At 42.7% G+C, this 241,127-nt stretch overlaps 5 protein-coding genes across 9 annotated transcripts; 2 read left to right on the forward strand and 3 right to left on the reverse strand.

Annotated features, from left to right (window-relative positions):
- Window positions 1-6,372: 6,372 nt before the first annotated feature.
- LOC140126660 (sodium-coupled monocarboxylate transporter 1) lies at window positions 6,373-77,814 on the reverse strand. Of its 3 annotated transcripts, none has more exons than XM_072146366.1 (17): window positions 77,784-77,814; window positions 60,792-60,932; window positions 36,667-36,806; window positions 34,756-34,821; window positions 27,864-27,915; window positions 27,367-27,434; window positions 26,919-27,073; window positions 26,657-26,797; window positions 25,889-26,018; window positions 25,243-25,331; window positions 24,049-24,161; window positions 23,680-23,747; window positions 22,680-22,766; window positions 22,367-22,575; window positions 19,076-19,179; window positions 8,440-8,534; window positions 6,373-7,941 (listed from the first exon to the last, which is right to left on the reverse strand). In XM_072146366.1, the coding sequence occupies exons 2-17, from the start codon at window positions 60,799-60,801 to the stop codon at window positions 7,795-7,797; spliced, it is 1,674 nt and encodes a 557-aa protein (XP_072002467.1). In that variant the 5' UTR covers window positions 60,802-60,932; window positions 77,784-77,814; the 3' UTR covers window positions 6,373-7,794. The 3 variants fall into 3 exon arrangements, with proteins under 3 accessions (XP_072002467.1, XP_072002466.1, XP_072002465.1); XM_072146365.1 differs by having other exon boundaries at window positions 36,667-36,830; XM_072146364.1 differs by lacking the exons at window positions 60,792-60,932; window positions 77,784-77,814 and having other exon boundaries at window positions 36,667-37,310.
- Window positions 77,804-137,687, forward strand: UTP20 (UTP20 small subunit processome component). The gene is made up of 62 exons (XM_072146363.1): window positions 77,804-78,041; window positions 78,983-79,063; window positions 81,185-81,251; window positions 82,513-82,645; window positions 82,869-83,057; window positions 84,177-84,258; window positions 84,893-85,030; window positions 85,367-85,522; window positions 85,716-85,862; window positions 85,950-86,084; window positions 86,752-86,829; window positions 87,502-87,680; window positions 88,593-88,730; window positions 88,894-88,982; window positions 90,421-90,526; window positions 90,765-90,915; window positions 92,608-92,667; window positions 92,747-92,902; window positions 93,019-93,095; window positions 93,423-93,502; window positions 94,356-94,593; window positions 94,999-95,202; window positions 98,034-98,124; window positions 99,096-99,181; window positions 100,159-100,284; window positions 100,897-101,063; window positions 101,805-102,013; window positions 104,732-104,875; window positions 104,953-105,032; window positions 105,790-106,013; window positions 106,105-106,237; window positions 107,344-107,431; window positions 109,050-109,193; window positions 109,283-109,336; window positions 109,423-109,575; window positions 109,683-109,838; window positions 110,134-110,274; window positions 110,389-110,526; window positions 111,354-111,493; window positions 112,391-112,491; window positions 112,571-112,836; window positions 113,511-113,650; window positions 114,130-114,286; window positions 115,873-115,971; window positions 117,320-117,487; window positions 117,565-117,731; window positions 120,643-120,790; window positions 122,947-123,063; window positions 124,048-124,218; window positions 125,004-125,132; window positions 125,769-125,879; window positions 125,978-126,057; window positions 127,302-127,371; window positions 128,652-128,834; window positions 130,345-130,476; window positions 130,578-130,710; window positions 130,984-131,168; window positions 131,306-131,377; window positions 133,283-133,537; window positions 134,003-134,129; window positions 137,054-137,199; window positions 137,327-137,687. The coding sequence occupies exons 1-62, from the start codon at window positions 77,997-77,999 to the stop codon at window positions 137,480-137,482; spliced, it is 8,316 nt and encodes a 2,771-aa protein (XP_072002464.1). The 5' UTR covers window positions 77,804-77,996; the 3' UTR covers window positions 137,483-137,687.
- Window positions 137,688-142,469: 4,782 nt separating this feature from the next.
- ARL1 (ARF like GTPase 1) lies at window positions 142,470-152,257 on the reverse strand. Its single transcript, XM_072146367.1, has 6 exons — window positions 152,021-152,257; window positions 149,009-149,146; window positions 146,745-146,826; window positions 145,899-146,010; window positions 145,481-145,659; window positions 142,470-142,893 (listed from the first exon to the last, which is right to left on the reverse strand). Exons 1-6 carry the CDS (start codon window positions 152,022-152,024, stop codon window positions 142,863-142,865), a joined length of 546 nt encoding a protein of 181 aa, XP_072002468.1. The 5' UTR covers window positions 152,025-152,257; the 3' UTR covers window positions 142,470-142,862.
- A 5,828-nt stretch (window positions 152,258-158,085) lies between these two features.
- HSP90B1 (heat shock protein 90 beta family member 1) lies at window positions 158,086-166,965 on the reverse strand. Its single transcript, XM_072146372.1, has 18 exons — window positions 166,773-166,965; window positions 165,646-165,748; window positions 164,976-165,117; window positions 164,775-164,891; window positions 164,073-164,404; window positions 163,053-163,164; window positions 162,852-162,971; window positions 162,627-162,743; window positions 162,410-162,547; window positions 162,247-162,324; window positions 162,019-162,084; window positions 161,440-161,709; window positions 161,113-161,358; window positions 160,550-160,686; window positions 160,267-160,345; window positions 159,966-160,121; window positions 159,579-159,710; window positions 158,086-158,592 (listed from the first exon to the last, which is right to left on the reverse strand). Exons 1-18 carry the CDS (start codon window positions 166,819-166,821, stop codon window positions 158,563-158,565), a joined length of 2,424 nt encoding a protein of 807 aa, XP_072002473.1. The 5' UTR covers window positions 166,822-166,965; the 3' UTR covers window positions 158,086-158,562.
- A 139-nt stretch (window positions 166,966-167,104) lies between these two features.
- Window positions 167,105-238,765, forward strand: LOC140126663 (tetratricopeptide repeat protein 41-like). 3 transcript variants are annotated; one of them, XM_072146369.1, is made up of 17 exons: window positions 167,195-167,277; window positions 187,970-188,138; window positions 190,317-191,191; window positions 193,410-193,575; window positions 193,882-194,087; window positions 194,915-195,078; window positions 196,773-197,226; window positions 203,553-203,783; window positions 204,150-204,348; window positions 204,862-204,998; window positions 205,295-205,413; window positions 208,584-208,755; window positions 210,896-211,046; window positions 212,738-212,887; window positions 213,819-213,952; window positions 215,747-215,870; window positions 232,549-238,765. In XM_072146369.1, the coding sequence occupies exons 3-17, from the start codon at window positions 190,399-190,401 to the stop codon at window positions 233,129-233,131; spliced, it is 3,783 nt and encodes a 1,260-aa protein (XP_072002470.1). In that variant the 5' UTR covers window positions 167,195-167,277; window positions 187,970-188,138; window positions 190,317-190,398; the 3' UTR covers window positions 233,132-238,765. The 3 variants fall into 3 exon arrangements, with proteins under 3 accessions (XP_072002472.1, XP_072002471.1, XP_072002470.1); XM_072146371.1 differs by lacking the exons at window positions 167,195-167,277; window positions 187,970-188,138 and adding an exon at window positions 167,105-167,187; XM_072146370.1 differs by lacking the exon at window positions 187,970-188,138 and having other exon boundaries at window positions 167,142-167,277.
- Window positions 238,766-241,127: the final 2,362 nt, after the last annotated feature.

The raw sequence follows: 241,127 nt of genomic DNA on the forward strand, positions 1-241,127 counted from the left end.
ATACAGCCTGCCCGCAGTAGTATACAGCTTGCCCCCACTAGTATACAGCTTGCCCCCAGTAGTATACAGCCTTCCCCCAGTAGTACACAGCTTGCCCCCAGTAGTACACAGCTTGCCCCCAGTAGTACACAGCTTGCCCCCAGTAGTACACAGCCTGCCCCCAGTAGTATACAGCCTGCCCCCAGTAGTATACAGCCTGCCCCCAGTAGAATACAGCCTGCCCACAGTAGAATATAGCAAAAAATAAACTTATATACTCACCCTCCGGTGGCCCCGATGTGCAGCGCTGCTCAAACCCCCCCCCCCCCCCCCCCCCATGTCCGCATGGCTCGTCTTCAGACTTCCGCGCCCGTCTTCTTTCTTCTGCTGGGCGCCGCCACTGTCTCCCCCTCCCCCCTCCTGGCTGGCAGGCGCATATTATGACACGCCGCTGCTGACGTCATACTAGGCGCCGAATATTTCCGATTTGCGCTGATTTTCCCTGAATTGCCACAGGTTTTTGCTGCACGCGATCGGATTGTGGCGCATCGTCGCCGGCATGCACACGACGGAAATCGGGGGCATGGCTGAACGAAAACCCGACGGATTCGGAGAAACCGCTGCATTTTTTAAAAAAAAAGTGTCGCTGGACACGCGCTTACCTGCACCCAGCAACGGATCGTGAACTCCGGAGGACCTCGGCGGACTTCAGTGCAGAAGCGAGACTTGGTGGACGTCGGAGGAACTGCCTTTGTGAATCGCCGGAAGACCCGAATCCACCGCAGAGAACGTGGCGCTGGATCGCGAATGGACTGGGTAATTAAATCTGCCCCATAGACATCTGTGCAAAATCCTGCCTAATGATAAATCTCCACCGTATAGCCATGTTAGTACTGAATACAAAGTTTTTATTGACCTATTCTTAGGATTCCATCTTATTAACTATTTGGAATAGCATTTGACACTACTCACAGTCTAACTTTAATTCCTGATCATTATGCAAATGCAAAATATTCTACAATTATATAATGTCTCTTTTGCATAATTCCACACCTTAAAACTCATTATTGACATTTGCATATTGTTTTCAAATTCACTGCAAACACATTGGGAAAAACACATATGATAACACATATGATAATTTTTAACTAAACACATCGGTTTATATGCAATCATTTAACAGCAAAATGCTAAAAAAATGTGGTCCTTGTATGAAATATTATATTATGCACTGTAAAGAGCTACAGAACAACCCTATGGCAGTTAAAGTTTAGGGATGTCAACCTGTCTAATTAGGAAGCATGGACGATTCTGCATCAATTTTACCTGTCTCGATGCACTGGACAAGCAACTGCTAAAAATGAAATAGTTTCGCAAGAGGTGGCCATGTAATTCCATTGTCCTTATCTTTCCTCAGTGCCCTTGTGCAACTAGTAGCATGAGGTGATAGCTGCAGTCCTTTGAGGTTGCTCAATGATGACACGTTCATGTCTACATGATGTCATAAGACAGCACAGTCTCTGTAGCATGGAGCAGATACAAGGACATGGGCCTTCCACAAGGGAAGATGGACAGAGCCATAGAAGAGGATAAACCTAGCAGAAGGATAAGCATCTTCTCCTTTGTGCAAGAAAAATAGGAATTGCCCTGTCAGAGCCCAATAAAAAGACCCCCAATGTGCTACAGGTGTGCTTGCTCTAACCAGAAAAGGACACCATTAGGGTGGTATGAGGGCCTGGCCTCCATATAGCCTGATTTGCCAGAGAACACCAGAATTAGTATGACTGAACTAATGACAAAGTTTATGAATAACTTTCTCTTCCACTGAATGTACACTCTTACATACACACATAAAAATATGCTGCTCAATGTGCTGCATAATATGTATATAATGGTGCACATCCTCCATTCTTTAATGTGTCAGGTCAGATACTGGGGCCCTCTTACACTGTGGGCCCCATAGCAGCTGCTATGGCTGCTACCGCTGTAGTTACGCCCCTGGCTATCCCTCAAGGCCGCCTCATTCGGTAACCCCCACCTCCTTCCCTCCACATAGCTGATTCGGGCCCTGCCTCTGATATTCAGCGCCTCCCTGTCCTTCTGTGGTAACTTTTCAAAGATAGCATATGTGCAGTGCGGTTGTCAACTCACCTCCAGCTCTGCGCGTACCTGGAGGGAGAAACGCACACTGCGAATGCACCTTTGTAGAGTGCATGTTATGGCAGTGAATCGGCAGGCTAGCAGGTACATGGCGCCAGTGCTGCTAGCACGCCCAGTACCTGCCCAGGTACGCCCAGAGCTGGGGGTGCATGACAGTTGCACTGCGCATGCGCAATATTTGAAAAGTGACTGCAGGAGGACGAAGAGGCACTGAATATCAGGGGCAGGGCCCGAGTCAGCTTCACGGGGGGGAGGAGGCGAGGATTACAGAACGAGGTGGCCTTGAGGGTGGCTTGCTGCTAGACTGCAGCTTCCCCCACCTCACCCCTAGCTACACAAGAATAAAACATTATTTTTCCGGATGAAGGCAGAACTGGCAGTTTATAAAGACATAGCTGTAAAACACTTAACAGCCCGTATAAGGTATATTTCGTGGTTTAGAAGCGACGGGGCTGGTGACAGGTTCCCTTTAGCCAAAGGTGAACATAAGGTGATACGGGAACTCCGGAATAATCCGCACATCATTAATCACGCTTTGGACAAGGTTGGCACTATTACGGTTTTTGATAAAGATCTATACCATCGGGAAGCATTGAAAATGCTATAGGATGAAAATACATATTCCAGACTACTATCAGATCCTACCAATCAAGTCAGGTTGGCAATGGAAAATATTGTACAGGAAGGTCTTTATTTACCCTTTTTATTTCTTAATACCAAAAAAAATCCACTTTGTCCCAATTCCCTCATTTTGCCAAAAACGCACAAAGCCATCTTTTCACCTACATTTTTACCCATCGTGTCAAGTAGTTTCACTTATGGAACATCTTCCACATGGCTGGATGGCCTGCTTAAACCTTTGGTCACTCGTCTACCTGGATCAGTCAGGGACACTAAGGCAGCCCTTGCTGCTGCAGAACATATGACATGGTCTAAGGACTTCTCCTGGGTCTCGTGAGATGTTACGGCACTATATACATCGATACCTCATCAAGCTGCAGGCAGGGCAGTGGCCTATTATTTACAGAAATACAGTTAATACACCGAGAACTTAAAGTACTTTATTGTTTTGGTTTTGTTTTTTCAAAATAACTTTTTTATGTTTGTCAATTTATTTTTTCACTGAAGGACCGGATGTCCCATGAGAGCTTTCTTCTCTCCTTCCTTGGCCAATATTTACATGGCCACATAGGAGGAGAGATTCTCGTTTCATGTTAATAACCCTTTTGTGAGACATATCAAATGCTACGGTAGATATATTGAAGACTGCCTCTTGGTGTGGTGTGGTGTGAGGCGTTGTGCAATGACATGAATCTAAAATTCACCCTTCAAGATGAAAATAAGTCCATATCATTTTTCAATGTATGACTTACAGGCAATAGTGAACACAATAAGGTACATACTTGTATTTACCCTAAACCCACCAATGGCAACACTTTACTTGCAGCTGATAGTTGCCACATTCGCTATAATATCAGGAGTTTACACATTGGCGAGTTGGTGAGAGACAAACATGCTTCCTCTGATACATCCACCAATAATGTGGAATGCAAAAATATCACCTCACAATTACACACTATGGGGCAGATTTACTTACCCGGTCCGTTCGTGATCCAGCGGCGCGGTTTCTGCGGTGGATTCAGGTCCGGCCGGGATTCATCAAGGTAGTTCCTCCGCCGTCCACCAGGTGGCGCTGCTGCGCTGAAAAGCATCTGAACGCACTTGAATACACCGAGGCCAGCTGAGTGAAGGCAAGCACGTCCCAAGCGACACTTTTATTGTTTTAAATGCGGCGGTTTTTCCGAATACGCCGGGTTTTCGCTCGGCCACGCCCCCGATTTCCGTCGCGTGCATGCCGGCACCGATGCGCCACAATCCGATCGCGTGCGCCAAAATCCCGGGGCAATACAGGGAAAATCGTCGCAAATCGGAAATATGCGGGTAACACGTCGGGAAAACGCGAATCGGGCCCTTAGTAAATGACCCCCTATATGTAATAGAACGAAGAGAATAAACTAACACTAAACCTCATTCGCATTGCCGCACAACGAAAGTTTCCCGTATGGATACTAAAGTTAAAAAAAACTGTTTTTTCTACACAGTTTAGTTTGCAATATCATCTTATCACATGTATTGTTAAGAAACACTTGCCAATATTAGTGTAATAATGTGATTCTACTCTCAAAGAAATTCTAGCACAGGGCATCATTTGCGTATCCAAACGTGCTCCAGCCTTGGCCAGGTCACTCTCTCCCAGTGTTTTCACTACTATTTATATTATATCCACTTGGTTGACGTTCAATCGTTGCTATTGTTGCGGCGATAATTGATGCAAAATCTGCAAATTCATGCAACCTAAAATTCATAAAATTAAAATACACTGCTACATGAATTGTGAAATTACATTTGGCATCTACCTTGTGGAATGCACCACCTGCCGACCCCAATACGTGGGTTGTGCCTTTTGAATACTAAAAGATTGCTTCTCAGAACACATTACAGGGGCAAACCCTAAAACTATTTCCAGCACACGTTATCTTACTGGATAGACCATGTACTCATACAATGAGTGCAATAGACCATGTACCCATGCAATCTATGCAATAGACCATGTACCCATATATAGGAGAGGTTGTGATCGGGTTGAAGCCCTATATATGGATCCTAAGTGGATCCTGTTGCTAGACAGCCATTCCTCACTGGGATAAAATTATAAGAGTGATCTATCATATGTATACTAAAATTTTATACAATCTATGACTAAAGATTAACTTAGTTCTGAAACGCTTCAGGTGGCATCTTCCTGCTATGTGTCTGTATGTAACTAATGCTTTTATCCAAGGCCAATAAAGAATATGTACAACTTTATACTGACAAGTGAGTGCATTTGCTTCTAAGTTTTTATGCCCAGGGGAGTGGAAGGCGTTCCTCGAGACTGTGCACCTGGGGTAAAGCGGATTAGAATTATGTTTTTCGTTGATGAGCGTTTTATAACACTTTAGCTTTTTTCACTGATGTATTGTTACACATAAAATTTTACATTTGTTGTTCTTTTTCTTTCACCAGCTTATATGTGAATGTGCTTGTATCTGTTTGTATCATGTGACTTTCTTTGGCCAGGTGAGAAGAGGGAGGTTTTGATTTCCTCCTCCTCCCTTCCGCTTTACCTTGGCGTGCTTCTCATAGCAAACTTAGGTATGAATAAGGACTTGTGATAATACAGTCCGAAACGTGTCACCTACTGTTATTTAGTCATAATAAAATATTTTTATTAAATTAGCCTGTTGCCGGTGGACCTTTCTACATTTTTATCAATCCTGCTTATGCCCCTAGGATTGGACCAGGATCCTTCCATCAAGGCACCACTCAAATGCAAGCCTCTGACCTTCGGGTGAGCAGACACGTTGCTATTTCTATATACCAGAATTAGCATGTTTCCTTTAATTTTTCCAAATGAGATCAAATTTTCTGAAATAGTCCAGTGATGCTGTGGCAAACATTATGCAACCTACAACATCAGTATGACCAAGTGATAATCTGAGGAAGCATATCCTTGGAGATTTGCTATCATCTTCATGTGAAATCGTCCGAGCCATTATAAGCACTTACGTTGGTGCAGTGGGAACCGGGTTTCTCCTAATGCCCCATCCTACTTTTTTTACGTGATCCGAGTTTGTAGTTAATTTCTGGGTGACAACAGCATTGTCTCCTTGGAATAGCCCTAACATTCCCCAATTATGAAACAGTTTATCTTTCTATTGACTCACTGCTACCCTAGGTAAGAGATCCTCTAGGAACCAATCCACCATTTTGTTGGGAGTGCATATCCACCTATGTAAATTTGTTACTTTCTTTTCAGAACATATTTATATCAGTAAAGGTTCTAAGCCTATTTTGTTAATCAATATCCCTTATGTAATTTACATATATATTTAAATTCATATTATATGGATACATATGGAGATTGTATTGATGGAGACCACTGTCCGTTATTCATGCGTTAGAAGCCATCACTAACACTGACGATTTATCATTGACGCCTGGACCTGCCACTTTAAATTACGGCAAGTTCAGGACCAAACTAGAAATAGGCAATACACTTTGAACATAAGCAGCATCCACACTCTTCTTGTGTCCTTACCCAAGTAACTCTATTACGAGATGAATTTGTTTGAATAGTGATTTTCAACTTTTCACATGTAAAATCCCCATAAAATATGGAACAATGTGAAGTTGTTTTTAAGGAGTTTAATAATTACTGTGACATGGTTAAAGATTTACTCACTAACAAGTAACATAACTTGGAGTTGAGACAACACATGGCCAGTATCCAGTACATGTAATGGTAAATGTAAAGTATCTTTCCCCCAAAACAAAAACTACTCTTAACATTAACAACAGCTGAGCTGTCTACCCTCGAACTCTAGTTAGAAGGTAGACACAACTCTTTGACACAATGGGGGAGATGTATCAATCTTTCTGTGTCAGAAAACTGGGGTACTTTGCACCTGAAAAGCTGTCTGCCACATTTATTGAAGATTTTAGAGCATTTTAGTCTGTTTACTGACTACTCCGCAATGGGGCCTCAGTCCTCAGTAACTAGGGGGCATGCCTGGGCACAATATAGCCTGTGCGTCAGAAAATTCAATAATGTGGTACTCAAACTAGACCAACTCATAGAAGGTGCAAAGTGCGACTCTCCAGTCTTATTCTGCATCAGATTAATCATTCAGCGTCAGGAATAAAAATTAATCTGGAGCAGTAGAGAACTGTCTAGTTCTACTCTGCACTGGTCTATATATATCTCCCCCAATGGGAAACACTACACATGCTGAAAGCTATCTCCCATACTAGAAGGTTAGTCGGTGACTCCAACACTAAGCAGACATAGGCAGTAGTGGCACCAAGCAAATCACAGGTAATTTCTTGTCCTTACTCAATGACCACTTCACAGGTCACAAAATTAAGTCAGGCTACTGTGTCATAAAAGTCAATGAAAAGCTACAGTCTTTAGTAAACTTAGTGGTCCAAATCTCTGACTTCCATTAATAGCAGCTCTTGCAAGAGGGCTGCAACATAATCATGCACATACAACAGAATGAAAAAAGTCTACAATCATAAAAAATATGGAATTTTAGAAGATGAAAAAAATTGTTAATTGACAGAACTGGTAAAAAAATATGTAGGTGATATGGCCCCTTCAAGTGTCCTTTTACCCCATAAAGGGTAACTAAAACATATGACAGTGTTAGGACATCTTATAATGCACCTTCCCATCTACACTCGTTATCATGAAGCCTAGTGATAAAGGACACAATATAAGATCTCATTTTTCTTTATACAAAATACAAATGCACATAGCAATATTAGCAAAATATAGTGTATCATAAAAAAAATCCATTTCTTATGTTATGTTTTTGTGAATTCCCTGAGTATCTGAATGTAATCACCTTCATATTTACATTCTCTTTCTCTATATGTATGACAATAAAATAATGAAATTGCCTACTTAAAAATTTCATATCTACATATAATTCAATGTATTTTAGACGACTTCTTAAACTGTGGCTACCACAGAACGATATAGACAGTATGATACAGTATCTGTTGTTCTTTGTTCATCCCTATTGTCTTATTTAAGACCGCTATAGAATCTCATGGGTTTATGCCATTGGCTTTCTCATTATGTTCTGTGCTGTACAGTTCCATGTGATTGAAAGCAGGATTATCAGTCCCTTTATCTGGATATGGATCACTGTCTCGGATCTTCCAGTTCAAGCCTTCTACTTTTTCTTTCTCATTCTGGAAAAAAAATGTTGAAATAAGCAGAGTTAATAAAATTAATTTGCTTAATTACCGTACTTAAAAATGAATCTCATTATTAGAAGGTTGAAACATTTGGGAACATTCCATGTGAAAAACTATTTGACATGGAAACACTGCACAGGCAAACTGCATTTAGTGTAGTTTGCACTGTTGTTAGTAAATGTGCCCCAATGTCTTTCTATAGGATAAACTTGCCATTGTTCCAATATGGAAGTAAGGAGACATGTCCAAGTCATTGCTTAAAAGACAGGCCTCCCTCACTCATTACTTTTTGGTGTATTTAGATATGTAATTTTCATTTTCCTTTCTAAAATAAATGGTGGTCTTTCTTCTAGTGACTCCCCCTGTACATGTCCTGCATAAAAAGTTGGCCGTGACAATCCTACAAGTTTTTCACACTATGCAAAGGACAGCTATGATTATAATACATTTTTAAATTAAAAATATAATTATTATTAAAAATTATAAACTCACATATTTGCCCCAACTGGAAGGTAGCAACACTTTAAGGTAGTCAAAGTCTTGACATGTTAGGAGGAAATCTCGGTTTATATTTTGCTTTAAGCCGCCTATAAGATAATACATTATTATAAGTTAAAAAAAACATTTACAAGAGAATTAGACTATTATTATTGTAGCCTTCAATATTTCCCAATTGTGCTCACATCTTTCTGTCATGGATATCTAAATGGATTTTACTGCACTATAAAAAGTAGTCGTCTGTCTTCCTTAAGGGCTCATTCACACGCCCATTGGGGGAAATATATACGGCCGAAGTATATACATTGTATATACGTCCCGCATAGGCCGGCAATGGGCACAGGGTGCCGTACGGAGTGGTACGATGCAGCACATGTGCAGCACGGTACCGTTAGGACATGTCCTATCTTTCCCCCATCATACGGCACCGCGCGCCATGTTTCTCTTTGGAGAGGGGCGGGGGTGAGGAGCGCTCACCTCCTCCTCCTCTACCGGGAGCTAACGAGTGTCATGGGAATGCAGGCTTAGACACATAACCATTCAGCTGCTGTAGCACAACAGAGACTAGGAGCTGTGTGAGAGGTGCAGCAGACAAATTTACTCTTTGTTATGTTACTTCTAAGTGTTTAGGAGCCAAATTAAAAAAAAAATAGTATTACCTAAAGAATCCATTTAATTCCTGGTCTTTTTTTTACCTTAGTGAATAATCTACAAACCATTTGGTTAACTGCCTATTCTACAAATGGGTTCAACATATTCAACAAAGACTGTGTGGTCTACCCTTATTATAATATTTAAAGCAATTTGTCTGGTAACATATATTCTTGCAGTTACAAAAATATCTAATTTGATATTAAATCCTTGATAACAAATATAAGAAGATTACCACAGTCATAGTGCCTGGATATATCAGTAAGGATTAGAGATGAGCGAACACTAAAATGCTCGGGTACTCGTTATTCGAGACGAACTTTTCCCGATGCTCGAGTGCTCGTCTCGAATAACGAACCCCATTGAAGTCAATGGGAGACTCGAGCATTTTTCAAGGGGACCAAGGCTCTGCACAGGGAAGCTTGGCCAAACACCTGGGAACCTCAGAAAAGGATGGAAACACCACGGAAATGGACAGGAAACAGCAGGGGCAGCATGCATGGATGCCTCTGAGGCTGCATAATCGCACCATTATGCCAAAATTATGGGCAACAGCATGGCCATGACAGAGTGACAGAATGAAGCTAGATAGCATCTAAAACATCCAATAATTGACCCTGACACTATAGGGGACGGCATGCAGAGGCAGCGGCAGCAGCGGCAGGCATGGCAACATACCCTAAATGGACTCAGGCTTCAAACCAATGGGTAGCAGAGAGGAACCAAAGGAGGTGAGCAAGAAGCGCTCAAATAATATCGGTACATGATAAAAGTTTGCCAGTATATTTTGTGGATTACACAGCAGGGTGGCGACAAAGTTAACATGGAAGCCATGAAAACAACCCAAAATTCTGCCTGACACAGCTCGTTTGATAAGGGGACCATGTATGGAGGCAGTGAACTAGTAGTAGATTAAAGGTGCTGCAGTTAAAACTATGTTAGTTGGATCTTGGCATGGAGCTGGCGCTCCGCTGCCAGGCGAGCTTTCGCCAATCCAAGCCCCTGTCTCTAGGCTACTCCCCAAACAGCACTTCTAAGAACCTTTTGTATAAGATCAAGTGTAGTAGCGTTCTTATAAGTTTAGGATATGCCGGGTGAGGGGAATGTAAACAGATGCGCAAGAAGCGCTGAAATAATATCCCTAAATGGTAAAAGTTTGCAAGTATATTTTGGGGATTACACAGCAGGGTGGCGACAAAGTTAACAACTTTGATGTGGAATGCCCTGTAATAGCTCTTGGGCGGTGTGCCTTTTATCGCCTAGGCTCAGCAGTTTCAGCACCGCCTGCTGTCGCTTAGCGACGGCACTGCTGCTGTGCCTAGAGCTACCGACTGATGGCGCCATGCCCACGGATGGTAATTCGGAGGAGGAGGAGGTGGAGGAGGGGTGGGAGGAGGTATAGTAGGCCTTTGAGACCTGGACCGAGGTAGGCCCCGCAATTCTCTGCGTCGGCAGTATATGACCAGCCCCAGGGTCAGACTCGGTCCCAGCCTGCACCAAGTTAAGTGTAGTAGCGTTCTTATAAGTTTGGGATATGGCGGGTGAGGGGAATGTAAACAGATGCGCAAGAAGCGCATGATGCGCATGGAGCTGGCGCTCCGCTGCCAGGCGAGCTTTCGCCAATGCAAGCCCCTGTCTCTAGGCTACTCCCCAAACAGCACTTCTAAGAACCTTTTGTATAAGATCAAGTGTAGTAGCGTTCTTATAAGTTTAGGATATGCCGGGTGAGGGGAATGTAAACAGATGCGCAAGAAGCGCATGATGCGCATGGAGCTGGCGCTCCGCTGCCAGGCGAGCTTTCGCCAATTCAAGCCCCTGTCTCTAGGCTACTCCCCAAACAGCACTTCTAAGAACCTTTTGTATAAGATCAAGTGTAGTAGCGTTCTTATAAGTTTAGGATATGCCGGGTGAGGGGAATGTAAACAGATGCGCAAGAAGCGCATGATGCGCATGGAGCTGGCGCTCCGCTGCCAGGCGAGCTTTCGCCAATTCAAGCCCCTGTCTCTAGGCTACTCCCCAAACAGCACTTCTAAGAACCTTTTGTATAAGATCAAGTGTAGTAGCGTTCTTATAAGTTTAGGATATGCCGGGTGAGGGGAATGTAAACAGATGCGCAAGAAGCGCATGATGCGCATGGAGCTGGCGCTCCGCTGCCAGGCGAGCTTTCGCCAATTCAAGCCCCTGTCTCTAGGCTACTCCCCAAACAGCACTTCTAAGAACCTTTTGTATAAGATCAAGTGTAGTAGCGTTCTTATAAGTTTAGGATATGCCGGGTGAGGGGAATGTAAACAGATGCGCAAGAAGCGCTGAAATAATATCCCTAAATGGTAAAAGTTTGCAAGTATATTTTGGGGATTACACAGCAGGGTGGCGACAAAGTTAACAACTTTGATGTGGAATGCCCTGTAATAGCTCTTGGGCGGTGTGCCTTTTATCGCCTAGGCTCAGCAGTTTCAGCACCGCCTGCTGTCGCTTAGCAACGGCACTGCTGCTGTGCCTAGAGCTACCGACTGATGGCGCCATGCCCACGGATGGTAATTCGGAGGAGGAGGAGGTGGAGGAGGGGTGGGAGGAGGTATAGTAGGCCTTTGAGACCTGGACCGAGGTAGGCCCCGCAATTCTCTGCGTCGGCAGTATATGACCAGCCCCAGGGTCAGACTCGGTCCCAGCCTGCACCAAGTTAAGTGTAGTAGCGTTCTCATAAGTTTGGGATATGGCGGGTGAGGGGAATGTAAACAGATGCGCAAGAAGCGCATGATGCGCATGGAGCTGGCGTTCCGCTGCCAGGCGAGCTTTCGCCAATCCAAGCCCCTGTCTCTAGGCTACTCCCCAAACAGCACTTCTAAGAACCTTTTGTATAAGATCAAGTGTAGTAGCGTTCTTATAAGTTTAGGATATGCCGGGTGAGGGGAATGTAAACAGATGCGCAAGAAGCGCTGAAATAATATCCCTAAATGGTAAAAGTTTGCCAGTATATTTTGGGGATTACACAGCAGGGTGGCGACAAAGTTAACAACTTTGATGTGGAATCCATGAAAACAACCCAAATTTCTGCCTGACACACCTCGTTTGATAAAGGGACGATGTATGGAGGCAGCTATATGGACGACTTTTGGAGGTAGCAATGGAGACAACGTGTGGAGGCTGCTATGGAGACAATTTAATTTGGATAGTGCCTGTATGTGGCAGTCCCAAACATTTTTCAAACCAGAGGAGCAGGTAGGTGGCCCTGCAGTAAAATGGAATAGATTGAGTGCCTGTATGTGGCAGTCCCAAAAATTGTTCAAACCAGAGGAGCAGGTAGGTGGCCCTGCAGTAAAATGGAATAGATTGAGTGCCTGTATGTGGCAGTCCCAAAAATTGTTCAAACCAGAGGAGCAGGTAGGTGGCCCTGCAGTAAAATGGAATAGATTGAGTGCCTGTATGTGGCAGTCCCAAAAATGTTTCAAACCAGAGGAGCAGGTAGGTGGCCCTCCAGTAAAATGGAATAGATTGAGTGCCTGTATGTGGCAGTCCCAAAAATGTTTCAAACCAGAGGAGCAGGTAGGTGGCCCTGCAGTAAAATGGAATAGATTGAGTGCCTGTATGTGGCAGTCCCAAAAATGTTTCAAACCAGAGGAGCAGGTAGGTGGCCCTCCAGTAAAATGGAATAGATTGAGTGCCTGTATGTGGCAGTCCCAAAAATTGTTCAAACCAGAGGAGCAGGTAGGTGGCCCTGCAGTAAAATGGAATAGATTGAGTGCCTGTATGTGGCAGTCCCAAAAATTTTTTAAAACAGAGGACCGGGTAGGTGGCCCTCCAGAAAAATGGAATAGATTGAGTGCCTGTATGTGGCACTCACAAAAATTGTTTCAAACAGAGGACCGGGTAGGTGGCCCTCCAGAAAAATTAAATGCATGAAGTACTATAGCAAGAGCCAGTGGGCCCTGTCAAAAAATAGCCATTTTCCTCTGCTTTACTGTACAAAGAGGAGGAGAAGGAGGAAAATGAGGAGGAGGAGGAGGAGTGGATCAATTATTCAGGTTGAGCTTCCTTCACCTGGTGGAGATTGGAAATTCTGAGAAATCCAGCCTTTATTCATTTTAATAAGCGTCAGCCTGTCAGCGCTGTCAGTCGACAGGCGTGTACGCTTATCGGTGATGATGCCACCAGCTGCACTGAAAACCCGCTCGGACAAGACGCTAGCGGCAGGGCAGGCAAGAACCTCCAAGGCGTACAGCGCCAGTTCGTGCCACATGTCCAGCTTTGAAACCCAGTAGTTGTAGGGAGCTGTGTGATCATTTAGGACGATGGTATGGTCAGCTACGTACTCCCTCACCATCTTTCTGTAAAGATCAGCCCTACTCTGCCGAGACTGGGGACAGGTGACAGTGTCTTGCTGGGGTGACATAAAGCTGGCAAAAGCCTTGTAAAGCGTACCCTTGCCAGTGCTGGACAAGCTGCCTGCTCGCCTACTCTCCCTCGCTACTTGTCCCGCAGAACTACGCACTCTGCCGCTAGCGCTGTCAGAAGGGAAATACTGTTTCAGCTTGTGCACCAGGGCCTGCTGGTATTCATGCATTCTCACACTCCTTTCCTCTCCAGGGATGAGAGTGGGAAGATTTTGCTTGTACCGTGGGTCCAGGAGAGTGAACACCCAGTAATCGGTGCTGGAATAAATTCTTTGAACGCGAGGGTCACGGGATAGGCAGCCTAGCATGAAATCTGCCATATGCGCCAGAGTACCAACGCGTAAGAATTCACTCCCCTCACTGGCCTGACTGTCCATTTCCTCCTCCTCCAACTCCTCCAACTCCTCTTCTTCTGCCCATACACGCTGAACAGTGAAGGACTCAACAATGGTCCCCTCTTGTGTCTCGCCAACATTCTCCTCCTCTTCCTCCTCATCCTCCTCCACCTCCACCTCCTCCGATATGCGCTGAGAAACAGACCTCAGGGTGCTTTGGCTATCAACAAGGGAATATTCTTCCCCCGTCTCTTGTGACGAGCGCAAAGCTTCCGACTTCATGCTGACCAGAGAGTTTTTCAACAGGCCAAGCAGCGGGATGGTGAGGCTGATGATGGCGGCATCGCCACTGACCATCTGTGTTGACTCCTCAAAGTTACTCAGCACCTGACAGATATCAGACATCCACGTCCACTCCTCATTGTAGACTTGAGGAAGCTGACTGACCTGACTACCAGTTCTGGTGGAAGTTGACATCTGGCAGTCTACAATCGCTCTGCGCTGCTGGTAAACTCTGGATAACATGGTCAGTGTTGAATTCCACCTCGTGGGCACGTCGCACAACAGTCGGTGAGCGGGCAGTTGGAGGCGGCGCTGCGCTGCCCTGAGAGTGGCAGCATCTGGGCTGGACTTCCTGAAATGCGCACAGATGCGGCGCACCTTCGTGAGCAAATCAGACAGATTGGGGTATGTCTTGAGGAAACGCTGCACTATCAGATTTAACACATGGGCCAGGCATGGCACATGTGTCAGTCTGCCGAGTTGCAGAGCCGCCACCAGGTTACGGCCGTTGTCACACACAACCATTCCCGGCTTGAGGTTCAGCGGTGCCAGCCACAGATCAGTCTGCGCCGTGATGCCCTGTAATAGCTCTTGGGCGGTGTGCCTTTTGTCGCCTAGGCTCAGCAGTTTGAGCACCGCCTGCTGTCGCTTAGCGACGGCACTGCTGCTGTGCCTAGAGCTACCGACTGATGGCGCCGTGCCCACGGATGGTAGTTCGGAGGAGGAGGTGGAGGAGGGGTGGGAGGAGGAGGAGGCATAGTAGGCCTGAAACACCTGGACCGAGGTAGGCCCCGCAATCCTCGGCGTCGGCAGTATATGAGCAGCCCCAGGGTCAGACTCGGTCCCAGCCTCCACCAAGTTAACCCAATGTGCCGTCAGCGATATATAGTGGCCCTGCCCGGCAGCACTCGTCCACGTGTCCGTGGTCAGGTGGACCTTGTCAGAAACGGCGTTGGTCAGGGCACGGATGATGTTGTCTGACACGTGCTGGTGCAGGGCTGGGACGGCACATCGGGAAAAGTAGTGGCGGCTGGGGACCGAATACCGAGGGGCGGCCGCCGCCATGAGGTTGCGAAAGGCCTCGGTCTCTACTAGCCTATAGGGCAGCATCTCCAGGCTAAGCAATCTGGAGATGTGCACATTAAGGGCTTGGGCGTGCGGGTGGGTTGCACTATATTTGCGTTTCCGCTCCAGCGTCTGGGGTATGGAGAGCTGAACGCTGGTGGATGCTGTGGAGGATCGTGGAGGCGACGATGGGGTTTTTGTGGCAGGGTCCTGGGCAGGGGGCTGACTAGCAGCTGACACAGGGGAAGGAGCAGTGGTGTGCACGGCCGGAGGTGAACGGGCTTGTTGCCACTGAGTGGGGTGCTTAGCATTCATATGCCTGCGCATACTGGTGGTAGTTAAGCTAGTAGTGGTGGAACCCCTGCTGAGCCTGGTTTGGCAAATGTTGCACACCACAGTCCGTCGGTCATCCGGTGTTTCCTTAAAGAACCTCCACACTTCTGAAGATCTAGCCCTCGCCGCAAGAGCCCTCACCACGGGAGCTTCACTAGTTGACAGTGGCGCTGATGCACCAGCTCTGGCCCTGCCTCTCCGTCTGGCCCCACCACTGCCTCTTCCAACCTGTTCAGGTCGAGGACTCTCCTCCGTCTCAGAAGCACTGTGTTCACCCGGCCTCTCAACCCAGCTTGGGTCTGTCACCTCATCATCCTCCGATCCCTCAGTCTGCTCCCCCCTCGGACTTCCTGCCCTGACAACAACTTCCCCACTGTCTGACAACCGTGTCTCCTCATCGTCGGACACCTCTTTACACACTTCCACTACGTCAAGAAGGTCATCATCACCCACAGACTGTGACTGGTGGAAAACCTGGGCATCGGAAAATTGCTCAGCAGCAACCGGACAAGTGGTTTGTGACTGTGGGAAGGGTCCAGAAAACAGTTCCTCAGAGTATGCCGGTTCAAATGCCAAATTTTCCTGGGAGGGGGCAGACTGGGGGGGAGGAGGCTGAGGTGCAGGAGCTGGAGGAGTGGCGATTTCGGTGACATGGGTGGACTGCGTGGAAGACTGACTGGTGGTGGACAAATTGCTCGAAGCATTGTCAGCAATCCACGACATCACCTGTTCGCACTGTTCTGGCCTCAACAGTGCTCTACCACGAGTCCCAGTAACTTCAGACATGAACCTAGGGAGTGTAGCTCTGCGGCGTTCCCCTGCTCCCTCATCAGCAGGTGGTGTCTCACCCCGCCCAGGACCACGGCCTCTGACCCCTGCAGTAGTTGGACGCCCACGTCCCCGCCCTCGTCCTCTACCCCTAGCCCTCGGGTTAAACATTTTTAAAATGAGAGTTATAACTTTATTTTTTTTTTTACTTTTTTTTGTTTTTTTTTGTGTTTTTTTTTTTTTTTTTGTGTTTTTTGTTTTTTTTTGAGTTTTTAAAACCAAACAATGCTATCCTATTGCTATGGCTATTTTCTAGCCAAGTATCAAAGGAAGCACAGTACTATGCCAGATGAGATGACACTGAGTTATTGCCTAATAGAAATCCAACCCCTACTGAATTTTGCCACTTCAGCCTTTGCTATGGATATGTGCGCCACTAAGCGCAGAACACAGTGGTCGCAAGTCCCACTACAAATTGCTCAGAATTGGCAAGTACATGCACTGCAGAAACTACAGTCACCAGCAGATCAACCAGAAATCAAATATATAGAACGCTACTGTAGGCTTCAAGAAGCTGTTTGTATTCTCCTATGGCTATTTTCTAGCCAAGTATCAAAGGAAGCACAGTACTATGCCAGATGAGATGACACTGAGTTATTGCCTAATAGAAATCCAACCCCTACTGAATTTTGCCACTTCGGCCTTTGCTATGGATATGTGCGCCACTAAGCGCAGAACACAGCGGTCGCAAGTCCCACTACAAATTGCTCAGAATTGGCAAGTACATGCACTGCAGAAACTACAGTCACCAGCAGATCAACCAGAAATCAAATATATAGAACGCTACTGTAGGCTTCAAGAAGCTGTTTGTATTCTCCTATGGCTATTTTCTAGCCAAGTATCAAAGGAAGCACAGTACTATGCCAGATGAGATGACACTGAGTTATTGCCTAATAGAAATCCAACCCCTACTGAATTTTGCCACTTCGGCCTTTGCTATGGATATGTGCGCCACTAAGCGCAGAACACAGCGGTCGCAAGTCCCACTACAAATTGCTCAGAATTGGCAAGTACATGCACTGCAGAAACTACAGTCACCAGCAGATCAACCAGAAATCAAATATATAGAACGCTACTGTAGGCTTCAAGAAGCTGTTTGTATTCTCCTATGGCTATTTTCTAGCCAAGTATCAAAGGAAGCACAGTACTATGCCAGATGAGATGACACTGAGTTATTGCCTAATAGAAATCCAACCCCTACTGAATTTTGCCACTTCGGCCTTTGCTATGGATATGTGCGCCACTAAGCGCAGAACACAGCGGTCGCAAGTCCCACTACAAATTGCTCAGAATTGGCAAGTACATGCACTGCAGAAACTACAGTCACCAGCAGATCAACCAGAAATCAAATATATAGAACGCTACTGTAGGCTTCAAGAAGCTGTTTGTATTCTCCTATGGCTATTTTCTAGCCAAGTATCAAAGGAAGCACAGTACTATGCCAGATGAGATGACACTGAGTTATTGCCTAATAGAAATCCAACCCCTACTGAATTTTGCCACTTCAGCCTTTGCTATGGATATGTGCGCCACTAAGCGCAGAACACAGCGGTCGCAAGTCCCACTACAAATTGCTCAGAATTGGCAAGTACATGCACTGCAGAAACTACAGTCACCAGCAGATCAACCAGAAATCAAATATATAGAACGCTACTGTAGGCTTCAAGAAGCTGTTTGTATTCTCCTATGGCTATTTTCTAGCCAAGTATCAAAGGAAGCACAGTACTATGCCAGATGAGATGACACTGAGTTATTGCCTAATAGAAATCCAACCCCTACTGAATTTTGCCACTTCAGCCTTTGCTATGGATATGTGCGCCACTAAGCGCAGAACACAGCGGTCGCAAGTCCCACTACAAATTGCTCAGAATTGGCAAGTACATGCACTGCAGAAACTACAGTCACCAGCAGATCAACCAGAAATCAAATATATAGAACGCTACTGTAGGCTTCAAGAAGCTGTTTGTATTCTCCTATGGCTATTTTCTAGCCAAGTATCAAAGGAAGCACAGTACTATGCCAGATGAGATGACACTGAGTTATTGCCTAATAGAAATCCAACCCCTACTGAATTTTCCCACTTCGGTCTTTGCTATGGATATGTGTGCCACTAAGAGCTAAACACAACGGTAGCAAGTCCCCCTGCTAATTCCTCACAAAATGGTAAAAGATGCAAATTAAAATAAAAAAAGTAGAACGTTATTGTAGCCCTAAGAAGGGCTGTTGGGTTCTTTGAGAATCACTCCTGCCTAACAGTAAGCTAATAGAACACCCTAACGCTTTCCCTGAGCAGCAGCAGCTCTCTCCCTAGCGGCATCCAGAGACAGAATGATCCGAGCAGCGCGGCCAGCGGCTAGTCTATCCCAGGGTCACCTGATCTGGCCAGCCAACCACTGCTATCGACGTGTAAGGGTACCACGTCATGCTGGGTGGAGTGCAGAGTCTCCTGGCTTGTGATTGGCTCTGTTTCTGGCCGCCAAAAAGCAAAACGGCGGGAGCTGCCATTTTCTCGAGCGGGCGAAGTATTCGTCCGAGTAACGAGCAGTTTCGAGTACCCTAATGCTCGACCGAGCATCAAGCTCGGACGAGCATGTTCGCTCATCTCTAGTAAGGATCCTTGATTTATCATGCTTCATTTTGATGGTTTTGGAGAACACAACTTTTCTAAGAACTAAATTGTGTCTTATGCTTCTACTCTATATATTTATCATTATTCCAATATCTATTATCATTAGTTTTTCTTACCAGATAGCAGGCTGGCTATAATTCCAATAATAATAGTAATTATTGTACCGATGGTGCTGAAGTATAGATAGGACAAAGAATACCAATTATCAGCCAATTCAGGTCTGGGAAAAAAACAAATAGAAACAGATTTTAAAAACATCATATCCAAAATTACACAGTCATTGGGGCAGATTTATCAAGCTGTCTGAAAGTCAGAATATTTCTAGTTGCCCATGGCAACCAATCACAGCTCAGCTTTCATTTCATTAGTGCTCATGAATATTTTAAAGGGATGCTGTCATTGGTTGCCAGGGGCAACTAGAAATATTCTGACTTTCAGACAGCTTGATAAATATGCCCCATTGTGTTTCTTCAGATTTTTTTGGAGTTAAAAAGTCTCAAAAAAGTCTCATCAAGGTTTTTGGAACTTTTCACTGCTTAAAGTCTCACATGGCTGTTTCACTTCATTAATCTGGCATCAACAAAGATTTACTGCTAGTGCAACACCGTGCAAAGCCAGATACAGCCAGTCCCTTACTTAAGAACACCCGACTTACAGACGACCCCTAGTTACAAACGGCCCTCTGGATGTTACTAATTTATTGTACTTTGGCCCTAGGCTACAATAAACAGCTATAACAGTTATCAAAGGTGTCTGCAATTAATCTTTATTGCTAATCCGGGTTCTTATGATAATCCAACATTTTTAAAATCCAATTGTCCCAGAGACAAAAAAATTCTGTCTGGGGTTACAATTATAAAATATACAGTCCCGACTTACATACAAATTCAACTTAAGAACAAACCTCCAGAACCTATCCTCTATGTAACCCGGGGACTGCCTGTGCATAACAGCAACAGCATAACATAGCATCACAGCTACTCCAGAATTTTGAGACGTTTTGGAAAAAAATACTAGTCAGAAAGCAAACCATAAGCACACTTATTAAAGGGCCAAAGCCACTTCAATTAATCTGATGGGTGGCAGAGCTCCAAAATAGACATAGCACTGTCCCAAGGAGCCGCCTAATGATAAATAACCCCTATTGTCTATATGTAAAAAAAAAAGCAAACTAAATGTTTTCTTTTTTTCTTGCAATAAAGCAAAGTGATTAAAAACTTGAAAAAGTACCATATACAAAATAACATTATCTTCCATCTATACAGTTAGTATTCAATGTAACACAAAAGCATTATCACAGACTTACTAAATTGTTACTAAAAACCTGTTATATTCAGATTAGAAAATCTGAAGAAACCTTTGTGTTTAGGGCTGTGAGTTCTTAAAGGAATTTTCAAGGCTCTGCATAGAATATATCACTAATTGTCAGTGTGACACCCAGCACCCAAACTGATCAGCTTTTTAAAACATTTTTGCCGGGCACTGCTACAGTGTGCAGTGGGGGACTCACCACATGTTGCTGGCAGGGAGCCAGGTAAATTGAATTAAACTTATATAAACAAATGAAACGATTCAGAATGCTGACAAAAGGCATTTTTAAAATCAACATAGCATATTTTGAAACCTGTCACCAACTAAAAATCACATTCTTGGTGACAGGTTCCCTTTAAATAGTTGTTACAGTACCTGAGAGGTAGGTCAGCCAGCAGACAGTACTTGCATCATATTTCTGTCAAGTGCACTATGTTTGGCCCATGGGATCAGACCAATAGATGGGAGCCTCTACACAGTCTAAGGAGCTACAGTATCAGTTTCTGGCTTCATCCAATGTGTAGCAGCTTCTGGCAGCCAGTAGGAATGTCATGTGTCACACCCTAGCCCAATGATGGTGAACCTTTTAGAGGCTGCGTGCCCAAACTATAGCCAAAAATGAACTTATAAGTCATAAAGTGCCAACACCACATTGGTGACTTGAGGACACCAATAAAGTTGAACAAAGGAGGGGAACTTCAGACTGTCATTGTAGTTTCCCTCCAGGGTCCCCCTGTACAGAAAGAATCATGGGCAAGGAGCTCCAATAATAATCCAGTCCTGCCCACACCTCCTTTCTCTTCCGGAAACCCAGGAAGTGTTGCTTTAAAAGAGCGCTAGGTGCTCACAGATATGGCTGTGCCATAGGTTTGCCACCAGTGCGCTAGCCTATCTCATTTCTATGCATTTAGTTTGTAGAGCACAAAAAGTCTCTTAAATTAAACATACCATGAATATTTAGACCCACAGACTGTTATTTAGTGACAAGGCTACAATGGTGTCCTTGTATATTTTGGGAGATTCGGTTTTTAAAAAAAAAGCGCTTAGCATGCAGCATAACAATGATCTAAGGAGAACATCTCAAATCCTAGTTTGACTAATTTCTCACATCCACATTCATCCTTATAACGCACTTTCAGTAGGTGTCACCCAGACAATGTACCTGGAGTATTTGGTCTTAATTAAGCCAGAGGGAGAAATCCTAGCATGACTCTTATTTGTCCCTTCTCTGACTACACAGTCATTTGTTTGTAGCATTTAAAGACCCATTTCTGTGTAATGCAGAACCTGCTACAATATAGACGGATCCTGTTCCCAATGACAGGTGGGTGGTGGTTGTGGGTCTAAGATTGTAAATAACCATTGTCACCCAAAACATTAATGGCTATGTACATCTTCAGGAGGATTTTAAAATTAATGCACTGCATCTATAATGGACTAAAATGAAACATTTGTACACTTTCTTACACTAACTTCAGACTGGCTTGTTTTCTTTGCACATAAATCAGACATGTCAGACAAGCAGCCTGATTTCTTAATGTGAATCTTTGAAATTGTTTCTGAATGGTTAGAAACATGTAAGAGGAATTCTCATCAGGTTTACCATAAATCAAACCAGATTAAGAGAATACAGATAGGAGATATGCAATAAGAGGTCCGGCTGCTTCACTGACATATTTAGCAGAAATAGCAGCCTTCATTGAGAAGGGACATCTACAGAGCCGAAACTACGAAAAATAAGCCCTTAGAGAAATAATTTTAGCCAATGCTAAGCAATTGAAAATCGTATTTTTATAATTTTGGGCTGTCATGGGAATTTATAATAAAGTTTCTTTGCAGACACCTTACATAATTCTTATGTTGACCTTTGCAGGCTAGGGCCAAAGTTCAGTAAATCACCAGCTTCCAGAGCTTCATTAGAGGTCGCAATGGCCACAGAGGTCTGTTTGTAACTGGGGTGGTCTGTAATTCAGGTGACTCAATGAATTTGCCTAGTTTTGTCCTTTTCTGTACTAGCAGATTCCTTTTTTTTAAGTCTCAAAATATTAATTGTTTTAATAAGATGTATGCAATACAATACTTGGTATGTCACATACCTTTCACCAACTTGAGCTTCTAGAATTGTTTCTGTTACTGAAGGAAGGGCTGTTGTCAATGTCCAGTTGCTATCTATGGTGGTAAAATTACATCCTTCTACAGACAGGTATTTGGGTAAGCTACTTATAGGAAGAGGGGGGTAAAGCTGAGCTCCAATTCCGACCCACAATGAAATTGTAAATCCCACCAAAAGACCAACTAAAGCACCCTGCAATACAAACAAGAAGGGATTTATTATGTGTTTTCCTGCAAATGGAAAAAACTTGTAGTACATAACTCCAATTTGAACTCAGAAAAAACATGTATACTTACTAATGAATTAACAAAGGGAAAGAAGATTCCTAAAGAAAAAAGCCCCAACAATGGACCTCCAATCATGCCAAAAATGGAGAGTGCTGCCTGTAATAAAAGCACATCAAAATATCAATTACTGAGGACGGAAATTCAATGTTTAATTATTATATTGTTTAACTACTTTGTTTATGATGTATAATTATTTATTTTACATAGTTACATAGTTGTTATGACTGAAAAGACAGATGTCCATCAAGCTTAAAGCATACTAAACATAGAAGAACCACTTTATATGTGGTTCTTAGAGGTTAAAACCTAAAGTTGGGCGCAGACCTGAAACATCCAGCTCACTAGTGTATGAATAAGGCTTCCAAATAAGGCCCCTTTCACACTTGCATTTTTCACATGCGTGTTCTGCGCATGCTTTTTTATGCACAGAACTTGCATTGCACTCTGACCCATTGTAATGGGTTTTTTCAGACTTGCTTTATTTTTCACGCACACACGCACATTTTTCGCGTGTTCAAATCTCAGCATGCTCTACTTTTGCAAGTCATGCACGTGAAAAACGCATCATACTGTAGAGTCTATGGAGATGCATCAAAAATGCATTGTATTTTGAGACACATGCAAGTGCAATGCGTTTTTCACTGATCAATTGCCATAGAAAAGTTGCCCACAGTCCTGAGTCCTTATCAAGCGTGTTATCTGAGCGTGAAAAACGCATTGAAAATGCATTGAAAACACCAAAAAAAGCGCATGAAAAACTGAGACACTGAACAAACTCTGACTGAAAACTGATTGAACCCTGATGAAAAATGTCCATTTTTCATTGACCAAACCCTGATTGCTCTCCGATCAGACTCTGACGTGATCTGCAACGCAAGTGTGAAAGGGGCCTAATGCAGGAATGCAGGTGAGGCAGCAATCCTTGTGAAAAAAGGTGCTACCTCACCTGCATTATTTGGACATTTTCTGTATATGTATTAAATGTATAATACTAGTGGTAATCCATTACCTGTAATAATCCTCCCATTAGGGATGCCAAGCCAGCCATGCCAATACACACAGCACCGTAGAGGAAACCTGGGAAGGATACACATTGTTTGAAGCTTAGTAAGGGTAAAAATCTAATTTTACATAATTATAGAGGAAAGCCAGAGTACAAGAACATATCCCCGCTGCTGTTATTTATTCTTTTCCATTCCTTAATGACTAAGAATTTGTTTTTCCTTTGTTGGTTGCCATATACTGCACAGCTATGATCCCAGATAACAGACACAACCTGATGTGCTTATATATAATCAGCAAGGACAAACACATTTAATGATATATTGATATATGATATATTCATGCACAGCATATATTATGTAAGGTGTTATCTTACTTGTTCCTTTGGAAATCCATGATAGTTTGGTCTCAGATAGAGATTTGAAGTAAGGTTTCACAAGGTCTTCTACTGTAACCGCGGCCAAAGCATTAATACTGGAGGACACCGTGCTGTATAGTAAAATCAATAGCATCATTAGTGTTAGCATTAGGTAAAATGGATATCTTGTAGTATACACTAGAACATATTTTGTCAGAATTTGCTACATGATCTATCTATTTAAATATCTGTTATAAGCAAAAAATGGCAGCACTCCAAGGTTCAGTGAAAAATGCCAGATACATCTATTACTCACTGACTCCAGCAATGTTTTATCTGAGATGTTGCTGTGGTCACTAATTTTGTTTGTACTCTTTTATACTATACTATATTGTCATTTTGTTTCTACTATAATGAGTGCAATTTGTCTTGTACTTCCAACCAAGTTCATAACATTTAGTATATCTATTTATGTACTTTTCGTAGTACTGAGACTTCTGAGACTTCATACTTGACATCAGTTGCTCTTATATTAATTCTCTCAAAAACAAGCAATGGCAGGATATTCTGGATTCCCAATGGGGGAAATGTATTAAACCTTTGGCTTGCCTTTTTCTCCCTTCAGAGTTTGCCAATGTGTAGTTTTCTACAATGTTCCTAGAGTTATTACCTGAATCCAGTTGTGAAATTTGCAACATTTTTTTAAAAATTGGCAGAGTCCACCCTGACAAGGTATCCAACAAACTGTTTGTACAATTATACAGGGTTATCCTAACAAACATCTCAGATTAGGATATTGAATGGACTACCTGTGCAGGTACTTTTTTGCATTAATAAAGATATTTTTTTACTATACATTTTTTGGTGACAAACTTCTATCTTTTGTGTTTTTATTTTTGGTGATTTGTAAGAAAGTAGAGTCACCCCAATGTACTAATAGTAAATTACTAATGTCTCTAAGTCTTTTCAGATCTTGGAAGAGGGACTAGTAAAAATAAAATTACCACTGCATTATCTGGGCCATCTAGTGATTTGGATTATTTAGTGAAAATTCCAGTTACTGATACAGTTGTAAATAGGTAGACATTATCCATTCTCATATAATTAATTAATTAATGAAAGGCTTTTCAAAGTGACTGTACTAATTATCCATCGAATTGTAATCAAGAAAAAGGAAAAAAGGAACATGAGAGAGCAGGCTATGTGATTTACCTTAAGGTTCCACTGTATGCACATGCCACAAACAATCCAGGAAGTCCAGGATAATCCCGCAAAATGTCAAGAGCAAGGTAAGGCATCAGCTAATGAGTAAAGTAAGTAACATGATATGTTTTGCATAAAATACACCCTCTAGTATAACGCACTAAAATTTTATTGTGAATATTACTGATCTGAAAATGATTTTAAAAATTCCTACTTTTGAACAGAGAGCCATTACAGTATTAGATTAAAATCACTAATCTGGTAGCCAGCTTTAATATCATATGCATATTATTTACTGAAGACTACAGAAGGATGACACATTGCTGCTGATAAAAGAGATAAGCCCTACTTATATAGAACCATCATATACTGCAGGACTTTACTGACTGTGGGGTACCCATACAATTGAATAATAAAGTCATATGAAGCACTAGGAATAAGGAACCTGCACGCAACAGCTAACAATTTCTGAGGAAGAACGGGTCACATAGGGTGCTATACCAGTCAACTTTTTAAAGGGTTGGTCCCACAATCACAACATTTCACTTACTCAGAGGATAGGCAGTAGGTTTTTGATCGCTGTGATACCCATTGCTGGCTAATAATTTACATAAATAAAAGGTGTCTTGCCTTTCTCTGTTTGATTTTCTCTTACCTGGTCTGGGGCGGATACAAATTTGGCAGTCCAAGGGTCACAATCCTTATATACAGAATACATAGCTAGTCCACTAAGCACTGCACAGGAAAGAATAGCCCACAGTCCAACCAGATTCACATACAGGGACCTAATAAAATATGTAAGACACAGTAAATAACCCAATAGTGTTAAATTGCAATGGCAAACAGTACATTTATGTTTCACTTTCTTTACTTAATAAAGCTACTATATCTTGCAATTGTAAAGCTCACCACTAGGGTTATAGTACACTGACACTGCTAATTCGGTGGAGATTTTCTATACAGCAGTCACCTCACATGCAGCTAGAATTACAAGAGAATCTAACACTTTTATAGAAAGAAAAAGTCAGTCCTTCCAATCCTGACAGTAGATAATGCCACAGCTTATGTACACTTTTCTCTGCAAAGAGTCTGCACAACATATGATCATACCCCTCCTCTTCTGCCGCACCAGATCTATCAGGAGACTTTGACTTCCTGATGAATCCAGCAGCCGGGCAATTGTATGCCAGGTTCTACATGGTGTAGAATTTCATCATAATTTGTGCCAGTTCCATCCAGTTACCTGCCCTTGTTCCCTGGTGTAAGGGGATAAATAGTCACAATTCCTGGCTGTGCAACTGGAACTGTGACTATTTCAGGGCTTGTACGCCAAAAAACATAGACCTAATAAATGAGTAAATGTATTTATTTCCCAGTTTGGTTTTTGATCTTTGGAGATTTTTTTTGGTCATTTAATACTCACATTTTAGCATGGAATCTGCTTTTACAAGCAATATATCTCTGTACTTGAGACTGATTGACACCATAAATTCCGGTCCATGTAAAAGTACCTCCAATGATAATTGTCCAAAATGAATGACGCTGCAATGGACTTGGGTTGAAACTAGAGATAATCCAAAACACTTATTAAAATGGCATACTAATATCAGGAGCATACTAGAAGGCACTATAACTAAGATTATCGATTCTTGCTGAGATTTTAATCTCAACTACAATATACTTACTCCCAGAAATTGAGTCTGTCCCCATAATATGAGTCATTCAAAATAGGCTCAATTCCACCTTGGACAACAACAGCTCGAATAATTACAGATGAAAATCCTGCAACCATGATCCCAACCTGGAATACATCTGTCCACACCACTGCTTTCAGACCTCCCTGCAACAAATACAAAGAAGTTGAAGTCTATTAGTCCCTAAACACCTAAATAAAATTAGATTGGAAGATAATTAGGCTTCTCCATCCAATATTATGTTGCCGTGCAGATATTGTTACAAGTCTATGGTAACTAACATTTCGGAGATGCCATTGAAATTATATAATGATTATTGTCAATTCGATCACAAGTTGCCACATGTGACGTTGTCTGACCTTAGAGGAGATATGTCACATGACCAAAAGCACAAAATAGAAAAACATTGAATCTCTGTGGGTTTAACAGTATTACTAACCAGTGTACAGTAGAAGGTACAGACCACTCCAGTTGCCACGACAGCACCCCATAAATGAAACCCAGTGACTGAAAGAATTACAAATGTTGGACACCATTAAAATTAGAGGACGACAAAGGTTGACATTTAGACAAAAGAACTGTCACAGACATGTTCCCCAATATATCTGAAGAATATAAAAAATGGAACGTCCCTTCTATTGCGTTTCCATGATGCAGCAAATATTTCACATCATCGTTTTATAGGCTTCTGTCATGAACTTTCAATATTTATAGGGGAAAAATGTCAGCTGCCATTTCTTTTTCCTGTATAAGTAATGGAATCATGATAGAAGATACCCTTCCATACACGGAAGCCTATAAGGAACCTAAGGTAAACAAAATGCACTTCTATAATTGAAAAATCACCAAAACCTCCTACCCAGAAGCTAAAAAGGTCATGGTGCCCAAAAAATGAATTATTCTTCTTAATTCTACCATTAATCCTTCTTTCCTTACCTTGATTCAGCGCCAGAGCTGGAGCATAAATTACAATTCCAGTATAAAGAATCTAAGAAATAAAAAAAATTTTTTAGAGGGGAAAGGGAATAATTTCTCTCATATCAGATTCATATACTGTGAGCCCAGTGTATCTCCTATTAAACTATTATTTTGTGTCATTCAACTGAGTTTGCATATTGCAATTTAGTTTAACCCCTTAAGGATGCAGCCAGTTTATAGCTTAAAGGGGTATTCTAATCTGGCCATTCACATTCAGCTTCATTAATCTGCCATATATAAACATTTCTTCAATTGGATGTTATTAAAAAAATGTTCCTGTGTTTAGATAATTTCTCATAAATGTAGCCATGCTGTCCCTTAGAAACAAGATGGCTTCCTCGGTTACGACCACCTCGCACTCTGGCAGCAGTGGCCAGATATGCAGTATCGAGTTCTGCCTGACTTCCTGGATTCAGCAATCATTACCACAGAATGGCTGTAGGACATGCAGTAACTCCCGGACATTTCATATACAAAGATTTTTTGTTGATTTGTGCAATCACTGCAGCAGAGGTGGTCGTATCAAGGGACACAATCTAAGGGACAGCATGACTACATTTATGAGAAATTATCTTCACACAGGAACATTTTTTTTTAACATCTAATTGAAGAAATGTTTATATATGACAGATTAATGGAACAGAATGTGAATGCCCAGACGAGAATACCCCTTTAAGGCTCAGTCCCATTTCTTGGATTCTGACTTGGATTCTGACTTGCTTTATATGATTATAACTTTTTAACTCTGTTACTTATCAAAATGATTCTAAGATTGCTTTTTCCCCACATGCTGTACTTAATTTTTGTGGTAAATGTTGGCTGATGAGTTTTGTGTTTATTTAAAAAAAGAAAAAAGAAAAAATAATTAATTTTTTGAAAAATTTGCATTTGCATTTTTGAAATTCAAAATCATCGTGTTTTCAGACAGATAGATTAGCCACCTAAATAACTTGGTGAATAACATTTTCCATTTGTCTACTTTACATTTTCATAATTTTTTAAATGTCTAGATAATTTATTTTGATTTTGTCACGCTGCTTACAAATCGAATATCGATTTTCCGTATTTTCAGAATTGACTATTTTGGGGATAAATACTGTTTTGAATGAAATTTTACATATTTAGCATCAAAACCCCCCTATATAATCAACCCATTTTCAAATATGCACCTCTCAAACTATCAGAAACAGCTTTTAGGAAGATTGTTAACCCCTTGAGATCTTCATAGTAATCAAACCAAAATGGAGGCGAAATTTAGAATGGTCAAATTTTGTCGGTTATACGTCCATTTAGCCCTAAAATTTACATACTTCAAAAAGATAAAAAGAAAAAACCCAGCATACAATTTGTTATGCCATTTCTCCCGAGTACAGAGACACATGTGGGCATTACTTGTTTTATGGGCGCACAGCGAAGTGCAGAGTGGAAGAAGCGCCGTATTCACCATGTTCACCGTATAGCCTAATAATCATGTTATCTTTATTCTGTTGGCCAATACATTATGGGGATACCATAGTTAAATATTTTTTCTTACATTTTACTAAATTTGTGGGAAAAAATCTTTTTTGCATTGCCGTCTTCTAAGTGGCATAACATTTTTACTTTTTTGGCTATGAAGCTGGTTGATTGCTTATTTTTTGCAACTTTTGTTGTACTTTACAACAGTATCATTCTGGAGTACATATGTTTTTTTGATCACTTTTTATTACATTTTTTGTGGGATTCAAAAAGTGAAAATCATACTTTTTGGCAGGTTTTTAACATTTTTTTTAACGGTGTTCATCGTGCGGGTTCAATAATTATTTACTTTTTTCCAAGGGTTGTTACAGACGTGGTAGGCTTACACTGTGCCTTTAAGATGACGTCACAGACTCTATCTTGCAGGCAGTGCCTATAGGCAGCTCTGGGGTCCTGATCGGACCCCAGGGTTGCCATAACAATGATCGAAGCCGCCGAAAACGGCGCAGGGGGATGATCATGGGGGGAAGACCCCCCCAAAGGCATTTTAAATGCTGCAGCATTTAACGGGTTGAACACCTGCGATCGGAGACCTATCTGACCACGGGTGTTACACTGGGGTGTCGGCTATTAGTTATAGCCAGCAGCCCGTGTGTCCTGATCCCGGAATCTCTCAGATCTTGAGCTGAACTGCTCTGTGTCCGGTATATCGGATGCTGAGCGCTAAGAGGTTAAAGGAATATTCCCACGGCAAATTAATGTTATTGTTTGTACGATGAAAATACTTTCTATATCAATTCAACAGTTTTCTACGTATCTCCTTGCTGTCATTCCAGTGGATAGAAATCTGACCATGGTTACACAGGTGCATGGCTCATTAGTATTCTAGAGAGTAATCAGAGCTGTGGGTTATAATAAGCCATACTAGCAGAGATCTAAAAAAAACATGGGAAATTGATCCAGAAAGTATATTGGAAATCTGTATAACTTTTGTATTATTCAAACAATATCAATTATTTGCTGAAATGGGAATAACCCTTTAATGGCAACTTCACATATACAACTACTACTTAAGTACACCTCACTTACAGACGACCCCTAGTTACAAACGGAACTCTGAATTTGGTAATTTACTGTACTTTAGCCCTAGGCTACAATAAACATAACTATAACAGTTATCAGAGGTGTCTGTAATAAAGCTTTTTGTTAATCCTGGTTCTTAAGACAATCCAACATTTTTAAAAATCCAACTGTCACAAAGACCAAAAAAATTTGTCTGGAGTTACAATTATAAAATATACAGTTCTGACTTACATACAAATTCAACTTAACCCCTTAACGCTCAACAACATTGGAGAGAAAGGAGGGATACATGCGAGGGACTTACCAAAAAAAGTAACAAAATATTTTATTAGAAATGTCAATACAATATAAGAACAGGACACGGAACAAAAATTAAAAACACTTAAAAAGATACACTCGCAGGTGTATCTGGCTACCGAGGGTCAGTGGACCCTGTAGTCCCTCCCACGGACAATGAGTGCAGGAATGTGTGTAAAAAAATCAGTACGATGACACCAGGTATCCAAACCACAATAAATAATATGATATACAAATAGAAAAACAATAGCTAAATAGCGCTAAATGTGCATGAACCTGGTCATCAGGACAGGGCTGCCTGTGAAAACTGCAATGCCACGAGGTATGGCAGTGCATGGGTGTTACCTATCTGGATGGAGGTGCAAAACAGTGCCGCAGGCAGGCCGAGTCAGACGGGGAGGGATGTGGAGCGAACCCCACGCGTATCGTCACCTAGCTGGTGACTTCCTCAGGGGTAAGTGATGTATGACTTATCAGAGTCCTGTTAAATACCCAGCGTGTGCCGCCCGCCCACCTGTCTGTAATTAAAGATTATGATCAATCTCTTGCACTGACCTGTGAAGTCTGTGTAGGCAGGAATGGGGAATCGGCGTGTCTATCAATAAACCACGCATGCGCGAAGATGTTCCGATCACGTGAGTAATCACATGTCTGGACTGGGTCACATGATCGATGCCGATCAAAAAAGGTCCATGTCTTGTAAGCACGGCATCATGAAAATAACTACAGAGGTGACAGGGTGATGACTAATGATCTATCAAAGAAGACATAACTACCCATGGGCGTCACCATGTGGTATACTTTTAGAAGCACGCAAATGATAGTGATTGTCAAACATGCTCTAGAGCGCATGAGCCCGGCAATTTTTAATGTGTGATATGCCTGAAAAGAAAGATGCGTATTGTTACAAACTGATGCGGCAGTGCAACGCTCCTGCCCATCCGCCGATTGTATGGAGCATACAGTACTGTCATGTTGCCCACAAATGCCGGTGCTGGCACCAATGAGTGCCTGTTATAAACTGAGAGCTGTCCAGTGTATATACATGGAATGAAAACAAGCCAATCTCAAGAGGAGTGCACAATTATGGACCACGCGTGAAATATTATAAACATGAGATATATTTATGGATATACGGTAAGACCATAATATCAAGCTAATTAAAGAATACTCCTAATAAAATCCATACAAGTCACAGGAGGGTAACGCAATACATGCAAGTGCTGATGTTGGCACCTATAAGTGCCCGTAAGAACCTGAAAACTTTTTGGTGTACATACATATATAAAGTGCTGTGCTGATTACAAACCAGTCTAGAGGTAGAGACACAATTACTGACCACACGTAAGGTGCAAACGACTTTAAGTACGTACTAGACAAATGGTGAGACCACTAAGGCGTTCTGATTAGCGAGAAAAGGACCTATACTAAGCGGCTCCCTATGTCCTGCCAGAGCAATATTAAGCACTCTATCGGTGCTGAAGAGAGAAATCAAAAAAAAAATGGGTAAGAAGATAAGGCAAGAGAATATTGGGTGGGCGGGTTAGACACACGCTGGGAATTGAGGTAAAAGGGCAAGTGGATTGGAGCCCATGCAGACGCACAAAAATGATGTACAAGCACAGCAGACCCGCAAGCGACAGGTATGCCAGGACAGGTGACTAATAGTGCAAAGTCAAAATGGGATGATCGTAACATAATGGACAAGAGAGGCCTACACAGTATAGGGCCTAAACAATACAAAAGGTGAGACAATAGTATCTGACGATTATGCAAAGGTTAAGCAATGCAGGGCAGGTATGCAGGTACCTGTTCCATCTCTAATCTCTAATAAAATATTTTGTTACTTTTTTTGGTAAGTCCCTCGCATGTATCCCTCCTTTCTCTCCAATGTTGTTCAATGTTATATTTAGGGATACACGGACAATAATACTTCATGTACTTTTTCAGTAGTGCCCGCTCTTACGATTGCAATTGTTAACCCCTTAACGCTCTGCGCCGTAGCTCTACGGCGCAGAGGTATAGGGGATGTATGAAGAGGGCTCACGGGCTGAGTCCTCTTCATACAGAGGTGGGGTTTTTTGCATTTTGCACAAAACCCCCACGGCTATTAACCCTCTCAACGCCGCCGGCAAAGTCGCCGGCGGCGTTTAAAAGACGGTGGCGCACGGGCGCCACCATCTTTTTTCCGATCGCCACGCCCCCGAACGTCATCAGGGGTGGCGATCGGTTACCATGGTAGCCTCGGGTCTTCTTTTGACACGAGGCTACATGGCTTATGCAGGTTCGTTACAATGAGCCAGTGGCTCATTGTAATGTATGACCTGCAAAAATGCCATATATTGCAATACTGTAGTATTGCAGTATATGGTAGGAGCGATCTGACCACTAGGGTTAATGTACCCTAGATGGTCTAAAAAATAGTGAAAAAAAAAAGAAAAAAAAAAGTTTAAAAAATAAAAAAAAATTATAAAATATTAAAAGTTCAAATCACCCCCCTTTACCTAGAACGGATATAAAACATAATAAACAGTAAAAATCACAAACATATTAGGTATCGCCGCGTCCCAAAATGCCCGATCTATCAAAATATAAAAACGGTTACGGCCGGCGGTGACCTCCGAGGCGGGAAATGGCGCCCAAATGTCCGAAATGCGACTTTTACACCTTTTTACATAACATAAAAAATGAAATAAAAAATTATCAAAATGTCGCACAGACCTCAAAATGGTAGCAATGAAAACATCGCCTCATTTTGCAAAAAATGACCCCTCACACATCTCCGTGCGCCAAAGTATGAAAAAGTTATTAGCGTCAGAATATGGCAAAAAAATTTTTTTCTTTTTTGTACACATTCGTTTAATTTTTGAAAATTTATTAAAACACAATAAAACCTATATAAATTTGGTATCACCGCGCTTGCACCGAACCAAAGAATAAAGTAATGTTATTTGGAGCGAAGAGTGAAAGTCGTAAAAACTGAGCCCACAAGAACGTGACGCACGTGACTTTTTTTTCAATTTTTCCACATTTGGAATTTTTTTTCAGCTTTGCAGTACACGGCATGTTAAAATAAATAACATCATGGGAAAGTAAAATTTGTTACGCACAAAATAAGCCCTCACACAGGTCTGTAAACGTAAAAATGAAAAAGTTATGGATTTTTTAAGTTGGAGAGCGAGAAATCAGCTGAAAAACCCTGCGTCCTTAAGGAGTTAAAGAAGACCTATCACCTCTAAAAACCTCCAATAACGCTAACAAACACTGCAGCGCTGTACGTTTGAAACTGCCGGACCGCGCTATAAGCCGTCGGCGTATTCATTAGGGGGGCGGGATTAGGGGCGGTGACTGCCGCATGAAGCTCGACAGTCACCGCCGGCCTATGGCGTGGGAGGGCGGTTTGGGGAAGAGGCAGTGCCTCAAACCGCCCCCTCATGAATATGCCCGACAGCTTACAGCGTGGTTCGGTGTTTTCAATTGTACAGCACTGCAGCGTTTGTTAGCATTATCGGAGGTTTCAGTGTAACATATGCTATAGCACTAGGATCTGCTTACTTTAGTAACCAGCTCTTAGTGCAGTTTTTAGAGGTGACAGGTCCTCTTTAAGAACAAACCTACAGAACCGATCTTGTACGTAACCCGGGAACTGCCTATATACATATTAGTTATTTTTTAAGGCAAACATCCTTAAAACTCCACAATTTTACAACACTTCAGATTTGATGTACATATGAACTCAAGACCAAGTTTATGGAGTGAGGAAAGATTCCTATAGTAGTCTCATGCCCTTTGTTATTAGCAGACCTTTAGTTTTACATAAAAGTGACATATGTATCTATGCAAAGGAGAGGGGTGAGGAGCGCTCGCCTACTCCCCTCTTCTGCACCCGGCATCATGTTCGTCCAGGATCTGGCCGGTCGTGTACATGTAGCCTTAGTTGTTGTTTTAGAAAATAAACTGCAACATTTTATCTAAAACAGAAATAATATTCTATCTGTCAGATCTTACATACCGTTTGAATGATGAACATGATGGTGCCAATAAGTCGGACAAATTTGTTAAATCTAAGTTCAAGATACTGTGGAAATAATAAGTAGAGGATGTTATTTATCGTATAGATGATAATCAATATGAAGCACAATATATACTTATTACATTCAACTATGATTTTCTTTTATAATATATTACATTGTTATAGACACACAAATGTTCTTGGTTTCAATGTTTATTTCCATGATCAACAGGAGAAATTATTAACTAGATTTTGAGAAACTTCTGTAACTTTTAACCTAAGAGGAGTTCATTGTGTACTGGTGATTCATCTGTACAATAGAAATATTTCTAGATAAGACATGAAGTAATCGAAGATTCATTATCAGTGTCTATGAGTTATTAGTAGATATAGTGTTATGTTTGTCAGCACAAGCTGTGATGCTTTAAATATCAAAGAACTATGGACAGGAAATAAAGTTGGTGGGGTTCTGACTCCTAGATCTCACACTAATCTGCTTGCTGAAAGCACCAAGTAAGCACCAGATTTAGTTTAGCTCCATCCACTGTGCAGTGGTTTGGAATAGTATTGCAGATATCATATCTAACCACTGCACAAGGGACCCGCTGGTTATTTCTGATGCTGCTGCAACTCCTTACATCAGTGAGTGTGGTAGGAGCTGGATACCCATGAAACTGGTATCGATTACCTATAGTCATAGATTATCAAAAATACTGAAAGACCCCTTTACCATGGTAACAGGGATTCAGGCTGTAGTGTAAAATCCAATAGAAAAAAAATCATCTTTGTATTACATACACCTCTAGATGAGAAGCAGGCTCTTTGGGAGGATTTATCATAACTATTGCAAGGAAAAACTGGAAGCATTTGCTCGTTGCCATCATCTCAGCCTTTTGGACTCCTTTGCATTGATCATTACAAATTTCCCTTACAGTATCACATATTCAGCTGTTTGTCTCTAAGAATAGATCTTAAGGACTCCTGTCTGTCTGGAGTTTAGGATTCTTTAAAAACAAAGAATGACATTTCTGTATAATTACCCAGAAATAGTTATATTAATAAGGCAATGAGAAGATGTTTGTATGAGCATTCTAGAAATGTAAGTACCGTACATTTATTTTAACAAAATGGGAGCATTGTAAAACATGGCTATTTTCACCTAAAATAATCTCTATTTTGGTATTAAACTTCAGTTCCATTGAAGTGAATGAATTTAGAATGAATTACTGTATACAATATGTGAACAAGAGCGACTATCTTACTGGAAGGAGATAACCATCTTAACCTGGATAACCCCTTTGTTCACTGGTCTCTAATCATAAGGGTCTGATCAGTGGTGAAATCTCTAGTTACTAGAATGAGTTTTGATGTTCCCATTTCAATGGAGCAGCATTTGCACGTGCACGTGCCAAATTGTATATACTATCTCTTGAGATTGTAAATTGAGATTGAACAAGGGCAGTCATATATTATGATCCGAAAGGGATAAACGTACACAATATCAGCAAATATATTATCAGCACCAATCTATCCAGAGTTTTGTATAAGGTCTCAGTGCCTGCATATATAATCCTGGATAGTATTGCCTGGACAGAATAAATTCACATAAGTTGTGAAAAAAATTAGATTAGAAATTCATTCCATGACATGGCTCTAGGAAATTGGGTACATGCAGTAGTTAATATATTTCAAAGCTGTATAGTTACTTATGGAGCGTACAGTTTTTATGTAATACATGATAATCTTTATGAAATGTGTAAGAAAATGAAAATCTTGGCAAAACTTTTAAGAAAGTTATATACATACATATATATAATCACACTAGTATAAGTATGTATAACACATGAGATTAGACCATCTAGTAGAAGTTTGCACAGTACAGCTCTGTGAACATGAATTCTCTGCACTTACCTCATAGGTGCTGGTAATGCCCAGTCTGTAGAACACTGGTAGGTACACTTCAGAGGAGATAACCACAACAAATGTGTACGTTATAGCGAATATACTGAACATAGCCCCAAATCTGTAGACTTCTGCTGGAGTCCCCAACACTGTAACAGCAGACATGAAACTGGCTGTAAGGGAAAGAGCAACTGGTACTGCAGTCATGCTTCTGCCTCCCATTAGGAAATCTTTTGAGGTTTTTTGTCCACCACCAGCAAATGCATAGTAAATCCCAATAACAGCAGAGATGAGCAGCATAAAGGCAAAAACTAAATAGTCCCATACGGTAAAAGACCCAATGTCTCCGGGAACTGCCATGGTGATTACTATGGGTGGCTGAATGTGAATGGCTGTAGAAAAGGCAGGTGGGTAACTCAGGCAGGATGAGCAAGAACTGATCCTACACTTGGGCTGGCTCCTAACTACCTCTGAACTGTTATATGTAAATCAGGACTGCACTTAGTAACTGAGTAAAAGAAAAGGAAACACCAAAGTACACAGAGTGCTCCAAGACTGGCAAGGTGTAGATGGGATTGTTTCTCAGGTCAAAGTTGTCATTATCACAATGTGGCAGCAGATGGGATTGCCACACAGCTAGAAAGTGACCAAATCAGGATACATGCAATGAAGCAAGGTAGGCTATGCAGGAGAACTAACTGAAGCTGGGTATGAGGTTGTGTAATGTCAGAGCTGAGCTGGAATGCATAGGAATGGATAGGTAGATGAAATTTGAGAGAAATGCAAGGTATGGAGAGGTTCCTAGAGAGGAGCTGGCTGGAAGAGAGGAAGAGTGTGGCACATTTATAAAGCATCCTTGCCCGGCAGGGGGCCACCACAATGTCCCTTTACACAGATCTATTCCATCTAATTTAGCATAATGCAGGTAGGACAGGAAACAATGTGATGTAGACATCTCCTGACACGTTGTGGTCTCATCTTGCTAGTTTCAGTGATCTCATCTTGCTAGTCTCAGGATAAGTAGACATGACAATAGGTTTCACTTAATTAAAGAAATTTAATGCAGAATGTCCTTTACACTCAAAATTGGTTGATCACTTTTTACCTTAGAGTGCTCCTGCTAATTTACTGATTTTTTTCAACATTTTCTTTCAACACAGGTTTTAGTTGTACACTATATGAATAGAACACAGAGAGACTATTTCCCATATGGAATATATTGAATATTGAAGGGCTGTCCTCGGGGTTCACCATTACTTTATGATCAGAGGTGGTCTTACCTCCGGGACTTAGAATCAAATCTAAGGTTTTTCGATTCACAGCTGCAAGCCTGGGTACATGCTGCGAAAGATCAGTTTTACAGCTCCCTAAAAAGAACTACAATGCCAAAGGGATTGTCCAGTTTAGAGGCTACTGCGCAGTTCTAATTTACCTTGGACGGTGTAAATAAGATGGTGGCTGATGACTGGTTCATCCAGCAGCATTATTTATTTATCTAATTATTCTGATCCCCTATAAGGAATGGCTGGAGAATTTTACAAGTTTTTATTCCTTCTGTGTCACATTCTCCTCCTTATAGATATTAATTTTCTGTCTTATATTGTTTGTATTCGCATCTCATGATTTGTAAAGCGCTATGGAATATGATGGCGCAATATGAATAAAGATATTTTATTACTATTATAAGTCATAACACTTTCTATTTATTTATTGAAATTATTGTAAAACACGACCCACCCCACACGACAGAATGGGGTCTCACTACCACTATTTATATTTGTTAAAGTTGGGGATACAATGAACCCTAAAGGACATCTACCGTCAGGTTTACTGATAGTAAATGTCTAAACTTACATGCTCTTCCCTTACTCTAGAGCAGTGATGGCAAACCTTTTGGAGACCGAGTGCCCAAACTACAACCAAAATCCACTAATTTACCGTCAAGTGCCAACATGGCATTTTAAGCAGTAACTTATTGCTACCTGTTTTACCACATCTTTCAATTGTATCCGCCGCCTGAGGCCACCAATACAGTTGAAAGAAGGAAGGCATATAGAGACATCATTGTAGCTTCTCTCCAGGGTCTCTCTGTAGAGGAAGAATGGTGGGTCCAGAATGAGAACCTCTAAAGATATTGCAGTTCTGTCAACACCTTATCACTTTTCCCGCAGTTCCTAAAAGCCGATGAAGCACTGAGAGAAGCATCTTTTAAGTTGCCTGGGACTTGGTGGATTTGGTCCTACTTGGAGAATTCTGTCCTGGGGTGATGGTTTGAGTGCCCACAGAACTGGCTCAGAGTGCCACCTCTGGCACCCGTGCCATAGGTTCGCCACCACTGCTCTAGAGGGTGGCAACATCTTTTTTAACCTCAGGAACCTCCATATTAGTGTCTTTATAAAAATATGCATAGGAGCCACAGGTATTCTAGTCTTCTATGTTTACTACTAGTGGGCAGAAATCTGACCATGGCCACAAAGGTACACAGCTCGTTATATCACACAGCTCTGATTACTCTCTATGATATAACGAGCCGTGCACTTGTGTGACCATGGTCAAATTTCTGTCCACTAGTAGTAAACATAGAAGATTTCCTTAGAATGACAGCAAGCTGAGATCTAGAAATCCATAAGGAATTGATACAGAAAGTATATTGGAAAATAGTATTACTTTTTATCATAAAAACAATAACAATAATTTGCTGAAATGGGAACACCACTTTAATACATCGTGCAGAACGTTTACATGCCAATTCAGAGTCATAGTGTTTTATTTTCTCACTAATTTTGCTTTGAAAAGACAAGATGATAAATATTGTAAACAGACAATCATTGCTGTGGGATTATGTTACAGGATGAGGTATATCATTTGTATATATAACATAGAGATGGCATATACAATCACATCTACTTGTATTAGCCTCTCCTCCCATGGAAGTTTTTAAGTCCATGTCCAAGCCATTGTTTCTACAGCTAGCACACAGCCACCACATGTATTCCTTTGTCCTCACATACATGGCGTTGTTTCTACAGATATGTATCTGAGACTACAGGCCATGGAGAAAAGCAGGTCCTATTAATGGCATAGAATTGGTGGCCAAGAAAAAGCAACATGGGTGACATATGTGTGTCACCTGTCACTTTATCTGTAGTATGAGTAATATATACATGACAAGTTTTACAATACAAAACATACCTACATTAAAAACCTAGATACTGTGGCACATTTACTAAGGGCTTTGCGCCAGTTTTCTGTCGGACTTTGCATGTTCTTTCTAGTGTAAACTGCTTCCGCAGGCATTTAAGATGTTTTTGAGACACATTTCGCGACCCTTTTGTAGCGCAGCTGCACTAGTCATCACATACATTTTGGCATGAAGGGGGCGTTCCAGTGCTCAGTCGGACCGTGCACCAGATTTAACATGCAAAGTCCGACAGAAATGTGTCACACACCTTATGGGCGCACCAAAAAAAAGTAGTGCACTCTGTTGGAGCTCTGTAGGGGGCACCAGATTCATGAAGAATGGGTGGCAGAAATCCTGAATCTGGCCCCCTCTGCACACTACACAGGCAAACTACACATAGCGCAGTATGCACTGTTCTTAGTAAATGTGCACTAATGGGTCTGCAACTGCTCCATGGATTTGAGGTTTGCCCAATGTTATATAAAGTATATATATAGGTTATGCTATAAATGTCTGATAGATGTGAGCCCCATATCTGGGATATTCACCAATAAGAAAGAGGGGCTCGTGACTCCTATCTTATCTGGCGACGTGAACACTGACCAATACATATTGATGGAGAATACACAGGTACTAACACTTGTGCAGCAATCTTCCTTCCAATGGCAGTTACAATAGCTAACGCAGTAATGGAAATACTCCTTTGAGCTAAGGTTAGTGTTTATTCTTTGTGGCATGACCTGTGTCATTTAGCTTTATTGCTGTATTTATTACTCTGTCTTTTTTATCACTTCATCCATCATGCCAAGTGCTGCAACATCCCTGTGACCCTAAGACATTAGCTATGTTATCACTCTTTATTATTCGGGGTTTCTGATATTATACCTTTTCTTTGGAATAACACTTTGTTAGAAAAAAAAATGCTATAGATAAAAAGGGAGTTATTTATCATTGGTTTTCCTGGGCTTTTTTGGCGTAAAAAAGTCTCAAAGTAGTTACAATGAGGATTTTTGAGACTTTTCAGTGCTAAAAAGTCTCACAGGACTATATACAGGCGGTCCCCTAATTAAGAACACCTGACTCACATACGACCCCTAGTTACAAACGGACCTCTGGAATTTGGATTTACTGTACTTTAGTCCTAAGCTACAATAAACAGCTATAACAGTTATCAATGGTTCCTGTAATTAAGATTTATTGTTAATCTTGGTTCTTATGACAATCCAGAATTTTTAAAATCCAATTGTCACAGAGACCAAAAAATTTCTGACTGGGGTTACAATAATAAAGTATACGGTTCCGACTTACATACAAACTCAACTTAAGAACAAACCTACAGAACCTATCTTGTATGTAACCCGGGGACTGCCTGTACACCTCTTCATTAATGTGGCCTAAACATAGAACTACTGCTATTGTGTGTAGTGTAAAGCCAGATTTTTGCAAAAAGTCTCATAAAAAGTCTCATAGTTAATTAAGTTAAATAAATATTTTAAGACTTTTTGAAAAAAAAAATCCCAGACAGAAAATAGACCATAAGAACATTTATTAAAGGGCCAAAGCCACTATAATGAATCTGATGGGCAGCGGAGCACCAAAAATAGACATAGCACTGTCCCAAGGAGCTGGTCTAATGATAAATAATCCTCATATAATATATGTTTTACTCAGTCCAGCAAATATATAAGGGCATATACTGCATCATATAAAATGTTTTGGGCATAAGAGCTTAAGCAAGACTTAAATGCCTCATGTAGAAACAAGACTCGCGTTTAGATATAATTGTTGTAAACCAATATTTAGTCGTGTTATGATTAGCTTTATTTCCTGAGAAATGTTGCTCTCATGATGTGTAGATCAAATCCATCCTGTACCCAGACACTAACCAATAGCTGAGAAACTGGTGGTTACAAAATGTGTATCACTAACCAGATGTTGCCACATAGCCATATTCAGGAGAAACCAATAAGGAATGTACAAATTATGCCAAATAAATTCCACTATTATGCACTTTATGCATATAAAGGTATGTTGTGTTTAGGGAGTTTTTAGACAACCCCTGACATAATGGTGGTTTGGGGCCCAGTGTGGAAGATGTGTATCTGTGTGCACCACTTTGTATATGTACAAATACTGGTATATTGTTATATGTGTGCATTTAGGTAAATGTTTGCATGTGTGTAAAAATATATTAGTACATGCAATAGTTAAAAATTGTAAACTGAGAAGTACTGATTTAAACATAGCCTTGCCAGAGAGTTTCACTACCCCACAGAGAGCATTATCTCACTCAATTTTCTTTGTATGCAGACACATTTACTTACAAAGTAGCAGTGTGTAGTAGCAGATTACTTAGAAGTATGTCTTACTCTGGAATACACATTCCTGTCTATGATGGGATGAGCAGATTCAGTAAATGGTTAACTTATCTATTTCAGAGGTAAATGGGTCATTCATCATTCATCATTTCAAAGAGGTAAATGGGTGTCACTTATGATTTCCTTACAGTGGGCAAAATTAAAAGAGTAATGCTGCTGTATGGAGGCAACACAGAGAATGTCTATGGCTCCTTTGTACAGAGCAGTGGGGAAGCCATGTACCTACCGCTCAAGTTTCTTATAATTTGAATTTAGGTTTGAAATTGTCTTAAGACAAGAAGATACTTTTCATATGGTTAGATCTCTGGGCATTAGAATTAATTTAAGTATTATCATCTAATTTATTTTATAGTTTATTTTATTCTTTGTTCTGGTAACTGCTAATGGAGGATGCAACCAGGAACAAATCAAGTAAAATTAATTTACATTATCTTTGTTATTCTCTTGAGCTTCCTTATTTGCTGAAACTTTCTTCATTGGAATTTATAACAGACTAGAACTATTTACTATCATTAATAATTGAATTCAGATGACGTACAATGGTAGATTGCTACAGTCTAGGGCACCTACTATTCTGGGCACAGAATATCGGAAACAATTAGCTAATTGTGCAACTGTGGCAGAGTAGATGCTTTTTAGTGAAATATTAATCATTATACTGCATGCCTGAAGAATTTTTGTGACGTTGTGTCTTTTAAGGCCAAATTGTTGAACCTTGACAGAAGGTAAGTTTTAGAAAATGCATGTTTCATAGAAGATTATGGGAGATTGGTATTATTGGTACTTTAAGAAATAGGTATGACATAGGTATACATACTGTTTTGTTAAAGGGGAATTCAAGGAATGTAGATAGTTCAACTATGTACAGTATAGTATTCAAATAGGTGCAATTCTAAATTAGAATTTTGTGCCCTGGAGCAGAAAAATGGTCTGGACATAAACTATAATGATAAAATAAAGGGCTACTGGCCTATTAATTCAAGCACTAGAGCTGGCACAGGACAAAAGATGGCTGCTCTCTGGGCTGGTCACATGTCCAAATTACATGTGTTGGAACTGCCTGGACAGGTTATGTGACTGGTTGTTTCTAGCTGCTCGTGGTAGGTTTGATGTCACTGAGAGGTAGAGCCTACTATGAACTGCATGTTGGGCGGTTAAGGGCGCATTTACACTGATGTATGCCCACACGGCTATGGCCGGGGGCCATACATCCCACACCATGGAGAGGCGCCATACCGATCGTACATACATCCCCCTATGGTTGTGTGAATGCCGCCTAAGATAAAGGAGTGATGTAAAAGACATAGCTCTGTACCTTCAGCAGTCCAAGCTTACATGTAAAATATATAGACCCATTACGTTAGGAGGAAAAAAGGGAGAAGAGAGTGATTTTATATAGCACATGCATGACCTCTCCCTACAAACACACCACACATGCAGGGCCTCTCCCATACACACACTCCGCACGTGCATGGCGTTGCTACGACACACAAGGCACATGCACAAGGCACATATGTACAACATCTCTCCTATACTCTCCTCCGCAAGTGCATGGCCTCTCACTCCTCCCCACTTAAATGGCTTTTCTTCTATTCACACCTTCACACATGCATGGCCTCTCTCCTATACATACCTGCGCACATGCATGGCCTCTCTCCTATACATACCTGCGCACATGCATGGCCTCTCTCCTATACACACCTCTGCACATACATGGCCTTTCTCCTATATACACCTCTGCACGTACATGGCCTCTCTTCTATACAAACCTCTGCACATGCATGGCCTCACTCTATACACAGCCTCTTTCCTATACACACCTCTGCACATACATGGCCTTTCTCCTATATACACCTCTGCACGTGCATGGCCTCTCTCCTATACACACCTCCCCACATACATGGCCTCTCTTCTATACACACCTCTGCACATGCATGGCCTTTCTCCTATATACACCTCTGCACGTGCATGGCCTCTCTCCTATACACACCTCCCCACATACATGGCCTCTCTTCTATACACACCTCTGCACATACATGGCCTTTCTCCTATATACACCTCTGCATGTGCATGGCCTCTCTCCTATATACACCTCCGCACATGCATGGCCTCTCTTCTATACACACTTCTGCACGTACATGGCCTCTCTCCTATATATACACCTCTGTACATGCATGGCCTCAATCTATACATGGCCTCTTTCCTATACATACCTCCCCACATACATGGCCTCTCTTCTATACATACCTGCGCACATGCATGGCCTCACTGTATACATGGCCTCTTTCCTATACATACCTCCCCACATACATGGCCTCTCTCCTATACACAACTTTGCACATGCATGGTCTCTCTCTATATATATGGCCTCTCTCCTAAAAGCACCTTAGCACATGCATGCCATTGTTGTTCACACTGTAGCAGCTTACATGGACACAGTCATGCACAATCTTACTGCATATATGCATGCATCCGAACATACACGTCATGTCAACATGCCAACAGCTGCACTTATTTGCTAGTAGCGCCCCTTTTCCCCCATCTACTGGATGCTAAGATTTACTTTTCTAGCTGCCCCTCCATGGTAGTGATGTAATGTGCAGTGATGGCAGTGACAGACTTGGTGATAAGATGACAGAGAAAATATCTAGTTTATTAGTGTCATTACTGTGGGCTCATGCTAATTGTGATATCCTGTGTAGGCCATCTCCGAAATAACTCCTACTCTAGAAAACCAATAACATTTTAGAAATCATAAAAGCTTCATCATAAGCTTCATTTTGTCATTATTGACATTGTTTATTTTTCACAGGTGCACAGACTTCCATTAGGTGCTGGGATGAGATCCTCAGACCCATTGTGCGACCATATGCAGTGGGCCCTGGGTGCCTTCTGATGCAGGACAATGCTAGGCCTCATGAGGCTCCAGTATGTCAGCAGTTCCTGCATGATGAATGCATTGATGCTATGGACTGGCCTGCCCTTTCCCCAGACCTAAATCCAACCAAGCACACCTGGAACATCATGTTTCGTTTCATCCACCAACGTCACATTGCACCACAGGCTGTCCAGGTTGACTGATAATACAGGTCTGGGAGGAGATCCCTAAGGAGAACATTTGCCACCTCATCAGGATTAAGCTCAGGTTTTGTAGAGACGTCATACAGGCATCTGGATGTCACATATACTACTGAGCCTCATTTCTTTTGCATTCCTCTATGGTCACACTCTTACTAGTCTGCCACTCCAGGTCTATGTTCAGGTAAATGAACATCCCACTAATCTTACTAATAGTGAAGTCCAAGTTGCCTCAGCATCACAGGGAGGCCCATTCTAATGAAAGCAATTGGGGGAATTTATCATGTGCTGGCGTATGATAAAGGCCACTCTATCTGTCTTGGCAGATACATCAAGAGGCATAGACCTCTTGATCCATTGATTGAGCAGCCAGGAAAAACTACACCCCGTCCAACCTTTTGCATAAAAAGTGGGAGGTCTGCTCAGGAGAAAAGAGTGCTTGTTGCCTCACAAGCAAGGCTGTATAAACAATGGCCATGTGTATGGGCCCATAGAAATACATGGGGATGTGTGCATCCAAAAACAATGGCTGTGTGCACGAGGCCTAAGGGACAGTTTGTAGGGACAATTGTCACAGTCACGGAGGGTACTAGGGAGTATCGGGAGGAGAGTCTTTTTGGGAAGAGTTAGTGGACCCGCTGGACCACCACGGGAGATGATGATGGTACTAGCCGCATGCCCAAGACTGGAGTCTAAGTGGCACCTAGTCCTCACCAGAGCCCGCCGCAAAGCGGGATGGTCTTGCTGCAGCGGGGTGCCACCAGGTCTTCCCACAGGTGTGACTAGGCCCGTGGTGGCAGCCAAGGTAACAGGGAGCAGGAGGAGATGCAGGCCACAGTCCGAGCCCCGGGTTGGAAGCAGGAGGCAGGAAGGGAGGTGCCGGATTATAAGGGCGAGCTGGATTAGCCAGGGCCGATCAGGAGGACGCTGGCCCTTTAAGGCTAAGAGAGCCGGCGCACGCGCACCCTAGTGAGAGGGGACAGCATGGCTATGTAGAAAAATGAAAAGTGACTATAAGGATGAGGCATACATGAAGCATACCTTCATACTCTATTTTCAGTGATTAAAACTCCCCAAGGTTAAGTTGTGCTCTGATGTTGAAAGCTGTGTATTGGGAAACAGTAATCTACTTGGCAGATAGTTTGGAGCATATCCAAACTGTCATTTTGCATCTTTATTGTTATTTTTTTTCACCCTTTTCCGGGCACCTTGCTGGCTCTGACTTTTACTTCAATAGCACTAAGCTTAGGGCAAAGACTTGGCTTGTAGTTGTTACACAATCTCATCATTAGCAGATAAAATATCGGGAACATCCATTGTCTCCAGTGAATAGTATATATTTCACAATGTAAATCATGACTCGTGAATGTGAAACAGTAGTAATTATGAGCCTGATTACTTAATAACTTGTGGTGCATTTAAATGAACTGTGCATAAAGTACATATATTATGGCATGAGAACATAGAGAGAATGATGGCTCCTCAACCTAAAATACCAATTTCCATTTATACAAAAAAAGGACCAACTTTCACTGATATATATACAGTACAGACCAAAAGTTTGGACACACCTTCTCATTCAAAGAGTTTTCTGTATTTTCATGACTATAAAAATTGTAGATTCACACTGAGGGCATCAAAACTATGAATTAACGCATGTGGAATTATATATTAAAAAATGTAAAAACAACTGAAAATATGTTTTACATTCTAGGTTCTTCAATGTAGCATTTGCTTTGATTACTGCTTTGCACACTCTTGCCATTCTCTTGATGAGCTTCAAGAGGTAGTCACCAGAAAAGGTTTTCATATCACAGGTGTGTCCTGTTAGGTTTAATAAGTGGGATTTATTGCCTTATAAATGGGGTTGGGACCATTGGTTGTGTTGTGCAGAAGTCAGGTGATACACAGCTGATAGTCCTACTGAATAGACTGTTAGAATTTGCATTATGGCTAGAAAAAGCAGCTAAGTAAAGAAAAACAAGTGAGCATCATTACTTTGAAAAATTAGTCAGAAAAATTAGTCAGTCAGTGCAAAAAATAGGGAGAACTTCGAAAGTGTTCCCAAGTGCAGTTGCAAAAACCATCAAGTTCTATAAAGAAGCTGGCTAACATGAGGACCACCCAGGAAAGGAAGACCAAGAGTCACCTCTGTTGTGGAGAAATCACAGGTTTAAAAAAAATGCAGGTTAACAGCAGCTCAGATTAGAGACCAGGTCACTGCCACACAAAGTTCTAGTAGCAGACACATCTCTACAATGACTATCAAGTGGAGACTGTGTGCAGCAGCCTTCATTGTAAAATAGCTGCTAGGAAACCACTGCTAAAGACAGGTAACAAGCAGAAGAGACATGTTTGGGCTAAAGAACACAAGGAATGGACATTAGACCAGTGGAAATCTGTGCTTTGGTCTGACGAGTCCAGATTTGAGATCTTTGGTTTTAACCACCGTGTCTTTGTGCAGCGCAGAAAAGGTGAACAAATGACTCTACATGCCTGGTTCCCACCATGAAGCATGGAGGAGGAGGTGTGATGGTGTGGGGGTGCTTTGCTGGTGACACTGTAGCGAAATTATTCAAAATTAAGGTATACTGAACAAGCATGGTTACCACAGCATCTTGCAGCGGCTGCTGTTCCATCTGGCATTAAGTTGGACAATCATTTATTTTTCAACAGGACAATGACCCCAAACACACCTCCTGGCTGTGTAAGGGCTATTTGACCAAGAAGGAGAGTGATGAGGTGCTGCTCCAGATGACCTGGCCTCCACATTCACCAGACCTGAACCCAATCCAGATGGGTAGAATAAATAGAAGAATGGCTCCTCAATCTAAAATACCAATTTACTTTTATGTATATAAAAAAAGTACTGGCATTCACATACAGTACATACCAAACGTTTGGAAACACCTTCCCATTCAAAGAGCTTTCTGTATTTTCATGACAATAAGAATTATAGATTCACACTGAAGGCATCAAAACTATGAATTAACATAGTGTTTGTTATAACTGTATGCTATAAATAGAGATGAGCGAACATACTCGTCTGAGCTTGATGCTCATTCGAGCATTAGCGTACTCGAAACTGCTCGTTGCTCAGACGAGTATTTCGCCAGCTCGAGAAAATGGCATCTCCCGCCGTTGTGATTTTTGGCGGCCAGATACAGAGCCAATCACAAGCCAGGAGACTCTGCACTCCACCCAGCATGACGTGGTACCCTTACACGTCGATAGCAGTGGTTGGCTGGCCTGATCAGGTGACCCTGGAATAGACTAGCCGCTGCCCGCGCTGCTCGGATCATTCTGTGTCTGGATGCCGCTAGGGAGAGAGCTGCTGCTGGTCAGGGAAAGCGTTAGGGTGTTCTATTAGAATTGTGTTAGGTAGGGCTACAATAGCCTTATTTTTTTTATTTTTTAATTTGCTTGTGGCTGGGCTTGCTGGCACTAGTAGTGCAGCTACTAACCATATTGTGATGAATTTGCAGGGAGACTTGCAAACATTATTTTTGTCTCTTAGGGACACACATATCCATTTCAAACAGCTTAGTGGGACAATTTATTGGGGGTTTGATTGAATTAGGCACAGTCTGCCGATTTTTTTTTTTTTCAAAAGTAAAAGTGCAAGTCACAGCACAAAATCCTTTTGTGTGCTGTCAGTGGTGCAAATGCAATTCCATCTTGCTTAGTCTACCTGCTACTGTTTAGCAAGCTAGTCTCCAGAAATCCCAATCCACATTCTCTCTGCCGGTGAAGCGTACTGTACGTCACGTGTGGCGTAATCTAATACGTCATTTCAGTTTGATTTATGATTTCTTCTGTGTGTTTCGATCATAAAGACATTTAAAAAACAAAAAAAAGTTATAAAAACAAAAAAAAATAATAATACATTTTCTCTTGTAATTTTTTTTGGGGGTGGGAAATCTCCGTTATAGCAAATTTTGTCTACTGTAGTTGAACGGTTGTGCCTGCTACTGTTTAGCAAGCTAGTCTCCAGAGATCCCAATCCACATTCTCTCTGCCGGTGAAGCGTACTGTATGTCACGTGTGGCATAATCTAATATGGTTTTTTGTTCACATTAGTACCGGGACATTCAGCAATCCGCATTTCAGTTTGCTTTCTGATTTCTCCTGCGTGTTTCGTTCTAAAAACGAAAAAAACAAACAAAAAAAATTTTCTCTTTTAATTTTTTTTTAAGATATGTCGTCTCCATAGCTGCCACCACACGTTGTCTCCATAGCAGCCTCCACATGTCGTCTCCATAGCTGCCTCCAAAAGTCGTCTACGAGCTGTGTCAGGCTAATTTTTCGTGTGTTTCACCAGATACGTTATGGAACTTGGTCACTCTGTCGCCGCCATGCTGTGTTATCGACTAAATATACCGTCAACCTTTTGTTCACATAGGAAATAATTTCAGCGCTTCTTACCTCCTTTGGTTCCTCTCTGCCTCCTTTAAATTGGTTTGAAGCCTGAGTCCATTTAGGGTATGTCGCCATGCCACTCTCTAGCCTGCCGCTGCTGCCATTGCCTCTGCATGCCGTCCCCTATAGTGTCAGGGTCAATTATTGGATGTTTTAGATGCTATCTCACCTCATTCGGTCACTCTGTCATGGCCATGCGGTTGCCCATAATTTTGGCATAATGGTGCGATTAGGAAGCCTCAGAGGCATCCATGCATGCTGCCCCTGCTGTTTCCTGTCCATTTCCGTGGTGTTTCCATCATTTTCTGAGGTTTCCAGTTTTTGGCCAAGCTTCCCTGTATGTTGCACAATTCTCTGGTATTTAAGCACCTTTTTTTACATTCATTTTTCGCTCTCCACCTTCACAAATCCATAAATTTTGAAGTTTTTCAATAGTAAAACAACTGAAAGACAAGAAAGAAATCTTTTTCCCCAAAGGATATCAACAGTTTAAATCTTCCATTTGCGTATCAAAATGTGAAATCTAACAGTATAATATGTTTACAATAGTAAAACAAATACCAAAGACGGCATCAACACTATGCCTAACCGGTCTAGAGGGGTTGGGGAAAAGGGTACAAACAAAAGATAGTCATACATACTCACTATGACAACAATTAACACTTGGGTAGAAACTAAAGGGATGGCCATGTCACTCTCCTCCTCCTGCTCGTTCTTCTATCCAGTAGCGGTCCCAACGTTCCCAGGTTTTGTCAAACAGTGGGATACGATTATTCAGGGAGGCAGTCAGATATTCCATACTGCGAGTTTCCCTTACCCTAGAGAGTAGGTCCATTCGGGAGGGGGGAGCTTGCCTCTTCCAGAATTGAACAGGCACCTCGCAGTTGTGAGTATGTGCAAGCTCAGTTTTGTGGTCGCCTTGGCCATGGGGTGCGGAGAAACATTCAGCAAGTGAAATAATGGGAAGAGTGGGATATCCACCGCTACGAGCTCCCGAAGGAGAGTCTTTACCTCCTGCCAAAAAGGCTGCACTAATGGGCACGTCCAGAAGATATGTTGAGGAGTACCTCCAACTGAGCCACATCGCCAGCAAGTATCCGGCGTATCTGGAAATAACCTGTGTAACAAGGATGGGGTATGATACCACTGCATCATCAGTTTGTACTGGTTCTCCTTATGTGTGGCACACAAGGAGGTCTTAGCCGCCCTAAGCCAAATCAGCCGCCATGTGTCTTGAGATATTGGTCCCCCTACTATGCTCTCCCACTTGGCCATGTACGGGTGTGCGATGGGCTCGTCTGGGCTGGGATGGAGTAGTATCATGTAGATATCTGATATAAGGCCAGAAGTCTGGGTAGCAGTTTTGCAAATGTGCTCAAACGTAGTGGGTGCCGAAACTGTCTCAGCACTGTCCATGGATTGTAAAAAGTGCCTAATTCGGATGTAGTGAAAATTGGCCGCATGCGGGAGATGGAATTTATCCTGTAGGGCAGCAAAGGGCAAAATCTTCCTATCTCGGTAATCCACAATGTCTGCAAATCTAAACAAACCCTTCTCATGCCAGGGTTTAATTTCCTGCCCAGCCCCGGCTTGTTGCATGAGGGGAGTGTGTAAGAAAGATTGCATAGGAGAGCACTGAGACACCAGTGGGAACCTGGTCAGACAGGCCCTCCATAACTTAATCGTGAATGAAATAGGGCCTAGTTGGGGATCAGGCAGCGCAGGCGCCTCTTTAGGCCAAAGGTAAGAGTTAGGATGGAAAGGGGCCAACCACAGTTTCTCTATCTCCATCCACTTAGAGAATGCCAGTAAGGTGGACCATGCTGGAATACGCCTCAAATGTGTTGCCCAGTAGTATCTGGTTATATCTGGCACCGATAGGCCGCCCCTAGATTTGTGAGAGAGTAGAACAGACCTGGAGATTCTGTGTCTCTTTTTCGCCCGGATAAAGTGTAATATCAGCGGTTGGGTAAGATTGAGAGGCACGTAACACGTAAAAAAAAAGTAATAAGAAAACAAGGGTAAATTCCTAATACTATAACCAGGGAGAGGAGAAACCTCCTGACCCTAGTGCAGGTCTACTCAGCCGGTCTGCCCCTAAAATAGGGGAGTATAGTCAGCTGATCCGGATTCACCACCTCCTGTGTTAGACCTAGGTCAGGGCCAGAGGGCGGGGTCCGGAAGAGACCCACCTAATGGGGGAAAACGTGGCAACAGAACCTTATAAAGGAAAAGAAAAACGTCAAGTGTAGTACTACACAAGAGTAGAAACTGAGATATATCACTAACTATCCAGACACTAACCCCGGTGCCCTTATGCACATTACTTCCAAAATTACTAAGGAGGGGAAAGGTACCCCGAATCTAAGCAAACATGAACAAACATAAGACCCCCTTCAGTCAAATACAAGAACTATAAAGGATATATGAGCAGCAGGTGTTCTCCTCTAATCGTAAGAGTCCTGGGATGGAGCTCTGGTTTGCGGCCTTCGCCTCTTCTGTTGCAGTTGGGTCTTATTCTGCATTTGGTGCAACTGAGGGGGGAGATCCCCCCAGTCGTCCAGTCATGGAGTCGGGATGTTTCAAATGTCGCAGAATTCCTGCAGCTCCTCCATCACAGAGAGCGTCTTACTCCATCTTTGGTGGCCGACAGGGCAAAAGGAAAATTCCAGCGATAGGAAATGTCATTTTCACGTAAAATGTCCAGCAGCGGTCGCAAAATCCGTCTCTTCTGAAGGGTGATCCCAGAGAGATCCTGATAGAGCTGTATGGTGTCCCCGTTGAAGACAAAATCCTTTTTCTTCCTCGCCGCCAACATGAGGCGCTCCTTTAATTCAAAGTCATGCACACAACAGATCACGTCCCGCGGGTTTCCTCCCATTGCTTTGGGCTCAGTTTTTACTGTCCGCTCTACTTTATTTTTTTAGACCCTATGGTACTTTAACCCTAGATGGTCTGATTGTTCCTAAAATATACTGCAATACTACTGTATTGCAGCATATGGCATTTTTACAGAGTATTCATTACAATGCACCACCAACTCATTGTCACGAAACCGCAGATACCATGCAGCCTTAGGTCTGACGAGGACCCGAGGCTGTCATAGCAACTGATCGCCGCTCCCCAATGACGTCCAGGTATGTGACGATCGGAGCAAAGATGGTTGTGCCCACGCGCAGCTGTCTTTTAAATTATCAGCGCACTTACCCTTTAAATTTCTTGAAGCTGCTGCACACGCATCCTAGGAGGAGGGAACGTGCGCACCGTGCTGCCGGAGTCATCGCTGGATCGTGGCAAGGTGAGTGGATCGACGGGGGCCCGGAGCAGCGGAGAGGGGCGCGGGTGCGCTTGCAACCCGGGAGATGGATCGTGGGAGCATCCGTGACACTGCCATTGTATAGGAAGCTTCATTGTTTACTTCCTGTGGATATAAACCAGTTGATGGTCATGTGAGGTCACACTCTGTGATATAACGAGCCGTGCATTAGGGATATTACACAAACATGGACAGATTTCTATTGACTGGAAGTAAGTGATAATGTTTTCCAATTAAATACAGAGTGCTGAAGTCAAGCTCTTCTCAGAACGCCCTTCAGCTGTGATTGATGTTTTTGCATCCTTCACAAGAGTAGATTAGCCCAGTCCCTACATCCGGGGACAACTGCCCTTGTAGAAGGGGTGTTCAGAGTAGAGAAAGCTTTATTTTGTCACTGAGCTTTCTGCTTCTGTGACTTTATGTATTTTGCCCATTACTTAAAAGTAACAGGATTTGGAAGGTGTAAATGTTCTTGATATGGTACTGGTAGTACTTTATTAAGTCAATGTCTACTCATTTTTTCTCTTCAAAGAACTTCTCAATTTAAGTTTTACTGGCAGTACAATTGTTGTGGAACATTTAAAATTGCTCAATATACTCATAATGGGAGTATTCACTAATTCTGATAGCACTAATACAGTACATAATAACCCTATTGTAACAGGTGCTCCTACGACCTATATCTGGGGTCGCAGGCGCACCTGTGTGCCCCCCTGTGCCCCTGGATCATGTCTGCAGCCTCAGATACTTTCCCTGGCTGCAGCAGAGGTCTCCAAGATAATTGGCGCTGGATGGCCGCCTGCAGTGATAAATTACTAGCCCCTTCCTGTGTCCCCTAACAGATCTTTGCTCCTAGTACCCTAGAGAAAGCTTGCTCCCTATGTCCTGTGCATTTATAGCGATTTCCTGTTGTGACCCAGATTCCGTTCCTGACTTTGCTCCTCTGCTGCCAGCCCTGGCCTTCTGCCTTGTACCTGACTTCGATCCTGTGCTGCCTGTCCTGACCTCCTGCCTGTCCCCAACTATGGTCTTGCTCTCCAACGCAACCTAGTGGTATCAACCTAGTGGTACCCAGTGGTGCAACCCAGTGGTATCCCGCTGCAGCAAGTACAACCTGCTCTGCGGTGGGCTCTGGTGAAAACCCGGTGCCACATAGACTTCACTCCCAGGAGTCAGCTTATGTACAGTAGGTTCACTACCCCTAATCCTGACATCTGTGAGAACACCGTCTCTGATGTTGATGCCTGGGACCTCATCTTCAAGGACACTCAAATTTCCAGTGCTACAAGGTACTAAACGGGTTTGGTACCACTACATTACAACATAAGGGCCAAAAATTTCACATACGGGGTAGTATAGACCTGAAGACACTTTAATGCTGCTACACAGGTTTCATGTTGGTTGACCTATAGCTGTTCTAGCTCAGGTGTTGTTACATTGCTGTACCAAGACTGAACGGTGTGACCCTAAGCTAAAGTTTAGAAGTCTCTCTGGAGATAATCATGTGTACATAGATGGAGTGCACCTAAACAGATCAATTCAAAGAAGACAGAGACTAAATTGATGACATGTCTCCAATGCAAGATTTAATCAATGAAAATGGGATAAGGACTATTTAGCTGTAGGTAAACAGAGTCTCATCATCCCCACATCATTCTTTCTACTATCAGAACAGAAACCTGGTTTGTGTAATGTCTTGATCTGATAACACATTTAGGCATCCTCACTAATTAAGATATAATGGAATGGATTAACAGGTGTTAGTGCATTTGCTCATCAATCAGTTTAATAAACATTAATAAAAGTAATGATTTGTCACCTACCAGGTAAGATTTTCTATTGAAAGGAACCATGGCTTGTACTGAAGTAAAGGCAAGCAATACGTAGCATATTCAACAGGTGTTGTAAAGTATTCAGACCCCTTTAAATTTTTTACCCTTTGTTTCATTGCAGACAATTGGAAAGATCAAAAAAGATCTTTTTTTATCATTAATGTATACTCTGTACCCCAACTTGACAGAAAAATAAATAAATGTAGATTTAAATTTATTAAACAAGAAAAACTGAAATATCACATAGTCACAAATATTCAGCCCCTTTGCTCAGTATTGTGTGGCCATGAGTCTTCTTGGGAATGATGCGGTGGCTTGGGGTCATTGGGGCAGATTTACTTACCCAGTCCATTCGCGATCCAGCGGCGCGTTCTCTGCGGTGGATTCGGGTCCGGCTGGGATTCATTAAGGCAGTTCCTCCGACGTCCACCAGGTGGCGCTGCTGCGCTGCAGAGCATCGGAACGCACTTAAGTTCACCGGCCAATTCCAAGTGAAGGTAAGTGCAAGCTCCGCAACACGTTTTTTTTTTTTTTTTTAAGCGGTGTTTTTTTCTGAATCCGTCGGGTTTTCGTTTGGCCACGCCCCCCGATTTCCGTCGCGTACATGCCAGCGCCGATGAGCCACAATCCAATTGCGTGCCCCAAAATCCGGGGGCAATTCAGGGGAAATCGGCGCAAATCGGAAATATTCGGGTAACACGTCGGGAAACCGCGAATTGGGCCCTTAGTAAATGACCCCCATTGTCTTGTTGGAAGATGAACCTTCGGCTCAGTCTGAGGTCCAGAGCACTCTGGAAGAGATTTTCATCCAGGATATTTCTGCACTTGGCCACATTCATCTTTCCTTCATTTGCAACCAGTTGTCCTGTCCCTGCAGCTGAAAACATCCCCATAGCATGATGCTGCCACCACCATGTTACATAGAAGTGTAACAGCAAAGGGCCTGGATACTTATGACTATGTAATATTATTAGTTTTTCTTGTTTAATAAATTAGCAAATATATCGTTTTTTTCTGCGAAGATGGGTTGCAGAGTGTACATTAATGATCAAAAAAAGAACTTTACCAAATTTTTGTGACGTCAATTTTATTTTTAATTTTGAAAACCCTAAACGGATCCAAAATAGATAAAATGCAAAAAAGAAACCACACTTGGGCTGTGGTAAAACTTACATTAGGCTTGCTGCTGCATACTTACCAGTAGCTAACCTTCTCAGTAGCTAATATTTTTATGTACTTTGCAGCATAGTGGATATGATTTTTATAAAGTTCCTTACATTGCAAATCCCTAATTTATTGCTGTGTGGTTGCAAACGTTGAAATTCATGGGAGTTCTGCAGTGATTCCGACATGCGAGATGCAGCAAAACACACACATGGCTTTCAGGGAAATGTTAGCAGAGTGTCTGTACCCCCTGGCCCCAGCCTAACCACCTTATTTTGGATACAATTTAAAAATATGGTGGAAAAAGCCAACTGCATAATTTGTGCTGCTATGAATACCATAAGCATAACATAAGGAACACCATTGTGTATGCAACTTTGTGCAAACTGATGGTAGATGATAAGGTTTCAGCTAAGCTTCTGTATTGGTTTTCCAAGAGATTTGCCCTAGGACTGCAGGAGAAAGGAAAAGTATCACCTTTTACCCAATCAATTGGTAAGCTATAATATGGTATTAATTGGAATATTCCTTTAATGTAGTACCTGTAGGCTCCTGTGCGTCCCTAGGTCACTACCAGAATATTGTCAAGCAGTGTAACACCTTCTAGATTTTGTTTCTTTCATGGAAGTGAGCGGTAAATTGGATGTATAAAGGCAAGGAGGCGGAGAGTTTAACAGTGAAGTCAAGGTGGGGAGCTCTGAACGCCTCCACTTCTGTAATTGGCAGGGTGTAGGACCATCAATTACAATGAAGGGGCTTTCTGAGGAAGAGAGAGCTTGACTTCAATGTAAACATCTCTGCATCTGTATACTGCCATTACACCGGGTCATAAAAGAAACTTGATCTGGAAGGTGATCAGCTGCTTGAAAACATACTGGTAGTGGTTTATCAGGTCAATTTCTGCTGACAGGTTCCCTTTAAGCACCTATGGACCTGCTAGATCACTGTCTGCATACACTTAGCCCCTGTGATAACCATTTTCAAAATGTGAGGCAATGCTGGCCTACAGTTACTATAAGTGTTGTTGTTTGTGTTGTACATATTTACAAGTTAGTGGTCTTGTTGCATCTGAATAATTAATGTGTACAAAATAACATCCTGATAAAATTTTGTTCATAAGGTAGTTTGTAAAGTCTCTCGTTGGCAATGCTACCTATCAATATTGGCTGAAATATCCATGGCTAATAAATACAATCCGTTTTCTAAGCACCCAGCTCATTTAGCTGTGCACATCTATGCTGTTTTGGATGGTTTCTGGTGCCTTTGTATCTTAGTAGGAAAACAATCAGATAGGGAAAACTTTGCTAGCAGGACACAAAGATGCCTAGGGGGTTTACCTCTGTAACACACTAGTTAAAATATTTTCTCTAAGTCTCGTGTTTACATTGAAACCTTTGTGATTTTAATGAAGAAATAGGAGTGTCTCAATATTGGGAAATTTACCACATAGATTATGCAGCACATAGTGGTAAATATGTACAGTAATGTGTGGTTTAGTAATTATAGTCTCCAGTAGGTTAAATGAGTTGTCTGAAATTTTAAACACATTATATAAACACACACACATTTTAAACTCATTAAACACATTTAGTAAGGGGCCGAATCACGTTTTTCTGTCGGGTTACCCGAATATTAACGTTTTGTGCCGATTTTCCCTGAATTGCCCCGGGTTTTTGTCGAATTGTGGCGCATTGGCGACGGCATGCATGCAACGGAAATCGGCGGCGTGGCCATCAGAAAACCCGGTGGATTCGGAAAAACCGCCGTATTTAAAAAAAAAAAAAAAGTGTCGCTAAACACGCGCTTACCTGCACCCAGCAACAGATCGTGAACTCCAACGGACTTCTGCGCAGCAGCGACACCTGGTGGACATCGGGCGCACTACCTTAGTGAATCGCTGCAAGACCCGAATCCTCCACAGAGAACGCGCCACTGGATCGCGACAGAACCGGGTAAGTAAATCTGCCCCATTATATCCATTGACACAATTCATATATGATGTCAGATACATTATTCGCTTCAGCGGGTATTTGCCATAGATAGCAGCATTACAAATTATGAATCAATCCCTACTACAGTGTTTAAACATAAGGGACTGGGTTGGACTGGGGGCCCACTTTCTGCTACATGGAAATATTACCCATACATTATTAGGCTGTTTTTACACAATGCATTTTTATTGCATCACAAATCTAATCAGTTTTAACCTCTTCCCGACGGCTCTGGTCACTTAAATTAAGTTTATCATCCACCAATACCCCCCCCCCCCAGTCTTTTTCAGCTCCAGTTTTACCAAGTAATTGACTGTTTAGAACATAACTGTACTTTTTGTTTCCATGGCCCAAGTGCATAACTTTACATTTATCTACATTAAATCTCATCAATGATTTCTCCACCCATATCCCTTTGTAATGCTATACTATCAGCCCCGGTATTAATTACTTTACAGAGCTTAGTATTATCTGCAAATATTGAAACTTGACTGTGTAAACCCACTACAAGGTCATTAATAAAAATATTAAAAAGAAGTGGCCCCAATAGTGATCCCTGTGGCACTCCTCCACTGGTAACATCAACCGAATGTGAGAATGTGCCATTAATGATGACCCTCTGTTTTCTATCACTAAGCCAATTGCTTACCAAAATACACAGATTTTCCCCTAGTCCAAGCAGTCTCATTTTATGTACCAACCTTTTATGCGGCATTGTGTCAAATGCCTTGGAAAAGTCCAGATATACAATATTCACAGCCTCCCCCAGGTCTAGTCTGGAATTTACCTCCTCAAAGAAGCCAATCAGATTAAACTGACAGGACCAATCACGGTACATAGTTCATGTAGAACCCAGGGGTGTATGCCATCTGGCCCCAGTGTTTTGTATATCTTATTGGTTGTGGGTTAAACTTTTCACATTTCAAAGAAAATTTACATGATTCCTCATTATGTCTTCCACCAGGGGATTTTTCTTAGGTAAAGACAGTCGAGAAAGCAACATTCAGTAGATTTGCCCTTTCCTCATGACCACCATGACCCGCAGATTATTTCTTATTTTATGTACTTGAAAAATAATTTTGGATCATTTTTACTCTCCTTGACAATATTTCTCAGTCTTTTTTTGCAGCCTTTATCTGCTTTTTACAGAATTCATTTTTCTCTATAATCCTGTAACACCTCATCGCTACATACGCCTTTTAGCACCTTAAACGCCTTTCTTGCTTATTGCTCTCCTTACAATACTAGTTAACCACATAGGCTTTTTCTTGTTAGTCTTATGCTTTTTCCAATATGGTATGTGTTTCTCACAGGACTTTTTTAGAATATTTGTGAAAAAGTCCCATTTTTTTGGTTGCTTTTGTCTTTGAGAATATTGTCCTAGTTTATGCCTATAAGGTCTTCAGTTGCTGAAAATTTGCCCTCCTGAAATTTAGAGTGTTCCCTGCCTCTCTACTAACCCTCTTAGTAAAGTGTAATACAAAATCAATTAAGATGTGGTCACTATTACCAAGGTTCCACCCAATATGTAATTTTGATACCTTGATAACAGTGCCCCCCCCCCCCTCTTGTTGGCGTCAGGACTAGTTGCGATAGGTAATTGTCTTTTGTTGTTGACAAAAACCTGCTACCTTTGAAGGACCTGCAGGTTCACCAGACCCCCCCCCCCCCCGAACCCGAGCACCTGGCAGACAACACACAGTATGCATGGTCTTTGTGCCAGATTGCCCTGTCCGTTCCTCATATTGTGGCCCCTCATATCGCAGACCCTCTTATTTCCCCATCAAATTGTGTCCTGTCATCTCTCCCTCATATTGTGGCCTTTCTCATCTCCCCTCATTGTGTGGCCCCCTCATCTTGTGGCACCTTGTACCCCCTTATATTAGACCTGTCATCTCCCCCTCATATTGGGGCCCCTCGTCTTGCCTCATTTTGTGCCCCCACTTCTTATGCTTTCCTTGTTTTAAATTAATTTAACAAAATTATAAATACCACATACTTACCTGTCCTCATTCCCTGGCAGCTCTCCTCTACTCATCTTCCTCTGTGCTGTGATGCCAGCAGCAATGACATGCGGCACCATACCACTCCGTACACGGGGAAAAGATAGGACATGTCCTATCTTTTCCGGTGTTACGGGCTGTGTGCAAGGGGTCACCCCTCCTCCTCTCCTTCTTGGTTGACGTAGTGTGCATGTAGCCTTAGACTGTTTTTTATTTTTAAACATAACCCATTTAACAGAAAGTATGGAGCCCTGTCAGGGGAAGGAGTTAAAGGACTAAGCATACTTTGAGAGAGTTTAACAGGAAAATGTTTAACCATTCACTTGTGCATGTTGATAAAAACAGGAATATGAAAAGGGATTTATATTCCCGGATTGTAGCTTGTCTAAACACAAGGGGAATGTGTCCTAGCACTTCTCTTCTCCCTGCATTCAAATGCTCCACAGCTCCCCTTTGCTCTCAGTATAAGCTGATTCTTGCATCTTGGATATAGTGTAGAGAGATCACTCCCCAAAACTTTAATATGAATCCATGGTTCACAGTGCTGCTGCTACTAAAAATACACAAAAGTATTTAATCAAACCCAATACATAACTGACTTTTTCTAATTATTTATACAAAGCATTCTTATTACTCAATAAGAAATGCTTGGATATTTTCTCGTTAAATATTTAGTTTTCTGTAAAGGTAGCTAGAGACAACTGTTAACTAACAGTTAATAGGTAAGTCAGATCAGAGAAATGATTGTCAGAAAGAGAAACAACGTACATACCTTTAGCCATCACTTTAAATGACACTATTCATTTCCATGTTAACTGAAATAACCCTTTGACTCATCAAAGAAGTATCACCACAGAGGGTCAATGTTCAAGAAGAGATGTTCCAGATTTGTCATTTTAATTTTTCAGTGTATCTATTGGAAACATATGTTATTACATAGCAAAATATGTTCAGATCAACTTCCAAATAAAAAAAAATCAAACAATAATGGATCAATTAAATCAGCCTCAAGAAATTGCTATATTCTAAAGATTAAAGGGGTATTCTCGTCTGGGCACTCACATTCAGTTTCACTAATCTTCCATATATAAACATTTCTTCAATTAGATGTTATTAAAAAAAAATGTTCCTGTGTGAAGATAATTTCACATAAAGTCACGTTGTCCCTTAGAAACCAGATAGCTTCCTCGGATACGACCACGTCACACTCTAGCAGTGGTGCCCAGACTTGGGCTATATTGTCCTGTCGGACCACCAGGGTTCAGCAATCATTACCACAGGACGGCTGTGGGACATGCAGTAACTCCCAGACATTTCATATACAAAACCTTTTTGTTTATTTATGCACTCTCTTGGGCAGAGGTGGCAATATCCAAGGAAGCCATCTCATTTCTAAGGGACAAAATGACTACATTTATGAGAAATTATCTTCACACAGGAACATTTTTTTTAATAACATCTTATTGAAGAAATGTTTATACATGGCAGATTAATGAAACTGAATGCGAGTTCCCAGACGAGAATACCCCTTTAAGGGCACATTCACAGGGCATACCACTGTGGCTGGAGAGGAGGAGGAGGTGGCCCCTTATCCCTCTATAGGAAACAGCGGTGCGCTGCCGCACACTCGAGAAAAGATAGAGCATGTGTGGCACTGTCCCGCCACCGGGCCGCCATTGCCATCTATGGGAACATATATGTGGATGCAAATTTGCGGCTGCATATACATCCCCACAGACGGCCGTCTGAATGAGCCCCAACCCTGACATTCTACATTTCACAATAAATTATAATGTTATGTGGGGTGAATGTATCAACTTTGATGATTGACTATGTCTTGTGCCATTTTTGTTTGTTTATAATTCATGATGTTGGTGGATTAAAGTAATTTTTTGGTTTGTTGTAGTCTTGCTTTTTTGTTGCAAGCAGGGTCTATGTTCATTTGTGGCAAAGCTGCAACTGCGCCAAAACTATGTCACAAATAGAGAGATTGTAAAAGTGACTTTACAATCTACTACAATATTTAGATTATGCTGACTGAATTGTTATATATGTTGGCTGCTTAAAAAAATGAAATCACTGATTCAATGTCTTAGCTACTTAAAGAGAACAGTGTGAATTAACCCACTCAAAATAAATACTTACCGTAATTAAAAACTATGATGAAAAAGCCTTGCCCTTGTTCAGTGACCCCCACCGATCAGCAAGTTATCCTATCCTGTGGGTTGGGCCTAACTTGGTTCTTGGGACAACCCGTTTAAGGACACCATACTTACAGACAACTCCTAGTTACAGACAGAGCACTCTGCCCACTTTGACCTCTGGTGAAGCTCTCTGGATGCTTTACTTTAGCCCCAGGCTGCAATAATCGGCTGTAGGGTGTCTGTAATAAAGCTTTATTGATAATCCTTGTTCCCAAGACAGCATACATTTTTAAAAATCCAATTGTAACAAGGCCAAAACAAAAACTTTTGTCTGGTGTTAGAATTATAAAATATACCTGTTACGACTTACATACAAATTCAACATAAGTACAAACCTGCCTGTATATTTTTAAAACAGGGAGCAACGTTCCACTACAGGTGGTTTCTGACTTAAGAACACCCAATTCACAGACAACCCTTAGTTAGAAAAGGACCTCTGATGAAGCTCTCTGGATGTTGGTAATTTACTGAACTTTAGCCCCAGGCTGCAATGGTTAACATAAGAGTTAAAAAGAGTTAATCCTTTTTCCCTTGACAGCCCAAATATATAAAAATCCTATTGGAAAGCCTATAACAAAATCCTATTACAGCTTAAGAACAGAACTTTTCCTGTACGTAACCCAGGTACTGCCTGTAATTGATAACTGTGGAATATTAATAAAGGGTTATCCTAGATGTGAAAAGAGAGACACTGGGATCCGTTCTCCTTGTTTTTATTTTACTTCTGTACCTATAAAAAGAAAATATAAGCATTATGTATCTTCATCCAATTTCTGAGGCTAAACAGGCCTCAGAATGTGATATATTTATAAAACAGATGGAACAATAGACTATTCAGCCACCTCAGTTATGCACTCGAACCAACACTATCCTGTAGTTATTATTACAAAGAACAGGGCTGGGACTATAAATATTTGAAAAAAAAAAAAACTTTAGCAAAGAGATATATACACATAGACATAACTGACCATAATGGAAATCCGGTATTGGTATATGTATCCATTAGCTGTGACTCATATATATTGAGATCCCCATACAAAAATAGCACAGCTAAAACTTTTCACCAGAAAAAAATCCACATTGGTTTACATACATTTCACTTATCTGGTTTTGTATCAATTGAAAGGTGCAGTGGCTTCACGTTTATCATGAAAATTGTTTGTGTATGTCGGGCAGCTCAACATACATACGAAATCTACCACCAAAATATACCATGAAAACCAGGGACAGTAACTCATAGATCCAGGCACTGACTGTGGTAATCTTATATTTTTTTTTTTGCATGGCCTCCTTCCTTCTAAAATAAGCTCTCAATGGGGAGTTACTAGAACTCCTCGACAGGCTGCTATACTGCTTCCGCCTCTCTCTGCCTGCTCTTATCTCACAGTGGGAGGGCTCCTGCACAGTGTAGCAACCTGTGAAGATACAGCACGAAGGCGCTCTGGAGCTTGTATGGTGCATAAGAATAATTTTAAAAATTGATTTTAGAATGAGAAAGCCATGGTTAACAAATATTGAAAGATTATCACAGTCTCAGTGTCTACATATATGAGTAAGGGACCCTGGTTTAGAATGATTTTCTTTAAGTGCTTGAGGGCCAGAGAAGTAATAGGTGAGTGCTCTTTGTGGTAAAAACCCTTTAGGGCTGTTAACAATGCTACTTTCTGTCCTGAAGGATTGTGAAATTATGTATGTTATTGAGTCCAATGAATTCAGTTGGATTGGGTTGTTTTGCAATCTTATTTATACTCTCTTTTACTTCAACAATGTGATGTCAAGTACAGCTGCAGTAAAAAAAATAAAATAAAATAAAATCTGGATATAATAATGGAGCAATGTGATTATAATTTCAGCCCAAATTACATAACGAAGGCAAATTTAATCAATTATGAAATCACATTCACTAGCAGCCCTCGTTCTTAACAGTTTCAATCATTAGTAATATCAGGCTTGGTTTAAAGAAAATCACCACAATTATATCTACTATATAAGATTTAAACTTATACAAGGATCACTTATTAGGCGGGTATCTAAATTACAATTTCTGTAGTAATGGGGTCAGTGAAGCACCATTTCGAGATGATGCAAGTCCCACATTGATCATTTATTATGTAGATGGGTAAACCTATTTAATTCCTATTTAGCAATCTTATGTAAAGCATGTCTCCTTTCTTTTTCTACGCAAGTCAAATAGCATAAATGCTTATCATAGTTTTCACCTATCCACAGTATAGGTTAAAAAAAAGGAAATTTTTGAAAATTTTTAAAAATTCTAGATTTTTGAAATTCAAAATGTTCAACTTTTTCAACACAGAATCATAACAACAAACTTGCCAATTGTCTGCTTTATGCTGACATGGTTTTTTATGCTTCCTCTCATTTTTGTAGGATGTTATGGGGCTTTAAACTTTACATCTTTCACATTTTCATAAAAAATGCTAAATCATGCTTTTGAGTCACCAGCTCAGATTTCAAGTCACTTTGAGAGGCCTAAATAATAGCAAAACCACAACTTTTATGGAGTTTGTTAACACTTTTATTGTTTTACAAGGATTAAAACAAAATTCTGTGGAATATTGAAATGTTTTTTGGCTGAATGAATGTGAGTGGGTCCAATAATGTTACTGATTTATTGTACAGATTGTTATAGACATGGCGTTACCAAATATGTGGGGTTTTATTGTGATTGTGTTTTTTGTAATTTAATAAATTTGTATAGGGAATGTTGGTATGTAGGGGACTTTCACTTTATTATTTTTATTAAATATACTTTATTAAGTGTATTAAACATTTTTTTTTTAGAGGTTGGCTTGCTCTGTTTGCTTGTTTAAGCTATTCTTCACCTAACACAGTGCTGCGCTTGTTAAGCCCCTTCTACACTGGCGTTTTTCATGCGCGAGTTCTGCGCGTGCATTTGACGCGCAGAACTTGCATTGCACTCTGTCCCATTGTATTCAATGGCTCTTTCTTCATTAGCGTTGTTTTTCACGCGCGTGCTTGCGTTCGTTTGCACGCGCGTCAAAATCGCAGCATGCTCTATTTTTGCGTTTCACGCCCCATTCAAGTCTATGGGGACGTATCAAAAACGCATTGTACTCGCGAACATTGCAAGTGCAATGCGTTTTAAATGTAAGGGTTGCTAGGTGACCAGAATAACAGTATTTCCCCTGCTTGCGAACGATCATTTAATTAAAAAAACACAATGAAGAACAGTGAAGAATAGAATAAAAACAGTGAACACAGTGAACACAGGATCATTTAAGAGAAAAACACAGTGCAGAACACAGTGCAGAATAGATTACAGATGTTCGGCACATCTGCTTACTTGTTGGGAGATACGCGCGGAACTGTGCGAACAAAATAGCATGTGAAGAACAATATATATGTGTGAAGAACACATTGCAGATGTATTTAAACATCTGCAATTTGTTCTTCACACACATATATATTGTTCTTCACATGCTATTTTGTTCGCACAGATGTGCCGAACATCTGTAATCTATTCTGCACTGTGTTCTGCACTGTGTTTTTCTCTTAAATGATCCTGTGTTCACTGTGTTCACTGTTTTTATTCTATTCTTCACTGTTCTTCACATCTGCTAACTTGTCGGGAGATAATATACACGGGGAACAGTGAAGAATAGATCGCAGATGTTTGCAAATTATCAGAAGACATTATTTTTCAATTAAATAACACATTTTAATCCCAAACCATGGTCCCTTTGAAAAATGCTCGATTCTCCCATTGACTCGCGCGTGAAAAATGCGCCGAAAACGCGAAAAAAACGCTAACACGCGCGTGAAAAACGCAAAAACGCTAATTACTCCAAGGAAAAATGGAACAAAAACGCAACCAAAAATGTCAGTTTTTCACGCATTGCACCCTGACGTGAAACGCAACGCTAGTGTGGAAGAGGCCTTAAAGCGGAGTCCTGCAAGGAGGCAGGGCTGGTTCTAGGAAACATTCTAGGGACCCTTGGACTGCCAGAGGAAAATCGGACCCACCCAGAAGCCCCTTACATACTACTATGTCCAATGTCGGGAAGGATCTGATCAGTGGTGACTGATCTGATTGAGGATCTGTTAAAAATTATAGGAGACTCAGAATTGCCCTGGTGCCCATTTTTTTTAATGTCCTCTTTTTAAAATGAACGCAAAACACCGGCGGCTCGTTCCCGATCGCAGGCGTTTCTATAGAAACGCCAATGCGATAGGGCTGCGGCTTGGTCTGTGTTTACAAACGCAGCCAAGACGGCACGTCTGCCATCACCCTAACTTTCCAGTTTGCTGTGACTTTGCAAAAATGGTGTCCTATTCAAAAGAGACAGACCCTCCAGTAGCAGGTTTTTCAGATGAAGGCCAAAGGGGTGACCTAATCAGCCATAGCAAAAGAAGCTGGTTTTGCAAACTCTGTAATTTCTAAAATATTGCATGTTTACAACATCACAAACTCATTCAAGTCCCCCAAAAAAGCCCCCCTCAATAGACAGATGCAAGAGAGGACAGGATAATGCTGAGAATCTCCATGAGTAATTGTTTCATACAGTTTCTCAATGTTTAAGAGCATTTGGATGGAAAGCCCACTTTCCAGTGACTAAACCTCACATTAGCAGAAAGAATCAAAGGCTAGACTCAGACCTTTGCTCACGGAGCATGTTGTGTGGACAGAGGGGTGGTCCACAGTTCATTTAAGTGATGAAAGCAAGTTTATTTTATTTGGTAAAGTGTATTAAAAAAGTCAGTGAAAGGTGTTATGGTTTGGGAAATGTTTTCTGCAGCAGGAGTTTGACCTTTTTTTTTTCACCAATAAACCTAAAGACATATTCCCACACAGGTTTTCATACTGTGCCCCATGCTTTTTTTTGTATAAAAAAGGGGTGTGTTAACTCTTCATTCGGCTAAGCTCCCTATTCACCCCTTCCTCAGGAATGAGTGAGACATTGGCTGTGTGCGACTTGCTGAAGATAAATCAGCTCCCTCATTCCCCTCACCCTGAGGGTACATTCACACGCGGTATGCCCGCCATGTGGGCATACCGCTGTGTGCTGGAGAGGAGGAGGAGGTGACCCCTCCTCCCTCCATAGAGAATAGTGGTGCACGGCCGCACACACGCCGAAAGATAGAGCATGCCCGGATCTGCCCCGTGCCGCTATTGCCGTCTATGGTAACGTACATGGGGCCGCGAATTTGCGGCCGCATGTACGTCCCCGCAGACGGCCATGTGAATGAGCCCTCATTCTGTAGGCACGTTGTAGAGGAAACTTATGAAAATGCCGGATTTAGCACGGAGGACGAAGAAAATTGAACTCACATAGCGTGATTTACATTCATGGTGAGATAACAGAATGTAAACGAGGAGGAATTTAGGGATGGCTGCAATTCATTCTTATAGCAGTTTTTTTTTTTTTTTTAAATGTTGGATTACATTTACTGACAGGTTCCCTTTAAATAGATTCTGGGAAATGTGCAAATATGTTTATCTTGGTGTGACAAGGATAACTTTGTCTCAAAGGAACTGCAAGCCAATAATTTCCACCGGTGCTTGGATGCTCGCCATTACCCTGGAGTGGCTGTCAGTCTATCTTATATGTCTCTCTTTTATGCCAAGTACTTCCTGACAATACTGTGAGGAGCAGGAGGCTCTTCACAGTGGACCTCTGTGCCAATTATGTTTTTTTTTGGAGGATACCAGCAATTTAAGTAACAATAGATCCTGAATTGGTATATCTCTATGAAACATTTCTTATCTCAACCATGTTAAGAGACTTGCGCTTCCTTCCGTTTTGGATAAAGATATGCCCTGGGTGCACCAACTGCTTAGCATACTGATGAAAAAAAGAATTTATATGAAAGTGCATAATCACAGATAAAGGTATTTTGTAAATCCCAGTGCACCTATTAAACATGCTGTCAGGAGAGTATAATGCTTGAGACATTATCTTTACCTCCTCCAGCGCTCTTGTTGTCCTGGGGCACTGTCCGTCGGTTCCATGATGCCAGTGTCAGGCCTGATACAGCATCACATTCGTTGTATAAGGCATGCAGAATTAGTTGGATGGGGGTGCCTCTGTACACAAACATGTCAAGGCAGTGACGGCCACCACCGTGGGACTACAGGAGTTCCAAGAAGGGCATGGTTAAGATTTTTATTGGTTTTATAGCCCGCCCCCTGAACCTGGTACACATTATTTGTAAAACTCGGACAACCCCTTTAACCCCTTCATTTGTAGCTCTCAAGAATAAGCTCCTCCACAGGAAAAATCACCCTGTAATTGTAGAGTGAAATAACTGCGGTTTTCTTGAACAACTAGGACCTTGAATATAACAGGCTGCACATATTGTTCACTCTTGTCCTTGGGAACATAAAATAAAACTTAGTAATACATTGTTATCACAACTCCACCAGTAAAAAAAATCCACCATTGAAATTTCATTCTCGCACCAACAAACTACAACTACCTCATTCACATGGCTGTGTGCTCGCCCGTACCGTAACCTAGGTAGGCAAACGACTGGGTGGGATGAGCACTTCTTACCCCAACCCTAGTAATAGAAAGCCAAATGACCACTGCTGAAATACAGAAATAAATATAGAACATGTCCCATATTTTGCACGGGGACTCCCCAGCTCGGTCAAAGCAGGGCGAGACACAATAGCCTCATTGCATTGTGACCAGGTGCCACAGGCCTCTATGATCTGGCCACAAATGGTACAGCCAGATAACACCCACCATTACAGTCATGTGCAATCTTGCAGTACATTTCACCGAGGTGTGAATCCAACAAACAAATAAACTTGTCATTGCCCTGGGGACAGACATGACGAAGATGTCCTTATTGGCCCAAACTACATCAGTGCATTTCTCCAATTTCCTACTTTGCACATAAATGTTAAATCCACCTCTTATAAAATGCAGGGAAGGTTTCTATTGTAACTGGCAAAAGACAAAAGCAAGTGTCATAGGGAAATGACAGGTGGTGATTTATTGTATCCATACAGGAAAGAAAATGTATGCATAACTTTAGTTTGTAGGTGAAATTCTTCTTCAGAACTCCATAGATGGAGACGCCCATATTGTGTCACCATACAAAGCTGTATTACAGGTGTATTCTTCCACAGTAGCTCTGTAGTATGCAGTATGAAGTATGCCACCTAGTGAGCATGACCAACACCGGAGAGCACAGACAGATGAACTAAGGGGGAATAAATCATGTCTCCCTCTTCCCCCTCCACATAACCTGCACCCCCCTGTCTCCCTCCTCCTCACCGCCTGCACCCCCGTCTCCCTCCTCCTCACCGCCTGCAACCCCCCCCCCCCGTCTCCCTCCTCCTCACAGCCTGCACCCCCCACCCCGTCTCCCTACTCCTCATTGCCTGCACCCTGTCTCCCTCCTCCAGAAAGCCTGCACCCCCGGTCTCCCTCCTCCTCACAGACTGCACCCCGTCCCCCTCCTCCTCACAGACTGCACTCTCCCCCATGTCCCCCTCTTGTCACAGCCTGCACTCTCCCCCATGTTCCCCTCCTGTCACAGCCTGCACTCTCCCCCATGTCCCCCTCCTCCTCACAGACTGCACTCTCCCCCATGTTCCCCTCCTGTCACAGCCTGCACTCTCCCCCATGCCCCCCTCCTGTCACAGCCTGCACTCTCCCCCATGTCCCCCTCCTGTCACAGCCTGCACTCTCCCCCATGTCCCCCTCCTCCTCACAGACTGCACTCTCCCCCATGTCCCCCTCCTCCTCACAGACTGCACTCTCCCCCATGTCCCCCTCCTGTCACAGCCTGCACTCTCCCCCATGTCCCCCTCCTGTCACAGCCTGCACCCCCGGTCTCCCTCCTCCTCACAGACTGCACCCCGTCCCCCTCCTCCTCACAGACTGCACTCTCCCCCATGTCCCCCTCTTGTCACAGCCTGCACTCTCCCCCATGTTCCCCTCCTGTCACAGCCTGCACTCTCCCCCATGTCCCCCTCCTCCTCACAGACTGCACTCTCCCCCATGTTCCCCTCCTGTCACAGCCTGCACTCTCCCCCATGCCCCCCTCCTGTCACAGCCTGCACTCTCCCCCATGTCCCCCTCCTGTCACAGCCTGCACTCTCCCCCATGTCCCCCTCCTGTCACAGCCTGCACTCTCCCCCATGTCCCCCTCCTCCTCACAGACTGCACTCTCCCCCATGTCCCCCTCCTCCTCACAGACTGCACTCTCCCCCATGTCCCCCTCCTGTCACAGCCTGCACTCTCCCCCATGTCCCCCTCCTGTCACAGCCTGCACTCTCCCCCATGTCCCCCTCCTGTCACAGCCTGCACTCTCCCCCATGCCCCCCTCCTGTCACAGCCTGCACTCTCCCCCATGCCCCCCTCCTCTCACAGCCTGCACTCTCCCCCATGTCCCCCTCCTCTCACAGCCTGCACTCTCCCCCATGCCCCCCTCCTCTCACAGCCTGCACTCTCCCCCATGCCCCCCTCCTCTCACAGCCTGCACTCTCCCCCATGCCCCCCTCCTCTCACAGCCTGCACTCTCCCCCATGTCCCCCTCCTGTCACAGCCTGCACTCTCCCCCATGTCCCCCTCCTCCTCACAGACTGCACTCTCCCCCATGTCCCCCTCCTCCTCACAGACTGCACTCTCCCCCATGTCCCCCTCCTCCTCACAGACTGCACTCTCCCCCATGTCCCCCTCCTGTCACAGCCTGCACTCTCCCCCATGTCCCCCTCCTGTCACAGCCTGCACTCTCCCCCATGTCCCCCTCCTGTCACAGCCTGCACTCTCCCCCATGCCCCCCTCCTGTCACAGCCTGCACTCTCCCCCATGTCCCCCTCCTGTCACAGCCTGCACTCTCCCCCATGTCCCCCTCCTGTCACAGCCTGCACTCTCCCCCATATCCCCCTCCTCCTCACAGCCTGCACTCTCCCCCATGTCCCAGCCTGCACTCTCCCCCATGCCCCCCTCCTCTCACAGCCTGCACTCTCCCCCATGTCCCCCTCCTGTCACAGCCTGCACTCTCCCCCATGTCCCCCTCCTGTCACAGCCTGCACTCTCCCCCATGCCCCCCTCCTCTCACAGCCTGCACTCTCCCCCTTGTCCCCCTGTCACAGCCTGCACTCTCCCCCATGCCCCCCTCCTGTCACAGCCTGCACTCTCCCCCATGCCCCCCTCCTGTCACAGCCTGCACTCTCCCCCATGCCCCCCTCCTGTCACAGCCTGCACTCTCCCCCATGTCCCCCTCCTGTCACAGCCTGCACTCTCCCCCATGTCCCCCTCCTCCTCACAGCCTGCACTCTCCCCCATGTCCCAGCCTGCACTCTCCCCCATGCCCCCCTCCTCTCACAGCCTGCACTCTCCCCCATGTCCCCCTCCTGTCACAGCCTGCACTCTCCCCCATGTCCCCCTCCTGTCACAGCCTGCACTCTCCCCCATGCCCCCCTCCTCTCACAGCCTGCACTCTCCCCCATGTCCCCCTCCTGTCACAGCCTGCACTCTCCCCCATGCCCCCCTCCTCTCACAGCCTGCACTCTCCCCCATGCCCCCCTCCTGTCACAGCCTGCACTTTCCCCCATGTCCCCCTCCTGTCACAGCCTGCACTCTCCCCCATGCCCCCCTCCTCTCACAGCCTGCACTCTCCCCCATGTCCCCCTCCTGTCACAGCCTGCACTCTCCCCCATGCCCCCCTCCTGTCACAGCCTGCACTCTCCCCCATGTCCCCCTCCTGTCACAGCCTGCACTCTCCCCCATGCCCCCCTCCTGTCACAGCCTGCACTCTCCCCCATGCCCCCCTCCTGTCACAGCCTGCACTCTCCCCCATGCCCCCCTCCTGTCACAGCCTGCACTCTCCCCCATGCCCCCCTCCTGTCACAGCCTGCACTCTCCCCCATCTCCCCCTCCTGTCACAGCCTGCACTCTCCCCCATGTCCCCCTCCTCCTCACAGCCTGCACTCTCCCCCATGTCCCAGCCTGCACTCTCCCCCATGTCCCCCTCCTGTCACAGCCTGCACTCTCCCCCATGTCCCCCTCCTGTCACAGCCTGCACTCTCCCCCATGTCCCCCTCCTGTCACAGCCTGCACTCTCCCCCATGTCCCCCTCCTGTCACAGCCTGCACTCTCCCCCATGTCCCCCTCCTGTCACAGCCTGCACTCTCCCCCATGCCCCCCTCCTCTCACAGCCTGCACTCTCCCCCATGTCCCCCTCCTGTCACAGCCTGCACTCTCCCCCATGCCCCCCTCCTGTCACAGCCTGCACTCTCCCCCATGCCCCCCTCCTGTCACAGCCTGCACTCTCCCCCATGCCCCCCTCCTGTCACAGCCTGCACTCTCCCCCATGCCCCCCTCCTGTCACAGCCTGCACTCTCCCCCATGCCCCCCTCCTCTCACAGCCTGCACTCTCCCCCATGTCCCCCTCCTGTCACAGCCTGCACTCTCCCCCATGCCCCCCTCCTCTCACAGCCTGCACTCTCCCCCATGTCCCCCTCCTGTCACAGCCTGCACTCTCCCCCATGTCCCCCTCCTGTCACAGCCTGCACTCTCCCCCATGCCCCCCTCCTCTCACAGCCTGCACTCTTCCCCATGCCCCCCTCCTGTCACAGCCTGCACTCTCCCCCATGCCCCCCTCCTCTCACAGCCTGCACTCTCCCCCATGTCCCCCTCCTGTCAAAGCCTGCACTCTCCCCCATGCCCCCCTCCTCTCACAGCCTGCACTCTCCCCCATGCCCCCCTCCTGTCACAGCCTGCACTCTCCCCCATGCCCCCCTCCTGTCACAGCCTGCACTCTCCCCCATGTCCCCCTCCTGTCACAGCCTGCACTCTCCCCCATGTCCCCCTCCTCCTCACAGCCTACACTCTCCCCCATGTCCCAGCCTGCACTCTCCCCCATGTCCCCCTCCTGTCACAGCCTGCACTCTCCCCCATGTCCCCCTCCTGTCACAGCCTGCACTCTCCCCCATGTCCCCCTCCTGTCACAGCCTGCACTCTCCCCCATGCCCCCCTCCTGTCACAGCCTGCACTCTCCCCCATGTCCCCCTCCTGTCACAGCCTGCACTCTCCCCCATGTCCCCCTCCTGTCACAGCCTGCACTCTCCCCCATGTCCCCCTCCTGTCACAGCCTGCACTCTCCCCCATGTCCCCCTCCTGTCACAGCCTGCACTCTCCCCCATGTCCCCCTCCTCCTCACAGACTGCACTCTCCCCCATGTCCCCCTCCTCCTCACAGACTGCACTCTCCCCCATGTCCCCCTCCTCCTCACAGACTGCACTCTCCCCCATGTCCCCCTCCTGTCACAGCCTGCACTCTCCCCCATGTCCCCCTCCTGTCACAACCTGCACTCTCCCCCATGTCCCCCTCCTGTCACAGCCTGCACTCTCCCCCATGTCCCCCTCCTGTCACAGCCTGCACTCTCCCCCATGTCCCCCTCCTGTCACAGCCTGCACTCTCCCCCATGCCCCCCTCCTGTCACAGCCTGCACTCTCCCCCATGCCCCCCTCCTCTCACAGCCTGCACTCTCCCCCATGTCCCCCTCCTCTCACAGCCTGCACTCTCCCCCATGCCCCCCTCCTCTCACAGCCTGCACTCTCCCCCATGTCCCCCTCCTGTCACAGCCTGCACTCTCCCCCATGTCCCCCTCCTGTCACAGCCTGCACTCTCCCCCATGTCCCCCTCCTCCTCACAGCCTGCACTCTCCCCCATGTCCCAGCCTGCACTCTCCCCCATGCCCCCCTCCTCTCACAGCCTGCACTCTCCCCCATGTCCCCCTCCTGTCACAGCCTGCACTCTCCCCCATGTCCCCCTCCTGTCACAGCCTGCACTCTCCCCCATGCCCCCCTCCTCTCACAGCCTGCACTCTCCCCCATGCCCCCCTCCTGTCACAGCCTGCACTTTCCCCCATGTCCCCCTCCTGTCACAGCCTGCACTCTCCCCCATGCCCCCCTCCTCTCACAGCCTGCACTCTCCCCCATGTCCCCCTCCTGTCACAGCCTGCACTCTCCCCCATGCCCCCCTCCTGTCACAGCCTGCACTCTCCCCCATGTCCCCCTCCTGTCACAGCCTGCACTCTCCCCCATGCCCCCCTCCTGTCACAGCCTGCACTCTCCCCCATGCCCCCCTCCTGTCACAGCCTGCACTCTCCCCCATGCCCCCCTCCTGTCACAGCCTGCACTCTCCCCCATCTCCCCCTCCTGTCACAGCCTGCACTCTCCCCCATGTCCCCCTCCTCCTCACAGCCTGCACTCTCCCCCATGTCCCAGCCTGCACTCTCCCCCATGTCCCCCTCCTGTCACAGCCTGCACTCTCCCCCATGTCCCCCTCCTGTCACAGCCTGCACTCTCCCCCATGTCCCCCTCCTGTCACAGCCTGCACTCTCCCCCATGTCCCCCTCCTGTCACAGCCTGCACTCTCCCCCATGTCCCCCTCCTGTCACAGCCTGCACTCTCCCCCATGCCCCCCTCCTCTCACAGCCTGCACTCTCCCCCATGTCCCCCTCCTGTCACAGCCTGCACTCTCCCCCATGCCCCCCTCCTGTCACAGCCTGCACTCTCCCCCATGCCCCCCTCCTGTCACAGCCTGCACTCTCCCCCATGCTCCCCTCCTGTCACAGCCTGCACTCTCCCCCATGCCCCCCTCCTGTCACAGCCTGCACTCTCCCCCATGCCCCCCTCCTCTCACAGCCTGCACTCTCCCCCATGTCCCCCTCCTGTCACAGCCTGCACTCTCCCCCATGCCCCCCTCCTCTCACAGCCTGCACTCTCCCCCATGTCCCCCTCCTGTCACAGCCTGCACTCTCCCCCATGTCCCCCTCCTGTCACAGCCTGCACTCTCCCCCATGCCCCCCTCCTCTCACAGCCTGCACTCTTCCCCATGCCCCCCTCCTGTCACAGCCTGCACTCTCCCCCATGCCCCCCTCCTCTCACAGCCTGCACTCTCCCCCATGTCCCCCTCCTGTCACAGCCTGCACTCTCCCCCATGCCCCCCTCCTCTCACAGCCTGCACTCTCCCCCATGCCCCCCTCCTGTCACAGCCTGCACTCTCCCCCATGCCCCCCTCCTGTCACAGCCTGCACTCTCCCCCATGCCCCCCTCCTCTCACAGCCTGCACTCTCCCCCATGCCCCCCTCCTCTCACAGCCTGCACTCTCCCCCATGCCCCCCTCCTCTCACAGCCTGCACTCTCCCCCATGTCCCCCTCCTGTCACAGCCTGCACTCTCCCCCATGCCCCCCTCCTCTCACAGCCTGCACTCTCCCCCATGTCCCCCTCCTGTCACAGCCTGCACTCTCCCCCATGTCCCCCTCCTGTCACAGCCTGCACTCTCCCCCATGTCCCCCTCCTGTCACAGCCTGCACTCTCCCCCATGTCCCCCTCCTCCTCACAGCCTACACTCTCCCCCATGTCCCAGCCTGCACTCTCCCCCATGTCCCCCTCCTGTCACAGCCTGCACTCTCCCCCATGTCCCCCTCCTGTCACAGCCTGCACTCTCCCCCATGTCCCCCTCCTGTCACAGCCTGCACTCTCCCCCATGCCCCCCTCCTCTCACAGCCTGCACTCTCCCCCATGTCCCCCTCCTGTCACAGCCTGCACTCTCCCCCATGTCCCCCTCCTGTCACAGCCTGCACTCTCCCCCATGTCCCCCTCCTGTCACAGCCTGCACTCTCCCCCATGCCCCCCTCCTCTCACAGCCTGCACTCTCCCCCATGTCCCCCTCCTGTCACAGCCTGCACTCTCCCCCATGCCCCCCTCCTCTCACAGCCTGCACTCTCCCCCATGCCCCCCTCCTGTCACAGCCTGCACTCTCACCCATGTCCCCCTCCTGTCACAGCCTGCACTCTCCCCCATGCCCCCCTCCTCTCACAGCCTGCACTCTCCCCCATGTCCCCCTCCTGTCACAGCCTGCACTCTCCCCCATGCCCCCCTCCTCTCACAGCCTGCACTCTCCCCCATGTCCCCCTGCTGTCACAGCCTGCACTCTCCCCCATGTCCCCCTCCTCCTCACAGCCTGCACTCTCCCCCATGTCCCCCTCCTGTCACAGCCTGCACTCTCCCCCATGTCCCCCTCCTGTCACAGCCTGCACTCTCCCCCATGCCCCCCTCCTCTCACAGCCTGCACTCTCCCCCATGTCCCCCTCCTCTCACAGCCTGCACTCTCCCCCATGTCCCCCTCCTCTCACAGCCTGCACTCTCCCCCATGCCCCCCTCCTCTCACAGCCTGCACTCTCCCCCATGCCCCCCTCCTGTCACAGCCTGCACTCTCCCCCATGCCCCCCTCCTCTCACAGCCTGCACTCTCCCCCATGTCCCCCTCCTGTCACAGCCTGCACTCTCCCCCATGCCCCCCTCCTCTCACAGCCTGCACTCTCCCCCATGTCCCCCTCCTCTCACAGCCTGCACTCTCCCCCATGTCCCCCTCCTGTCACAGCCTGCACTCTCCCCCATGCCCCCCTCCTCTCACAGCCTGCACTCTCCCCCATGCCCCCCTCCTCTCACTGCCTGCACTCTCCCCCATGTCCCCCTCCTGTCACAGCCTGCACTCTCCCCCATGCCCCCCTCCTCTCACAGCCTGCACTCTCCCCCATGTCCCCCTCCTGTCACAGCCTGCACTCTCCCCCATGTCCCCCTCCTGTCACAGCCTGCACTCTCCCCCATGTCCCAGCCTGCACTCTCCCCCATGTCCCCCTCCTCCTCACAGCCTGCACTCTCCCCCATGTCCCAGCCTGCACTCTCCCCCATGTCCCCCTCCTGTCACAGCCTGCACTCTCCCCCATGTCCCCTCCTGTCACAGCCTGCACTCTCCCCCATGCCCCCCTCCTCTCACAGCCTGCACTCTCCCCCATGCCCCCCTCCTCTCACAGCCTGCACTCTCCCCCATGCCCCCCTCCTCTCACAGCCTGCACTCTCCCCCATGCCCCCCTCCTCTCACAGCCTGCACTCTCCCCCATGTTCCCCTCCTCTCACAGCCTGCACCCCCCCCCATGTCCCCCTCCTGTCACAGCCTGCACTCTCCCCCATGCCCCCCTCCTGTCACAGCCTGCACTCTCCCCCATGTTCCCCTCCTCTCACAGCCTGCACTCTCCCCCATGCCCCCCTCCTCTCACAGCCTGCACTCTCCCCCATGTCCCCCTCCTGTCACAGCCTGCACTCTCCCCCATGTCCCAGCCTGCACTCTCCCCCATGTCCCCCTCCTCCTCACAGCCTGCACTCTCCCCCATGTCCCAGCCTGCACTCTCCCCCATGTCCCCCTCCTGTCACAGCCTGCACTCTCCCCCATGTCCCCTCCTGTCACAGCCTGCACTCTCCCCCATGCCCCCCTCCTCTCACAGCCTGCACTCTCCCCCATGTTCCCCTCCTCTCACAGCCTGCACCCCCCCCCCCCCCCATGTCCCCCTCCTGTCACAGCCTGCACTCTCCCCCATGCCCCCCTCCTGTCACAGCCTGCACTCTCCCCCATGTTCCCCTCCTCTCACAGCCTGCACTCTCCCCCATGCCCCCCTCCTCTCACAGCCTACACCCGCACATGCAGCGACCAGCACATTGCAGCTGCCTATTCCCTTCCATTGCGTAACTATTCTGATGACGACTGCCTGACCTTGCTCCTCCCACACGATCACATGGCGATGACATCACTGAAGCGCCGGCACACCGCATTGGAATTGTATCTGCTGTTCCGGAAATCCTGTCCGTGAGGCAGCATGGCGGCTCCCAGTAACTAGCAACGTGTTTTGCTAGAGACGAAAAGCTGTATGAGGATAACGCATAAGACACGTTCATCAGTGATATAGAGCCCGACCTCTCGTTAGCCATGAAGAGTAAATCCTCGCACCACAAGTCCCAGAACACGTTTAAGGTAAAGTTAGTCTCCTGCATGTAGTGAAGTGTCTGCGGCCATCCACACTAATAAACGTAGTGGACTACAAGTCCCAGGATGCGCACCACATCCTTCAATAAAGCTGATTGCAGAAGCCCTTGTTCAATATCACACACATGATCACCTGTATGTTTTTTTTTTTGGGGGGGGGGGGGCGGTTCTGTGGACGCATGTGAGAAAAAAAATAATAATAAAAATAATGCATGCTGCAATTTTTTTCCCTCACTGTCTGCACATCCGTGAAAATAAGCATCAGTGAGAACAGATTCACAGGAATCAATGGGTCAATATACCAGCCACAAAAACAACGGATAGCATACATACCTCAAAAACGCTCGTCTGAATTAGCCCTTAGGGTATATGTGCATTGCAGAATCTGTTTGCAAAATATCCCTGCAGGGAAAGTGGGATTTTCCACACATTTTTCTGGAATACTGTTTACTTTCTTAGGAGCCTGGATGTTGAACGTGCCATTGTGTGTGTGTTACGGATCTATTCTTGTGCTCTAAAGTACTGGTTGTGAACAAAACGGAGATCCCCATTAATGATTTTAGTAGTTGTATATCAAACATACACCATATCCCAAATTAAAGATTTATAGGATTTTCTGGTTCCTGCGCCATTTTTAATCCTGATTTCCTATTTGGGAAAGATCATCAGTATCTACCTGATAGGGGTCTGATATCTGACCCCTTCTTCAGTTGGTTGTCCAGGGAGTCTCCTGCGCTTAGAACTACACAGTGGATGATGCTAGGAGCTGATGCCTCATTGCCAAGATGCTGTGGCACCGCCCCCATATTGTATTATGTTATCATTCCTTATTAGTCAGATGAGCATCTAATATACCATGAAAATATATTGCCCGTTTTGTGTTACAAAGCTTCGGTATATATATCTAATTTTGTTTTCTCTTCTTTTAGTTTCAAAATTTTTCTGAAAGATTAGCAAATGTCAACATTAACATCATCCATCGCATTGACAGGACTGAAAGCTATTCTGAGGTAAGACGCCGTATGTTGCTGTTAGGCAATCTTCACACAATCTTAATTTTTAATGCACTTTTGTAATGCCAAATATTAAATGGGATTTATCTAAATCCCATACACACAGTACAGAAAACAAAAAAAATTTGTTAGGGATTTCAACATTTCTGAACTGCAACATGTATTTTTGCTGCAAATTCTGGTACCAAATTCAACCTTTGTAGTAAAAACAATGCGTAAAATGCATCTGGTTTCTGTTGCTTGCATAAATACAATTGTATAACTTCAGACATTCTGCATTGTGCTTTTTGAAATCTATCCACATCTACTTTTTATGTGTTATGTTATAGTACATCATAATAATCTTGCACACTTAACATATATGTATAAAGTGTTACTCCTAAGGTATCTGGCCAAAATAGTTTTAGCACAGCTGGAGAGGGCATTTGTCAACAATCCATGATACCTATATCATGCTGCTGGCTTCTTCCTTGCCTGATATGTTGATCATCGGTGTCTGTAAAATCCTCTCCACAGGGACCGATTTGGAAAGCTCTGTGCAGCGCTCTATAATCTGTGTGCGCTATATAAATAAAGGAATTATAATTATTACACACACTGGCACATGTACTATATACATATATGCATTCAGATTTAGACATGACTGCTGTGCTCACTAACTGCTATGATGGATGTATTAGCTAGGCTTTTCAGCAGATGCCACCACATTCCCCTCTTCCCAGGACAACGAGGGGGGTGTAGAGAAAATTTTAAGAAAGAAGCTGACATAAAGAAAGAGAAGAGATACATAGCAGTTTTCATCCTGTGTATAATACTGCTGGGCTTACCCATCTCTTGACTGACCTTATTGTAGCCTTGTCAAGGTCTAGAGAGAAGGGGGTGGTGTGAAGGGAAGGCTTATGGGTGATACTAGCTACTTTACTAAATTGAGTTGCCGCACTGTGTGTGCGGGAATATGAGTGCAGACTGTAGACAGGAAAGAGCAGACATTTCCTCCTGCCTGCTAAAGAAGCTGCTTCTTTTTCAGCTATTACGGCTATAGAAAACTTTAGTCAATTTTAAGTCTTGTATTTTGTATTAAAACATTTGGTTGAATCCTTTTTTTTTTATACGTCATATATGTTGTTTCTTTGGAACAGCCCTTTTCTTAAGTACATACCTGATAAGATTGGGTGGTTATCACGGGTCTAATGTGTATTTATTAAGGAATGTATTGGGCTTTATGAGGGGGTGATCTCCATTTGCACAGACCTATACAAGGTGGCTGTCTATTGACATACATTATCTACATGACTACTGATGGTCATGCTGGTCCAACTTCTCCTGATTTGTCGAAAATAGGACAAATTCACCTTCATTAAATGCCTTCAGCAGCTGCCACTCTGGCTTGTGATATTGTACCTGGACCATGAAACATGAATTTAGCTAGGAGGAGACATCCTTATATGACTAATTCTGTGTAAAGCGAAATCTCCCTGAATATTTAAATGGGATTTCATATGAAAAGTGTAAGGCCCTATCCATATGACTTGCTGATCTGTGGGGGTCTCAGTGATGAAGCCCTACAGATCATGAAAACGAGAGGTTTGATGGGGTCCCAGGTACCTCTGCCTGACCTTTTCACTCCTCCCCGAGATTAATAGAGCAGAACGCCACGCATGACCGTTCTGCTCCATTCACATCTATGGAACTGACGGAGATTGACAAATGTGCACGGGGCCTAACTTCTTTCGTGGAAAAATCCCTTTAAGGACATAGGGGGAAATTTATCAAACTTTGTATGCCAGTTTTCTGAAATAATCAGAATGCCTTTCGAACCGCCAGGCATTGTGATTATTTTTCCCGTTTTTCTACCATCACATCAAATGGTAGAGGTATGGCCTAAATGGGGCGCTGCTGGCGGCACAATGGCAGGCAATGCGCTTGCTATAGTCTGCGACCGTTCAAGCATGAATTGTTGTGGGTAGTAGTGTAATTCTAAATTTGTACGTTTGCCCAGCCGCCCCACCGAATACATCAAGAGGCAGGAGCTACAGGCTTTCCTAAGTAGCAGCAAATGTTTTGGACTTAAAAATACAAAATGAATAATTAAGTTTCTTTTTTTTCTGTTGGTACTAGATTGTTGAGACCTACTTCTTTGAAGGTTTACAGAAATGGAGAGATCTCAACCTCACAGAAAATTTTGGTATGTATAACTAAAAGTTTTAAAAAAACAGTATGATATTTAGTAATTTTTTGATGGATTGTCTTATGTACTTTTATTCAGTGTTAAAGGCACCCTATCACCACATTTTCACATATACAGCAAGTGACAGGTTATTTTTAAAAAATTCTCTTACATCCACATAAAGCAACTTTGTTATATTCCATGTAATCAGAGAAGGCTTGTCCTGCTCCACCAACCACTCTGATCTACTTCTCCCCATGCCTCTTCCTAGCATGTCATGTGATTATAGTGATGCAATCACAGGTCCTTTAGCCACCTAACATAAGCAAACTGTACACCATGAATATATCTGATCACATGAAATCACAGCATGAATTTCTACTCCTCCCCATCCTCCATGTTTTGATTTCATGTGATCAGATACAAGCATAGGTTAGAAGTTGCAGATGTAACAGGACCTTTGATGTCATCTTGGTGACATAACTTTAAAGGAAACCTACCATGTGGAATCTACCGATAAAAGTATATCTGATGGTAGGTTCCTTCTGCCTGCCTTTGCCCTAATCTGTCATTTAATAAACCTGGAACCTAACTTGTTTAAAAACTTTATTTAAGTAATATGTAAATTAACTGCAGAGGCTACTAGGGTGTGGTGTAGCCTTAGAACCTGATTTTTGTAACATTACAGTTATGGAAATGAACCATTTAAGGATACAGGCAGTGCTTTTTAATCATAGTTTTTAATGAAGTATTTATTTAGGGTGGTTAATTTGCATGACAGGTTTTCTTTAAGCATTACCTTGACAGAGTTTGTTGTTAATGGATTTAAGAAATACTACAGCAAAACCATCTAATAATAATAATCTTTACATAGCACTACGGAATTTGATGGCGCTATATAAAGATTATAATTAAATGGTTTTGCTGTAGTATTTTTTGTTGCCACAGTACATATGCAATGAAAATGGCTCCATAGAGGAGCTGAAACGTTGTATTTCTTTATAAAACCAATCACATTTTATTGGAGTGCTGTTTCCTTAGTTTCTTCAACTGTTCATATACAATATAGCGTTTTTTATTTTATTTAGGAATAAAACAATTCCTGTAATAGTCTGTGCACAATACATTCTGTATAGATACTTTGTAATTTCCTGACACAGCTTACTTTTGTTGACTATTTGACTTGAAGATTCATATGTACTGATCTGCTTTATACAGACTACTCCAGTTAACGCATCTCCATTTAATTGAATCAGAAGACTAATTGTTTATTGTTCAGTTTCATTCTACAGGGAAGTGGCCAACAAATGCCAGTCGTTTCACCTCCTTGTCTACCACCAGAAGGACATAGTGCAAAGTTTGAAGACCCACCTAGAAGTGAAGAATAGCCTTGCCTACCAGCCTCTGCTTGAGTATGTACAAGCTATCATATTTTAAGGAAACCTACCACAACAGATCTACCTATTCAGGTAGATCTGGTGGTAGGTGCATCCAATGTATGTAAGGATAGCCCTTTTTAGGGCTAATCCTTTAGGTCCCTGTATATTTTAATATTTTAAAATATTTTACGCTTAACCACAATAAACGTGTATGTGCACTTTATAATTATTTCTATTTTCTGCTTTTTTCATTTAGTTTGGTGGTCCAGCTGTCTCGAGATCTTCAGACTGACTTCTATCCTCATTTTCAAGATTTCTTTATAGCGATTTCTTCCTTGCTTAACACACAGGACACCCAACTGTTAGAATGGGCATTCACATGCTTATCTTATTTGTACAAATACCTGTGGAGACAGATGGTAAAGGACATGCCAGTAATATACAGGTATTTACCCTTGTTCTACTGTTGGTTTTAGAGAAGCAGGGGCTCTGCTATTTAAAGGGAACCTGTCACCAAGGGTGCTATTTTTATCAGGGGACAGATTGTTATTGACTAAGTACTGTATCTGGCAAATATGTATTTAAAAAATATTTGTGTCTACGTATTTGGGGGGTATGGGGGGGGGGGTGTCTGTGGAGCAGGAGCCAGCAGAGCAGTGAATTTATTATAGAGCAGACAGAAGTTGTTGTTTGAAATTTTCCTTTCTAGGACTCAGGCTGGAAGGTAAAGTTTCTTATACTTTATTTCAAACACCATATAACAGATGTTTTTTTATAAACCTATTTGGCATATTCTGTACTTTGTCTATAGCGACCAGTCCCCTGATAAAACATAGCAGTCTAGTGACAGGTTCTCTTTAATGTGTTGAAGTTTGCTGTTGGACCTAAAGTGACAGTACCTTAAACTAATTATTTTATTAGGCTTTTCTTAAAATAAAGTTAATCATATTGATCTGCTAATTAAATGCAGGGGCTACTGGGAGCAGAGAGTAGACCCTGTAAGCATGGGAGTAGCCCCCATACCTCTGCCGGCCATTTGTAACAGGGAAGTTTACCCTGAGCATGCGCAGAGCTGACGGCGATGCGTCCAAAGAGCAGAAGACAGAGCAGGTAGGTGGATATGCCGTGGCTATTGTGGACTGAGAGTAGCCTTCGCCCCATAGCTCACATGGGCTACTCCCCACCCCAGTAGCCCCTGCAGTTATTCTGCATATCAGTATAATTAACTTTATTTTAGGGAAAGCTAAATAAACAAATTATATAAAAAGGGTTTTTGGGGATAGTGTAAGGACAGGGAATCTACCTAGGATCTAACTCATAAAGTAGATTCGCAATGATAGATTTCCTTTAATAACATTTGGGGAGCATCATGAATGGGTCATACTTAATCCGTTTGCACCTGTCCATGATGCATGCTTGTTGCTGTATTAACGCAGATGATAAACATCATGTTCACATCATCATTGCCCCCTTTCCGTGGGGAACTTTTTTGGTTTTTAGACGCTGCTGTATAGTGTGGAAGTTGAATGAAGCATATAAATATTTTCACTCCTTTTTCTCCTAGTTTATCTAGTACACTGCTGGCTCATAAAAAAGAGCACATCAGAAACTTTGCAGCGGAAAGCTTAGCATTTTTAATGAGAAAGGTAAGTTTATTTATACTACAGTACTTCTAGGCATATCAGTAATAAGATATCTATGCCTTCCAGATCTTCACTATTGTATCCCCCTGATGCTAATTCAGTAAAGACGTAAACGCAAAGAAAAATAATTAGGGTAATTTCTCATGTTACAGAATGGCTGATGGATTTGACCCAGTAATAATCCCACATCTTTTCCACAAGCATCAGAAATCTTCTAGTTTTTGATGAATAGAATGGTGCAAAATGGGTTGGAGGAGCTCAAACTTTGCATTAAAAAGTTTGATTTCTGCAAATTGAGCGACAGAAATAAGTAATATGTTGCTACTTTTCTGTGGGTCAAGAATTTTCAGTGGAAAGGTGTTTACACTGCAAATATTTCTGCAATGTGTTTATGCAGATTTACAGGTATGCTATTTGCATAAAACTCAACTTTGTGATCCCCTGCCACAGTCATTTCAATACCAGGGACCGATTTGGCAAGATCTGTGTAGCGCTATATAAATAAAGGAATTATTTTCATTTTATCTATTGAGCGGTGAGAGTAGTATGAGCATGTAACTGAATCAATGTTCTTTTTTTTCTCTCTCTTTTTTTTTTTTGTATTGTAATTTTTGTTGCTTTTCTCTTTTGATTTCAGGTACCTGATTTGAATGGACTTCTTAACTTCATGTTCTTGGATCTCACAGAACATCCCCAGAAGGCTTATGGCTTGGGGCAGCTGCTGTTTGAGATGTGTAAAGGGGTCAGAAACATGTTTCACTCTTGCGCCACTAAGGTAATAACCTGCTGCAGAATAAACCAGTTCAAATGCTCAAAGTTCATTTATTATGAACTAAGCAATGCCTGTAATAGTATTTCTCATCTATCCCAATTGATATTTTGAGACACCTCCTTATCTACACCCTTTCATCTATAAGCATAACAATGGCACTTATTTTAGTGCACACAGCACCTATTTCAGGCAAATTATTACACAAAGTAAACATTGTTTTATTAATGTACAATTAAAGTTAAATTGTATTTCACTCCTTTTCATTATTTCTACTTTGCATGGTGGTGCTTACCAAGGAACATTGACAGTATAGCTGTTTCCTATGTTGTTGTCTGGCAGGCAATTCATCTCATTCTGCAGAAGATGGGACCGATAACTGAGAAGGAGGAGTGTCTTCCCTGGACATTGGTTGGGGAGACTTTTAAGCAGTTCGTGGAGTCTGCTACATTATGTATCGACAAAGAGCAATTTGAGCCACTTTTTGGGAACATTCAGGTAAGATCTCGTATAATACAATGAGGGAACAAAAAAGTTTATTGTGCAAAAGGGGGGTGGTTTAATGGTTGTTTTGTATGTGATCTGTTTTTTATATTTTTTTTTATTAATATAGTTAATTTAAAAGGGGTATTATTTGGAACAAAAGAATACAATGTTGTATTAATGTGTTTTTTTTTTTTACTTCTCCAAGAATAACCTTGTGGAACTAGCAGAAGCAATAACTCTGGATCAGAGTGCAGTTTGTTCAGATCAGATAGAGCAGACACTGGATTCATTACATATCTTAATAGAATTTGGCAAGGGATCGAAGATTGCCCATCCAGTGCGTGTGTGTAAGGTATGTGCTGTTTGACTGTGGTTTACCTAAACACTTCTTTAATGTCAATAAAACTGGAGTGATTTTTGTTTGGTTTCCTTGTTGTAGGTCTTGACAGACCTGCTGGCAGTTCCCCAGATCTCACCATCTTGTCGCTGCAAACTTATTTCCATCATTTCTACTTTATTCCTCAATGAAAAAATCTCCTTCTCGCCCTCTGAGATCGAAGAAGCTGTTAATGAGGTATGTTACAAATTTCAGACTATTAACTCATTTGAAATTAAAATAACATTTCTTTTAACAAAAAAGTAAAATCTTGCAATTGGCCATTTTTTCTGTTTATATATTCTTTTTCTACATGTCTTAATCATGCTAATATTATATACCACATTATTCTCATACCAGACTTTACAGTAGGGCGCACTCCCCTATTTCTCCATTACCGTCCTCTTAAATGTGTCATGTGAGGAAACTATGAAAATAGGAGGAGAACATATACACTTCAAGTAGCGCTCCCACAATCTTTTTATTTATCCCTTATCTCTAGCTTGCTGGATACTTAGGGACAGTATCTTAAGTTCAAATAAGCAGTCAGTTTCTCTATTTATTCCTGTGGCACTTGCCTCAAAGAATTGAACAGAGATTATTGGAATGCATATGGAAGGAGTTCTACTTTAAGACATTTGTTCTGGTTGGATCCCTTTTCTGACGGCAGCATTGGGGGCCTCTGTTCCTTCAATCTGTGTCTGATGCCTAGTCTTCACTTTTGCTAAAGGTTTATCCATTTGCTTTTAGCTAAATATTCACACCTGTTTTCTAGAACTAAAGTGGATGATATATTGCTTGATCTGCAGCATGTGATATTTTGAAGTAGTAGGAGACATATAACTAATCCTCTATTATTTTGCAGATTTTTGAAAGTGGAATTCCAAGGGATTTACTTTTGGACTTCTCAAAAAAAATGTTCGCAATGAGCCAATTTGAACAGGCAAGTATTAATGTTTTTTGTAGATATTGTTTTTTATTTTTGGTATTTTTCCAACTAAGTTGATGATCTGTTTCTATTGATGATGATTGGTCGGTAAAGTGAGTTTGTAACAGTGGAGTTCTAATGTTGGAATTGTAATGATTGAAAAAATGATATTCATTAGGTTACAAATTAGTCAGTATTTCTCATTATAAACGAGTGTCGCCATGAGTGGTGAATGCTAAGCAATGGGCATAACTCCTGGCATATGACTCCTGGTATAATCTGTGACAGAGAATTGCCCAAAATGTTTTTCACTGCAAGTGTTTGCAATAATACCCAATAGGTTATTCATAATTTATTAAATTAACTAATATTTTAATTATTTAAAGAGAGAATGATATTAACATATTATGTGTATTCAAAACGCAGCTAAAGACTTCTTGCCTATGGCCATGTAATCACCTGGACCATAAACTGGGTGGAGGACGGAGGGGGTGAGCCTGGTCACCGCCCCGTAACTCTCGTGTTCATGAGGCCTAAGTATAGTGTAGTCTAAAGGCTGTATCATTTTTTCAGAAAAAAATTGTTGTCCTTTTTAGTGCAAATGAACCATGCAGTTACTGTATTCTTGGCTCTGCAATAAAAGTGTATGTCTGTTCTTTATAATTGATTCCATTTGTTATTTTTCAGCATTTTCTGCCAAGACTTTTGCAGTATCTTTTCCATTTCTTTACTGAAGAGGATGACACAGCTAAAGGTGAAGCTCTACTGATCTTGACCAAACTCATTTTGGAAAAGGCCGAGCCTCCCGCTGTTGCTTCACAGGAATCTGAAAAATATCCCCTTTTGTTTGTGGAAAAGGCTGAATCGTAAGTTGTTCACATGGAATATTATTATAGCATCAAATGTCCCTTAGTGAATGTTAATATTTTTCAGTGACTCGAGAAAAAAAGGCCAGAAAAGTAACAAACTAAAAATTCCAATGCAACATTTATACAAATGTATGGAATCCGAAAATCGTTATTTTGAGGTGGGGCACTATTTGTATATGAGCAATGTCCAGAGGAGCTCTCTTCCAAAGAAAAACTTGTTTTAATTCACTTTTTTATTATTATGAGCATAGCTGTTGCATTCAGATCCCTGACTTATTATGCGGACCTTACTTTTGTCCGTAGATATTAGATATGTTTTCCCACCTGGCACATAAATGCTGTGGGTTTTCGATGAAATCGATCCCGACCATACAACTGACCCGTCTTCAGGTATCTGCTTTATAATGGTAATTTTGAGTTCATTTGAAAACTGAAAAAAGACGTACTATAAATTAAAAAAAATATATATAATGTTACAAAAACTGGAGAAAAATAATCTTCCAAAAAACTAAAACTTTAAGGTAATGCGCAAAAAAAGTTATGGCCCTTACACCAGTAAGAATGAAATTCGTTAAAAATGCTCTGGTCATTAAAGTCTTTTAAGGCCTGTCAGAAAGGGTTTAAGTAAGTTAATGTGTGATAAGTCAGTATCCTACTGCTAGAACCTTTACCCCCGCCGCACTTGTTCATTGTAGTTTATGGTCTCTGAATAAAGGAGTAATAACCACAATAGTCTTGAATGGTTACAGTGGCTAGTGTTGGTGGCTTTAAATGCTCCGTCTCAGCTTCTGTGTTACTTCTCAGATTCTGTGTTATTGTATATCCCAATAATATGTATGTACCATAAGAAAGAATTCTATCTTTGAGGATTGTTTTTAATATTTTCCCCTTCTGTTGTCTTCTACTTAGCACAAAGTTGCAAAGTGAAGACGGCCATCAAAGCCCAGTGCTAGACTATGTGCTATCATTGGTTACACTATCTTCTCAAGATGATGTCCGGGAACTGTCCTATTGTTGGTCTGCTCTAGTTGTTCTACCTCATTTAAGGCAAGTATAACAGGGAAGTACATGGATGAATGTCATAGTCTGGAACTAGTGCATTTTTTATAACAAGGTTTGTATGAAAAAATTTGAGAATACTAAAGTTGTAGCTGTTGAAAACATTTTATTTATATAGATGTGTTTTTATACTGTTATTTGCTTCATGCAGGCCATTGGAGAAGGACAGAATTCTTGCAGTTTTATCCCAATTTATAGAAAAAGCTTTTTCTTTAATGAACCAAGCAGAGTTTGCTAAAAGTAAGTTACCAACTATAGAAACTGAACATTCTACAAGCTGTTCAACAGTACTTTTACTGTAAAAAATATGGATACACCAAGATTCTGTATGTCAGAGGGGGAAGTCCTGGGCTGCCTGCTTCCACCCATCTCACAGTAGAGATCCAAAATAATGACTGACTGCTTTAGAATAATGGGGACTAAAGAGAAATTTAAACTACACTGGAATGATAAAATACATGGTGCAAAAATTGTGGTTGACTTGTACATGACTATGTATCCATACCGTCAGCAGAACTGTGAAAATGGAATTCATTTACAGGATTGTAGCTAGACTTGGAGCACCAGGTTACACTTGTGTTTGAGATTTCTTCACTTACACAGCTGTAGTATGGAATTTGGTTAGATACTACAGCAAAACAGAGGAGCTGGGAAACAGTGGAATGCAGAAAAAGAAGAGCGTAGTCAACAATCCTGGAATATAAATGCATTTATCACAGCCATGCAACCAACACACATTAAAGGAAATCTACCATTTGTTTTTATGCATTGTGAACAAAACCTACCTCGAGAATACTGTAGCGACACTGATGCCAAAACATATCTTGTTAAATCCCTGAACTGAGTGGTTTTGCTAAAAAAATGTTTTTATAACATTCAGGACCTTTGGAAAACTGGATGCCTTGGCTGCCGTACGTAAACACATTACTAATCAACCTGAGCTGGATGACTCATACACAGCAGCTAGGGGATAGTGCAGCAATTGATTACTTCTGCCTGTCAGGGACAACACAGTGATGACGTATTCTTGGCTTTTGCTGGGCAGGACAATGTTAGAGCAATGTATAATTAGGGTAAGAGGAGAGCTCTGGGGCAGCCACATGAGCTATAGAGCCTCATTATCATAATTTTATAATAGTTTTTTCAGCAAAACCACTCAGTTCAGTCTTTAGGTTTTCTTTTGATTATAGATCCCTAAGCCTATTTGCAGTCATTGCTGCTGCATCGTCATATGGCACTTTGTCATAAGTCAAGTCACTGCAGATCTGATGCTAGTTTTATAGTGACTTAAAGGAGTTTCAAAATATTATTAAACTTTCATCACCTCCACTTTGTTATAAGGTTAAAGCGTTGCAGATCAGATTCACACCAACCCCTTCCACATGCTCCTTTTAAAGTTTCTTGCACAAAGTGACTTGCACTAGAGATTTGTAAATGAAGCGTGCTTATTTTTATTGCAAATTTCTACCTTTTAAAATGCAATGTGAAGGATTTCCATTTAAAAAAAAAAAAAAACCCTTTTTTTTATTTTGTGTTGGTGGATACATTTGTGGTTAACATTGCCTAATATCCCCGTTGACATTCTGTTGCATTAGCCTCCAGTGTTCCTACCTTAATGCTTTTTAGATTTGTCGGTGTTACTTGTAGGCTGACCTACCAATGTGTTACTACTTCCCAGGTGTCCTATTTGTAACCTGCCAAGCGGTGAATTCACTACTCAGTCTTGATGATTCTGCTGATATTCTAAAAGTTCTGCCCGTGGAACAAGTGAAAAATATGTTACTGTAAGTTTCTGAACTTTTTGGTTTATCGCAATAGTTTCCATATTTGTTTCACAGAGCTCTAACCACCACAAAACAACATTCCAATATCCAAGCCACTTCATTTCATTGTAGGGTCATTTCTACTTTCACCACTATTTTCATTCCTAGTAAAAAGAACACCTTGTTTTGTAATGTTTTCCAGTTCCCTTGGTTATAGTTTGTTTAGCACCAATGACATGTCTATTATTTTTTCTTGCAGAGCTACCCCCTGTGATCCAAGTGCATTGTTGCTGGCTGACCTTTACTTCAATAGACTAGTTCTCTGTGGCTTTCAGGAGCAACTTGCTTATAACATCCTACTGGAGCTTTTTCAACAGTTACAGTTCAATATATCAAACGGCTCTTCAAAGGTATCTTAAATGTGCCTTAGTTTTTAGCTTCTTTTCTGCTTCTTATTTGTGCCCTTTAGTTTGGAATATGTTCACAGGAGTCCTAAATATTGATATAGCAGAACACCAGCATTTTAGAAAATAGAGCCAGAGCCTACAGGTGGTATATACTAGTAGAAAATGCTGACAAGGCATTGATATTGTCATGGGTTTCTTTTTTTGTTAAAACAAATAATTAGATTTCTGTGGAAACCAGCACCACATTAATGACATGTGGGAGTTAAAGGGGTTCTCCGAGACTTCTCTGTGACCCCTCCAGGTGTCCTGCATGGAGTTCAGCTTCTGACCAAGGTCACCGGCCATGCTCACCTGTCCCCCTGTATCCAGGGCACAGACCAGAGAGACAGCTGGACATCTGGAGGTAAATACAGGTATAATTTTTTTTAAGCAGCACCATCCCGGCTACATAGAAGTTTTTGAAAAGTCTCGGACAACCCGTTTAAGCAAGTTAAAGCACAGTTTTCTGTGGAAACAAGGATGAAAAAAACTGTGGTGAGAAATGTATTTTTAAACAAATACTTTAATTCATTATGTTGTTAAAAATCATCCAAAATAATCACATACAGTTAGCAAGTGCTGGTAAAAAATAAATAAATAAAGAACCAGACTATTATAACCAGTATGAGCACAGTAAGGAAACACTGAGTACCACCACTTGAATCTTATATAATAGTAGTTAAATGCGGGTTCAACCACTAGCTACAGAAAATTTAGATTTTGCTAGTATATCTTCATGGAGTAGTAAGTTGGTACATGTTACCAGAAGAGGTTGGAGTGTTGGGAATGCCTGGTTTGTACTTAAACCATTCGGATGGTGATGCACCCTGACACATGGCTAATATTCCTGGAAACCCAGTATAGTTCCTGCACTTTCAAGGGAAGTCCCAGAGACTGTGCTTTACTCCCATAGCCCCACAAACTACCCTGACAGCTCAGAGAATCGTCAAATGGAGACAGTGCCATAAGGGAGATAAAAATATTAAACGATAGGTGGATATATTGTAGTCGGGGTCCATAGGTTTAGGAACACTGTTCGCACATGCTCAGTTTGTCAAGGAGCACGTTGTCTATCTATCTATCGATGGCTAAGTGTAAGTAACCTAGCAGATGGGATTGCTGCAGTAGGGAAAGAAACCAAATTAAGTATTGATAACCAATTGAAGGCAATAATTAGATGGATGAAGTTTACGTTCAGTGGTAGCAAATTTTAGAACACATGTCTTTGAAGTAGTTAATGTGCATGTTGTGCAATGCGGGTGTCACAGGCATGCTGCATATCCCCTAGGTGGCCAACAATTCTGCAGAAAAAGTTGCGTATTATTTTGCCTTGGTAATCTGTATCCCGAATGCATGTAAGCTTTTAGGGGACCCCCATTGTTTGACAAACAATTAAAAATCTGTAATGGCGAAACCAGAATCATACAAATCACATATGGGAGTTGTTTGCAAGTTTTAATTATGAACCAGCTTAGTGCAGTAAAATCTGCATTAACCCTTACACGTGTTCTAGAATTGATTGAATAAACCTCATTAAATATGAATGTATTTATTACAGAAGAAATAATTTTATCAAATCCTTTTAATGTGAATGAAACTGTACTTCCTGATAAACATTATTATACAAAGCATTGAATAGTTTCCAATTCCCTGTAGGTGCGTCTGATGACTACACGGATATTCAATCACTTTTGTAATCAGCCTTCAAGTTTCCAGGTAAGGGAATACTTTCAGTGTGCTAGTTTATAAGGGTTATCATGGAGGGAGATGTAACCAGTATCTGTCTGATTTCTAGGAACCTATAACAGAGGATAATGTGTCAGTGTTTTCTATAATCCTGCAAGCTGAGCTTGCGCCTCCTAACATTTATGAATATCGAGAAAAATTGCTTCACCTTAATAAGCTAAGGCATGATCTTGTACAAGTGGCAGCAAAGGAAGATTTTAAGGAGGTTAGTTGGATACTTTTTTTTTTATATATAACTATGATGTTTATGTATAATCAACATGATGTGTGTGTTCAGATGGTTTCTTGCTTATTCTCTCTGTCTTTATATTTTGTTTCAAGGTACCATTGAGGTATTTACTGTCAATGTTGTACGTGAACTTCAGTCCTCTCTGGGACCCAGTGATTGAGCTTATTGCGTGAGTAAATATGGAAAAGCACTGTACAATATATATAGGCTTTATTTAAAAAAGGTTTTCAGAGACAATTTTATTTTAATTCTTTTTTCTTACTTTGCTTGTACTCCATGGTGTGTACTTTCTCATGCAGCCACTATGTGGGTACATTTGCTTTAAATGGAGTCATTTATGGAGAAAACAAAAAGCAGTGAAATAGTTTTCCCTTAACATACTACAGGGTTTACATGAAACTGGATGGAAGGGCCAGTCATCAGTGATTAGCAAAGTGTTTGTTACTTCCCATGGCTCTGGTCCTAAAGTGAATCTTATATTCTTTCTTGTTCATAGTTCTCATGCAAATCATATGCCAAGAAAACCTTTCTGGAAGGTGTTTTATGAACACCTAGAAGAAGCTGCCACTTGTGCTGGTAATGTACTCACATTTTTTTTTATTCATTTTATTGTATGAACAACCTTTACATAAACCATATGCATGTTAATCTACTTGACTATTTACTTGACATGCATGCAAGAATCTCTTCACATAGGCTTCAAGTATTTCAATGGAACCATGGCAGATATTGCTAATTGGTTTCTTTATGGCTAAATAATCCAGTTGACTGCTCCTCCAGTGCTGCATATCCAAAAATGTTTAATCCTGTGACATACATGAGCACCTACATTGTTGTAGAGTATATTTGCATTTTAATACAGAGTACACTAGTACTTTAACTCAAAGCTTAGTAAACTAAATTAGAATCCGCTCCATAACTCCTTTTTTTTTTTTTTTAGAAGCATCCGCAGTATCATACAGGTCATGATAGAAAAGTAATGCCCTGCCTTAATGGAAATATAATCACTCTTTACTCTCACACGAACGTAATGTGAAAGGTTATCGGTCCCCAATGACGCCTCTGTCGCTTGGTCATGGGGCAGTGAGCACACGTTGTCTCACCGCATCTTGACCATACACAGAGAAATAAAGGTCATGTCCTATATTTTGCCATGTTATGGCGCTGGCCACTTGGTTCTCTATGGAGAGGGGAGGGGTGAGCAGAGCTCATCCCTCCTCTCCAGCTCTCTGATGTGTGCTTGGCCTTAGTCCCTTTTCACTCCTACCTTTCCCTTAGACTAATTTGAGCTAAATTCATGAGTATCAAAGAAGGGGATAATGGAGCAAGGAAAGAACCAGATAATGTATACAGCTGTATATAATTTCATTCTTATTTTGTATGTGTTTATTCTGTGTTTCCTAAGACTTATTTTTTTTCTTTTGCACAGAGAGAGAGCTTCAATATGAGCAATATGTTGAGTGCGATGAAGCAAAGGATTTCCCTGGCTTTTATGCAGGAGACATTGGATATCTCTTTAGCGATGTGATGAAACAAAGAACAGATGTCAGTGAGAGGATAGATTACACCAATTTTCGTTTTCTTCTATGGAAAGCAATGTCTCATTTCCCTCACATAGTGGAACCACAGTCAAGGGACCTTTCCCCGCTTCTCCTTAGATTTATAAGGTAAAATCATTTTTATTTTTAGTAACGGAAAACTCCACTCTTTATACCACTTGAGTCTAGTGCAGTACATCACACATTCGGTGGGTCAATTGAAAGCACGCCTGTGGCTGGCTGTAGTGAGAGTGCAGTGTCAATGAGAGAGGACCACTGAGACTCTGTATACCAACTTTCCCATGGAGGATTTTGTAGATTTTTTTTTTTTTTTGAGAAACTACACAGGAAGATTAGAAACCTAAAAGATAACTTTTTTAAATATAATAAAGCAACATGCTTTTATTGATTTTAAAATGTTTTAAAGAATTTTAGAATGAGAAGGAAGTCCATTAAGTACACATTCTAATATCTGTAACATGCTTTATATTGGATCAACTATTGCAATATGTCCGTTACCCTTATTGTTTTTAGCAATGAATACTATCCAGCAGACAGTCTAGTAGCTCCTCATCAAAACATCCGAAAGTTTGAACGCGAGACGGATTCTCTTGAGGAGGAAGTCATTGATGTTGATGAAGATGTAGCAATGGAAGAGGAAGAAGAAGTGAACACAGAAGAAGAGGAGATTGACAAAACTGGACCACGGTCAAAGAAGAGCAGGAGAGCCGCCTCAAAGTAAGCACTAAACATCTGTGTTGATTTGTTGAGGTCTGCTTAGTTTTGAGACCTGTGTATACAGCATATACATTTATACATTCTATTCATTAATACTTTCATAAGGTCCTGGCAGGGCGATTGTTAAACCACAGATAGAGATCACATGACCCTCCATCTGCAGCCATTGTATGGACAGGAATGTCTGGCTGGAGGTAAAAGAACAGAAGGCTTTACTTTACATATCAAGAAAGCAGTGCAGAACTTTTAATATTTATTGGTATTTAGATGTTTATTGGTAAATTACCTAATATCCTTAGCCCCGCCCCCCAAAAAAAGAAACTTAGATATTACAAAAAACATGCGGTAAAGTAATCAACTCCTTTAATCCTTTAAGTAGATTGTTTCCCTTTTGATGATCTATATCTACTGCATTTAATTGTTACTATGAACATGCAGCAAAGATCAGCATCTGGGGCCATAGTGCTGTGTTCACACTTTTCTTTGAAAGCCTCATTAATCTGTTGCATTTGTAGGTTAGTTATCTGAGTAACACAGTCTAAAAAATGGTCACATTAGTATTTTCCGTATGAGCAGTTTTCAGTGTTTCTGTGCTCATGACATCAGCTCTCTTGTGATGTTTAACATACAGTACGTTTGCTTTGCCACATCAAATAGACCTAAGCCAGGGGTGCAGAACCTGTGAGCCGCATGCGGCCTGCAGACCCTCAGGTTGCAGCATTTTTGACTAGCTGGGGGTAGGGGGACTAGCTGAAGGCAAAGGGGAATAGCAGAAGGGGACTATCTGGGGCAGGGGTGGACTTAAACCTTAGGGGGGTTTACTGTGTCAGGAGGAGGTAGCAGACATTGAGGGGGGCTGTCTGAGTGAGAGGAGAGACGAGAACTATTATAGTCTTTACATTTTTGTACAAAGAAGCATTATTACAGTAGTTATGTACAAGAATATAGGGCGGAGTATTATAATCGTTATATTCTTGTTTATAGGGGGCAGTATTACAGTAGTTATATTCCTGTACATAGGGGGCAGTATTATAGTAGTTATATTCTTGTACATAGGGGGCAGTATTATACTAGTTTTATTCTTGTACATAGGGGGCAGTATTATACTAGTTATATTCCTGTACATAGGGGGCAGTATTATAGTAGTTATATTCTTGTACATAGGGGGCAGTATTATACTAGTTATATTCTTGTACATAGGGGGCAGTATTATAGTAGTTATATTCTTGTACATAGGGGGCAGTATTATAGTAGTTTTATTCTTGTACATAGGGGGCAGTATTATAGCAGTTATATTCTTGTACATAGGGGGCAGTATTATAGTAGTTATATTCTTGTACATAGGGGGCAGTATTATAGCAGTTATATACTTGTACATAGGGAGCAGTATTATAGTTATATTCATGTACATGGGGGGCAGTATTATAGCAGTTATATTCTTGTACATAGGGGGCAGTATTATAGTAGTTATATTCTTGTATATAGGGGGCAGTATTATGGTGGTAATATTCTTGTACATAGGGGGCAGTATGTACCTGCTGCGTGGGTTCAGACAATTTCCATCATTATTACGGTCTTGGTTGTGCGCTGTACGGTTTGTGTTGCTTATTGTACAATAAGCAAGGACAGTCCACTCTAGAAGCGCATCTTCCCGAAGTCAAAACACTCTTTATCTTTTTGTTACAAGAGGTATATATAAAAGGTGTATAAAAACAACGCGTTTCGGTGTTGTAGATGCCTTCATCAGGTTAAAACCAATATAAATACAACAAGTGTTGATCGGTATCCTTTTATGCACTAGTGGTTTCTGGGGGGGAATTTGCTCTGTACTGTGGTTTTTGGCGCATCTAGGATTTTGGTTAATGCAACCCCTTGACTGGTAGCGGTATGACAATGCAGCCCTAGGACCTAAAAAGGTTGTGCACCACAGACCTAAACAGTTCAGCATGTTAATTGACAGTTGCCTTCACTTTTATTGGAAATATCCCTCATATAAATTTATGTTTTACAGTCACTCCTTAAGCAGCTCATATTTCTATCCTAGGTTTGAGAAAGGCTCCTGATTCAGGGGCTGAAAGTAGCACTCTTGAAATAAAGTAGTTCAGTTTTTTCACTATTTTTGGTGTGCCACCGTTTTTGACTAATATTATTGGAGGACTTGACAAACCCGAGGGTAGAGCACCCTCTTTTTGGTGAGAAAGAGGCTGGCTAAAGGGTCTGAAAGCATAAAACAGATGTAGCCTTTCCATAGGCCTACCTGCTTGTCCTCCCTCTACCACTGCTTCACTTTCTTCTGGATGTAGAGGAGGAGTGTATATAATATAATATATACAGGCGGTCCCCTACTTAAGAACACTCGACTTACATACGACCCCTAGTTACAAACGGACCTCTGGATATTGGTAATTTATTGTACTTTAGATCTAAGCTACAATAATCAGCTGTAACAGTTATCACAGGTGTCTGTAATGAAGCTTTAGTGTTAATATTCATTCTTATGACAATCCAACATTTTTAAAATCCAATTGTCACAGAGACCAAAAAAGTTCTGTCTGAGATAACAATGATAAAATATACAGTTCCGACTTACATACAAATTCAACTTAAGAACAAACCTACAGACCCTATCTTGTATGTAACCCGGGGACTGCCTGTATATGTATGTGTATATGTATATATATATATATATATATATATATATATATATATATATATATATATATATATATATATATTTATTATTATTATTTTCTGTAAAAATCGTTTTCTAAATTATCAAAGGAGTGTTTTTCATTGATTTGTTTATTTTTTTTTCCTCCTTGATCTTATAGGCCACTTATTGCTCATTTAGAAGTATTTTGCCAGTTCTCTGATCCGCAGTCACTGTATCTGGAACCCGAGTTATTTAAGCTCTATAATCAGGTAATAGCTATATATACAAGGCTGGGTTCTGTCTATATGTCATTAAGTGTATTTATTTTGATGAACCTGATAAAATGCTATTTAACCTTAATCCCTGTCGGACAACTGTAAGTGATCTCCTATGTTTTCCTGTATCTATAATAGTTGTACATTTTTTTGACCCTACACTGTGTCAGTATAGTCGTTATCTGAGCCTATTAAAGTCAATGCCATCTGTGCTGTTTAGCTTTCTATTTTATGGACTGTAGAAAATGTATAACTCTGCGTCTAGTATATAGTACGGTTGATGTAATCCGCTAAAGTCCAGTTTTGTCTTCAAGTAACTTAATGGGGCACATTAACTAAAGGCTTTACCGTTATGAAAATGCACATAGCTGGTTACTGACAACCCAGCTCTATTCCACTAAGATATTGATGTCTAAAATGATGCTCCCAATCTAGCCTTAGCTAAGTGTTTGAACAAAGGAAATCACAAATGTGGTGGATGCCTCATTCTTGTTGGTTAATGGTTTTCTGTACACACAGTGTTGGACAGATCATGGGTTGAATGTAGTACTAACATAGGGCCAGTTCACAGCTCTGTTATTTCACCCAAAACCAGCAGTGGTTGAATATACAAAACAAATACAGATGATACCATTTTAGACTATCTCTGTGTATTCTACGTTTCTATTTTCACTTACAATAATCAAAGGAATAACTTGGATATGGGCTAACCCTTAGAGGGTCACAGTTTGGTTATATGAATTTTTTGCATCAGTTATCATGAGTACGAACCAGAAGTGGGTGATCACATAGGTTTCAGTCTTTCCGTTATACCTCATCTCTGTGTAGTCTCCATGCTTAGTCCTGTATTACATGAACTGAGGCAAAAAGTGGGCCCTGTGTTATCACATAATGTAAATATATCTAACTAAACAGATTTGTCTATTTTTATGGTGCTTGAATAATTTCTCATCTTCTTTCTGCAGTTGTTGTGTCATGTAAATGAAAATGTTCAAAAAGCGGCTTTGGAATGTGTGCTGAGCTACAAACACCCTCATGTTCTACCCTACAAGTAATTATTTTATTTTTTAATGGATATGGGGTATTTGACGTCTGAGAAAATAGGATTTTTTGCTCTTTGGTTTATTCTCATCTAGTCATTAAGTACACCTTACACGTTTGACTGAGCATGAAGGTGTACAGGAGGATGGTTGGGAGGAAAAGCTGTTAAAGGGGTTTTCTTATGAAGGAAAGTTGTGCCCTATCCAAGGGCCTAATTTGCTGATCAGTGGGGGTCTCACTGCTGAGACCCCTCAGATCGTGAAAACGAGGGGTCCGTCAGATTATATGACCAGTCTGCTTCATTAATATCTATGGAGCTGACGGAAATTGCCGATCTCCACCAGCTTCATTAATGGAACAGAACGGTCATGCTTGGTTGTCCTCTCCATTAATCTGATGGAGCGACGAGGGGTCGACAGCTCTGCGATCAACAGTGAGACCCCCACTAATCGGAAAGTTAGGTCCTATCCCTTGGATAGGGCCTAACTTTCCTTTGTGGGAAAACCCTTTTAACCAGTTCTTGTCTAATGTTGCTCCTCGTCGCTCCGTCAGAATGGAGCAGACGACTGCGCATGGCCGTTCTGCTCCATTTAATCTCTATGGAGCTGACGGAGATTGGTGAGCGCGGTGCATCGTCAGCTCCATAGACCTTAATGAAGCAGAAGGGTCATGTTAAGCTCCATTAATCTGAACGAGGTCCCGTGGATAGGGCCTAACTTTCCTTCGTGGGAAAACCCCTTTAACCATCTATTATCTAATGTGTAGAACCTGATTTAGGTGCCTACCAAGCCATATTATTTATATCTGGATTAAAGAATCATATCTGACTATATCTCTTTTATATAGATAACACATTGAGGTAGTGAAATCACTGTTAGAAGTCTTGTAAAAGTGACAATTTTATTGGCACAATTTATTGAATGTATTATGACACAAACATAACCTTGCATATTGATACCAAAATAACTTTCTTTTCGCATTTTAAAGGGAAAGACTTGAAAGATTGCTGCAAGATAGACATTTTAAGGACGAAATAGTCCATTTCAGCATTTCCGAGGAGACCTCTGTTGTGAAGCCTGAGCACAGAGCAGACCTGATGCCTGTACTTATGAGGTCAGCTGGTTTTAAGTTTATATTTTTGTGTCTAACTGGCTGTAGAATAAATATTTGTGTGCCAACCAATTATTACAGTAGGCCAGTGGTGGCGAACCTATGGCACAGGTGCCAGAGCTGGGACTCAAGACCTCTTGTACTCCCAGGCAGCCCAGGACCCTGGAAGGAAGCTCAATGATAATCCAAACTTCTAATTTTTACTATTGGTGTCCTCTGGTGCCTATACGACTTAAACCTGCGACAGAGCAGGGAGTAATAAGTCACTGCCTAAATTGTTACATTGGCACGTTGCAAAAAATATGTGCTTTATTGAACATCTCTTGCTTTGATCTGCTTATTTCAATAAATAAATGGGTGTTTCCTTCATAGACAGCTATAAATAGTTGGCCTTTATATTGCCTAATTGGGTTTTCTTTTTTTTTTTTTTAATTATTATATACAAACCTGCCTACATACGTTATATTATCACTACCAACACTTTTCGGATGCAGCTTATTGTAGTTTATTCTGTTTACCTAAAAGGTGGATATGTCTGTAAAATTGATTCACTTCCTTGTTTGCTACACATGATTTTTTTTTAATGGTTTTTTAACATTTTTTACCCTTTTATAGACTTTTGTATGGACGTATGAGAAGCAAAACTGGCAGCAAAACGGAGGGCAAGGCTGCCGCTGGCACACGTATGGCAATTGTTCTCCGTTTCTTAGCTGGTTCACAGAATGAAGAGATCCACATGTACCTTGATCTTTTGTATGAATCTGTGAGCCATCTGAAGGATGGTATGATCTTTTCCCTTTTTTAATTTACCTGTTGTTGTACCCTATTACTAATGCACCTCTATGACTGATAGCTGGAGTTTGTGTGTTACAAAATCTAAAAAGGGAGTTAGGAACAGAAAACATTATGCTTGTGAGAATTTAGTAAGATTGGCATTTTCATATCCCAATCCTTACCTCAGTTTCATTTCATGTTAGATTAAAGGGGTTGTTCGACTTTTATATTTTATTCCAACCTCCGGGAGGTCTGTTAAAATAAAAAAATAAACTTGTACTCGCCTCCTCTAGCTCCCCCCTCTCCCATGCCTCTGTTCATTGAAGCCATGCCCTTGTCTGTTTACGGGGCATGGCACCTCCGCTCTAACAACTTCCGGCCGCCTGACATGCCCACCCATCTCCTGGGACAAGGAATTGGTGGGTGCGCCCGGTCGGATGCCAGAGCGCAGGGGCTGTAGCCTTGTAAACAAACAGAGACACAGCTCCAACGAACAGAAGCGTGGTATACCGGGAACATCGGAGTACCGCCCTCCTGAGCCCACCTCGGACAACCCCTTTAACTTCCTGATACTATTGGCTTTTTCATCCTGTAGTAAGTAAGGAATTAAAATGTACCTAAAGTTTTTTTTTTTTTTTTTGTTAGGAAGTTATGGGGTAAATTTGCATAAACTGTGTGTAGTAGATAACTGAGGTTTTGCTTTATAGTTCTGACATTGATAAAACAATATTTTTTTCATTACCTTGCAGGAAGCTGTCTTGCTATGGTGCAGCAGTCTGTAGAACAACTCGACCTCTCCAAGTTTTTACCACTTGGGCGACAGCACAACATATATAATAGTTTGGAAGTTGCGCTTAAAAATTTAGGTCACCTGATTCTCCCATACTTGCCAAAGATACTCCAGATTTTACTTTGCATGACAGCCTCTGTGACCCAAGCTCTTGAACAGAGGAGAAAGGTAAAACAAATTCAAAGTATCAGCTTTAACTCATTTATTTTTTTTAAACCTATAAGTGTGATGAACAGGTTTTGGTCAGGTTATTGGTGTAAATTAAAGTAAATCTAAAGTAAAGTAAAAGCTCTGGGGATGTTAACAGAGCTCCCCAGTGCGGCAGAGTTATAGGCTGTTAAAGTGTGCAAGGAGCACTTACACCTCCCACCGGGTGCTCAAACTTAATTTGTTGTAGTGAGATTACATGAAGCAGAGGGATGGGGAATTATTGTGAGAGGGTCAGACAGTGTAACAGCCTGTGAAGTTGGAGCACAGAGTGGCTCTAGTAACACCTCCAGGAGTCCTTCAGGCTCATTAGCATAATTGTAAAAGTTACATTTAGAATGAATGAGGCAATTAGATAATAAATCAAAGAAGTGCACCTGGTTTATCATCCTTGATTTTCATGTAGAATTCCTTTAAAGCAGCCACTGAAGCAACAAAATTTGACTGTACTTTAGGCATGAGTTGTGAGCATACATGGTGCTCTAAATTTCTTCATTCATTTTCCCACTTGTTCTCTGCCAGTATGGTAGCTGATTTTTTTTCCAGGAAGCTACCACTAAGTTGTAGGTAAGTTCCCTCCACTGCCATGAACTTCCACGTGAAGTACCTGTGACTTCTACTGATATTCATGCACAGGGGGGAGGTGAGATGTTTAAACTCTTTCGATCAGGAACACGCCACAAGTGTTTTGCCAGTAAACAGTACAACACACGTGTTTCTTCTACTAAACACATAGTTGGGCAAAACTCCTAAGCGCAATTCAAAAGCAGCGTGTGAAAATGGCCTTAAGCTTCTTCAGAAAGTTTCATTTTCTGACCTTTAGTTGTTTTTTTCTCGCATCGAAAGCCTTTAAGGTGCTGAAAGACCAGAAAATAACAAATTGACTTTGGAATGGTGTCATTAGGATGTGTAAAGTTCTTTTTTCTCCAAGTAATTATTTTACTTAGAATTCCATGCAACTTGTTCACCGAACTTTTATAAACATTATTATATACAGACTTACATTGTACAGCATGTAATGTCCATACTCAGAATTGTTTAACTTTTGTTTTACAGCAGGTTTTCAGATTCAGTAACTCGTAGAAATGTGCCTCGTATAACAGGCAGGCACTTCAGGCAGTCATTTATCGCCCCATTAAACGGCAAGGTGTTAAAAGTTCAATAAGTTAAATACCACAGGCTTCAATCTGGGTAATGATTAGGAAACTGGCTATAGCTAGATCAGGGAAAAGACAATTTGGTTAAATTTCCACCTGTTTTAGGGCAGTTGTCTTACTGACCCCGAGAGTTCAGATCCTGAAAGTTTTTTAAACTTTGTCGTGGTGTTTATGACCTCTAAGTAGCAACTTATTTACAGAGGTGTACCTGAGAGGTCAGCCACTTCAGCTACCTAAATTGAAGTGAGAACTCATTGATCATCTATATCTTACCTTTTAAGGAGTTTTTCCTTGATCTAGATTTTGACTGCAGGGACTCTGATTATGAGAAATGTTGGTCATGTGTCCCTCTGTCCCTCAAACATCTGCTGCTGAATTTTTTTCGGCACGGATAAACGTATGTATCAGGTTTTCAATCAATCTAATCCATTTTGTTTTTCAAATGAATGAAAAGCACCTCTCTTATATACACTTCTCCATGCATATATCAGGGGGATTACGGATTAATGTGCTGTTCAGCAGTGGGTCCCCCCCAATGGACAGAGCGGCTGGTTGCGCATGTGCCTGCTGCTCTATTCATTTCTATGTCGCTCACTGTTATAATATTATAATAGTATTATATTTCTTCCAGTGTTATGGACTGTGAATGGAGCTTCAATGCACATGTCCAACCTGCCCCTCCATTCATGTTGGGTTCAATGGTGATCCGTGGTGTTCGTGATCCGTGGTGGTTCCAACACTGCGTCGTAGGGAAAAACTTGATTGCAGTCACATGTGGTACTTGCCTTGCGTTTACAAAGTGGTATTATTTCATATGTCCAAACTGCTCAGCTCTGATTGGTCAACACTAGCTACTGTACTAACCTGCTCAGCTCTGATTGGTTGACACTAGCTACTGTACTAATCTGCTCAGCTCTGCTTGGTCAACACTAGCTACTGTACTAAACTGCTCAGCTCTGATGGGTCAACACTAGCTACTGTACTAAACTGCTCAGCTCTGATGGGTCAACACTAGCTACTGTCCTAAACTGCTCAGCTCTGATTGGTCAACACTAGCTACTGTCCTAAACTGCTCAGCTCTGATTGGTCAACACTAGCTACTGTCCTAAACTGCTCAGCTCTGATTGGTCAACACTAGCTACTGTCCTAAACTGCTCAGCTCTGATTGGTCAACACTAGCTACTGTCCTAAACTGCTCAGCTCTGATTGGTCAACACTAGCTACTGTCCTAAACTGCTCAGCTCTGATTGGTCAACACTAGCTACTGTCCTAAACTGCTCAGCTCTGATGGGTCAACACTAGCTACTATTCTTTACTATTCTATCCGAGTACAAATGTTCAGAATTCAACCAACCTTGGTACTAGGCAGTGAAAAAGGTGCTAGTGTAACAAAATATCCATAGTACAGTCTCTTTAGTGTGAAAGTCAAACCATAACCTTTGCCACTCTACCGATTTATTAATATAGTTAAATAAAATGTTATTTCTTTTTATATTTTTTTCTTCTTGTTCCTCTTTCCTAGTTACAACTCAGGTTTATTAACCCACTAAAAAATTTGAGGCGTCTGGGCATGAAACGTATCATAGAGTTTTTTCGGGATTTTGAAACATATCCGTACAGTGCTGAGGAGATTGATGCTGTATTTTTTGCTGTGGTTTGGCCAAATGTAAGTATCTTTAAGAGTACAATTTAGAATGGATGTAAATATTTTCATCTCGTACAACACACACATCTATGTTACAGGTTTGCAGGATCCCATTGGAAAGTCAGCATGCTCCTTCCTTTGTCCTCCAGCTGATTCAAGTTTGGAGTCAGTCGCCTAGGTAATGGTTGATATATATTGTTGCATTGCCTTGAAAAGTTGTATTAAATTGTGATAAAGAGAACCTTTCATCAGATTTTTACCCCACTAAACTATTAGCCCCCATCAGGTAGGGTATGTAATGTCATTTCTAGAATTCACTTATTTGAAATCTAACCTAGTTTACCTAAAAGTTTTGTGAAAATGAGCTGAGACGAGTTGCGTTTGCCTGAGATGAGTCAAGTTTAAAGGATACAGATGGAGGGTGACTTGAGTCGCCCCTTTCTTCAGTTCAATAGTAGCTAGAAACATGCTTTTGGTGTCATATTAAAGATGAGAAATGTTTTGAATTGCAAGGCTTTTGGTTCAGACTCCCACCCAAAAAAAAAATCCTCCTCTTTTTTTTCTCCAGTCTCAGAATATTATATGGTGTAATTATGAAGTACAATTTGTTATACTGAAAACAAGACAGTGAATGGTTCTGTAAATAAAAAAAAGGTTAAAACGTTATGGCTATAGTAAGGTTGGGGAGTAAAAATCTGAAATGCATTAATAGAATAATGGAACGATGTCAGACTAGGTCAGCTACTGCCATGTCATAAATCTAGCGCTGCTTGTTATCATAGCTCTTATTCTGAAACTCATAAATCTGTTGCACAGCGTGTAATTAAGTTTTGTGGCATACATTATACTAGAAATATTGGGTATATAGTTTAGGAAATCTCTCTTGGTAGCTGTACATTTTTATTATTCTAATGTGTGGTTTATATGCTTTATAGGTATCATCCTCTATTTGCTAAACAGAAATCTGGGCAACCGGAGTTCGATGTGCTGCTAAATACATTTGCTCTGCTATCTACAAGAAATTTAACAGACTCCTCTGCAGCTATAGTAATAGATATAACTAGTAATCTGCTGGACACCCAGGACTCGGATGAAATAGACTTCACTCCTCTTGTTGTCAATGACTGCGTGGTTCATGATGCCGACAACATTGGTGATGGTAAGGAAGATGTTTATTTCTCTTATTGATTCTCGCTCTCCCTTTGGTAGGCTCATTCCTCATGACTTATTGATGCTTTGTTGAATTGTAGAGTGTCCATCTTATGGTATGAAGCTGGTTTTACCCCACGTGGAAGTTCTCCTCCAGTATTTCTGTAAAAGCATGCAGAGAATGAAAAGGAAATTTAAGGGACATGTGAGCAAGGAGCTCAGCATCCTTTCAAAGTAAGTATATTTTTTAGATTTTTATAGTAAGCAAGTTTAGTGTTAGATTTCATAAAGCAGCAATTAAAGAGGACCCGTCACCCGAATTTTCGGCACTAGGAGCAGCTCCTAGTGCTTGAACAAACACCTCCGGTAGCGCTATCTAACACTGCGGCGGGGTACAGTGTAATCATCGGACCTCTCGCAAAGCTGTCCGACGTATTCATGAGGGGGCGGTCCGAGGCACTGCCTCTTCCCCGGACCGCCCCGCTCGCTCCATAGGCCCTAGCCACGCCCCGCCCCCTAATGAATACGTCGGACAGCTTTGCGAGCTGACCAACAATTACACTGTACCCCGCCGCAGTGTTAGATAGCATTACCGGAGGTTTCCGGTAACGCTATCCTTCTAACACTGCAGCGTTTGTTCAAGCACTAGGAGCTGCTTACTTTAATTTGGCTGACAGGTCCTCTTTAAAGGGTTTGAAAGACATGGCTGAGGGTTTTACCAGAGATATTCCTTGCTGTAGCTTCACAGGCTGTTACACTGTGCATGAGCACTTCCCTTTCCCACTGTGTGCTTGAAACATCCTCTGCTGTTGTCAGATTACATCAAGCAGTGCTGATGGAGCAGGGGGAGAGGGAGACGGTGTGGCAGCCTGTGAATCTATATAATGGAGGGGTTCTTGTAATATTCAGAGGAGCCTCCCTAATTTAAAAAGTTTATTTTGAAAGGAAGAAAACCAGGGGTGACAAATTTAAGAAGATTACCACAGAAGTTGCAGTGCCTGGGTTTGAGTTAGTGTCCGTTGTTTATCAGGCTTGATTTCGATGGTAGATTTCCCTTAAAACTTCCTTAGGGTAGAATATGAATATCACTGATTTTACCTTTACTAGCTTAACTATGTGGTATACCAAATAATAATACCACTAATAAAACAAAGAACCCTTAGAAAGAGAGCTTTTATATAGTTCCTTTGCTGTCAGTTTGCAATATAAGGGGAATAGTTATTGACGAGTATAATATTTGTTGTAAGCAAATAAAAGTAATGCTTTCAGGACATGACATTTTACACAAGTATTTGTCATATAATTATTTCTGGCTTACATGGTATGATTTTTCCCTACAGAATTAGCAAATTCATCAAAGACAAGGAACAGAGTAACCTACTTATTAACCTTCTTCTATCGTACATGAGAACAAGTAAATTGACTCAGGTGAGTGAAGTAGTGCAATGTTGTTCTGCATAAAATTATCTTATTTGCCATTGGGGGTTTCTTTAACCCTAATATGCATTGTGTGCAAAAATGAAAGTACTATGAAAAGCCATATGATTTATTCTTGCACTCAATTCTGCTTGTAAAGCTGCTCAACACTTTTTTTTTGTTTAATATACACTCACCAGCCACTTTATTAGGTACATCTGTCCAACTGCTCGTTAACACTTAATTTCTAATCAGCCAATCACATGGCGGCAACTCAGTGCATTTAGGCATGTTACATGGTCAAGACAATCTCCTGCAGTTCAAACCGAGCATCAGTATGGGGAAGAAAGGTGATTTGAGTGCCTTTGAATGTGGCATGGTTGTTGGGGCCAGAAGGGCTGGTCTGAGTATTTCAGAAACTGCTGATCTACTGGGATTTTCACCCACAACCATCTCCAGGGTTTACAGAGAATGGTCCGAAAAAGAAAAAACATCCAGTGAGCGGCAGTTCTGTGGGCGGAAATGCCTTGTTGATGCCAGAGGTCAGTGGAGAATGGGCAGGCAGGTTCGAGCTGATAGAAAGGCAACAGTGACTCAAATCGCCACCCGTTACAACCAAGGTAGGCAGAAGAGCATCTCTGAACGCACAGTACGTCGAACTTTGAGGCAGATGGGCTACAGCAGCAGAAGACCCCACCGGGTGCCACTCCTTTCAGCTAAGAACAGGAAACTGAGGCTACAATTTGCACAAGCTCGTCGAAATTGGACAGTAGAAGATTGGAAAAACGTTGCCTGGTCTGATGAGTCTCGATTTCTGCTGCGACATTCGGATGGTAGGGTCAGAATTTGGCGTCAACAACGTGAAAGCATGGATCCATCCTGCCTTGTATCAACGGTTCAGGCTGGTGGTGGTGGTGTCATGGTGTGGGGAATATTTTCTTGGCACTCTTTGGGCCCCTTGGTACCAATTGAGCATCGTTGCAACACCACAGCCTACCTGAGTATTGTTGCTGACCATGTCCATCCCTTTATGACTACAATGTACCCAACATCTGATGGCTACTTTCAGCAGGATAATGCGCCATGTCATAAAGCTGGAATCATCTCAGACTGGTTTCTTGAACATGACAATGAGTTCACTGTACTCAAATGGCCTCCACAGTCACCAGATCTCAATCCAATAGAGCATCTTTGGGATGATGTGGAACGGGAGATTTGCATCATGGATGTGCAGCCGACAAATCTGCGGCAACTGTGTGATGCCATCATGTCAATATGGACCAAAATCTCTGAGGAATGCTTCCAGCACCTTGTTGAATCTATGCCACAAAGAATTGAGGCAGTTCTGAAGGCAAAAGGGGGTCCAACCTGTTACTAGCATGGTGTACCTAATAAAGTGGCCGGTGAGTGTAGATATTAGTCCATCATGTAGGATGTATGCAACTGCATCAGACATGTTACCCAGCTTTACCGCAGGTGCTCAATTTTTCAGGTCTCCTCAATATTAACTTTCATCTGGCTGTTCAGACTGTACATATACGGTCTGCACATATTTAGCCGTCAAACGTAAAAGAGTTTGTCAAAGAAAAGAGTTTGTGATAATCTAAATTGTCTATTCTTTTACTATTAGGACACAGAAGTGGACATTTTGGAGACTGTTCAGAACTTGCTAAGACATTGTTTGAATCCCACAAGTTTCCTGAAGCCTATAGCCAAACTATTTGCTTCACTGCAGAACAAGTTTAGCCGGCAGACCCTTTGTACTACATTTCAGGTACCATATACAAGTAGTTGCCTGGTCTGCCCATGTACTATAACCGTTTAGAATATGTTTTAGCTTACATGCTGTATTCTTTCTTTCAGGTCCTATCAGAACTTGATCCTAAATTGGAGTATATCACAGATGATGTTGTTAAGGTTTGTAGCGGTCAGTTTCTGAATGATTTATTCACGTAAAATCTTTGCTTCAACTTATTTTCCTAACATTTCTATTTTTCCCATAGTTAAATGCTTTTGATCAAAGACATTTGGATGAAATACATTTTGACGTCAGACTAACGGCTTTCCAAAAAGCGACCTCCTTTATTAAAGAAATGAAGTCGATAGATACTAACTATATCCTCCCAGTTATGTACAGTTGTTTCCACACAATCCAGGTAAAGTACGCTACTACTTTTCAGATATTTTGTTAAGGTTTCTGACCTCTGTTTTCATCCTGAATTTCCAGTCATTTAGCTGATGTGTATAACATTGTGTGTTTCAGCTTGGTGACATGTCTTTGAGTGACAACGCAGTGCTTCTTCTTACCGCTGTAATGGAGCGGCTGGCAGCAATAAAGCGCTCAGGTCCACATTTCCAGGAGCTCATAAGCCGCAATTTGCTTGAGAGCTTGAGGAATGGTCTAAAAAGTAAAGTTGAGGTACGTGAAAATTTTTGGCTGCTAGCTTTCTCACATTATCTCTGTATACACATGTCCAACAACCACTGTATATGCATGGCTGGCAAAGACTAGTTTTCTTTTCAAGCCATCAATGAAAACTGACATTTTCATATTTTAAAAAACTTTTTTTCCCCTCCACTTGCACAGGACCATAATAGTTGCACCTCTTGTGCTGTCATTTACCTTCCATCTCCTGACATTTATAAAATATTTTTAACACAGATGATATTTGGTTGTACCCGTTGTAATCTACATAACCCTTTTCTATTACCAGACTATTAAGCACGATTACACTATCTTGCTATCTAATCTGATCAGAACATTCCCTAAAAATCCAGAGTTCTCGGACTTGGTTCAGCTGACAAATTACACTGATCCCGAAATGGACTTCTTTGAGAATATGAAGCACATCCAGGTATGTGTAGTATCTGTATTCAATAGTTTCTGTAAAGTACTACTTTTGAAAACTGTTTCATCATAATCCAGTGATTTTCCTTGTATCTTTTTATAATGATTTTGTTTTCAATAGATGCACAGGAGGGCTCGAGCATTGAGAAAACTGGCAAAACATTTAAGTGAAGGAAAAGTTGTGCTGTCCTCCAAATGCCTGCAAAATTACATTGTCCCCTATGCAACCAACACTATATTTGATGAGACTATGCATAAGGTATGTCTTGTGTGTATATTGTAGAAAATGTAAAGCTAGCCATTCAACCCCCATAATGGTGAGACGTGAAAGTGCCTTAATGATAGATGCTTTTTAGCTTTTCTGCATCTGATGCAACAGCCCTAACTTTATTCATTAATGAGGTTGGCTACAGATAAGGAAATGTAACGGTAAGTACAATACTCTATAAGGGTCACTAATAGTGTGTGTACCCTGGTAAACTTTCTCTGCAGTGGAAGCTGGGGCAAGATTCGGAACTTCTTGTGACTTCCCGTTTCCTGCAGACTTGCAGTTAAAAGGTCTGTGCAGTCATTACTGTATGTACACACTTCTGTGATAACCACCCCCCATATCAGTGGTATACGGTGTGTGCCAATGTCTATGACTTGTCATGACTATGGTAGGAAGAGAAAGTTTACATTGTTAAGTACAATATGGGTGACCCTTTTAGGGAACTGTACTTACCCTGGTAAACATTCTTATTAGTGGCCAGCCCCTTTATGTCCATTACACATTCTGCATGGAAACCCCCATCGGCATTCTGGGCTGTGTTTATGTTAAGTATACAATTTCTCCCCATGGAGATCTTTATAGTTTGTGGGTGAGTTCTGGAATTTGTGATAGCACTGTTTTAAGCCTATAACCAGTTTTAAGCCTACAACATTTCTGTAGTATGAGGATTACAGTCCAGTAAGGGCTTGCATTCCTATTTTGGGAAATTTTGTTTGCTAGTGTAATTTTCAGCTTTTGCTCTGCTTGTATTTCTTTTGGAGATTTTAGGTATTCCTTATAAATATCATTTTGTCACTCTGGTCGTTTTTTTCCAGTATGAACACATGCTCAGCGCGTCCGTGGAAATGATTGGCTCTGTATGTAAATGTGTGTCCTGGTCTTCATACACATATTATTTAAAACATTACATTCATGTGCTGCAAGCAGGAAAAATCGATCAAAAGCTTGGCGTCAGGTATGGTGTAAATTTTTCTTGGTGTTTTTGTTGATGTTTTAGGGCGTGGTGAAGGTCGGCCATGGTGGGGAATACTGGTGCAGGGCCCTGGGTTTATTAGGACTGGACCATGATGGACCATTTTAAACAATTTCCCTCACCAAATCTCAATTAAGAATTGCATTTATAGTTTTGGAGGGAAATAAATTGGGAACTGCTTAAAGGAAATCTACCACTAATGATTAAAGAGCTTAAGCCCAGCATACCCTTACAATCCATAATTTCCTTTAGAAAAAGTCTCCTATCTGTATGTAAATGAGCCCCTCTGGGATCCGGCATCACGCCCTGCAGCCCTTTTAACACACCCACCCAGGAGGTAGCTGGCAGATTAGAAGCGCTGCATGGCCAGGATAAAATTATTTTTCTGAAGGACCAGTCGATACTTATCGTTTATAAAGGTATGCCAGGCTTCAGAGGTTTATCACACGGAAATCCTACTCTGGAATGATGATATCCAATGCATTCCACCTCCAGCGCAACAGCTTCTTCTGTATTAGCACATCTGTGTGCTGTCGGTTTAGTGGATACATATGGCAGACCCCTTCTCCACTATTTAGCAGGTCCCCTTCACATAGAAAATGAACACACAAGTCATAAGCAGAGAATGGAGTATACATGTGAGTTCTTGCTATTAAAGAACATTTTGGGATAACATCTATATAGATAGAATGCACTATAAAATCAGGCTTTAAAAAAAAAAAACACTCTGCAAAACCACACCAAAATCTTTAAAGAGGTATGCACCCCACACTCTGATTTAGAGGGTATAAACCAAGTACTATTTGTTTTTTTTCTATGTAAGGTGGAAATGTAAATCACTTGAAAAATGTTTGATTATATCGTTGATGTTTTGTACAGCCTACTGGTGACGGTCCTCGATGCCTTTCATTTTGATCGTGAGACATTACAGAAACATCTTCAAACGGCGGACACAAAAGACGGTGAAGACAGTAAAACTGGTAAGCATTTTACATGTCATTGCAAATGTTGTTTTTGTCTATTGGTACTTGATCGCTGCCTCGCTCGTTACCTTTATAGATGTAAAAGATTCCATGAATGATGTGGAGGATGAGTTGGAGATGGAGATGGAGCCTGAGGAGGAGGAAGAGCAAATGGAAGTTCAGGAAGCAGACTCCAGCAATACTAACGACACCCCTTGTAAAAACCAAGGCAAACCTGGCCAAAACAAGCATTTCTTTACATATCCACGAAACAGAGACGATCTGGCATCTTTTATTACTCATATTCAGCAGACTGTAACAAATAACATCTTACCAAAGCTGCAGAAGATTTTAGATGCAAAGGTTGGTGTTCTGTAGTAAAGTATATTGAACCACGTGAGATTTTTGATCAGGTAGGGTCATCTTCAGATGTCCCATCTTCAATTCATTTATATATGTATACGGCTCCATGTATAGTTTACATGTTTTCTGTATATTCATTGGCAATAACATAGTCAATCTCCCTGAACACAAAAGGGACAGTGGGTCAGGCAGATATTCCGATATAAATTTGTAAAGAACATTTTATATTTAATTTTACAGTACAGTACAGTGCATCCCAATCCCACATAACCCTTAACCCCCCCCCCCCCACCACCACCACCACGACATTACATACAAGATACAAAACACAATGTTACAGCGTATTACCCCTCCTTTAAGGATCCCAATCGGCCTTCACAGAGTCAGCTAAGCAATCAATCTGCTAGCATTGACATTTGGTAAGAAAGACTGCCCCGCAGCTTTACTAGGGAGACCCAACACGTCCATCTATCTTCCCCAAAATTATTCACATTTTTATGGCATTCTCTTTTCAAGTAGACTCCTCGTTCCACAACCTATACTGTACCCCTGATACACGAATTTATGGTTGTGTAGTGGCCACTAAACTTGGTATTTACTTAAGAAATTATCCAGGAATACAGGTTTTACTTTGTATTAAAAGATTTCTTTTAAGTATACCATTATCCTTGCAGGTAAAGAGGGATGAAGAACACAAATCGGTGAAGAGCAAAGTAGTTAATGATGAAGAAGTGGTCCGTGTTCCTATAGCGTTTGCTATAGTCAAGTTAATGCAGACACTCCCACAAGAAGTTATGGAAGCCAATCTACCCAGGTATTATTTAGCTACCTGGAAAGAAATGTTCTAGGCAAAACTGCAACCTAAGACCCCTTGCACGTGACCGTATAGCATCTGTATCTGCAGCTAGCATATGGCCGCTAAAGGATTGCATTGCTCCCGGTTTGGGGAGCACACACGTGTCACCATACCATGCCATCGCTGGAAAAGCCGTAAGAAAGGCTTGCCTCACCCCTCCATCTCTCCTGCCGAACGTATGCTATGCCCGGGTCCCGGTACAGGCGTAGCATCCGTTTATGTGAAAGGAGCCTATTTCTGTTACAGTATTTTCCTTTCACCCCTCTTCCAAGAGTTTTCATTGTTGTGGTCCTCAGATCAGCAGACTTTGTTTTATGAGCCCTTCTGTTCTAGATAGAGGGAAGTAATTCCGTGTATGATACAATCTAGGCTTCCAGAACTGCCTTTAAATGATAATATGATGATTAACTGCAACTTCTTTTGTGTATATTTTTTAGCATCCTGTTAAAGGTGTGTGTTCTCCTGAGGAACCAGGCACAGGAAATTCGTGATATTGCAAGAAACACTTTGATTAAGATACTAGAAACACTTGGGCCTCGATATTTTCATTACATATTGAAAGAGATGCAGACTGTCCTAGTTAAAGGATACCAGGTAATGGATGGTAATCTTGGATACCCATGCAAGCCATGATGCTGTGAAATATAAGGAAGCATATTTATCAATCTGTTTTGGATTTTAATTAAAGCTTTTAATTAAAAAAACATAATGCACTGGACCTCATTTCTCAAAGGGTTTAAAGAGGACCGGTCACCCTGAAAATTACTTAAGTAAGCATTTCCTAGTGCTAAGACGCTGCTCTGCGCTGTTCACTACAAACGGCGGACCGCTCTCAAAGCCTTCTGGCGTATTCATGAGCAGGCGGTCTAAGGCGCTGCTTCTCCCCTGGACTGCCCCGCTCACTTCATAGGGCAGCGGTGACTGCCGCACGTTATGCGGCAGTCGCCACCCCTAAACCTGCCTCCTCATGAATACGCCGGACCGCTTTGAGAGTGGTCCAGCATTTGTAATGTACAGCGCAGCAGAGTTAGTTAGCGTTATCGGAAACTCTAACATTGTAACACTGCCACGTTTACTTCAGTAAGCAGCTCCTAGTGCCACGGTGACAGGTCCTCTTTAAGACCTATTACCACAAAAGTAATGTGGCCTTATAAATAAGGAATGACTTTGCCAGAAAGAGTGTCTCTTACTGACATTTTGCCACATGTCCATAATTTCTGTATCATCTGGTCATCTGGGGAAGGCTTTATAAGCCTGAATTGCAAAATGTGTTATTTTATTTGGAATGAACTTTTTAATTATAAAGTTGCATTGGCAATTTAAAGAAAATATGATAGATGATAGACTACTAGTACTCAGATGAGGGGTTTGTTATTTTCTGGAATGGCCTGAATATTTATACAAAATAAGCTTTTAGACAAATGCAAATAAGCCTGGGGAGGTGCTCCAGGGACTTTATCGTAGCTCCTGTGTACTCCTTCATTTACAAATTTTTTCATGAATTCATTAATCATAATTTCCAAATTGCAGGACTTATCTTATTAGACTTCTGGCTGTTTAACATTCCAAAGCATGTGTCCAATGTTCTTTGCAGTCTGTATGTAGCTCATTTTCACCAGACTGTTGGGCTTTACTCTCCCTCCCCTCTTTTTTCACACTGCATCCGTAGATAATGGCAGGAGATTCTGATGTTTTGAGAGTGAGATGTTTATCATAAGATCTTTTATTTTATCTACCGACAATGCTAGATATGTTAGTTAGTATATGGTCAGTTAGTATATGTAAGGGGATGTGGCTGGAGGAGAGGAGTCTCAGGATTGAGCTGCATCACGCTGAACTCTCTACTGTGAGAAGGAAGGTGGGGCATGGCTGAGCAAGCAAAGCCTCACAGAGTGTTATCACACAGGGCTGTCTGCTATGAGGTCAGAGGAGAGGGGGCATGTCTGGCACACTGCCATCCTGGTGTATGTAACACAGGATCATGCATGATGGATTCTAGTGAGAAACTCTGCCTTGTGTAGCCATCCATGGTTTTAGCCTTTTTAAAGTCAGTGAGCAATAAAGTAACTAAAAGCCGCTAACTTTCAACTTTGATAAATCTGCACCAATATGTGTGCCTCATGCATTTATAAATTGTAAGACTACTTAAATGTTTCTCTTTCCCCTTTTTACCCATATAGGTTCATGTTCTAACATTTACTGTAAATTTATTACTGAAAGGCCTTTCCCCTAATTTGAAGTGTGGAGATTTGGATGGTTGCATCGACTCTCTAATTCAGGTATGATATTGAAATCTTCTGTAGACTTAAAGGATGTGTTAACATAGTGTCATTTTTTTTAAGCAAAATTTGGCTAATTGGGTTGCTCCCTGCCATGGTATCAACAACAGTGATTCCATCACAGAAACCTCATTTTCCTCCCATTGAAAGCAATTGGGAATAGATTGGGGGTAAATCAGATTTTGAGTTAATACCCTCAAAAAGACTGCACCAATAAACTCTAAACAGTCGGTTCATGAAATCTGCCCTGTGCAATGAAAATAAAATGCCTACCATATAAACACAAGAAAAATCTGGTGAAAAACCCATACCCTGCTTATATTCGAGTCTATAAAAATAAACTCAATACTCACCTCGATGGAGCGTCAGGATCCGTGCTGACATCATAGTGTGTGTGAGTGGCTAGCACAGGACCTGTCATTGACGGCACGCACGCTATGATGTCAGCAAGCGGCTAACGTCATAGTGTGCGAACAGACCTGTAGATGCCAGGAGCAAGAGGGGGACCTGCAGGGTATTGCAAAGGTGAGTATTGAGTTGTTTTTTTTTGTGCTGGGCATATTGGGACAGGGGAATGAACTGGCTATATATTGGGGGGGAGGGATTTGACTCGCTATATATGGGGGCATGGACTGGCTGAGAACCACTGAGAAGGGCGAGCACCCAAACTAAGCTTCTTAAAGTGGTGCAGCTGTGAACTTGATTAAAATATGGGGGGCATGGACTGGCTATATATGGGGGGGGCCTGGACTGGCTATACATAGGGGGGGGCATGGACTGGCTATATATATGGGGTGGCATGGACTGGCTATAATATATATGGGGGGGCATGGACTGGCTATAATATATATGGGGGGGCATGGACTGGCTATAATATATATGGGGGGGCATGGACTGGCTATAATATATATGGGGGGGCATGGACTGGCTATAATATATATGGGGGGGGCATGGACTGGCTATAATATATATGGGGGGGCATGGACTGGCTATAATATATATGGGGGGCATGGACTGGCTATAATATATATGGGGGGGGGCATGGACTGGCTATAATATATATGGGGGGGCATGGACTGGCTATATGTACTGTTGGCCCAAGGGCTGCCTATGTACTGAGGGCGGGCTGGCTATATACTGGTGAGAAGGGGGTTGGCTGGCTACATACTGGGGGACATGGGCTGACTGGCGAGCATCTGGGTGGATACTGTGACTTTTTTCTTTCTTTTTTTGTAGAATTAGGTACCCGCGTCAGCTTATAATCGAGTATATACGATACTCATTTAAATGTGAACAATAAAGACAGGTTAGTTCGCCTTTTAATATTTGTGTATTTTGTTCTTTAAAGATATTTAATCATGAACTGTTTGGAAATGTTGCGGAGGAAAAAGAAGTAAAGGGAATAGTCTCTAAGGTCATGGAAGCCAGAAGCAGCAAGAGCTTTGACTCATATGAAATTCTTGCAAAGTTTGTTGGAAAAGAATATGTTGTTAAATTAATCCTTCCTCTCAAAGAGGTAAGATGTATACAAGATATTGTATTTCTGATTTCTGCTGTAGGCCATGAATCTGACATTGTCCTCCCAATGTACAGGTGTTGGAGAAAACCACAAGTTTAAAAGTGGCGCGAAAAGTGCAAGATGCATTCAAGAGGATTGTTATGGGCTTTGTGGCAAATGAAGGAATGACCGCAGAATCCATCCTGCTTCTCAGTTATGGCCTCATTAGTGAAAATCTTCCACTCTTGACTGATAAAGAAAAGTAAGTTGTATATTTATTAAGCCACCTTGTTTTGGGGTTGCCCTAGTTTTAATGAATAGGCGAAAACCAGCTAATTGGTGGGGATTGGACAACTGCAACCGCTTCCAATATCTAGAGCAGGGCTGCCAAACCCTTTCCGAAAAAATCAGCAGGCCAAGCATATTTGCAAAACAGCCACATGTAGAAGAAATAACATTTTTAAAATAGTCAAATGATTCTTAGGCCTATGGTGTGGAAGGCGAGCTGTTAGCTTGGTCCGGCGTTCTGAGGACTATGTAGTGCAGTGTTCGCTAGCTTCATTGGTATGTTCCGATAAAGCTAGCGATTTAACAATGCTACACCTGGGGTAAGGCTAGGGAGCTTCTTACTTTAGTAAGCGGCTCCTAGAGCCAATATTCCTGTGACAGGTCCTCTTTAAAGGGAACCTACCACCACAAATCTACCTATAAAGGTAGATTGGGTGGTAGGTGGATCAATGGGACGTGAGGATAGCCCTTTTAAGGGCTAATCCTCACGTCCCCACACTTTTTTGTTAACTTTTATTAGACATATATTCAAATTTACTTATGCGGCTACTGGGGGCGTGGAGTAGCCGCATCTGAGGTTACACGAGGCGGCTACTCCACGCCCCGGTAGCCTCTTTTCCCCTCCTCACCCATCTTCGGCGCGCAGCCACATGGAGCCCTCGTCCGGCGATCCTGCCGTCTGCGCATGCGCAGAAGAGCAGGCCCGCGCCTGTTTCGGAGAAGTGACCGCGCAGGAGCAGCCTGCTCTTCTGCGCATGCGCAGACGGCAGGATCGCTGGACGAGGGCGCGGAGCTGCGCGCCGAAGATGGGTGAGTAGGAGGGGAAAAGAGGCTACCGGGGCATGGAGTAGCCGCCTCGTGTAACCTCAGATGCGGCTACTCCACGCCCAAGTAGCCGCATAAGTAAATTTGAATGTATGTCTAATAAAAGTTAACAAAAAAGTGTGGGGACGTGAGGATTAGCCCTTAAAAGGGCTATCCTCACGTCCCATTGATCCACCTATCACCCAATCTACCTTTTATAGGTAGATTTGTGGTGGTAGGTTCCCTTTAAGAACCATTATTTTAAGTGCAGCCATTCCTATTTATACTACAATCACATTTACTGCAAAGGGGTAAGGGATGGGGAGAGAAGTATAAATCCTCTACCATCAGGTAATCTGACGTCCTTTAAAGAGAACCTATTCATGCAATGTAACCCACCCAAGGCAAATACTTCATTAAAATTATGATGAAAAAGCATTAACCTTATCCGTAAATAGTTCCTTTCCATGGCAAAAATCTGTTTGAAAACTTGTATGCAAATCACCTGATGTGAATCTATCACTCTGTGAGTCAATTGAAGCCCTGCATATTTAGTGGTTACTGTACTGCTCCGCCTCCTTGTTCTTGATGGACATGTCTCACTGCTACAGAATAAGCTGCTATTTGGAACAATGAGAGTGAGCTCAGTTATGTCATTGGACCCTTCATGTCATGTGACCAGATTGATGTCATCTAAGGTCCTGTTATATTTTCACAATCCATGTATTGTATTTGATCACATGAAATCACAGCAGCCTTCATGCCACATAAAGTTGATTTATGGGGATGTGAGGGAAAAATGTTTAGCTAAAAGAAGGGCGTCTGTCAATAGGGCTCCATGGGCCCTGGGCTGTCCGGTGGTTGGAAACATTACTAAAATCAAAAACATACAAATATAAAATGGTCTCGCTGCTCAAAATCACCAGTCCTAAATACAGAGATGATGAAAAACTTATCAGCAAATACCTCCTTCTAATGTTCACAATCCAAAGTAGAAACTAACGAGAGGGATCCTTTCAAATCGAATAGCCACAGACACACTATACCTCCTCTGGGCTTCAGACAAGAACTGTAGGGGAAGCGCGCTGGAGATGAGAAGTGATGAGTGCTGCTCAACTTTCCCCTCTCTATTGGAAATTGGCTAAAGATTAGCATGCTGTATGATTTTTGTGGGCACAGAACGGTGAGCACACGTTGTGTTCACTATACCCGAGCTCAGCAGTGGCGTAACTAGAAGCTGATGGGCCCCAGTGCAAAGTCTGTACCAGACCCCTGACTATAATGTATGGTTTATAGTAATAGTCTTCTCATATGGGAAAGTGACAACATAAGGGCCCCCTAAACCTCTGTCCAGGGTGCAACCTCTGCACCCCCTCAAGTTATGCCCCTGGAGCTCAGATGCCATAGCCATCTATGGGGAAGTATTTCCGGCTTCAAATTTGGTGCCAGTTATACATCCCTCAAATGGTTGTGTGAATGCCCCCTAACGCTGATTTTTATTGTCCAGGACTCACCCCTCCTTGATCTATTCATTTACTAATGTCCTTTCCCAACTTGAAATCATCTATGTACAGTCTGTTGCATTAACACTCCACTGATAATACACCTTCTAGTGGTACAAAAAACAGCAGGAGAACAGCTCTCCGTGTCGTTCAGTACTTATTCATGCATTCACAAGTGGCAATACAATGCAACGTTTCGGCTAGCTCCATGTAGCCATTTTCAAGCGTGAAAATGGCTACATGGAGCTAGCTGAAACGTTGCATTGTTTTGCCACTTGTGAATGCATGAATAAATACTGAACGACACGGAGTGCTGTTCTCCTGCTGTTTTTTTGGATCACCTTGGGGCCTTGAGTTGGGCCCATAGAGCTTGCACCCACTTTGGATCTCAATCCGGTTGTTTCACTGTGCCGCCCTTATCTCTTCTAGTGGTAAATATACATATTGATAAAGGATTCTATCTTTTTTTTCCATTTGTGGAATGAAAGTTTGTAAATAACCTTTTCAGTTGGATGCATATTGGATGCATCGGCTTAAAAAAAATCTGTTCATTAAGATTTTTCTGTACTTTCATTTCAGGAACAAAAACTCACAAATGCCTCCTCCAGATCCTCGCCTTAAACCACAGAGCTGCTTGATAATAAAGCCGCCTCCTCCTCGTGGTGGTGTGAAGGCTGCTGTTAGCACAAAGACTAACATGCATATCCTTGTAGACGCTGGACTAAAGGTTGGTTGTGTCGCTGTTTACTAATTTTTCATAGCCTTTTTCATGACCAGACTTGCAAAATGTTTTCTTGCTGCTTCAATTCTTGGGACTCTGTTTATTTACTCTACTTTATGTTGCTATTATTTGGAGCTATGTTTGGAAACGGAAGGGCAGTCAAGGTCCTTAACCTCTTAACGCTCAGTGTTCAATATATCGGACGCTGAGTTCAGTGACTTAGCGCTCAGCGTCCGATATATCGGACGCTGAGCTGATGCCGGTTCGGCTCAAGATCTGAGCCGAACCGGCATCGGGAAAGACTGGGTGCCAGCTGTGACTGATAGCCGGCACCCCAGTGTAAAAAGGTTCGGGGGGCGCCGATCGTTGCTATAGAAACTCTGGGGTCCGATTTGGACCCCAGAGTTGCCTGCAAGAACTGCCGGTAAGATGGCGTCTGTGACGTCATCTTACTGGCACAGTGCCAGCCTATGCATGTGCATAGGCTGGCAGTGCTAATACCCTGCAATCGGGGAGTATTGCAGAATATTATCATGAACAAGCAATCAGATGATTGCTTGTTCATGTCCCATGTTATAAAAATGAAAAAGTTAAAAAAAAAAAAAAAAAAAAAAAAGATATTGAATATAAGATATTCAATAAAAAAAATAAAGTAATAAATCACTAAAAATGCCCAAAAGCCCCAAAACACATAAAGAGACATATAACTAAAAAAAAAGTCTAAATCATAACACAAACCCCACATACATAGTATCACCGCTTCCGTAACAACCCGTAGAATAAAAGTAAAAAATTATTGAACCCCCACGATAAATGCCGTAAAAAAAACTGTTATAAACCCTCCAAAAGTTAAGATTTTTACCTATTCAATCCCACAAAAAATGCTATAAAAAGTGATCAAAAAACCATATGTACTCCAACATGAAACTGGTGCAAAGTACAACATGTCCCACAAAAAACAAGCCATCAACCAGCTCTGTAGCCAAAAACGTAACAATGTATTGCCACTTGGAAGACGGCAATACAAAAATGATAGATTTTTCCCCACATTAGGGTTTTGTTTGACAAATTTAGTAAAACGTAAGAAAATATATTCAAGTCTGGTATCCCTGTAATCGTATCAACCCATAGAATAAAGATAACAGGATTATTAGTCTATACGACGAACACCAAAGAAAAAAAATTAAAAATCCAGTACAGAATTGATGCTTTTCTACTCCTGCCCTCAAAAAAAGTTCCTAAATGTTCAACAATAGGAGATACCAACCCCAAAATGGTAACAATGGAAAAAGCATCTTATCCTTCAAAAAAAATGCCGTCACATGGCCCCAGTAACGATAAACCGAAAATTTTATAGCCTTCAAAAGGGGCCAATGAGGAAACTAAAATCCTGGCAGCTGCTGGGTGCTCCTTCCCTTCTGCGTCTCGCTGTGCACCCATAAAACAAGTCACGGCCACATGTGGGGGGTCTTTGTACTCAGGACAAATTATAGAACAAATTTTATGGTGGGTTTTCTCTTTTTATATTTTAATAATGTGTAAATTTTAGTGCTAAATGAACATAGAAATGTTATTCAGCAACTTATTTAGGTGGTAAATCTGTCTGCCTGAAAACGCAATGATTTTGAATTTCGAAAATGGTAAATTTTTCAAAAATTCATATTCATCATATTTTTTTTTTGTTGTAAATAAACGCAAAACTTACCTGCCAAAATTTACCACTAAAATGAAGTACAACATGTGGGGAAAAAAACAATCTCAGAATCGCTTTGATAAGTAACAGTGTTCAAAAGTTATAACCATATAAAGAGACGCAGGTCAGAATACAAACTGGCTTTGTCCTTTAGGGGTCAATCATAGTGATTTAAGGAACTTGACTGTCAGAAACACGTCAGTTGCTTGTACTGTACTGTTTTAGTGCTTTCTATGTCACCAGTAAAGCTGGATGTCAAATTTGCAAAGACCTTGGAGTGCCGAATTTTCTTTGGAAGGTTTCGTCCAGCAGGAAATGAAAGCATTATGGTCCCCAAATATTGTTGTATTTGCTCATTGCATCTCTCTTTTTACAAACTCCCTTTTCTAGTCTTGTATTTATTTATAGTTTTGTTTTTCACTACTTTTTTTTGCATTTGTCTAATTAGCTTTTTGTTCTTCTCATTTAGCTTTTGCACTCAAGCTTGAAAATTTCCAAAGTAGACTATTCTGAGAATAATGTGCTGGAAATGCTGGATCCCTTTGTGACAATGCTGCTAGGTTGCCTGCAGTCTAAGGATGTCCAAGTTAGTAACTTTACATCTTTAATTTCTTTTGAGTGGTAAACAAAAAAAATAATGGCCTAAGCTTAAAATTAGACGTGTGAAAAGTAGAAACCTGTCAGCAATGTGTATTTGATCACATCACATCACATTACATTATCATTTCAGATGTTCTGGTCAAATTTGACCACATTTATTGAAATGCTTACGGTAATTTGAATAATTTCTGAGCGGCTTTTCCACCACGGCAGCCTGAAGTCCTCTGAAGACCTCCGAAGCCTGCCTATTGTATATAGCTATTCAGCTTTCACTTTGACAGGACTGACTAGTGATATCACAATTTTCCCATAGGCTGCAATACTGTAGATATCAGTATGGCAATCCAGCACTTAACTATTCAATTGCTGTTGGTTGGATTAAAAAAAAAAGTGTAGTTGTATATAGGTCAAAAAATGAACACCACATTAGAATTCCTGTCATCAGGAATGTGATTTTTAGCTGGTGTCAGGTTCCAATTGCCTGTGCTATGTTGATTTAAAAATTCCTATCAGCATTTTGAATCATTTCAGTCATTTATTATAGTTTGATTTACATTACCTAGTTCCCTATGAGCAGCGTCTGCTGAGTCCCCCCCACCCCCGCCTGCTCAATGCACATGTCCAGAAGCAGGGAGGGATGTGCATGAGTGTGGAGGAGAGGAGACTGACACAAGCACACACAGGCTACACTGCCATTCTGAAATGATTCTGAATGCTGACAAAGGCATTTTTAAAATCCGCATAGCATAAGCTATTGGAACCTGTCACCAACTAAAAATCACATTCATGGTGACAGGTTCCTTTTAAAATATAACAAATATCCCATACAGACCTTGCTGTGTTTAAAAAATGGGCATTTTTTTATCACAAGTTTGAGAACTAAAAACATTTTTTTTAAAAAGTGCCATTTGGTCCTGTATTAGTTTTTTTTTCTTTCTTGGTACATAAATAACCAATGACTTCTCTCCAGGTTATCACGGGTGCATTGCAGTGTTACATCTGCTTATTGAAATCTCCATTACCATCTGTCCAGAACAACAGAGAGCAGCTAACTAAACTGCTTTTCATTTTGCTAAAAGATTATGCTAAAGCGGGAGTTGGCCACGGGCAAAATTTCCAACTGGTAGACAGTTGTTTTAAGGTAAGTGATGCAAACATCCTATGTATCAACTACAGAAACCATAGTACTCAGCACAACACTCCCATATAGGAACATCGCTTGGAAAACATCTTGGCTCACACAGTAAGTTTATTATAGTTTCCCATATTCCAGAAGACATTAAAGGGGTTTTCCCATGAACCACGTTATGCCCTATCCACAATTAGGCCCTATCCTATCCATCTCATTGGAACTGATGGAAATTGCAAAACGTCTGCTCCATTAATCTCTTGGAGCGATGAGGGGTCCCACTGAGGTACCTGGGACCTCCTTGTTCTCATGATCTGTAGGGTCTTAACACTGAGACCCTCACCAATCATCAAGTTGGCCCTATCCTGTGGATAGGGCCAAACTTGGTTCTTGGGAAATCTCCTTTAATGGAGAATTCTGGTAATTTCTGGTTACTACTATCCATCCCATGGCAAACACCTTGCAGTGGGAGGGCGAGGAGGAGCAGACCACTGGTAACCCCATGATAATGAGAATGGTTGTCCAGTCCCTTGTTTTGTGCCAATTAATTGGTATGGCTGGTCACATGTATGAAACGGTTCCATTCATTCTCTATGGAACTGCCTGATATGGCACAGTTCAGAGGTTATCCCCCCTCCCCCTCCCTTTTTCTCATGTAGACACAATGGACAGCATTTGTAAAAGGAATAGGGATTCTTAACATTTATACTATATGAGAAAATTGAGTTTCACCTGTACATTCTGCATTTATTGTGGCACGTTTGGGTGGTGTTTGATTGGTCCTGCTTTCTGCACAGTGTGTTACTAAACTAGTACGATACACGAAGGGAACCATCACCGAGAAGCAGCTACATGTTCTACTTGGATATGCTGAGGAGGATCTGTACGATTTTTCACGACGGGCCACAGCATTTGGATTGTTGAAAGTAAGTCAATTATTTCGTAGGAATGTTAACATGTAAAGTTACAGTCTACACTGCTCATGCACCAGGGGGAAACAGTCCAATACAAACCTGCATGTCCGATTCCAATTTATTGTATTATCCTTTCCCATTTCTCGTCTCTCCTTTGCCATCGAGGAGAATTTGGTGTGCCCCCATACACAATAGATCTTCATCATTTCTTATGACAGATGTGGAGATTCACTTCTCTATTAACAGGTCTGTTGTAATGACTACACAAACAGATGATTGAATCCCCATTTTGGTAACAGGTTGTAATGTCCATTGATGTCAACGGACTTGTAATGGCATTATTTAGTGTCTGTTTCTAGCACTTCTGTTACTTGAGGTAGAAAAAAGAAAAGTCAGTGCTTCAGCTCTCATATAATTTTCTGCTCGGTTAATGAAAGCATGACCAGAAGTGGTGCAACTGGACACAGAAGTCATTAAAATGAATTGACATTTAAGAGCTCTGTTAGACTTTAATATTTTTTTAGTGACAGAAGATAAATAACCGAGGTTCTAACCCAGTTGTTGGCTGGTCCTAACATTTAACTTGTTGTGGGAATGGAAAATTCCACACAAACTGATGTTGTACCACTGCTTATGTCTACCATAAAGGCTATAGTATTTAGAAAACTTATAGTTCCCGAAATGGAAGAGGTGATGAAGAAAGTAGCAAAGCTTGCAATCACTTCCCAGAGTGAGTCGGTCAGACTCCAGTGTCGCCAGGTGAGTGTTATATGGAGATGTATTGAATCCTGAATACAAGATGGCGATGCTGGGAGCTACTTTTAAAGAAAACGCTCCTCTCTCTGTTTTCCTTCCAGATATACCTGAGGTATTTGCTTGACTATCCACTGGGACCGAAGATCGACGATAACCTGCAATTTATAATTGCACAATTAAAGTAAGTTCCATTCCCTTTATTCTGGCAGGAAAGGGAAGGTTTGACTGCAGTTAGAGGAAAGGTTTCTACATCAGCATAAAATGGGGGTCTTCCTAAATGCACTGAGAATATGGAAAACTCAAGCATAGGAACTTGTATTTATGTTTTGGGAGTTGAATTATAATATAGTAGCCAGGGAAGGAAGATTTTGTTTGCTTTATATGTGAAGAATTGGTTTACCTCATGGGCATAATGATGGATACCAGATGAAGACGGTGCCATTATATAAAAATGAAAAACAAGACGGTGTCCATATAATGTGTGCAATGTACAGGGTTTCGTCTCTCACTGATCATTATTGATCACAAGAATTATTTTTCATCTTTCATCTGGTGTGTGCTCCTTGAACAATTTTCAGAGCCCCCTCTCAGTATTTGTTTGGCAATTTTTTGCAAAAATAGTTGTTTTGGCCTAGCCAGTCCCTTCCTTGCTCCTCCTTGAGACGCCTCCTCTGTATCATTGTGCACTTTTTCTGTTTTATTTTTTGGAGGCACATTTGAGGGCCTCTAAGGACGGACAAAAGGCTGAAATATATTATAATAAAGATGGGTTGTGGAAGCAAAGCAGAAGTCCAACCCACACATAAAGTAGGTACAAGGACACACCGAGAGAGAGACTGGTATATGAAATGTAGATTACAGAGGATTTCCAGGGAATAAATATCATAGCCTGTTGCTGGCCTAAGGTTTTGTGCCCCACTTTGTTTCATATTACGATTTACTGTGGAGAAACTTTCTTGTAGATGTATGGTTAAGTTTTACTGGTGTGTTACAACTTTTGACATGAATGGTCACATTGCAGCACAATATTTTTATGAGCTATTGTCATATGTTCTATGATGTCTTGTACGTTTAGGTTGCTGCTTATAACTATTCTTTACTAAGTGGGTAATTTGGATTATTCACTTGCTTTATATGCATAGATAGCTGCTTTGTGTAAAATATAGGAATATGCAGGACTCTTTTAATATACTGCAGTTTTCCGATCTGTATTTATATGGCAGAAGTTGAGTATGTGTTTACATTATAGCAAGAAACCTATAAAACACAGGTGTGAAGAGCGCAATTACGGTTAATATCACTGCTAACATAAAGTGGATGGTTTATTGTCCCTTTTCTCAAACACATCCACATTACATTTTCTGCCACCAGTTTTACCTCGTAACTGGACTTTGCTATCATGTATGTTTTCGTCTTTCTGTGTAGTTATGAATATGAGGATGGCCGGGAGTCTGCCTTGGAGATGATTGCTTATTTGGTGCAAGCTTTCCCTTTGGTAAGTGCATTAAAATGTATATAAATTTGCAGCTTGTTTGCTCATTTCTCATTTCTTTATGCACTAATTGGAGCTGTTTTAGTGCACAAAGAAAGGGCGTATTTGCTACGAAAATTACCTTTTAAAAATAAGTACAGGCAGTCCCCGGGTTACATACAAGATAGGGTCTGTAGGTTTGTTCTTAAGTTGAATTTGTATGCAAGTCGTAACTGTGTATTTTATAATTGTAACCCCCAACCAAATTTTTTTTGGTCTCTGTGACAATCATATTTTAAAAATGTGGGATTGTCATAAGAACCAGGATTAACAATAAATCTTCATTACAGAGACCTGTGATAACTGTTACAGCTGATTATTATAGCCTAGGGCTAAAGTAGAGTAAATTACCAATTACTGGGGGTCGTCTGTAAGTCAGGTGTTCTTAAGTAGGTGACCGCCTGTACATGATCCGCAGGCTGAGGTTGCCTGAGCGCCTCTCAGCATCGCCATCAGCCACAGCCACCCCCAGCTCCTCGGCCGGGAGCAGGAGGTAGGATTACATCAAGGAGGCCTGCATAAATTACAACCCAGCAATAGCATCTACAAAAGCACAGAATATCAACCTGTATCACCAGCATAAAAACCATATCTCATTGGAAAGATATGGATGACCATATATTTAACTGTTGCCAGCAGGGAGCTGCCATATTATAAATAATATAAATACACACAGAAGGGGCTATGGAGAAGCTAACACTTTTTGATGAAGTGCCCACCCTTCGGCACTTCATCAAAAAGTGTTAGCTTCTCCATAGCCCCTTCTGTGTGTATTTATATTATTTATAATATGGCAGCTCCCTGCCATATCGCACACAGTGTCAATAGTATTTGCTTCTTAGGCACCCACAGGTATAGGCCAGTTATATCTGCATCTATAGTACACAAGTGGCCTGTAGTGGCTCCATAGACAGCCATTGCTATCATTACAACAATTACTGCATTGAGAAACAAAAGTGCAAGTGACAGGCCCACTGGTAGATTCACTGGTTTACTAATGAGTCTGAGCCTGTAAACGTGAATGCATTGTTATTCTTAAATTTGTATGTACCAACATTCATTAAAGGACTTCTGCCACAAGGGTGAAAGACTATATGCAAATTAACACCTATGGAGCCTGGAGCCCCTAATGCTCATTTGCATACAGTCATTCATCCTGGTGGAACATGCCCTTTAAATCTTATAATAGTGCAAATAACAAACATTGTTATGTATTGTAATCTTTTTGTTGTTTCTCTTATCAGGTAATTCTTAATAAGTACTCGGGACTTATTTTTGTGCCCCTTGCATTGCTGATGGTGAATGATGATTCAACAAAGTGTAAGAAAATGGGTTCTTTGGCTACAAAAGCCCTCATTGGAAAAATTGATGCTGAGCAGAAGAACTTATTGTTTTCTCTATCTACACAATGGCTAAATGATGCAATGGTAGGCATTCCATGTTAATTAACCTCAAAGGGTATTCCCATTTTTGAAAAAATCGAACGCCTCTTGTGATAAACATCAGATCAGTGAAGTTAGACACTTTCATAATTTGATTACTGGGGTAGTTTTACTTGGCTCTCCCTTACAGGGCAGTGAACATCACATTCCTCCATCTTTGCCTCTTTCCAAAAGGGGGATAGGGAACAGGCAGGTTCTCCAGTTTCTGCTGGATTCATCAACTTTTACGCCAAAAAATTGACATATAAAGTGACTGACGTCTATAATACTTGCCTGCTGGTGTAGATGGGAGTAAGCTTCCTCATCATAAATTATGTGCATTTTGGCGCTAGGAGTTGTCAAAAATGCAATGCAAGCACCAGTTCTGATAAGCACACCCCTTTTTATGGCATTAGTGGAAACGGCCAAGACATCACTCTACTACTACTACTGCTTTCAACCCTATAGATAATGAAAAAAGTGGCATGGCACATAACCAGGGCTTTATTTTGGCCACAGTATTCAGCTTGATTTCGCCCGGCTTGATTTCGCCCGGCTTGATGTCACCACCCTGGGCCACGAAGGACACAATATCAGGAAGGTGTTAAGCTGCTTCACAACATACTAATGGTCATTTATTAGCCCAATTTTTGCTGATGGGTTCCTTTTAAGATCTTAACTTCCCATGCAATACTGCTCCCATCTCTGCTAGATGCTATATGATTGGGTTATGTAGTTTTACCATAGTCCATGTAGGTGACTATGTGGATTCCACATCCAGCACTCCCTCTCCATTGATATGTACACAGTATGTACACACATACTGAATATTGACTGTCCCGTTTAAGTACAGTGTAACTATCATCCCGGCTCGCATTAAATAGCTACAGTGTCAGTAATATGTCCTCTTGGGCCATTGGTCTACTCTAGTGATCACATAACTTTATTAAATTTCACCTGTAAAGATTACCATCTCTATGTGCGATTCAGTTGGAGGGGATATTTCAGGAATAAGCATAATTCATATTCAAATGGGTCATTAAAATATAAGCTAATATGTAATTAGTTGTAAGTATAATATATATATAATGGCCGCTGGTCACATGTCCTGCACCTGCCCGGGCAGGTCATGTGATCATCGCTACGTTTGGTTGTAGTTGCACTGCATCCAGTGTGACCAGTGTTGTGGTGAGACGTCATCTCAGAGTGGTAATGTGCAGTGATGGCAGTTACACACATAATTACTATGGTAACAGAGCAGGACATCATTGGGAGCAGAGCATATGAGGGAGGAGCTTTTACTGAGAACTGAGGGATCATGGGAGTTGAAGTTGCAGATCGTGGCCATCAACTTTATGAATCATTAAAGCAAACTATTTAAGCTCCATTTTGTGATTAATGCCATTGAATTTTGTTCCATGCATTTATTTACATTATCACATTGTTTTTTTTTTTTTTTGTATCAGATGTTCATATTCCGTGAATACCACTTTAACTTGTTTCTTTTTCCCCTTAGCCCTCGCAAAAGAGGTTGGGTGCTCTTATCTGTGGATTGTTTGCTGAAGTGGAAGGGGTTGAATTTGAGCTGAGACTTGACACGGTTCTTAAAAAAATTGAACAGGAAATTAACCCCGTTAACTTTGAAAATGTAAGTATCATATTGTCTCATTTGGTTTAAAAAAAAAAAATAAAATAAAATAAAAAATTCTGTTATTTTACACATTATTTATTTGTATTGTGGTGTTGCAGTTACAGAAGGCAAAAGAAGAAAAAGCAACAGACAGACTACTGTTCAGTTTACTGACCCTGCTTACCAAGCTGATCAAGGAATGCAATGTGATGTCCCTAAAAAAGCACAGACCGCTCATGCATCAGATCTGTGGTAAGGACACTCCTATGCTCTATACTGATGGTAGGAAGAAGTAGAAAAACAATTAGACTTTGCAAGCCACATCGAGCTGGCGGGCTAGTGTTCTATATTGACTTGTGTCGGAGTACTCATTTCCTTAGTTTGTAGGGTTTATAGGTGGTGTTGGGTTCTTACTTCCCAAGTTGTACCTATCCTGTATGTAACTTATGCCTTAATCTAAATTGTGTAGGGTAATAGTGATGCCTGATTGCCGTCTAATTGTCCTCCTCTTTTTAAATATTTCAGCTCATGTTCAGTCCCATTTGTGGCACCCCCATAGTTGGGTCTGGCTAACTTCTTCCCAGATTTTTGGACAGTTGTTTTCACTTCATAAGCCAGAAGAGCTGGTCAGGAAATCGATGGCGACTAAGAAGAAGAAAAAACAATCTGAGCTCCCTGAGTTTTTCCTAGCAGATCAGCTAGAAAAAAAGGTAACTGCCCCTCCTTGATGTTTTTGCCAATCCCAAAAATTATTTTTCATTCATTTCATATTCTCAAACCTGTTACTAACCTGTTCTGTCAGAAAATGATTGTCTGTACTGAAAGTCTTGTGCTTGTCTTTTCACAGATGAAAGATCTGGCTCTTGCCTTCTACCATCAGTTACAGTCAAAGTTTCTCGACCAGTCACTGGGAGAACAGGTACATAAAAAATCATAATAAGAAATACCGGATCCATACTAGAGATGTGTTCATGTACAATTTTCTGATGATTCATTTGGGAAACTGTATTTCTAAAATAAATGTATAGAAAAAAAATTAATAAGTAGTGTTTATTAATTAAAGTGGCCGTAACTTAGTTGGTCCGGCTCCAGAGATGCTAGTTAGCAGGAGGGGCTCCTGCACTGGTTTGGTGAATGTGAGGCTACAATTTCATATAAAATCCAACTTCTTTATTTAAACATGTTAAAAAGTGATCTATCTAGATGGCAAAATGCACATGAAAAGCTGATGTGTGTTTAGCGGTATCGCTCAAATCATAACTCTGTGCTAGAGTTTGTATGTTCTCTCCAAAACTTACTGCTAGGTTGATAAGATTGTGACCCCCATTGGGAACAGGGACCGATTTGGCAAGCTCTGTGTAAAGCTGCATAATCTGTGTGCTCTATATAAATAGTTATTATTACCTGGCCTGTGTAGCTCTAAATAGCACGGATAAGGGAAGTGAGGGGGACCTATGGCCAGTGATGTCTCTGGTGGGAGGCTTCCTCCACCACTACTATAGTTGCTACTATAGTTGTGGCGGATGTATTTATTCATTATATAAGTTTGAGCTACTTGGCGATATGTGTTGATTGCTGCGTCTACCTGGGTCCCAATTGTGAAGTTGAGATGGCAATGGTTTGCATAGGAAAGAAAATGCAGGTTACAAATTGACGAGTCACCAATATAGGTTGAGTTAATGAAGTTTAAAATGGTTTATTTGTTGTGATTTTTCTATCCTATACTAAACATTAGATATTAAATTGTGCCGTCATTCTCCTGATTTATCTTAAAGGGGTATTACCAACTGGACATTCACATTTAATTGAAATACTCTGCCATCTATATAGATTTCTGTATTAGATGTTAGTAATAAAAATGTACTTGTGTAATTATTATTGCCTTTAAGCTTTTGTGAGCAGAGTCCTCACTCCTATTGTACCATAGGACTGTAATATTGTAATGTCTTATTTTTATATGTCCTCTTTGATTTGTAAATGCTACGGAATATGATGGCACTATATAAAGGTTATTATTATAGTAGTCATATGTTCCCGTTAGAAATGGAGACAACTGTCCTTGGATACAACCACCGCTGCTGGAGATGTTGTGTAAAGAGGCAAATAATTTTTGCATATGAAATGTCCTGGAGATCTTGCATGCCCCACAGCCATCCTGTGGTAATGAACACTGAATCCAGGTGGTCGGGCAAGGCTAAACAGTGGCCACAGCTGCCAGCAGGTTCTCTACTTTCTTGTAATGCATTGGCTCCGTGTCCCTGCGCGCTGCCATCGCACGCACCGTTACTCCAGCTGCTTGCTGACATCATAGTGTGCGACGATGACAGCACACTATGATGTCAGCAAGCGGCCGATGTCATGGTGCATGTGATGGCAGCTCACAGGGACCTGGAGCATTAGAAGAAGAGGAGGACCGGCTCAGGGTGTCAAGTACAATTATTTTTTAAAAAACATTTTTTTAGAGACAAAATGGGAAATTCTAAGAAATTATCTTCACAAAGGTACTTTTTTTTTAATAACATGGGATTGAAGAAATGTATGTAAAAGTCTAGCAGATAAATGTAATAAAATGTGTATAACTAGATGAGAACATCTCTTTAATGGACGACTACAACAATCATAGTAATAAAGATGCCCTGCATGGTGAATCTGGTTTATATTTGTATAAATGAATCACTTTTTTAAAAATATAAGTTGAGTTTTATACAAAAAACTAAACCTATATTGTAAATGACAATTATATTTGGAGAATAGATTCACTATTATGGTGAACGGTGTCTCATCATATTTTCTAATCCAAATTTATGTTATTTTGTATTTCAAGGTCATAAAAAATTTGTTATTTGTGGCAAAAGTGATCTACCTCCTACATCCTGAAGAAGAGAATTCCCAGAACAATAACGAAGAGAAAAATGATGACCAGGAAGAAGAAGATGAGGAGGCGGAGGAGAAGGAGGATGATGACGATGATGAAACAAAGACGGGGGATGAGAAGCCCGCCACCTTGATGTGGCTTATGAAGAAACTATCAATACTGGTTAAGAGAGAAGCCGCAAACACACCAAGGATCCCCTTAAAGGTAAGTTTAACGTTTGCATTGTTTTATTCATTGAGCTTTCTATTTGTTACGAATATGTTCTTTATATGTATCTGTGTAAGGCTCACACCTACATTGTGAAGACCTTCTGATAACATTACATATTTTGTTTCTGTTGTGCTCTTTTATAACGAAAAGTGTAACAAAAACTTCATGTGATCTTGACCTACAGCCATAACTAGAGGACACCAGAGAGCTTTCTATATTCACACTCAATATTTCTAGACGTAACTACTACACATAACTACAATTCATAAAGATATCTTCATAAAAGCATATTGGAGTTATATCTCTGTCACACTTACAAAATTGTAGTATTTTTAGTGCCTTCTTTTGTCAACGGTTTTTTTCTATTCGATATTTTTGCTTCAAGTCATTTTGATTTAAAAAAAAAAAAAAAAAAAAAGTCACTGTACAATTTTTTTTCTTTCTGTGATTCCTCCGTAGAGAACATGTGTATTTAAATTCCTGGGAGCAATTGCAATACATCTTGGTAAAGACAAAGTGAAGCCATTCTTGCCAACTATCATTGCTCCACTTTACAGAGAACTGAACAGCACGTATGCAGATCAAGGTAAGAAGCAGCCACATGTGGATTCCTCAGGTCATCACGAGACATTATGGGTTTAGTGTTAGGGGCATTATTTCTAAGGCCCCATGCAAATGACCGTATAAAAACAGCTGTATGTATGGCTGGAATACGGCGCCATGCATTCCAACGGGCAATATGGCCAACGATGATGATCAGACTTGTATGATGTCATTTGCATAAATTTGCATATGGTGTGTACATATGGACTATGGAACTTTTTAGGTATGGAGAGGAACAATCAAGGCATAGTTGTTCTTCTGGATAAAAGCAGTTTTCAGTTATAGGTTTAGTTAGTGTGGTTTAGATTAACTGGCGACTTCCCTTTAAAGTCTAGGGGGAACGGATAGTGAAAAGAAAACCTTCCATTAACCGTTCAATTTTAGTTTTTATTACGATTTCCTTAAACAGAGATTGTAGCAAAAAGCCCATATCCAGTAGTGAAGTGGGCTTTACTGGCTTAGCACTTATGTTCTATGTGTTCAGTCAATCTTTTCTTAAAGGCATTTTCCAGTGCCAAAGATTAACTTTGCAATACCTTGTCTATTCACATATTACATTTTCCCCACCGTTAACAAAATATCAAATGTATCTGTATGCATAGCCTCCCTTTGTGTCCTCCACAACCATTTTATGCTTTCCTGCACTAGCCACGCATGTGCTGAGGAGTCTTGCTGTTTGTGCGTCCACTAGTTTCTTCCTGATAGCTGTGGACGCACCTGCACGCAGCAAACAGCGCTGTACACGTGTTCTCGTTCATAGCAAAGGCTGGCTGTGTGTCCGATCCACCAAACGTGCACCCTCAGGGGGTGGCACACAGCTAATTATTGATAGAAAAGGCAGGCGAGCAGCACTCCGTGGAAGTAAGTGGCTTTATTTCACAAGTGGATACAGCGACGTTTCGGCTGGCTCTATGCAGCCATTCTCAAGCATAGTGAATAGTGTTGCAAGGCGGGCTTAAATCTCCCGCAGGATGTGACATCATATATAACAACCAATCAGTGTACATAGTGGTCGGTAAAAGTTACAAAGGTTATATTATACAAATTAACGCACCAAGTGGTACTCAATACAGTGTAACAACATGTGAGTACATGTGAGTGCTTAAGCATATGATATACTGAGGAACAACCACCGTAGTTCAACCCATTATTGAAAACAAAAGCACACGTGTCAGTGGGTTGCGTGGCAACCATAGAAGCTAAACCACATCGTAAAGGATACCAAAATGCAGGGCCCGGAGAACAAACCCAAACCTCTATGTGATAGCCGTACCTGTCGCGCGTCATGAGGGCACGCTGTGTGTAGCCACCGATTTGCCGCTATTAAGTCCAATTATCGGAGATTGTACTCCCGGACTATGCAGTCCCGGTTTGGCCAAGAACACATCATGTGACCCTCCGTCTCGCGAGAGTGATGCGCATGCGGCTGTGGCCATCTTAGGTGAGGGAAAGTCATCCCGAAGCGCCCATACACAGGTACATGCAGTTAGGGGTATATCCCCATGGTAACCGGATACAGCACGTTGGCGAACCAACTATACAAGTCACAGGGTTCTATCGCAGCAGGTCCAGGGGGTCCGATCTGTGGCCAAGAGTTGCCCAAGACACGGGTATATGGCTCTATGGGCCCCAGGAGATCCGGACACTTCTGCACGGCCATCAGCGCTGTTGTTTTCCGGCACCATATGTATGTAAGCATAATTATAGTGGTTAGCAAAAAATATAAAATATTGACATGGAGAGAATACAAAAAAGTGCCGGTGTCATCCAGCGTGGATAGGTTGATGAGATCACGGTGGTTGTTAAGGCTCAGTAGTGTGCAGAACGTGATCTAGGTTAGAAGAGAGAAAAAAGAAAGTTAGTGATATGTACATAATCACAAAGAAATGGGTATCAAATTCCTAACATGAATGTATGAGTAGCCACAAGTCATGGTTAACGGGCCGGAGGGTTTTTAGTTCAGAGTGTTCAGGTTAAACTCTACATTGAGACCAATTGGTTGTAGTGAATTCAATTTATAAATCCATTCGGTTTCCCGTTTTTTGAGAACTTTTTGTCTATCACCCCCTCTCCTCAACGGTGGAACATAGTCTATGATGCAGAATCTAAGCTGATTTAATCTGTGACCTAATTCTAGGAAATGCCTGGGTACTGGTAGGTCAATTTTGGACGTTTTAATTGATGACCGATGGTTATGCAGCCTACGTCTACATTCAGTGGTCGTTTCCCCAACATAAATTTTGGGGCAGGGACAAATCAACACATAAATGACGTAATCAGATCGGCAGGTCAAGTGATGGTTAATCCGGTAAGTGACATTGGTGGCAGGATTACTAAAGGTGTCCCCTTTCAGCATGTATTGGCAATTCTCGCAACTCATACACGGGTAACAACCCGGTTTTAATGTTGTGGCAAGATTAGGTCTCGTGTCCATGGGACCGATATCGCTCGACACCAGATGGTCTTTCAGATTTCTGGGACGTTTGTAGGAGAACACGGGAGGTGATCTAAATTCCTCAATATTGTCATGGTAGCGTGTGAGGATGGCCCAGTGTTTGCGGATCAGTCTTGAAACATGTTGGCTATGTGCACCATAGGTGGACACAAAAGGGATCCTGTTATTGATGTCCCCGCTCTTAGTCGAGGGTATAAGTAGGGAATCTTTATGTAGACATTTTGCTTTATCCCTATGTCTAGCTACAAGTTGGGTAGGATAACCTCTGGATACAAATTTGTCTGACATTTCCTGTAGTCTTTTGTCCACTTGTGTGGGGTCATCGACAAGCTAATTATTGATGATGAGTTAATGATGATTATACGATAGGAAGAGCAATATAACATGTGTAAAAATGACCTATAGTGACCAGAAAACCCATTTAAATATTTTGCTTTTCTTTTGCTTCTTAGACCCTACATTGAAAAACCTTGCTCAGGAAATCATAGAGCTCCTGAAGGGCTTGGTTGGATTGGAGAGCTTCTCCTTGTCTTTTGCCAGTGTACAGAAACAAGCCAATATAAAGCGGCTCACAAGGAAAAAGCAGAAGGCACTGCAGGTAACGTTTTCTAATCCCATCCATAGGCCAGAAGCAGGGAAGATGCTTTTGGATATAATATGGTGCTCCTATAATTTTCCTCACTAGATTCTGCCAATTACTGAATACATGATGCTTTGTTTTTTAGGCTGTAGCAAACCCTGATATCGCAGCTCGGAAAAAGATTAAGAAACACAAAAATAAATTTGCAGCCAAGAAAAGGAAATTAGAATTTCTGCAAAGTGGACATAAATTTAAGAAGCCCCGCAGCCATTCCCTCAAAGACTTGGCAATGGTGGAATAATGGTGGAAAGCGCAGAGCGTACATGGCTGCTTAATGCTATGGGGACATGTGGAAAATAAAGCGGAGTAAACAACATGATTTGCTTGGAATATTTCCCATTAAAAAAATAATTTTATCCAGGACTCTTGTTTGGCCGCTATGAAAACAGATTTAAGCGCAGTTTAATGTGCACATTATGTTTTCTTATTAAACCATTCTGATTTGAGTTTGTCATTTTTCAACAACTTATTTGTACACCTATTACATTACACATGTTGGCTTCCATTTAACAGGTACTTTGTGAGCTTTTAGATTTTGGTTTTCATTGATCTAAAGTGAGGATCCAGCCAAAACCAACGTTTTTCCATGAGAACCATGTGTCAGTGTGTGACATTTTTTCTTGCAGTTTTTATCTTTATCACATGCGGTAGTTTCATTGCTGCAGTGTTTCCTTTACTGATGCACGGTCTCTATGTTTGTGTCATAAATAGAGATGTAGGCTACATTCATATCATATTTTCTGGTTCAGCATGTCCACCAGGAAAGCTCCCGGCATACACACACTGAACGTGTGCATAGACTTATACTGGCAGGTGAAGGCATCCTTTTTTGCTCAGTCAGCTCATATCTTGTGTCCAGAAGGAAATACTGGATAAAAAGGCACAGTAGACTGCTCTATCAGCTGTGACTACTCCTGATGGAAGGATTAGTAGATGCTCAGGGGGATGCCTTTAGAGGCTGCGGTAGAGAAAGGCCACTGTATGGCATCCATCCCTGGCCTCTGCTGAGCGCATGCTGTGATGGTTAGTCCATTAATGTTACTTTCGAAATATGAAATTGTGAGGCACCCAGAACATCAGCAGCAGCCTGATATTTTTGCACTACTTCTGCTTTAAAGAGAGAAGGATGGCGCAGGAGGATGTATCCCCCTGTATGAGCATACTGTGGGATACACTGCTGTCCTCTGTTGTAAGGATACATTGGGAAACCTTCCTGATGTGTCCTTGCAAACAAATGGCAAAAACTAGAATGTAGCCTTATGTGTTTTACCCATCACAGGCATTAGACCTTCCTATATTTTTGTGTGTACTCCACAGTTTCCTTCCAGGTGGGGAAAAACTCCTATCCGTTAATAACACAGCGTGTCCAGCAACCAGAGGAGGTCCCCAAATTGTCAGTTGCTGCTGTGATAAGGCATTGATGGCAAAGCAGAGGAAGAGACAGCTGGATGAAGGGAAAGTAGCTCTGTTTGAGGAAGCAGTGAGGTTAGTACATGTTGTAGCAATGTTGGGAGTGAGAACAATTATTAGGAGCTGTACAGGAGCCCAGAGGTGTGGGCTGAGAACTGAGGAGTCTGCAACACAGACAAGTCACATGCTGTCTTTTGAAATGCATTCAAACCAAAGCCCAACCCCTGGGACTACACAGAGTATTCTGTCAGGATGCAAGGTAAGTTATAACACACAATTATATTGTAATGCAAATGCTTAGAGAAAGGAGCAAGTAATATTTGCAATGCAGCTGTAATAGGCTTCTGTAACCTGTCTTTAGTCTAAAGGAGGTCCCTGGTGGCAGGTTCTCTTTAACATCAATCGTTTAGGACCCAAGCAGATAGCTGAAAATTGGAACCCCGATAGACATGGTCTTGCCTCTTCGAATTAGGATCGGAGAATTGGATCTTCTAAGGCCATTTTTAGCACTGGGATCCAGTTTTCTGTTGGCCAAAAGGATACCATTAGGATTAGTGTCACGTTTTTCTGTCTCAGTTTTTGAAAAACTTTTGGGATTAGGAGGAAAGGCATATGCATAGGCATAAGACCGACGTTCCTGTGGTGGCTGAAGGCATCCAAGTGATTTGGGGGAAGGGGGAGACTTTCCTTTTGAATGATAAAAAAAGGCTTTTGACTTTATATTTCTTTTGGTGGTAAACAGATCCAGTTGTGGCTGACCCCATCTTTCTATCAACTGACCAAAGACCTCATTGTTCAGATAACATTCATGGGGTAATATTCCTGCTTAGGAAATCTTCTGAGATGTTGTTTATCCCCCTGAGCCCCCCTTATCCCCATGAAGCGCTGTTAGAGATGGAACATTGGTCTCTGCCCAATTGGAAATTTTCTTTGGTGCAGTAGGCTCTGAGAGCAGGACTTCCCTTGATGCTGGATGTAGGCCACCGTTGTCTGATAGGATTGTAACATTTTTATTCTTTAGCAGGTGGGAGCAATTCTGTAGCAATCCTCCTTAGTTCTCTGGAATTGGTGGATCTGTTTTTTTTTATTGAAAGAGAGCATGGACCCTGAACATAACCTGTGGGTAGCATTGTGCCCCAACTGGAATGGCTGGTGTGTGTCTTAATTATGGTGACAGGCCCTTACCAAAAATTTTATTTTACTGTCCACTAGTTTAAGGAGGTCTTTGTGTTGACTGGGAGCCTCACTTGTTTGTCCAAGTGTTCCAATTCATCCAATTTTGGAGGTCCCTTGAGTGGCTTTGGCACTATTGGACGCTCTGTATGCATGCTGTAAGTAGACACAGAAGCTTCATTGCTTCTCAGATGGTACAAAAAAATTTATTTTGAAATTATTGCACTTGGTACATTATTGCCAGTGTCTTTCTATAGGGAGGAAGATTCTCGAGACTAGAATCCAGGATAGTGTCTACACAAACTGTCTGCTTGGGAGAAGGTTGGTTTTTTTTCTAAATTTTATCTCTAGAGTCACTAGAGTAACTGTGCTGTATAAGTTTTCTTTCTGAATTGGAGATCAGCAAGAGATCATCATGCAAGGACTAAGACTACAATGTCCTTGGGGGCGCAGCGATCTGTGTCATGAGTTTGATGAACAGTCTTAGTGCTGATGATATTCCAAATGGAAGGGCTTGAAATTGGAAACATGTTAGTTTCCCTTTGGGAGACAAGACCACAAATCGTAGATACTTTTGTGGGGAAGGATGAATTGGGACGTGATATGCATCATTTAGGTCGATTGTGCAAAGGAAGGCGTCCTGGAGAATAAATGATCTTGTTGACTTCACAGATTGAACTTCTTGTATACTGTCGGTATAGGTTCTTTAGATTTATTATCATTCTGCAGGATCCACATTCATCTCTTGACGTTAGAGATGAAATGTCCAGTGCTGCAAATCATTCACACCCTCCCTCTCTCTGCCAATTATTAAGTTTATTTTCCAGGTGATCCCGGCTTGTCAAGCTTAGCGACAAACAGCGCTGGGATCATGGTGAAGAGGAGCAGAGGCGGGTAGAACTAGCCTTTTTTGTTATTTTCAGTGTTTGATTACCTTTAAAGGGGTTGTCTGAGGGTAAAAAACCCCCTTGGGTGGCCATGATGGGGCAGGTTAAAAAAAATAAACAAGTACTTACCTCCTGGCCTCCAATGCTGTGATCTCTCTGGTACGCGCCCCATGTAAACAGACAGTTGCCGACTACAGCGTCCCTTTTGCCAGCGTTGTATCATGCTGGTTGGGTGGCCGTGTCCATAAAAAATTGCAGCGTTTTTTTCTTTTTAACGCACCCCATCCTGACCACCCGACAGGTTTTTATACCTTCAGACAACCCCTTTTATGCCACTGCCCTTTTTCAGTCTCCCCACAAGAGATTGTTTTCTCTGCAACAAATTGTCCTACTTAGTGACGGTATTTAATATTCCATGCCGTGTACTGGCAAGCTGGAAAAAAAAATTCCAAATGTGGTGAAATTGACTAAACACATTTGTGTCATTTTCTTGTGTGCTCCAAATGACACCTTAATTTTATTACTTGGTTTGGTATGATCACTGCGATAAAAAATTCATACAGGCGGAACTACAATAATAAAATATACAGTTCCGACTTGCATACATATTCAACTTAAGAACAAACCAAGAGAACCTGTACAGAATCTAGTATGTAACCCCGGGAATGCCTATATTGGTTTTGTTTTAATAGATTTTAACCCTTAACAACCCGTGCCGCGCTATTTCATTAAAGAGTTAAAATCCATCCAGTACTCCACTGCCAGCGGCTTCAAAAAGATGCAAGGTTGCCGCCATATGATAATAGTCACTCCCCGTAACATCAGTTGCCATGAGTCTCTTGGGTCTTCCAAAGACCCAAGGCTGTCTCATTTTAATCTTCTCATTACAATGAGTGATTTGCACATTGTAATGAATGAGGGGGGAAATCCCCATATACTGCCATACTGTAGTATGGCAGTATATGGTAGGATTAATCAGACAACCTAGGGTTAAAGTACCCTAGGGGGGTCAGAAATATAGTAAAAATGTTTTTAAAAAAATTATATTAACCCCTCACCGTTCAAGTGCCGTATTAGTTCAGCCTTAGTATTCTCAAAGGGGAGATCGGCTTTCTGAACCTAATCTAAATTTTCTGAAGTCAATGAATATCTGGAATCAGATTTTTCTTCAGGAGATTCAAAAGACTGATCTTTGTCCTGGGGTCCTGATAAGAGCAGGAGTCTGGGATCATAGTCAATAATTAAATCTAATATTTTTGGTTTCTATGGAGGAGGTTCCTCTTTTCTGAGGGAGGAGACTGTCTTTTGAACTTAGTCTTTAAACATGGAGTGAAGTTTCCTCTTCTCTCATTAATTTCTCAATACACTCCTTACACAAGGATCTTTTATAACTCAAAGGTCACCCGATGTCGCTTCCAGTGTTCCACCATCGGAACAAAGATGGAAGACATGTCTTCAGGCCTCTCCACTGGATAGCCAGGAGGGGAGTTAGCATCAGGTGCTGTACCTCCATGGCCCCCACTTCTTGACTCCCTCACGTGTAGAGATAGAAAGAACACTGGAGAGTGTTGCATTGGAGGAAAGTTTTAACCTTTCATTTTCATGTCCCTACAGTGACCAAGGGGTCATCCTCCAGGTGGGGAGGTCAATAAAATCTCTTGACACCAGGTGTTTTAATCCTATCTAGATGAAACCTTCTGCTTCTGGCTTCATATACTCTAAGGTTACTGATGAGAAATTGGAGTGCCAAACATAGAATTCCAATAATAAAAGTTTATTTTATACAGATGAATTTCAGAGTATAGTCTTTACACAGCCAAGGGCCATTCTTCCAGCTGGCCATCACTTAAACCAGGTTTTTTTTTTTTTTTTTACATCCAAGAAAAATTTCACATAAGAGAAAGATATGTGATCTCAAAACCAAGTTGTGCAATCCCCCCGAAATTGTAGTTATTACAAAACAGTCATAAATAAAAGTGGAAACTACAGAACGGGCACAAATAATAGTGCAGTATGATACAGTACTACTGGAGATGGGGACACCCTCGTCAATCACTGTAGGAGCACAGTTGATGGTGCATATGATGTACATCCACATCCATTCTTGCATCCGCAGGACAATGAAGAGAAAGAAGGAGCTGGAGGATTACATTACTGTCTGCTCTTCAGGGACTCCACCAACCTGTAAGACAAGGAGAAGTTCTCAGAAACCGAAGAGGACACAGAACCATCTTCAGAAGAAACAAGATAACATGTAATTACACAAGCCCTATTCAAATAATCAGATCCACATAAATGTGTCCAAGGGAACTGTACCAAACACCTATAGAATTCAATAATTTACCACAAGGTGAACCTGTCTAAAACTTAGCATTTAATTCAAAATTTGTAAAAACCACTATTGACATAAATATCATTGCACCAAACCTAATAGCCACTGTAAAATGTAAACAAACTATACAGGGCCCATGGAGATGTACCATCAAGGCCTCTAGCAAACCATATAAATATACAGGGCTGTACACAATATATGACAGGGTATGCAATTCCTAAAATAGGCACCAATAATCAATAGACCGTAGCATCTGCAAGTGTAGCAGCTATCCTGTAATCAGTGCATATAAGAGGAGGACGGACAGAGACAGGTGTACACTGCAGCACTGATGGCAACAGTAACCATATGCGGGAGGTAAAAAAAGGGAACGTTCTTACCAATCCAGGGTTAGGAACTTCAGGCCATCGGATTCTGCATGATGTATACGAACCTAAATATCCCTCGCATACTAGTATATCACCTAAATATCGTCCAATGTCTCCCGTCCTAACAAGGACGGTCCACAGCTATCCCTGGCGTGTAACTTGCCCTTTTCTGTCAAGCCCAGGCGTTCTCGGATGGTCATCAAACTGAAGAAATAATCCCGACGCGTTTCCTCCGCAATTACTCGGATTCATCAGGGGATACAAGTGTCACAGGTATAGGTGACTAAGACGGGTCATGATGGTGGAGACCAGGCAGTGGCTCAAGAGGTCTCAAGATCGTCCAGCTTAGTGAAGCATGGAACGACTGGCGTGTGCAGCCCATGCAGCCGACTGCACACGCCAGTCGTTCCATGCTTCACTAAGCTGGACGATCTTGAGACCTCTTGAGCCACTGCCTGGTCTCCACCATCATGACCCGTCTTAGTCACCTATACCTGTGACACTTGTATCCCCTGATGAATCCGAGTAATTGCGGAGGAAACGCGTCGGGATTATTTCTTCAGTTTGATGACCATCCGAGAACGCCTGGGCTTGACAGAAAAGGGCAAGTTACACGCCAGGGATAGCTGTGGACCGTCCTTGTTAGGACGGGAGACATTGGACGATATTTAGGTGATATACTAGTATGCGAGGGATATTTAGGTTCGTATACATCATGCAGAATCCGATGGCCTGAAGTTCCTAACCCTGGATTGGTAAGAACGTTCCCTTTTTTTACCTCCCGCATATGGTTACTGTTGCCATCAGTGCTGCAGTGTACACCTGTCTCTGTCCGTCCTCCTCTTATATGCACTGATTACAGGATAGCTGCTACACTTGCAGATGCTACGGTCTATTGATTATTGGTGCCTATTTTAGGAATTGCATACCCTGTCATATATTGTGTACAGCCCTGTATATTTATATGGTTTGCTAGAGGCCTTGATGGTACATCTCCATGGGCCCTGTATAGTTTGTTTACATTTTACAGTGGCTATTAGGTTTGGTGCAATGATATTTATGTCAATAGTGAAACAAGATAACATTCATTATATTTAGTGTTAATATAAGAGTATAGTGGATATTGCATTCTACGCAGTTACACAAAATTGAATAGCAGCTCATTTTCAGAAAGGACTTGCCCATGGAAAATACACTGCAGATTACAGTAGCTTCTGAATGCAAAATTTCAATGTTGAAATGTATATTCAGCATTAATTTTTAATTAATTCAAAAATCATTCAAAATTAATATGCATTACTATACTATATTAATTACTATATTATATTAATATGCTGTTATTATCCACAGCAGAGAGAAGGAAAGTCCTCTTCAAGCAAAAAAGGCACAGCCATTACACGGTGTATGGGGTGGTCCACTTTCGCCTATGAACATGTAGCAGTTCTCCACCGATCTGATATTAAAGGAAATCTACCATCAAAATCAAGTGCACGTCCCTCACTCCTAGATCCTGGCACTGTGACTGTGGTGAACTTCTTATAAATGTTATTCATGGCCTCCTTCCATCTAAAATCAACTTTTAAAACTATGCTAATAACCGAGGGCGTTACCAGAGCCCACCAGTCCTGTAGCTTCACAGGCGTTACAATGCGCTATCCCTCCTTTCTCTGCCTGTGTAACCTAGCAGAAGCAGGAAGTGGGAGACCTGCTCTGCTCATTGTAACATCCTGTGAAGCTTTACCCACCAGACCCCCCCCCCTCCCCGCAAGGCTTATAAGAATAAATTTTAAATGTTGATTTTAGAAGGAAGGTGGCCATGAATAACAAATATAGACACAGGCACGATGTTCACATCGTTTTTTTTGTGTACGCTAAGCATATACGCTAGGAAGGCACCTGCTGTATACATTGGCCTATAGTGACAGACGGAGGCATAGTTGTTGCCTCAGTTTGCCCACTATACCACCCGGTAGATTTCGTTTAAAGGGGTTTCCCAGGATAGTGACATGGATTAGGACAGATCATCAAGAGGAGTTTGTTGGTACTGTACAAGCAGCAGTGTCACTTACCATTCCATAGCCTCATCCAGGCCGGTGCCTTTGGTAGCAGATGTCTTGAAGATCTGCCATTTGCGATCCTTCAGTGCAGGTAAACCTAATGAATTTGCTACCTCTGTGGGAGTCATTGCCTGTTCCATGTCTTGTTTATTTGCAAAAACCACCAAAATGGCCTTCTTCAGCTCCTCTTCCTAAAGAGAAAATGTCATTTTAAGCAAGTATATGCACCACTCACAACAAGGTTTGTGCCTTTATTTTTAAAGGCAAAAATACTGTTGAAACCATGCCCGAGAAATCACATTCACACTATGAAGACATGAAAACTGTAGTAACGTGTGCTGGCCCTGCTTGTGGACACAGTGATCTGCACAGCCCAACAGAAGATATTGTTTGTTACCTTAAAATGTTCCCAAATAACAATTATAATTACCTCCAACATTGCAACCAGTTCAGATTTGGAAATCCCAATCCTGTCTCTGTCACAGCTGTCCACTACATATATCACAGCATCGGTATTGGAATAGTAGCAGCGCCAATACGGCCTGTGATACAAGAAAAGCCACAAGAAACAAGGAGAAATTATTTCAGCAGTGGATGATCAACAAAGTCATTTTTATTTTTTTCCACATTTGGGCAAAGTGGCAAAACCCTTTTTTAAACTAAATTAAATCTGTACTGAAAGTGTTTCATGACAACACATGAAGCCAAGTATTAGATAGTTTCCTAAATCTTCTTTATCCTTCTTTATTCTATATCCAATATAATCTAATGATCCAGTTTCCAAATAAATCAGTCATCTTAGGCAGTGGAGTGGAAAGGCCAATTGGTTACTTCTGTTTTGCCCATTTCCCTGGACAGAAGTGATTTTCTAGAAAGCAAGACTAACCCCACAAGAGAAGTTAGATGTTACTGCATGTGTATACAAATATGTTGGGGCGAAACAGAGTAATTCAGCAGTAATGTATCTAGTGGCGGTCCCAACTGGAAAGTCACGTTAGTCTAGCTGCTGGTCACCATGCCATTCACAGACATCACTACTCTATGGCTCTCAACGTGGAAGTATATAGATGACTGTCGTATGAAAGTCCTCAAATAACGCAGCTCTATACACTCCAATGTGTGTGCTTTTACACAAAGATCACTTTTATTAATGTATCCAGTATACAAAATGAACGACAATTTCTAAAAAATAGAGAAATAAAGATGCAGACACTAGATAAGTTGTAGTATACAGAAGTACCCCCACCTCACAATGCCTACCAAATAGCAATAGTACCTGATACTGGTTTGTCCTCCAAGGTCCCATACTTGAAATTTTAGATTCTTGTAGGTTACGGTCTCGACATTAAATCCAATGGCTGCGGAGAATAATAAAATGTCACTTAAGTTGATACATTTGTGGTATCAAAGCGTAGGATACACCTAGTACCCTTATGTTACATTTGTAGGGGTTGTCCAGTTTCGGCACACAACTTTTACAAAATTTACATAATTAAAAAAATAAATAAATAACATTTTACCATTTGCCAATGTAATTTATTAATTCATTCCTCAGTTTTCTAGATCTCTGCTTGCTGTCGTGTACTTCCAGTGGAGAGAAGTGTGTCCCAGGACATGTGATGTCACACAGGTGCACGGCTTGTTAGATCAAAGAGTGATCAGCAGCGTGCACCTGTGTGATATCACATGACCAGGGACAGGTTATTATCGGCTTGAAGTAAACATAGAAGCTTTCAGAAATCTACAATGCATACTAGAAAATGTCAAGATTTTATTTGTACAACTAATACAGGCAGTATGTTCTTAAGCTGAATTTGTATGTAAGTCGGAACTGTATATTTTATAATTGTATAATTAACAATAAAGATTAATTGCAGACACCTGTGATAACTGTTACAGCTGATTATTGTAGCCTAGGGCTAAAGTACAGCAGAGGTCCATTTGTAACTAGGGGTCGTCTCCAAGTCGGGTGTTCTTAAGTCAGAGACTGCCTGTAACATTCATTTGCCGAAACTGGACACCCCCTTTAACCTCTTTAAGACGCAGGGTTTTTTCGCTCATTTCTCACTCTCTACCTTTTGTGCGCAACAATTTCTACTTTTCCGTGATGCTATTTATTATTCCATGCCGTGCACTGGGAAGCAGGAAAAAAATCCAAATGTGGGAAAATACATACATGTGCGTCACGTTCTTGTAGGCTCAGTTTTTACGACTTTCACTCCGTGCTTCAACACCTCTGCTTTATTCCGGTCTGATCACAGTGATACCAAATTTATATAGCTTTTATTGTGTTTTAATACATTTCCAAAAATGAAACGAAAAAGAATTTTTTTTTTGCCATTTCTGACGCTAATAACTTTTTCATACTTGGTGTCATTTTTTTGCGAAATGAGCCGACGTTTTCATTGCTACCATTTTGAGGTCTGTGTGACATTTTGATCACTTTTTATTACATTTTTTATGTGATGTAAAATGGTGTAAAAGTCGTGTTTCGGACATTTGGGCGCCATTTCCCATTATGGAGGTCATCGCCGGCAATAACCATTTTTATATTTTGATACATCGGGCATTTTGGGATGTGGCGATACCTAATGTGTTTGATATTTACTGTTTATTATGTTTTATATTAGTTCTAGTGAAAGGGGGTGATTTGAATTTTTACATTTTTAATTAAATTTTTACTTTTTTTAACTTTTTTTTTCCCCCCCACCATTTCTTAGACCCTCTAGGGCAGTGGTGGCGAACCTATGGCACGGGTGCCAGAGGTGGCACTCAGAGTCCTCTATATGGGCACCCTTAGCATCACCCCAGGGTAGAGTTTGCCAAACAGGACTTAAGGCCTCTTGCAGTCCCAGGCAGCCCAGGACCTTAGAAGGAAGCTACAAGGATGATCCAAACTTGTTCTCCTTCTTTCTACTGTATTGGTGTCCTCAGGTGCCTATACAATTTAAACCTGTGACAGAACAGGTTGTCGCATCGGCACTTTGCGAAATATACGCAGGTTTTGGTTGTAGTTTGGGCACTCGGTGTCTAAAAGGTTTGCCATCACTGCTCTAGGGTATTTTAACCATAGATGGTCTGATGGTTCCTACCATATACTGCAGTACTACTGTATTGCAGTATATGGCGTTTTTTGCCTAGGATTCATTGTAACGAATCTTCAGAAACCAGGCTGTCATGGCAAACGATCGCAATAAAGATGGCGGCGCCCATGTGCCGCCATGTTTTAAGTGCCGAAGTGTCTTTGGCGGCGACAGCGTGTGATGGCGATGGGTCTTTGCTGCAATATGCGCCAAAGCCCATCTCTGCATGAAGAGTGCGCTCAGCCCGTGAGCCCTCTACATACACCCTTCATAGCTCTGTAGCAGATATATCCGTTGTCGAGCGTGAAGGGGTTAACAATGCCAATATGTGTGTGGTAGGCCAGCATCATGATTATAGCTTGGCACTGCTGTTCCTCAGGGAATGGCTCCCAAGCCTACACAATATTAACCCCCGCAAACCTATGTACCAGCACCACTGGACGCTCATCATACATACTTGGAATGGTGGTAACAACTTCTCCCACTTGTAATCGGTAAAGGATTGTGGTCTTTCCAGCTCCATCTAGACCCAGGATCAAAATCCTCATCTCCCTGGTTCCAAATAAACTGGAAAATATGCTGGAAAAGAAGCCTCCTACACGGGGGGGAAGAACAAGCGTTAGGAGATTATACAGCGAGAATAACAAGTATCACATATGAAGGCAGTAAAGTTATTCTACAACACTAACAGCTGTCATGTATGCTGTAAACGTGACATTGCTGGAAAGTAATACAGCCAGCACTACAACCACCAATGTCTACTAGAAGCAAAGGTCACGAGGAAACCTGCTAATCCTATTGCTCTAAAGAAGCCAACTAAGGAAGCTAGACTGGGAAAAGACAAATCCTCTGTCCAGGAAATCCCAATATTCCAATACCAGACACGTCCCCTCCAAACACATTACCTGTCAGTGCAAATGTAGAAGGAAGGCAACGTGTTCGAGAGAATACAACATCTTCAGGTACACAAGGACATCTACATTTACCTGTTCAAGGGTATATAACCCCAAAGTACACCTTCATTGAGAAATCTTTACAGATGTCTCTCTACTACAGGGCGAGCCCACCAGTGTAGTCTACTGAAAGGATGGTTGAAGAATTGTCTTCCTATAATTCTGCATTTTAAGGGCCTTTAGATTTCAACCAAGGATGCTGGGATTTGAGGTAGAATGGGCAAAATAATGCCACAAGTTCATCCAATAGGCTAGGCAGTGTTAGGGGGGACCAAATGTATCATCCAGCATACACCACCATGAATAATCTGGCACATCTCATCTGCATAACTTTACACTGCCAATTTCTTAAAGGCACCAGCTTTTAACCCATTGAACTACTAGTCCCTTCAGCTCCATAGAGATGAATGGAGCTGAACGCAGGGCCATCTGCTCCATTACTCAAAAAAAGAGCCCGGAGTCCGACAGAGGTATTAGACCCCATCAGACCCCTCGTTCTCTTGATCTGTAGATAGGGCCCAACATACTTGGTAAAAAAATCCCTTTAATGACTATTCTCACCACATGACTTTGATTTTTAAGGGTAAAAAGAGGGAGATTTTACTGAAAAGAGGCAATAGATGTCATGCCCTACGTGAAGGTAAAAGTAGTTTGTAATGGGTTAATTCTTGTGTCAATTTTAGTCCCTGTACACATTACATAGGAGTCAGCAGTTATCTTTGAAATACAAAAGAATCAGGTAGTTGAGCTTTATCTTGCCTTATTTCCCCCAATTTATGCCATTAAAGGGGTTCTCAAGAGGTGGAAAAACATGGCTGCCGTCTTCCAAAAACAGCGCCTCACCTGACCATGGGAAGTGTGTGGTATTGCAACTAAGCTCCATTCATTTCTATACAGCTGAGCTGCAGTACTGGCAGTAACCATGGTCGGGTGTGGTGCTGTTTTTGGAAGACTGCAGCCATGTTTTTCCACCTCCTGAGAACCCCTTTAAGGGATAGCTGGGAGTGAGTCAGGAGGCCCAGACACATCAGATGATCTGTGAGGCATGGAGATATCTTGTACTTTGGTACAGTTTTTAGCTAAAAGCAGGAGCTGGTTAAGAAAGAATGGAGAACATAGGAAGGTCTCATAGTGCTCCCTCCTGATGATCCACATCTGGTTCAAACACTGCCACCAAAACAATACGCATGTCTTACGGAATAGTGCTTCTTGTTTTTTATGTTTGAAGACAAGCGCAAAAGAAAGTCACCGAAAAATGTGTGTGCAGAAGCCTGAGACAAGCCTTTAATGTCATTCTGTCAGCTGCCAAGTGCCGGCCGTCCCATATAATCTAGTGAGAATCAGCATGCCATGCTAGCAATGCCGCTCACAAGGCAAAACACATCTCCACACCCACATTATTATATTATAATATGTACTATATATATATATCACACAAACTTCCTCCTTACACAACCAGTAGATTGTGGGGTTTCTCCTAGTTGCCAAGCATTCTGCCGGAGTTGTGCGATCTTTGCTGTCATACAGTGGTACTGGTGACTCAGACAACAGATTAAGGCTATATTCACACGAACGTGTGCCCACCGTACCGTAGCACGGGGGGCACACATCTGCGCCTCAGAGAGGAGGAGCGCCCCCGCCCCTCTCCATAGCGATATTGGGCGTATGGCGCCATGTTCCGAGGAAAGATAGGACATGTCCTAAACTGCAGCGGCTACTGGAGCGGGCACTGGGAGCTAAGGCTTTTTCACCCCAGTAGCCTCTGCAGTTAATTTACATATTACCACTGTATGAACTATATGAATTGGGGGCTCCCACCAGATTTTGTGCCCAGGGACCACCACCAACCTTACTCCGGCCCTATCAACACAAGACATGTGCCCAATGCAGACAAACATATAATGGGAAGGTCTACCCACTGACCGGAAAACACAGGAGCCTTAGCATTGATGGCGCACCCACGGGACAGCCCCGGCACCCACACTACTTGAGCCCATTGCCACTTACATGCTACTTGAGCCCATTGCCACTTACATGCTACTTGAGCCCATTGCCACTTACATGCTACTTGAGCCCATTGCCAACAAGTGAGTTAGGTCCAACATACCTGGCAGAACCTGGAATCACTCACAGGGTGAGTTGTTGGAGCAAATGTGCTGGCTGCTCACAGTCATTAGGCTCTCTCATGTCATGTGGACGCTTTGGGCCCAGCACATCACATTAACACTAATTAGCACTAATAATGCTGGAACCAGTGCAGTAACATAGAGGGCAAAGGTGGTGATGATGGCACAATCCAATCTGTTTATTCCCACACAATATACGGATCAGTATTACATCTGACCACAAATCAACTTGCTGACGGTTTCTGTGAGCACCGGGTGAGAAAGAGCTTTATCTATGCTCAGTCTACAAGTATACCGCAGCGTCCGATCATGGATTATTACAATATATAGTGAGGCTGCGGCCACCATGTTGCCCATACAGCCCCTTACAAGTAAGCACACATCACTCACCCATGTTGTACGCTGCCGGCCGCTGGTACCACCGCTGCTGATGGTCTCCGTATCACTCCCGGAAGCGCCGCTCACACTTCCACGTCACACAGGACACTGGCCGTTACACGCAGCACATTCGACACCAGTGTATTTTATAGAAGATTATGTCTCTAGCTATAAGCTCAAAATAACGCGTTTACATAAGGCAGCGTTAGGTGCTGGATACAGAAGAGAATCCATGTAACACATCCATTCTATTCTAGTTTTTTTTCTAGTGACGAATCTGTGGGCTGATAAGCAGATGCGCATTCCTGCGCATGCGTAGTGCGGCGCTGTGCCTGATGACAGGTAGTAGGGCAGGTAGAGCCTGTTACTCCTGTTACTGATGATGTAGAAAGCCTTCAGTCTCCATGCTTACCCACTGCCTGACAGACAGAGTGACCTTAGTAGTGTTTCTGATATGAAGTAAATGTATGTGCTGTAGAATGCAGTGAAAACCCTTCAAAGAGATGTCCATCTTGGCCAATAAATCGAAACAAAATATGCCTATATGACTATAAAGCTTTGAAGACTTCCATCATCTTGTATTGAACAATTATCTGCCAAGCTTGCTCTACCACAGGCCTGCATATAGAAAACTCCTGCCATGACACCCACATTTACAAATAATGGCAACCAATAATTTACTGCCAATACTTTACAACCAAGGCTAAATCACAGAACACTAGAGGATGAGGAACCATGTTAAAGAGGTTGTCCTACTAAAAAGAAATGATAACTACAGGGGACTGCATAGTATATTGTGCAGAGCTGCAATACCACATGCAACCTGTAAGACAGGCCTGGCGCTGTTTATGGAGTCACGTGGCCATGTTTTCCTAATTCTGAAAAACCCCTTCATCACAGATTAGAAATAAAAGCACTGCCCTGGTCTACAATTTGGCCCCTTTTCTTAGTCAAAGGGAAAAAAGAAGGATTTAAAGGGCAGATGTGTCTGCTATAGCAATCTTTTTGGAGTCTATTACTGGAAGAAATTAGCCCCTTTCTTGTAATCTCATAAAATCCCTTTGAAGGTGGAAATCTTGGTAGTTCTGAACTTGACCCCATATTGCGCTCTGATCTTTCTGAGGTATTACCTATAACATCCACTAATATGCTCTCTGTTCCAATATTAGGAGCTGTCCTATCACTATGCCTGCAGCAGTCACCTGGCCTCAGTACCTGAAGATGCTGAGTGCTACCATTGGGGGAGATTCATAATGCCTTTGCCAGTTTTATAGCAGAGCAGGCACATGAATCTCCCTCTCATCAACAATTTTTGTCTTTCTTGACCCACACTCCACAATGGGTGGGATGGGTGTTCACATTTACTATAGTCTCCACCGTAAAAACGGTTAAGTAATACGATCGCTGGACCGACAGTGGGGGGAATTTTAAGACTGCCATTTTATACGCCAGTATTAAGAAATTCCCCCTATTGTGTCTATGCTGGCAGCGGCAGAAATAGTACTACAGGCCAGATCTCGTGAGAACACATTTAATAGCTTCACTAGAATAGTTACATTTATTGCAGTCAATTTCAGATGAGTTGCATCAGAAGGGGTGTTCTGGGTTACTTGGGAAATCCACTGATGGTAAGGGGAGGTTTAAAATGAAAAATTAGGTGTTTGAACCTCTAAGAAGATACATGCGGGAGACAGGTAAGTATATATAGCTTAATTTATTGTATGGTTGCTTTTCTTTAGCTCTGGTGTTGCAACAAGTATAAAAAGACACTCAGGGGTAGACAGTGCCCCCTGTTTCCCTAATCTGGTACAGTAAGAAATATTCAGTTACCAGGTGTTTTGCAAATTGATATTTATTACAATCTGCAGATTGTTTGTAAATAAGTAGCATTTTTCATTGTCCCAATTTACTATATAAATAGTACAGGTCTTACCCAGGATGCAAGAGGTCAATGGGGATGATGATGCAAGTTTATTTAACAGTTGTATAGCTGAACAGTTGCGTTTGTAATGCCAAAACTGCATTTTAATAGCACAGAGAAAATACCCTTTCCCTTAGGGATTTGCAACAGATGAGACTAAACTGTGAATATACCCACTGTAGCTAACTAGGCGCAATGCATACATGGAGAACAAAGGACAGGCTTGATGCCACACGTCACATTTTTTTTTCTTTTTTCATATTTAAATTTATTAAGATTTTTATAACAGTAAAAGAATCAGAAGGGAAGGAATGGGAGGGAAAACAATGTGAAAGGAATCATGGATACCAAGTTGTATCCAATATGGGGAGGGGGGGGGGGGGTGTTACAAATAAGAGTAACAACAAATTCCAATTTGACAAAATTCACATTTTTTGCATTGTTTTAAAGCATGCGTTTTCAGTCCGTTTAAAACCGTAAAAAGGTATCACCTGATTTCTTCACACTTCGGGTGATGGCACACGTGCTGTTTTTGGCCCGTTTTTAAGCAGTCCGTCAAAAAAACGCATGCTTTAAAAAATGCGTTTTTGAAAACGCATCCTTTTTTGACAGGTTTGACCAATTATCTTTATGGAAACTGGTCAAAAACGCAAGCGTTTTTTGACGGACTGCTTCAAAATGGGCCAAAAACGTGTTCAAAACGGCACTTTTGCCATCACAAAAAGGTCCTTGAAGGGTTAAACAGTAGAAGTACTGTTTAACCCTTTAAGGACCTTTTTGTTTTTTCATTTTTATTTTTCACTCCCCACAATCAAAAATCTATAACTTTTTTTTTTTTTTTTTACTCGTAAAGAGCTCTGTTACGGATTTTTTTCTGCGGAACAAATTGCACTTCATAGTGATGGTATTTATTCTTCCATGCCATGTACTGGGAAGCGAGAAAAATATTCAAGATGCTGTGAAATTGGGGAAAAACCGCATTTGAGGCGTTTTCTTGTGGGCTTTGAATTTACAGCTTCCACTGTGCGCCACAAATGACATGTCTACTCTATTCTTTGGGTTGGTGCGATCACGGGGATACCAAATATGTATAGGTATTATAATGTTTTCATACATTTACAAAAATTAAAAACTTGTGTAGAATTTTTTTTTTAATTTTGCCATCTTCTGGCGCTTATAACTTTTTTATACTTCGTTGTACAGAGCTGTGGGTGGTATCTTCTTTTGCGACTTCAGATGAAGTTTTCAGTGCTACAATTTAGGACTGTACGACCTTTTGATCACTTTTTATAGATTTTTTAATATTTTTCAAAATGGCAAAAAGGTGCCATCTTCGACTTTGGGCGCCATTTTCCGGTACAGGGTTAAATGCAGTGAAAAACGGTTATTATATTTTGATAGAACGGGCATTTTCGTATGCGGCGATACCTAGAGTGTTTGTGATTTTTACTGTTTATTTATATTTATATCAGTTCTAGGGAAAGGGGGGGTGATATGAAATTTTAAAAAAAACCTTTTTTTTAAATTTTTACTTTTACTATTTTTCAGACTCCCTAGGGTACTTTAACCCTAGGTTGTCCGATTTATCCTACCATTTTCTGCCATACTACTGTATGGCAGTATATGGGGATTTTCCTCCTCATTCATTGCAATGTGCAGATACAAGTTAATACGAGACAGCCTCGGGTCTTCGGAAGATCAGAGGCCGTCATGGTGACGGATCACCATTCTCCAATGACATCACAGGGAGCGACAATCCACGGCAAGATGGCGGCAGCCCGTGAGCCCTCTCCATGCACTCACAGCCGACATGCTATTACGTCACGGGTCGTGAAAGGGTTAAAAACGCATGCTTTTCTCAATGTTTACAATGTGTTTGGCAGGTTTTACCAGGTTTTAATCTGTTTCACAGCTGGCTACACTTCTACAAAAGAAGATAAATAAGTTAAAAGCAGCCAAACGCATGGTAAACATTCGAAAATGCATGTGTCTTTAAACAGACTGAAAACGTATGCTTTAAAACGGTCCAAAAACTTAAAGTGTGGCATCACCCTAAGAACAATTTTCAGCTTCAAGCTCACCACAAAGCAAAGATTCCCCAGAGAAACCTTGGGGGAAATTTATCATGCATCAGCTGATGATGGAGCCCAACCTTATGTATCCAGAGGGGGCTGCACTGGTGTAGAATTTCTCTATAGGCAGTGACTGTTCAGCCCAGGAACATCCCTTGGATTGAGTGGATTTTTGTCCTATATCCCTTGTTAACACTGACCTCAAGCTATATTCTGAAATTATAGCTGATAGGGTGCCCCCTCCTGCCACGGCTCATACACCAAGACCAGGTGGGCTTAGTCAGGGGGAGGGTCTCTTCATAAAGCTGAATAACCTTGTAGAGCAAACTCAAAGCCTTCGCTGCTCCTATGTTTGGATGCAAAGGGGTAAATTGAGTTTATTGGTAACATCTAAAAGAAGTATTAATAAAGTTTGGGTTTTCACTCAACGCAATAATGAGTATAATGGATTTATGTACAGTGCCCTCAGCATTTGTTTCCATATCCGGCTATGCATCATCTCCTTTCTCCATTACAAGTGGAACAAGGCAGGGATGCCCGCTATCACCCTTGGTATTTGCCCTTGTTATAGAACCACTGGCGGAGTCTAGGTCTCCCATGCTTGGCCAAACTACAGGCGGTCCCCTACTTAAGGACACCCGACTTACAGACGACCCATAGTTACAGACGGACCCCTCTGCCCACTGTGACCTCTGGTGAAGCTCTCTGGATGCTATTACTATAGTCCCAGACTGCAATGATCAGCTGTAAGGTGTCTGTAATGAAGCTTTATTGATAATCCTTGGTCCAATTACAGCAAAAAATTTTGAAACTCCAACTGTCACTGGGGCAAGAAAAAAATTTGTCTGGAACTACAATTATAAAATATACAGTTTCGACTTACATACAAATTCAACTTAAGAACAAACCTCCAGACCCTATCTTGTACGTAACCCGGGGACTGCCTGTATTACGATGCAGTCATATTAGACCAAGCCAGACAGTGGCTAATACCATTTGGGTCACTTGGTTCCAATAGATAATGACTTCTCATCCCATATAACAATGGCAGTCCAACTATGGGTGATAGCCTTAGGGTGATGGCACACGTGGCGTTTTGAAGGGGTTTTTTTGGATCGTTTTTAAGCAGCCGTCAAAAACCACACCCGTTTTTGACAGGTTTGACCAATTATCTTAATTGAAACTGGTCAAAAACGCATGCGTTCGACGGATTGCTTATAAACAGGCCAAAAACGCATTGTAAAACAATGCAGGGGAAATGGTTTACAGGGGAAATGACCACTTGTCACTGGGGATTCTGATCAGAGCTGGACTGGGTCCAATTAGACCCAGCAGCTCTGTTTAACCCTTTTAGACCGGCAGTCACATGACCGGCGAGTCTATGCACAGGCTCTGCTCCTCTATGTATCGAGGTCCTGCCAGCACTGGAGTAGTAGAAAACGAATGTCAGCAGGCAGTCTGAATGGAGTTAATATGCAAAAGCCTGGAATTGTACCATTTTCGTACATATGTATGTGTACTGGATTTTCAATGTATGCTATTGGCTCTAAGAGTATTCTAAAAAAAAAAAAAAAAAACTTTAACAAGATCTTCGGGGGACTTTTATAAAGTAGGACAAGGAACGGTGTGTGGGAACATTTATTTACTTTTTTTTGTTGCAAAATTACGGTTCTATCAGAGATTTATAGCTCTGCCATACTGTACCCATGTAGTGTATAGACTCAGGGTCGGCTCTAGGTTTCAGTAGGCCCTTGGGTGACAGCCTCTGTAGGCTTTGCGGTGAACTCACATGGCAGCATTATAAATTCAGAAACTAAAATTCCTGTTCTAAAATATTCCCAAGGTCACTGGTGGCAAACCTATGGCATGGGTGTTGAAGGTGGCACTTAGAGCCCTTTCTGTGGGCACCCAAGCCATTGTCACAAGACAGAGTTCACCAAACAGGACCAAATCCACAGAAACTTCCTGCAGTCCCAGGCAACGTCAAAGATGCTATTTTAAAGAAGGAGAAGGCAATGACAGAACTGCAATATCTTTGGAGGTCCTCGTGGTAGACCCACCATTCTTGTACAGGGAGACCCTGGAAAAACGTCACTGACAACTTTTATTTCTGAAGGACAAATTGCTGTGGAAAGAGATGCCAATATTGTGAAGACAGGTAACTGGAGAAAGGTTACGAGATGCCGTAAATAATTAGGATTTGATTCTTCCAACAAGACATTACCAGTAACAAAACAAAAATGAAGTGATTGTTACGCTGTAAGTTTCACATTTGTGCCAGAATCCAGTCCACATGTTGATGGGAGAGTTGTAGTTAAATAGCCAGTCCATGTCTGGTAAGTGTGGGTTATCCCTCCAACATCCAAATGAGGTCATACCGTGCAGTGCTTTGCTGGAATTGCCAGGATCTTGTGTTCATGTGAAAGATTTTACAACCGTACACTTATAAATAGTACAAATTTACATTCATGAGGAATGTTTAAAACAAAAAAACAGAACTAAAAAACCCTCCCAACACTGTCAAAAACCCAACCCCCCTCTAAACCTTTGTAAGATGGCATTTAGAATTCATCTTTTATATGTGTGGATTCCTACAGAAAGAAGAAAAAAAAAATTATTATACACATTTTCAATCACAGGTATGATATTCTATAGAGGTAGCAAAACCAGTGATCAGATCTTCAAAAAGCTTAACTGTTGTACATTTAGCAATGCGTTACAATTTTGTTTTCTTTTACATTGGGGTTATGTGAAAATGTAGTTTATTTCCAGGTGGGGAGGGTCAAGTCTGGTCATACTGAAGGAGTGTAGGTTTAACTGGTTTTATTTTGTTAAAGTTAAAATATTTGAAGAGTTTCTCTTGATTTCTTCTATAATGTATTGGTCTACTAAATATTTACTAAAATAAATAAGTCACTAGAATTTTACCCCTCACCAGAAATACCTGCTGGTAAAAGGGTTAAAAGTCCACCTCATATCACCAAAACTTATTTGCCACCGATGCACTGTACCTTTGACTCTAGCCTACATATCTGCATATCAGAAAATATATGTCTACTTCAGAAGAGAAGAGTCACATTTTCTCTAAGCTGACAGTGAACCAGTTGCTTTTGACAGCTCATTGTCTCTTCAAATCTCAGCCTGACCAGAGTGTAAGTCCTCACCCCTGTCCATAGCAGAATGCTGTTCCTTTCACCATTTCACACACCTCATGATAGGTGGAACCATACACAAGTGATCAGGGCCAGCATTTACAAAAAAAAAAAAAAAAAAGAGACTAAACTGTTTGGGGGGGGGGGGGAAGCTTTACTGGTGGGAGGAGGCAAATTTAAGTTGGGGCACCTGCACAAGAGTGAGTGTTGTGCCTGTTCTTGATGACAGAATTTGTCATTTTCTAAAGGGAACCTATCAGGATGTAGGGACCAGTTTTTAGTAAACCATCTGCACCCATTTAAATACAGCGGTCAGCACAGAGCTGAATCTAAACATCTGCGATCAGCATTAACCGACTGGCCATAGCACAACTTACAATGGCTTGTCACTTGTAGAGCTCTTTAACAAGAGCTTAAACACTCACCTGTTTCTCTGTCTTATCCTCAGGTTCTTGGCTTTCATCATCCTCAGCATCAACTTCTTCAGCATCATCCGACTCCTCCTGTTCCGCTTCATCTGCTGCAGGTTCTTCTTCCTCCTCTGGTTCGTCTTCCACCTAGTGACAAACACCTTTTTTAGGCTTCAATGAATGGGGACAATTGGACTTCAGCTTTGAGAGCGTAGTTAGTACAAGATTTATGGACAAAAGTAGTTGGTCCCAGCTCTTAATCCTTGAGTATAGAAGTGTTTTTTAGCTCCCATTAACAGATTTAGGTGTCCCAATACTTTTGTCCATATAGTGTAGCAAAGCAGAGATATGAAGCGCGTAACCACATCTAAAAATAAACACCAAAATGTGTCCAGCCCTTACCTTAGCATCAAGGTCAATGTTTAAGCTAAGCCGCAACATCCTTTCTATCCTCTCTCCATATGCTTTAGTGTCTGGTAACTGATATCCAGATCGCAGAGTGGCAGTCTCAAGCAGTACAACTGCAAGGTCAGACACTGTTTGGTCATCTTCATTCTCCTGTAATTACAGAAAGAGGATTCTTTTAAATTGAGTCTGATGAAGAACAAGGTGAAAACGATACACACTACAACTATATAATTTGGATACAATCAAGAACCAGAAACAGACCAGAAGGTAAAAGCAGCTCCCTAATATTACTCACCTTTACTCTTCTCAGCATGTCTTTAATGAGGGGATGTCTTGGGTTAATTTCAAGGGTCTTCTTCTGACTTGAGTAATAACTGGAAAAAAAAAAAAAAAAAAAATGCATAAGGCAAGTCATGCTGACCATTCAGAAAGCCTTTTCCTGTTTGTTCAACTAGAAGTGGTTACAATTGCAGCAAACACAGACTTTCCACGTTCCCAAGATTGTTTTTAAGTATATCAGAATTTCTGCTTATGAACATTAATAAAATTGTTGAACCATCCGCAAACATTGAATTTACCTGGTGGAAATGTCTTTTCCAGTCTGGTATGCCTGAGCTTTCATAATCCTTTCCATATTGCCAGACCAGCCATACTGACTTGCCACAAGGGCACATGGCGATTGTGTCAACCGTTGAGATAAGACGGCCTTTTCGATCTTAATGGAAAGGAGAAAAGGGAAAAAAAAAAAAAAGAGTTCCCATTATAAGTTTCTTTCATTTTCAGACTGGCGTTTCAAACTCAAGACTTGTGCCTCCCCCAGTGCACCACAAATCAGATTTACCAGGAGGCTTCAGCCTCATGGTAAATCTGCCACTGCAGTCCACCATGCTTTCCTGGCAGGTATGACCTGTCAAACTTGGTCTAAAAAGCAGCAAACTGCAGAGACTTCGGAAATTTAGGTGGGCTGGATCGTAGGCGCCCCCATCCCTTCCATGCCCAAGATGGTGTGCTGGGCGCTTTCAGGAAATAATTGGCATTTCTGCTCATTTTAATGAGCCCTGTCCACCATAAAAACAAGTACATCTCCGCTAGTGTGCATTTCACCTTTGTAAAGCCAGCCTCCATAAGAGGTTAAATCTACCTGGTCTTTAAGAGATTTATCCTTCATCCATGTTAGGAGAGGTTCGTATTCCTTCTCCAATGCTTCACGGGCTTCTTTTGCCTTTTCACTTTCATCAAACTTTAGCCCTTCCTTTGCAACATTTTGGAACCTCTTGCCATCAAATTCTGGTAATGCCTGTATGCAGTACTCATCCACAGGCTCAATAAGAAAGATTACTTCATATCCCTTCTTCAGAAGTCGCTCTACAAATGGAGAAGACTCCACCTAAGCAAGAACAAATAAGAGGTTACACATTGAACTTAAAAGATTAAAGAATGTAAGGAAACAGAGCACTGCAAACCTTACCTCCTTTCTGCTTGAGCCAGCCATGAAGTAAATCTTGTCTTGTTTTTCCTTCATTCTTTCCACATACTGCTCCAAGCCAGTCAACTCTGTCTTGTGGTTAGAAGACTGGAATCTAAGAAGCTTGGCCAATCGGGTTCGGTTTGAATGGTCTTCAATTACACCAAGTTTAACATTGGTACCAAATTCCTTCCAGAATTTGTCATTGTATTGGTCTTCAGCAATTTTCTTGATCATGTCAAGTGTCTTACGCACAAGCTTCTTTCTAATAACCTTAAGGGAAAAAAAATAAAAATGTATAAAATGCAGCTATAGTCAGTGGTCAGGTGCAAGGGTAGGCCAAGCCCCACAGCCTGTGAGGTAATTGCCAATTAGCATACATTTTACAAGTTTCTTTTAGAAGGAAGGTGGTCATGGTTAACAAATATAAGTAGATCCAGGCACTGTGACAGTGGTTAAGAGTAAGTATCCCTGGTTTATCATGCTTGAGATTCATGGTTATGCCCAAAAGATCAGAATATGTACCATTTATACACAAGCATGATTTTATAAAATGAAGAAAAAAAATAAACCAATACCTACCTTCAATAGTTTATGTTGCTGTAGAGTTTCTCTGGATACATTAAGTGGCAAGTCATCAGAGTCAACCTGTAGGATCATAAATAGATATTTTAGAAGGGAGTGAGAAGTACAAAAAGGTTAGTTAAATCTGGGAACACAATCGCTGCCAAAAAAAAAAAAAAATTTGCGCAAAATTCATCCAGGTGATCATACAGTTAGGGGGAAGAAAAATAATTACAGTCAACTTACCACTCCCTTAACGAAATTCAAGTATTTGGGCATCATGTCATGGAAGTCATCAGTGATAAAGACTCTTCTAACATAGAGCTGGAACAAAAATTCAACCGTGAGAACCAGTAACATCTCTACATGTTCTCAATATCTTCCAATTATAAAGAAGTAGTTCTTATACCTTAACAAAGTCACTCTTCTTTGAGCCGTATTCATCAAATAGTCCTCGTGGAGCAGAGGAAGGGATAAACAAGATTGACTTGAAAGTAACCTCTCCTTCTGCAGTAAAGTGGATGTAAGCCATAGGCTCATCACTTTCCTGAGGAAAAACATTAGGATTATTGAAGCCACTGGGCCAAGTTCTGATACATTCACAACTTCTTTAGAAGACTGCTCACCTTGGAGAAAGACTTGTAGAAAGCTTTGTATTCATCCTCCTCAACTTCTTTTGATGGTCGTTGCCAGATTGGCTTGATGTCATTCATTAGCTCCCAATCCCAAATGGTCTTCTCCACCTGTGTTGAGGAAATCCTGGGTTAGACCTTCTCCACAACCTGACATTTCAACTTCTGTTCTGGCAACATAATACAGAAGGGGGAGGAGGATGAAGATCTGTAACAAACCTTTTTAGTCTTTGGTTTCTTTTCCTCATCTTCCTCCTCAACAGCAGCTTCCTCATCAGTCTCCTCTTCCTTTTCCTCCTTTGCTTCTTCCTCATCAATTGGCTCTTCTACAGTTTCAGTCTACACCAGATAAAAAGTAGTCTGTCAAGTCCCAACCCTTCTCCACATTGAGAACACAAGAGACACTGAACATTTCTTTACCTTACTGCTCCAGACGTAAATGGGGAAGTTAATAAACTGGGAATATTTCCTAACAAGGTTCTTAATGGTCTCCAGCTCAAGATAATCAGTTGCTTCTTCTTTCAAGACCAAACTGTAGAGATAGATGCATTTTATGAAATGATGTTGAGGAGACTTCAAACTCATTTTACTTTTACAGTAATAACTGTTCAGTCCTATATAGGTCCACACTCCTCTAAATTCAACTATCTAAAATTAAACATACCCACCTCTAGGAGAGGAGCGCAATAGCTTGCAGGGCCATACAGTCCATGAGAGACTGACCCTTCTTACCCCCACCCCCCAAAGAGGGCCTGTCATTTCAATGAAACACTGTAGCTGCGCATACTAAAGGTAGCAGCTCCCAAGCCCTCCCCAAGTTATAGCATTGTTAAATCACTTGCTTTAGTGTAACATACCAAAAAGCTAGGAATCACTCCAGTACATAGAAGTCCGATCATTCAACCTAGCTCAGTGGTCTGGCGAATTCATGGGGTGGTCCGAGGCCCTCTCTAGTTTCTCTTGGGGGCTGCCACTTCTATACCATATGCCGCAAGTGACTGCCAGACTATGTTGCATTAACCGCCTCCTGGGAACACCCCCTCATGAATACGCCAGTCCGCTGTAATCCAACTCCGATGATCAGACCGCTACATACTGGAAAGTTTCCTAGCATTTCCGTATGTTCCGGTAAAGCTACAGATTTAACAATGATCTAACTGGTGGAGGGCTAGGGAGCTGCTTACTTTAGAATGAGCAGCTTAAGTGTTTTATTGACCTGACAGGTCCTGTTTAAATAGTGTAGTGGTGATGAAAGTCAGAGTAATATCTGGTTCGCTATCAGTTTGCTTCTGCTCCATTTCTTTAAAACGCATGAGGATTATTTACAACCAGAAAACTATTTTTCCCCCGTGCATTCCTGTAGAATGGGTACAGTTTTTGGACCACAAACATGCACGTTGGCAAATGTTTCAACTCGAGTCTTATAGACAACCAACTTACGTAATTGTTGTGCCTCTGCCCAGTGTGTCACCACGAGGATCATCTGTCACAAAGAACTCATTGGAATCAGACTCCCAGATGTGTTGTGTATCATTGTTGTGTTTTGAAGTTACAATCACACGATCTGCGACCAGGAAAGCAGAATAGAAACCAACGCCAAACTGCCCAATAAGCTCAGATGTGGACTGGCCATCCTCCTGGGCTTCTGTCAGCTTGCTCAAAAATTCACTAGTGCCAGATTTAGCAATGGTTCCCAAGTTCTTGACAAGTTCCTCCTTTGTCATGCCAATGCCAGTGTCAGTAATATGCAGCATATTCTTTTCTTTATCACACTATGAGAAAGAGGGAATATAGCTTGTTGACTCACAGCAAGTAATAAATAGACCAACCACTACACATTCCTAGGACTGGTCATTAATCTGCTGTGGTCAAACATCCAGAACTGACTAAGCCGTTCACTGCTGCGACCAACCTAGTGCAAGATGGCTCCACTCTTTAGAGTGGCCAAGTTGAGTTACTACACTTCAGCTTTCATTCAAGTCACTCAAGCTGCAGCAACCCTTATTCACCCTCCAACTAAATATTCTGTTTTTCATTTAGTTGTGCAGAGTAAAGTAGCTGTGACTGGCTGGGCCCCAACCTATCCTAAAAAACCTCTTCAGATTTCACACTGGATGAGCACACAGGAAAATTAAAACACACCTTGATTTTAATGGTCAACTCCTCATTGGCGGCAAGGGCAGCGTCATCTGTCAAAGAAATCAGCCGGATCTTGTCAAGGGCATCTGATGCATTAGAGATCAACTCCCTAAGGAAAATCTGAAAATAAACACATGTATGAAATGTGAATATGGTTAACATTTAAGGCTGACATTAAACTAAGAAGCAGGATATGAACATTACCTCCTTGTTCTTGTACAGAGAGTTGATAATCAGTTTCATCATCCGGTTTACTTCAGCCTGAAATGCAAACTTTTCAGATTTCTCTCGGATCTCCTTAATTTGGGCAGCATTGAGTCCATCCAGTTGAATTGCCTCCTCTTCTCTGTAAAGGGAAGTAGGAATCACGAGTCAGATATCCATGAAAGTAAGAATATTGTTATACATTGAAGTCAATACAGGCAGTCCCCGGGTTACATACAAGATAGGGTCTGGAGGTTTGTTCTTAAGTTGAATTTGTATCTAAGTCGAAACTGTATATTTTATAATGGAAGTTCTAGACAATTTTTTTTCTTTTGCCCCAGTGACAATTGGAGTTTCAACATTTTTGGTGTAATTGGACCAAGAATTATCAATAAAGCTTCATTACAGACATCTTACAGCTGATCATTGCAGTCTGGGACTATAGTAAAGCATCAAGAGAGCTTCACCAGAGGTCACAGTGGGCAGAGGGGTCCGTCTGTAACTATGGGTTGTCTGTAAGTCGGGTGTCCTTAAGTAGGGGACCGCCTGTAGTCTACAAAGCTAGAGATGCAGAGATCTTCCATGATAGATTTGCCCATGTACATATGGAAGCTGAAATTTGCATTGTCAGCATATGCAATAGTGGTGTAAACAGCTCATGTACACAGACCTGCTTACAACTTCATCATCTGTCCGTGAACCTTCTCTGCTCTTTCCCAGGTCATCTTCCACAGTTCCATCGATGTCAACTTCATCTTCAGCTCTGACAGATGCTGCAAGACAATCACAAGTCAGAGTAATTCAGTTATTCATTCTTGGAAGAAGGTTTACACAAATCCCTTCAAATGCAAACTCGAGGATTTGACTACAAGTCCCTTCACGTCATCTACATTGTGAAGGAGCCATGAATATGGATGTCATAGGAGGCATCACATTCAACAGCTTATCAGCTCAGCATGGCATGACAACACAGCATTGTGACAAAGTCCAGACCAGAGTAGTATACAATCATGTGTACCACTACAAGACACTAGTAAAGATGAATCCTGGAAAATAATTCCTTTATAGAGCTGCCATCACATCCCTATACAGCCATTATAGTTACTAACTCTAGTTATTCATCAGCTCTGAATAATTAGGCAAGTGGGCGTTTCCATTCAAGAGGTCGTGCCTACAGTCTGACACTTTCAGCACAGAGCAGTCACGTGAGCCCACACTGTCCAAAGTCTAGATCCATTTCACATGGAACACATTCATTTATGAAATTGGATAAATTAGGAGAGCTAATGTCACAGGTAGGTGCAGGACACCCCAATAAGCCACATTACCTCCTTATCACAGATACTCATTATCTTATTAGAACAGTAATGAACATTCACTGTAAGAATAAAACTTGAGCATCTTCTTCCCAACTGGGGAAAAAGCACCAGATCCTAAAGTCAGGCAGTAGGTATTGTATCCCGAGACCCATGTAGTGAGGTGGAGCTCCCCAAAGCCACCATAGCAATTCGTTGGAAGAAGTTATATGGCAGATATGTACAGAGTAATAAGGTCAGAGGGCACCAGAGCACCCAATCTTGGGTAGCGGGGGCTGCACTGACCCCCAGCTCACGCCAGGCTATGAGGACAGCCATAGCTGACACTGCCCAGCGCTGTAGTACAAGGCAGAGGAGCCCAAGGGAATATATTATGGAGCCGCTACACTTCTAACATGAGGAAAGTTCTAGATCCCCCTCCCCACGCCTCCGCCTATTGCAGGATGTCGGCCAGGAAGCTTCTGGAAACCCTTTCACTCACCACATGCCAACAGGACGAAGCACAGGCCGAGCGCCCAGAACCTCTTCATGGTGCCAGCACCGGGGGGGCTTACAAGCCGCGCTGCTCCAACACAACAAGCACCGGTTCTCCACAGACAACTGCAACTCCCGCACCGCCTCCAATGCTTTAATATGTGCCCCTGACAGGCACCGGGCGGGCCACAAGACTCTTCCAATGGCAGCCGACCACGCACAATAGCCAGCCAATGAGCTGCTTACTCGCACTGTGTGTCGCTGTCACCGCCGGCCAATAGCCTGCTTCCATGTACGGTGTGGAGGGCTAGGAGCGTGGCTCGCTCTGATTGGTCGGCGTCCCCGGTGTTCTCCGCACAATGAGATACAGAGCGCGGAGGGAAGGAGATAAGGGGGCAGGAGAGACTACTTCCGGGGCAATAGTAATGAGGTTTACTATAGTTACATGGGTTGCTATAGGGACAGGACTCCTGCCAGTGTGTGACACAAGTGGCAAGGAGACACAAGGAGACGTGAGTGTTCACCTGCTAATCCTCTATTTTCCTCGCTAGGTGACTGCACTGACCATGGGCGTACACTGTGCCAAGGAATTCTGTCACCCCCAAGGCTAACACTCTGTGCTATGGCTTATTACTAGCCGCAGCATTGCAGCAATAAGCCCCATCTTCCCTCAGCACTGTCCTGTGCCCTGGCATGCACTGTTAACAGCATCATGAAAGTTACATCTGGCAAACAATTTTTCAGACCTATTGTTGGTACAGTCCAGATGTCCCCGGAGCAGATGAACTACAGTAGATAAGTTTCCAATAAGTGGTTTATCAGGAATCTCAGGCCGCGTTCACACGTGCAAGTTTAAACGCATATGTGAAGGGGCAAACCCCCTCCCTGTTCTGGTTGGATAGTGATTCTGGATGAAATCCAATTGGAGCGTGTCAACGCAGCCTGAGCTGGGGACAAAAAAAGAAAAAAAAATGCTGCATCCAGCTGATGGATATGGAAAAGAAAGATGTGGATCATCCAGCAAAGACATTCCCATTTCATTCCATATCACACGCTGTGAATGAGATACTGGAATTGTATCCAAGGAAGGAAACAAGTAAATCCTGACACTGAAGAAAAATAACAATTCTTTTTTGAAATCCCTTTCAAAAAAAAAATAGAAAATAGTTTTATCACAGCTGGAGAGAGTCTTAAACAACAATTCTAACTCTACCTACAGTATATGATGCTGCTGGCTCCTTCCTAGCCTGAAATACAGCCTGATATGTTCACCAGCCCTTCATATAAAATGATCTTCAGCTTTCCCAGAAGTGAGCAGGCACTTCTTGTTTGTGACATCAGCAAAGGGAACTTAGGCCCAATTGGAAGTGTGTCTCTTCTTAGTGAGCTGAATCATTAGGCTCTTCTGGCTCCTGAACGGCTCCCAATCTAATTACAAACATTTTTCAGGCTGCCAGTCACACATCCCCACTCCACTATTAACCCTTTTTTTAGGGGGCATGGTTACAATGTAAGAGGCATGGATGTATGATTAGGGGTGTGGTTAAAGGAAACCTACCATCACGTATCTACCTAATAAGATGGATCCAATGGCAGGTTCCTGTATTCTGACTAAGCCCTATTTTTTTTTTCTGTTTAAACTTCTACTTTAGCAGAACTCTGGCTTCACAGATGAGTGGGGGCAGCTACAGCGAGCTCCATGCTGAAGAGAAGCCGGTAGGAGGTATCGAAAGAGACTACTGGGGCGTGGAGTAGCTGTAGCTCCTGCTCCTCGGAGCAGCTACTCCTTGTCCCAGTAGCCACTTAAGAAGATTTACATGTATAAAAGATAACATTTTGACAAGGTTCTTCTAAAGTAAAAGTTTTAAAGAAAAAAGGCTGAAGTTGGGGCAGAGTTCAAGAACCTGTCATCAAATCTATCTTATTAGGTAGATCCGTGATAGTAAGTTTCCTTTAAGTGAGCTGACTCTTATTCACCTGAAAGAGCCGGCTAGTAGAGCCTGCTGGTTCATTATCAACTTATCACTACAGACCAGAGCAGCTTTACCTCACTTACCATAATGCTGGACTCTCCTCTCTAGCACTAGCAGTTCTAATTGTACAGATTACCCTCTTCTATTCACTGACTGTAGCCTTGTCAAAGCCTAAAGATAAATTGGTGGTGTACAGAAAAGACTAATGGGTGATAATAGATTCTTTATTAAACTGAGCAGCTCCAGGGGGGTGGACTGTGTGTGGGAACGTGAGACAAGAGTGTAGACAGAGCAGACATGACAGAGCTGCTTCCTGTTACTACCGAACAGAGAGGAGAACTAGCAGAGTGCATAGGTCTGCCCTCTTCTTTCACTCTACAAATCCTTTCACCCTCCTTCCTTCAGCTATTGCAGCTATAGAAAAAACTTTATACATTTTTCAGTTATGCTTTAAAAGAAATCAATCATAAAAATCAAGCATGATAAAACAGGGACACATACTTATAGAATTAGGCACCATCACTGTGGTAATCTTCTTATATTTGTTATCCTTGACCTTCTACTTTCTCAAATTAACTTTTAAATTTATGCCAATGAGTCAGAAAGGCTCCTGAGGCTAGTACCAGAGCCTTTCTGTGCTGTAGATTCCCAGGCTATGCTGTTATACGGTGTGCTTAAATTCCCTGCTGCTGTAGAATTACTGCAGGCAGAGGGAGGGGGAAGTGCTGAGGTAGCAGAGGGGGAGGGTAAGGCAGTGTAACAGTCTGTGATGCCAGAACACTGTGGGGCTCTGGTAACATATTCAATTAGCATAATTTTAGAAGGAAGTAGGGCATGGATAATAAATATATGAAGATTACCACAAGCACAGTGTTTGGATCTATGGGTAAGTGTCCCTGGTTTATCATGGTTGATTTTGATGGTACATTATCATTAAAGGGGTTTTCCCACGAAGAAAAATTCTCACATTTCAATCCTATAGTGGTGTTAACATTTTTACTCAGTGTTATTGCTGTTTTAGCTCCTATCTCTCCCTCAGCTGCTCAATGCAAAATCCCAGGGTGTGGACGGGGCCTCTCTAAGAAGACACATTATAACTAGAGATGAGCGAGCACTAAAATGCTCGGGTACTCGTTATTCGAGACGAACTTTTCCCGATGCTCGAGTGCTCGTCTCGAATAACGAGCCCCATTGAAGTCAATGGGAGACTCGAGCATTTTTCAAGGGGACCAAGGCTCTGCACAGGGAAGCTTGGCCAAACACCTGGGAACCTCAGAAAAGGATGGAAACACCACGGAAATGGACAGGAAACAGCAGGGGCAGCATGCATGGATGCCTCTGAGGCTGCTTAATCGCACCATTATGCCAAAATTATGGGCAACAGCATGGCCATGACAGAGTGACAGAATGAAGCTAGATAGCATCTAAAACATCCAATAATTGACCCTGACACTATAGGGGACGGCATGCAGAGGCAGCGGCAGCAGGCTAGAGAGTGGCATGGCGACATACCCTAAATGGACTCAGGCTTCAAACCAATGGGTGGCAGAGAGGAACCAAAGGAGGTGAGCAAGAAGCGCTCAAATAATATCGGTACATGATAAAAGTTTGCCAGTATATTTTGTGGATTACACAGCAGGGTGGCGACAAAGTTAACATGGAAGCCATGAAAACAACCCAAAATTCTGCCTGACACAGCTCGTTTGATAAGGGGACCATGTATGGAGGCAGTGAACTAGTAGTAGATTAAAGGTGCTGCAGTTAAAACTGTGTTAGTTGGATCTTGGCATGGAGCTGGCGCTCCGCTGCCAGGCGAGCTTTCGCCAATCCAAGCCCCTGTCTCTAGGCTACTCCCCAAACAGCACTTCTAAGAACCTTTTGTATAAGATCAAGTGTAGTAGCGTTCTTATAAGTTTGGGATATGGCGGGTGAGGGGAATGTAAACAGATGCGCAAGAAGCGCATGATGCGCATGGAGCTGGCGCTCCGCTGCCAGGTGAGCTTTCGCCAATCCAAGCCCCTGTCTCTAGGCTACTCCCCAAACAGCACTTCTAAGAACCTTTTGTATAAGATCAAGTGTAGTAGCGTTCTTATAAGTTTGGGATATGGCGGGTGAGGGGAATGTAAACAGATGCGCAAGAAGCGCATGATGCGCATGGAGCTGGCGCTCCGCTGCCAGGTGAGCTTTCGCCAATCCAAGCCCCTGTCTCTAGGCTACTCCCCAAACAGCACTTCTAAGAACCTTTTGTATAAGATCAAGTGTAGTAGCGTTCTTATAAGTTTAGGATATGCCGGGTGAGGGGAATGTAAACAGATGCGCAAGAAGCGCTGAAATAATATTGGTAAATGATAAAAGTTTGCCAGTATATTTTGTGGATAACACAGCAGGGTGGCGACAAAGTTAACAACTTTGATGTGGAATCCATGAAAACAACCCAAATTTCTGCCTGACACACCTCGTTTCATAAGGGGACGATGTATGGAGGCAGCTATATGGACGACTTTTGGAGGTAGCAATGGAGACAACGTGTGGAGGCTGCTATGGAGACAATTTAATTTGGATAGTGCCTGTATGTGGCAGTCCAAAAAAGTTTTCAAACCAGAGGAGCAGGTAGGTGGCCCTCCAGAAAAATGAAATAGATTGAGTGCCTGTATGTGGCAGTCCAAAAAAGTTTTCAAACCAGAGGAGCGGGTAGGTGGCCCTCCAGAAAAATGAAATAGATTGAGTGCCTGTATGTGGCAGTCCAAAAAACTTTTCAAACCAGAGGAGCAGGTAGGTGGCCCTCCAGTAAAATGGAATAGATTGAGTGCCTGTATGTGGCAGTCCAAAAAAGTTTTCAAACCAGAGGAGCGGGTAGGTGGCCCTCCAGAAAAATTTAATAGATTGAGTGCCTGTATGTGGCAGTCCAAAAAACTTTTCAAACCAGAGGAGCAGGTAGGTGGCCCTCCAGTAAAATGGAATAGATTGAGTGCCTGTATGTGGCAGTCCAAAAAAGTTTTCAAACCAGAGGAGCAGGTAGGTGGCCCTCCAGAAAAATTTAATAGATTGAGTGCCTGTATGTGGCACTCCCAAAAATTGTTTAAAACAGAGGACCGGGTAGGTGGCCCTCCAGAAAAATTAAATGCATAAAGTACTATAGCTAGAGCCAGTGGGCCCTGTCAAAAAATAGCCAGTTTCCTCTGCTTTACTGTACAAAGAGGAGGAGAAGGAGGAAAATGAGGAGGAGTGGATAAATTATTCAGGTTGAGCTTCCTTCACCTGGTGGAGATTGGAAATTATGAGAAATCCATGCTTTATTCATCTTAATAAGCGTCAGCCTGTCAGCGCTGTCAGTCGACAGGCGTGTACGCTTATCGGTGATGATGCCACCAGCTGCACTGAAAACCCGCTCGGACAAGACGCTAGCGGCAGGGCAGGCAAGAACCTCCAAGGCGTACAGCGCCAGTTCGTGCCACATGTCCAGCTTTGAAACCCAGTAGTTGTAGGGAGCTGTGTGATCATTTAGGACGATGGTATGGTCAGCTACGTACTCCCTCACCATCTTTCTGTAAAGATCAGCCCTACTCTGCCGAGACTGGGGACAGGTGACAGTGTCTTGCTGGGGTGACATAAAGCTGGCAAAAGCCTTGTAAAGCGTACCCTTGCCAGTGCTGGACAAGCTGCCTGCTCGCCTACTCTCCCTCGCTACTTGTCCCGCAGAACTACGCACTCTGCCGCTAGCGCTGTCAGAAGGGAAATACTGTTTCAGCTTGTGAACCAGGGCCTGCTGGTATTCATGCATTCTCACACTCCTTTCCTCTCCAGGGATGAGAGTGGAAAGATTTTGCTTGTACCGTGGGTCCAGGAGAGTGAACACCCAGTAATCGGTGCTGGAATAAATCCTTTGAACGCGAGGGTGCCATATGCGCCAGAGTACCAACGCGTAAGAATTCACTCCCCTCACTGGCCTGACTGTCCATTTCCTCCTCATCCAACTCCTCCAACTCCTCTTCTTCTGCCCATACACGCTGAACAGTGAAGGACTCAACAATGGTCCCCTCTTGTGTCTCGCCAACATTCTCCTCCTCTTCCTCCTCATCCTCCTCCACCTCCACCTCCACCTCCTCCGATATGCGCTGAGAAACAGACCTAAGGGTGCTTTGGCTATCAACAAGGGAATCTTCTTCCCCCGTCTCTTGTGACGAGCGCAAAGCTTCCGACTTCATGCTGATCAGAGAGTTTTTCAACAGGCCAAGCAGCGGGATGGTGAGGCTGATGATGGCGGCATCGCCACTGACCATCTGTGTTGACTCCTCAAAGTTACTCAGCACCTGACAGATATCAGACATCCACGTCCACTCCTCATTGTAGACTTGAGGAAGCTGACTGACCTGACTACCAGTTCTGGTGGAAGTTGACATCTGGCAGTCTACAATCGCTCTGCGCTGCTGGTAAACTCTGGATAACATGGTCAATGTTGAATTCCACCTCGTTGAATTCCACAACACGTCGCACAACAGTCGGTGAGCGGGCAGTTGGAGGCGGCGCTGCGCTGCCCTGAGAGTGGCAGCATCTGTGCTGGACTTCCTGAAATGTGCACAGATGCGGCGCACCTTCGTGAGCAAATCAGACAGATTGGGGTATGTCTTGAGGAAACGCTGAACTATCAGATTTAACACATGGGCCAGGCATGGCACATGTGTCAGTCTGCCGAGTTGCAGAGCCGCCACCAGGTTACGGCCGTTGTCACACACAACCATGCCTGGCTTCAGGTTCAGCGGTGCCAGCCACAGATCAGTCTGCGCCGTGATGCCCTGTAATAGCTCTTGGGCGGTGTGCCTTTTATCGCCTAGGCTCAGCAGTTTGAGCACCGCCTGCTGTCGCTTAGCGACGGCACTGCTGCTGTGCCTAGAGCTACCGACTGATGGCGCCATGCCCACGGATGGTAATTCGGAGGTGGAGGAGGGGTGGGAGGAGGAGGAGGCATAGTAGGCCTGAAACACCTGGACCGAGGTAGGCCCCGCAATCCTCGGCGTCGGCAGTATATGACCAGCCGCAGGGTCAGACTCGGTCCCAGCCTCCACCAGGTTAACCCAATGTGCCGTCAGCGATACATAGTGGCCCTGCCCGGCAGCACTCGTCCACGTGTCCGTGGTCAGGTGGACCTTGTCAGAAACGGCGTTGGTCAGGGCACGGATGATGTTGTCTGACACGTGCTGGTGCAGGGCTGGGACGGCACATCGGGAAAAGTAGTGGCGGCTGGGGACCGAATACCGAGGGGCGGCCGCCGCCATGAGGTTGCGAAAGGCCTCGGTCTCTACTAGCCTATAGGGCAGCATCTCCAGGCTAAGCAATCTGGAGATGTGGACATTAAGGGCTTGGGCGTGCGGGTGGGTTGCACTATATTTGCGTTTCCGCTCCAGCGTCTGGGGTATGGAGAGCTGAACGCTGGTGGATGCTGTGGAGGATCGTGGAGGCGACGATGGGGTTTTTGTGGCAGGGTCCTGGGCAGGGGGCTGACTATCAGCTGACACAGGGGAAGGAGCAGTGGTGTGCATGGCCGGAGGTGAACGGGCTTGTTGCCACTGAGTGGGGTGTTTAGCATTCATATGCCTGCGCATACTGGTGGTAGTTAAGCTAGTAGTGGTGGAACCCCTGCTGATCCTGGTTTGGCAAATGTTGCACACCACAGTCCGTCGGTCATCCGGTGTTTCCTTAAAGAACCTCCAGACTTCTGAAAATCTAGCCCTCGCCGCAGGAGCCCTCGCCACGGGAGCTTCACTAGTTGACACATTTGGCGCTGATGCACCAGCTCTGGCCCTGCCTCTCCGTCTGGCCCCACCACTGCCTCTTCCAACCTGTTCTGGTCGAGGACTCTCCTCTGTCTCAGAAGCACTGTGTTCACCCGGCCTATCAACCCAGCTTGGGTCTGTCACCTCATCATCCTCTGATCCCTCAGTCTGCTCCCCCCTCGGACTTCCTGCCCTGACAACAACTTCCCCACTGTCTGACAACCGTGTCTCCTCATCGTCGGACACCTCTTTAGACACTTCTTCCACTACGTCAAGAAGGTCATCATCACCCACAGACTGCGACTGGTGGAAAACCTGGGCATCGGAAAATTGCTCAGCAGCAACCGGACAAGTGGTTTGTGAGTGTGGGAAGGGTCCAGAAAACAGTTTCTCAGAGTATGCCGGTTCAAATGGCAAATTTTCCTGGGAGGGGGCAGACTGGGGGGGAGGAGGCTGAGGTGCAGGAGCTGGAGGAGTGCCGATTTCGGTGACATGGGTGGACTGCGTGGAAGACTGACTGGTGGACAAATTGCTCGAAGCATTGTCGGCAATCCACGACATCACCTGTTCGCACTGTTCTGGCCTCAACAGTGCTCTACCACGAGTCCCAGTAACTTCAGACATGAACCTAGGGAGTGTAGCTCTGTGGCGTTCCCCTGCTCCCTCATAAGCAGGTGGTGTCTCACCCCGGCCAGGACCACGGCCTCTGACCCCTGCAGTAGTTGGACGCCCGCGTCCCCGCCCTCGTCCTCTACCCCTAGCCCTCGGGTTAAACATTTTTAAAATGAGAGTTATAACTTTAATTTTTTTTTAACTTTTTTTTGTGTTTTTTTGTTTTTTTTTGTGTTTTTTAGTTTTTAAAACCAAACGATGCTATCCTATTGCTATGGCTATTTTCTAGCCAAGTATGAAAGCACACTACTATGCCAGATGAGATGACGCTGAGTTATTAAACAAAATAAACGTAAAATAAAAAAGGAAATGGCAGACTGTGCCTAATTGAAATCCAACCCCTAATAAATTTTCCCACTTCGGTCTTTGCAATGGATATGTGCGTCACTAAGCGCAAAACACAGCGGTCGCAAGTCTCACTACAAATTGCTCACAATTTGCTAGTAGATGCACTGCAGCAAGTACAGCCACCAGCAGATCAACCAGAAATCAAATATATATAACGCTACTGTAGGCGTAAGTAAGCCGTTTGGATTCTCCTATGGCTATTTTCTAGCCAAGTATGAAAGCACACTACTATGCCAGATGAGATGACACTGAGTTATTAAAAAAATAAACGTAAAATAAAAAGTAAATGGCAGACTGTGCCTAATTGAAATCAAACCCCTAATAAATTTTCCCACTTTGGTGTTTGAGGTGGATATGTGCGTCACTAAGAGCTAAACACAACGGTAGCAAGTCCCCCTGCAAATTCCTCACAATATGGTACTAGCTGCAAATAAAAAAAAAAAAGTATAACGTTATTGTAGCCCTAAAAAGGGCTGTTGGGTTCTTGGAGAATCACTCCTGCCTAACAGTAAGCTAATAGAACACCCTAACGCTTTCCCTGACCAGCAGCAGCTCTCTCCCTAGCGGCATCCAGACACAGAATGATCCGAGCAGCGCGGGCAGCGGCTAGTCTATCCCAGGGTCACCTGATCTGGCCAGCCAACCACTGCTATCGACGTGTAAGGGTACCACGTCATGCTGGGTGGAGTGCAGAGTCTCCTGGCTTGTGATTGGCTCTGTTTCTGGCCGCCAAAAAGCAAAACGGCGGGAGCTGCCATTTTCTCGAGCGGGCGAAGTATTCGTCCGAGCAACGAGCAGTTTCGAGTACGCTAATGCTCGACCGAGCATCAAGCTCGGACGAGCATGTTCGCTCATCTCTAATTATAACCCATCTAGTTCTGTGGGGTGAGAGTGTGGTTACATTAGCAGGGTACTGTCAGGTTCGCTAGGGAGATTGCTGGGACTTCTGGTTCTTCTGGTGGTACCAGCAGCGTTCTCCGAACCCCGGCGCGTATCCGCGCAAACTCCACCTCTCGTCCTGGGCAGCGGCTGCTAAGATCTCGCGCTGTCTAGGAGTTGCTGGGACTTTGAACCTCTGCTTGGTGCCTGGTTGTTTCTGCACCATGAGGGGTTAATTCCCAGATGCTGTCCAGCACCTATCAGGTTCTGGAGGTGGAGTTCTGGCTGCATAAATTGCAGCTTCACTAGTCACCAGTGCCAGTGTTTTAAAATCCCTTTCTCCACTCGCTGCTCTAGGTTGTATTGCTCAGTATCTTTATCTGTATTGTTGTTACCTCGGCTAGTTTTGACTTTGACTCTTTGCTTACTGATTTTGCTATTGACGTACCCTCTCGTTGTGATTCCGGCTTGTTTACCATTCTTTTGTGTTTTATGTTGTCAGTCTGTTTGTGTTTTCCTTCCCACACTTATTCCAGCGTATCTCGAAGTCTTCAAGTAGTCGCCCCACGGTCTAGCGTGGGGGGGCTATAGGAAGGGACAGAGGTTGGGGCAAGCTCAGGGCTCACTATCCCCTGTCTTTTGTGTACCAATCTTAACAGAAACACTGGCCACACATAGGTCTGCATCCTGTATCCGACCTGCTACATTCTCTCCTCTAATGGAGCCTTTGTCAGCTGTGGTCACTCAGGTCCAGACCCTAACTCAGTTTGTTCAGGATCTAGCCTCCCATCTCCAAATTCAGGAATCTATGCAGGTTCCGCGGCAGACATCACCGCAGGATCCACTGCCACCCACACCTGAACCTAAGGTTCCTCTCCCTGACGTGTTTTTTGGTGACCGTAAGAAATTTTTTTCATTTCGGGAGGGCTGTAAACTTTATTTTTCCTTACGTCCTCGTTCATCGGGCACAGAGATTCAAAGGGTGGGCGTGGTAATTTCCCTGCTGCGTGGGGATCCGCAAAATTGGGCCTTTTCTCTCCCACCTGACTCTCCATCCCGTTCTTCTCTTGACGCTTTTTTTTCTGCTTTAGGCCAGATTTATGACGAACCTGACCGCCGAGCACTTGCAGTTTCCCACCTTAGATCTCTGTGTCAGGGAAAACGGACAGCAGAAGATTATTGTGCCCAGTTCAGACAGTATGTGACTGACTCGCAATGGAATGACTGCGCCCTAAAAGACCAATTTATGTCCGGACTGTCAGACCGAGTACAGGACTTAGTCTTAGCTTATGCCGAGCCTCAGACATTAGATGATGCTATGACTCTGGTCATCCGAGTTGATCGTCGCCTAAGATCCAGGCGATCACCTCGGGTGTCCTCTGACTGTCAGCCAGCGGCCAGTCTGTCTCCAGGTAGTCCAGAATTGGAATCCATGGAGCTGGATAGCATCTCTCCTGCACAGCGGAAGCAACATCGACTGAGACGTCATCTTTGTTTCTACTGTGGAAGTCCTGATCATCTGGTCAACACCTGTTCCAAGAGGCAGCAGCAGGAAAACTTCCGCTCCTAAGCAGTAGTCGGGGGGACTGCTTAGGAGCTCAGGTACTCCCAATTGTGTCTAGAATGTATTTACCTTGTACAGTTAAGTTTCAGTCTGTTTCCTGCACTGGTCGCGCCTTTTTGGATTCAGGTGCTGCGTCTAATTTAATCGATTATAAGTTTGTCTCTCAGTTTTGCATGTCATTGATTCCATTGTCCACTCCTATCCAGATGTCGGGTGCGGATTTGACCCCTCTACAGGCAGGGTTGATCAAATTCAAAACCCCGCAGATAAAGCTTATGGTAGGAGCTATGCATGAAGAATGGTGTTCTTTCCTAGTTATGGAAAACTTGTCTGAAAATGTCATTCTTGGTCTACCCTGGCTCCGGATCCATAATCCGGTAATTAATTGGGAAACTCTGGAGCTGGTTCATTGGGGTCCTCACTGTAAGGATCACCTGTCCAAAGTTTCATTATGTACAGTAGTAGCGGAAGATCAGAGTCTTCCAGGTTTTCTCTCTGATTACTCAGATGTGTTTTCAAAACCCTTGTCCCAAGTCCTTCCTCCTCACAGGGAGTTTGATTGTAAAATTGACCTTCTTCCTGATGCTAGATTGCCAAAGGGTCGTATATATAACCTGTCAGTACCAGAACGGGAGTCACTGAAGAGTTATATTGATGAGAGTTTGGCAATCGGACATATCCCTCCCTCTGAGTCGCCCACTGGGGCCGGGTTCTTTTTTGTTGAGAAAAAAGATGGTGGTCTACGGCCGTGTATTGATTATCGAGAATTAAATAAGATAACGGTAAAAAACTCAGGTCCTCTCCCCTTGATCCCGGATCTCTTAAATCAGGTTTCTGGGGCCCAAGTTTTCTCTAAATTAGATCTCAGAGGGGCTTATAACCTGATTCGGATCCGAGAAGGGGATGAGTGGAAAACCGCATTTAATACACCTTTGGGGCACTTTGAATACCTGGTTATGCCCTTTGGTTTGAGTAATGCCCCAGCGGTTTTTCAAGGGTTTATGAACTCCATCTTTCATGATTACATCGGTGTGTTTATGGTGGTATATCTAGACGATATTTTGATTTTCTCTCCTGATATGGTTTCTCACCAGCAACATCTCCGCCAAGTACTTACCAGGTTGCGCAAAAACCACCTCTTCGCTAAGCTGGAAAAGTGTGTTTTTTGCGTCCAGAAGGTTTCCTTCTTAGGTTATGTTGTGACTCCCTCTGATGTACAGATGGATCCGAGTAAGGTTCAGGCGCTCACGGACTGGGTTCGGCCTACCAATCTTAAGGCCCTACAACGTTTTTTAGGTTTCGCTAACTATTATCGGAACTTTATAAAGAGCTTTTCCGTGATCGCCAAACCCCTCACGGATCTGACCCGTAAGGGTGCTGATCCGAACAATTGGTCCCCTGCCGCTTACTCAGCGTTTGAAACTCTAAAAGCGGCATTCTCGTCAGCCCCGGTTTTGGTTCAACCTGACCTCTCTCTACCGTTTGTTGTGGAGGTTGATGCCTCTGAGGTAGGAGTAGGTGCAGTGTTGTCTCAGGGGTCTTCCACTCTCACCAGACTTAGGCCCTGTGCATATTTCTCTAGAAAATTTTCTTCTTGTGAGAGGAATTATGATATTGGTAATCGAGAGCTCCTTGCCATTAAGTGGGCATTTGAAGTCTGGCGACACTTTTTGGAGGGAGCTCTTCATCCGATAACTGTGCTCACGGATCATAAGAACTTAGTATATTTGGATACTGCTAAGCGCTTGAACTCACGTCAGGCTAGGTGGGCCTTGTTTTTCTCTCGCTTTAATTTTGTGGTCACCTACCGACCTGGGTCAAAAAATGTGAAGGCTGATGCCTTGTCCCGTAGCTTCGGGACTCCTGAGCTTCCAGAGGCTGCTGACAGTAATATTTTGTCTCCAGGGGTTGTGCTGGCAGCTGTCTCCTCCCACCTCTCCTCTCAAATTTTAGCAGGACAAAGATCTGCACCTAAAGACCTTCCGGAAGGCAAATTATTTGTTCCTCCTTCTTGTCGTTTGAGAGTGTTGGAGGAGACGCATTGCTCGGTATTGGCTGGTCATCCGGGAATGCGGAGTACCTTGGATCTCTTAAAAAGAAGTTACTGGTGGCCTCACATGACTAAGGATGTGCACGCATTTGTCCAAGCCTGTCAGGTCTGTGCGCGAGGAAAGACTCCCAGGAGACGTCCTGAGGGGCCTCTTCTTCCGCTTCCAGTTCCCACCAGGCCATGGTCTAACGTGTCTATGGACTTCGTCACTGATCTGCCAGCATCTCAAGGCTGTTCAGTGGTTTGGGTGGTAGTGGACCGTTTCTCTAAAATGGGACACTTTGTTCCATTAAAAAAGTTGCCTTCAGCTGAAGAATTGGCTGAATTGTTTATACAGAATATTGTACGCCTCCATGGTATACCAGATGATATTGTGTCAGATAGGGGCGTACAATTTGTTTCCAAATTTTGGCGAGCATTTTGTTCTAGACTGGAAGTTAATTTGTCGTTCTCGTCGGCGTTTCACCCTGAGTCTAATGGTCAGTCTGAGAGAATGAATCAGGAGATGATTCAATATCTGCGACTCTTTGTCTCGGACAGTCAGGACCAGTGGGTGAAATTCCTTCCGTTGGCAGAATTTGCTATTAATAACCACTGTAGTTCGTCCACACAGGTATCTCCGTTTTCCATAGCGTCCCCCATGACGGCCCCAACTGGAGGATGACCCTTGACCTCTGTAGGGACAGGAAGCAGAGAGGTTAAATACCCCACCCCGGCATCCGAACACCAGTGGCTTCCTGTCCCTACACAGGGCAGGTAGTAGAGAGAAGTCTCTCCTCATCCCCAGTAGTTGGGACGGTGAGGGGGGACCAAAGTGGCGCAGGGAATCGTCCCTTACCCTAAGGCGGTCTCGGCCTCGATCGGACTTCGGTCCTTTCCTCTGCCACAAGCAGAGACGCCATTTTCTCCGGCTCTGCCCGCAGCTCTGCGCAGCTAAGGACACCCGGAGCGTGTCCATCGCGGAAGTCACGTGGACCGGCCGCCGTCCGACTCTGGTGACGACTTCCGCCGGAAATGACGGGACCGGATGTGACGTCACGATGGCGCGACCCGGAAGCAGGAGCGTGGAGCGGTAAAATTCAAAAGCGAGATAGTCATGTTGATCTGAGGTCTAACAGTTGCTCGTATAGCCCTACTCAAGCATCGCTGAGATCGGACGCTATTCTAGGCATTTCCAGCCATTAAGGTCGGTTACATGCTGTATGGTTGCCTCATATGTGTCTAGTCAAAATCCAGGTCTATATACATGTGTGTATTTTTCTTAGGGACCTGTGCAGTATATCCCTCATTGAAGATACCTCAGGTACTTCTTCATTTTGTATTCCACTTGGTTAAAAGCAGAAGTTATCTCACCTTCTGTTAAAATGTTTAGGCTTATTCATACCAGTGGTCCCACAATTGGGAATATGGAGACGCATGGCATGGAGGCTTCGAGTCTGGATCTCTTATCCTTGAACCCTGTAAGTAGGGTTAATTAGGGATAGGGTGGTGGGTCACCCACATATCCCTGTATTTTCACATAGGGTCCGGTTAGGACTAATTACTTCTCCCTCTCCTTGGTAGGAACCCAGGGAAAAGGAGAAGGATAAAGGGAGAGCTAAGGATCAGTCGAGCGCCAAGAGAGTCGCTTCAAGGAAGTGCAATATGTGCTCAGAAAAGCTCCCTGCAGACTACAAAAAACCAGTCTGTAAAACTTGCGTGGATAACCTACTCAGGGAAGAGAGGTCTTCTTTCGTGGATGAGATGCGTAGTTTTATCAGGGATGAAGTTAAAACATCTATAGCTTCATCTATGACAGCCCTTATACCTCAAGAGCCTCCGCATAAAAGGCAACGAGTTATAGAATCCATGTCAGACTCCGCATCGGACTCGGAAGGGACCAAGGAATCTATGGACACGGAGCCAGGACCATCCAATTCAGCATGTAAAATGGAATCTAGATATCTACTAGCTTCAGAAGATCTGGAACCGCTTCTAAAGGCTATGAGGGATACCCTCAAGATTGAGGAGATAGAGGAAACTAAATCCATTCAAGATGAGTTGTTTGGACTCCTTAAAGTTAAGAAGAGGCGAGTGTTTCCTATAAATAACACTCTTAAGGAGCTGATTCTTGAAGAATGGAGAGAACCGGAAAGTAGAATCTCCATTTCTAGAGAGTTTAAGAACCGTCTCTCCTTTGATGAGACAGAAGCAAAAATTTGGAACTCTACCCCCAAAGTTGATATTCAAGTCACCAAAATGACTAAAAAGACGGATCTTCCATTCGAGGATGCAATTCAGCTAAGAGATCCTCTGGATAGGAAGGCGGACAGCCTTCTAAAAAAGACATGGGAGTGTGCCATGTTGAATCTAAAATCTAATATTACTACGACATCTATGGCGCGCACTCTGTTCCATTGGATTACAGAATTGGAAGGTCACGTTAGAGACGGCACTCCAAGAGAAATGTTATTGGGCACATTCTCCACCTTAAAAGCAGCTACAGCCTTCATTGCAGATGCCTCAGCGGAAGGAGTAAGAATAAGTGCCAAGGAAGGGGCACTGTCAAATTCAGTTAGGAGATCACTCTGGCTTCGCCAATGGTCCGGTGATTTCAGGTCAAAATCAAAGTTATGTGGAATTCCATTCGAGGGGGAATATCTTTTTGGTTCAGAACTCGACACGCTTTTGGAGAAGGCGGCGGACAGAAAGAAGGGGTTCCCGGAGTCCAGAAGTAACCCCAGGAAACAGCCCTTTCGGGACTCTAAGGACAGGAAACAGCCCTTTAGAGGGAAAGGCAAGCAAGGAAGATGGAGCTACCCTAAAGGAGGGAAAGGAAGAGGCTTCCTACTCAGTGCCAGCAACTCTACCACGGCTTATAGAAAGCAATGACGCCAGGGTGGGGGGAAGACTATTAAAATTCCACTCTCAATGGACTCAGATAACATCAAACCCCTGGATACTAAGTATTCTTCGGGAAGGTTACCATTTGGAATTAACCTCTCTTCCTCCCAGAAAATTTGTTCTGACCGAGCAGCCCTCGGAAAATCTCTCAAACTCATTATGGTTGGAGATACAAAAACTAATTCGACTGGACGTCATCATCCCTGTAGCTCAAAAACAGTTAAGAGAGGGACACTACTCTCCCCTCTTCTTAATAAAAAAACCGAACGGTGCCTTCAGAATGATTTGCAATCTGAAAAAATTAAACAGCTATATACTCTATCGAAAATTCAAGATGGAGACCGTGAGCTCGGCAGTCGTTCTGATACAACAAGGAGCGTTTATGTGTACAATAGACCTGAGAGATGCATATTACCATGTGCCGATACATCCAAAATCTCAGAAGTTCCTCAGATTTGCAGTTCGATCGCCTTGGGGGGAAGAAGTCCACTACCAGTACAAGGCACTGCCCTTTGGGATTTCTTCAGCCCCAAGGACATTCACAAAGATCATGGTCGAGGTAATAGCTTACCTGAGGCAGAAAGGGATACTAGTCATCCCCTACCTGGACGATCTGCTAGTGGTGGCCAGTTCAGAAAAGGAGCTAATACACCACCGAGATGTTACAAGGACAATCCTACAACAGTTAGGATGGATGATAAATTGGGAGAAATCCAGACTAGTCCCAAATACGAAAGTCGTGTTTCTAGGAACTTTGTTGGATTCGATCCAGCAGATGTCCTTTTTGCCACCAGAAAAAGTAGCAAGACTGAAACAACAGATTATGACGTTTCAAAAAAGAAATCATTGTACAATAAGGGAGGCCATGAGGATACTAGGACTTATGACATCCTCCATTCAAAGCGTACAGGGGAGTCAAAGTCACACCAGAGCCCTTCAAAACTGGGTTTTGACCTCCTGGGACAAAAATCCCCAACACTTGAATCAGAAAGTTCGGATATCGAGTGCAGTCAAGCAATCCCTGGAGTGGTGGACAAATACTTCAAACCTGGGAAGAGGAGTGTCATGGCATCCCTGGCCAGTGATAAACATCCAGACGGACGCAAGTCAGTCAGGTTGGGGAGCAGACATAGCAGGGCGACCCATTCAGGGGCTATGGCCATCGTCAGTCAGATCCCGTTCCTCGAACTTTCGAGAATTAAGAGCTGTCCTGGAGACCTTGAGAGCCAGCGCTCAGAGCCTGAAGGACAGACATATAAGAATTTACTCAGACAACACCACCACAGTGGCGTATCTCCGTCATCAAGGGGGTACCAGGAATCCAGATCTCCTCAGTCTCTCAGACAGAATATTTGCTTGGGCAGAAGCCAACATCTGCTCTCTCTCGGCCACCCATCTAAAGGGGGAAAAGAACTTAATAGCAGACTATCTAAGTCGTCAGACTATAGACCACAACGAGTGGTGCTTGAACGAAGACATCTTTCTACATCTCACACAAAAATGGGGACAACCAGTGACAGATCTCTTTGCCTCCAGCAAGAATACAAAGGTTCCCCATTTCTTCTCTCTGGAACCAAATACTCCGTCTTGCCAGAGGGATGCCTTCAGTCAGACTTGGAGCGGTCCTCTAATGTACGCTTTTCCTCCTATACCTCTCATAGCGAGAGTGGTCCAAAAGATCAGAGAAGACCAAGCGAAGGTTATTCTCGTGGTTCCCTGGTGGCCAAAGAGGAACTGGTTTCCGTGGCTAGGGAAGATGGCATTAGAAGAACCTGTCATGCTGGAACCAGTAAACAATCTGTTATTCCAGGGTCCAGTTTACCATCCAAACCCACAGGCTCTCCAGCTCTCGGCGTGGATCCTGAAAGGAAGTTGCTGATTGCCAAAGGACTGTCAAACAAGGTAATTTCTACACTTAAAGCAAGCCGCAAACCAGTCACCCACAAAATCTACGCAAGGATATGGGGAAAATTTGTATCCTTTTGTGGCAGGACTCCTCCTAACCAACTATCCCCTAATATTTCACAGGTGCTAGACTTCCTGCAGGCAGGATTCGACAAGGGCCTTAAGACGAGTTCCTTAAAGGTCCAGATTTCAGCCCTCAGCGCCTTTTTTGACACCTCATTAGCAGAAAACAGATGGATCCAAAGGTTTGTCAAAGCTACTGCTAGGCTAAGGCCACATATTAAGCAAAATATCCCAAATTGGGATCTTTCATTAGTGCTAGACTACCTCACAAAAAGGCCGTTTGAACCTCTCGAGACGGTTAAACTCAGAGAATTGACGCTGAAAATTTCCTTTCTCATAGCCATAACAACAGCTAGGCGTGTAGGGGAAATCCAGAACTTATCAATTAAAGAACCATATCTTAGACTATGTGAGGATAAAATTGTGCTAATGTTAGATAAAACCTTCACACCTAAAGTAGTATCTTCTTTTCATCGTAATCAAGAGATTGTTCTACCTTCCTTCTGCCAGAACCCAAAGCATGCCAAAGAGCAGGAGTGGCATACACTGGATGTCAGAAGATACCTGCTACATTATCTCGAAGAGACCAAATCCTGGAGAAAGGACGACAACATTCTCCTACAATTTAGAGGAAAAAACAAAGGCAGAAAAGCTTCAAAAGCATCCATCGCCAGATGGATCAGAACGGTCATCAAAGAAGCTTATGACGCCAACAACCTGGACATCTCAGGGACTATTAGGGCCCACTCGACCAGAGGGGTGGCAGCCTCCTGGGCGGAGAAACGTGGGGCCTCACTAGAGGACATATGTAGAGCAGCTACCTGGTCTACTCACCTGACTTTTGCTAAACACTATAGGCTAGATGTCCAAAGTGCTAGAGACCAAACCTTCGGAAGGATGGTCTTACAAGCTGTTGTCCCCCCCTAATTATTTAATCTGGTACATCTCCAGTTGGGGCCGTCATGGGGGACGCTATGGAAAAAGAGAATTATTCTCACCGTTAATTCGGTTTCCATTAGTCCACCATGACGGCCCATATATATTTCCCACCCTGTATTTTGATTAAGTTAAATTGCCTATTTGTTATGTGTGAATTGATAACATACAATAAATGGGTTGCATCCAAGGCCGGTGTAGTTATTTGGTAGCCACTGGTGTTCGGATGCCGGGGTGGGGTATTTAACCTCTCTGCTTCCTGTCCCTACAGAGGTCAAGGGTCATCCTCCAGTTGGGGCCGTCATGGTGGACTAATGGAAACCGAATTAACGGTGAGAATAATTCTCTTTTTTCTGCAATTATGGTTTTCATCCACGTTTCTCTTTTTCATCTGTGCCTGTCTCTAATATTCCTCGAGCGGAAGCTATTACATCCAAGTTGCGCTCACTCTGGTCACAAGTTCGGGAGAATATTCAGAGGGCACAAAATTCTATGGTCCAACAAACTGAAAAAAGGCGCACTAAATCTGATACGTTTGTGGTGGGGGATAAAGTGTGGTTATCAACAAAAAACCTTAAATTGAAGGTCCCCTCTTTGAAGTTTGCGCCCAGGTTTGTGGGTCCGTTTGTTGTTACTCATATTGTTAACCCGGTTTCCTTCAAGATTACACTTCCAGCAGGGTGGCGGGTCCATAACACCTTCCATAAGAGTCTTCTGAAGCGCTATGTTGAGCCTGTTTTGCCTCTTTCTGACCCTCCTTCTCCATCTATTGTGGAGGGGAATCTGGAATTTGAGGTGGAAAAGGTGGTGAATTCCAGATGGGTAGGTAACTCCCTGCAGTACCTGGTCCATTGGAAAGGTTTTGGTCCTGAGGATAGGTCTTGGGTTCCGGCTAGAGATGTTCATGCTCCACGGTTACTCAGGTTATTTCATCAGACCTACCCTCAGAAGCCATCTTTAAGATCTAGGGGTCCGAAGGCCCCCCGTCAGGGGGGGGGTACTGTCAGGTTCGCTAGGGAGATTGCTGGGACTTCTGGTTCTTCTGGTGGTACCAGCAGCGTTCTCCGAACCCCGGCGCGTATCCGCGCAAACTCCACCTCTCGTCCTGGGCAGCGGCTGCTAAGATCTCGCGCTGTCTAGGAGTTGCTGGGACTTTGAACCTCTGCTTGGTGCCTGGTTGTTTCTGCACCATGAGGGGTTAATTCCCAGATGCTGTCCAGCACCTATCAGGTTCTGGAGGTGGAGTTCTGGCTGCATAAATTGCAGCTTCACTAGTCACCAGTGCCAGTGTTTGAAAATCCCTTTCTCCACTCGCTGCTCTAGGTTGTATTGCTCAGTATCTTTATCTGTATTGTTGTTACCTCGGCTAGTTTTGACTTTGACTCTTTGCTTACTGATTTTGCTATTGACGTACCCTCTCGTTGTGATTCCGGCTTGTTTACCATTCTTTTGTGTTTTATGTTGTCAGTCTGTTTGTGTTTTCCTTCCCACACTTATTCCAGCGTATCTCGAAGTCTTCAAGTAGTCGCCCCACGGTCTAGCGTGGGGGGGCTATAGGAAGGGACAGAGGTTGGGGCAAGCTCAGGGCTCACTATCCCCTGTCTTTTGTGTACCAATCTTAACAGGTACAAGGTGTATATACACTTTCATTTGGCTTATGACATTGTACTAACACACTGACACATAGAGACGCGACAGATCAGAGATGCATGAGATTTACATAGAGGCTGACAGCTCTGCCTCCCCCTTCCCTTGGATCACTTATCTCCTTGTAGCCTGGCAGGATGTGATAGTCTCTGAGCTCCGTACAGGGTTCTTGGCTACAGCCACACACCAGAGACAGAAATCTCATCTGCATGATCACATCCAAGATGGCGGCCACCCGACCTTAAGTCAAAAGTTACTGGGTCATGTCTTGGGGCAACTGAAATTGTGCACAGCAGGACTGATAGAGGCTGGTTGGAATTATATCTGTGAAATGCTGTATTTTTGTTAATAACAGTGAATTAGAGAATGTGTTATTTTGTTATCCTGAGTACATTTAAGAAACTAGTCTTCGTGGGAATACCCCTTTCAGTCCCCTGGAAAATGGCAATGAAGTCACTTGATCCAAGAGGCAACAAGTTGGTTGAAGTATACATTTTTCTTTTTACTGTCTAGGCCCCTACAGGACTTCCAGATTCCCAGTTCCCACATGTGTACAATGGCAGCGGATGAGTCTACCCTCACACTTGACTGCTGTGGGATACATTATTTATGCAGTTACTGAAGCCATCATTCTTATGAAGAGTAAAGTGCCAGGGAGGAAGTGCCACGCTGGTACCAGCAGGTCTGCTAGTTCTAGTTACTGCATTGCCAACCTCTGAAAGCAGTCTTTTTTAACACTCTGTAATGAGAGATGTGATTTATTGGTAATCTTACCACAGCACAGGAACAGGAAATAGTTCAAAGATAACAGAAAAAGAGATAAAGATTTAAAGAATATAGATGTGATAAGAAATGTAGGTCACAGCGTTTCGCTATAGTCTAATCTGTTATATTAAGAATACAATGTTGAGGATATTTGAGAAATGCTATAAAGGAAAAGTGTGGATAGAGAAACCTTGTAACCAAATGATCTCAGGGATTGATTTTATTTAACAAGTAGCTGTCTTAAGATACAACCTAAGGCTGCATTCACACCGCTGTATGGGGGACGTATAAACGGCAGATGTATAAATGACGTCTAAACGTCCCCCATATACGGCAATGGGCGCACAGCGCCGTTTGAGAGCAGTGCCCCATGTTTCCCTATGTGCCGACGTGTGCCCCCTGTACTACGGTATGGTGGGCACACGTTAGTGTAGCCTTATTATCTTTCTTAAAGATCATGATTGACTGCTACTTAAAGAACCTATCGCCAGAATTTGACCACCCTGACTAACAATGCCTGCTGATAAAGGGTTACAAGTCCTCCTTGTATCACCTAAAATTAGCTGCCAGAGAAACACTGTACCTTAATGGAAACCTAGCACCACGGATCTACCTATAAAGGTAGATCCAGTGGTAGATGAATCTAATGTATGTAAGGATAGCCCTTTTTTAGGCCTTAACCTTTAGTCCCCTGTATGATTTGTAATCTTTAATTGTCATAATATGCAAATTTACCAAAGAGGCTACTGGGCCGGGGAGTTCCCGGAGTTGTTGAGACTACATAGTGTGGCTACTCTACGCCCCAGTAGCCTCTTTGATCCTCCTACACATACATCTTCAGCACTCATCCGCAAAGCCGCAGTTCTGTGCATCTGCGGAACGCAGGCCGGCAACTGCGTGTTTGTATGATGGCCGGCAAAGTTATTGTTTGTATGATGAAAAATAATACAATTTTACAATATACTTTGTTTCGATTCCTCATAGTTTTTTGGCTCTTGCTGTCATTTTATAGAAAGCTTCTATGTTTACTTCCGATAGACATATATCTGACCATGGGCACACAGGTGTGCGGCTCGCTAGTATAATAGAGAGTAATCAGAGCTGTGTGTTATAACAAGCCGTGCACCTGTGTGACCAGATCTCTGTCCACTGGAACTGGAAACACAGAAGTTTTCTATAAAAGGACAACAAGCAGAGTTCTAAGAAACTGTTAGTAATTGATACAGAAAGTATATTGGAAAATTGTATAACTTTTTATAATACAAGCAATAACATTAATTTGCTGAAATGGGAATACCCCTTTAAGTATGCACTTCTCAAGAGAATGATGTAATCACTGTATTGTGCCTGACAGGCAGAAATAATCAATCACTGCACCATCCCCAGCTCAGGTTGATTAGTTCTTTCTGGACAGTTCAGGAAGCTCTGTGCCAATGTGCAAGCTGAAGGCAATCCAGCTTTCCCAAGATCCTGAATGTTAAATTAGTTTTTTCAGCAAAAGCACTCGGCTTAGGGATTAAACAAGATATGTTTCTGCATCAGTGTAGCTACAGCATTCTCAAGGTATGTTTGGTTCATAATGCATGACATCAAGTGGTAGATCTCCTATAAAGAGTGGTTATTAGGATATCCTTAGAGACCCCTGCTGCCAAAATCAGCAAGTATCTCCTGTAGATGTTTTAGCTCCTGATGTATGTTTAGCAGTGACATGATAATATCATTTTGAGGTGCTGGCATTGTAAATACATTAGTTCATAACAGACCTTTCTCTAGTTTAATCTTATGGGTCCAGTTAGACATACAATGGAAGATAATTCAATGTCTGTGACATTTCAAACCATTGTTTTTGAACATTGAGGATGGCTACATGCACACCTAGGGGGGAGTTATTGTGCGCTGGCGCGGTAGATACATCAACATGCATAGACCTCTTCATGTATCTGTCAGACGTCCTTGTCACCCAGCAAAACTATGCCTTTTGGACGCATCACACTCGCTCTTGTGTAAGGGGCCTAATAGATGGCCTATATTGCCCTTTAGAACACCTGCACATTTCTTGTAGTGTGAATATTAACACTTTTTTCCTTTTTATTAGCCATACGGGATGATGTGAATGAAACTGCAAAGCCCCAGTTGTAATTCATCTAACAGCGGCCCAACCACCTACAATATATGCCATGACAAAGCATCCTATAAAGGAAGATCATCAGTACTGTTTCACCAGCAGACCATCTATCCGTCCATATGTATGCACCACGCCAAGTGATTTTCTGGAAGAGAGAAATTACTTGGCTGAAACAATATTCCCTCAGCTTGACCACTTCTGCTTTACAAGGGGAACATCATTCAAACCTGTAGATCTCAGGTGGCAAATAGAGAACAGATCCAAGCATGTGGACTTCAAGTCTCATGTACATCATCATATCAGATATGAGCAGCTAAAGTTGTCCTTGGATTATATAAGCAGTTCATCTCCCTTCTTTATCTGTATACTGGGTCATACTTATGGGGAGTGTGTGCAAGAGAGTCAGATCCAACTATCTTCTGGTTCTGCAGATGATGCTGGACTATCTGAAGCAGAGAAGAACCTGCTTGTAGCAGGCAATGGAGGCTACCCCTGGGTCCTCGAGAGCAGAAACAAGACATGTAGCTTTACAGAACTTGAGGTCACTCAGGCTTTACTTTCACAGGATAGCCAGTCTCAATACTTCTACTTTAGAGACTACCAATACATAGAAGAGAAGTTACAGCAAGCTCAAGAGAAAGACAGGTGGAGTATTTTGTCATCATTTGCCAGTGAAAATGAAGTGGAAGAACTGAAGATATGGGAACTTAAAGTCAGCATTGTGGACAAAGGCTTACCTGTGAGGTTTTTCAAGACAAAGGAAGAACTCGGGACCTTGGTTCTCAAAGATTGGTGGAATGTCATTGAGAAACTGTACCCACTAAGAACCACACCTGTAAATATAGGTCAGTTCATTCTTATTCCTTAAAGGGTTATTTAATCTTAAATATCACCCCCTCCCCTTATTTTGCAATTTTAGTCAGTTTTATTGCTGTTTTGTGGTCCTAACACTCCCCAGACAGGTCAGTGTAAGAATCCAGAGTGTGGGCCGGAACTCTCTGAGCAGACACTTCATGATTCCTCTGTGCTATGAGATGCTGTGTGCTGACAATGTGCTTAGATTATCAGGGTACAGGGTTTATCTACACTTTCATTTACCATTTAAACATTCTACTAGTATCTGACACATAGAAAAAGAGAGATTAAACAGAGCAGAGATGAGGTGAATATAAAACACAATGACCCAGATGTATTTAATGCCCTGCACCAGTTTTCAGTCTGACTTTGCACTTGTATTTAAGAAGTGTATATGTGTCGCGGCTGCACTATTCTGCACTCATGTGCACAGTCAGACCATGCAACACATTTATCATGCAATGTCCGACAGAATTGTGTCGCAAGCCCTATGTTAAAGGTGTGCAAAAAAAGCTGGTGAACTCTGTCTGAGCAGTGCAGGGGGCGCCAGATTCATGAATCTGTTACACACTGCACACTCTCCAGGCAAAGTTCACATAGTGATGCTGGAGATGGATAAATGCACTAACACATCCCTTTAAAGTTAATAATATACTCGTAAATAGGTAAACACATAAGAAAGTTTAAAATATAAATGTAACCAATCTGGGTCACTAAAAATGTGCTCTACACCAATATTTTTACAATATAAAATGATAAAACCTTATAGGGCAAAAATGTGATCAGACATTTGTCTCAGTCCCGATCCACTTTCCACAGACAGATCACATAAAAATCACAAGACTGTCCTCCATTAAAGTTTTTTCATGGCGTTGATGGTATCACAATTGATAGGATAGATCTTGTCCTATATCAAAAATTGTGCCCCTTGTTATCAAACCAGAGGGATTGCTCATAAAAACATGCTCTGTATACTGTTGTAGGTATTATTAATGCCTGGGTCCAGGCCAATCTCCTTACAATTGGACATTGTCGTTCCACTCTCAAATAAATGTCCCTATTGGGAATTCATGTACATCTATATAGTCACGTGTGGTTCCATATACACAGTCCAAATCTGGAAAATAGAAGCCTTCTCAACTCATCTTTTTCTCCAGTTGAAGTGTATTATACTCAGACTACAATGTACTACAGTATATAACGTGGGAATACCCCTTTAAGCAAATAATATGTAAAAGTAGTGAGGTGCACAATAAATGCCCTTTAATCACTAATGTTTCATCAAACTTTGTATAAGTAAATAGTATGAATGAATTGAATGATTATCAGAGGATAATGCTTCTCTCTCTGAAGTTAAACTTCTGCTCTAGAGGGAAGGATATGGAGAGAAGTGAGCAGACGCTAGAGGAAATACTAAGCTTCTGTCTCACCCCATATGCTTTAGTCACATATTTAAACATCATTGCTTCCCTATAATGACCTTGATGATATGGCTGAAGCATTTGAATGAGAGTTATTTTTTAAAAGAGGTTTACAAATTACCCCTGACATTAACCCTTAGGGCAGGGAAGAGACAGAAAAGTGATGTTCTGTTATTAGTGGTCACGGTGAATGAGAAGAGAAATGTGCGGACACAATTATTGATAATACTAATAATATGGTGGAGGTAAGTGCGATGCTGATGTTCCATATGGGGATTGGATAATTTAGGTGCTCACAGCCTCCATGCGGGATACATTAGCCACATCTTACTCGTAGCTGTGATGAGGGTGGTGAGCAATTAACCCTTAAAAGGAGGGTTGTTTTTTTTTCAGATGCAGTTTTTAATATGCACATTCCTCAACATTTTCAACTTCCTTTCTACTGTACTTTTCTGTGATGTATTAGTGTGTTTATCCCACAAAAAAATTACTTACAATGCATTCTAGTACACACTTAGGGCTCCCATAGACCACAGTGTAGTAGAATCAGAGTGAGAAATGACGCAAGGAGTCATGATTACAATTCACCACTGCTTTAGACATAATGGTTAGCAAATATAATAATTTCATGTCTATTAAATGGCACTTCAGCACAAGATAGGGATTGTTGGTCTTTTATTTTAATCGAGAAGCAGAGTTTGCATATTATGATAAGATTTTCCATGCTGTAACCTGAATTTATTTGTCTACCAGAGAGATAACGCTCATTGCTATTTGTGTATTTAAGGTCATGAGCACAACCTTGCACAAGCATATCACCGAGCATACGCTGAAAGCCTCTGCAAAGATTTTGTGGCCTCACAAGGGCTGGACAAGCTCTTCACAGTCTTGGATACATTTGCTTGTGGACACCAGCAAAATGAACATTCAGACATTCTTAATGTGGCATCGAGGTATGAGATCTAACACTAAACCAGGCCTTCATCTTATTGATATTTCATCTGCTCTATTGTTCAATGCTTACATGTATTGGAAACCTTATTATATATCTGTAAAAGACTGGTCTTATACATTCAGCTGGCCGCTATCAGACCAGATCCCCAACATAGACATGCACATTACCAAGCGTCCAAGTGCCCTAAATGGGGAAGGGAAGGACAGATTCCCCCATCAACCAATATTTACTTTCTCCTTAATTTGACATGGTCATTTTCTACAAATACTGTAAACATTCTCCTGCTTTCTAACCCTACCTACAGACTGCAAACTGAGAAATGCATTCTGCTACTACATGGAGCAAGAGGCTGCGGAAAATCTACTGCAGTTGCAAAGTGGCTTCACCTTTTTAAGAGACACAACCCCAAAGCTTCTGTAATCTCTTATTTTGTGGGAAGCAGTGGACGAAGGGAAGACATCATGTGTTTTATGCGCTACTGCATCACTCTGCTTCAGTGCGACTACTTTGGTAACTATTATGACAAGTCATTTTACAAAGTTTACATTTAGATTTATTTCATTTTGATTTAATTGGTAATAAATAATTATGAAAATAACATTTAAGGGTACAGTCAGACCGCCAGGTTCTTGCCTGCCCGGATCCTGGGGGAGCACATAGCCGGGAGGTGGAGCGCTCTTCACCCATCCTCACTTCATAGGCAGATGAACTGCTAAGCTTCAAATATGCCAAAGTATAGGACATGTCCTATGCCCGACTCGGTGACTGGTAGCCTTACAAAATCAGGAGACCAGATCATGACCCCCATAACGGCCATGGGAATAAGAAAAGATTCCTGTTTATTCTTTAGATCTTTATTTAACCCTAAGCTTAGTTTTCCCTTGAGAACATGACATGGGGAATGAGGAGTGGAATTGATGATATGCTGAGAGGAGGCTGCTGGACTATAGCATGAGTAATACGCCCAGTCCAACTCGCTGGATTCTCTGCCAGGGTACCTTTTAAAAAAGGGTGCCCTTAGGTTCCCATAGAGCCCTTATGGCCTATCTAAGGCTAATTTATTTTCAAACAAAGGTGACAGGTTCCCTTTAAGGTTATTTTATATACAACCCCCTTATAGGTATTTTATATAAAGCCCCCCCCCCCCTCAACCCCTTGGTTTCCTTATGTACAGCCATTTGTGCCCCCCCCCCCCTCCCCATGGAATGCCCAGTGCTGGCGTCAGCCCTGCCAAAGAGAAGTGCTCTGACACAAGTCACATCCACATTTTCTTATTTTACCTTTTCATTGTAAATGCTTATGAACATGCAGTTATTGTCTGCCTCTTTGTTCTGCAGATATCCAGATGGATGAATTGTATTCCGGTGAGAACATGAATGACTGGTGGGAATTCCCGCTGCTTGTGGAGGCTTTCCTGGCATCTGTTGCTCTGAAGCCATGTGTCCTTGTTCTGGATGGGGCGGATGAACTATCTGGAATTCATGGTGTAAATGCACAGCAGGTATATAACTATCTACTGTTACATGTAGGTTACATGAAAGGACTTCTTATCACAATATTCAATATGTGCTGCTAGTCATCACATTACCATTCCCGTGTAACATAACAAACCTGGGAAAAAATAAAATGTAAATAATAGCTAGACAATTAAAGAAGATTGGGCAGATTTGAGAATTGTATAGTTTGGATCATGGAACAGAGGGCGCATTTGATCATTAGGGATATCCCCTCCTCTACATAACTGTAGATGATATAACATCTTGTTATGCTGATATACTATTATAAAGTCAACATCCAAACTGACTGTTAACGGACTGTCACAGTTTGCTTTACATTAGTTGGTATTGAAGGAAACAAACTTTTACAGAGTAGCTTTATGACATATGTCAATTCAGATTTTCAGGTTAAATTACTCCTCAAAATGGACACATGAGATGAAATCTATCATCAAAATCCATCATGATAAACCAGGGGCACTTAATAAGAAATCCAGGCATCATGACTGGTGACTGATCTTCTTATATTTGTTATCCATGACCTTCTTCCTTCTAAAATCAACCTGTATACTTCTGCTAATGATCCAGGAGGTCTCAGGGAGAATGGGACTACCAGAGCACCTCCGTACTGCATCTTCACAGGCTTTTACACTGTGCAGAACAGTTCCTCCTCCCACTGTGTGCTGAAACTTCCTCTGCTGCTGTGAGATTACATCAGGCAGAGGGATGGGGAAGTGCATGGGGGAGGAGGAAACAGTGTAACTGCCTGTGAAGATCTAGAACAGAGGTGCTCTGGTGAGGCGTTACCTTCTGGCTCATGATCATAATACTAAAAGTTGATTTAAGAAGGAATGAGGCCATGGCTAACAAATATAAGAAAAGTACCATAGTCACAATGCCTTGAACTACGAGTAAGTGTTCCTGGTTTATCCATACTTGATTTAGATTCTCTTTTAAAGCGTAAAGTAGAGTTCATAATGACAAAGGAGTTTCTCCAAAAGACGCATTACCAGGTGAGGCAACAGGGTCATACTGTTACTCCCTGTGTGGGAATTAGATGGGTATTGTTAATTACATTGCTAACCTATTTTTTCCCCTCGTTTATATGAATTTTATTATTTCCAACTGGTATATGGTAATGAAAGATGGACGTGTATTTGTAGACATAGTTATGTAGAATAACCATATTCTTTACTTGATGCTTTACAGTATGGTATAGGGAAAGGGGGTCCAGATGGTGCATATATATAGGTTGTGCCCTGCAGATACATTTTGTGATGTTTTAGTATTTTATGATGAATATAAATACATTTATAATGTATATTGTGTGACTCCTTTAACCTGTGAAAAACTTTGGTTGGTTGGTTTAGCCTTAGAGGTCATTTGTTATTGTATAATCCTTCTAGCCACAGGGCGTGGAATAAAATACAGGCTGCTGTTTGCAATATATTTAGTTTGGGTTGGTATATTTATCAAGCTTCATTTTGATGGTAGATTTTATTGAAGGTGTAGAAGTTGCCACCCTACAATCTTCATATTAAGTAAAACATAAGGACATACTGCATGAATTAACTACATTTCTTGTGGGTTCCCTTTCTGAAATTATTATATAGTGGTTTTAATGAAGCGATATTGAATTAGGGAGATTATACATCATTTAGTTACAATGTTACATTTTTTAAATTTTTCTTGATATCAGGCAAAAGGATTTCACTGGTTACCCGCCAGATTGCCCAATCATTGCAGAATAATCATGACAACCAGAACTTCTCACCTGTCCTATAAAGGTCTAATGTCACGTTCAGATGTCCAGATAGAAGAGCTGAAAATCATATCAGATACAGATGAACGCTTACGCATCTTCCATAAGCACCTAGCAATGCCCAGCAGAAAAGTGCCACCCTGTGTGATGGAGAGCATTGAAAACAAGAAAAGGAAAGTCAGCCCTCTTCAGCTTGCAGTTTTGGCTAGTGAGCTGCGCATCTGCCCAGACATGGACCACTGTATTGACAATCCCATGGAGACTCTGTCCACAGAGCAGCAGTGGTCATTGCTCATAAAGCATTGGGTGAAGCACTTTAGTTGGCCTCGTGAATGTAAAAAGAAGAATTGGGCACCCAAGTCAGTGTTTGGCAGTGACATTCAAAATTCAGGTAAATGAATCAATGAAAAGCTAATAACTAAGCAGTTCGTTTTATTCTTATTGTATATATTTATTAAACATTTTTTCAAAACATAAAAAGGGAAAAAAAAAACAATACAAAAGCAAACCCATTGTATCCATAAGAAATGTTCTTCCCTTTCTGCAATGCCGAGTTGTACCCCCAACAAATAAAAAGGAAAAAGGATAGTTGCCTCCATTTGCAGGAATCCTGTTCTAGCCGACAGTAACCAAAAACGTAGTAGTACTGTAAATAAGGCATCACCCATGATTCCTAGGGAACCCAACCCTGCACCTCAGCAGACTGGCATTTGGCAATACTGTTAGTCCATACCCATTCTATAGTGTAGTTCCCCGAGGCCAGACCCTAGGTGACAATCTATAATGCCGGAATATGTCTCTCTCCATGTTCACTAACCAATCAATTTGGTTTCTTAGCAAGCCATATACATTAGTCGTGCCACTGCCAACTTCCCAAGCTCAGAGGTAGACAGGTTCTCTACATAGCCCATGATGTATAAATAAGGGGTAAGATCAACAGAAACTAAAAATACAGAGTGAGTGGTCATCTCACACCAAAACTACGTGAGGTGGTGGTGTCCCTACCATGTTTCAGGCATCTAGCATCAGAATGAGCTAAAATGTCAAAAAGGAATAGGGGGTGCTAAATACTTTATACAGTAAATAAATGTGTGACAGTCTATTGGTTTCACTAAGTGACAGCTGACGGATCCTTTCAAGGAGTTCCCTGCCACAGTCCATACTCAATGGGGGCTTTGTCTTCCTCCAATTTCTCTTTAATTTTGACTATATGTCTTTCCAGTAAGAGATTTTTTACAACATTGAAATCCAATATTCCCTCTATAAATGCAATGATCTTATTAAGTGATATAGGACTATCCACACAACTAGCAACATTCAACTGAAAGGCATGCTGTATTTGCAAATACCTAAAGAAGTATGAGGGTGGTAAATGCCTCTTGTAGCTGCTTGGGTTACCCTCCATCAACAAATGAGCTACCCTTGTGATCCCCTTCTGTTTCCACTTGTGGACCTTTCCAACTTAACCATGTTACGGAGCCTTTTCACGCCCAAGATCTATAACGATGTCCCTTTAAGGGCCTACAGACCTCACACCCTTCACCACACCTTATGAAGTGTCAGAGTAGGGAATGAACCTGTGGGCTCTTTGAAACGGTGAGCCTCCAAATCCTCATATATATTGTCCCCGCCCAAAAATCTCTGCACTGGGGATCAGGAATGTCACCCACCCAACCTCCCAATTGCTGTGTCTTGCTCTGTGGTTACTGACTCTCAGCTCCCCTCCTGTCTTGTTCCACTGCAAAATCTCCAACTTAAAAAAAGTAGATTTCCGTTCCAAAATGAGGTCCCTGAAAAGTCTGTTAATTTGATAAAAATATCATAAGGGCATCCAGATGGGTGAATTATGTAGCAGGTACAGTCACTGAGGCATCCACATCATTTTGAAAGAGGGGAAGGTCTATCCCTAAACCATTCCAGATATTAAAGCTTTTTGCAGACTCCAGAGTATTTAGCCGAGAGTTCAGGCAACTTCTGACATCAGATGTCGCCAGATCCCAACAAATAACAAGTTTTATCTGATGTTGATCTATGGGAGGCTTAGAAGTAATATCCACTTTTTGATTTTTTTTTTTTCATTTTGTTTAAACTGGTACAAATTCCTATGCAGGTTTTCTTATTAATACATCCTCCTTGGAGTTGGAGCCTCTTTTCTCTTTAGCCACCACTAGGGGGAGTTAAGTGCATACAATAAACATAAAAATGTAAAAAAGAAAACTAAGAAGTATATTACGGTATATGATTTGCTGTATTTACTTATTTTATTTTAATTAAAAAATACTTAAATAGATTTGTCTTTAGGCCACAATTAGTATTGATGTAAATAAGGATGGAAAAAGACACAGGTCCATCAAGACCAACCTATAAAATTTATTTTTTTTCCCCATGATTAGGCGTCTCCTGAACATGTACATAGAGTCCGCCATAACAACCTCCTGCGGCAGGGAGGTCCACAGTCTCACTGCTCTTACAGTAAAGAACCTTTGTCTATGGCGATGGTAGGATCACCTCTCCTCTGGGTTTAGATAAATGTCTCCTTGTCCTGGCCATAGGCAAAGGTATAAAAAAAAGCTGTTAATTTTGTAATCTATCATTGTATTCTAGTCCCCCCATTCCCCTAATAATCTTGGTTGCTCTCCTCTGCACCCGTTCCGGTTCTACTATGTCCTTTTTATACACAAAATTCCATGTGTGGTCTGACCAATGATTTCTATAAGGGCAAAACTATTTCCTTATCATGAGATAAGAGAATATTCCTCTCTTGATACATCCCATAATTTTATTTCGTTTATTAGGAGCTGCTTGGCTCTGGTCACTAAAATTAAGATTACCCTACGTAGGGAGGGTTATGGTTGGGGTCCTGAGTTCTGCGGCCTTCAAATAGTGGAAGGATTTCAATACCTGGGTGTACATATTGTACGGGACATCTCCCGTTCCTTCTCTCTTAATATAGCCCCTTTGGTGACTTATCTAAAAGATAAGGTAAATACTTGGAGGCTCCTGCCTGTGTCTGTGGCTGGACGCATAAATTTACTAAAAATTATTGCATTGCCTAAATTGCTGTACACCCTAGACCAGTGATGGGAAACCTTTTCAGCTTGGTGTGTCAAAATTCGCCAAAAAACCGAGCATAACTGGAGTGGTGTGTCACTGCTTAGTGACTTCTTTATTAAGCTGTCAGTTGGTTTCTTTTGTTGGTCTTGCTGTTATTTAACTGGTGTGGGGTGCCATGAACTAAGATAAGTGAGGGGTAGGGGCCGTTACGTGAGGGGGGAATTCTTCCGGCAACAGCTGGACTACCACAGGTTCGCCATCACTAGTCTATATGCAGCTATTCTGTACATATAATGAGCTCCTTCTAGTCAGCTGCAGGGCCCTCCTTCCATTCTGCACCTCACTATGCGCCCATAAAACAAGTAACGGCCACATGTGGGGGGTCTCTGTACTCGGGAGAAATTGCAGAACAAATTGTATGGTGGGTTTTCTCTTTTTATCTTTTGGAAATGTGTAAATTTTAGGCTAATTGAACATATAACCGATACAATTTGACCCCCTTCCCTAAAGCAGTGCACATTAACCCCCTCTGTCTAACGCCCTTAGACAGAGACAGGACTGGCAGTGCTCAATTCCTCAATTAAGATCCCCCCGAACAAATAACAAAAAAAGCAGTGTACCTTTTAGCTACTTTTAAGGACATCTGTGTCCTAAGAAGTGCCCCCCAAAGCAGTGTACATCACAGCCCAGCACGGCAGAGCTCAACTCTGCCCGCCTCAGCTCCTGTGTAGAAGATGTTCCTGCGCATGCGCATTACAGGTCGCGTCTGTGAGAGTCGGGGCTGCTCTGTCTCCACGCTCCACTCTGACGTCATTGCGTGGCCTCCACAGAGCAGGATGGGAAGACAGTAGCAGCAGCTGTGATCTCTGACTGAGATGCAGCCGCTCGCTGCAGACCACATCACCGGGCGTTACGGTGGCAAACATAATGTTTCTTGCCAGTCGGCCCAGACAACAGCAACCAGTTCGCCCCTGCACTACAGCAATTTTTATCTGGCGGGCGGTGTGTCACTGAAAATGGCTACGCGTGTCATAGGTTAGCCATCACTGCCCTAGAGCATGCAGATATCCCAGTGCCCAGACGTTTTTTTGCGCAGCTGGACTCTTTGTTCACCTTTTTCATCTGGGGGAGTGGGCGTGCTTAACTCCATCTGTCCACTTTGCGTCGCCCTAAGTCACAGGCGGGGACTGCATTGCCGGATCCCTTCTTGTATTACCTGGCGTCACCGGGTGTCACCTGGGCAGATGCCAGACGCTGAAAGCCACCTTGCCAGTTCCTCCACCTACGCTCCCTGTGGTCCGTATTGGAGCCTGTTGATTATAAGCCTAACCACCTTCTTCCTTTGCATAGGCTGGCCAGACAGGTTTGGTCTCATGCCAAGAAACTAACAGCTGCACTGGGCACCCCTGTTCATGTTCCCCTCTGGTCCCACCCAGGGTTGCTCCATTTCTCATTTGTAAGATGGTTCATACTGGACTGCCAAGGGCCTAGTGAACATAGCTCAACTTCTTGGGGAGGCAATTAGATCCGCTTTTGATGTTCCAGATAGGGAAGTCTATCGTTGCCTACAGCTAAGGCACGCTTTTCTGGCTCAGTTCCCTCCGACGGAGAGTGCTTTCTCCTCATTCCCACTGATTGGAATTCTACGTTCTCAGGGTCCCAGAGGCCTGGTATCTGTTATCTGTACCCACCTCCTCTCTGAGCTGTTGGAGGGTCCCCCTCTGCCAGTCAGAGCCCGATGGGAGGCTCTCATTCCCTCACCATCGGATGAAGACTGGGGGGGGGGGGCGGCCCAGGAGTCTCACACATCGGTATCACCGGCAGCCAATAATAAACTAATTCAGTTGTTCATCATCCATCAATGCTATATCACTCCAGTCAGACTGTTTCATATGCATAGATTGCCGAACTCTAGATGTCACAGATGTCTTGTGGACAGGGCAGATTTCATCCACCTAATATGGACTTGCGATTACATAGCCGTATTCTGGAGAGAAGTACTTTCTCTGCTGTCTGATATCCTGAATAAACCGGTCCCTACCTCATCGGCCCTATGCCTGTTGGGAATTACCCAGGAGGATGACTGGTCCCATTATGAAGCTATTTTCTTGAAGGAAGCTCTGTTTTTGGCCCGTACGGCCATTGCCATACGCTGGATGGCTGATCGCTCTCCTACTGTCTCTCAGTGGAAGAAACTAGTTAATCTGACTCTACCTTACGAGAATATAGTTTGCAAACACCGCGGCTGCCCGGATAAGTTCCGAAGAGGGTGAGGCTCTTGGTGCTCTTCCCCCGATACCCTTTTTAATGTTCGGAGTCTGTGAGAGTCTCTTGTTCCTTTTCAGTGAGTGCAATACTCACTGTAGGTGATATTACTATAATTTTACATAATACAGTTGAGCACCCTTCCTGCACTCCTCTGTGCACTGTCGACAGAAGGGATTCCTTATTCTCCAGAAATAGGGTGGTGGGTTACCTTGTTGCCTAACCAGTGTTACTACCTTTGCTTTAACTCCATTTCTCTCTTGACACCTCTCGACCAGGTTGGTTACTGTTCTATGTATGGGTTGGGGAGGGGTTTACTGGATCACTGTTTTTGTACAGATGTTATCACACATGACAAATGATTGTGTAAAGATATATGTTGTTATATCTGATGTACCTCAGCTAATGCTCCTTGTTTTGTGATGTTGCACCGTTTCATTTCTGTGCCAATAAAGCGATTTAAAAAAAGAATTAAAAAAAAAAATTAAGATTACCATCCACCAATACCCCCAAGTCTTTTTCTGTTGAAATTTTGAAATTTGACTGTTGAAGTAATTGACTGTTTAGAACATAATTATAACTTTTGTTACAAGGTTTATTATAACCTTACACTTATCTACATTATACCTCATTAGCCATTTCTCCGCCCATTCCCCCCCAAGCTTCCAGATATCCCTCTGTAATATTATACTGTCGGCCTTGGTATTAATTACTTTACAGAGCATTATATCATCTGCCAATATTGAAACTCTAGTGTGTACACCCTCTATGTGGTCATTAATAAAATATTACATTTACACACAGTCCTTAAAGTGTCCAATCAGTGGGATTCCAATAGCTGGAACTCCTATTCTTAAGAACAGGGGTCTTGTGTACCCCTGTCTTAAAGGGAATAGTCCCGATGGGACTGCTATACCCCTTTGTAAACCTTTGTCTGCCTCCCTACTCATTAGGTACTTCCCTTATTCTGTCAACAGGTAATAAGCTATAAACTTGATACAACTCCTTTAAAGGAAATCTACCGCATCATTTAACATTTACAAGGCATCACCAATACTAGCATACCTCTGTTATAGATAATAGGCTGCCTCTACCTCCTTCTCTCGGCTGCTTCAAGAGCTCGGCTGCTTCAATATCATTAGGAGGGGGCAGGGTATGAGGAGGCAGTGGGCAAGATAGGTGCGGAGGGGCTCCGCCAATGCCCCTGGCGCGCTTCAGCTCCATTTAAAGAGACGTTTGTATGAAAAGCTGAATATCCATGAAACATTCTGACACATATTTGTATGAGTAACTCAATAGATCAGTCGCAGGTCTTCTGAATGTCTTGTACGCAGGATAGGATTTTTAGGATTTTGTGCTTTAGTTGTACTTACAGATTTCTTTGTGCTTGTGTAACAGGATGGGTGGTAGATGTCTTATGCTTGCTTACCACCTCACGCTACGGCTTATGTGAAGACGATATTCTCCAACTACTGAAGAAATTGGGTTATAAAAATCAGCATGAAGTAACCCCATTTCACTGGACTGCATTTCGATCAGCAACTTCCAAATGGATTTGGGAAAAACCAGATGGATTGCTACAAATTCACCACCAATCTTTCCATGATGCCATTGTCCATTTACTATTTGGTAGGTCATATAATACTCTTGTTGTATAAAATACTCTTTATTGTATATTAATGTCATTTATGCCAGCCAAAAAACCAACAACTGAGAGCTGACAACTATGCAACCCAAACCCCATGTCACTATTCTTGTTTCAGGAACCAGCCATTAGGGGCCTGTAAGCTGGAGAGCCCTAGAACAGTACTTATGGTGGTCTTTCAGTACAGTTGTGCAGTGTCACAGATTAAATGATCACTTGTTTAAGTCCCCAAATACATATTGGGGCACATTTACTAAGAACAGTGTAAACATAAGAATAGTGTAAACAGTTTGCCTATGTATACTGCAGAGTGTGCCCATATAACGTGGTCTAATCTTCTCACTATGCAGGGGTCGCCATGCCAGATGGTGAAAGCCTGGATTATACTTTTCAGAACACAGTGAGTCGTAAAAAAGGCCGTTTTCATCATGTTCTGCTCAAGTACTTTCAGCAGATGGAGATTTCTCGACAGGTGTATGAAGAAGTTCCTTGGCACCTGAAGGTGATGGGCAAGCTCCCAGATTTATACAGGTTTCTAGTAAATAAAAGGTAAATATGTCATCAATGGGTCAGATCCCAAGTGAGTACTGTCATACAGTAGGTAGAATACTGGTAATAACATTGCAGTCATGTACCTAGGCCACTCAACGGAAGTAATACTACTGGACTAAGGCGGCGCTCAGATCTCGTTTTCTTCCTCCAGTCTAACGATACAGTGAGATTATTTCTGATGTACCTTTACAATGGGCTACAATGTATCCCTTTGTTTTCATATATGGTGCTATCCGTCCTCCGCTCAGGCTCCTCCCACCTAAAAGCAGGAGGAGGGGTGAACATCGGCAATAGCCAGTGACTTGCTGCTGTCCATGTTCTGGGAGTCTCCCGAGTGATGTCCAAGCAGACTGCTGTTTTTTTATACAGTGTTTACCGCTGGATGCATAATGTGCAGATTGTTTCCGGGTGTATACCTTAGACATGTGCCAAATCCGCAGTGTGAATGTAGACTAATGTTTGTGCTTTCCCTTTCAATTAGTTACAGTTCTTGGTCTTTTCATATATCAGGACACTAGACTTGATCTGTAGAAGTATGAAGCATGGATGCCAAATGAAAATGGATCTTATACACTACTGGAAAATGCTGTTACATGCAGGAAAGGATCCAGCGGTGGAATGTCAAATCATGTTACATAATATAACAGGTGATACCTTATGTAAAGGGGTTTTACAGGATAATGATTTTTATGATCCTATAAATGCTCATCAATATCAGATCTGGGAGCCCCACTGATTCTGGTAGACTCCTATCCTGAAGTAATAATAACAGAGGATAGACCCGAGTCCAGCTTTGTTTGTTCATGAGCCGTGCAGCCGGGGCATATGTACAGGAAAAGAAAAAGTTGAAAATTGTCCTTATTCATACTTGAAATTTAGTAAAAGAATTAACAATTGTTTTTACAAGAACTTATTAAGTGTAATGTGACATTGGTGGTTGCAGAGTATGCTGAGGACTTCTCTAAAGAATGCAAAGTGATAATATTTGCTGCACAGTGCCTCAAAGATATTGGTAAGACCAAAGAAGCCGGCTCCATACTCTCATCTATTGAACATAATCTGGTAAGAACAGCCTTTTTTATTGTATATTTGATCCCATCAATAAATCACAGACCAAAGGACACAAGATGTCCTGTGATTTCATAGTGTCCCATGGTGTCACCATGTACAATGATGTTATAATGTCTTGTGGTATCATAATGTTTCATAATGTCAAATATGTAATAATTTAAAGAATTTGTCAAATTGCTCTGTAATTCTTAAAGGGAACCTGTCAACACAGGACTCTTTTTCAATGGGGAAAGCTTACAATACATAGTAAATAGTAGTTCGGAAATATGTTTTTAAATATTCCGTGTATGCATTGGTTACAGAAATATTGAATGGTAAAGTTGTCTCCCTGCTGTGTCACGACTGAAGTCCCGGTGGTTGTGCTACTCGGTCTTACTAAACAGTGCAAAGGTGATACAGCCGATAGCCCCTACCAGAAAAGAATTCCTAAATAAAGTAGAAGGGATGCTGTTTAAACGCGGCGTAAAGCGGTTTATACGCGGCGTAACACAGCAGTTAAGTTTGAAAAGCTATGGGCCCCTTGGCTTGATGAACTTGGACTAGTGTCTGGTACTTTATTGAGGGACAGAACTGGATTGGGGGGAAGTGGGCTTAATGTATAATGTATATATAACTGTAATGTTATGGTCATCTGTCATGTACCATTATCTTATTGAGGTCCTCTCTTCTCATAAGTATCTTTTCACCCTGCGCGGTGAACATGTTATTTCACATTGTATAACATCTGTAACCCGTGTGTAAAGGCTGGTGGGGGGTGTCGGGGGATTTTCGGGTGTGCTTTGTTTGTTTGTTCATGAAAAACGTAATAAAAAAAATCTGGTTTAAAAAAAACAGTGCAGATGTACGCAAACTGCGTAGCAAGACAGCGTAGCAATGGGAAGCATGCGCAGTGAGCAGCAAGGCGCGGTGAGACGCCTTCTCTGCTCACTGTGCATGTTGGGATTAACCCTATGTCACAAGTGGAAACTGTAATGGAGGATGTGGAGGATAATAATGAGCAAGGGCAGGGGCCAGTGCTGGATTTGGAAGCCAAATATTTGGAAAGCACAACCCCTGGGTCTGCAGTCGGTGACCTGGCAGGTAAACTTTACCATTCAATATTACTGTAATATTTATACACATGTTTCCGCAGTACAATTTACTGTCTATTGTAAGCTGTCCCTTTTGAAAAGGAGCCCTATGGTGACAGGTTCCCTTTAATGTCTAATGATATCATAATATTTTTGTGAATTTGTGATGTGTTGTAATCTCAAGTCCAGTAGTGGTTTATAATATAGGTGGTTTGGCCAGTAGCCTGGGGCCCATGGTCACCCAAACTACCCACCAAATTTTATAATGTCAACACCTACAGAGGGTCTGTCTGCTGCAGTCAGCACACCATCCATTCACACTAGGCCAATTATGCTTGCACCCACATCTGTGAGTCTCACGGTTTTCCATTCCTACAGGTCTTGTTTGCATCTGCAAAACATACCAACCTATTTCCCTCAAGTCACAATCTATTTATTTTTAGACTGCCTCTTGTGCCTAATTCCATCAGCCAGACAAACCCTTGTTTTTATTTTAAGTTAATACTTCTTAGTGTCCTGTAGATGGCAGCAATCTGTCACTTTAGGATATTTTATTATTCAAGGATAATGCAGCCTGTCAAACAGACATCCAGTCCATCTCTAGTGCTCACAAAAAGATTATTATGTCTCCATACCATCCAAGTGTAAAATAGATAGGCGGAGATTCATTATGCCTTCTCCACCAGTTTTCATGAATCTCCCCCTCCCAGCCAGTTTTCCCCCTCCGCGGGGCGGGTGGAGGGCGGTCAGGGGCATGAACACCCAGCCCGCCACATTTACTCTAGTCTCGGCAGGAAAACCGGCGTAGACTATAGAAAAAGACTCTGCCAGTTCAGATCTGGTCTACAGGTCCGAACAGGCGGAGTTTGCGCCTCTTAGTGGATACAGGTGCAGGACCAGTCTTAATGAATTCCCAATATTGTGTTTGTACTGAGGGTGCGTTCACACATTCAGTTTTTAGATGCAGTTTTTGATGTCCGAACCAGGAGTGGAGTTAAAAAAAAAGAACTGGAGCAGCTTCTCCCAATGATATGTTCTCACCCATTATTATCCACAACTGCTTTTTTAAAAAAAACTGTATCTGAGAAACAGAACATTTGAACCCTGGACTCAGCAAAGTGAATCCTCAACAATGCACAATGCCTCCCCCTCCTGACATTTCTCCTCTGATGCAGCCTGTGCATTGGAGAGACAGTGATGTCAGCAGTGTGATGGGAGCGGTGGGCATGTAAGAATTTGCATAATTATTTGCATAATTTCTAAAGTAGTTTTTTTGGACCAAGCAGGACATAATATAATATATATAACTACACTACTTGAATCACGGTGTAACGGGTGCCCCCGTGACCCGTGCCTACCCCCGGCTCCCCTCCATGCCTTACCTGGCCACGTTCAGTGGTAGCTCCTGTTGAACCACCTGGTGGTACCCCGCCACAATAAGTCCCACCTGCTTTGCGGCGGGCTCTGGTGAAAACCAGGTACTACTTAGACTCCGGTTCCAGGTGTTGGCTTACCTTATCGTCCGCAGTGGTACAAAGTATCCCCCGATGATCTACCTCCGATCCTGACACACGGTACACAGAGCAAGGAGTGAGTGACAGTAGTTTATCTTCTTACATTTCCTATAAGTTCTGCTATGTGGCACTATTATAGTCTTTTGTTAGGTAATTGGCGGGTCTGTTGATTTAATGCTACAAGAAGTGCTTTTTCTTTTATTTAAGAAGTTTGTATTTTGCATGAAGTGCATATAGACTGTAAAGTCCAGCACATGGCCCTGGTAGGACCATGTTTATGGCTCTTATCCTCTCCCAGTCTTAGATCCCTATTGCAGAAAAAAGTATGAAATATCTGTACTGAATATTGTGTTATGAAATAGCTCACCTTATTATGTAACTCCATACCTGTGGCCCATTGTGGCATCTGTCACATTTATCATGTACATCAGGAGCTGCCTAGCTGTATGTGCTAATGTGAATCATACAGCCTAACCGGACCTGAGAATCATTATCCATGGTCATCATACTTGTGGTGGAAGTTTTCATAAATGACCTGTTACATGTGACCTGACTTTCTTTCGCCTATTTTGTTTAGGAAGCAGCAGAAAGCAGAAACAATGAAGTACTAATGTGGGCACAAAAAATTTCTGGAGATCTGTATCAGGAAATTGGCTCAGAGCAACAAGCAATTATTTATTATGAAAAGGCGCTTAATAACCTTAACAAGAGTGACCTAGAAAATAATGACAAACTGCTGAGACTCAGAGGTATGCTTTGTCTCCAGAAACCTTTATTACTTCGAAATGTAATGGAGGTCAGCAAATAATAAAAGAAAGGACTTAGGGCTGCTTCAGATGACCATGATTGGTCCCTGAGTTGTGGACCAACCACACTGCCGGAGATAGGACATCTATCTATCTAAATCCTTTCTTTGCCATTGGAACAATAGGGTTGAACTGTAATATCATGATTAAAGTGAGGAAGCAGGGACTCCATGCTTTATGCATCACTATGATGCAAGGAGTCCATTCCCACTACGGTCGGTCTGTGAAACAGGACACTGCATGGTCTGCATGGACACCAACCTTGGTCAGCTGATAGTACCCTTACTGATATAGGAACTTACTAAGAACCCATTCAGGGACATTTTTGCATTTTTACATTGTCATAAACAACACAGTTAAACAAAAGGACGGCCATCAGAGTCTAACACTAAATTGCCTCTCTCTTTTGCTTCAAATTTGTCTTCTTTCTGTCTCCACTGGTGCTCCCTGGCACTGTACTTTAAGCTGCTTTCACACAGCCATAGGTATGCCCGGGCAAGCCTAAAGACACACAGGCGTGGAGTCCACAAATTTTTAGCAATTGTGATTATTTCAGGGCTTTTACACCAGTTGAATGACATAGAAGCTCTGATAAATGTCTCCATGGTCTTGTTAGTGAAGTGAAGCCTTGAATCATATCACACCTTCCCTGAATGCAGAGAAATCTTAATTTTGTTTGAATAAAAATTAGCGTTTGTGTCCCACGGGTGTGGCCATGAGATCTGGGGCACCATAAATGGCAGGCATTTATATGGGAATTGTAAGGCTAGCTAGACATTATCGTAACCAAACAATGGGAGTTTCTGGAGATGGACCCACAAGCAACTTATTGGGGGTCATTTACTAAGGGCCCGATTCGCGTTTTCCCAACGTGTTACCCGAATATTTCCGATTTGCGACGATTGTACCTGAATTGCCCCGGGATTGTGGCGCACGTGATCGGATTGTGGCGCATCGGCGCTGGCATGCGCGCGACGGAAACGGGGGGGCGTGGCCGAACGAAAACCCGACGGATTCGGAAAAACCGCCGCATTTAAAAACCGAAAAAGTGTCGCTTGGGGAGCGCTTACCTTCACCTGGTCCGAGGTGGTGCATTCCGACGCGATGAGATGACTTTCAGCGCAGCAGCGCCACCTGGTGGACGGCGGAGGAACTTCCTTCATAAATCCCGGCCGGACCCGAATCCAGAGCAGAGAATGCGCTGCTGGATCGCGAATGGGCCGGGTAAGTAAATCTGCCCCATTGGCTCTAGTATATAAAGGATGTGTCATAGTGATGCGATTAAGGGGTATAAACCTTTTTAATTATGTAATTGTAATCTACAATGGCTTGTGTTTTAAAGCACCCATTTGCTTAATACTTAAAGGAAATCTACCATCAAAATCAAGCATGATAAACCGATGGCACTTATAGATAGATCCAGGCACCATGACTCGTTATCCATAGCCTCCTTCCTTCTAAAATCAACTTTTAAAATTATGCTAGTCGGAAGTCAGAGGGAGGGGGCAAGTGTTGAGAAGCCTGGAGAGGGAATAGCCTGCCAAGCTACAGCACGGAGGGGCTCTGGAAGGTGTTACCAGTTCCGGTTCATTAGCACAATTTTAGAGGGAGGCCATGGATAACAAATCTAAGAAGATTAGCACAGTCGCTATGTCTGTATCTAAGAGTAAGGCTATATTCACACTGCCGTTGCCCGCCCGTACTGTAGCGGGCAACGGCAGTGCACGGGGAGAGGAGGAGGAGGTGAGCGCAGCTCACCCCCGCCTCTCTCCATAGGAAGTAATGGCGCACGGCGCCGTACTACGGGTAAAGGCAGTCCGTGTGCTGCACCGTACCGCTCCCGTAGGGCGCCGTGCGCCCATTGCCCTCTATGGAGGACGTATATCGGCCGTATATACGTCGGCCATATATACGTCCTCCATACGTTAGTGTGAATGCAGCCTAAGTGTCCCTTTAAATCTGTAAACTTACCTAAAATAGGTAAAAAAAAAATACCGTACATGCTACCTGCCTACCCCTAACCATATTAATGAATCATCTAATCACTAAATACTTACTTCGGTTCCCTTGTTTTGCTCTATAGACAGTCTATTATGTTTAAAGGGGACCTTAGAAGCCAAAACATGGTATGAACAGCGAAGTAAGATACTAGACAATACTGCAGAACAGCTTTACCCGCACACAACTGGGCCGTATGAGCAAGCTGCGCTGAAACTTTGGCAAGGACTTTACAAGTAAGTAATATTTCCTATTCAGGTTATTGCTTAATTGCTCAAGATAACAAGGAAATCTTACATTATAATATATAATTGGGTATTTTAATTACAATAGACAGCCTAGAGGGAAGACAATTTGGCATCTATCATGAAGTCAATATAATACTTCCTGAACTTATTTTCTATAGCAAATGTATATACTGTATTAGGCTTCATTCACACAACAATGTGCCCCCCATACCATACCATAGCAGGGCAGGCACACGGCGGCGCCTGGGAGAGGAGGAGGGGTTAAGCGCTATTCACCTCTGCCCCTCTACATACCGATGAATGGCTCACGGCGCTGTATTACAGGGAAAGATAGGACATGTCCTATCTTTCTCCAGGCTATAAAACCATACGGTGCCGCACATGTGCTATGCCATACCGCACCCGTACACGTCCCCCATACGGCCGTGTGAATGTAGCCTAATACTTATATATTATGGATATACTTTATGTCTTCTCTGATGCTGACCAATAACTGCTCTATAATAAGCTTTATTTTATTACATTCTAAAAATAAAAATTTATATGATCAAAAGTAAAGCAATTCATAAAACCTTCCCTTAATAGCATGCTTTCTGTTTTGTTTTGTCGTAATATTATATACCACTATCACTCTAAAAAATAAAAATAGTACATTAAATATGATAATTGGGCTTGTAATTTAATAACAAATATATATACAAAATATTTAATTCTTGATGTTAGAATGATTGCTTCTTTTTGAACATTTAAAGGGAACCTGTCAGCAGGATTTCACTTAAAAACCAACATTGTGCCAGCAGATTTCTTCTTTAAATGTATCTTTATTATAGGGTCTAATTTGCTGATCGTGGGGTTCTCACTGATTGGACCCCCACAGATCACGAAAACGAGGGGTCCGATGGGGTCCCAGTTACCTCAGTCGGACCCCTTGTCGCTCTGAGAGAGTAATGGAGCAGGCGGCTGCGCATGATGGTTCTGCTCCATACATCTCAATGGAGCCGACTGAAATTGCTGAGTGCCGGGATCCATTACTCTCCAGGAGCGACGTGGGATCCGACTGAGGAAACTGGGTCCCCATCAAACCCCTCGTTTTCATGATCTGTGGAGTCTCATCACTGTGTATAGGGCAGTGAATTGTGGCAAAACCCCTTTAGGTTTCCTTCAAAAGATTAAGGACATCTATCACCAGATGAAGGATTGTAAACCAAGTATACTGACCTACTGGTGTGTGCCCCCACTGGCAGGATGTGGTGTTCTTTTAGCTTCTTATGCCCTTTTTCTAATGAAAAAGGGGCTTTAAAATTATGCAAATGCGCCTGAGGGGCTCCAGTCTCCATTAACTGGTATAGAGCCTGGAGCCCCTGAGGCTCATTGCATAATATTAAAAGCCTTTAAAAAAAAGGCTGTAAGAAGCTAAAAGAAGAGCAGATCCTGCCAGAGGGGGTACACAGCAGTATGTCTGTATGTTTGGTTTACAAGCCTTGATAGATGTCCTTTAAAGTTGTATCCTAATAACACAAAAACACCTCTGCAACAGGAAGATTTTTGCGAAATTCTGCACTTTCAAGTTTGACCTTAGAAGGGTTGACTTTACTGCCTTATTTGATATCTGCTATAACTATTTGTAATGTTTTCTATGACATACAGTAATGACCTCTTTAATACTTCTATATTTGTAGGTTTTGTACTGGAGACATTTCTGAATCAGAAAAATATCTTGTTGAGTGTTTGGATATCAGACACAAGCTATACGGCAAGAATCACATCTTGTGTGGAGAAATCCAGGAGTACCTAGCGGACATACAAATATATTCAGGATCCAGTAACTAGTAAGCATACTACTGTTCAATGTATTGTACTGATGGTGTAAAAGGAACACATTTAGGTTATGTTTACATTTCTGGACAAGAAAAGGTGTAGCATGCATCATTCCCAATGCCCAGGGTTCACTGAAATACTAAAGTGCATACACCTGTTGTTTTTGGATGTGTGTTAGCCATTGTTATAACAGCTAGCGCTATGTGCTCCGACACATGGCCATTGTTTTTACACCCTGTGTGTAAGCCAACTGTTCCTGCCAAATAACTCAGAGCAGGTCCTTCTACTGCCGAGATTGTGGCTGGGGTAGTCTTTTAGTGGTTTTACTATCAAAGATAAAATATTTGTGTTACAAATGTTAGAATCTTTCCAATCAGAAAGTGGTGGAATATCCTAATAATATTAAATTTCTTTGCAAAGGGAAGGGAAGCCTGCCAGCCCCTGCCCATGAGTATCCCAAGCCTTTATAAAAATAATTAACACTGTACTCACCTTTCTGACCCCCCCTTGCAGGTACTCTTCTTGCTTTGGGTGCTCCAGCTCTGTCTTTGGGTCCCCGAGTGTGGCCGGCAAACACAATGACGTCAGCCACTTGCCGATGTTGTTGTTTGTGCGCCGCTGGTATCGCGCAGGGACCCTAAGAGGAGCTGGAGCACCCGAAGCAAGAAGAGGACCTGCAGGGGCATTGGAAAGGTGAGTACAGTGTTAATTTTTTAGACTCCAGTATAAGCCAAGTTAGGTTTTTTCGTGCTGAAAAACTCGGCTTATACTCGAGTATACGGTATATGGCTGCCTAGAGTTCATTATGTCATTAAAAACCTATATCTATAGCTGGATATGGCTGCCATTTTTTTTAAATGTAAACATTATTACTTTAGTCATTTTTACACACTACTCCAGTTTTTCTCTTGCATTAAAGTGTATCATTTACTTTATTACCAGCTCCCAAAGGCAACAAGCTATTGAAAGCTACAGGAATGTTATTAAAAGCAAAGAAGAGGCCGAAAAGGGCTCTTCTTCCCCAGAGATAAGACGATATCTAAGGTTACAGCTTAGCAATACTTTATTGAAAGCAGGTAATGTGGAATATTTGATGTTATATCAATTCTGTATGTTTGGAGGATTCTTGGTGATGCTTTATGTACAATTAATGGGAAAAAGTGAAAAACAGGAAACTGCCTTCTGAGGGCCAATTTTATAGAACTCAATGTTCCAAGAAATGTAATTTAATGTTGGAATTCTTGTCTGCAGGATATGAGTCTTAAGAAATCCCTGCAGCGTTGACCAGTTGTGATGGATTTGGGTTAATCATTTCTGGACAACGCTACTTGAGTTCCACTTGTTATGACATTAATAGCTCCTGCTTTAATATCACAGACATATAAATGACCTTTATATCAAGTGATTTGCCCTACGGCTGAAGGAAAAAAATCGTAATGGAGATTTGTGTCTGATAACCAACCATTTATAATCATTCTAGTGATACCTGATACAATGTAATGTGAGACCTCCACTAATGTAGATCACAGGAGACGATCATTATAATGTATAATGTGTTTTAGGAGAATTAAAAATCTCTCAAAAAAAATTCTACAACAGGCAAGAGTGTCCTTACCTGTGTTTAAATTCAGATCCTAAGACTATATTGACTGTACAATATCACTGTTATCTTAAATACTAAATAGCATATTTGGGATCATTGAACCTTTGTGCTTCTTTTGTTTTATTACTTACAGCAATAAGTCTCCCTGATAGATTGTGATATCTGCGGCTTAGACATTTTGTATTATCTGGGACAGCTACTGTCTCAAAACCTGCTGACTTTGGGCACCTTACACGCCTACCGTCTCCTGTCCCAGGGCTTTATCAGGCACTGAAACAAGGGATGGGTGGGTGTGCGAGACCGCCGGAAGTAGTCGGATCAAAGCTGCCATGCCCCTGTAAATAAACGGCGGGAGCACTGGAGATGTTGCTTAAAGCCTGTCTGCTTATATTTTCTTATAGACAACTTCTTTAATTCTGGATACTTATTATATATTCAATTCTCTCCTAATAGACCCCTTCCCTCAGCCTTTATACATCAAAACAGGGAGTTTTGGGAGTTTGGTATTCTATATGGAATAGCATGAGTTTTTCTGGTACTAAACGTCTGAGCTGCATCACTTCCTATACCCGAGTGCTGTGTTGCCTGTAGGCTGCATTGGGGATCTCTGACCCATATATTTTGGGACTGGTTGGCTATCTGCAGGTTTTGGCTCACATTCCAAGGTTTGACATACATTATGCACATCTCCAGTTGGACCTGCTAGTAGACATTAAAAATAGCAGGGGTACATTAGGCAGGAAGGCTATAGAAAGAAGTAGTGCCTTCTGCAATACATTTCGAACTCAAATCGTGAGTTCTTTCTCAAGCAGACAAAAGAATTCACGATTTGAGTTCGAAATGCGTCACAACTCCTTTCCTTACCCTTCCCGCCTGATGTACCCCTGATATTTTTAATGATATTTGAATAAAAATTATTTTTTTTTATCTAGGAAGAGGACACTGGGGTTCCATTCTATATGGAATCTCTGGAACCACTATTGGGTTCAGTGCAATTCTTCATAACTGGCACATACACCCCAAAGCAGCGGAAATTCACTTCCATGCCACTAAATGTAATTTAGCTTCTGTGTGCTTATCACCAAAGTTTTCTCATTTCTAAATGTTTCTCGTTGCTTTCTACTTCAAAAACTTCAATAACTGGACATTATATTGTTTAATGTATTTTATGAAATTGGGTTTATAGACTATTGATTGTCTTTAACTTTGTGCGGTACTAAACATTTTCAGACATGAGAACACTTTTTCTTTTTTTTTATTGCAATAGGAAAACTACTTTCATTTGATAATTTAGGAAACAAGAAAGAGTCTATAGAAATGCTTCAGAGATCCCTGGACCTCAGAACCAGCATTGTTGGCACAGATCACCCTTTGACTTCTGAAGTTCAGCAGTAAGTTGCATTGAAGCCTTGTTTGCTCTCACTATTGAGAGGTTCATTATGTGATGACTTATGTTGATAGTTTTCAGATCTAGATGATTACTGTTACATGAGGATTCCTTATGACTCTAATTGGAGGTCATATTTTCATGATTGTAGTATTTACATTAGATGGAAGAAACACTGCATCATAGCGGCTTAGTATCACATGTAGAGATGTGTCTATAAGAAATTGTTCACGGAAGAAATGGCCCGAATAGTAAAAGTAATATAATATATTGTGCAATATAAATGATGGTACAATATTAAAGGGGTATTCCGGGCATATGAAAGTCTGATACAAAAACCCATGATGCTATAAATAAATGAATATAACAAAACTAAATGTCATCTGTCACAAAATGGAGCTTAAATAGTTTGATTTTATGATTCACAAAATTTTATGGCCTCTCTAAAGTAGGCGGAGTTATCACCAAGATGGCCGCCACTGGAAACTACAAGTCCCAAGATCCTTTAGTTGTCAGTAACTCCTCCTACCTCTTATGCTCTGCTCCCAGTGATGATCTGCAACCAACCAACTACAGCCAAACTTAGTGGTGATCACATGTGATGTGGACATGTAACCGGCGGCCATCTTCTGTCCTGTGTCTTCTCCGCGCGGAGGAAATTAACGGACTGATTAAAGGGCCAGCAGCAATTTAATTCTTCATTACAGTCTATGTCAGCAGCATTTTTCTGCCAAGGGGAGCAGAATTTTAAATGAACAACTAATTGCATATTAGCTCATATTTTAATAACCAGTTTGTATATGAATTATGCTGATTCCTGGAATACCCCTTCAAGGTAATGCAGTACACCTGAACTAATCCTACGTGTAACCTATATAGTAGTATGCAAAGGTGAGCACACTAGTTAAACTAAGGCTCTCTGGGGCAACCTGCTCTCCTATCCTAGTGCAGAATATCAGAGGTGGGAAATCTTACATTGTGATGTATAGGTTTAAATGATTGAAAAAAGAAATATGGGTAAAAAGCAGAGTAGATCTTGTCAGGACTCCTATGAGAGGCAGTGAGAGTCCTGATTTCTCTGCACACACAGGGATTGACAGCTCTGCCTGCATCTGTGTGTATATACAGAAGGTTGTCACGGTATGAAGGTGGGTGGTCTGCTCCCAGCATCTGTTCCTAGCTCTCCCTCTTAGGAGTCCTGTTAGAATTTAGGGTAAGTTCAAACAGAGGAGTGTAAGACCGGAAAATAAAATTTGCAGCAGATAACCAGAATTGTTTTTGGAATTGTTTTTTTTCCCCAAATCTGTTCCAATCAAATAAACCATGTACAGGCGGTCCCCTACTTAACCCCTTCCCGACATTTGACGTAATAGTACTGCATGGCGGGAGGTGACTTCCCGCAAAATGCAGTACTATTACGTCAAGCTGCGGGTGTCGGCTATATATTATAGCTGACACCCGCCTCTAACACCCGCGATCGGAGATTTCTCCGATCGCGGGTGTTAACCCCTAACACGCCGCGGTCGCGCTGACCGCGGCGTGTTAGAGGCATTTAAATTCAATTAAATGTCAATCGGACCCCCCCACGGCGCTTACCGGGGGGGTCCGCAGCTCCGATCGCAGCCCCGGGACTGCCGGTGCCCAGGGCTGCGCGATCTTGATCCGGAAGCCGGGTCCGTGCCTTCTGGCAGGACCCGGCTGTAAGACACTGGGCATGCGCAGCATGCTCAGTGTCTTACATTACACAGTGCAATACATTTGTATTGCACTGTGTAACCTGTAAAAGAGCTTGAACAAGTGATCAGAAGATCACTTGTTCAAGCTAAGATGTTAGTAACTGTAAAAAAAAGTAAAAAAAAAAAAATAAAGCTTTTTTTTAAATAAAAATAAATAATAAAAGAAAGTGAAAGTCCCCCCAAACACCCCATTTCCCTGTACACAAGCAATAAACTATAAAAACACTAAATCACAAAAAAAACCCACTTATTTGGTATCGCTGCGTCCGTAACAATCTGTACAATAAATCATAATCATAATTGGACCCACTCGGTGAACGTGGTAAAAAAAAAAACCCCAAAACTTGCCAAAAATTAAAACTTTTTATCAAATTGCTTTACAAAAAATTTTCTAAAAAGTGATCCGAAAAAGTTACAATCACAAAAATGATACCAATGAAAAGAACATCTTGTCACGCAAAAAATAAGCTTACAACCAGCTCCGTCAACCAAAAAATACTATAGTTATGCCGCTATAAAAATGGCAATACTAAAACAAATGCAATTTTTTCTATTCTAGTTTTCCTTCAATAAAATTGGACAAATATAAAATAAACTATATAAATGAGGTATCACCGTAATCGTAGTGATCCGTAGAATCAAGATAATATATTATTGTTATGCTACAGTGAACACCCCCCCAAAAAAATGCTAAAAATCCAAAACAAGAATTGATGATTTTATTTTCCTCCACACGTAAAAAGTTAATAAAATTGCTTCAATAAGCTAAATACCCACTAAAATGAAGTTTTTTTACAGTGCATCTCATCTCGCAAAAAATAAGCCCTTATTTGTCTAAATTGCTTAAAAAATAAAGATTGTATAGCCTATTCCCAATGCGCGTTGTTATAGAACGGTGCGGCGGGTAGTGACTTGCCAACACGGTTCAGACACAGTGATCGGGCAAGACGGCGGCTGTTCCTGACGGCCATCCATCCGGCCCCATGGAACAGAAGGGTTACGTCCCACCCACATGATCGCTGCTATTGGCTCATCAATTCAGACCAGCCAATAGCAGCGAATTTACTTATGACGTCAGTAATACCGATCACCATGTCTGTAGACACGGTGATCGGGGCAGGGTGGCGGCTGTTCCTGACAGCCACCAATTGTGCTTTGCAGTCCAGAGGGTTCTTGTTGCCCCCCTCTGTCCATGTTTGCCGCTATTGGCTGGTCGATTTGGTCCAGCCAAAAGCAACAGTATTCGTCACAATGGGCATCGCTAGGGTGAATAAGAGCAACACTTGGCAATAATTTCCCTACGGAAAACGAAGATATGGTACAAAAGCGCTGGCCGTGCACATTGTACAGATGATGCTGTACAACTCTTACGAGCTGTTCCAATGTGCAGGTCCTGCCGTATGATTTCTCCGTTTTCAAGAGGAAGATATTAGGAAACTAATATTGGGACAAGAAGGACGGGGCCCCAGTACCTCTGGTTTAGATGTTCCTGTGTTTTGCCAGGACAGCATTTTCCCGGTGAATTCTGCTGCTTCTAATGGTAGGACTCAATAAAGAGTCTGTTCCAAAAGAGGAGCTAGGATGGACACTACATACTACTACCGTGTTTCCCCGATAGTAAGACACCCCCGATAGTAAGACATAGTGGGTGTTTTAGGGGGGTAGGCTAATGTAAGACGTACCCCGAAAGTAAGACATAGAGCGGACGGAGCCGGGAGCTGCAGCCTCTTCTTGTCACTGCTGTAGCTCCTGGCCGATAGAAGACTGTGACCGGAGCTCAGCTACTCCGTGCAGGCTCCGATCACATGAGGAGAGAGGAGACAGGGCTGCACAGTGTGGAGTCTGCAGCATGGAGCCAGGGAGAAGTTTCCTGCTGTGTGCTGCTGCCGTCTGTGTTACTGGAGCAGCTCCTCCCCCTCCTGTGTAGCTACTAAACTCTGCTACATCAGTCGGACCTGGAGGGGGAGGGGAGCAGGGGAGCACATGTCAGCCTGGACCAGCCTCTACTCAGCCCTGCAGTCAGTGACACTGAAAAGTATGTATGTTTATGTGTAATGTGTATGTAGCATACCTCCCAACTTTTGTGGAGGAGAAAGAGGGACAAAATGGCGGCGCGCGAAGCGCGCCGCGGCGATTTTTTTACCCACAGAAGCCACACCCTAGCCACGCCCCCTAACCACACCCCCTGGCCACGCCACTGCTCATACCTTCAACGCATCCACTGGCACCAATGTATATTTATGTATATAATTGGGGGGCATATTCCACTCCCCCTAGACAACGAGCATGCCCTCCTAGACAACGAGCATGTCCTCCCCTAGACAACGAGCATGCCCCCCCCAGACAACGAGCATGTCCTCCCCTAGACAACGAGCATGTCCTCCCCTAGACAACGAGCATGTCCCCCCCTAGACAACGAGCATGTCCCCCCCAGACAACGGGCATGTCCGCCCCCAGACAACGAGCATGCCCCCCCCTAGACAACGAGCATGTCCCCCCCAGACAACGAGCATGTCCCCCCCAGACAACGAGCATGTCCCCCCCAGACAACGGGCATGTCCGCCCCCAGACAACGAGCATGCCCCCCCCTAGACAACGAGCATGTCCCCCCCAGACAACGAGCATGCCCCCCCTAGACAACAAGCATGCCCCCCCTAGACAACGAGCATGTCCCCTAGACAACGAGCATGCCCCCCCCTAGACAACGAGCATGTACCCCCCCCTAGACAACGAGCATGTACCCCCACCTAGACAACGAGAATGTACCCCCACCTAGACAACGACCATGTCCCCCCCTAGACAACGAGCATGTCCCCCCCCCCCTAGACAACGAGCATGTCCCCCACCTAGACAACGAGCCTGTCCCCCCCTGTGGCTGCGTGCCCTTTTTTGTGTGTTTGTGTTATTTTTGTCTTCCAGGACCGTGCCTGCTGTGGACTGCTTCCGATTCGAAGGATTACATCGATGACCGACAGTTCTAACAAATAAAATGGTCAACGAGGGTGTGTCTGCGTTTTTTGTTCAATAAAATTTTCTGAAAACGGTGTGATTATTTATTTTTTTGCGACACTCTTCATAGTTTGCCGTAGTAGTGGTGCCGGCTAGATGACGGTGCTCATTACTAAGGGCTGGCCTTAGTGTTTGCCTTAATTTTTTTGGCAAATTCACACTAACGCCCATACCATTACCCCGGTACCCACCGCCACCAGGGGTGCCGGGAAGAGCCGGGTACAAACCAGTACCTGACCGTCTATAGATGGTCAGGTAGTGGGGCGGCTGCAGGCTGTTATTGTTGCGCTGGGATAGCCCCCTAACAGTGGCCTATCCCAGCTCAGTAATGGCAGGCTGCTGCTGCTTTTTTGTATCAGGCTGATTTGAAAAATAGGGGCACCCCATGCCGTTTTTTCTTCAAATTTTTGACAAAAATATGCGTGGGGTCCCCCCTTTAAAGGGGGCTCCCAGGCTGTTTCCCCCATTTTTACAAAAAAATGGGGGGGAAAAACGGCATGGGGTGCCCCCTATTGTTCAAATCAGCCAGATACAAAAAAGCAGCAGCAGCCTGCTATTACTGAGCTGGGATAGGCCACTGTTAGGGGGCTATCCCAGCGCAACAATAACAGCCTGCAGCCGCCCCAACACCTGACCATCTATAGACGGTCAGGTACTGGTTTGTACCCGGCTCTTCCCGGCACCCCTGGTGGCGGTGGGTACCGGGGTAATGGTATGGGCGTTAGTGTAAATTTGCCAAAAAAATTAAGGCAAACACTAAGGCCAGCCCTTAGTAATGAGCACCGTCACCTAGCCGGCACCACTACTACGGCAAACTATGAAGAGTGTCGCAAAAAAATAAATAATCACACCGTTTTCAGAAAATTTTATTGAACAAAAGACGCAGACACACCCTCGTTGACCATTTTATTTGTTAGAAATGTCGGTCATAGATGTAATCCTTCGAATCCGAAGCAGTCCACAGCAGGCACGGTCCTGGAAGACAAAAATAACACAAACACACAAAAAAGGGCACGCAGCCACAGGGGAGGACATGCTCGTTGTCTAGGGGTCAGGGGTAGACATGCTCGTTGTCTAGGGGGGGGGGGGAATGCTAGTTGTCTAGGGGGGGGACATGCTCGTTGTCTAGGAGTCGGGGGGAGACATGCTCGTTGTCTAGGGGGGGGAATGCTCGTTGTCTAGGGGGGGGAATGCTCGTTGTCTGGGGGGGGGGGACATGCTCGTTGTCTAGGGGGGGGGCATGCTCGTTGTCTTGGGGGGGGACATGCTCGTTGTCTAGGGGTCAGGGGGAGACATGCTCGTTGTCTAGCAGGGGGAAATGCTCGTTGTCTAGGGGGGGAAATCCTCGTTGTCTAGGGGGGGGACATGCTCGTTGTCGCAGTAAAGGGGAGGGGTCCTATGGAGCGCAGTAAAGGGGAGGGGTCCTATGGAGCGCAGTAAAGGGGAGGGGTCCTATGGAGCGCAGTAAAGGGGAGGGGTCCTATGGAGCGCAGTAAAGGGGAGGGGTCCTATGGAGCGCAGTAAAGGGGAGGGGTCCTATGGAGCGCAGTAAAGGGGAGGGGTCCTATGGAGCGCAGTAAAGGGGAGGGGTCCTATGGAGCGCAGTAAAGGGGAGGAGTCCTATTGAGCGCGCAGTGAAAGCCATAAAAAACACATTTGATATTTTCCTTCCCGCTTCCCAGTACAGGGCCTGGAATATTTAATACTGTCACTAGGAAGTATAATTTGTTACGCAGAAACAGGCCGCACACAGCTCTGTACGTGGAAAAATAAAAAAGTTATTGATTTTTGAAAGTGGGGAGTGAAATATGGAAACGCAAAAATTGTTCCGTCAGAGTAATGGAGCAGACGGCCGTGTATGACCATTCTGCTCCATTACCGTCATAGAGCGATGACATGGACCTTATGTGGACCCCAACAGACCCCTTGTTTTCATGATCTATGGGGGTCACATCACTGAAACCCCCACACATCAGCAGGTTAAGCCCTGTCCTATGGATAGGGCCTAACTTGTATTTGTGGGAAAACCCCTTTAACCCCTTAACGCTCTGCGCCGTAGCTCTACGACGCAGAGAGTATAAGGAGTGTATGAAGAGGGCTCACGGGCTGAGTCTTCTTCATACAAGGTGGGGGGTTTTGCATGTTGCAGAAAACCCCCACCGCTAATAACCGCAGTCGGTCATTGTCGCCGGCAAAGTCTTTTTTACGATCGCTGTGCCCCCGAACGTCATCGGGGGCGGCGATCGTTTGCCGTGGTAGCCTCGGGTCTTCTTTTGACACGAGGCTACATGGCTTCTGCAGGTTCGTTACAATGAGCCAGAAGTATTGCAGTATATGGTAGGAGCGATCTGACCATCTAGGGTTAATGTACCGTAGATGGTCTAAGAAATAGTGGAAAAAAAAGAAAAAACAGGTTTTAAAAATAAAAAAAATTTATAAAATATTAAAAATTCTAATCACCTCCCTTTCCCTAGAACGGATATAAAACATAATAAACAGTAAAGATCACAGACATATTAGGTATCGCCGCGTCCCAAAATGCCCGATCTATCAAAATATAAAAACGGTTACGGGCGGCGGTGACCTCCGAGGCGGGAAATGGCGCCCAAATGTCCGAAATGCGACTTTTACACCTTTTTACATCACATAAAAAATGAAATTAAAAATGATCAAAATGTCGCACAGACCTCAAAATGGTAGCAATGAAAACGTCGGCTCATTTCGCCAAAAATGACCCCACCCCCAGCTCCGTGCACCGAAATATGAAAAAGTTATTAGCGTCAGAAGATGGCAAAAATTTATTTTTTTTTTTTTTTGCACACATGCGTTTAATTTTTGAAAATGTATTAAAACACAATAAAACCTATAAATCCGGTATCACCGCGATCGCACCAAACCAAAGAATAAAGCTGAGGTGTTATTTTGAGTGCACAGTCAAAGTCGAAAAAACTGAGCCCACAAGAACGTGACATGTGCGGTTTTTTAAAAAAATTTTTCCACATTTGGAATTTTTTGCAGCTTCGCAGTACACGGCATGTTAAAATAAATAACATTACGGGAAAGTAAAATTTGTTATGCACAAAATAAGCCCTCACACAGCTCTGTACACGGAAAAATGAAAAAGTTATGGATTTTTGAAGTTGGAGAGCGAGAAATGAGAGAAAAACCCTGCGTCCTTAAGGGGTTAAGGGATTAAGTATATGGTACAATAAAAGCAGAATAGAAGGGCACTGGGGGGGTTAGGGATGGGGGCAGGGGGTCTATGGAGGAAAGTGTTTAACCCTTTAGCTGCTGCCTGCAGTCACTGTAGAGTACCTGTTATCACACTGCAGCAGCTGCACACACTCGGCTCTGCTTCATCAGACGAACTTCAGTGAGGAGCAGGAGGAGGTGGGGGCAGGGAGCCATTGATGTAGCAGTGCTGGAGAGTTCCTGCCTGCACGGAGGATGATCCCCTGGGGCTGCTGTGCAGGGGCAGTGCAGAGAACATGACACTCTGCACTGCTCCATCCATCCATCCATCCATGTGCCTGCAAGTGGCAGCTTGAGGACAGGGAGGGCTCTGCCTCCCAGGGGAGGGGATGGGGGAGGTGCCGGCTCTGCAGCAGACAGCCCGGGAGCTGGAGAGGAGGAGGACGCTGTACCCCGCCCCCTGGCTTCTCTGTATCCTGAGCAGGACGGGGGCGGGACTCGGGGGCGGGACTCGGGGGGGGGGGGCGGGACTCGGGGGCGGGACAAAACGGAAAAATCCGTGAAACCGCAAAAAAACCGGGACTTTCACTTAACGGTCCGTGCAGGCGGGACAAGGGTTAAAAAACGGGACTGTCCCGCCCAAAACGGGACGGTTGGGAGGTATGATGTAGGTGTGATGCCTGATCTATATTTGAACATTGTGTGCATGTTTATTTACATGTATAATGTATGCATGTAGTGTGTGTCAGTGTGTTTGCTTGCACAGTTCTATGGTTTGTGTTAAAACACCCATTCCCCTGCACTGTATAATGCCCCTTCTCTGTATAACCTCCCTGCACTGTATAATGCCCCTACTCACAATGTATAACCTCCCTGCACTGTATAATGCCCCCCCTTACACTGTATAACCTCCCACACTGTATAATGCCCCCCTTACACTGTATAACCTCCCACACTGTATAAATTCCCCCTTACACTGTATAACCTCCCACACTGTATAATGCCCCCCCTTACACTGTATAACCTCCCACACTGTATAATGCCCCCCTTACACTGTATAATGCCCCCCTTACACTGTATAACCTCCCACACTGTATAATGCCCCCCTTACACTGTATAATGCCCCCCTTACACTGTATAACCTCCCACGCTGTATAATGCCCCCCTTACACTGTATAACCTCCCACACTGTATAATGCCCCCCCTTACACTGTATAACCTCCCACACTGTATAATGCCCCCCCCCCCTTACACTGTATAACCTCCCACACTGTATAATGCCCCCCCTTACACTGTATAACCTCCCACACTGTATAATGCCCCCCCTTACACTGTATAACCTCCCACACTGTATAATGCCCCCCTTACACTGTATAACCTCCCACACTGTATAATGCCCCCCTTACACTGTATAATGCCCCCCCCTTACACTGTATAACCTCCCACACTGTATAATGCCCCCCTTACACTGTATAATGCCCCCCCCTTACACTGTATAACCTCCCACACTGTATAATGCCCCCCTTACACTGTATAATGCCCCCCCTTACACTGTATAACCTCCCACACTGTACAATGCCTCCCCTTACACTGTATAACCACCCCCTACACTGTATAACCACCCCCTACACTGTATAACCACCCCCTACACTGTGTAATTCTTGGCACTTGCTTTTATAAAACTGTTTTGTGGTGAATACCATACTGTTCAGGTTGTTAATAAATGTTAATTTTATGGTTAAAACAAAAATCGACATTTTTTCGCCAATATAAGACATACCCCAAAAGTAAGACATAGTGGGACTTTTGGGGGTAAAAAGAATGTAAGACACTGTCTTACTTTCGGGGAAACACGGTAAGAGACCTGCAACAACTCTAGAGTGACAAAAGTTTAGTTGGTCCCCTGGTATATTCTACCTCCTTATACGCAACACATTCATAATTCACGCCCAACCTGTTGTGAATTAATTTTCGGTAAAATTAATAATTGTAACAACTGTTAGGTCCCATTGCTCCCTATACCCCTCCATTATTTCATAAGGGGCGCCACATAATGGGCACTGAACTCTCCAGAAATAATTGCATTTTCCATCTTGGACTCCATTGCACATCATATTTGGAAACCACCTATATGTTCAAAATGCTCATTTCACCAAGTGTATTACCCTACACCACATATTACACCATGCTAAATTCCCCAAGGGGTGTACATTCAACAATTAGGGTCACTTTTTGGGTTTTCCTCTCTTTTGGTACCACTACGGCTCTCCAAATGTATCCTGACACATGTGAAGGATTTCTGTCAAATTTGGCCTCTAAAAGGCAAACATCCCTCTTTTCCTCTACTGTGCACCCATAAAGCATTTTATATGCACATGTGGGGTACTTATGCACTCGGGAGAAATAGTTTTACACCTTTTTTGGGGTTATTTAATATATTATCCCTTGTGGCTTACAAAAATTAGGGGTAAAGTGACATTTATAGGAAAATTTTCACCTTTTTAATGTTTAGGGCCTAATTGGATCATTCACCTGTACGGGCAAATACATATATAAGACATTGCTAAATTCTCTAAGGGGTGTACATTCAAAAATTAGGGACACTTTTTCGGATTCTTATCTGTTTTATACCACTAGGGTTCTCCAAATGCATGTCAAACATTTGTCAAATTTGGCTTCTAAAAGGCAAACATCCCCCTTTCCTTTTACTGTGCGCCCATACAACATTTTATATACACATGTGGGGTACTTCTACACTCGAGAGAAATAGGTTTACACATTTTGGGGGGTTATTATATTTTTTTATCCCTTGTGGCTTACAAAAATTAGGGGTAAAATGACCTTTATAGGAAAATTTTTACCTTTTTCCTATTTAACCCCTTAACGACTTGGCCTTTTTTAGTTTTTTCACTTCCATTTTTCACTCACCACCTTCAAAAATCTATAACTTTTTTATTTTTCCACATAAAGAGCTGTGTTATGGCTTATTTTCTGCGTAACAAATCGCACTTCATAGTGACGGTATTTAATATTCTATGGCGTGTACTGGGAAGCGGGAAAAAAATTCCAAATGCAGTGAAAATGGTGAAAAAACGCATTTGTGACGTTTTCTTGTGGGCTTGGATTTTACAGCTTTCACTCTGCGTCCCAAATGACATGTCTACTTTATTCTATGGGTCGGTACGATCACGTGGATACCAAATTTGTATAGGTTTTATAATGTTTTCATACATTTAAAAATATTAAAACCTCCTGTACAAAATATATTTTTTTTATTTTGCCATCTTCTGGGGCCAATAACTTTTTCATACTTTGGTGTACGGAGCTGTGGATAGTGTCATTTTTTGCGAATTTTGATGCCGTTTTCATTAATATAATTTTTGGGACTGTGTGACCTTTTGATCACTTTTTATTAATTTTTTTATATTTTTCAAAATGGCAAAAAAAATGCCATTTTCGACTTTGGACGCTATTTTCCGTTACGGGGTTAAACATAGTGAAAAATCATTATCATATTTTGATAGATCGGGCATTTTCGGACGCGGCGATACCTAATGTGTTTATGATTTTTACTGTTTATTTATTTTTATATCAGTTCTAGGGAAAGGGGGGTGATTTGAATTTTTAGGTTTTTTTATTATATATTTTTTTTTTTTAACTTTTTTTTATTTTTACTTTTACTATTTTTCAGACTCCCTAGGGTACTCTAACCCTAGGTAGTCTGATCGATCCTATCATATACTGCCATACTACAGTATGGCAGTATATGTGGATTTTACTCCCCATGCATTACAATGTGCAATTAGCACATTGTAATACATGGGTTAAAACGAAGTAGCCTCGGGTGTTCGGAACACCCGATGTTACCATGGCGACGGATCGCCGCTCCCCGTGACGTCATCGGGGAGCAGCGATCCACAACAAGATGGCGGCGCCCATGCGGCGCCATCTCTTTGAAGCCGCCGGCAGCATTGCCGGCGGCGATCGCGGAGAAAACACCCGCGATCGGTGCTAGCACCGATCGCGGGTGTTACCGGTAAGCCTTTGCTGCAATATGCAGCAAAGACTTACCGGCTATGAAGAGGGCTCGGCCCGCGAGCCCTCTCCATGCACCGGGACCCGGCGCGCGCCGTTCTAGTACGGCGCGCGTCGGGAAGGGGTTAAGTCCTAATGAAATCAAACACCTTTACGGACAAATACACATATTACACCTTGCTAAATTCTCTAAGGGGTGTGCCTTCCAAAATGGTGACACTTGTTGGGGTTCCCCTCTGTTTTGGTACCACTACGGCTCTCTAAATGCCCCTCTTTCCCTTCTGAGCTTCACTGCGTACCCATACAACATTTTATTTGCATGTGTGGAGCAATTTTATACTCGGGAGAAATGCTAGTACACATTTTTGGGGGTTGTTTCATCTTTAATGCCTTATGGGATACAAAAATTAGCCGTAAAAGTGACTTTTTTGGGAAAATGTTCATCTCTTTCCTTTTAGGGACCTAATTGAAACAAACACCTGTAGGGGAAAATACACATATTACACCTTGCTAAATTCTCCAAAGGGTGCACTTTCCAAAATGGTGACACTTGTTGGGGTTCCCCTCTGTTTTGGTACCACTAGGGCTTTCCAAATGCATCCTGACACATGTAAAGGATGATTGTCAAATCTGGCTTCTAAAAGGCCAAAGCCCCTCTTTCCCTTCTGAGCTTCACTGCGTACCCATACAACACTTTATATGCAAAAGTGGTGCAGTTCTGTGATTAGGAGAAATAGTTTTACACATTTATGGGGTTGTTTCATCTTTTATCCCTTGTGGCTTACAAAAATTTGGGGTAAAAGTGACTTTTTGGAGAAAATTTTCACCTTTTTTCCCTTTTGGGGCCTAATTGAATCAAACACCTGTTGGGGGAAATACACAAATTACACCTTGCTAAACTCTCCAAGGGGTGTACTTTCCAAAATGGTGTCTCATGTTGGGGCTTTCCTCTGTTTTGGTACCATTATGGCTCTCCAAATGCATCCTGTCACATGAAAACTTTTTCAGCCATATTTGCCCTCCAAAAACGAAACAACGCTCTTTCCATTCCAAGTGCCCCCCTGTGCCCGTACAGCAGGGTATAGTGACAAAATGGGCATTTGCATGCTCAGGAGGAATTGCCCTAAACATTGTAAAATGCATTTTCCTTTTTAACCCATTGTGAAGGTGCAAATTTTAGTGTTCAATGAATCTATAGTAAGATAAAATTACATTTCTCTAATTTCACTTTCATTTATCTTTCACCCTCATGAAACGCTCATAGGGTTAACAAAATTCCCAAAGGTTGTTTTGAATATTTTGAGGGGTGTAGTTTCTAAAATGGTGTCATTTGTGGGGGTTTCTTGTCATGTGGGCCTTATAAAGTCACTTCTAACTAAATTGACCCTCCAAAAGTAGGTTTTGATGATTTTCATGAAAATCTGAAAAATTGCACCTAAAGTTATAAGCCTCCTAACATCCTAAAAAAAGGAAAAGATTTTTGAAAAATGATGGCAAGTTAAAGCAGACATATGGAAAATGTTAGTTATCAAGTTATTTTAGCGATATGACCAACTTTCCAAAAAGTAGAAAAATTTGAATTTGGAAAACATTGGTTTTTTCAAAATTTTTGCCAAATTTCCATTTATTTCATAAATAAATACTAAACATATTGATTAAATTTCTCAACCAACATGAAGTACAATGTGTCACGAAAAAACAATCTCAAAATCAACTGGATATGTTAAAGCGTTCCAAAGTTATAACCACTTAAATAGACACATGTCAGATTTTAAAAAATGGGCCGTGTCAGGAAGGTGAAAAGTGGCTTCAGCGTTAAAGGAAACCTACCACTTAGTATGGCAGGGGTAAGCTGTAAGTACCGAGCACCAGCTCAGGGTGAGCTGGTGCCGGTACTTACTTTCGTTAGTGTTAAAACCGCGGTATCGCGGTTTTAACACTTTTTAAACTTTAGGGCAGAAGGGGCTTCGGCGCTGCGCGCGACCGTGCGCGCGCAACATCTCCGCTATTTCCTATGGAGGCGCGCGCACGATCGTGCGCACGCAGCGCCGAAGTGTCTTCTGCCCTAAAGTTTAAAAAGTGTTAAAACCGCGATACCGCGGTTTTAACACTAACGAAAGTAAGTACCGGCACCAGCTCACCCTGAGCTGGTGCTCGGTACTTACAGCTTACCCCTGCCATACTAAGTGGTAGGTTTCCTTTAAGGGGTTAAGAACACCCAACTTGCATATGACCCCTAGTTACAAACGGACCTTTGGATATTGGTAATTTACTGTACTTCAGCCCTAGACTACAATGATCAGCTGTTATCAGTGTTGTCTGCAATTAAGCTTTATTGTTAATCCTGGTTCTTATGGCCCGCCCCACACTAGCGGGTGTGATGCGATGAACTCAAACATTGTCAAATCCTATTGTCACAGAGACAAAAAATTTTTTTGCTGGGCTTTCAATTACAAAAAATATACAGTTCCATCTTACATACAAATTCAACTTAAGAACAAACGTATATAACCTATCTTGTACTTAACCCATGGACTGCCTGTATAATGCCAAAAACTTATTCATAAGATCTCATTCACGTATTCACCAGTTTTTACATTGTTCCATCGTGACAAACACCAATGGTATCCAGTGACCCTCATTGACTATAATGGGTGTCCAGCATACAGCAACATGCTCTGCTATTTTATTTTTTATTTTTTTTTGATAGATAGAGAAGTAGTGGAGAACTTTCCTATAGAAACCAGCTCTCTTTATTCCTGTAAAAGTTAAAGACTAAACATATTCAGTCTGTTTGGCTGCTTCTTTCCATTACAGCAGTCTTTATATGTGGGAGCATTAAGATAAAATTGTAATTCGTAATAAGTTTAATGCTAAATGCATGACTGACTGTGACTGGCTCAGTTACGCATGGAACAATGCCCTAACAGATGGCGTATCTGAAATTAAGCAACTTTACAGATTTCACTTCCAGAAAATAGCGCATAGCAGAAAATAGTTCAGAGAAATTGATATTATTTGAATGGTGGCTTATTTTTTTTTTCTAAGGCATAGGGATGGATCCTATCTAGGCACCATATTGTGTGTCTGGAAACAGATTTCGTGTAATGTCTTGTTTTTATGGAGGATTTTTTTAGTTGAATAAACACAGTACCCAAATCTAAATCTATATAAAGCTGAGTGTGTGTGTGTGTGTATGTATGTCCGCTAAAGGAATCTGCACTGTTGCATTTACAATCATCAAATGTTGCACAACCGCTTTCAGGGAATGTCATAGACTAGGTTTTGAGCCGAAATTTTCACCCTGCACTTTCCAAAATACATTTATTAACCACCATATAAAGGAGCCATTGTCCGCTGCTGTGGCAGTTAGAAGCTGAGCTGTGATTGGGTGTTATTTTGCCACAGGTCAGGTCAACCAGAGATCAGCTGTAATTTTTTTTTTTTTTTAAATATTTTTATTAGAATTTTTCAAAAAACATTACAATACAACAAATACTGGGCTCGCAGGCCCATAAGACAACATTAAAGACACATCATATAATTTCTTATGTCTTAAAGTAAGATATTACACATTCCTAAGTTTATCAAAATGTTGCTTGCAGCCAATATTTAACAAAGCTTAAATGAAAGAAACACCCTCCTCCTTTAGTCTAACCAATACCCCATCTCCCTAAGGACCCTTTCAGCTGTTCCAGTAGATACCACCGTGTATCAGCTGTAATTTTATAAACAGCTGTGGGAGAATTAAACTTGAGCTTTGATCGGTTGCCATGGGCAACTAGAACAGTTCTGCTCTCAGACACTTCTGATAAATCTTCCCGTAGACAAAGTTACAGTGAGAGACAAATACAAAGACGGTCAGAGACAATCGGAGACAAACAGTGTCAGAGGCAGAGACAGTCAGAGACAGAAACAGTCCGAGAAAGTCAGAATCAGAGACAGTCTGAGAAAGTCAGAATCAGAGACCGTTGGAGATAGACTTGAGCAACCTGAAGTCAAAGACAGAGATAGTCAGAAAAAGACACACACAGACTAAGTCAGAGACACTCAGACAGAAACAGTCAGAGACAGACACAGTCGGAGACAGTCGGACAGTCGGGGACGGAGAGGGTCTGGGACAGAGAAGGGTAGAGAGAGAGAGAAAGAGATACAAATAAAAAAATTTTTGTCAACCCATTCTATTTTGTTATAGCTAAGAGTAGTTACTTAATATCCTCGAATTACAGCTAGTATTTCATAAAGGAGAATGACATATAATGGTAATATAATGGTTATATAGGAACCTTATTTACAGCTTAGCTCCATTGTGTAGGGATTATCCATTATGTTCTCCGTTCTAGAAGATGAATACAGAAGCTTTAATGTATAGACGGGTAGCTTCCACATCCATCCCTTATTCAAAGTGGAGAAAATAACGCAGGCTGCTCCATTAGTTTTTACACTATAAATAATGGAAGCTGCTGAACACAAGTGTGAACTTAACCTTATATCCTCACTGGTTTCATTGTAGTGGGAACCATGAATCATTGAGTTGTATATTGAAGACCTTCATATCATAACATAGTCTTCTAGGCAATATTTGTTATGAAGTACAGTGATGTGCTTCTGATATTACCAGATGTTGGGAAATGATATTGATAAAAATTACCAGTAATTATTATTCACTTATGTTATCAGTTTGTAATGCTTCTTTATCATTTGATTTAGTTGCCTAAAAGAATGTGGATCCCACCGGAGTAACAAGTTGTCTGCATTGATGGAAGATGGTAAACAACCACCAATCTACCATAAAGTAATACAGAGGAAATCACACAGCGCTCAACCAACAATGCACCATCCAAGTTCTGAAAGGACATCCCCAGAGACCCTACACTTCTCTGATAGTAAATCTGATGACTTTTTATTAAGGCACAGGAGCAGACGAGACCTCATGACCCACGACGACCTTCTTCTCAAGAACCGTAACCTAGAATCTAACCAAAATAAGAAAATATTGTGTGACCCTATAAACAATATAGAAGCTTTCTCTGTGTTTCCACTCCCAAAATCCTGTGGAAAAAGACCTATGTCAGTAACAAGTTGCTTGACACCGAGCCTGTGCTCCCGCCCAGAGAGCGCTATGTCAGGTCCCCACAGTGATCTTATGTCTCTGGTTTCTCTAAATAGGCCATCAAGATCTGAACATTGTAAATTAGTTCATAAATCTGCTTGGTACCATGTTCCTGGACGATATCCAACATTGCAAACTCCTTTTCCACCAAAGAGACATCAGATTCGTAAAGATACCTAACTGTGATGTGTAGTTTTCAGATGTTTTCTATTTCTGTAAATACCCATTGGGTAATGTTAATATTATTAGGCCCCATTCTGTCAACTTTATTGCCTTCTGCTAATTCCACCCTCCTGCTGGTGTTTCAGCTTGTAAAGGTTTGAGACACCGTGGATTGAACAAAAAATAAGCAACTTTCAAATAGTCGTGATTAAAAATGTCTGAACATTGGGACAGATTTATCAAAAGTATCTAAAGGCACAACTAGAACAATTTGCCTCTGCTTTAAGGGACACTGTAACCAGATTTACCCCATTAGACTACTTGCTCTCTCAGGTAGAGTATGGACTTTCAAACAAAGTGATAGGCATATGAGCTGAGAAGAGTCACTTTTTAAATGTGAGGCGTACATTTTAGAAGCTGGAATTCGATAATCACATTAGACACCACAAGGTTACTAAGTATTGTAATACTTTCCACTATCTTTTAAAGGGAAAAGATTTCAACTAAAAAGAAAGGATATTTAATACTCTTCCTAAAGGAATTGTAATCTTAGTGATAGGTTCCCTTTAAGACTATGTAGTCTAACTTTAATTAATAAAATGATGACAAAGTTTAACCAGTTAAATGCTTCTTACCAAATTGTAATATATGATTCCACCTTTCAAAACAAAAAGAGATGTCCATATCGTGTGGCTCGCCCTTTTTCTTTCCAGAGCTATGTCATTTCCCAGCTGCAGTGAAGTGGGCAGAGTCTGACTTCTTCCTATCTTTGCCCTCAATCTTAGTCAGTTATAAGTTGCCCTCGCTTCCCATGATAGATTGTGTTCTCTCATTAACTAATGTAACGGCAGATCTAGAGGAGACCACGTTAGAGAACAATCTATGATGACTTAATTGTCTCAGAAATAATGTAATCTCAGTTGATCAACATTTGAGGAATTTTTTGTAAGGGATAAACCATACCACAGAGCAGTTTTTTTTTAGAAAATTAACAAAGTATATGAACATTTATTTTGCCAAAAATGTAATGAGCATAATAAGAGAACAGCAATTACTGTAGCACAGTGAAAGATTCGTATTACATTTTCTGAATGTTACACCAATCAACAATCAGTAGGGAGTGCACAGGCCATAACCTTGTCACAAAAGATTTTCCTGAAGTTTTCTAGTGCGTTTCTAGCGCCATTTCATTGTTTCAATGTTTTCGTTTCAACAAACTGCCTAACCCGTTTTGCTGTGTGACAGGGCGCATGGTTCTGCATGAAAATTGCTGGCTTATTGAGGGAAGAACACGGGAAGGAACCATGTGTTCTTGAAGAAGGTTGTGATACACACGTAGCTGCTTGAGAGGTCCTTCTCACACTGCAGATAACATTCCCCAATCCTTGATACTTCCTCCCTCACTGACTTCTTTACACACCTTAGGTTCAGCCTTTCTCCGGTTTGTCAACGAACATAATGTTTCCCTTCAGATCCAAATAAATTTAACTTGCTTTCATCACTAAAATGAACTGTGGACCACTTCTCCTCTGTCCACACAACCTGCTCCTCACAAAGGTGAGTCTAGTCTGTTGATTTTTTCTGCTAAAGAGAGGTCCAAATGCTCTTAAACATCGAGACACTGTATGAAGAGTCAAAACTTTAACGTGTTCAGTGCTGAACAGGCGAGCAATTCCAGATGCAGTTTTGTAACGATTACACACAGAGAATGTTTATTCTTCATTAGTTCAATACTTACATGGTAGTATTCTGACATCTTTCTATCACAGCCACCATTTGTGTTTAGTGCCCACATACGGCAGGTAACCTTGTGTTCCTTTCCCTGTCACTGATTCAAGGGTCCTCCTTAGGGGGCCATTTTTGTCATTACTAACTTATACCTACAAAAGATCTGCTGTCATGGAGTTGCTGTGACTTAATCAATGTCACTTACGCCTTCCCTTCTTTCGAGAACTGCCTGTTCACTTACTGACTAATATATCCCATCAGTTGACAGGTGTCATTTTCACAAGATAATGAATGTTATTCACTTCACCAGTCTATTTTAATATTACTTGCAAAAGTAGAAAAAGAGAATGGCACTCACCCCTTGTATTTGCTTCCTTCAAGTGACATTTATTAGAGCATATTCACATCCAAGCAATAAACATGGTGGAGGGAGGACAGCAACAATACCTCACATATGTGGGAACTGCTATGTTAATATTACATCTGATACATATACAGATAAATAGAGGATCCTATTTTAGACTGAACCTGCAGTAATTCTCTTGTTTTTCTGTTCATTTCTAGTCTGTCCCATGTATATTAAACAGGATCAGACTTGTTTTGTGTGGGAATGCATACTGGCCAATAATCCGGTATTGTCATTTTCATAATCAATACAATTTACAATGCTGAATAATTTTTTCTCTGGCTGTGTTCACACATGCTGTTTACAGTGCATTTTGGAACACAATACATATTTGCCTAATTGCATCGTGTTAACATTTCCATTTGCAAAACGCATTGCTAACGCAAAGCATTCAGGCTCCTTTCTTGCTAGCGTTTTTCAGAACTAGCAATGCACTCTTTCCCATTATATCCAATGGGTTTTGTCAGACTTGCATTTTTTCTAGGCACACAGGTGATACTCTCGACGTGCTCTTCCTATGCAGTCAAGCATGTGAAAAACGCCCCATATATTCTGGTATTGCAGCTGTATTTCCCATCTGCATGAAGTAAAGGGTTAAAGTTCTCAATGTTTAAATGTGTTTATAATGTTAATTGGTTGGAAGTGGAAGTTTATAAATAATCCCTCTGGCTGAATTTCCAGATAGTTCTTAGAATTCTTACCGAGACTTCTGTCAGTCTAGTGTTTGAGAGCACTGGCAAGAGACTAGCATCCTGCTGCTGCTGTCACCCCTCAGCGGGCTTACCCACTGTTAGGCCTGCCAAAACTGCTGCCAAAGCAGTCAACATTCTTCTCCGACAGTCAACATTCTTCTGGAGTCTTGGAATAACGAAACTATGAGTTTGATGTTTATAACTCCACATGTGATCCCTGGCTGTCGCTAACTTCATTGGCCTCCCCTTCACCATCTTTCCGGGGATCCCAATACCTCACGTACACTGGGAGTTCCTTATGGGGAACCTTCCATGTTATTGTGGTCGCCACCTATACTTGGATTACCTCGCTGGCGCTGCCTAGCATGGAAGAAGCCTGTTCATCTGGTTCACACATAACATAGAAGCCATAGATTTCTCAGGATCCAATATAACACAAGTACTGTGCTACAGCTGCATTCTTACATATAAATAATATTAATTTGTTCTGTGACTAAATATTGTGTTCTCTTAACCACTTTTGCTTACCCTAACTGAGATCTTTATCTGCCATTCTCAACCTCTGGTCTACTTTGGTTTCTGTCTGTCCACTGCCTGCCCTGACCTACAGCTTGAATGGCTTAATATGCAGATCTGTAATGTGAATTTATGTGCACTGTCCTTGTGGAACCAGGGTAGAGAGAGACCATTGGTGGGTGTGTCATCCAATTTCATACTTTTAATGTGGAATTGGCCTGTAATGAGTGGGGTATGGACTGTCAAGCAAGATTAAGAAAGAGCGAGCTTCAATAAAGGAATAGGATGTATAGGGCCCCCCAGTGTGCAGCTACATGTAAACACCCATTCACTTACTAGTAGTTTGCTTCCTAGCCCCTGCCTAAGACTGATTAGGTACATTGGGGCAGATTTACTTACCCGGCCCATTCGCGATCCAGCAGCGCGTTCTCTGAACAGGATTCGGGTCCGGACGGGATTTATGAAGGTAGTTCCTCCGCCGTCCACCAGGTGGCGCTGCTGCGCTGAAAATCATCTGAACGCGCCGGAATACACCGAGCTGGACCAGGTGAAGCCAAGCGCTTCCCAAGCGACACATTTTCGGTTTTTAAATGCAGCATTTTCCGAATACGTCGGGTTTTCGTTCGGCCACGCCCCCCTATTTCCGTTGCGTGCATGCCAGTGCCGATGCGCCACAATCCGATCGCGTGCGCCAAAATCCCGGGGCAATTCAGGTACAATCAGCGCAAATCGGAAATATTCGGGTAACACGTTGGGAAAACGCGAATCGGGCCCTTAGTAAATGACCCCCATTATGTCCTCCTAGCTCTATCACAATTACAGTTGATCCACAGGGAAGAATGGACTCCATCATATATACCTCTGCTTCTCAGGAATCCCATCCATGGCATTATGGTTGGTCCATGAAATCTGGCCACTGCAGGTCATTGATTCACCACCAAAGAGCCCAAATAAGTATAAGCCCTGCCTATTTATTTGCTACTTTCAGCTAACTCACTACTTGCTTTGGCTTGGAAAAGTGCAGTCAAATCTACACCAAATAAAAGTATATAAATAAAAACCACATCCATCTTAACCCTCACAGGACTCATTTTTGTGTTTCAGTTGTTTACTCCCCACCATCCACATTTAACTTTTATGTTTACAGAGATAAGTTATCTGCGGGACAAATTGTACTTTTTAGTGGCACCATTTAATATTCCCTCCAACGTACTGGAAAGTTGGAAATAAAATTCCAAGTGCGGTGAAATTGACAAAAAAAAGCACATTTGCTACATTTTCTTGTGGGCTCTATTTTTACAGTTTTCAAAATTTCTTTTACAGGCTCAAAATGACACTTCCACTTTATTCTTTGGGTTGGTACGATCACAGGGATACCACATTTATATGGGTTTTATTAGGTTTTAGAAGATTTAAATGAATTGAAATCTTTTGTACAAAAAAAATATTTGCCATTTTGCCAAACTCTGAGGCCAATAACTTTTTCACACTTTGGACCCGTGTAAGGTGTCATTTATTACTGTACGTGCTGGCGTTTTAATTCATATCAATTTGGGACCTATATGACTAATAATTTTTTTATTCAAATATTCATGGACTGGAAAAGGGAGAAAAAATGGCGATTTGGGCACTATTTTCTGTTATGATGTTCATGGCCGGGAATAATGTATTTTATATTTTGATAAAACAGGCATTTTGAGACTTGCACTACATGGTCTGAAACATCAGTGGTTTAAAGAAAATCTACCATCAAAATCCATCATGATAACCCAGGCACTGTGATTGTGGTAATCTTCCACGTTCTTCTTCCTTCTAAAATCACATAGCCATGTATAGCATTTAGTGTAGTCATGTGAAATCCCCTTAAAAACAGATTGCACATGGTCATATGAAAATATGCTTACCTTTTAGATTGTAAGACAATTTTGATGATATGAAGTGTCAGGGCATCATATAGAAATATCATGCAAGGACTCCCTGTCTACCAGCCGAAAATGTAGTGCTGGCACTGTAACAGTCCTACATTACCATCACAGTAACAGGGAGTCCTTGCATGATGTTTCTGTATGATGCAAGGACTCCCTTTCCAATGCTATATGTTCAGTCTGTGGGATCATGGGATCATACCAACATAAGGGCCATTTTTAAGGGATGAACAAGTTTGTATGCAGCCAGCCTGAATTGTATCGCCCTTTGGTTTATCTGCACCTTCCGAATATTTATGTGTGTAATTCAATGATCCACTGTTTTGAGATTTTCTTCTATGTGTCATGTTTATCATAAGACCAGCCACATAATAAATATTCTTCTGTCACAAGATATGAATGAACGGCCTATATTTGTGCAACCAAGCAGCTATATTAAGTATCTGGTATTTCCCACAGCTAAGTGTTTTAGCCAGGTAACCTGAGATTCCTGGTTGCAGTAATAGGGTTGTTTCCTAAAGTATCATGTTGCTAGGCAACAGCAAACCTGTCTGATATTAAGATTTGAAACAATGTAATTTCAGTATCAAACAGGCCTATCCCATAACATGTAACATTCACTGGGTTAGGAATTGCGCAGTAACAACACTGCTTATGTAATGGGCGATTGTGTTCTGGTACGATAGCAGTCAATGTACTGGCACTGATCCATCACAATGTCTCAAAAATATAAACCAGCGAACCTCACTACATGGAAGCTGCACTGAAATGTTTCTGATCTGTTCATATATAGGCAGTTACATATACGGTTACATACAAGATAGGGTCTGTAGGTTTGTTCTTAAGTTGAATTTGTATGTACAGTAAGTCTGATCTGTATATTTTATAATTGTAACCCCAGCCAAATTTTTTTCGGTCTCTGTGACAATTGGATTTTAAAAATGTTGGGTTGTCATAAGAACCTGGATTAACAATAAATCTTAACTACAGACATATTTAATAACAGTTACAGCTGTTTATTGTCGCCTGGGACTAAAGTACAGTAAATTAACAACATCCGGAGGTCCGTTTGTAACTAGGGGTCGTCTGTAAGTTGGGTGTTCTTAAGTAGGGGGCCACCTGTACATTTATATTCCTGCACCCCATAGAGTTGTGAGCATATGGCCAGACCACTCAGAATAGTAAGATTGAAGATAGGTGTCCAACCTATTGCAAAAACCTTTTTTCTCCCCACCTTTAAAAGAACAGATTTTTTTTCCCCAGTTTACAGATCTGTGCAATAGGCTTGTTATGTGCAGGACATAGTGCACTTCTCTGTATAAGTGTTTACCGTAATATCCCATGCACAACACTGTACTGGAAAAAAGCAGGAAAAGTCCAATGCAGTTCAAGTCTTCAAGCTTCACTTTTACATCTTTCACTGTACGATCCAAATGACAAATCCCCTTTATTCTTTAGGGCAGTACAATCTACGAGATCCCAAATCTTTCTAAAAAAAAAAAAAAAAATTCACCATATCATTTGGGGTCTATACAACCTTTCAAATACTTTGTATTCAAATTTTAATGTGTGGTGAAATGGGAAAAAAACAGGAATTCAGATGTATGGATGTCTTTTCCATTACATGTGTAACATCCCCCACCGGGGCCTAGCCTTTTCTCGGGGCTGGAGTCAGCCGGGGCCCGCAGTACCTGAGTGGCTGGCGGTTGCGGCCTAGGCACGCTAGTGTCACGGTGCTTGGTATGGGGGAACCGGAGGGCTGTCCTACAGCCTGGCAGGTCTCCAGCAGGGTGGTGTTGGCAAGAAATGATGAGGGAGAGGCTGCTATAGCGGATCTCCCTGGGACAACCCTTTGGTGTCTAGAGTATGAGTCTCTGTGTGGTGGACAGGGTGCCCGTGATGGTGACAGCCGCAGTAGCAGGGACCAGACGGAGGCAGAGGTTGAACGAAAACAACTTACAGTTCTTTATTGGAACCGACAGGAACCGCAGCAACGTGCCTTTAACAGAGTGATGGAGTACTGAGATGCAGCTGGAGGAAGCCACAGGAGGTAGATCGCCAGCCTGGATGCAGAGGGCAGGCTGGGAGGTAGGTGTGTCCTAATAGGAAGCTTCAGCTTGTCCTGGAGTGCTTCAGGTATCACCCTTGAAGGTAGGATGATACCCCTTTCCTCACTAACTCTTATCTATTAGCTCCACTCTTCAGAGGCAGGGGCTAGGCTCTTCCTGCTCTGGTATGGTGTGCTGGCTGAATAGAGTCTGGACTGGGATCACCCAGTCTGCTTCTTCTCATCTGAGCTAGGCTAAAACTAGTCTCTTCTAGTGTCTTGCAGACCCTCAGGTCTGCCTGGGACTGAACTCTTCTCTCTCCTGAGAGAGACTGACCTTTTTGAGCCAGAGCTCAGCTAACTGATCTAGAAGTTTCCTGACAGGGTCTTGTATCTCCCCTGGTCAGGTGGTGGCTGCTCCTCCAATTACATCTCAGCTTACATTGGACAGAATGTAATACAGGTGATTGGATGATAGATCTTACATCATACAGAACACTTAACTCCTGCCTTGCCAGGCAGGGTCTACCATTGCAATGTCCCCATGTAGTGTGATGTAGTGACATGCTGTGGGACGTATTCGCAAGCACTCCTTCGCCTTGCATCGGCGAGGGTGTTGCACATGGTTTAACATTTTATGATTACGGTAGATATTTTTGCTAATTTAATAAACAAGAAAAATGGAAATATGACATGGTCA

The sequence above is a fragment of the Engystomops pustulosus genome, chromosome 4 (assembly GCF_040894005.1).
Source record: "Engystomops pustulosus chromosome 4, aEngPut4.maternal, whole genome shotgun sequence".
NCBI classification, from domain to species: Eukaryota; Metazoa; Chordata; class Amphibia; order Anura; family Leptodactylidae; genus Engystomops; species Engystomops pustulosus.

Excerpts from the sequence above, each read along its gene's own strand:
- UTP20 (XM_072146363.1), top strand. The coding sequence starts at position 77,997 with ATGAAGAGTAAATCCTCGCACCACAAGTCCCAGAACACGTTTAAG. Across the intron at positions 86,085-86,751 it reads TCGAAGAAGCTGTTAATGAG|ATTTTTGAAAGTGGAATTCC; the intron begins GTATGTTACAAA and ends ATTATTTTGCAG. Across the intron at positions 112,492-112,570 it reads CGGTGAAGACAGTAAAACTG|ATGTAAAAGATTCCATGAAT; the intron begins GTAAGCATTTTA and ends TTACCTTTATAG.
- HSP90B1 (XM_072146372.1), bottom strand. The coding sequence starts at position 166,821 with ATGAAGAGGTTCTGGGCGCTCGGCCTGTGCTTCGTCCTGTTGGCATGT. Across the intron at positions 164,405-164,774 it reads AGTTGACCATTAAAATCAAG|TGTGATAAAGAAAAGAATAT; the intron begins GTGTGTTTTAAT and ends TCTTTCTCATAG. Across the intron at positions 161,710-162,018 it reads AGCAACATAAACTATTGAAG|GTTATTAGAAAGAAGCTTGT; the intron begins GTAGGTATTGGT and ends TTTTCCCTTAAG.
- LOC140126663 (XM_072146371.1), top strand. The coding sequence starts at position 190,399 with ATGACAAAGCATCCTATAAAGGAAGATCATCAGTACTGTTTCACCAGC. Across the intron at positions 194,088-194,914 it reads GCTTCAGTGCGACTACTTTG|ATATCCAGATGGATGAATTG; the intron begins GTAACTATTATG and ends TTTGTTCTGCAG. Across the intron at positions 204,349-204,861 it reads AGGTTTCTAGTAAATAAAAG|GACACTAGACTTGATCTGTA; the intron begins GTAAATATGTCA and ends TTCATATATCAG.
- LOC140126660 (XM_072146364.1), bottom strand. The coding sequence starts at position 37,017 with ATGGCAGTTCCCGGAGACATTGGGTCTTTTACCGTATGGGACTATTTA. Across the intron at positions 25,332-25,888 it reads TTGTATCCGCCCCAGACCAG|CTGATGCCTTACCTTGCTCT; the intron begins GTAAGAGAAAAT and ends TTTACTCATTAG. Across the intron at positions 22,576-22,679 it reads TTCCCTTTGTTAATTCATTA|GGTGCTTTAGTTGGTCTTTT; the intron begins GTAAGTATACAT and ends TTTGTATTGCAG.
- ARL1 (XM_072146367.1), bottom strand. Across the intron at positions 146,011-146,744 it reads GGAGGACAAACCAGTATCAG|GCCGTATTGGCGCTGCTACT; the intron begins GTACTATTGCTA and ends CTTGTATCACAG. Across the intron at positions 142,894-145,480 it reads CTGGATGAGGCTATGGAATG|GTTGGTGGAGTCCCTGAAGA; the intron begins GTAAGTGACACT and ends CTTGTCTTACAG.